General features: G+C 38.9%; 17 protein-coding genes and 5 pseudogenes across 27 annotated transcripts in view; 20 read left to right on the top strand and 2 right to left on the bottom strand.

Annotated features, from left to right (window-relative positions):
* The first annotated feature begins 5,937 nt into the window (after positions 1 to 5,937).
* LOC146518082 (transcription factor HES-5-like) lies at positions 5,938 to 6,570 on the top strand (annotated as a pseudogene).
* A 6,768-nt stretch (positions 6,571 to 13,338) lies between these two features.
* Positions 13,339 to 15,212, top strand: LOC146518081 (transcription factor HES-5-like; annotated as a pseudogene). The gene is made up of 2 exons (XR_014874127.1): positions 13,339 to 13,929; positions 14,043 to 15,212. The product of XR_014874127.1 is annotated as a transcription factor HES-5-like (transcript).
* Positions 15,213 to 17,951: 2,739 nt separating this feature from the next.
* Positions 17,952 to 19,154, top strand: LOC146518080 (transcription factor HES-5-like). Its single transcript, XM_085160284.1, has 2 exons — positions 17,952 to 18,419; positions 18,533 to 19,154. Exons 1-2 carry the CDS (start codon positions 18,357 to 18,359, stop codon positions 18,950 to 18,952), a joined length of 483 nt encoding a protein of 160 aa, XP_085016410.1. The 5' UTR covers positions 17,952 to 18,356; the 3' UTR covers positions 18,953 to 19,154.
* A 7,627-nt stretch (positions 19,155 to 26,781) lies between these two features.
* On the top strand, positions 26,782 to 28,893 carry LOC146518079 (transcription factor HES-5-like). Its single transcript, XM_085160282.1, has 2 exons — positions 26,782 to 27,414; positions 27,528 to 28,893. Exons 1-2 carry the CDS (start codon positions 27,352 to 27,354, stop codon positions 27,945 to 27,947), a joined length of 483 nt encoding a protein of 160 aa, XP_085016408.1. The 5' UTR covers positions 26,782 to 27,351; the 3' UTR covers positions 27,948 to 28,893.
* Positions 28,894 to 30,989: 2,096 nt separating this feature from the next.
* Positions 30,990 to 31,718, top strand: LOC146518078 (transcription factor HES-5-like). The gene is made up of 2 exons (XM_085160283.1): positions 30,990 to 31,117; positions 31,231 to 31,718. Exons 1-2 carry the CDS (start codon positions 31,055 to 31,057, stop codon positions 31,648 to 31,650), a joined length of 483 nt encoding a protein of 160 aa, XP_085016409.1. The 5' UTR covers positions 30,990 to 31,054; the 3' UTR covers positions 31,651 to 31,718.
* Positions 31,719 to 35,568: 3,850 nt separating this feature from the next.
* LOC146518077 (transcription factor HES-5-like) lies at positions 35,569 to 36,539 on the top strand (annotated as a pseudogene). The gene is made up of 2 exons (XR_014873972.1): positions 35,569 to 35,911; positions 36,025 to 36,539. The product of XR_014873972.1 is annotated as a transcription factor HES-5-like (transcript).
* Positions 36,540 to 42,277: 5,738 nt separating this feature from the next.
* LOC146518076 (transcription factor HES-4-like) lies at positions 42,278 to 44,182 on the top strand. The gene is made up of 2 exons (XM_085159882.1): positions 42,278 to 42,799; positions 42,911 to 44,182. The coding sequence occupies exons 1-2, from the start codon at positions 42,668 to 42,670 to the stop codon at positions 43,229 to 43,231; spliced, it is 453 nt and encodes a 150-aa protein (XP_085016008.1). The 5' UTR covers positions 42,278 to 42,667; the 3' UTR covers positions 43,232 to 44,182.
* A 2,914-nt stretch (positions 44,183 to 47,096) lies between these two features.
* On the top strand, positions 47,097 to 48,829 carry LOC146518075 (transcription factor HES-5-like). The gene is made up of 2 exons (XM_085159886.1): positions 47,097 to 47,274; positions 47,388 to 48,829. Exons 1-2 carry the CDS (start codon positions 47,212 to 47,214, stop codon positions 47,712 to 47,714), a joined length of 390 nt encoding a protein of 129 aa, XP_085016012.1. The 5' UTR covers positions 47,097 to 47,211; the 3' UTR covers positions 47,715 to 48,829.
* A 2,527-nt stretch (positions 48,830 to 51,356) lies between these two features.
* Positions 51,357 to 53,478, top strand: LOC146518074 (transcription factor HES-5-like). Its single transcript, XM_085159884.1, has 2 exons — positions 51,357 to 51,708; positions 51,824 to 53,478. Exons 1-2 carry the CDS (start codon positions 51,613 to 51,615, stop codon positions 52,148 to 52,150), a joined length of 423 nt encoding a protein of 140 aa, XP_085016010.1. The 5' UTR covers positions 51,357 to 51,612; the 3' UTR covers positions 52,151 to 53,478.
* Positions 53,479 to 56,543: 3,065 nt separating this feature from the next.
* Positions 56,544 to 58,525, top strand: LOC146518073 (uncharacterized; annotated as a pseudogene). The gene is made up of 2 exons (XR_014874130.1): positions 56,544 to 57,319; positions 57,424 to 58,525. The product of XR_014874130.1 is annotated as an uncharacterized LOC146518073 (transcript).
* Positions 58,526 to 60,306: 1,781 nt separating this feature from the next.
* Positions 60,307 to 61,614, top strand: LOC146518072 (transcription factor HES-5-like). Its single transcript, XM_085159883.1, has 2 exons — positions 60,307 to 60,423; positions 60,554 to 61,614. Exons 1-2 carry the CDS (start codon positions 60,361 to 60,363, stop codon positions 60,872 to 60,874), a joined length of 384 nt encoding a protein of 127 aa, XP_085016009.1. The 5' UTR covers positions 60,307 to 60,360; the 3' UTR covers positions 60,875 to 61,614.
* A 2,991-nt stretch (positions 61,615 to 64,605) lies between these two features.
* Positions 64,606 to 65,788, top strand: LOC146518071 (uncharacterized). Its single transcript, XM_085159887.1, has 2 exons — positions 64,606 to 64,721; positions 64,828 to 65,788. The coding sequence occupies exons 1-2, from the start codon at positions 64,666 to 64,668 to the stop codon at positions 65,060 to 65,062; spliced, it is 291 nt and encodes a 96-aa protein (XP_085016013.1). The 5' UTR covers positions 64,606 to 64,665; the 3' UTR covers positions 65,063 to 65,788.
* A 1,243-nt stretch (positions 65,789 to 67,031) lies between these two features.
* Positions 67,032 to 70,590, bottom strand: LOC146518070 (transcription factor HES-5-like). The gene is made up of 2 exons (XM_085159881.1): positions 68,126 to 70,590; positions 67,032 to 68,012 (listed from the first exon to the last, which is right to left on the bottom strand). The coding sequence occupies exons 1-2, from the start codon at positions 68,231 to 68,233 to the stop codon at positions 67,596 to 67,598; spliced, it is 525 nt and encodes a 174-aa protein (XP_085016007.1). The 5' UTR covers positions 68,234 to 70,590; the 3' UTR covers positions 67,032 to 67,595.
* A 635-nt stretch (positions 70,591 to 71,225) lies between these two features.
* LOC146518069 (transcription factor HES-5-like) lies at positions 71,226 to 71,847 on the top strand (annotated as a pseudogene).
* A 3,559-nt stretch (positions 71,848 to 75,406) lies between these two features.
* On the top strand, positions 75,407 to 91,285 carry pank4 (pantothenate kinase 4 (inactive)). 2 transcript variants are annotated; one of them, XM_085159879.1, is made up of 19 exons: positions 75,407 to 75,561; positions 76,008 to 76,090; positions 76,793 to 77,001; positions 77,622 to 77,805; positions 78,217 to 78,309; positions 78,415 to 78,568; positions 81,421 to 81,602; positions 81,737 to 81,818; positions 82,559 to 82,659; positions 83,718 to 83,873; positions 84,769 to 84,881; positions 85,282 to 85,369; positions 85,679 to 85,830; positions 86,014 to 86,069; positions 86,789 to 86,838; positions 88,423 to 88,527; positions 88,609 to 88,709; positions 89,195 to 89,263; positions 90,025 to 91,285. In XM_085159879.1, exons 1-19 carry the CDS (start codon positions 75,441 to 75,443, stop codon positions 90,272 to 90,274), a joined length of 2,349 nt encoding a protein of 782 aa, XP_085016005.1. In that variant the 5' UTR covers positions 75,407 to 75,440; the 3' UTR covers positions 90,275 to 91,285. The 2 variants fall into 2 exon arrangements, with proteins under 2 accessions (XP_085016005.1, XP_085016006.1); XM_085159880.1 differs by having other exon boundaries at positions 75,506 to 75,561; positions 76,793 to 76,837.
* An 8,848-nt stretch (positions 91,286 to 100,133) lies between these two features.
* draxina (dorsal inhibitory axon guidance protein a) lies at positions 100,134 to 121,526 on the top strand. The gene is made up of 7 exons (XM_085160901.1): positions 100,134 to 100,921; positions 109,267 to 109,772; positions 111,623 to 111,840; positions 117,249 to 117,369; positions 119,829 to 119,921; positions 120,166 to 120,255; positions 120,763 to 121,526. Exons 2-7 carry the CDS (start codon positions 109,292 to 109,294, stop codon positions 120,873 to 120,875), a joined length of 1,116 nt encoding a protein of 371 aa, XP_085017027.1. The 5' UTR covers positions 100,134 to 100,921; positions 109,267 to 109,291; the 3' UTR covers positions 120,876 to 121,526.
* Positions 121,527 to 127,789: 6,263 nt separating this feature from the next.
* Positions 127,790 to 136,885, top strand: agtrap (angiotensin II receptor-associated protein). 2 transcript variants are annotated; one of them, XM_085160903.1, is made up of 5 exons: positions 127,790 to 128,039; positions 128,928 to 128,962; positions 129,149 to 129,257; positions 131,160 to 131,355; positions 134,554 to 135,938. In XM_085160903.1, the coding sequence occupies exons 1-5, from the start codon at positions 128,013 to 128,015 to the stop codon at positions 134,625 to 134,627; spliced, it is 441 nt and encodes a 146-aa protein (XP_085017029.1). In that variant the 5' UTR covers positions 127,790 to 128,012; the 3' UTR covers positions 134,628 to 135,938. The 2 variants fall into 2 exon arrangements, with proteins under 2 accessions (XP_085017029.1, XP_085017028.1); XM_085160902.1 differs by lacking the exon at positions 134,554 to 135,938 and adding an exon at positions 135,945 to 136,885 and having other exon boundaries at positions 127,813 to 128,039.
* Positions 136,886 to 137,654: 769 nt separating this feature from the next.
* On the bottom strand, positions 137,655 to 165,506 carry rnf207a (ring finger protein 207a). The gene is given in 19 exon segments (XM_085160899.1): positions 137,655 to 146,519; positions 146,521 to 146,577; positions 147,073 to 147,165; positions 147,697 to 147,814; positions 147,899 to 147,950; positions 148,230 to 148,415; positions 148,958 to 149,135; positions 151,823 to 151,929; positions 152,863 to 152,931; positions 153,273 to 153,341; positions 154,570 to 154,642; positions 155,837 to 155,883; positions 157,294 to 157,419; positions 158,328 to 158,403; positions 158,619 to 158,700; positions 159,045 to 159,189; positions 159,762 to 159,894; positions 164,615 to 164,805; positions 165,009 to 165,506. Coding segments are annotated over 19 exon segments (1,944 nt in total). The 5' UTR covers positions 165,069 to 165,506; the 3' UTR covers positions 137,655 to 146,437.
* Positions 160,653 to 162,869, top strand: zpr1 (ZPR1 zinc finger). Its single transcript, XM_085160900.1, has one exon. It carries the CDS (start codon positions 160,811 to 160,813, stop codon positions 162,170 to 162,172), a length of 1,362 nt encoding a protein of 453 aa, XP_085017026.1. The 5' UTR covers positions 160,653 to 160,810; the 3' UTR covers positions 162,173 to 162,869.
* A 1,611-nt stretch (positions 165,507 to 167,117) lies between the features above and the next one.
* rpl22 (ribosomal protein L22) lies at positions 167,118 to 170,452 on the top strand. Its single transcript, XM_085160904.1, has 4 exons — positions 167,118 to 167,249; positions 167,659 to 167,769; positions 168,046 to 168,170; positions 170,273 to 170,452. Exons 1-4 carry the CDS (start codon positions 167,160 to 167,162, stop codon positions 170,412 to 170,414), a joined length of 468 nt encoding a protein of 155 aa, XP_085017030.1. The 5' UTR covers positions 167,118 to 167,159; the 3' UTR covers positions 170,415 to 170,452.
* Positions 170,453 to 170,576: 124 nt separating this feature from the next.
* Positions 170,577 to 208,455, top strand: chd5 (chromodomain helicase DNA binding protein 5). Of its 3 annotated transcripts, none has more exons than XM_085160893.1 (40): positions 170,577 to 171,746; positions 178,225 to 178,373; positions 183,159 to 183,377; positions 184,078 to 184,196; positions 184,769 to 185,010; positions 185,105 to 185,217; positions 185,358 to 185,484; positions 185,791 to 185,957; positions 186,932 to 187,150; positions 188,723 to 188,929; positions 189,336 to 189,547; positions 189,941 to 190,072; positions 190,295 to 190,403; positions 191,505 to 191,696; positions 191,921 to 192,121; positions 192,338 to 192,475; positions 192,646 to 192,767; positions 193,254 to 193,427; positions 193,533 to 193,674; positions 193,880 to 194,011; positions 194,109 to 194,226; positions 194,342 to 194,466; positions 194,646 to 194,892; positions 195,098 to 195,270; positions 195,454 to 195,628; positions 196,157 to 196,222; positions 196,357 to 196,445; positions 196,816 to 196,949; positions 198,191 to 198,335; positions 200,406 to 200,565; positions 200,671 to 200,750; positions 200,964 to 201,159; positions 201,248 to 201,337; positions 201,443 to 201,586; positions 202,083 to 202,191; positions 202,393 to 202,525; positions 202,691 to 202,886; positions 204,053 to 204,216; positions 204,885 to 205,038; positions 205,621 to 208,455. In XM_085160893.1, the coding sequence occupies exons 1-40, from the start codon at positions 171,680 to 171,682 to the stop codon at positions 205,746 to 205,748; spliced, it is 6,009 nt and encodes a 2,002-aa protein (XP_085017019.1). In that variant the 5' UTR covers positions 170,577 to 171,679; the 3' UTR covers positions 205,749 to 208,455. The 3 variants fall into 3 exon arrangements, with proteins under 3 accessions (XP_085017019.1, XP_085017020.1, XP_085017018.1); XM_085160894.1 differs by having other exon boundaries at positions 196,136 to 196,222; positions 204,885 to 205,011; XM_085160892.1 differs by having other exon boundaries at positions 196,136 to 196,222.
* Positions 208,456 to 210,075: 1,620 nt separating this feature from the next.
* Positions 210,076 to 251,337, top strand: part of arhgef10la (Rho guanine nucleotide exchange factor (GEF) 10-like a) — a 130,542-nt gene continuing 89,280 nt past the window's right edge. The window contains exons 1-14 of one of the 4 annotated variants that reach the window (XM_085160896.1): positions 210,076 to 210,497; positions 223,173 to 223,469; positions 229,357 to 229,384; positions 236,127 to 236,287; positions 238,267 to 238,344; positions 238,442 to 238,569; positions 239,785 to 239,880; positions 240,620 to 240,728; positions 241,811 to 241,911; positions 242,308 to 242,385; positions 244,506 to 244,685; positions 245,818 to 245,934; positions 250,080 to 250,172; positions 250,984 to 251,154. In XM_085160896.1, the coding sequence (XP_085017022.1) occupies positions 223,178 to 223,469; positions 229,357 to 229,384; positions 236,127 to 236,287; positions 238,267 to 238,344; positions 238,442 to 238,569; positions 239,785 to 239,880; positions 240,620 to 240,728; positions 241,811 to 241,911; positions 242,308 to 242,385; positions 244,506 to 244,685; positions 245,818 to 245,934; positions 250,080 to 250,172; positions 250,984 to 251,154 (1,632 nt within the window). In that variant the 5' untranslated portion in view covers positions 210,076 to 210,497; positions 223,173 to 223,177. Of the gene's footprint in view, positions 210,498 to 223,172; positions 223,470 to 226,741; positions 226,903 to 229,356; positions 229,385 to 236,126; positions 236,288 to 238,266; positions 238,345 to 238,438; positions 238,570 to 239,784; positions 239,881 to 240,619; positions 240,729 to 241,810; positions 241,912 to 242,307; positions 242,386 to 244,505; positions 244,686 to 245,817; positions 245,935 to 250,079; positions 250,173 to 250,983; positions 251,155 to 251,337 lie in introns of those variants that run through there. The other 3 variants (XM_085160895.1, XM_085160897.1, XM_085160898.1) reach the window with 3 other exon arrangements.

The raw sequence follows: 251,337 nt of genomic DNA, 5'->3' as shown, positions 1-251,337 counted from the left end.
TGAGTGGGACCTAAGAAAACAACTTTTTGCACATCGTTTTTATACAAAAAGTTTTCCCTACTTTTCTGTACCAGGGACCGAGGCCAGTGGAACGACTGTAGATAGAATGACAGTGTGTGTTAATGTTTTCTTTATAAACTAACATAGTGATTTATGGAGGAAAAAATCGTTTATTGTGATTGTGTTGGACATATTTCAATATTTTCTTGTGATGGTTTCAAAACCAATGTGAACAGTTTTTATGATCTTTAAACTCTTTCCGAGCTACTTTAGTTAAAAAGCTGGTTAAACCTTGATTTACTGTTTTCAAGAAGTGAACACAAAATGTGAATATTATTGTCTCTTTAAATGGATCAATTGAATTTTATTGTTGTTTTGTGTCATTAAGACATGTAGATATTGATTTTGTCAGATGGTGCGTTTGAGGACTCGGTAACAGGACATGAAAATGCCATCAGACGCCTCCAGTGGTTTATGATGTGATTCTGTAGGTTTATAGCTGTGTTACGGAGGCTGTATATACAGCACAGAGATGAACACTGTAGTATTAGTATGCTTAAAACTCACATCCACATTATCAGCATTCATGGATAGTGGCTCATTTTGGTCTGAATGTTAAATGTGACTTCCATGAATTACGAGTAAGATAACAAACACTGTAATGCTTAAAAGTGACACAGACAATACAGACAAATGTTTTCTGTCTTCTTCAGAGTGAGATGTTTCAGATATATATCAGTTTTATCTGATAGTCAGCTCCAGACCCTTTTACTGTGAAGCGCCATGAAGCTTGAAACAAAGGTTGTATGACTTTAATCTCAATGTTATCAATCTGTGAATATGAAATGAAAAAAGGAGAAATCACAGTTTTGCGGTGTTTTAAAAGCGAATGACTTAAAGGCAGGAAACTCATAGACTACTTGTTTTAGAATTTGTTATTAAATTCCTCATGAAGCAAAACTAGATAGATGGTAACACAGAAAAAATAGCCCTGTGAAAAAGTAAAATGGAGACATAACAGCTGATTAATCTCCTTTATCTTGTAAATTTTGAAACAAGCTTCTCCTCTTTTGTGATGCGATGTACTGTGCTGCATTTGCACACAGTTCAGTCATGGCTGGATTAGCAATTGGGCAAGTTTAGCAAATGCCCAGGGAATTCAGACAGCCAGGGTCCACAACAACCAGGTTTACTCTGTATTATTTGGGTCTGCTTCATTTCATTTATCCCAAATTGAATCGAAATCTGCATAATGTGAGTGCAGTGTAAACTTCTGCTAAATCAGAGTTTCAGTGTATAGGTTTAAATCATTGTACTTTGTTTCTTTTGCTGTAAAATCTGCTTCATTACATTATTATTATTATTATTATTATTATTATTATTATTATCACATTTCCAGAAACTAACGCAAAGAACACCCACAACAAGATTATCTTAATTCATTATCAAAGTGCTGTAAAAAAAAGAATTTTAAAATTAAACGATTTTTTGGTGTTTAAAATATTAAAAATAGTATTCAACCTTATGCTAAGACACTAATAGCTATAAGTTGTATTAAAAGATGTCAGCTGAAGGTTCCAGTTTTTGTGCTAAACTAAGAGGATCCTACACTACCACACAGAAATAGCTGCTTTCTAATTAATTAATCTCACTCGGAAGAAGACAGACAAAATCTTTTTTTTTTTTTACAGAAAATTCAAACAGTTTGAAACCTGTTAAGCATTCAGTGAGGAAAGACATGAAATCAACCTTGCACCCTGTTTATTTCCCCGTTTTACCTCTTTCAGCTGTGACTCAAACACTCTGAATAATGGATGACGAAGAGAGAAATTTTCCTTCTCCCCCACCCCCCTCATTCTCTTTGCTTACGTTACACAAGGACACAGAGGGCTGAAAATAGCGCTGCTGTCCTCATGTGATGTGAAATTAAAAGCACACTGGAGCGGAGATACTTGCTGCTGGGGGATCTCAATACTTGTTTTACTCCATCTGACAAAACTTCCATCCAGCTTGCAACACCGCATCCATCTGTCTGTGCAAGGGTACTTTTCACTACGGCAAGCTTTTTGGAATATAATGATGTACATGTGATTGTAATAAAGAGATTTTAATTAGCTATGAAATTGTTGTTTTGTGCTTTTATTCAAGACTTAACTTGTTGGCGGTCAGACACAAGCAGTAAACTTCTGTCTGTTTCACAGCTGCTTTGAACAGGTGAGGTTTTTTTGAGCCTAGCCATTTTCAACAGATTGCTGCAATTCAGTCTTATATCACCTTTATCGCTACTACTCTAGAAAACTCGGCTTTCAATGTGTCTTTGACAATATTTGAATTAAAATAAATAAAGCCATTTTATCACAATTTTCAGCTTCAGGTGTTCAGGTGTTTTAAAGGATAACTCAAGAGGTCCCACACTGCAACCAATCAGATCACCATTAGTTAATGCTGCATTAATCCTTAGGTAAAAACAATGAAAAGTAAGGACTCTTAAACTAAGTAAGAGTTCAGCTGAGACAAAAGATTAAGACATCTAAAATTTCTGAACCAAGGTTAAGATAGAATTGGGTGTAAAAAGGAAATCCTGCCCATCTGTTTTAGAATAGTCTTACATTGGTGCATGTTTATATTATAACGACACTGACTTAAACTTGATGTAAAAAACTGATGATGCTCACTATTGTTGATAACTGTCAACTTTAAAAAGACTATAGGCATGTAGTAATTTATTACTGTATTGCTACACTTACTATAACATCATGTAAATAAGTTTATTTTTTGTGATGTACATTAATTCAGTTTTTACCATCATGTACTTTGCTAAATGAAACGTGTAAAATATCATAACCAGATAAAATGAAATAGTGTCTTTGGGACCAGTGCTTTGGCTGTATCAATCTAGGCTTTCTCTCTCCTGTAAGCTCCACAGCTCAGGCCAGCTTCTCCAAAGACAAGAATCCAATCAACAGCTCCCTCTGGAGGACGTGGGCAACTGCTACAGGCTGGTTTTAATATCAGACAAAATGAGAAGTTGTTTTTGGATATCATTAAAATCAAATCCTTTGACTTTTTTCTTCTGTATGTATACATAAGCATCGTTTTTAGATTTTTTTTTTCAAATTAGTGTTCAAAGTAGTTTCTTAAGAAACAACATCACCCACAATTGGCACATAGTGTAGAGCAGTGTTTCCCAACCTTTTGGAGCCACAGCTCATATTTTACATTAGAAAATCACCACCAAACAAAAATGTTACAAAATGAATGTTGATAGTTTTTCCGTTTACCGTTTTTGCTTTCTTTTGACCACTACACAGGCTTCATCTGGGTCGGAACTTTCTCCAGGACCCAGGTCATATTGACTACTTTTTCTTTTCAAATATATTTATCTATTGCTATTACTCGCTGTGTTGTCTCACTTGCAGCATGACTATTATGTAATTTCTACTTTGTCTTCTTCTGTTTTACTGGCAGCTGGCAACCCATTTAATTAGAGCAGGTAGTTGTACACGGTCACTTAGTACTAATCAGGTGGAACCAGATAATCTTCCACGGCACACCTGATCATTTCTCACGGCACACCTATGTGGTGCGGCACAGTGGGTGGGGGACACTGGTGTAGAGCAGGGGTCTCAAACTCAAAGGAGCTGAGGGCCACTGCCGGCAATGTCATCTCATACGAGAGCCACTTTAGTCTTCAAGTACTACAAACAAACAAGAAAACACCCGCAAATATTTCTGAAACTGCAAACGTGAACACATTTTTTCCCCCTCACTTTTAACTAACTGAAGCTTTTAACTGAACTACCAAATAGATAAACTGGTACTCTCTTTCTGGCCAGACACGTGACATTGCAATTTTGTTTGTATTTAACAAAAAGAAATGCAGACATAAGTGTACACATTAGTGAAAACTGTTTTCTTTACAAATAACTCTCTCACTGAGCCAAACAGCCAATCCCTTACGTTTGTACTCTCTGCTCATATTGCCTTCATATGAAATAATTTTTTGCTTTTTAAAGAACTTATTTTAACATTGCACTCAACAACAAACAAATCTTCCCTAGCAAAAAAAGTAACTTCAAGGGCCAAATTGCATTACATTTCTTCACGTCAATCTACGTGAAGAAGTAGGGGTGACGTGGGCCACAAGTGACCCCCGGGCCACTTGTTTGAGACCCCTGGTGTAGAGGTTTGAGGTTGTGTTAGGCAATAAGTTTCTCACGGGCAGTCATTCAATCAGGAATGAAGAACAAATGCTAGCTAATAGAACCCCCCCCCCCCCCCCAATAATCAGACCCAACCAATATAACCCCCCCAATAAAATTACTAATTATCTTGCATAAATAGGCTGTTGATTTTCTTTACTCATTCCAGGTATTACCAGCAAACTAGTTGCATGTTTAATCATCTGGGAGTTTACTCAGGTTTATTTATTTATGTAGACCCCCCCCCATGTTCAGCACAAAGTTACGCCGATGATTAGGCAGCTTTGGTAGAAAGTGCAGATAATGTCATTTTTAACGGTTTAAGGAACACTGATGATGAATCTCATAATCTTTATGTAGAGATGACAGTTCCTCTGATATTTTTGAGTGAAGTGAGAAAACGTACTGATGTGATGTACCAACACATCCTACCTTCCCTGTTTGTGCAATTCCTTTGAATACACACAAACACATCTGATCCTTTGCATTTAGGCTCACATGTCCTCTTTTAATTTGTTTTTGTTTTTAAGAAAAGACTTATTAGAGGATGAAGATTGACTGTTGTGTGCACATAAAGAGATCTGATGAACTGACACAGTTCTTCTTGCTCTATTGTTAAAGTATTGAGTAGAAAGTTATGGAAATTTTAAGGAAACAAAAGGTGTTCCCAGATTAATGTGACACATAATGAGACACAAGGTAGTGATCCACGAGTAAAAGTGGTAAAGGGACAGACTGTGAGAGAGCACAGAAGAGTCCCGGCCAGATCCCCAGAGGGACAATACATGAGACCTTTGACCTTAATAGAAAGATTAAAATGAATATGATCACACTTAAGGAAAGCTATATTTGTCAAATCAGTGAGCTCAGTAGAAAATCTGGTGTAAATCAACACTGCTAAACAAGAAAAATATTTATTTGCAAATTTAAGATGAGTTGAGTCATAATATGTCAGTTATGTAACAATGTAACATGCTAAACTCAATGTAGTGAGCATAGAAAGCTCTAAGGACAAAATCCAAGTTGATTTGCATTCTTAACCACTCCAGTGCCTGACTATTGTCCTAGGGGATTTGGCACACTTTCGAAAACAGCTGCCTCAACCTCCCCCTTCATGAAAACATATGACGTTCATCAGCATCCGACAGCATAAAGGTTTCATGATAATTAGATGTTCTAACTTCACCCAGTTGCAAAATGTAAACTGAAACGATGGATCCCAGAATGGTGGTGATGTCAATTTCTGCCTCTGTTAGAGCTCAGTAACCATCGCAAAGGCTCATTTTAAAGACCTTTGTAGTGCACTGATATCATCATTCAATACTGTGGGAATCTGACAGCAACTTCCTGCTCACAAATTCGTACAGAAAGTGTATCAAGATGATGAGTGTGTGCCCAGTCAAAGTCATTGATCCCAGCATCAAGGCAGCGCATTAGTATTCTCTACAAGGTCACAGTTTTCTATTATCTGCACACAGCTCTCTGAGTCTTTTACTCCATCTCCACTTCAGTCCACCACCGGTCACCTGAAATCAAACTATTGTCCCCTACTAATATGACCAGTGCACATGTGGGAGACCAGATTTCTTTCCTCTTATGTCCGGCACTCTACTTGGTCAAGACTGTGGGAAACTCCAGTCAGACCAAGACCCACACATTCATATGGTGATGTGGGAGTATAAATAGGAGGGATGAAGGCAGCAGTGATCAGAGTCTCTCTACAGAGACTACAGCCATGGCAGCTACAGTCTCTCCAGTAATGACTAATTCTCAGGACCATGTGACTCTGAATCATAAGGTAAATTGGATATTATCAGAATGTCATTCATTATTCATTAAAAATTGCATTTAATAAAGCTAAACCTATGCACCTGAACTGATTTATTAATGACTTTGTTCTTCTTCTTGCAGCTCAGAAAGCCTCTGGTGGAGAAGATCCACAGAGAGAATCAACAGCAGTATTGAACAACTCAAGTCTCTCCTGGGTCCTGAGCTCTCAAACAGCAGCCAGTCTCAAAACTGGAGAAGGCAGACATCCTGGCTTCCTGCAAAGACTGCAGCAGAAGTGTCAACCTGTGGACTCAGCAGCTGTTAAAGGCTACTCAAGATGTATTCAAGAGCTGGTGCATGTCCTGTTAAAACAGGAGGTGAAGACTCAGTCTGAACCACATCAACCAGCTGCACATTTCCTCAGAAGGAAACCTGAGTGAGGCGGACTTCTCTCCTCTGATTGTCACAGCCAAAGACAAGAGTCCAGTCTACAGCTCCCTCTGCTGGCTGTGGTAGAAGCTCACAGACTGGAGTCACTACTAGATCAGCTATACTGATGATATTGACTGAATTCTATGAAATTTCAAAGACTCCTTCTTCTGTATGTACAGAAGGCTTTACTTTCTTTGTTTTGTACTTAACATTTCCCGAAGAAACAGTGATATTGCTATCTTTCAAGTAAAGAGAGAAAACGCAGATAAGCTGAAGGACCAAGGCTTGGTCAACTGGTTGGTTAAATATTTGAAAAATGAATTCTTTTTTGGGAAGTTTGACATTTAAATTTTAAACTAATTGTACTTCACACTTCCTTGTCAAAAATATTTCCCAGGGAAGTAATTAAATCAAGCATACCTTTTGTTTTAAGAAAGAACGTTTGACATTCTTGGTGTTCCAATCAAATCATAACCTGACCAAACAAGCATATCCAGCTACTGCTCACTAGTATTTAAAGTAACATTATAAATTACATTGTGGTGATGTGTGTTGAAACTATTGCTTATTGTTCTGACACTGATATGAGCATTTATGTCATAATGTTTTTGTCTTTTGTAAAGACAGTTGATCTTTCACTCTTCATGTCCTGCTGATGCTACCAAGTTACAGCTGCGATGCATCATCACCATTATCTGTTTTCAACCGCAGCCTGCGTTTATGCTAAAAAATGTATAATTGAAATCAAATGATTTTGTGTGACATGTTATTTTTATTTTACAAATCATCCCGTGTTTTTTGTGTTCTTCTTTTGTATGGACAACATGTCATGAGTTGTCCATACAAACCTAAAGAACATCTATGCTGAAATAACGAGTTTTGCTCCAAGTTTTCTCAAAAATGCAATAACAAATTAGGCAATCACCTGCACCTTTATTTAAGATCAAATCAAGGAAAAGGGCATTTTCAAATTAATCTGAAAAAATCTTTAATCTGACAAAATCTTTTATCTGTGTTGCAGTTTATAAATGAAGGTAAGGGATTTATGCCAAATGTAAGTGATCACAAAATGACAAGTATTTTCATAATGTCTCTACTTAAGTGAAAAAACTAATGAGTGATTCATCACTTTGGTGCCGTTCTCCTTCCCAGGTGGAAAAACTGTAAAACTTTAAAGATAACTAGTGTCTCCTGATGTGTTGGTTATGAGACACACTTCTAGTTTTCTTCTTGTGAAAGCACCAAAAGGACAGAGTGTGGGAAAAAAGAGGAGCCTTGCTCACAGACCCCCAACAGATGCTGACCTAACCCTAAGGTTAAGAGGGTATACTTGATTATACTATACTCTTTCAAGTTAGAACTCTTTTAATTATATATATATTATTGGCTAATATCAACCAAGTTATAAAGCTATGAAAAAAATTAACCATGTATAACAGAGAGGTGTACCGGGTACTTAATAAAGATAAAGATTTCAGTGTTATGTATCCTTATCAACAGGACAAAAAGATGCAGGTTTTACAGACAACTACAGTATGATGCTGAAACTCCATAAAATACCAGTACCAAATACCAAAGGAGATTAGTTTACTGTAAATAGCAGAAGATGATTCTAAAGAGTAAATATACAGTTCTTAATAAATTTATTAGACCACCACCAAGGTTTATGGTACAGCTGCCCTTAATGAACAGCATTGTCAATTACCAAAATCTTTTTTCTTGCTTTGTTAATGGTTAACCCATTATTATGCAGAAGTGTTTTATTTGAAAATTTTTAATACTAAAATGTAATTTTTTTGTTATCCTTTAAATTATAAATTTACTGTTGAAATCAAAGCTGAAAAAATAGTAAAACACAACATTATTTTTCATGTACTTGCATTATTAAACAAAAAAAAGTTTTAGTGGTTGAATGTTGTGCTTGATTAATTTCTGACTTCTTAGACGGTGTATTCTCATTGCCAACGTGTAACATACTGAAGATTTGTCGCGTCCTGAGGTGTCTCATAGCTACGCGAAAGGTACCCTTCCGCATCCTTATGAGACGCAACATACCAACACGGTATGTTGCGTGTTGGAGTGAGAATGAACGTGCTGTCTCGGAGAAGTGTGATGACTGAAATTTGGGTGTAAAAAGGCAATTGGTGGATTTGTTACTGTTAGAACAATAAATAATGGAATTTTTAGTTTTGATGGATTTCTAAAATACTTGTGTTTTCTTGTTTTTTATGAGAGGTGGTCTAATAAATTTGTTAAGCAATGTATTTATTGTTAATCTCAGTGTATGTTGATGTTGATATTTCATTGATGTTGCACGAATCCCTTATTAAACACTGTACTTCAAGAACTGGTAACGCACCTGAGTGTACAGTGGTATTGTGGATTTCTTTTGGAAGAAACCGGATTTCTTAACGGACACTATATTTGCTACTGATAAATTTCCCAAAGATAATCTTTTTTCAGTTTTATTCTTTCAGTAGGCAGAATGTGTGAAAACTTTGTTTAAATTGAGTTCGAAACCAACATAGACTATTGTCCAGTGGGATTTGGCACACTTCAGAAGTAGTTGTCTCAATCCCTCACCCTCATTTGCAAAATGTTAAGGTTTGAACAGATGATGATGTTAACCTTTTCTACATTTTAAGAAATGACAAAAAATAATGATCCAGCTCATAGACAGAACCAATCAGATCATTTCCCTCCAGATGGTAGGTGACGTCAGGCTCTGTCTCTGTTGGAGCACACGACCACAAAGGATCACAAAAGCTCCTTTGAAAGTCTTTTGTAGTGCACTGACCACATCCCTCAATACTAAGTGTGGGAAACTGGGAGAAACTTTCTGCTTACACCATCTACAAACCACAAGACAGAGGTCACACCTGCCCCATCTTGACATGCATTTTTTCTAAATAACTTCAAAAAGGTTTTAAACAAGCTATGAATTTTTTAAGTTCTATTTTTGCACCCACATTGAATTAGTGCTTTATCCATATTAATTTCCTGAACAATACCCATAACAAACAGAATCACTGACAGATATATACTATGGGTTTGTAGGCTGTATTTGCATGTAGTGGTCATTTGATCTCAGCATCAGGCAGCAGATCTACTTTCTTTAACAACCACTTTCCCAGATTCACACAGAGCTTTCTGACTCTCTTATGCCATCTCCTCGTCAGCCCACCACCTGTTCTCTTGAGATGTAACTATTGTTCCCAACCACTGAGCATCTGGCATTTCCTTTCTCTTATGTCAGGCACTCTGACTGGTCAAGACTGTGAGAAATTTGAGTAAGACCGAGACCCACACATTCATATGGAAATGCAGGACTATAAATATGTGGGATGAAGCCACCAGAGATCAGTCTCTCTACAGAGACCCTTGCAATATGCCATGCTGCAGAGGCCCATGGCACCTACAGTCACTCCAGCAATGATTTGATATCCTCAGGATCAGATCTCAAGAATCACAAGGTAAATTGGAGACTCTCAGAATGCAATTTATGAATTACTGCTTCATAATGATAGACCTATGCACATGAACTTATTTCTTAATGATTTTGTTCTTCTTCTTGCAGATCAGAAAGCCTCTGGTGGAGAAATAATGCAGACTGCAGATCGATTGGTGACCTGAGCAACTCGTGTCTCTCCTGGATCCAGAGATCATTAAACAGCAGCCAGACTCCAAACTGGAGAAAGCAGACATCCTAGAGACGACATTATGGCTGGAACTTGAGAAGACTTCAGCAGTAGCACCAAGTTGTGGACTCAGCAGCTATTGATTAGAGCTACTTCGGATGTGTCCATCTGTACCTCCTGTTGCAGGAGGACTTGAAGATTCAGTCCCAGAAAAAATGGCTGAACTATACAAACACCTTGCAGACAGACGTTCTTTAAATGAGAGAGGCTGACTTCTCTCCTCTGAGCTGCACAATCCTCACTACCTCCACTAAGGAGGACTAAGGACATGAGCTGGGTCAACACTGCCCTCTGGAGGTCATGGTAGACTCCTACAGACTGGAGTTGCAACTTCATGAGTTGACCATACTGGTCAAAGATTACTGGACTGAATTCTTGAAATTTGAATACCTTGTTATTCTGGATTAACAGAAGTGTTTATATCTCCATACACTGTGTGTATTTTGTATTTTTAAAAAGACATTTCCTGAAGAAATGCAAGCAATAATATCTTTCTGGTTAAGAAGAAAAAGAAATGTCATGCATGTTGCATGAATGAAGTGTGATTGCATTGGCAATTATTGCTTTTATATTGTACTATATTGTACTTAAAAATCTGATAATGTTATAGTAACATAATTTTTTGATCACTTTGGTCAAAACCTCCAGTGTCCTTTTTTAAGGACAAATTCTGATACTGAAACTGCGTTTATTCAAACAGATTTGTTGTAAGATCCAACAAATCACCTCTATATTAATGCTTTTTTAAAAATATTATTTTGTGTGATTATAGAAAAATGATCCGTTTTAGGATCAGTACATTTATCCTTTAACTGTAAAAGCTTTTTTTGTGTAACAATATCACTGTTTTTAGTGACAATGTGATTGCTAACCATTAATAAGGTTTAATATCATTTGATCTGTTTAAAGGTCAGACTTACTCTATTTGTTTTGTTCATTAAAACCTTTTGTCCATTTGCTAAATAATGTTACAGAACCCTGTACTGTGCACTGTTTTTGGTTCATAAAGACAGCTGTTCCTTCACACTCTCTGAGTACAGTGTAACTTGCAGACACAAGCTCCAGACGTGATGTCTCATCACCTCCTCTTGTAGCTGTTATACTTCATGTGGCGCCGTGTGCCTTCTTAAATAAACAAACACTGCCAGCTGACAATTTTGCGTTCTCACATGAGTCTGTGTATTTTTACTATATACAAATGACTTCCTTACAAATGACATCATTATCTATAACTACCATAAAGCTTTGAAGCCATTTAGCAAGGTTGTTTGATGAACTGTTTCAGTTCATACCTGAATACATAAAGCCACCAAACCCATTGGAAAAAACATTTAAAATGATGCAGCTGTCAGTTGTGGGTGTTATCAATCAAGAAGCGTTAACAGTTTACCCATTAGTGATGTCACACAATGCATTTAATGCGATGTATAATGAGGGACACTGCTATTGTTGTTACAGTCAAAGCAGTGAAAGGACAGAGTGGGAAACCAGGAAAACTCACTGACGAGCTCCAGTGGGACACTAGGCCCTTGCCCTGAAGAGATAGAATATGTATTTATAATCTCTCTTATTACTCAACATTTATCTGTTAGAGGATAACCAAAGAGTTTTGGTTGTTAATCTGTTACTGTGGAAAAGCAATGGATAGCTCAACTGTTTTAACTTCTTAGTTTAGCTGATTATTAATCTAATCTTGACTCTGTGATTATCAAAACTTCCATATATGAGTAAAGTGTTGTAGATATAACCAAGTCAGCATTGAGATGTGTCTTCACATGTACCTACAAATATAGACACGTTGTAATAAAAGAAAAAATTAATCAGCTACGTGCATTTATTGTTTAAACGGGAAGTTTAATGTACTGCTGACTCCTTAAGTGTGAATTCATGTCTTGTACTGATTTGATATAATGTTTTATCATCACTCTGCGATTCAAATCAGTGGAATAATTTTATATCATCCATGAACATTTTCAGCGTAACTTCTATATGGCTTAATGAAGAGCTAGCAGGTATTGTCACAACTAGGGACATTATCTTTTAGTGTCTGACTGACAAGGTTAACATGGTAATTAAAACTGAAGCGAAACAAGCAACTCAGCTCTGTAAAGTAACTGAAACTCAACCAAGCTGAAATAAAGGAGATTTAAAGAAACAAACTTAAAACTAATTAAAAATAAGGCTGGCCAGTGTGCTCAGGGTGACATGCTAGAATTCAAAAACTACCTGTGTCATATCTTTTAAATTTAATGGTTACCTGGAAGAATTTACAGTGAGTGATCAGTACTGGAATAATATAGTAAATGGTGATGATGAGGAATTATTAGATGTGTTAAACGTAATCCTAACCTATAGATATATGAACTAAAAGGTTTAAAATGAAGGTTATGAAAACTAAAATGTTAAAATGAGTGATCATTTGTAATAATTTTCTGTACAGCTATAAAAATAAAAAGGATTTTGCGTGAAAAGCATTCCAAAAATGTGTTATTGCTCTTTGGGAGTGCAACATTACATATCTATATCTTTTATCTATATCTAAAAAAGAATGGAAAAGAAATTCATTAAAGTAAGATGACTATGTGTGCCAGCTTCTTAGATGAAATGGCAAACTTTGATGAATGGAGAGAGTGTGGGAAACCTCTGAGGCAAAGAGTCACACTTCGAGATAATTTGCATAAACTCCTAAACTGCACCAGCATGCGCCTATTGTCCAGAGGGAGTTGGCACACTTCGGGAAACAGCTGCCGGAAAAACCCTTTTCATGCAAAGTCTGACCGTTGAGTTCACTAGATGTTAAAAATAAATGTCACTCAAAAGTTAAAAAGTGGAACTAAGATTCTGTGATTTTGTTGAAAATAACTTCAGTTACTGTAGAGTATATTTTCAAATGTAATTAAACATTTAAGGCAACCAATCATGTTGTTTCCCTCCAGATGGTTGGTGACGTCAGCCTCTGTCTCTGTTAGAAACACGGCGAGCAACCATCACAAAAGCTCCTTTCAAAGACCTTTGTAGTGCACCGACCACATCATTCAATACTGAGTGTGGGAAAGTGAGAAATCTTCCTGCTCACACTAACTACAGACCACAAGACAGGGGACACACTTACTAGATATGGATATCTGACACCTGAGTCAGAGAAAAACTGCATACTTATCCAGACCTTTCCTGGTAGAGTTGTAGGTGATAATGGAAAAGTCTTCATCAGTTGGATCAGCTTCTTAGCACAAAGAACATGCGATTTCTGACTGAGCCATTACACAGTGTCCTGAGCACAGTTGAGCTCACAGCAAATGTGAGAAGAGTGAAGACATCAGAAGCAGAGAAACAGTAGGAGTGAAATTTAATTTTTCACTGATACATGGTCTGTATATGAACTTGTACAGCTGTAACTGGTTGATAAGCGTGTGCCCAGTCAAAGTCACTGGCACCAGGCATCAGATCAATATTCTCTACAGGGTCACCACTTTCCCAGATCCACACAGAGCTTTCTCAGTCTTTTACTCCATCTCCACTTCAGTCCACCACCTGTTCCCCTGGGATGTAACAATTGTGCCCTACTAATATGACCACAGAGCATCTGGCAGGCCAGATTTCTTTTCTCTTATGTCAGGCACTCTGATTGGTCAACACCGTGAGAAGCTCCAGTCAGACCAAGACCCACATATTCATATGGAAATGTGGGAGTATAAATAGGAGGGATGAAGGCAGCAGAGATCAGAGTCTCTCTACAGAGACCTCTACAGCACAGAGATCCAGCCATGGCAGCTACAGTCTCTCCAGTAATGACTAATTCTCAGGACAATGTGACTCTGAATCACAAGGTAAATTAAAGATGATCAGAATGTCATTCATTTTTCATGAAATATTGCATTTGATAAGGCTAAACCAATGCACCAGAACTGTTTTAGTAATGACTTTGTTCTTCTTCTTGCAGCCCAGAACGCCTCTGGTGGAGAAGATCCACAGAGAGAATCAACAGCAGTACTGAACAGCTCAAGTCTCTCCTGGGTCCAGAGTTCCTCAAACAGCAGCCAGACTCCAAACTGAAGAAGCCAGACATCCTGGAGATGACAGTTTGCTACCTGACAAGACCACAGCAATAGTGCCATCCAGTGGACTCGGCAGCTGTTGATAAGAGCTATTTCAGGTGTGCCCAAGAGATGATCAACTTCCTGTCAAAGGTGGAGGTGAAGACTCAGTCCCAAAGAAACCTGCTGAACCACATCAAGCAGCTGCACACTTCCTCTGTTAAACCCTGAGTGAGGCTGACTTCTCTCCTCTGAGCTACACAGTCCAGACCAGCATCACCAAAGACAAGACAGTCACCAGCTTCCTCTGGAGGCCGTGGTAGAAACCTACAGACTGGAGTCAAACTCACTAAGCGCAATGATCATATTGGTCAGAAATTACAGGATTTTTCTTTCTTTTTTGACTTGTTCTTCTGTGTGTACAGAAGGTTTTTCTTTGTGTGTATTTGTTCTTGGTCACAGATGACATTTCCTGAGGAAATGACACCAACCATCTTTCTAATAGAGAGAGAAAACATTTTGTCATGCAATAGACAAGCTTAAAGACCATGTTGGTCAATGATTGCAAGATTGCATTCAGTCTTTTTCTTCTGTGTTTACAGAAGGTTTTATTTTAAACTAAATGCATGTATGTATGTAAGTATATATGTTTAAATTACTCAGGATGGACTTGAGAAATTATTTTTATCCTTTTGTATAAGAGGGTAGATAGAAGCATGTCTAGACTGTAAAGCATCTGAACTTTATATATATGTATGTATATCGACTTTACTTTGTATTACGTACTAATGTCAAACTGTGATCATTGTGATATGATGCACTTTAGCGTCATTTTTTTCTTCACCCTTGTTATAAAGTGTGGTTTATGCTCATTTTGGAGCACATTATATGAAGATTTGTGTCATAATGTTTAAGTCTTTTGTAAAGACGACTGATCCTAAACTCATTTTGGGTTCATTGTCCTGCTGATAAAGCTGTTCTTGTGATGTATTATCACCTCTATCGTCCTCCAATAGGAGCTTTTATATATAAAACAGATAATAATGAGTTTATCTTAATAAACATTGAAATCAAAATATTTTTTCTGTTCCCGTGTCATTATGTTCTTATTAATGTATTACAATTGTAAATTTTTTAGAGCTTTCAAAATATCAAAGTTATATAATACATGTCTCGCAGGAGCTCTGTGTATGTGATCAAGGTAAATTATCAAGTGACCAATTTGGAGCAATCCTCAGTTCCAGAAGATAAAACTTGCAGTGAAAAGACAGAGTGTGCTAACCTTTTTTCTGAGGAGACAAAGCAGGAAAGGTGATATGGTTGAATGAAAAGTGGAACCTGATCATACATAACAGACAGGTTTAAAATACTGAATAGCTAGTCATAGTACATGACAACACCAATAGAACAAACACTGCAAAGGTCTTAGAACTATAGTGTTATAAAACTGCATGTTTTTTAAATGCCGGTGAGTGAGGGTGGATGCAAATTAAAATATTTAAAGGGCATAAACACATACACACAAAAAATGAAATGAAAATACTGATCTCTGTGTTCCCAAAGTAATTTTTTTTTTAAATAGTAATCTAAACCATTTCAGCATTTGTGAACTGTTGTCTATTTGGCACACATCAGAAACAGATTCTCAGTCTCTCAGCCCTGTTTCTGAAACTGTAATGTTTAACAGCTTGATGACTTTGCACATCATTTTCTACCAATATTTTGCAGCCCCCAAAGTGCTCCGATTACCACGGGGACCACCGTTACCTTCACCCTCCAGAAGAGAACTGGAGAACAGAAGAAGACGGCCGTAGTGATTGATGTAGCGGTTCCGAATGACAGCAATATCAGGAAGAAGGAACACGAGAAGCTGGAGAAATACCAAGGGCTCAGAGAAGAGCTCGAGAGGATGTGGAGGGTGAAGGTAACGGTGGTCCCCGTGGTAATCGGAGCACTAGGTGCGGTGACTCCCAAGCTAGGCGAGTGGCTCCAGCAGATCCCGGGAACAACATCGGAGATCTCTGTACAGGAGAGCGCAGTCCTGGGAACAGCTAAGATACTGCGCAGGACCCTCAAGCTCCCAGGCCTCTGGTAGAGGACCCGAGCTTGAAGGATAAACCGCCCGCAGGGGCGTGCTGGGTGTTTTTTTATACACACTTTAAATAACATTTATTCAGTTTCTGTACCATTAATACCAAGATGAATTTGTGTAAAAACGTATCATTTTCAACAGATATAACTTAAATAGGCAAGTGCATATTATTATGAGAAACAGCTGATGTGGTTTTGACTTTAGTGGTTGAGTGGTTTAGTGGTTGAAAACACCAATCATGTTGTTTCCCTCCAGAAAGGTTGGTGACATCAGACTCTGTCTCTGTCTGAGCACACAACTACAAACCATGACAAAAGCTGTTTTCAAAGACCTTTGTGGTGCACTTACCACCTCATTCAACACTGAGTGTGGGAATGTGGAGCAACTGTCTGCTCACACCAACTACAATCCACAAGACAGATGGTACACCTGTTACAGCTGGATAGGATGACTTCATTAAATTTTTTTTTAGCATTTTCCTTTTAACCAATTTGATTGTTAAATGCAATGTTGAAAGTTTTTGAAATGATACAAACTTTGTATATGATCTCAGTTTCCATATAGTTTTCACCATATACATCTTGAATGAGTGTTTTGATTTACTGTGTAGCTTAACAGGTCTGGTGGAACAATGAGAATATTCCTGGTTAAAAACATTTATGACAGACTGAGTTGTAACTTTTTTTTTGTTTAAAAGCAATGGGTCATAAGTTAAGTTAAACTCCACAAGGAAGTTTCCTTTGTGTAGTTATTTAGGTGGGAAAATGTGGCCAGTTTGATCTGTTGGAATTTGAAAACCTTTAAACGACATGCCTTCTAAATGAAGCATTCAGACAAAACTGTATTGATCCACCAGAAAAAGCAGTAAAAAGATAGAAAACAGAGGGAAAATAGAAAAGACTCGCTCTCAGAGATCCAGTGGGAAAAACTTTAATGAAGAAAGGGTGGGAAACCTCAGACAGAGATGGTCACAGTTCAAGTTGATTTGCATCCTAACCATGCACGAGTGCCGGACTATTGTCCAGAGGAATTTGGCACACTTCAGGAAACAGCTGTGTCGACCGCCTTGTTTATAGTCTGCAGCAGCTGTTTGTGATAAAATTGGAGTTAAGTGAATTTAACCAAACTGCAAACTGAAAAACAGAAAACCAAGTTTTGTATTATCAGAGAATCTAAATGTATTTGCATCATATATTCAAATTTTAGCATATCTGGAGGAAACCAATCATGTTGTGTCCCTCCAGATGGTTGGTGATGTCGGGCTCTGTATCTGGTTGAGCACACGACCACCGACCACCACAAAAGCTCCTTTCAAAGACCTTTGTAGTGCACTGACCACATCATTGAGTGCTGAGTGTGGGAAAGTGAGAGCAGCTATCTGCTCACACCAACCACAAACTGAAAAGCAAAAAACACACCTGCTACATCTGGACATCAGAAAAAATGAGAAAAATCCATTCTATATGTTATAATGAAACAGTACTGTTCATTATTATAAATTATATTGTTTTCTAGTGTCCTTCAGCACTTGGGGAATGAATTTGGTCACTTTGCCACATGAGTTGAACTTTATGTCAGAAGGAAGAGATCAGATCTGACATTAAATGATTTTGTCCGTAGAAATACCCACAGACCATCTGATGTCTGATTGAGTTTGTGTGAGAACCAAAAATGTTACTTTCAGGATAATCAATGACACTCAGTGGGTGTCAGATGAGAAATAAAAAGTATCTTAATCAGAGAAACAGTTTGATTTGAAAAGCGTGTGCAGAGTCAAAGTCACTGATCTCAGCATCAGGCAGCAAATATATCCTCTACAGGGTCACCACTTTCCCAGATTCACACAGAGCTTTCAGAGTCTTTTACGCTGACACACCCACCCAAAAGTGCTCCATCTGTTCCCCTGGGATGTATCAATTGTCCCCTACTAATATGACCACTGAGCATGTGGCGGGCAAGATTTCTTTTCTCTAATGGACAGCTCTCTGATTGGTCAAAACTGTGAGAAACTCCAGTCAGACCAAGACCCACACATTCATATGGAGATGTGGGAGTATAAATAGGAGGGTTGAAGGCGGCAGTGATCAGAGTCTCTCTACAGAGACCTCTACAGCACAGAGATCAGGCCATGGCAGCTACAGTCTCTCCAGTAATGACTAATTCTCAGGATCATCTCACTTTGACTCATAAGGTAAATTGGAGATCATCTGAATGTCATTGATTCTTCATGAAAGATTGCATTTGATAAAGCTAAACCTGTTCACCTGAACAGTTTTATTAATGACTTTGTTCTTCTTCTTGCAGCTCAGAAAGCCTCTGGTGGAGAAGATCCGCAGAGAGAGAATCAACAGCAGTATTGAACAGCTCAAGTCTCTTCTGGTTCCTGAGCCCCTCAAACAGCAGCCAGACTCCAAACTGGAGAAGGCAGACGTCCTGGAGATGACCGTTTGCTACCTGAGAAGACTGCAGCAGCAGCGTCAAACTGCAGAATCAGGAGTTCTTGAACAGGGTTATTCCAGGTGTGCCCAAGAGATGGTCAACTTCCTGTCAAAGGTGGAGGTGAAGACTCAGACCCAGAGAAACCTGCTGAACCACATCAACCAGCTGCACAATTCCTCTGTTAAAAACCTGAGTGAGGCTGACTTCTCTCCTCTGAGCTGCACAGTCCAGACCAGCATCACCAAAGACAACACACTCACCAGCTCCCTCTGGAGGCCGTGGTAGAAACCTACAGACTGGAATCACTACTAAATCATCTACACTGATCATATTGGTCAACGATTGCAGGGAAAGAAAATTCAAAGACTTGTTCTTCTGTATGTACAGAAGGTTTTTCTTTGTTTTGTTCTTCATGCAAGATGATATTTCCTGAGGAAATGACACCAATAACATCTTTCAAGTCAAGAGAGAAAGCCTCTTGTCATACCACAGAGATGTTTTGGAGACCACGTTGGTCAAAGATTAAAGGAACTTTTTCTTCTGTATGGACAGAAGGTGTTTGTAAAACCAGGCATAATTCACATGTCCATGTAACAAATATTTCCTATGGAAAGAATGAAACAAGCTCCTCTTTCATGTTAAGAAAGAACATTTGACATTCTTGTTCCAATTTCCATTTACTGCTGATATTTACTAGCAGTGTATGTAAAAATGTGCATCACATTGTGGTGACTTATGTTGAAATGAAGTTTATTACTTCTTGAATTTTATCATGTTGATAACACATGATTGCTCAAATTTTGCTGAGATGTTTCTTCTAAACAAATTTTAATCTTTGTGATTATTCTGCATTGTTCTGTTATCAGAGCCAGATTTTTTTTTGTCCTTTGTTTAAGAGGATTATATACCTGACACTGTAAAGTCAGTGGATTTGGTTCAGCTATTCATATCACTTTGTGATTGTTTTAATGTGATTCGTTGTGGAATCCCTTTGTTCTTTGCCTTTGTTATAAAATGCAGTTTGTGCTTATTCCAAAGTGTATTTTATGAAAATGTGACATGAAGATTCATGTCAAAATGTTTGTGTCTTTTTCAAAGATGATTGGTCCCCCACTCATTTTGAGTGCAGTGTCTTGGTGATGTTACCAAGTTATTGTTGTGATGCATCATCATTTATCTTACTCTCATATATAAACTTGACACTCTGTTTATCTTAATAAACAACCACTGAAATGACATCAAAGTGTTTCTGTTATCGTTTCATTCTATGTTACGCATATATGTCTTGTAGTTATAGTGGATCACTCATCTAGGCATCCTATTCGGTTGTTAAGTGACGACGTGACGAATCCTACTTCTGGGCATAAAGTAATCTGCGTTTAATATGGCTTTTGTGTTGTTAACATGTTTAATGTTATGTATTTTCTTCTATTTAATCTCAAAACGCTCCTAAAACAGTCAGTGATCACTGTTGACCTCCCTTGGCTTTTATTACCACTAATCATTTATTTAAGCTCAGTTTTTAAAACCTTAGGATGTAACTACAGCCCAGCCCATACAGCAGTATATGAATGACTAACCTCGTATTGTGGATGGATTATCTCAGTTGTTCTCCTGGCTGAAGTTTAGTCCTTTTACAGCATCCTACCATGCGATTACATTTGTTCCTGACCACCGAGAACACTCACGTTAACTTCTATCGAGTGGAAAAAAAGGTAGCTTGTTTATATTATGCTAACATAGCTGTGTCACTAGAGGTCACGTAACACATCATTATATACCAGCTAGCCAAACTTCAGTAACCCTACAAACGTCACTGCTGTTTAGTTTTCTGTCTTCATTTATGTTGGAAGTGATAACAGAGCTGTACGTTTTAATTTGTTTCCAAAACCCCGCAGTAAGGACATGCTATATTGTATTTAGATAGAAGCTAGCGAGCTAACTTCCTGTTAACTTCTAACTCCGTTAAATGTCATAAATTCAGTTTTCATGGATGCCTGGATGTTAAACTCAATTGTTACACCTGGTAGAGCAGAACGCTGATCATTTTATTAAAGATGAAAGACTTTAGACAGTTTTTCAACTCTCAGTGATCCCATAGTGATTGTTTGATATATGGACCTGCTGCGGAGTTTAGGCCTAGACACGGCTAGTGACGTCAGACTTAACAACCGGATACATTTTTGGGGGCAATATCACTGTATATTTTAAAAAGAGCAAAGCTCACACCAGGACTGTGGTGTAGTAGGGTGACAGGTGAGGGCTTCATGATCATATCTGGAGCCTTATTCTGATCCAAATGTCACAGAAATTAAAATGACAATAATATTCAAATCAAATTAAAATATCTGATGAGTTATAATTCTTATGGGACTTTTTGTATATGCAATAGATTGATTGAAATAGTCCGATAAATAATGATATGTTTGTCATATTTTCCTTAAGCAGTCACCATTTTTGGAGCAGTCGTTACTTGGAGGCTAACACTTTCACGATAACTATTGTCTGTTCACGTGATGGGTAAGGGGACACACTCCTATTGTTGTTCCAGTGAAACAGTGAAAGGACAGAATGTGGGAAACCAGAAGAAACTCACTCACAGAGCCCCAGCGGGACTGTCATGATATGAGTGAACAGTTGTTGTTTAAGGTGCAGTTCATGTGGAAGCCACCGGAGGGTGGTGTGGGGAATAATAAAAGTGATGGCTAAAACCTAAGACGGTGTCATGTCTGCTCCCTGAAGTAATATCGTAACATGGTGTCAGAAGTGAACTGATAAGGCTATACAAGAGTGTCGCACACATGGAAGGGCTTAAGCCGCCAGCTGGACTTGATTTGCTGCAAGGGAACCTCTCGGAAAATTGGAGACGGTTTCGGCAACGGTTCGAGCTGTATCTCGCGGCTACAGGAGGTGCTAGCAAGCCACCCAAGGTACAGTCTTCACTATTTCTTCACGTTGCTGGAGAGGAAGCGGTTGAAGTGTACAATACCTTCACGTTTACGGAAAATGGTGATGAGCATAAGCTGACGAAAATAATGGAGAAATTTGAGGAATACTGTAACCCAAAGAAGAACATAACCTATGAAAGGTACAAGTTTTTCACGTGTGTGCAAGGGGATATGCTAATTAGCCAGTATATCACGGAGCTAAAGCTAAGGGCCAAGTCATGTGAATTTGGACAACTGCAAGAATCCCTCATCAGAGATCGCGTAGTGTGTGGAATTACATCTGACGCAATGAGAGAAAGGCTGTTAAGAGAAGATGATATTACTCTCGAAAAAGTAGTTCAGCTTTGCATTGCGGCTGAGACCACAAAAGCTCAAATCAAGCAAATGCATGAGGAGGATCACAATGCTCAAGTCTCTGCACATGAAAGTAAAGACGTAGATGCAGTGAGACATAAGCAGACATGCAAAAAAGACAGACAAAGTAAGATGAAACCGAACGACAAAGACCAAGCAAGCACATTTAATTGCAAACGATGTGGAACTAAGCATGCATCACGCCAATGCCCTGCTTATGGCAAACAGTGCAAGAACTGTGGGAAAATGAATCACTTTGCCAGAATGTGTAGATCGAGAAAAGTGCACACTGTCGCCGATGAAGCCACGGATCAGCAGGCAAGTCTGTTCATTGGGGCTGTAAATGCAAAAACACAGACACGAACAGATGAATGGACTGTAGAAATAAAAGTTGGCCACAAACCTGTGAAATTCAAACTAGATACTGGTGCACAAGCCAATGTGGTTCCCTACAGTCTACTACGAAGAATAGGAAATAAGCAAATGCTTAGACCCACAAATGTCAGGTTGTCAACATACACCGGAGACAAAATAGCAGTTAAAGGAAAGTGCACTTGGGCAGTGAAATACAAAAAGAAAAGTTTTGTTTTGGAGTTCATTGTCGTAAAATCAGAAACCAAGCCAATTCTGGGAATTCAAACATGTGAAGAAATGGGACTCATCAAGAGAGTGATGGCACTGAATAAAAGTGATGAAATGGACATCTTCAAAGAATTTGCTGATGTGTTTGAGGGCATAGGTTGCCTTGAGGGAGAACACACCATTCAAATTAATGATAGTGTGGCACCAAAAGTTCATCCACCAAGAAAAATCCCTGTCACTTTGAGAGAAAAACTCAAAGTAGAACTGGACAGAATGGAAAAACTGGAAGTGATTACAAAAATTGAAGAGCCTACCCAGTGGGTGAATCCAATCGTCATTGTGGAAAAGGCTACTGGACGACTGAGAGTCTGCCTAGATCCACGTGATCTCAATACAGCAGTCATGAGAGAGCACTACCAGTTGCCAACAGTTGAAGAGATAACGAGCCGACTGGCAAAGGCCAAATATTTCACTGTGCTGGACGCAAGCTCAGGATTTTGGCAACTTAAATTGGATGAAGCCAGCTCTCGTCTCTGTACATTCAACACACCTTTTGGTCGTTACAGATTTCTTCGCCTGCCTTTTGGAATTAATTCAGCTCCAGAAGTATTCCACAGGACAGTGAGGCAGCTGTTTGAGGGGATTGATGGCGTCGAGACATACATAGACGACCTCTTGATCTGGGGAGAGACTAAAGTACAGCATGACGACAGACTGAGGCAAGTGCTTGAGAGAGCAAGAGCAAAAAATTTTAAGCTGAACAAGGACAAATGCAAGGTAGGCCTGGAGGAAATTAAATACCTTGGCCACATCTTCTCGGCAGATGGTTTGAAACCAGATCAGAGCAAGATAGAGGCCGTAAAGAAAATGCCTACACCAGAGTGCAAAAAAGATGTGGAGCGATTTCTGGGTATGGTGACATACCTAGCAAAGTTCATTCCAAACATGTCACAACACACAGAGCCATTACGCGGCCTTACCAGAGATGATGTTGCATGGCAGTGGGAAGGTGAGCATCAGCACGCGTTCAACAAATTGAAAACAATTCTTACTGAAGCTCCTGTGCTCAGATACTATGATGTACAGCTTCCAGTAACACTATCTGTCGATGCTTCTAAAAGTGGACTCGGTGCTGTCTTACTACAAGATGGCAAGCCAGTTGCTTATGCATCACGCTCATTAACAGAGACTGAACAGCGTTATGCACAAATAGAAAAGGAGATGTTGGCAATTGTGTTTGGTGCAGAGCGTTTCCATCAGTATGTGTATGGAAGAAAAGTGAACGTGGAGTCAGATCACAAACCACTAGAAGTGATAATGAAAAAGCCGTTGAGCAGTGCTCCAGCAAGAATACAGAGACTCCTAATGAGACTGCAAAAATATCAGGTACAAGTACAGTACAAGCCAGGAAAGGAAATGTACATCGCAGACACATTATCCCGAGCATATTTGCCAGTGACCAGCTCATCTGATAATGAGATAGAAGACCAGGTGCACATGGTAATTTCCAACTTACCTGTGACAAGTGCAAAACTAGAGGAATTCAGAAAGGAAACAAGGAATGATATGACACTGACTAAACTTACAGAGACAGTTCTGGATGGATGGCCAGAAACAAGAAACCAAGCTGCAACAGAAATCCAAGCGTATTGGAATTACAGGGAACAAATTTCAGTAGTGGATGGAGTTCTGTTCAAAGGAGAGCAGCTTATTGTTCCTGCAGCACTGAGAGCAGAAATGCTAAAGCGCATTCATGAAGGTCACTTGGGTATTGAAAGCTGCAGACGCAGAGCGAGAGAAGTACTCTTTTGGCCTGGAATGTCACAGAGTATCACAGAGATGGTGAACTGCTGTGATGTGTGCAGTACTCACCAGAAACGACAGAACAAAGAGCCACTACATCCACATAGTGTTCCAGAAAGACCCTGGCAAAAGATAGGTGTGGACCTATTTACCTTTGACCAGCAGGAATATCTCCTCTTAGTGGATTACTATTCCAAGTTCATTGAGGTTGAGTGGCTGAAGTCGGACACAAGAAGTGCAACAGTTATCACTCATCTTAAGTCACAATTTGCCAGACACGGGATTCCTGAAACGGTGATTTCAGACAACGGACCACAGTTCAGCTCCCGTGAATTCCAAGACTTTGCAAAAGAGTGGGAGTTTTGTCACAACACTACGAGCCCCCACCATGCACAGTCAAACGGAATGGCAGAGAGAGGAGTACAAACAGTGAAACTCTTGTTAAAAAAGGCAAAAGCCGAGGGGAATGACCCGTATCTGTCATTAATGAATCTGAGGAGTACACCGTTGGAGGACATTGGAGCGTCACCAGCCCAGCTGCTAATGGGTCGACGCATAAGAACAAGACTTCCAACAACATCGCAAAGATTGAAACCCCACATGGTCACTAAGACAGTGCAGCAGTTGTTAGAAACAAGACAACAGAAACAGAGAGAATACTTTAACCAAGGAACCAAAGCACTTCAGCAACTGCAGGTTGGTGACACTGTCAGAATGTGGCAACAGGGTGTATGGAATCCAGCTCAGGTGACAGGTTTATCTGAACATCCAAGATCTTATGTTGTTCAGATGCCTGATGGACAGACATATAGAAGGAACAGAAAATTTCTAAGGCAGTCAAGGGACAATCAAAACGTGACACGGCAAAATGTGTGTGATAAAACACAGGGACAAAGTGAGATGGACATGCAAAGTAGAAATGTCACTCCCACAGAGTTTTCAAGTTCCCCACCCAAAACTGCGAGTGGACGCATTGTTTCCAAGCCCAGAAGGCTTATTGAGGAATAAAATGAACATTATGTTTCGAGTATATGCTTTGAAAAAAAAAAAAAAAAAAAAAAAAAAAAAAAAAAAGTTCACTAGAGAGAAATGTGAGTATGCCAAGAAGAATTTTTTTCTCTTTCTTTTTTTCCCCCACTGGTCATGGGCCTTGAGTGGTGTTGTGAGTTACTTTGTTGTTTGCCCCTGTTGTTGAAAAAAAAAAAGAAAAAAAAGGGGGATGTCATGATATGAGTGAACAGTTGTTGTTTAAGGTGCAGTTCATGTGGAAGCCACCGGAGGGTGGTGTGGGGAATAATAAAAGTGATGGCTAAAACCTAAGACGGTGTCATGTCTGCTCCCTGAAGTAATATCGTAACAGGGACAACAGATGCTGACCTCTGTCCTGAGGAGAAACATGTCGAAAGGTAATATGATGGAATGAAAACTGATGATGGAAAACAACAACACATTTGCATGAGATGACTTACTTTTGAGCACACCAAGAATTAAAATAACATGAAAATATTTGCTGATCTCCAAAGTTTTGTAGCACTTGAGAAATAATGTAATTGTAATTTAATGGAGGAATTTATGAAATTACAATATCTATAAGCATTTTCATGATAGTAACTTTAAAGTGTTTGTGATTTTTTTTCACCCCCAAACTGTGACCTGCTGTTTTAATCTATAATACATATATTTAACAGAATTCACACAGATCCATACATATTGTACATGTAGAATAAAATTACATCTTGAGAAGCCTTTTTCTTCTCCAGGACCAAAGAGAAGGAGGGTCACAGTTCACGTTGATTTGCATTCTTCACCACACGGGTTTCTGACTATTGTCCAGAGGGATTTGGCACACTTCAGGAAACAGCTGCCTTGACCTTCTCCTGCATTTCAGAACATGAGATTTGGAGCTTGTGAAAACATGAAAGTTTCATGATGGGCAATTTTCAAACTTTCTCCAACTGTAAACTGAAATGGTGGATCATGGATTGTATATTATTACAGAAAGCGAAAATATTCAGCTTTTGAAATTTGAGTAAATTTTGAGTCAACCAATCATGTTGTTTCCCTCCAGATGGTTGTTGACGTCAGGCTCTGTCTCTGGTGGAGCACACGACCACCGACCACCACAAAAGCTCCTTTCAAAGACCTTTGTAGTGCACTGACCACATCATTCAGCGCTGAGTGTGGGAAAGTGAGGACAACTATCTGTTCACACCAACCACAAACTGAAAAGCAAAAAACACACCTGCTACATCTAGACATCAGGAAAAAAAAGATAAATCCATTCTATATGTTATAATGAAACAATATTTTTTGTTATTATCACTGCTATTATTTTGTAGTTTCCTCGCAGAACTATCTCAGTGATTTTTTTACTTAATCTTTAAACATTCTCTACAACACTAGAAATTTTTTCACTTTGCCACATGAGTTGAACTTCGTGTCAGAAGGAAGAGATCAGATCTGACATTAAATGATTTTTCCATAGAAAAACACACAGACCATCTGATGTCTGATTGAGTTTGTGTGAGAACCAAAAATGTTACTTTCAGGATAATCAATGACACTAAGTGGGTGTCAGGTGAGAAATGTGAAGTATCTTAATCAGAGAAACAGTTTGATTTAAAAAGCGTGTGCCGAGTCAAAGTCACTGATCTCAGCACCAGGCAGCAGATGTATCCTCTACAGGGTCACCACTTTCTCAGATTCACACAGAGCTTTTGGAGTCTTTTACGCTGACACACCCACCCACCCAAAAGTGCTCCATCTGTTCCCCTGGGATGTATCAATTGTCCCCTACTAATATGACCACTGAGCATGTGGCGGGCAAGATTTCTTTTCTCTAATGGACAGCTCTCTGATTGGTCAAAACTGTGAGAAACTCCAGTCAGACCAAGACCCACACATTCATATGGAGATGTGGGAGTATAAATAGGAGGGTTGAAGGCGGCAGTGATCAGAGTCTCTCTACAGAGACCTCTACAGCACAGAGATCCAGCCATGGCAGCTACAGTCTCTCCAGTAATGACTAATTCTCAGGATCATCTCGCTTTGACTCATAAGGTAAATTGGAGATCATCTGAATGTCATCCATTATTCTTTACAGATTCTGTTTGATAACACTAAAACTATGCACCAGAACTGTTTTATTAATGACTTTGTTCTTCTTCTTGCAGCTCAGAAAGCCTCTGGTGGAGAAGATCCGCAGAGAGAGAATCAACAGCAGTACTGAACAGCTCAAGTCTCTTCTGGTTCCTGAGCCCCTCAAACAGCAGCCAGACTCCAAACTGGAGAAGGCAGACGTCCTGGAGATGACCGTTTGCTACCTGAGAAGACTGCAGCAGCAGCGTCAAACTGCAGAATCAGGAGTTCTTGAACAGGGCTATTCCAGGTGTGCCCAAGAGATGGTCAACTTCCTGTCAAAGGTGGAGGTGAAGACTCAGACCCAGAGAAACCTGCTGAACCACATCAACCAGCTGCACAATTCCTCTGTTAAAAACCTGAGTGAGGCTGACTTCTCTCCTCTGAGCTGCACAGTCCAGACCAGCATCACCAAAGACAACACACTCACCAGCTCCCTCTGGAGGCCGTGGTAGAAACCTACAGACTGGAATCACTACTAAATCATCTACACTGATCATATTGGTCAACGATTGCAGGGAAAGAAAATTCAAAGACTTGTTCTTCTGTATGTACAGAAGGTTTTTCTTTGTTTTGTTCTTCATGCAAGATGATATTTCCTGAGGAAATGACACCAACAACATCTTTCAAGTCAAGAGAGAAAGCCTCTTGTCATACCACAGAGATGTTTGGAGACCACGTTGGTCAAAGATTAAAGGAACTTTTTCTTCTGTATGGACAGAAGGTGTTTGTAAAACCAGGCATAATTCACATGTTCATGTAACAAATATTTCCTATGGAAAGAATGAAACAAGCTCCTCTTTCATGTTAAGAAAGAACATTTGACATTCTTGTTCCAATTTCCATTTAGTGCTGATATTTACTAGCAGTGTATGTAAAAATGTGCATCACATTGTGGTGACTTATGTTGAAATGAAGTTTATTACTTCTTGAATTTTATCATGTTGATAACACACGATTGCTCAAATTTTGCTGAGATGTTTCTTCTAAACTAATTTTAATCTTTGTGATTATTCTGCATTGTTCTGTTATTAGAGCCAGATTTTTTTTTGTCCTTTGTTTAAGAGGATTATATACCTGACACTGTAAAGTCAGTGGATTTGGTTCAGCTATTCATATCACTTTGTGATTGTTTTAATGTAATTCGTTGTAGAATCCCTTTGTTCTTTGCCTTTGTTATAAAGTGCAGTTTGTGCTTATTCCAAAGTGTATTTTATGAAAATGTGACATGAAGAGTCATGTCATAATGTTTGTGTCTTTTGTAAAGATGATTGGTCCCCCACTCATTTTGAGTGTAGTGTCTTGGTGATGTTACCAAGTTATTGTTGTGATGCATCATCATTTATCTTACTCTCATATATAAACTTGACACTCTGTTTATCTTAATAAACAACCACTGAAATGACATCAAAGTGTTTCTGTTATCGTTTCATTCTATGTTACGCACATATGACTTGTAGTTATTGTGGATCACTCATCTAAGCATCCTATACATTTTTGGGCGCAATATCACTGTATATTTTAAAAAGAGCAAAGCTCACACCAAGGGCTGTGGTGTAGTAGGGTGACAGGTGAGGGCTTCATGATCATATCTGGAGCCTTATTCTAATCCAAATGTCACAGAAATTAAAATGACAATAATATTCAAATCAAATTAAAATATCTGATGAGTTATAATTCTTATGGGACTTTTTGTTTATTCAATAGCTTGATTGAAATAGTCCGATAAGTAATGATATGTGTGTCATGTTTTACTTAAGCAGTCACGTTTTTGGAGCAGTCGTTACTTGGAGGTTAACACTTTCACGATAACTATTGTCTGTTCACGTGATGGGTAAGGGGACACACTCCTATTGTTGTTCCAGTGAAACAGTGAAAGGACAGAGTGTGGGAAACCAGAAGAAACTCACTCACAGAGCCCCAGCGGGACAACAGATGCTGACCTCTGTCCTGAGGAGAAACATGTCAAAAGGTAATATGATGGAATGAAAACTGATGATGGAAAACAACAACACATTTGCATGAGATGACTTACTTTTGAGCACACCAAGAATTAAAATAACATGAAAATATTTGCTGATTTCCAATCGTCTGCTTCACTTATGAAACAACTTATTCATAATTTAGTGGAAGAACATATGAAATTACAATATCTATAAGCATTTTCATGATAGTAACTGATAAATATTTGTGGATTTTTTTCACGTCCAAACTGTGACCTGCTGTTTTAATCTATAATACATATATTTACCAGAATTCACACAGATCCATACATATTGTACATGTAGAATAAAATTACATCTTGAGAAGCCTTTTTCTTCTCCAGGACCAAAGAGAAGGAGGGTCACAGTTCAAGTTGATTTGCATTCTTCGCCACACGGGTTTCTGACTATTGTCCAGAGGGATTTGGCACACTTCAGGAAACAGCTGCCTTGACCTTCTCCTGCATTTCAGAACATGAGATTTGGAGCTTGTGAAAACATGAAAGTTTCATGATGGGCAATTTTCAAACTTTCTCCAACTGTAAACTGAAATGGTGGATCATGGATTGTATATTATTACAGAAAGCAAAAATATTCAGCTTTTGAAATTTGAGTAAATTTTGAGTCAACCAATCATGTTGTTTCCCTCCAGATGGTTGTTGACGTCAGGCTCTGTCTCTGTTGGAGCACACGACCACCGACCACCACAAAAGCTCCTTTCAAAGACCTTTGTAGTGCACTGACCACATCATTCAGCACTGAGTGTGGGAAAGTGAGGACATCTATCTGCTCACACCAACCACAAACTGAAAAGCAAAAAACACACCTGCTACATCTGGACATCAGAAAAATAAAGATAAATCCATTCTATATGTTATAATGAAACAATATCTTTTGTTATTATCACTGCTATTATTTTGTAATTTCCTCGCAGAACTATCTCAGTGATTTTTTTATTTAATCTTTAAACATTCTCTACAACACTTTAGAAATGTGGTCACTTTGCCACATGAGTTGAACTTCATGTCAGAAGGAAGAGATCAGATCTGACAATAAATGATTTTTCCATAGAAAAACACACAGACCATCTGATGTCTGATTGAGTTTGTGTGAGAACCAAAAATGTTACTTTCAGGATAATCAATGACACTAAGTGGGTGTCAGGTGAGAAATGAAAAGTTATCTTAATCAGAGAAACAGTTTGATTTAAAAAGCGTGTGCCGAGTCAAAGTCACTGATCTCAGCATCAGGCAGCAGATGTATCCTCTACAGGGTCACCACTTTCTCAGATTCACACAGAGCTTTTGGAGTCTTTTACGCTGACACACCCACCCAAAAGTGCTCCATCTGTTCCCCTGGGATGTATCAATTGTCCCCTACTAATATGACCACTGAGCATGTGGCGGGCAAGATTTCTTTTCTCTAATGGACAGCTCTCTGATTGGTCAAAACTGTGAGAAACTCCAGTCAGACCAAGACCCACACATTCATATGGAGAAGTGGGAGTATAAATAGGAGGGTTGAAGGCGGCAGTGATCAGAGTCTCTCTACAGAGACCTCTACAGCACAGAGATCAGGCCATGGCAGCTACAGTCTCTCCAGTAATGACTAATTCTCAGGATCATCTCACTTTGACTCATAAGGTAAATTGGAGATCATCTGAATGTCATTGATTCTTCATGAAAGACTGCATTTGATAAAGCTAAACCTGTTCACCTGAACAGTTTTATTAATGACTTTGTTCTTCTTCTTGCAGCTCAGAAAGCCTCTGGTGGAGAAGATCCGCAGAGAGAGAATCAACAGCAGTACTGAACAGCTCAAGTCTCTTCTGGGTCCTGAGCCCCTCAAACAGCAGCCAGACTCCAAACTGGAGAAGGCAGACGTCCTGGAGATGACCGTTTGCTACCTGAGAAGACTGCAGCAGCAGCATCAAACCGCAGAATCAGGAGTTCTTGAACAGGGCTATTCCAGGTGTGCCCAAGAGATGGTCAACTTCCTCTCAAAGGTGGAGGTGAAGACTCAGACCCAGAGAAACCTGCTGAACCACATCAACCAGCTGCACAATTCCTCTGTTAAAAACCTGAGTGAGGCTGACTTCTCTCCTCTGAGCTACACAGTCCAGACCAGCATCACCAAAGACAACACACTCACCAGCTCCCTCTGGAGGCCGTGGTAGAAACCTACAGACTGGAATCACTACTAAATCATCTACACTGATCATATTGGTCAACGATTGCAGGGAAAGAAAATACTTGTTCTTCTGTATGTACAGAAGGTTTTTCTTTGTTTTGTTCTTCATGCAAGATGATATTTCCTGAGGAAATGACACCAATAACATCTTTCAAGTCAAGAGAGAAAGCCTCTTGTCATACCACAGAGATGTTTGGAGACCACGTTGGTCAAAGATTAAAGGAACTTTTTCTTCTGTATGGACAGAAGGTGTTTGTAAAACCAGGCATAATTCACATGTCCATGTAACAAATATTTCCTATGGAAAGAATGAAACAAGCTCCTCTTTCATGTTAAGAAAGAACATTTGACATTCTTGTTCCAATTTCCATTTACTGCTGATATTTACTAGCAGTGTATGTAAAAATGTGCATCACATTGTGGTGACTTATGGTGAAATGAAGTTAATTACTTCTTGAATTTTATCATGTTGATAACACATGATTGCTCAAATTTTGCTGAGATGTTTCTTCTAAACTAATTTTAATCTTTGTGATTATTCTGCATTGTTCTGTTATCAGAGCCAGATTTTTTTTGTCCTTTGTCTATAAGGATTATATACCTGACACTGTAAAGTCAGTGGATTTGGTTCAGCTATTCATATCACTTTGTGATTGTTTTAATGTGATTCGTTGTGGAATCCCTTTGTTCTTTGCCTTTGTTATAAAGTGTAGTTTGTGCTTATTCCAAAGTGTATTTTATGAAAATGTGACATGAAGATTCATGTCAAAAATGTTTGTGTCTTTTGTAAAGATGATTGGTCCCCCACTCATTTTGAGTGCAGTGTCTTGGTGATGTTACCAAGTTATTGTTGTGATGCATCATCATTTATCTTACTCTCATATATAAACTTGACACTCTGTTTATCTTAATAAACAACCACTGAAATGACATCAAAGTGTTTCTGTTATCGTTTCATTCTATGTTACGCATATATGTCTTGTAGTTATAGTGGATCACTCATCTAGGCCTCCTATTCGGTTGTTAAGTGATGACGTGACGAATCCTACTTCTGGGCATAAAGTAGTCTGCGTTTAATATGGCTTTTGTGTTGTTAACATGTTTAATGTTATGTATTTTCTTCTATTTAATCTCAAAACGCTCCTAAAACAGTCAGTGATCACTGTTGACCTCCCTTGGCTTTTATTACCACTAATCATTTATTTAAGCTCAGTTTTTAAAACCTTAGGATGTAACTACAGCCCAGCCCATGCAGCAGTATATGAATGACTAACCTCGTATTGTGGATGGATTATCTCAATTGTTCTCCTGGCTGAAGTTTGGTCCCTTTACAGCATCCTGCCATGCGATTACATTTGTTCCTGACCACCGAGAACACTCACGTTAACTTCTATCGAGTGGAAAAAAAGTTCGCTTGTTTATATTATGCTAAAATAGCTGTGTCGCTAGCGGTCACGTAGCACATCATTATATACCAGCTAGCCAAACTTCAGTAACCCTACAAACGTCACTGCTGTTTAGTTTTCTGTCTTCATTTATGTTGGAAGTGATAACAGAGCTGTACGTTTTAATTTGTTTCCAAAACCCCGCAGTAAGGACATGCTATATTGTATTTAGATAGAAGCTAGCGAGCTAACTTCCTGTTAACTTCTAACTCCGTTAAATGTCATAAATTCAGTTTTCATGGATGCCTGGATGTTAAACTCAATTGTTACACCTGGTAGAGCAGAACGCTGATCATTTTATTAAAGATGAAAGACTTTAGACAGTTTTTCAACTCTCAGTGATCCCATAGTGATTGTTTGATATATGGACCTGCTGCGGAGTTTAGGCCTAGACACGGCTAGTGACGTCAGACTTAACAACCGGATACATTTTTGGGGGCAATATCACTGTATATTTTAAAAAGAGCAAAGCTCACACCAGGACTGTGGTGTAGTAGGGTGACAGGTGAGGGCTTCATGATCATATCTGGAGCCTTATTCTAATCCAAATGTCACAGAAATTAAAATGACAATAATATTCAAATCAAATTAAAATATCTGATGAGTTATAATTCTTATGGGACTTTTTGTATATGCAATAGATTGATTGAAATAGTCCAATAAGTAATGATATGTTTGTCATATTTTCCTTAAGCAGTCACCATTTTTGGAGCAGTCGTTACTTGGAGGCTAACACTTTCACGATAACTATTGTCTGTTCACGTGATGGGTAAGGGGACACACTCCTATTGTTGTTCCAGTGAAACAGTGAAAGGACAGAGTGTGGGAAACCAGAAGAAACTCACTCGCAGAGCCCCAGCGGGACAACAGATGCTGACCTCTGTCCTGAGGAGAAACATGTCAAAAGGTAATATGATGGAATGAAAACTGATGATGGAAAACAACAACACATTTGCATGAGATGACTTACTTTTGAGCACACCAAGAATTAAAATAACATGAAAATATTTTCTGATCTCCAAAGTTTTGTAGCACTTGAGAAATAATGTAGTTGTAATTTAATGGAGGAATTTATGAAATTACAATATCTATAAGCATTTTCATGATAGTAACTTTAAAGTGTTTGTGATTTTTTTTCACCCCCAAACTGTGACCTGCTGTTTTAATCTATAATACATATATTTGCCAGAATTCACACAGATCCATACATATTGTACATGTAGAATAAAATTACATCTTGAGAAGCCTTTTTCTTCTCCAGGACCAAAGAGAAGGAGGGTCACAGTTCACGTTGATTTGCATTCTTCACCACACGGGTTTCTGACTATTGTCCAGAGGGATTTGGCACACTTCAGGAAACAGCTGCCTTGACCTTCTCCTGCATTTCAGAACATGAGATTTGGAGCTTGTGAAAACATGAAAGTTTCATGATGGGCAATTTTCAAACTTTCTCCAACTGTAAACTGAAATGGTGGATCATGGATTGTATATTATTACAGAAAGCAAAAATATTCAGCTTTTGAAATTTGAGTAAATTTTGAGTCAACCAATTATGTTGTTTCCCTCCAGATGGTTGTTGACGTCAGGCTCTGTCTTTGTTGGAGCACATGACCACCGACCACCACAAAAGCTCCTTTCAAAGACCTTTGTAGTGCACTGACCACATCATTCAGCACTGAGTGTGGGAAAGTGAGGACATCTATCTGCTCACACCAACCACAAACTGAAAAGCAAAAAACACACCTGCTACATCTGGACATCAGAAAAAAAAAAGATAAATCAATTTTATATGTTTTAATGAAACAATATTTTTTGTTATTATCACTGCTATTATTTTGTAGTTTCCTCGCAGAACTATCTCAGTGATTTTTTTATTTAATCTTTAAACATTCTCTACAACACTTTAGAAATTTGGTCACTTTGCCACATGAGTTGAACTTCATGTCAGAAGGAAGAGATCAGATCTGACATTAAATGATTTTTTCATAGACTACGATGACCTGGATGACTGAGAACCTTCACAGACATTTTTTCATAGAAAAACACACAGATCAGCTGATGTCTGATTGAGTTCGTGTGAGAACCAAAAATGTTACTTTCAGGATAATCAATGACACTAAGTGGGTGTCAGGTGAGAAATGTGAAGTATCTTAATCAGAGAAACAGTTTGATTTAAAAAGCGTGTGCCGAGTCAAAGTCACTGATCTCAGCACCAGGCAGCAGATGTATCCTCTACAGCAGGGGTGTCGAACTCCAGGCCTCGAGGGCCGGTGTCATGCAGGTTTCAGATCTCACCCTGGGTCAACACACCTGAATCACATGATGAGCTCATTACCAGGTCTCTGGAGAACTTCAAGACATGTTGAGGAGGTCATTTAGCTATTTAAATCCGCAAGGACACACATAAAACCTGCAGGACACCGGCCCTCGGGGCCTGGAGTTCGACACCTGTGCTCTACAGGGTCCCCACTTTCTCAGATTCACACACAGCTTTTCTTTTACGCTGACACACCCACCCACCCAAAAGTGCTCCACTCGTTCCCCTGGGATGTATCAATGTGGCGGGCAAGATTTCTTTTCTCTAATGGACAGCTGTGTGATTGGTCAAAACTGTGAGAAACTCCAGTCAGACCAAGACCCACACATTCATATGGAGATGTGGGAGTATAAATAGGAGGGTTGAAGGCGGCAGTGATCAGAGTCTCTCTACAGAGACCTCTACAGCACAGAGATCCAGCCATGGCAGCTACAGTCTCTCCAGTAATGACTAATTCTCAGGATCATCTCGCTTTGACTCATAAGGTAAATTGGAGATCATCTGAATGTCATCCATTATTCTTTACAGATTCTGTTTGATAACACTAAAACTATGCACCAGAACTGTTTTATTAATGACTTTGTTCTTCTTCTTGCAGCTCAGAAAGCCTCTGGTGGAGAAGATCCGCAGAGAGAGAATCAACAGCAGTATTGAACAGCTCAAGTCTCTTCTGGGTCCTGAGCCCCTCAAACAGCAGCCAGACTCCAAACTGGAGAAGGCAGACGTCCTGGAGATGACCGTTTGCTACCTGAGAAGACTGCAGCAGCAGCGTCAAACCGCAGAATCAGGAGTTCTTGAACAGGGCTATTCCAGGTGTGCCCAAGAGATGGTCAACTTCCTCTCAAAAGTGGAAGTGAAGACTCAGACCCAGAGAAACCTGCTGAACCACATCAAGCAGCTGCACACTTCCTCTGTTAAACCCTGAGTGAGGCTGACTTCTCTCCTCTGAGCTACACAGTCCAGACCAGCATCACCAAAGACAACACACTCACCAGCTCCCTCTGGAGGCCGTGGTAGAAACCTACAGACTTCAATCAGTCTTACTAACTTCAATGATCACATTGGTCAAAGAATTCAGAGCTGCATTCTTCTGTAATTCAGAGATTTTTAAGATTTTTCCTCTTGTTCATACAGAACAGTTTACTTTGTTTTGTTTTTAGTGGAAGATTTTTTTTCCTGAGGAAATCAAAGAAACAATATATTTTGTTTTTTGAAACAACATATCTTGTCATGCACATTGCATGAATGAAATCTGATTGCATCTGCAATTATTAATATTACCTACTCTTCAGGTACTCATGATGTTATATTAACATTTGTTATCATTAGTTTGTTATTGACCGAAACAACAACTTTTGACTAAAGACAGAAAGCATCATGTCAACATGAAAGACCGCGTTGGTTAAAGATTACAGAATTCTGCTTCAGAAAACTTTCTTCTGTATGTACAGATGTTTTCTTAACCCATTATTCTGCTTTTTCATGAAAAAAAATAGAAAAAATAATTCCTATGGGAATGACACAGTGGCAGATTATTTTTCATTATTAGAATCATTGGTGTATCAATTAAATGCAGTTAAGTTGATAAATACACCGTATAGACAGTGGATTGACTTATTTGGATCACTTTGTGATTGTTTTAAGAGAATGCCTTTTGGAGCATGTTTTATGAAAGTCTGATATGAAGATTCATATCATACTGATGGTGTCTTTTGTAAAGATGACTGATCCTCCACTCATTTTGAGTACGGTGTCTGTTGTTACCAGGCTGTTGTGATGTATCATCACCTCTATCTACCTTTAGACTTTATAGACTTTATAAAATGTTAATACTGAGTTTGTCTTAATAAAGAAATATTGTGATCATACAAGGTTTTGTTCATTTGTCAATTCATAATTCAATCAAAAAGTGGAAATTCACAACTAGAAGAGGACTTCTTTTAAATATAAAAATTAAAATATAAATAGTTTATGTTTTTTTTTTCTTGAGCTTCAAATATCAACAAATTATTGGCCACCACTTTGGAGCAGTCCCCAGGCCATGGGAGGGCCAAAACTTCAACGATAACTATTGTCTTTTAATGTTATGGGTAAGGAGACACGCTTCCATTGTCTTCCTGTGAAAGCAGTGAAAGGATGCAGTGTGGGAAACCAGAAGAGACTCACTCACAGAGCCCCAGTGGGGACAATGAATGTTGATCTTTGTCCTCGGTAGACAGAGAGTGAAATGGAATATGGTGGCATAATGCTGAAAACCGATCATGTTAAACATACAGGTGTTAAGATACTTAACATGCAAATATTTATTCTTATTAATAAGTGTCCAAAATGAATGTACATAAAATATGTCACTAACATTGTTTCAGCGGTGGATTGTTGGCACACTTTAGAACCAAATTAGGCTGTGAGTCCTTAACTATCAATCACTAGTTGGTTATGTGCAATCCAAATTTTCTCCATTAAGTGTAATAGTTAGGTGCAGATTATTTTAGTTATAAACAACTGATTTGGTTTTGACAGTAGTTTGGGATTTTTATCAGGCCTGGTCATGCCAACCAATCATGTACTTTCCCTCCAGATGGTTAGTGACGTCACACAGTTTCAGTCAAAGCACAGCCAAACCTTTATATAATTTCTTTTCAGGGTCCTTTTGTCGTGCACTGACCACATTATTCAATACTGAGTGAGGGAAACTGAGAGCAGCTACAAACCAGAGTACAAACCAGAGACAGAGGACACACATGTGACATGGACGAGATGACTTTGTCCAGCACAAAAACTGTGTATTTTTCCTACTAGCAATTTTCAGCACTTACAGTCAATTCAAAGAGAGAGAAAAAGTTAAAAAATAACATACAGAGAAGTCCAATTCCAAAAAACACTTCATGATCACATAGTATTATCATAGTTTGGCAGAATATTTACGGTGTGAACTTGTCGCTACAAAGTTGTGAATTGGTGCTCATAACTTTGTAAACATCTATCTTGCTTTATGTGAAACACAATCTGTTTGTGTCTTTTATAAGCTGTTCAGTACAGTGAGTAGACATGATTTTTTGTTGACATTTAACATAAATATTTTTTTAAAAACATGCCAATTTATATAAATGTGTAAATTTATATAAATTCATCTTTAAACCAAGCTATCAATTTTCAAGAAATTTAACAGACAATCGAACTACACATGTTTCATTTAACTAAATTATCAAAGTCTGGAGCAATATAATCAAAACTCATTTAAGGAAGCTGAATTATTCGTTTTGTGTCACTGTATTGAATTGAACAACATTAAACCATCAAACCAATTCATGTTTTTGTGCATTCGTGCATGCTTTAATTTTTTTTTTAATAATGTAACTTTAAACATGTCCCTTTTTAAGGACGTCAGACAATGTATCTAATGTGTTGTATAATGAGGCACACTTCTATTGTTCTTCCAGTGAAAGCAGTGAAAGGGAATTGTGTGGGAAACCAGGCAAAACTCACTCACATAGCTGCTGCGGGACAATAGATCCAGACCTTTGCCCTGACAGATTAACAAGGAATCAGGAGTCTAAACCCCCCTCAAATTACAAAATCACATGGGCCATCATACCTTTTCTTTTTCTAACTAAGAGAATAACAGCTGAAGTCCAAGTTACAGTATATTGCTTATGATATCTGTTGGCTCTCCAAAAGGAAACAATTCCTTTATCATTACAAACAATAGTTTAAATAAACAATGCTTGATCAAACTCAAAATGTGTTATAGATGTATATCCTGGGGTTCAAGAAATGCATTCAAGGCTTAATGGGCAATTATTTGCTGAGAAGCCCATCCACTGTGTAGCACCTGCACGTGTGCAGTCCATTAATGAAAGTCTATTTGTAGGCAGGCACCTGCTAATTTTGGAGGACTGTGGCAAAAGCACCAACAGCTTTTTATTACTGCAAAGGGATTTGGCACACTTCAGAAATCCCCATGAACACCCCATCACAGTGATTGCAACCTGAAAATATGATGTGAAACTGTTCTGATTACAGCAAATTTTCACCACAATTTCAAATTTTACTACCACTCAGAGCCAGCCAATGGGATCCTTTCCCTTCAGATGGTTGGTGATGCAATGCTTTCTTTCTACAGCAACACACGGCCAGCATCTGCCACTAAAGTCTCTTTGTGGCTCACTGACAACAGCACAGGGAGTCAGTGTGGGAAACCCAGATCAACGTCTTGCTCCCATTGACTAAAAGTCACTGACACAAGAGCAACAGCACAATTATTGCCTTGAGTACTTGAGTAAAGCAATAAACTACAGCAAACCAATCAGCTAACTAAAACATCCCACAATACCAATCTGATAAACTGTCAACATGTTAGTAAACATAACTTGTTATCCTGCATAAAAATTAAGCATTTCATTAAAACTGAATGATGTTCAGTTGACTATCTATTTAAAAAAAAAAAAAGATGCATTAAAGGTTTGGGTTTAGAAATTATCAAACAAATTGAGACCAAAAAATCTAAGTAAGTTTTAATTTATATGTGGTTCATTAATTAGATCGTTAATAGATCATTAAGATGGGATGATGCGTGTCTACTCATATTAGTTTTCTTTACAGGGTTTCTATTTTCTAAGATTCAATTAGAGCTCTGAGAGTACCTCTCTCCTAGAGTGCATCACCTGTTCCCCTGATCTCTATCCACTGTTTCCTGGGCTATAACAGGAGCATGATGCCACTGATTGGCTCAGACTGGGAAAACTCAAGCAGGGAAAGACCCAAACATTCATATAGAGATGGTGAAGTATAAATGGGAGGGATATCAGGTTCTGTCCACTGAGACCTTTACAGCACAGAGATCCACCTACAGTCCCTACTGCAATGATCACTTATCAGAAAAAAAAAAAAAAAAGATCAGTTATCAGGAGAAAGTGACTCCAACTCATTAGGTAAATCAAAAATTGACGCAATTGTCAAAAACTTGTAATAAATTAGATACTTTTTTACTAAAACAAAAGTCTTGAATTTTTTTTAAAATTTATTTTCTACTTTCTGCAGCTGGGAAAGCCTCTTGTGGAGAAGTTGTGCAAAGACAGAATTAAGTCCTGCGTTGAGCAGCTGAAGTTTATCCTGGGTCCAGCGTTCCACAAACATCAGTCGGACTCAAAACTGGAGAAAGCAGAGAAGCCTGCTGACCCACTTCAACAAGCTGCTCTGGTGCTCTGACAAGAGCCTGAGAGAGGCTGACTCTCTCCTCTGAGCTCCACCGTCCAGACCAGCATCACCAAAAACTAATGTTCAAACAACAGCGCCCTCTGGCGGTCAACAATAAAAGCAGCGAATAGTCAACAACCAGAATAAACTTGTCTGCAGAGCCCTTCCGGACCATCAGATACAGACCTTTGCCCTGAAAGAACAGAGCATAAAACGTCTGTTCTTTTACGACAATCAGTTTAACATCAAGCCTTTGATTAAAACTGTTACTCTAGGTTTTTTTTTATATATATCACCACTATTTTGTTCAGTAAACTGTTTCATTTGCAGAGTTTGAGATAGATCTTTATTTTTGGGGTAAAATTAACTAAAATAATTTAGCAATACATTACAGTAATTTAAAAATTCAGTTACAACATTTTTTTTTTAATGGCACAGCTGTAGTGGACCCGTTGTTGTTAAATTTGTATTAACTACAAAGGTTCCAGAGCTCATAGTAAGCACAGCGGGTTAGAGCAAAGTTGAAGTGAGGTTAAGCATTACAAGATGAAGCTGTATCCTGTTACATTTAAGACTATGTGAGGTTTAAGTTAAGGGGAAACAACTTCAATTTCTAAATAATCTAATTCCACCCACAGGCTGTAGCTGTACATATTTTTTCAGCTGCATCAAAATCTGACCTTCTTGTTGCTCATGTAAACTCTGAGTGACTAAAAGTTGAAGGCCATCTAATACTGTTAATATTTTTGCTTAAGTTATTTATCTCAATTTTGACAGGGCATGACATTCAGTTTTATTTTTACATATTGATTAATAGGTAAATATTTTTAAAGATGATTCTATGGGAGAATTTTCAACCTGCAACAGGGCACAAGAGTTATTTTTATTATTATTTATTTATTTATGGTTAAGTGAATACTCTGGAGAAAAGAGTAGAACACATTCACCCCACCAGTTGTGAATTAATCCACCAGAAGCACTGGACACACTTCATGAAACTGCCACCACCATCCCTCACCCCCAGGACCCTAAGAGGAGAAATTTTGATGTAGTTGATGGTCAGTAATCAGTAATCATGATTAGCATTAGAGTTGTAAAATGTGTAGCTGATTGCAAACTGAAAATAATACTTTCCAAATAGTTGTACCCTAATTTGATTACTTTTAGAATGTTTTTTTTATTATAAATTTGAATTGTAACAACTGTCCAAGGCAGCCAATTGGATTCTTTCCCTCCAGGTGGTTGGTGATGTAACCTCACGTTTCTATAACAACCCACAGCATCTGCAACAGAAGTTCTTTTGTGGTTCATTGACAATAACACGGGTGTGGGAAACTGAAATTAAATTGCTACTCATGCTGACTATACGGCACGTGTCAAAAGACATGACTGCATCTGATTGGCTAAATGATTATTTTCTAGAGACATTATGATTTAATTAATTGGTACAACACCAAAATATATTCTAGCATTTGTAAAAAAAAATAAAATATATATATATATATATATATATATATATATATATATATATATATATATATATATATATATATAAACAAAATTTGTAACTCTTTATACAATAGTATAAATGAAATTATCAGTTAAAATCAAATTGATGTTTACAGTTTCCCTTAAAATTAATCTCATTATAAACAACACATGCGAAATAAACCATTAATCCCATTATTTTATTTTTACCCATAATTTTTACATTAAAACATGAATGTTTTTCCCTGACATGTGATGGGATAATCATCGTGTGCTCGGTCAAAACCATTGATCCCAGTATCAGGCAGCAGATCTCCTTTCCCTACAGGGTCACCCCTTTCCCATAATCACACAGAGATCTGTTACACTCGCTTCGTTTACCCACAGTCTTCCACCTGTTCCCCTGAGACCTCACTATTATCCCCCAGGCATTAACGGCAGCATGCTGCTGGCTCCACATGCCTTATTGTCTCGCAGAGCACTCTGATTGGCTCAGACTGTGGGAAACCTCAACCAGACTAAGACCCACACATTCATATGGAGATGCTGGAGTATAAATGGGAGGGATGAAACTAGTAGAGATCAGATTCTCTCTACAGAGATCTCCAGAGCACAGAGATCCAGGCATGGCACCTAAAATCCCCGCAGCAATTAACAGTTCTGAGGAGCATCTGACTCTGACTCACAAGGTAAATCAAAAATTAGTGGAATTTGTTTTCTATAAAATTTTATAAATTATATTTTCTTGCTAACACAAAACTCCCGAACAAATTTATTAATTGCATTATTCTTCTTTGCAGCTCAGAAAGCCTCTGGTGGAGAAGTTACGCAGAGAGCGAATCAACACCTGCATTGAGCAGCTCAAGTCTCTCCTGAGTCCAGAGTTCCTCAAACAGCAGCCAGACTCCAAACTGGAGAAAGCAGACATCCTGGAGATGACCGTTTGCTTCCTGACACAGCTACAGCAGCAGAGGAACCTGCTGACGCACTGCAACAAGCTGCAGACTGCCTCTGATAAGAAGCTGAAAGAGGCTGACTTCTCTCCTCTGAGCTCCACAGTCCAGAACATGATCACCAAAAACAAATGTCCGATCAACAGCGCTCTCTGGAGGCCATGGTAGACACGACAAACTGGAGTTAATACCAAGAAAAAAAGAGACCATATTGGTCAAACGTGACAGGACTGAATTATTTGAACTTTCTGTGTTCTTCTGTGTGTGCAAGACGACATTTCCTGAGGAAATGACAGCAATAGAGCCTTTCGTGTTAAGGAAGAAAATATCTTGTCATGCATGTAGCATGAATGCAATCTGATTGCATCAGCAATTATTATCAATGCCTAATGTACGTGTTATGGTAACATAGTTGTATATATAGTACTATAGTTTTTGTCTGGTTTTTTTTCTGTGCAAGATGTCATTTCCTGAGGAAATGACATCTTGCACATTAAGAAAGAAAACCTCGTGTCATGCATGTTGCATGAACCAAATGTAGTATTTTGTTTGTTGGTTTTTGACCCTTGTGATCTAAGATTTAAATGTCCTTTTTCTGGACTGATTGTAAAATTTGACTAGACCCCCATTTAATATCAAAACAGATCTGTTCTAAGATCCAGTTATTTATCCTTTTAATTATAAAAGGCTTGATATGACAATTTTAACCCTTTCTTCACTGAGGATTAAACAGTATATTATTTGTACCTTTTGATAAACACTGATCACTTCGTGATTACTGAAAAACAATCTGTTTTAAGATTAACATTTTAGCATTTTATTGAAAAATGTTTCACACTGTCAGCTTTTTTGTGATAGGTGTTTTTTTTCTCTTTTGGGAACGTAAATGTGATCTGTTTGAAGGTCAATATTAATAGTTTTCATATTGATTAATGTGTTCTTAAATGCTGTAAATGTTTTGTCTTTCACAAAGACGGTGTCCCTTCACTCTCTCTGAGTACATGTGCCTTGTAGAAATCTACAAGTTGTCGTTGTGATGTGTCATCACTTCCTGTTTAAAGCATTTATGTTTTATGTGGCTCTTGCTAAATAAACAAACACTGCCAAGTGAAAACTTTATTTCCATGTTGTTGTTTGTTGTGGTTTTCATAAGTAATGGCAAATATGTACTCCATTCACTTCCAATTTAGGTCAATTTAAGGGCTGTTTATCACAGATCTTTGTTTAATTTACATATCCAATTAAAAATGCTGCAGTCTAAAAACTATTTAGGTTAGAGCACACAAAAGAAAAACAAGGTTCTTTTTTTAATGAGGGGAACTTTCTGGATATTTGGGTTTTTTAAACAAAAATAAAAGACACTTTTTAGACACTGCTACTTTGATAAAATTAAGTGTTTCTGGTGTGTTTAAAGTAAAAGCTCTCACTTCCATGAAACTGTCACAAATGAAATCTAATGACATGCAGACTAAGACACACTTCTATTGTTCTTGTAGTGAAAGCACTGAAAGGACGGACTGTGGGAAACCAGAAGAAACTCACTCACAGAGCCTCAGAGGAACAATAGATCCAGACCTTTGCCCTGAAGTGACAGGGGATAAAAGGGAGCCTGACTCCCTATTTCTAATCTTTTTGTTGTTGTCTTTTTGGCCATGATTTTGTCCATTCCTTTTTTACATAAAACAGTAACACCATTTTTTTTTTAAAATTGTCATTTCTTATTGTTAATCTCTATTGTAACAAGAGATCTTCGAAAGTGTCTTGTGTGGATTTAAATTAAAGACACGAATGAAAGAATAATTTTGTTATTGACAGTGCAAACTGCTCAACGTGTCACACATTCAATCGTTGTTAATTTTTTGGGGTCTAAAATCTATTTGTCATAACGCCTATTGTAAGTTCAAGCCTAAATGAAGAAGCTTCCTGTCACAGAGATGATTTCATAAGTATTTGTGGATCCAAGTTAAACTGAACAAACTAGAGGTCTTTAATTAAACGTGCACATGCAAACTCTTTAAGTAGGCATATAAAGGTTATTCAAAATGAACTGCAAGAAGCCTGAAGTTTACTTCAGCATTTCTTCTCATTCATTCACTTGACCCTTTGCCAAGTCTGTAGAAAGTCTTTCTCTCTCTTGTCATGTTTATGTCTCGTTGGTGCTCAAATCAAAGCCGTTTCTTTCTCAGGAATATATTTTCCAAGATAATATGAAACAGAGAAACCAGGCGAACATGTAACAGCTTGCCTCCATGCCCCTGACAGAAGGGAATCTTGCTCAACAGGAGATACTGTTTCTAGAAACATGCTATAGATACAGCATTACATTGGATGGATATCACTCATTCTTAGGTTCTGCAAGTTATCCGGTTAATATAGTCGATTTTATTAATACAACACTTTTCTGAGAGAAAACATAAGCTAATATTTAAAACTCACAAATTGCCACTTTAAAAAACAATGAAAGTCACTGGGGATTTCTAGAAAACAGCTATCTAATTAGATAGCTAGCTGGAAATTTATTGCAAAACACTGATGTTGTCTCAGTCTGCACAGGAGAAAATAAAGCTAGAGGATACAGAAAAGTTAAATTAATAGGGGTAGTGATGGCATCCATTCATAACATCCTAATAGAGGGGACTACATGCAATGGTCTCATGTTGGATTCAAACCACTGACCTTGTTAATATCAAGTATCAGTGCTGACCACAACACCAGTGAGCTTCCCTGCAGTCTTAACATATACAGCATAAGGTTTACAAAAGATTTAGCATCTCAGCAAAAGGCCAGAGGATGGAGAAATACTCAAACATTACCCATTATTAGCTGAGGTTAACCTACTGTAGTTGAATTCACTTATTACAGATCTTGAACCTCTTTATGCTTCTTCGTATGCTGCAGTATCTGGCCTCCCCATTCCTGATGTAAAGCATTCTAAGTCCCTTTCCAATTTGTTGGAGTGATAATAATTTAAACTTTCACAAATTGGGTGATGGCTATGGGTAAATAATCTTCAAGATGAAAATTAACTTGTAAATTGGGGCATGCTTATTTAGGCAAATGATAGAAGTGTGGGAAACCCCATGAGACAAGAGTTCAGTGGCAATCACTCCACCAGCAGCGTGTGAATTCTCCAAAGGGATTTGACACACTTCATGAAAATTGTGTCACCCAGGAAGGCTCCCACCATCACAATCCCAAAATTTCAATCCAGCTCTCAGTCAGTTATCAGTCACAAATATGAACCGAGGATTAAATTTGTCAAAGATTAAAAAAGTAGAAATTATTTTGATATAATCTTTTCAAATGTTATTATCCTAGCCAACCAATGGGATCCATTCCCACCAGATGGTTTGTGATGTAATTCACTGTCTCTATAACAACACACAACCAGCATCTGTGACAAAAATCCCTTTGTGGCTCAATGGCCACAGCACGGGGGTAAGTGTGGGAAACTGAGATCGACCTGCTACTCACAGTGGTTACAAGGCACGTGTCACAAGACGCAGTGGCATCTGGATGGATTGAGTTTGTTTTGAGTATTTTAATGTATTATATTGAGTGATTCAAATTAAATGTGTAGATACAGCATTCAAAGATCTTATGGAGTTTTCAAAACGTGTGTTTTTGGATAAATTTAAAAAAAAAGACATTTAAGCTCTATGATAGAAAATAGAAATTACTAAATTGTCCATTAAAATCAACAGAAGCAGAAAATGCAGAGAAATTCACCTAGTCTATCACTTTTTTTGCTTATATGAAATTCATACATTATAGCTTTGTTATTCCCGCACACGTGCACTGGGTGCTCAGTCAGAATCATTGATCTCAGCATCTGGCAGCAGATCTTCTACAGGGTCACCACTTTCCCAGCTTCATACAGAGATCTGTGGGCATGTCTCAGTCTCCCCCCAGTCCTCCAACTGTTCCCCTGAGACCTAACCATTATCCCCCAGGCATACAGGAGCATGTTGCTGCTCCACATGCCTTATTGTCTCACAGAGCTCTCTGATTGGTTCAGACTGTGGGAAACCTCAACCAAAGTAAGACCCACACATTGATATGGAAATGTGGGACTATAAGTAGGAGCCAGGAAGCCAGCAGAGATCAGATTCTTGCTACAGAGACTTCTGCAACACAGAGATCCAACCATGGCACCTACAATTGCTGCACCAATGACCACTTCAACGGATCATTTGACTCTGACCCACAAGGTAAATTGAACACTGCCTGGATTTCAATTATTATTAAGTTGACAGTTTCTTTTCTTTTTCTAACAAAAAACAAACAAACAAGTTTATTTATGACTCTGCTCTTCTTTCTGCAGCTCAGAAAGCCTCTGGTGGAGAAGTTACGCAGAGAGCGAATCAACACCTGCATTGAGAAGCTCAAGTCTCTCCTGGGTCCAGAGTTCCTCAAACAGCAGCCAGACTCCAAACTGGAGAAGGCAGACATCCTGGAGATGACCGTTTGCTTACTGACGCAGCTACAGCAGCAGAAAAACCTGGTGACCCACTCCAACAAGCTGCAGACTGCCTCTGATGAGAAGCTGAGGGAAGTTGACCTTTGTCTTCTGAGCTCCACAGTTCAGACCAGCATCACCCAATGCTCTCTGGAGAGAAAAGACAACAGCGACCTCTGGAGACCGTGGTAGAACCCTCACACTGGAGTCCATACCAGACAAGCTAAACAGACCATATCGGTCAGACATGACAGGACTGAATTGTTTAAAATTCTGTGGACTTTTTCTTCTGTATGTACAGAAGGCTTTACTTTGTGTGCATGTGTGTGTGTGTGTGTGTGTCAGATGATATTTCCTAAGGAAAGTGTAGTAACAATATCTTTCATGTTGAGAAAGAAAATTTCATGTCATGCATATTGCATGAATTGAATCTGATTGCATCAGCAATTTACTGTACTTCATGTACTGATGATGTTATAGTAATGCTTTTTACTATTATTGATTTTTTTCAATTGACATTGACGTTACCTTTTATTGGTTTTCGATTTTTTGGATCTAAATTTTAAATGTCCATTTTAAGGATTTATTGTGATTGTAGATATTAATCACACAAAATTGATCTGTTATAAGATCCAAATGTTTAGTATTTCTTTCATGAAGATTTTCTAACTATACGACTCAATGTGGGCAAGTCGTGTAATTGTGATGTTTGTACCTCTTGACTGTTACTGATCAGTTTAACATTAATCTAAATTCAAGGTTGAATTTGTTATAAGATCTAAGTGTTTACAGCTTCTTTCTAAAGGGTTTTCACAGTTTTCTTAGTCGGTAAAAACTTGACAGTGATATTGGTACTTCATGATCATTACTGAGTTTAATATCTTAATTGTTCTATGCGGACATTTAGATGACGTGTATCTTAATGTATGTCATTACTAAAACTGATCTGTTTTAAGATCAATATGTTTATTGTTTTACTGAAAACATTACTGTTTTTGTTAATGTCAGGTTTGAGAAGACAAAGTAATATTTACTTTGTGAGAAAAAAATTGAATTCAGCAGTTAATAGCTATGTATTTTAAGGTCATTTGCTGTTTAGTGAAAGTGGAAAAAGAAATCAAATGTCACTGAGTACTGGGTTTTTGAACATTGTAAATTGATTGTCTTTCATAAAGACAGCTTTTCCTCTACTCTTTCTGAGTACAGTGTGTCTTGTAGAAATCTACAAGTTGTTGTTGTGATGTGTCATCACCACCTGTTTGAGCTTTCGTCCTTGTTGAATAAATAAACACTGCCAGTGTAAAACATTGTGCTTGCATATCATTTTTATGCAGTTGATCTGTTATCTTTTTACATTGATGCTAGTCAGACAGTGAGTAACAAATTTATAAGAACACCACCCAGTGTAAGTGCATTGACGCATGCTCAATCATCAAGCTAATGAAATCCCAAAAAGCCGATTCTGTTTATCTGGACGTAGCGTTTTCAGAATGAAGAAGTCCATGTAACGTCTTTTTGGGGCACCCAAGGTTTACATTTGGTGGAACAGCTGCTATAAATTAACAGAATTGGTAATTGTGTAATTGTTAATCCACCAGTATACGCTCAAGCTCATTATTTAAAATTATATTTTTAATGCTAAAATATAATTGTTATCAATACATTTTTTGTTTTTTTACAAAAAAAAGTTTTAAAAAAAGTAAAGCACATTATTATTTTTGCTTATGATACTAAATTACAATTACTTACTTGGATTCCAGAACAGAAAAAAATGTTTTAGCGATTGATTGTAATGCTCAATTAACTTCTGACTTCTCAGAGGCATCCAGTGCACCGGCTCAAATTTGTAATGTAATTTCTAGTTTTTGACAGATTTCAAAGATGTCTGTTTTATTGTTTTATAACAGGCTGTTCAATAAATTTGTTGAGCACTGTATGTTCTTTATTTTCTGTCATATGTCTCTATCTTTGTCTCCATTTGTTGTAGACAAATACTTCAAACCTTTAGAACCCTATTATAATTGTTTATCCAAAAAATGCACATTCAGTGAAAAGCCAACATTTGTAATGAGAAGGGTCATCAATGTTATTTCAATTTGTTCAGTTGGAAGTCAAATCTTTAAACTTAAAGGTCAAATATGCAGTGTCTTAACTTTTCTGGTAAAATCATCAGATTCATACGTTTTAATAATTGTTTCAAAGTTAATAATTTAAATCTTAAAAGATGATATATATTTTAGCTTATGTGATGCTCCATAAGGCACACTTCTATTGTTTCTCAAGTGACAGCACTGAAAGGACCAAGTGTTTGAGAGCAGAAGAAACGCATTCACAGAGCCCCAGTGGAACAATAGATCCAGACCTTTGCCCTGAAGGGACAGAGGATAAAAGGGAGCGAGACTCCACAAGTGGAAAGATGTTTTAAATCATCATGATGGCTGTGCTTCCTTTGAATAAAGCAGCGGTACCATTTCCATCAGAAAACTCTTCTTAAACTAGAAGAACTGTTTAAACACAAGGTGTTTGAGAACGAGTCAGCTGTGGACTAGAATCAAAGAGGTGATGTGGAAAATCATTGTACAAACCTTGAAAAAGAATCATTCAGAAAAAGCTAAAGTTTTTTGAATAACAGGAAGTCTACAGGAACTACAGGTCACAGTAATTTTTTAATCTCTCTTCTTATTTTATATTTTTTAAGCATCCACCACCTGAAACCTGTCTTTTGCAGGTTGGGGATTCAGTGAAAAAGTTTTGCTATAACAATAAAATAAAGCAAACATCAGAGGATGCTATATGCCATGTGTTCCAGTTTAGCTCAAGTAGCAGACATGCAACTCTTATTTAAAACTAATTATCAGAAATCTGTTTTGTTTTTTTGTTTTTTGTTGTAAGATTACTGAATTTTAATTTTTCTTAAAAGGTTTGAACAACCAGGTTTTTTAAAAAAAATAAATAAATAAATAAACTGGCAAGATTTTTCAGAAGATTTCACACACCTTTGCAATAAAAAAAATATGTTGACTTACATACTGGCACATGTCAATTTTTTTTACTAAAGTGTGGGAAAACTCTGGAGAACAGAGCTGAGAGTGAATAACAATCAGCCGACCAGCAGCCGGCTAATTCTCCTGAGGGATTTGGCACACTTCAGGAAACCTCCCACTCTCACAGTTAAAATGTTGATTACTTTGATACTCAGTAGTGAGTGAGTGATTATCACCAAAGTTCAAAATGTATTATAATGTTAGAAAACTTAAAATGTGACAGGTTTAAACATTCTGAGTTTAGTTTTGATAAACTTTTTAACAGCAGTTTTAAATTTAAACTGTCTGTCAGAGCCAACCAATGGGAACATTTCCCTCCAGATGGTTGGTGATGTAATTCTTTCTTTGTATAACAACACACGGGCAGCATCTGTCACAGTAGTCCCTTTGTGGTTAATTGAACACAGCGCGGGGAGTCAGTGTGGGAAACTGAGATCAACTTGCTACTCACACTGGATATACGGCACGTGTCAAAGGATGACTGCATGTGGTCAGCAGCATGATAATCGTGTTGAGTAATTTCAGTGAGAAAATCACAGGCTATTGCACTCAACCATGTTATTACAGGAAAAATTGGATTTTTTTATTGAAAAAAGGTTTGATAAAAGTTTAAATAAAGTATCAAATGAAAGATCTTGATAAATTACAAATTAAATATAACACTACATTCAATACACAATTCACTCTTCAGTTTTTTGGGCAGAAACAAACAAAGAGCTAATGTCATCTACCTATCAGTTAGTGCTATAATTCATTAATTCGATCAAGTAAACTTGCACGTATTTGATAGGTTGTTAAGGGTGTGCTGAGATATCAGATCTGCTCCCTTTCACAGATTCACAAAGCGCCCTCTTGCACTCTCTTTATCTCCTCCACCTGCTCCCCTGGGAGCTAACTATTATACTCCCGGTGGTAATGACAGAATGTCGCTGCCTCACATGCCTTATTGTCTCAAGGAGCTCTCTGTTTGGCTCAGACTGTGGGAAACCTCAACAAGACCAGGACTCACACATTCATATGGAGATGATGGAGTATAAATAGGAGGGATGAAATCAGAAGGGATCAGATTCTCTCTACAGAGACCTCTACAGCATAGCGATCCAGCCATGACCAGTTCTCGGGATCGGACTCTGAACCACAAGGTAAACTAATGGTTTTGTTCATGTAAACTGTCAAATTGTAGAAAATATATTTTGTTGCTAACAAAAACAAAACTCCTGAACAAGTTTATTAATGACTTTGTTCTTTTTTCTGCAGCTCAGAAAGCCTCTGGTGGAGAAGTTACGCAGAGAGCGAATCAACACCTGCATTGAGCAGCTCAAGTCTCTCCTGGTTCCAGAGTTCCTCAAACAGCAGCCAGACTCCAACCTGGAGAAGGCAGACATCCTGGAGATGACCGTTTGCTTTCTGACACAGCTACAGCTGCAGAGAAACCTGCTAACGCACTCCAAAAAGCTGCAGACTGCCTCTGATGAGAAGCTGAAAGAGGCTGACTTCTCTATTCTGAGCTCGAAAGACCACACAAGCATTACCCAATGCTCTCTGGAGAGAAAAGACAACAGCGACCTCTGGAGGCCGTGGTAGACCACTCACACTGGAGTCCATACCAGACAAGCTAAACAGACCATATCGGTCAAACATGACTGGACTGAATTGTTTGAAATTCTATGGATTTTTTCTTCTGTATGTACAGAAGGCTTTACTTTGTGTGTTCTTGTGTATGTGCAAGATGACGTTTCCTAAGGAAATGACATTGACAGTATCCTACATGTTAGGAAAGAAAAACAAGATGCATATTGCATGAATGAAATTTGATTGAATCTGCAATCATTATTATATCTGAGAGGTACTTCTTGTACTGATTATGTTATAGTAATACTTTTTACCATTATTGATTTTTTTTTTTTATCTAAAATTAAAATGTCCTCTTTCTGACCAGAAAGTAATAATGAACTTTACCTGAACTGGACTCACTAGAACCCATTATGGGTTGAGTTGTGTAATTGGGTTATTTATAGCTTTTTATCATCAGTGAGAGTTTTTATTTTTATCCTTTGTGGATGAAACTTTTTTTTTCATCAAGTTTACTTTAATGTAAGTGATTAATGAAAAGGGATCTGTTTTAAGATCAAATTAAATGTTTTGCAGAAAACATTACATTTAAGTCATTCTCAGATTTTAAGAGACAATGCAGTTTATTTTAATGATTTTACCTGACCTGTTTTAAGGTCAATTTTTGTAAATTTTTGCTTTGTTTGAGGAAAACATTGCCGTGGCTTCCTAAATACTGCAAATCCATTGTCTTTCATAAAGACAGCTTTCCCTCTACTCTTTCTGAGTACAGTGTCTCTTGTAGACTTGTAAACTACAAGTTGTTGTTGTGATGGATCATCACCTCCTGTTTGAGCTTTCGTTCATGCTAAATAAACAAATACCGTAAGATGAAAACACTGTGCTCTAATATTATTTTATGGCATAACTGACCTATCTGCTGAAAGATATGCATTCTTCATTTTCCTTCATTTTAAGTCTCCACTTTTTATAAATACCTAGACGGTCCAGCACTCATTATAATTGTTTCTTAAAAATTACATGTTCACAGGAAAATAAAGCACTAAAATCTGTGATGAAGAGTGTTATTTAATTTAGTTTAGGTGTTGGTCATATTGAACCGAATAACAACTGGGGAACTGTGGGAAACCAAAATAAAATCACTTACAGAGCCCCAGTGAAACAATAGATCCAGAACGATCAGATTATAAATGGGAGCGTGGCTCAAAGTGAAACTTGTTTCTTATAAATTGTGTTTTTTGGCTCTTCCTCTATTTTTTTAAAAAAAAAAAAGCAGTGTCAACAGTACTTTTAAAACATTATCATTTAATATTGTTAAACAAAACAACCATTTCAAGCATTAGCTTCTGGAGAACTTTTTTTTAGGAGGACCAGAGTTGAAAACTTGTATTAAACCCGGTTCTTTGATCCCCATGATAGAACAGAGAAAACCTGACTCAGGAGTGGTCAAAACTTCCGGTAGAGAGAGCCCTGCACAGCCCAAAGCCAGTTGCAGAATCTCTAACATTAGAAGCTAAAAATGTGTCTCATATAGGCAGTGTTGGGGAGTAACGGAATACATGTACCGCCGTTACGTATTTAAAATACAAAATATGAGTAACTGTATTCCGTTAAAGTTACCGTTTAAAAAGGTGGTATTTAGAATACACTTACTTTGTTGAAATAAATGGATTACACAGCGGTACTTCCCTGTTTCATATTGTGGCGGGTCAGGACTGTTTGGGTTTTGTTTGACAGCTACGTTCTGTTGTTCCAGGTGGCAGCATTACGGTTGCCATGGTTACAGGGTGACGCTCTCTCTGTGCGTGTTTCCTGAGTGAGAGAGGCCTTTTTGTTGTTGTTGTGCTAAGCTAATAGGCAGAATGCTACCGGTATAGCTCTAAAGAATGTAGCATCATAGGCAGTGTAGTCCGTGCTGCAGGGAGAATGGACTGCCATACACGTTATGTGTCTGTGAGCGAGGGAGGGAGAAAAAGGAAAAGTACGAGCTGTCATTGAGCAAAAACGGGAGCTGGAAGCATGTAAATATAATAATAACCACTGCAGACAAGAAGAGCCTCTCTCTGTCTCTTGCTAGCAAAGTTGACCTAGACAACAAAGTAAAGCTAGTTTTCGGCTACGAGCTGACACAGAACCCACTGTATTAGCCAGAGGTCCCTTTACTACGGTTCGGAGCCACGGACCTTCAGTAACAGTAATAAATCACAACAATAGTACATTCATGTAGTTGTAAACAGCATGATAATATATTAAGTAATCCAAAGTATTCAGAATACGTTACTCTCATTGAGTAACATAACGGAATACGTTACAGAATACATTTTGGGGCATGTATTCTGTATTCTGTAATGGAATACATTTTAAAAGTAACCTTCCCAACACCACATATAGGTGTTATTTTGGTACTTTACACGTCACACATCGTTTCGATACAAACAACTCCTTATATGTTACTAGTTCCTCTTTTTCTGTCTGGTTTCCTGTATTTATTTATATGGTTGTACAGCTCTACACTAACTTCCTGTTTTTCAGTCTGGCTGAGCACTTGGTTTAGGAGTCAAAAGTGGCCTTGCTTTACAAGCCTTTATTATTAAAATACATAAAACAATATAATCAGAAAATAAGCACTAAGAACACATATTGATCTTGTAACACATGGTCTGAAAGTATTTTTAAAGACGGTGATCAATGCTGTTTTATATGATTCACTACAAAGTCAAGTGCCACTATAAACCTCACTACCCCAAATGTGTTTCACAGCGACACACTGAAAATTAAGGATTTAGCTGTAGCTGTGTATAGTCTAATTCACAGAATGAAAAGCTCATTTCAACTCAAGCCTTCAGGAGTAGACAGAAACCTACCACACAGGACTCAGGCGCAAAGAAGTTATTTAAAACAGAAATACCGCAGTATAAAAACCACCAGGCCAAAGATTAGTGAAAGAATTCTTGTAGTATTGGTGACTTACTTAAGAAACCCTGTACAAGCATACTTTGGAAAAAAAAAATACAAACTCCATGGTGTTAGAAACACAGTCCTAGCTTGTTAGCCAGCTAGCTACACAACTGAATTCATTAGTGACATTCTTACAACTGCATACAGTCAAATGTTGCAAAGCTTACTTCTGCTTGTGGTAAAACAAAAAGCTTTAGTCAACATAGACGTAAAAACGTGCTGTGTAACTTCATGCTGTGTAATAAAGTGTTCACTTAAATGTTGTGACCCAGATTTAGAGAGCAAACACAGAGACTTGTCATACTATATTTTCCTGTATAAAGAGCACATATACAGCTGTTTAACAGAAGGGATACTGTCCTGGGTCAGATACATATATCCTACTGTATCATGCTGCTGAGTGACTGCTGCTCGTCAAACACATTTCATTGCAATGTTGACCCTGTGCTAACTTGCATATGACAAATAAAACTGAAAACTGAAAACTGAAACTGAAACTGATATTTTAAGAGGTTTGTCACACTTTGGCTCAAAGAAAAAAAAATCCTCAAACTGATTTGGAAATGGGCACATGCCAATTTTCTGTTAAAGGAGGAAGTGTGGGAAAAATCCAGAATATCTAGTTATCTTTCCACCAGCAGTTTGCTGTTTCTCCAGAGGGAAATGGCACATTTGAGGAAACTGCTTGCTCACAGGAAACCTCCTACCCTCCCATCCATTTGGTGGCTGGTAATTATCAGTCATATTTATGCCTTAAAGTAGAAAATGTAGTGGCGGAAAACTGAAAGTAGGAGCTGCAAAACATTTTTACTTTGCTTCTTATAGAGTTTTCAAACTAATTTTAAAAATTTCAAGCTGTCAGAGCGATCCAATGGGATCTTTTCCCTCCAGATGGCTGGTGATGTAATGCTGTCTTTCTTCAACAACACACAGGCAGCATCTGTCACTGAAATCCCTTTGTGGTTCATTGAACACAACACAGAGAGTACGTGTGGGAAACTTAGATCAACTTGCTACTCACACTGGATATATGGCATGTGTGAAAAGACACAAAGGACAGCAGTAACTTTATTGCACTGAGTAATTTAAACTGAGTAAATTAAAACAATGGGAACAACACTCAGCTTACTAATGGGGCAGTTGCAAAAAATATGTTTAGTAATACTATAAACCAGCCCAGGTCTAAGCACCTTTGCCTTCTTTACAGCTTCCTTTAATATTCATTACATAAATGTGCACGATAGATGTTCTACACTTGGAAGCTTAGGAGTTTATGGGAAAGGAGTGTGCCATTTTTCTGTACTTGCAGGGTAAGAAGAGGAAATATTGTTTGTTTTCCAAAAAGATTAGAGAAAGAAATTTTGTACTTAAAATTACTAATTCTGTAATAAACATTTTACAGCATAATCTGAGTTACCTTGCCTGCAAAACACACAGAATTTAGGCACTATTTAAATTGGCTTGAAATATAATTACTTCTTCTTTCCTCTAAAACAAAATTACTTATGCACTACCTAAAATTACTTCTACACATTTCAAATTACATACAGACTACTTAAATTTACTTAAAGCATAATTAATTCCTTATTTCCTGTAAAAACGTGGCTCGTTACCCCCTTATTCTAGTGTACGTCCCCTACCTATTTGCAGGTAAATATAATTACTTTGTAATTTGACATGTAATTTGGCTAAAATTTCACTTAATTACAGGGGAAGTACACCCTTAGTTGTGGGACATGTTAAAAAGTGCCACCAACTCATACATTAAAAGTTTGTCATTCCCCACTCATGCAATGGGATCATGAGTGTTAGCTTAGTCAAAGTTATTGATCCGAGCATCAGGCAGCAGATCTGCTCACTATAAGGTCACCACTTTCCCTGATTCACATAGAACTCTGTAAGTACCTCTCCATCTCCCTCCAGGTCTCCAGCTGTTCCTCTGGGACTTAATATCACCCAGGCACACAGGAGTAAGATGCTGGCTCCACATGCCTTATTGTGTCAGAGAGCCCGCTGATTGGTTTAGACTGTGGGAAATCTCAGCCAGACTTAAACCCACACATTCATATGGAGATGGTGAAGTATAAATAAGAGGGATGAAGCCAGCAGAGATCAGAACACAGATCTCCACAGAGATCTCTGCAGGACATAAAACCAGGAATGGTGCCTAGAATCTCTGCAGCAATGACCAAGCCCCAGGAACATCTGACTCTGGCTCACAAGGTAAACTGAAGATTTTATTTGAACCAGTTTTGATATTGATTATAGGCACTTGCATTTTTTAAAGTTTAACAAGTTTATTAACGACTTTGTTCTTCATTCTGCAGCTCAGAAAACCTCAGATGATTACGCATAGAGCAAATCAATAGCTGCACTGAGTCCAAGTCTTTCTTTGGTCCAGAGTTCCTCAAACAGCAATATGAGAAGACAAACATCCTGGAAATGAGAGTTTGTTTCCTGATGCAGCTATAGCAGCAGAGAAACCTACTGACTGACTTCAAGAAGATGCAGTTTTCCTCTGAGAAGAACTCTCAAGAGGTTGAGTTCCCTCATCTGAACACCACCGTCCAGACAAGTGTCCAGTCAACAGCGCCCTCTGGGGGTGTGGTAGACACCTACAGACTGGAGTTAATAGATGAGCTAAAAAGGCCACATTGATCAAACATAATAGGACTGAATTCTTTGAAATTCAATGAACTTCTTCTTCTGTATGCTCAGAAGGCTTTACTTTGTGTGTTCTTCTGTGTGTGTGTGGAAGACGACATTTCCTGGGGAAATGACAGCAACAGTACCTTTCGTGTTAAGGAAGAAAACATCTTGTCATGTTTGTAACATGAATGAAATCTGAAATATTCTTTATCCTTACTGTACATGTTATAGTAGCTTTCATTACCTTTTGGTTATGATATTTGTGACTTAAGTGTCCTCTTTAAGGACAGATTGTAATATGTGACTTAACAAAAATGTAATAATGATTCAAAGCTGATCTGTTATAGGATCCAAATGTTTACGAGGTTTTTTTCTAAAAGGTTTTCTTACTGTCACAGTTTTCTTGATCCTTATTGTGGGTTAAAAATGTGATTGTGATATTTGCACCTCTTGATCAATATTGACCTGTAAGGTCAGTTTTTGTTTAGTGAGTTTTTAATTAATATTTTTGTGTTATTTCAAATTAATTTGTCAAAGACACTGAGTACTGTAAACTTTGTCTTTCATAAAGACAGCTCTTTCTGATTACAGTTTTTCTTGTCGAAATCCACAAGTTGCTGTTGTGATGTATCATCACTTCCTGTTGGAGCTTTTATCATTGTTGAATAAACGGACTGCCTGCTGAAAACAATGTCTACTCATTATTTATGTCATCACTAACATCTTTATAAAGATCAAAGACAAATATTCTTCTATTTCTTAACTGTTAAGTTGACTGTAAATGCCTGTAAACATACATGTTTAGTGCAAAACAAAGCACTTTTATGTGATTATTAGGAGTGTTATTAATATAATTTTACTCTGTTGGATTATAGTAAGTCATGTCATCAAACCAAATAAAATCCAAACACATGTTGTGCATATCTATTTATATCACCTTTAGGTGAATAAGAAGTTTAACGTTTTTGGAGTCTGGATTCACGTGACACTCTGATGTGACACTCAATAAGGCACACTTCTATTGTTCTTCCATGGAAAGCAGTCAAAGGACAGAGTGTGGGAAACCAGAAGAAGCTGACTCACAGACCCCCAGGGCAACAATAGATCAAGACCATTGCCCTGAAGGGACAGAGGATAAATGGGAGCATGACTTCAAAAACTGATGTTTTTAACTGTTATATTGGCTGTTCCTCTTTTACCCAAAGTAGGATCACCATATCACTGTCTTGCACTACAACTACAATTTTTATAATAAGGTGTAAAACATATTTCATATTTAAAGTAGGAACAATGATATGATGTAAAACAAAATTTGAAGACAAAACATCTTTAAAGTGTATGCAATTTTTGACAGAATGGACAATTCAAGAATATTTGTATATTTTAAGAGATTTACCACTGATTGTACAAAAAAAGAATCCACCTGCAGATGTGTACATGTCCATTTTCTGCTAAAGGAGGAAGCGTGGGAAAATTTTGGAGAATAGTGTTGACTGTAAATCACTCCACTAGCAGCTTGATAATTCTCTAGAGGGATTTGGCACACTTCGGGAAATTGCTCCCTCCCGGAAAACTTCCCACCCTCACAGCTGAAACTACAGTCAATTATCAGTCGTGATTGTAAATTTAAGTAGGACAGGCCAAAATATTTTGATCTTACTCTTGATGGATTTTACAGTGTAATTGTAAGTTTAACTATCTGTCACAGCCATCCAATGGGATCTTTTCCCTCCAGATGGTTGGTGATGTAATGCTGTCTTTCTTTGACAACACACAGGCAGCATCTGTCACAGACGTCCCTTTGTAGCTCATTTAACACAGCACAGAGAGTCAGTGTGGGATACTGAAATCAACTTGCTACTCACACTGACTTTACAGCATGTGTCAAAAGGACAGCAGAATGGTTCAGCAGTAATTTTAATAAAATTAATAGGCACAACACTTATAATGATTTATTAAAAGATTAGTTTGTAATAAATTAAATATTTGATTAAATTTTCCATTAAAATTACACCAATTCAATTTCATTCATTTCATTTCATTCTATATCTATCTATCTATCTATCTATCTATCTATCTATCTATCTATCTATCTATCTATCTATCTATCTAACTATATATATATATATATATATATATATATATATATATATATATATATATATATATATATATATATATATATATATATATATATATATATATACAAGGACAAAGTGAAAAAAAGGTTGTATATATATATATAAATATATAATTCCCCCATAGGTGCAACAAGATGATAAGCGTGCGCCTAGTCAAAGTTATCGATCCCAGCATCAGGCCTCCCTGGGAGGTCACCACTTTCCCTGATTCACATAGAACTCTGAACGTATCTCTCCCTCTCCCTCCAGTCCTCCAGCTGTTTCCCTGAAATCCCCTGGGCATACTGGAGCATGTTGCTGGCTCGACATGCCTTATTGTTTGACAGAGCCCGCTGATTGGTTTAGACTGTGGGAAACCTGAATCAGAGTAAGACCCACACATTCATATGGAGATGCTGTAGTATAAATAGGAGGGATGAAGCCAGCAGAGATCGGAACTATCTACAGAGACTTCTACAGCACAGAAATCCAAGCATGGTGCCTAAAGTCACTGCAGCAATGACCAGTACCCCAGAGCATCTGACACTGACTCACAAGGTAAGTGGAACATTGATAGAATTTACATAATGTTCACAGCATGTCAGTAATCATGAGAGCTTGTGTTTTGTTAAGGCTAACTTCATCCTCCCAAATGATGTTATTAATGACTTTGTTCTTCTTTCTGCAGCTCAGAAAGCCTCTGGTGGAGAAGTTACGCAGAGAGCGAATCAACACCTGCATTGAGCAGCTCAAGTCTCTGCTGGGTCCAGAGTTCCTCAAACAGCAGCCAGACTCCAAACTGGAGAAAGCAGACATCCTGGAGATGACTGTTTGCTTCCTGACACAGCTACAGCAGCAGAACCAACAGCAGAGAAACCTGCTGAACAGCTTCAGCAAGCTGCAGACTGCTTCTGATGAAAATCTGAGAGAGGATGACCTCTTTCCTCTGAGTTCCACAGTCCAGACAAGCACCACGAAAGACAACAGCACCCTGTGGAGGCCGTGGTAGAGACTCACATAAAGTAGTCGCTAATACAATAGTTTAAAAGACCATATTGGTCAAAGATTACTGGACTGAATTCCTTGAAATTCTTTGTACTTTTTCTTCTGTAGTTACAGAAGTCTTTACTTTGCTGTGCTTAATGTGTAATTTCCTGGTAAATGACACCAATACTGTTTTTCATGTTAAGAAAGAAAACATCTAGCCATGCATGTTGCATGAATCAAATTGATTGCATCAGCAGTGATTATTATTTCTCAACATGCTACAAGCATAGGTTCTCTATAATGTTATAGTAACATTATCTTTTAAAAAATATTGATCATTTGATAAGAAGCTTTAGCTGTTCTTCATCCAAAGTGTGGTCATATGTGAATGTTTAAATAAATTTTGGGGGGTTAATATCACTCTGTCACAGTTTTCCAGTGACTATTATCTGTTTGTAAATGAACTTTTTTTTATGTAGATGTTATTATTACATTGTGATTAGAACCTTTGATCTGTTTTAAGGTCACTTTTTATTTTGTTTAGTAATTTGGCTTTTTGTCTTTCATAAAGACAGCTGTTCCTTAACTCGCTTTGAGTACAGTGTTCCTTGTAGTCATTTACAAGTTGTTGCTGTGATGTATCATCACCTGCTGTTAGAAGATTTTATACTTTATGCGCCTCACTTTGTATCATTGAATAAACAAACACTGCCAGATGGAAACGATGTCTCCTGATATCTTTGGGTATTTTTTAAGGGCATTTGATCATTTTTTGGTAGAAGCTGAAGTTTCACTCTGTACATGTAATCTAACTCTCTGCTTTCAAGACGCTTTATGGTCAACCTTTCAAAGAGAAGAAGCAGTTTCTGATAGGTTACAGCTTTTGGAACCTTTTGAATTCATTTTGAGATCTCTTTTGCTTATTTGTAGTTTATATTTTTTTTATTTAAACGAGATACAGTTAACATGACAACTCAAAAGTCTACATCAAGAAACACCATCATTCCTATGGAGTATTATCTATGCAAGGTTTTATGCTTGTAGCAAAGAAAAAAAAAGCTGGTTTACAGTGTTTTGTTTTTTCAAAAAAGCTAAACTTTTGTTGTCCATGTGTCCATGTGAACTGTAGACTCAGGGTCTTGTTCTTAACTGACAGGTGTGGCCCTCAGTGTGGTCTTCTGCTGCTGTAGCTAATTTTTTTTTCAAGGTTTAACAAAGATGCTCTTCTGCATAACTTGGTAGTTATCATAATTGGTTTCCCCTCCTCTCAGCTCCTCTGAGAAACACAGATTAACACACAAGGGATCTGAGAGGTGCACAGAAGTGATCTACACAATTTGCAGAAGGGGCAATTTGAGATAGGAGACTTAAAGGTACAGTAGTGGCAGAGGAGATTGTAGCATCTGATGGTATCCTGTAGGATGGCTTTGGAAGTGATGCTACATAAAACAGCGCTCACATCAAGAAAAATAAGTGATGATAGAGGCAAAAATTAAACAGTGTAAGTTGAAGAACATTGTCCATAGTTTTTGTGGAATGAGTAAGTACAGGAAAGTATTCAAAGGTTAGGGCGATTAGGGACGTAAATAGAAATGGGAAGAACAAGTGAAGAGCGTGTGTTGACAAAATGGAAGGAGCACTTTGAGGAGCGGATGAACGAAGTAAATGAGAGAAAGAGAGAGGCAGAGAGATGGAGAATAGTTAGTGAAGAGGAAAGTTCAGAGAATTAATATGGAGGAAATGAAGGCAGCTATGAAAAGTATGAAGATTGAAAAGCCGGTTGGTCCAGATGACTGGATGCCTGGAGAATGGAGAAGAAGTGTACTGGTACAAATTTTCAAGGACAAAGTGAAAAAAAGGTTAAAACAAAGATTAAACCAAGGTTAAAAGCAAAGGAGAGCAGCAGAGATGATTCATGTGGATTCATTCATGTGGAGAGAGAGCACCACAGATACCGTATAATGCTTGCTTTGTGAGTGCTAGTGTTGTACTGTCTTTGTGGATCTAGAGAAAGCATATGATAGGGAGCCAATAGAGGAACTATGGTACAAATGAGGAAGTAGTTGTAGCATATATTTGAGGCTGGTGAAGGACATTTATGAGGACAGGAAGACAGAGATGTAGTATGCAACAGGTGAGAGAAAAAGGTTCAAGATGGGGATGGGATTACATCAGGGATCAGCTCTGAACCCCTTCTTGTTTGCAGTGGTGATGGACAGGTTGACAGACGAGGTCAGTAGAATTAATTTTCCCAAGTGGCCACATGTGAAACTGGCACTGTTTTGGAGGCTCCCACCAATAAATTTATAAAGAGATTAAATTAATATTGAGCAGAGTGGAGTTCATCTTATTGGGGTGGCTCTCCAGAGTCCTATTAGACTTTACCTTCACACAACCAATATACAGTATAAATGCCATGAAATGTGGAGGGACCCATTCAATAGTTCTGTCAACTGGGCTCCTTCTGTCTTTCAGGTACTGGGGTACTGCATGTCTACTTTTTGGTACTTTTTCTTTTTTCTTTTTTCTTTTTTTGATAAATAGCAAGCATATTATTCTGTCAGTATTGAGCAAAATCACTTCCAGCACTTTGTTGAAATAACATGTAAATAGATAGATAGTTACCCTGAGAAGGTATACCTAGTAAAGTATCTGGCGAGAGTATCCACGTGGGCACACCAACTAGTTAAAAATCAGTGGCCACTTTCAGTCTTACAATACTACTATTGTAGTCTGTCAAAAGAACATTTCGCTATAAAACCTTTGAGAAATTTCTGTTTTCTGTTTCTGTAATGACTGATGTAATGTCTTTTTATCTTTATGTTGTGCTTTTAAATACCGTGAGCACCCTAAAAAAATGCAAAACTGACATATAACCAGGCTCAAGTGGGTATACATTCTCTGCTTATCTCCTCTCCATCTGTTTGTGCTGTCTGTGTAGGGGCTCAGGTTTCTCATTTCCCTGCCTCTGAGCCCCCCACAGCTCCATGCACAAGGCCGAACGTGCCCCAGTCACACGCCCTCCTCTTTCTCTGCTGCTGGGAGCCACAGCGACACACGGCTTCCCACACTTCTGTATGCAGCCTGCTCAGCAGCACACACAATAGAAGTGTGTCTGCTCTAACAAAGCCTCGGGACCGTTCTCAGGCAGGGAAAGCACAGAGGCCCACTTCACAACCATCTGGTTTTGCTATAACTGGCTGCTGAGAAAAAGAGACTGAGAAAATATTAAACATTAAAAATATTAATAATGCTTTTAGCTCATTTTGAAGGTTATTTAATATTATTCATTTGAGTTGGCTTTTTTATCATTAGAAATAATTAAAGACAGAAACAGTGGTGCTATTTGAGAATAAAAACCCACATATTTAAAAATGTCGTAGTGAGTATTTGCTGTTGCAGTTTAGATGTTAATAATATGTTAGTAATAAGTTTTATCATCCACGCAGCACATTTTACAGTTTTAGATTAGTGTCATTGAAGTGTCTGTCCTATGTCCCATCATGGTCCATGTGCATAGTCTAAGCTTCACAGAAGGAAACAAAATTTTCCCGTGTCCACTTCAGGAAGAGCATTTTCCCACTGATCTCACTTATGTATGGCATACAGATAAAGCATCCCACCTGTTCTCTATGACAGCCATTAAATGCGCTCTATTGTCCTGAGCTCTGAGGCCCCTGATTGGCCAGAAAGCAGTGAAAGCGCAAGATGAGCAGCATAAATAAGGAGCAGGCACACAGAATTAAACAGAGACGTCGTCTGAACCTTTGCAAGCAAAACCAGAACTTCCCACAAGAAGAAACAGACCTCGTCATGGCTCTCTACGCAGATCTCACTCTTCAGGACACCATGAAGGAGCAACTGTTTAGGTGAGCTGAAGTTCTGTTTCTCTTTTCCTAGTACGAGCTGTTCACTAGAAATGTACTTTTCACAAAAAGGACAAATATGTTAAGATAGTTGTGACTTTTCTTTCAGATGTAAACTTCACATGCTGGAGAAGAAATGCAGCACCGGAGTGGAGAAGCTGAAGGCTCTGATTGCAGAACATCTGCAGAATGGTCTCCCTCTCTCAGACTTACTGGAGAAAACAAAGTCATTGCTCACGTTAAGAAAAGCCCTGCTGACACACAACGGCTACTCCAAATATTCAAGGGACATTTTACGCCTGTTTCCCGATGCAGAGGATGACGTGGCTCCGCTGTGCTTTTAAGAACAAAACACGAACTACAAAAAGTCATCAAAACTGGATTCAAACCACTGCATTTTTAATGGCAGTGATGCAAGCTGGATCTCTGTGTTAAAAATCTACTGACTGTTAAAAGATGCATTATTTGCATTACGACAAGGAGACACCTTGTCGAGGGCACCTGCGGCACATTTCAACCGTTTTACTGAGTATTTCTTTTTTTAAAAGGAAACATTTATTTTAGCTCATACGATATGATTTCAGTCTAGCTTTAACAGGAGCCTGTGAAAGATAACTGAATTCAGGGTCAAAAGTGGTTGTTGACTGTGCAGAAGATGTGTTTTGCTGCTATTTGTGGGATTTATGTTTCTTGTGGTTGTCAGATTTTTATGTGAAGGCCACAGAAGAAAAATCCAGCCTCGAAACTATGCAACAATTAGTTGTTGTTTGTGTAATTACTAATTTTTTTTCACCAGAATTTTAGCGGTATAATTTTTGCATTTTATACCAACAGTAACACTGTGTGATTATATTTTTGCATATGTATTTCGCTGCCTTGTTTCAAGGTATATTTGATAAAATCCCTTAATACAAACCTTTCTTTTGAAAGGAGATTCATCTCTGTTTATGCTGTGTATGCATATCTTGTTTATTCATCAGTTTCGTTTTTATTCATCCAAAGTGGATTTTAATTTGTTTTTATGGGTTTTTTTTTGCATATTTCAAGAAAATAAATATCTGAAGATCAAATTCTTGTCATGTGACTTTATTTGAATTAATTTGGAAGAATCAAACTATTTAAATATTTTGTGTTGATTCAAGAAACTTTATTATAAATTTATTAAATATTTTCACACTCCCTTGAGGGAAACTTGAGTTTCATGAGAAAGGCTTGATCAGTGTGAAAAGATGCTAATCGTAGACTATGATAATGTCTGAATTTGATGACATAGAGCAAGGGTGCCAATGGCAGCCCTTGACAACCATTCGTGTGTGACTGACAGGCACATCCAGAAAGGAATGTAGTGATATGCATTGCCTTTATCCACTTTATTTCATGCTATGATATAGCACAGGGGTAGGCAACTCCAGGCCTCGAGTGCCGATGTCCTGCAGGTTTTAGATGTGTCCTTGAACCAACACAGCTGATTCAAATTGCTAAATGACCTCTTCAACATGTCTTGAAGTTCTCCAGAGGCCTGGGAATGAACTAATCATTTGATTCAGGTGTGTTGACCCAGGGTGAGATCCAAAACCTGCAGGGCACCGGCACTTGAGGCCTGGAGTTGCCTACCCCTGGAATGAGACAAAAAGAGATTTTCATTCATTTCTTCGATTTCAGCTCCTCTGTCCTGGTCATTATAGCAGACCTCACCTTCTTAGCACTGACAAATATTGTGGTTATAAAAAAAAACAAAAAAAAACATAAGCCAGCACAACAACTTGTGTGCAGTTTTCTTGTGCAATTCTCAGTAACATGCTGACTCCCTAAATAGACACTCAGTCATCAGAGCACTGGGAGCATCTGATCTACAGTATCATACTTTAACAGGAGGACAGGACTTTAACACTGCTGCTAAGCCATCATTCAAATACTAAATTTGCTTGTGAAAAAGTGCTGCTAATCCCATCAGCATATGCAGTAGCTATATGTCATGCTGTTTTATATAACACCACATTTTAGAATGAAATATGGTGTAAGCTATTAGCTCAAAAGAGAAGAGTTTTACCAGCATCTGTCTGTCTGTTCTAAGGTCCGTCACATTTTTATGTGAACCTAACAAAAACAGTCATAGTCAAGTGAGAAATAAGCAGTTTTGCCCAAATATATATTTATATTAAAACATTTTTCTCAGTAAACAGCAGGTAAAGTTACCCTGTTGTTTCAGATAACGTTGCCTATTAAAAAACACGTTGTTGAACCTGCAGAGCAGATTTTCAGTTTTATATAATTTCCATGATTAAATAATCAAAATAAGTCAAGCAAAATGTGTTGTTTTTTCTGATTGTTTTATTGCGCATCACTTGGCTTGAAGAGATACATTCATTTTGAGATGTTTTACAAATAACAGCGCCTTCATTGAAGGTATGTGTGCTGTCACTCACAGAGTCAATAAGCAACACGTTTGTCTTGAAGGTTATCTGCTAAAAATGCAGACAGTTAACACATTTAAAGACCAGAAAGGACATTTCAATCAGTAAAGTAATGTGGATATCACATAAAATTTTACACATGTTCAACATGCATACATACATCACTGTCAGTGTAACCAACATTATATACGAATTCAAACTGGGAATAATAACGTCTACTTCACAATGAATCGGAATGCGACTACTTTTGAAACACAAAATAACAGCCAACCCGTTGTCTGCAAATATTGCAGAAACACAGAATCTGACCTTTACAAAAGGCAATAATATAGATTAAAGGAAAATGCTGCACAGGCACCCTTCAAAATAAGACAATCCCAGAAACAAGTACAATTACAGGTACTTCTACGAAGATAGAGTTTTTACTTCCAAGCACACTTTTACACAAGTCCTTCCAAGGCTTCTACCAAGGTCTCCATAGAGCAGTGCTGACTGGACTTTTGTCTTTGATGATGCTCGTCTGGACTGTGGAGCTAGATAAGTTGGCCTCTCTCAGGTTCTTATTAGAAGAAGCATGCAGGTTGTTGACATGGTTCAGCAGTCTTCTCTGGGACTGAGTCTTCACCTCCTCTTTGGACAGGAAATGGACCATTTCTTGGACACACCTGGAGTAGCCCTGATCGACTGTTGCAGAGTTCACAGCTTGACGCTGCTGCTGCAGTCGTCTCAGGAAGCAAACTGTCATCTCCAGGATATCTGCCTTCTCCAGTTTGGAGTCTGGCTGCTGTTTCAGGAACTCTGGACCCAGCAGAGACTTGAGCTGCTCAATGCTGGTGTTAATTCGCTCTCTGCGTAACTTCTCCACCAGAGGCTTTCTGAGCTGCAGAAAGAAGACCAATAATATTACTAAACTTGTTCAGTGGCACAGTTTTTAGCACAAAAAAATCAGTTGGCTTTATGTGATATTAAAACTACTATGAGTCTCCAGTTTACCTTGTGGGTCAGAGTTGGATGCTCCTGAGAACCGGTCATTGCCGCAGTGACAGGTGCCATGGCTGGATCTCTGTGCTGTAGCGAGAATCTGATCTCTGCTGGCTTCATCCCTCCTATTTATACTCCCACATCTCCATATGAATGTGTGGGTCTTGGTCTGACTGGAGTTTCTCACAGTCTGAGCCAATCAGAGAGCTCAGCAAGACAATAAAGGATGCAAGACACTGAATGGTGTTATTGCCTTAAGGATAATGGTTAGATCTCAGGGGAACAGCTGGCGGGCTGGGGGGAGGTTGATGGAGAGAGACTCACACAGCTCTGTGTGGATCTGGGAAAGTGGTGACCCTGTAGAGAAAGCTGATCTGCTGCCTGATGCTGAGATCAATGACTTTGACTGAGCACACGCTCATCATAACAACAGAAAACACATCTGAAACAGTCATGAAAATATGTTAGGCTTAGACAACCACATATTTCTGCCTTATTTACAACAAACGTGTCACAATTAGGTGTCATTTTAACTTGACTAGAATGCATCAAAGTAATACTCTTGCTCTACAAGAGATATTTTTGTTGATACTGTTATCGCACAAAATACTATCGCAGATACAACAGAAACTTTCCTCAACACATCTCCCTATCAACACCTGGATTAATGAGATTTTTAATAAAGTTTGATTATTGATACAACCTAAACTCATCAGACCACAACCAGCACACGATCAATTCAGGAGTGAACTCCCTTTATCCTATCAAAATCATTATCATTATCATCATCATCATCATCATCATCATCAAAAAAAAAACTTAAGGAAAAAGAAATTAAGAAAACAAGCCTGGAATGCAGAGAGACAATCTGAGTTCGAAGAAAGAGAAAAAGAGCCTTTGAATTTTCATCAATCCAAAACATGTCTGCATTCCTTATAGCAGTTTTGCAAAAGCCTGGTAATGACTAGTCTTGATGGCTGGAATTTCCATTCACAGGCAATGAGACAAAACTCGTAAACTGACTCCATAATTAATGTGATGTGCAACCAGACACACTTCTTTTGTTCTTGAAAGCAGTAAATGGGGAGAGTGTGGGAAACCAGAGAAAACCCACTCACAGAGCCCCTGAGGGACAATAGAGGCAGGCCAGACAAAGATGTCTGTGAAGGGGGAGGAATTCTTTACCACTGAATTTAAAATTTGTACATAATTTACTCACTCAAGATGAGAAAATGTTAATTTAGAGTTTGTACTAATTATATTTTTTGTACATATATTAAATAAATTCTTTGAAAACCTTTGTTATGATTTGTGGTTTTGTTTAAATAAAATCGAAATTATTTTTTTAAATAAATTTTATTTTTTAAATACAATTTAAATTAAAGAAAAGTGCCACATTATCACACTGTTTTTAAATTACATTTTTATTTGTAGTTCTACATTGTTACCAATGACCAATTTTAAACTCCCGACAGCTACATCATTATAACAATGTGTATTACCTGGATACATTTTCATGACAAAAGAAAAAGTAAGTAATATAGTAACAGCTATAATAATGTACAATTAAAAAAAAAAATAAGACAAGGCATACTTTATCTAGTCCAAAAATAGCAGCCAATACATTAAATAGCTCAATAAAATACAATATGACAAATCAAAAAAAGTTTAATGAAGTTAAAAAAAGAGCCTAATTAACCTGAAAATAAAATAGAATAAAATAAATAAGATTTTTTAAAGTAAAAATATAAAATTAAAAAAGGAGAATGTCATATTTATTACATATTTTTCTTAATAAATACTTATAATGTCCTTATATGTCTGTGCAGGTATAGAAAGTATGCACATAAATAAAATTTAAATATAAAATACACATCCAAATATACTTTGATGACTAACAGTTAGGTTACATCCCTAATCAAAATATTTGTGTTTATACTCACTCTCCTAGCTTAATTACTGACAGTGTCTACACAACAAACTCTGCCCTCGTGGGAGAGCCGGGAGCTGCTGGTGTGTAGATGAATTAGCATTTAACAAGGCACATGCCCATTGTTGAGTGAGAGCTCAGTCAATGAACAGAGTGTGGGAAAACTGTGAGAGAGCGAGTCACAGTTCAGTGTGATTAGCATCTTCAACCTCACCAGCACCTGACTATTCTCCAAAGGGGAATTGGCACACTTCAGAGGAAGATTTTCTTCACTGTTTATTCTCTTTTTCCTTGTATTTCTTTCTCTGCTGGTCTCTCTTTGGTGCCAATTCTGTAACTTTTGCCAGCTTCATTTCCACTCTGTGTCGTGGGTCATTATTTCAATCTAAACCTCTTTACTTTTTCCACTGATGGATGCCAAAACACCATGGCAATGTGATCCTTTTTAAACAGGTTATAAAGGCTTTTTTCCACAAAGTACATTTTGACAAAGACTTTTTTTTTAAATCAATGCCACAATATATAATTTGACTAACGATGGTGGGTAATAAATACAGAAAGGAACTCTAATAGCTAATATCTCAGGTGATATCTTATTTCCTGACTGAGAAAGTTAAACTAAACTTACATTATGTAAGTTTGGTTTAACTAATGCACTCTATTAAAACAAAAAAGGTAATAATCAAACTTCAGCATATGGCCTTGTGCTATGTCTCAGATTATTGCTTAATCTTAAAACACAAATCTACCTTTCAATCCTGCTATTTTATTTTAACATCATGGGATTTTTAATGTGAAAGGTGCATATGGAGTGCTCTCACATGTGTGATGGGATGATCAGCGTGTGCTCAGTCAAAGTTATTGATCAAAGCATCAGGGGGAAGATCTCCTCTCTACAGGGTCACAACTTTCCCAGATTCATACAAGCCCCACCCATTACCCCCACCCCCAGTCCTCCACCTGTTCCCCTGAGACCTAGCTATTGTTCCTCCAGCAGTAAAACAGCATTCAGCATGTTGCTTCATCCTTATTGTCTTGCTGAGCTCCCTGATTGGTCAAAATGGTGAGAAACTTCAGCCAAGCCAGAACCCACATATTCATATGGAGATGTGAGATTATAAATAGTGAGATGAAGATGAGAGAGAGAGAGAGAGAGAGAGAGAGAGAGAGAGAGAGAGAGAGATGAGATTTCTACAGCACAGATATCCAGGGATGGCACTTACAATCACTGCAGCAATGAGCAATTCTCAGAAGCATTCAACTCGAATCACAAGGTAAATTTCCCACCAATACTTAAACATATCTTTACAAATTGTCTCATATATTGCTTAAGTTACACTCTGGATAAAGTTTATTTACTATTTTTTTCCTCTTTTTGCAGCTCAGAAAGCCTCTGGTGTAGAAGTTACGCAGAGAGTGAATTAACAGCAGCACTGAGCAGCTCAAGTCTTAACTTGGTCAAGAGTTCCTCAAACAGCAGCCAGACTCCAAACTGGAGAAGGCAGACATCCTGGAGATGACCGTTTGCTTCCTGAGACGACTGCAGCAGCAGCGTCAAGCTGTGAACTCAGCAGCTGTTGATAAGGGCTACTCCAGATGTGTCCAAGAGGTGGCACATGCTCTGTCCAAAGAGGAGGTGAACACTCTCTCTCAGAGAAGACTGCTGAACCACATCAACAAACTGCAAAACTCCTCTGACAACCTGAGAGAGGCTGATATCTCTCGTCTGAGCTACACAGTCCAGACTACCATGACCAAAGATAAGACTCGAGTCAACAGCTCCCTCTGGAGGCCGTGGTAGACACCAACTGAAAGAAGTTGTTAACAATGTGACCATGTTGGTTAAATATAAATAAGATTTTCAATGTTAAATGAGAAATCTGTGTCAGATTTTTAGCACAAAGTTCTGTTGCACTGATAGTTTCTTTCTTTTTTAGAAACACAATATTGTTTTCTATGATAACATACTTTCTCTCATTGATGCATGATATGATAACTACCATAAAAACTGACCAAGCTTGGTTAGGAATGATCATACTTAACTTATATTCCTGTTGACAGGAGTTGTGAATTTTCTACCTACTTTTTTGTTTTAATATCACCCTTTCTGATGCACTTTTATGCATTGCTTTCTTATCTGGAAGATTTGTTGACCCATATTGGGTACTGGAATCATGTGTTCTATTATTAACATATTTTGCAGTGCAAAAAGCATAAATGTGTGCATAACTCAAAATGTATTTTCTCTGATTGAGAGTTGGGTCACTTTCTTTAGTTTATATTAAATTACCCTGCTGTGCCTTTTATATACATACTGGAGCTGTTCATTCTACTCTGATTAAGGACATTGACTAGAAATACAAGTTTTTGCTGCCATGCATCATCACCACTCATGCCTCAGTGAAAGTACGTAAACATGATGTGACCTCTTTATTCTTCACGATCAAAAATAAATAAATTAATAACTGAATATTGAGTTGTGTCACTTCAGCCCTTCTACTGACAAAAGATCAGTGTTGGTCAAGCTTTTAGCGGAGCAGAGTTGTCATTGTTTACTGGAGCATTACATTGTTGAGATACATGAACCACATCTTTCAGTGAGGACACTTTCTGTTATGGCTGCCAAATATCTTGTAGCTGCTGCTGAAACACACAGAAATCGATTCATTTGTTAAAACATATGACGACTTGTAAAATAAAACTGACAATTTGATCATTCCCATCTGTTGTTGTGCCTTTATTAGTCTTAAGGTTGGCAAGCTACTCTTATTTCACAGTCTAGGTTCACACTTCAAACATGTGGCCCTTGAGCCAGAACAGGCCATTTAAATGGTTGAGTAAAGCCCTGAGAATGGCTTTTCAAAGCTGATAAATGCAGAGCAGAAGGTTTTCATGTTTAGACTACATGCTGCATTTGTAACAGGACTCTATTACCGAAAAACTGCAACATGACGGTTCTGACTAAACTCCCAATTCTGTCCAAGCTAGAAGTCAAGCTAATCATCAGTTTTACAGATTTCTGACTTCTTAAGAAGTTAACTCAACATGTTTTTTTCATTTAATAAAGTAGTGTTTATTTTTAATGACAGTGGACTGGATGTGAAAAAAAGAAAGATCATCAGTTCTTGTACTTTGTAACATATACATAAGTACAAGTTATGCAAATATTTCACCACTCTACCGTGGTATAAGACTCAAACCATGATGCTCAGATGGGAGGAAACCAATCTGGATGTTCAGCAACAATGCAGGGACCACTGATGTTCAAGCCTGCCATGAACTGGAACCTGCAGGAAAACCAGAATCACTGTTTACAGTGAAGCAAGTTTTAAATCACCAAGAAAGAAGCTGCCCACATGGACATACCAAAAGTGTCTGGTCCAGGTTCGGGTTGCTAAAGGACATCATATACGGGTGGGAGTGCATGTATTTGAGCCTGTATGTCTACTTTCGATTGTGCATGGACAGGGACGATTACATTCAAACTTTTAGGAAGCCTCAGCTCCCAATCATCTCATATATGCAGCGCAATGTAATTAATATTAATGGAATATGCTGTTTACAAATCTAATCAGCGTAAATAATCAGAGATTCCAATCTAATCCACCCATTTTAGGGTGGAGCCTTCAGGTATCAAACCCGAAGCAAAGACTCAGTAATTAGAAGTGAAAGAAATGTGGCAAAGCAGATAAGATGAGAAACAAGCACAACATTATTTCAGTCTCTTAACCACATAGCGGCAGTCCACCGAATCATCAAGCACTTATCCAGTACAGACACTGGAACATCACCTTGTCACTCCATAGACCTGTACACAAACCAAACTGGTAATACAGTTGTTTTATATTAAAGTTTTTGAATTCATACAATACAAACCCTCTATTTAATATGCAGTCACAACAAAGAGCATCATGTACTCCAATTTTATGAGTGGAGAATAGATTTGTAGTCCCTCACATCAATGTAGTGGCAGCCGTCCTGTTCAAGACAAGTTTAGAACGGTATGAATCCTGTAAAATGCGACCATTCATATCAATATGGGATCAATATGATGTGAATCAACAGAAGTACAAAACACTGCTTATTTATGAGAAATCATCAATGTATGTGAGAAAACAGAAGCTACAGCTTCATAATTTCTGGTGAATTTGACTACATGTCCACTCTTTATTGTTTCTTTTTGCTCTCTCTCTCTCTCTTTGCTGTCTCCATCCAGCCCTCTTTATCTTCTTCTCTCAGTCTTGGTGCCGGCACAAAGTTAAATATTACTGGTAACAAAAAGCACTAACAGATTCATATCTATTTACAGCAACATTCAAACTGAATGCAGGTTGCAGAAGGTTATTAACAGTCAACATCCTTTTGACTTGCTGTCACCTGGATCTGGAGCTGTACACTAAACAAACACTGAAGCCCAATTCAATAAGAACAGGAACAGACAATTTTTAAGAACTAAAATAAAAAAAATCATCTCCTTGGCTCGCAACTTGTGACATACCGGCAGACTACTGGCTCAGACGGTTATAATTAACTAATAATCTCTAGTGATTTAAGATAGATTAGATAAAGTTTTTAACGCTATTTATAGGACAAATAAAAAAGCAGACATTTTATAAGTCACAGCAATGTCCCCTCAGTTTGAACTTTTGCTATATTCAGTTAAAGTGTGTTTTAAATCTGCGTAACTGATTTGTGTCATGAAATTACCTCTTCATCTTCTTGCTGGTGCAGCAACCAACGTCGTATTCAGTCTATTAAAATCAAACCAGCAACGCCTCTGTGTGAGTTATGATATCAACAACACTAGACATAAAACCTGTTTTCATTCTATCCTGTACTGGCGTCAGTTGACAAGTTGGGAAAATAAAACATTTGAAGATAATTCCAGAAAATAATACTAAAATGCGCTGTTATTACTACTATTAATATCGTTATTTTTAGGGGTGCTCTGATGAAATTTTGGGGTGCCAAAGGGTTTAAACTCGCCTATGTGCCTGGATTACAAAAAATCCTAAATAAATTCAAACTTGTGCGCTCAGTTCTTAGTTTAATTCTTTCACCCTGGAAAAAGAATACTTCAAATAAGTCACCAAAAGCCTCCCAAATATCATGCCATTCACGTCTGTGACGAGTATAAGTAAACTTCTGACGTTAATTGTAGGTCCACGAATTCTTAAATTATCCGTTTATTTAATTAGTTAATAAGTTTTTTACATAATAAAATAATTATTAGTGTGGAATTGGGGAAAAAACCCGCGTTACTACCTGTTAACGTTCACGTCGCTCCAGAACTTGTTTACCAGATGACGCGCACGCTCTGCACTGGGCGTGGATGCTGATTGGACGTCGCAGGGCACGCACGTACAGCACGCACACAGCGTCACGTAATGACCGACCATGGCGGAATGTGGTCGAGTTGACAGCAACACAAGTCACACCATGGACAAAAGCATTACTCTTCCTCCCGATGAAATCTTCCGCAATTTGGAAAACGCAAAGCGCTTCGCCATAGATATCGGTACTTGGAAATATGAGCGCTTTCTTTCATTTTGCGGCAACTTTTGCACACACTGAGCTAATCTTCGTGTTTGTAGACCAGCTCTGCCGCATCCTTAATATTCTGACAAACACTAGACTTTAGGTGAAAGAAGACAAAGCTAATGGTAGCGGCTTAAATTTACACGCGATGTTAATTTGTTTGACAGCCAGTCAGTTTATTCTAAAGATGGAAGTCTGATGAGCTTTCGGGATTATCGTTTTACCTTTAAGCGGATGTGTGCCTAACACAACCTGGCCAACTTTGACAAGTGCACGAGCCTCCACGTTAGCTGTTAGCTACTCCGTTATAAGAACTTATCTCTTTCAAGACAATATCAGAGTTTGTCACTTCATTGTTCGTTTTAAATATCGATTCGCCCTGCTGTTTTCTTATCGGACATTATCGATGTTGTTTTGCTTTAACAGGTGGCTCTTTGACAAAGCTGGCTTACTACTCAACCGTCCAGCACAAGGTGGCCAAAGTGCGATCATTCGACCACACTGCAAAGGTACGAATGAAAAACACACTGTTTATGCTTGAAAATGCAACCACCCAAAAATATGGAATCAGCACACTTGTAGGATGTTCATTCAGCCTCGTTTTGTTTTTGTTTGTTACTTAGAATAACAAAAACAAACAAACAAAAACATAGCAAAATCAGATCAAGTATTGGGAGAAATGTGCTGACCCATCCTTACATCATCAGCTAGTACTTTTCACGAAGTACATGTCAGTACTTTCTTGCACCTCCTCTGGGTGTTATGATGTGCAAGATTTTTTGAGGTATATGCTCCACTATAAAAACCAAAGCTCTCCATCAAGCTCCTTCTAATAATTTTAACTATAATTTTCAATTAGATTAGTATCTGGGTTGTTTGCTGACCATGTCACGGGGATGAGGAAAAGCTTTAACTGTAGCTTTGGGACGCCTGTAAAAATCACTTAATCATAATGATTGTCATCTCCCTTGGTCCTTTACATTAGATGCATTCCTACACCTTGAAGTCAAACTATTCAGCTACTAAATATATTTCTAATTTATTTATTTTTTTTTCAAATCTGATTTGCTATAGAGTTAAAAAAAAAAGTGCTGGCTGTGCATCCTTCAAGTGTAGCGATTCCACAGTTTTTGTCAGGGCTTGTGGCAGAAGCCAACATCTGGACTGCTTGAAGTACTCAGACATTTCTCTTCCGTATGTCTGTTTTCTAGGAGGCTGCTGGTGGCAAGCTGTATGAAATATCAATGCAGGAGGAGGTGACGGCACGCCTGCACTTTATCAAGTTTGAAAATGCTTACATCGAAACATGCTTGGACTTCATTAAAGACCATCTAGTTAACACTGAAACCAAAGTTATCAAAGCCACAGGTGGAGGGGCACACAAGTTCAAAGAGCTAATCGAGAGGAAACTGGGACTCAAGTCAGTATATACAAATCAATGTTAGATATCACCAAAAAAAAAACCCTTTACCTGTGCTGTATCATTCAGCATTTGTGGCAGTTTGCTAAAGTGTAGAAACTGTAGGTATAAATGGAAACAAAGGGAGCTACATTTCTAGCATATTCTGGGTGACCAGCCTTGAATTAACAATAGTCCTCCATTCTTGTTGTAACCAGTGCACAAAGCAATATCCTGTCCTCTTCCTGTAAAACAGGAAATTGCAAGACAAATTGTATGTTTTTTTTTTCTTTTACAGAGACCTTTGGAAGACCTTATAAAGACTCCTCTGGAAAATATCTAATATTTGATGGCTTGCCAAGTTTGGCAGCCTTCTTTTTTTTTGTATCGGCTAATTAAACAGACGACAAAAAAATCATTAATGTGATCGAGAGCAAGATACAGTTTCAGTTTTCCCAGTTTGTTACTCTAGTCGTTTAATACAAAAAAAGTAACGTATTTGCATCAGCTGGTGCTTGTTTGTAATTATTACCTGTGTAGCCAGTGTAGCTTGAAGAGTGTAAATTTGTAATCACGTTGAAATAGATCGTTTGTTATTGTTGGTGATGATGCTCACCTGTTTTTGTGCTGTACTGTGGCAGAGTGGACAAAGAGGATGAGATGACATGCCTCATCAAGGGCTGTAATTTTGTACTGAAGAACATACCACACGAGGCTTTCGTGTACGCCAAGCATGCCGACTCAGAATTCCGCTTTCAGACGACTAATCCAGACATCTTTCCTTACCTGCTGGTAAACATCGGCTCCGGGGTGTCCATAGTTAAGGTAATACAATAAATAAGTAAGAGAATAAAGAATGCTCCTTCTTGTGCTGCATCTTGTTCTTGTGCTTCTGCTCCCATTCATTACATTGGATCATGTTTCCATTTCTTCCCATCCTTTGCATTTGCACAGATTTTAAGAGTATACTTTGTTATACTTTCCAAATACCCTGTTTTTCCCACATGTCTTTGTGTCCTCTTAAAAAGCTCAATTATAGAAACAACAGACAAATACTGGCTTTTTAAAAGGACTTAAGATGCAGTGTTTTTTGTTAAATAGAACATACTATCACTTCTCTCAATGATGCAGTAAAAATATAATATTAAGAGGTTATATGATCACTTTCATTTGATTTACTAGGTTCTTTTGTGATTAACGCACTACGCTGTATCACTTTTTTCTCACTTTCTCCAGGTTGAATCAGAGGACAAATTTGAGAGAATAGGAGGAAGCTCAATAGGTGGAGGGACATTCTGGGGACTTGGAGCCCTTCTCACCAAAACAAAGGTATCCTGAGTAATGTGGACTGGTTTTATTACAAGTCATTTATCAGCAACTACTTAAATCGTGTATTTAAGGTTGTCTTGACTTTTTTTTAAATTTAAACCATAGAGATTTGACGAGCTGTTACAGTTGGCCTCGAAAGGTCAGCATGCAAGTGTTGATATGCTTGTTAAAGATATCTATGGAGGATCATACGGGTATTTGGGCCTGACTGGAGATCTTATAGCGAGCAGTTTTGGGAAGTCTGCTACTGCCGACAAAGGTGAGTCATGGACGAATGGGTTTCATTTAGCTAAACTGTAGTGTTATGCAAGTGTTGAGTCACTCCTCATTTCATTACATTTTGCTAAAAAATAATGGGAAAACGTGCAATAATTTATGTATTATTATTTATTTATTTATTGTAATTTCTGTAAGTAGTATTAAAGAGGACTTTTCCAGGCTTCTAGAAGGACATTCAAAGCTCTTCTTTGGATGTTGGCTGTGTTTTTGTTCTCACACTGCTTCAATGGGAAGGCCAATTAATGGCTGATAATGAATCATTATATGTCGGTTTGTTTTCACTGCATTGTCAGTGTGTTTGGGTTCACACCCATGCTGGACAATTAAGTTGTTGCCAGGCAGATACTTTACATATTGCACTGGATGGTGGATCAAAATCTTTCTGTGATCTCCAACACCACTGGCTGAAACACAGCTGCAAACCATTACAGAGTCTCCTCTGTGTTTCAGAGATGGCTGTAGACACTGACTGCTGTATTTCTACTCTGAACTCATCTGTACATATTGAAAATGAATTTAAACAAAAATATATAAAATCATATCCGTCACTCCATGTGACCTGTTGCCACTTATTTTCAGTTCAGTTCTAGTGTAATTTGGCATACCTCAGCCTTTTTGCCCCGTTTCCCCCCCTGAAGAATGTCTTCTTGACAGCCACCCTTCCATTGAGACTGTTTCTAATGAGGCTTCAGTGAACTGTAGATGGATCAACTGAAGGGACATATTTATCTCTGGATTTTTTCCTTTTCTTAAGGCAGTGAGTTTCATATACTGTTCATCTGCTGTAGATATTTGGCATGCCACTTCTTCTTTTATCCTCCAGCTTCCTCAAATATTTCTAATGGGTACACTGCACAGCATGCTGCAGTATGCCAAGTCAGCTAATAGCTCTTTGGGAATCACCTGTATCTTATGCCTGTTAACTGTTATCTTTAGCATTTTTTCGTGGATTCAACTAAAGAAATGGGAGCAAATTATATGTTAAGTGGCAGGCTGCTAATAAGAAAGTGCCTAAAGGGTCAATTTAAAATTGTTTCATTTTTTAAGTTGTCTGTTATGTGTGGACACAACACTGGTTCATCCCTTTAGTTATATTGCGTTTTTGTTTAATTGCGAAAATAGTACAAAAACTGGGCTGAAAATGAGCATAAAGCAGTTAATGTCCAAAGAAAACTCTCAAAGACCTTCAAAAAGCTCAAAGAATGTTTTCTCAAGAAAAAATTAGAAACTTGCAAGAATGTGCATCTCATGGAAGTATTATATAAAGAAATTGTGGGTGGTTAAAGACAGTACTGTGCATCCTTGTAATTTCAGACTCTAACAACATGGTTATATATTGTGTTTTGTATTTGCAGTTTATTCATTTATCATGACAAAAAAACCACCTCACATCCTTTTAGTATGTTTTTAGTCCTAAAATGAAAGAGGCTTGCTCTGAAGATCAACAGCTGCAGGGCAGCAGCTGCAGTAAGCTCAGATTATTCATGGTAAAGTGTATTTCAGTGATGGCCTAGTTTCAAAGCGTAATATATCTGAATTTGCATTTAAACTCAAACCACACTAGTCCACCTCAGATTATTACATTTGAGTAGTTTCTTCCTCAGTATGTGGAAAAATGGCTTCTTCCTCTTTAACCGTCATATAATGGGTTTTTTTTAAGTGTAGCTACTGCAGTTTAAAGACTTAATTGATTTAAATAAATTGATTATAACCAGATACTTTTATTTCTCTAACAAAGCAGGATCCCTGTTCTTTTTTACCTTGTTAACTACTTCATGTGATGTTTTTGCTCAAAGACATATGAGCATGGCTGTCATGGCTGAGCATTTCTATTGGAATTGCAGCCCAGTTTAATGCCTAACAATCCTCTCACACACCATATCTTTTAGGGAGGGTTTAACTTGTCAGAACTTACAATTACAAATTAGTTTTAGCTAACATTAGTGACACCCTACATATTAGGTAATGTCAGGAAAAAAATATCCTATATAGAGCTTTTCTACTTAGTTTTCTACACATGCTTTCTATCTAACATCAACAGCAACATGGGGTTTAGGATCTTGCCCAAAGATACTTTGGCAGACTGAAGACTGGAGACACCAACCTTCCAGTTAGTGAATGACCTGCTCTACCTCATGAACCAGGGCTGGTTTATTCATATATTACATATTGACTATACATATTAAAGGAGGAAATCGTGTTGAGTTGCTTCTAAGCCATACTTGGCACTGTTGCCTCACAGCAAAAAGTTCTCAACCTGTCAGGTTTTCTTTGTGTATCCCTGCTTCCTTCCATAGTCCAAAGACATGCACTTCCTGGGGTTAGGGGTTAAGTGATGATTCACATTGCCCATAGGTGTACGTTACCATAAATTGGAAAAGTAGAAGAGGATGGATGGATGAAAGCCAAACTCTATCATGATAAATTGAATTTTGTTATTGTCTCCAGGAAAAAAAAGCATCTAATATTTTTCAGTTTTATTACAGCTGCAGAATCAAATTGATGCCTCTTCATCCGGTGTTGTATTGGTGAATATTATGGAATAAAGGGATGGTGTTATCCCAGAAAATTCAACATCTTTTATAATTTATTGTAGTGAAGTCTGTAACTGTTCAGCTGCTACTGTTGAGCAATTATTGTAGGTAAGTAGTTATTCTAGGTTATAGTTCCAGTTTGAAAATTAAGGAAGTGTTTTAATATGTTTTTTTTTGTTGTTGTTGTTGTTTGTTTTATGGAGGCTATCACAGTGCCATCCCGGTGCTATTTATATACTAATATAAAGTCTTACCTCTTTTATGCCTTTATGTTCATATAACCTGCTCTGAATTTTAGACTTTTCTAAAGAAGACATGGCCAAGAGTTTACTCCATATGATCAGCAATGACATCGGGCAGCTGGCCTGTCTTTATGCCAAGCTTCACAACCTGTCCAGAGTGTATTTTGGAGGCTTCTTTATTAGAGGACACCCTGTTACCATGCACACAATCACCTATAGCATCAACTTCTTTACCAAGGCAAGCAAAACTTTGTGCTCTGAGACAGAAACAACTTTACAAAAGGCAGTCGTCTATTTGTTTCATGTCAGTGTAGTTGTGAACTGTACAATATTTAAACCACAGCCTTTTGACCTCCTCTTGCTTTGTTGTAGGGTGAAGTTCAGGCCTTGTTTTTGAGGCATGAAGGTTATTTGGGAACCATTGGAGCCTTTCTTAAAGGAGCAGAGGAAGACAGTAAGAAGGAAACAGCTAATACCTGTTGTGGTTTTCAAACAACGATGATTGCACTTGACTGTTCTGCTTTGGTATAGACAACAACCTGTTCTAGTTGGTCTTTGACAGGGCCCTTGTTCTTATCTTATAATTTCTGCTGCTAACTAGTAGCTGCTAAATCCTTTATATCAAGTAGCTTTCTAGATTCAACCTGTGGCTGGACAGACTCTCTACTCCCCCGTCGTGGACTGCAGCTGGACAAAAGTAGTCTCTTTTTTTTTCCTGCTCTTGAGATCCACTGCAAGTTGAAGGGCCACAAACCAGAACCTGCAGCACTAGTGCTCCTTCACTAAGCTCTTCAAGACTGCACAACAGGGACTGCCTTTGCTAGTTGGAGTCCAAGATGTGAAGTTAAAGTCCATCCACAGTGACCACTGGAACAGTTATGGGTATTCTGTGGGAAACATTAAAAGGATCACTGAAAACTTAACAGTATTACGAGAATTTTTTTTGGAAGCAGTTTTCAGTGAGATTAAGTATAAATAAAATCTGTGGAGGTGGTCCTTGACAAAAACACATTTCATAAACTGCCATAATAGTATATTAAAGGAATGGTGTATCATCAAAGACCAATAACAGTAACGTTTAAATACGTTAACTTTGCAAAAGACATGTTTAAATATTAACTGTAATGATATTAAAATTCTCTGTAATCCAAAGTGTTTGGTAAATGTATTAACGTTTACATTTTTCTCCTCTAGATCCAAACCAGTATAGCTGGGGTGAGAATTACGCAGGTAGCTCAGGTCTGATGAGCGTTTCTCCTGACATGAATCCTATGCAACGTGCTCGTAGTGGAACGGTGAGTCCACAGTGAGTTAGAGATTTGTTGTATCTGAAGACCTGAAGCTGGGCCGCGTAGCACAACATGGCACATCAGCCCTCATTTGCTGATGTTTTTTTCTTTACATCCTTTTCCATCGAATTATTGATACGTTTTTCTATAAGCTTCAATTAATGTTTTCGTTTTTGATGGAGATGCCATCATTATTGCTGTCGCTGAATACAAAGTCATAAGAAATTCATTCCATTCATCTTTGTATTCTAATTTTTTCCCCCATTTTCTGTCCACACACTCTTCTAACTCTCTCCTTCAGTTTCCTGTAAGTACCTTTGCCTGCTTTGCTTGTTTGGTGGTTTGATGGCACATTGGTTCTGTTCAACACGTCGTGTAACTGCAAACACTTAAACAATTGTTGACAGGCATTCATTTGTGTGTTCACATTAGATGAACAATAGAAAATAATAGGTTGTTTGATGGTTTTAAAGGATGTGAAGTTTTTCAAGTGTGCTTTTTGCTTGTTTTGTAATACCTTGAGCTTCTAGGTCACTGTAGTAGCAAGAGCAGCTATGTGCCCTCCCCACTCCCAGTCTCCCTCTCTCAGCCCACAATCACTGAAATACCCTTGTGCCCAACTTGCATTCACTAGTTTCCATTACTGCAGACTTCTTTGCTTTTCTTTCCTCTCAAGAAACCATCAGCAGATGTACTAAGTTCTTTAAAAGGAAAGGACTTCCTCTAATGGACTATTGATTGTGTCCATTTAATGAATCTGTTGGCTTTCATTGGCTTTTAGAGTTAAATTCTGCTTTAACCTCTCCTCTTTACTACATCTCACACTCATCTTTTTTGTTGACACACTGAAGAAAAAATACTGACATGAGTGCCACAAAAAAGGGGAAATGTTTTAAAATACATCCTGGAATGATGGTGTTTAAGAAGGGTAGTGGGAATAGGCTTGTACAATTTAACAGCTGGAATAAACGTCAAGTTATCTGAGTGGTTAGGCTTTTATCCATCAAAGCCTTTTATGGGCAAGGCTTGATAGCGTGAATCTTTTCTGTCTCTTTGTTGTACAGTTTGACATGTTGGAGATGGACCGTCTGGAGAGGCAACTGGTGAACCTGCCTCTGCTGCAAGACCCTTCCTCTTATATCCCTGACACTGTGGACCTCACAGAGGATGCTCTGGCCCGTGAATACTGGCTATACTGCTTCGAAGAGGCCCTAGACGGGGTAGGATGGCGTCATAGCTTTAATAGCAGGACTTAAATGTGGTAAATATCTGCAAAATTATTCATAAAAGAAGGGGGAAAAACACAATGACAAAAATCAAGTCGGAGCCCAGCATTTGGCTTTGAAATCGAAGGTATGAATTCTAAGGTGTCTGTTTCTATTAATATTTTAACTCTGTCAGATTAGACAGCTACAAAGTAATGTTGTCTTCTCATTACTATAGACATGACTGACTGCACGTTCTTCCCACGTTACTCATGCATGCAGCATCAGGAAGAGCTGCTAGCTAGTAATTTCCAGTAAAGAATGTAAACACAATGGGAACCAAAGCAGTGTTTGTAATGCTATCTGCCAGTCTAGTCACAGTTCCACTTGACTGCACTGGCAGCATCGTTGGCTGTCAGACTGCTCTGTGTTTATTTTGGTCAACCTCAATTAAATTGCTCAAAATAATTCTAACATGCCAGTCTTTCTGTTAGGACGTACAGAGGGATCTCAGATAAGGCCTAGGTTCTCATAGATTGTGACACATCATGCAAGACAAAAAGAAAATGTTGTGCATGACATCCATTTTTTTTCTTCTGAACCCAAAGAAATGATCCCAGTTTTGCTCATAATCGGGTTGATATAGTGTAGTTTGAACCCAGCATACGATTTTTGGGTCACTGTTGGAGATCTGTCTCTTATGTGGTGGGATCTTTTTTTTTTTTAAACAAAGGAATGAATTTTGACCTGATCCTGGTCTGACAGTAAAGCTTCACGTTTCCCTTTTGGATCTGGGAAAAGTTCTAGTCAAAATATTTGCCATTTACATGGTGATATATACACATTTCTTTTATTTCTTTGCTCAAAAGTTGAAGTGTTTTCTGATTACTTTTTTTTGGTCCTTGAGCAGGTGGTTAAGAGAGCTGTAGCGAGTCAGCCTGACATGCCGGAGGCAGCCCTGCGTGCTGAGAAGTTCCGTCAGAAATACAGACACAAGCTTCAGACCCTTCGTCAACAGCCGTTGTAAGGACTGCTAGTGGCTCTGCTACTGCATCTAGTTTACTCAGAGGTTACTTTAAGTCTAACTCTTTCTTCACCGTCTGCATTAGTTTCATCTCTTTATACCTGCAAAATCTTGATGTTGATCCTGTTTACTCTTTCAGTTTTTAGGACTGGGCTGCACTCCATAAGTGTGGATTAGTAATAGAATCACAGCACTAGGTCTGTAACAGTCTATAAAATTAAAGAAGAAATACTTCCAAATTCCAGATATTTATATATTTTAACTTTCTAATAGTTTATTTCAGAACATTAAAAAAAGGGGGGGGGAACTGTGGAAAAGTGCTTTGCATTTATTATCCCAGCCCGGTTGTTTCTCTATGTTTCTCTCTTGCTAACGTAGAGTGCTTCTCTTCTCACCTAGTGCTTATGGATCCCTCACTGTCAGAAGTTTGTTAGACACGAGGGAACACTGTTTAAACGAGTTCAACTTTCCTGATCCCTACTCTAAGGTGAAATCTATCAAATGTGTTGTTTTGCTTTTATGCTCTTTTCTTGAATTTTACAGCTGAATTGGCCTTTAGTGACCGATCTCATGGCTCTGTAGTTTTCTTTTTGTTGACTTTGTTGCATTTTTGGTCATGCTCATACAGATGTGGTTTCCACCTGCTGAATTTACCCTGTACATGGGTCTTAAACACACTCTGCTGTTATTTTCTTTACTTTTTTCTTTGTGTTTTTTTCCTTTGGTGTGACTAGATAATCTGTCCTTTGTTTAATATGAACTTTTATTTTGTTTTGTTTGTTTTTTTGTATTACAGATTAAACAGAGGGAGAATGACATTGCTCTCAAGTACTATCAAAAGGCAGTGAAGTCCTTGGATGAGCTGAGCTGGGAGGAGAAACAGTTTGCCCTAGTCCGGGGTGTCCTGGCTGGGAATGTCTTTGACTGGGGAGCCAAGGCCGTGTCAGAGTGAGTGGTCTTTTTTTCATCTCTTGCATCTGGGTTCATAGATTACATCAACCCAGCTGCACAAGCTTTTAGAGACACAAAACATTTTAGCCTCAGTCTTGAAGTTTTGAAAGTTTTGTTATTTTTTGGTAAACTGTTGTTGGTTTGAGCTCACTTTAGTCTGTTTCGTTTTGACACTTACAGCGTCCTGGAATCTGACCCCGAGTTTGGGTTTGAGGAGGCTAAACGACAGCTGGAAGGTATCCAAGTACTTTAACACAATTGCAGTTGCAACTGCACTGCAGATGTATTGTTAACTACATGTTAGCAGGGCATAAGCACTGTCAGAGGTCTATCTGTGTCTCAGTCCATGCAAGCACATTGTGTGCAATGTGAGGGTCAACTGTGTTTCATAAGCAGTCAGACAGACACAACGTTTAGGCTTATTTTTATTATACTAACATGTCTCCTTGCTTCTCTCACTTGCTCTTGCGTCCTTACATTTTATCTCCTTCCAGTCAGGATGTGAGAGATGAGAAGACCGAGGAACCAAATTCAAACTTTTGTTCCTCTTAAGTAACTTGGTTAGTTTTAATGTCATCGCATGGGTACACCTTGGGTTGATTTGATTGGATTTCCAATCACATATTAGTTTAAGGAGAGAGAAAAAACGTTGAGCCTTAAGATGGAATATTGAAAATCTCCCAACATCACATGACAACTGAAGCATGAAAATGAACTTTTAAGTGCAAGTAAACATTGTTGTACAGCTGGTGTGGAGACAGATTGATATTTTCAAGAGGAAGGTATCTGTTTAGTTTGACATCACTTCAAACATTTCCTATAAGCTGTGTGGCTTTTTGCTTGCTGTTACACCTTCTGATGTCTGCTGATGATACACTGTCAGGTTTAAGACCTGCTTTTATGCCTCTTGGTGGTCAGACTGACTTTTGTATTTTCTCTTTTATTCCCCTCTCAGAGCGGCCATGGCTCATTGATTCCTATGACCAGTGGCTTGAAAGACTAAAGGTCAGATTCATTCTGTTGGTCTTCACACTCACAAGCTGTTTTCACAAGTGATCTTAGGGCAGTATCTATAAAACCAGGCCTGGATCTTGGCTGAAGTTGTGCATTTTTACATGCATCACACAGCAGCAGACAGTTTGATTCAGACATGTTTTCACCTCTGTGTTGGATATAAGTGTATTCTTTCATTGGATGCCTCGTTAGAAATTAAGCAAACTTTGTTTCCCTTTGGATCTGACTATGTGATTGAACCTTTTTCACATATGTACTGCAGTCATGTATAGGGATGGGTATCGTTTAGGTTTTATCTGATACCGGTGCCAAACCGGTACTTTTGAAACGGTGCCGGTGCTTAAACGGTGCTCGAACCGGTGCTTAAAGAATGGAGAACACAAAATTGGTCCAAAAACCTCTCATGTTCAGCTGTTTTTTTTGTAAAAAGATAACAATGTTAGCCTTTTCTGCAGCTATAGGGCATATATGGTATCACTCTTGGCTGGAAGCAGTGCTTAAACAATGGAAAAAACAAAAACTTTATCCAAAAACCTCTCATGTTTAACTGTTTCCCACTTTTTATTTGGTCATTTTTGCCTTTTTGGCCAGGGTGAAGGGAGTATCTGCCATCAAACAAGAAGACAGCCGCATGTAGCTATGATGGTGTTTGCTAGTTCACCTTACATACATTAATGTAATAACGTGGTTAGCCTACTCAACGTAAATTATACACGAACAACATTAAGCTACTCACGCAGAGAAGAACAGCTGCTGCTGCCATCATCATCCTCATCATTTCTGCTACACTGGCAGGGCTAGGGGCCAGGACTCTCCTCTTCGGGTTTTTGGGGGATGTTGCTAACTCTTCGTCCGATAACAGGCACCACACCTGCAGTAGATGCGCTCGGTGTGAGGTCTCGCAGCAAGCTATCAAATACGGCGCATTTTTCGGCTTTTAAAAAAACCGCTATGCGTCGCCAGGTGTTTCATCGGATTTCAGGTGTTACCTCCTTTCCACAGTATCACCTTAAAGCACTTGTTGCAGGCTGCTGAGTTTGCATCTTTTGCTGTGAAGTACAGCAAGACTTTTGACCGCTTCGCCTTGGGCATTTTTAATCTGTAGCTCTGCTCTAAAAGAACGTACGTACCTGGGCCCGCCTACTATCCCCGGAAACGTAAAATGATTGGCTAGAATTCAAAGTGTATCACATCTCAGGAAAAAAAAGCACCGAAATAAAGCACCGAAATGTGCGCTGCTTTTCGGTCTGGTTACTACCGTTTATGTCAGAACCGGTGCCATCATGGCACCGGATACCGGTACCCATCCCTAGTCATGTACCTTTCTAGACGTTTCCCTGGAGGAGCATCGTGTGAAAACACAAACTGAGACAATAAATGGTCTTAAACCTACCATAAACACCTTATGTTCAACACTTTTTGAACTAGGGATAAGCATGTTTTGATGAACCACAAAGAGATAACATCTTCTGGGTGGTCATTAGTAGTGTTTTGCATACTTGGAGGAATGTTTCTGTGTTTTATTTTCTTGATAATTAATGGCTGAATGTCACCCATCCTGGTTTTCTCTTGCAGGGTCCTCCTCATAAGTGTGCCTTATTTTTCGTAGATAATAGTGGAGTAGACATCATTCTAGGGGTGATGCCTTTTGTAAGAGAGCTTCTCTCTCGAGGAACAGAGGTAGGAAATTGACAGAATAATTACAAAAAGAGAGTATTTGGTCAGATGTTCATTAAACTCTGCAATGATTCTACTGTTTAGGTGGTATTGGCCAGCAACTCTGGTCCAGCTCTGAATGACGTGACGAATGGTGAACTGCAGATACTGACAGAAAGAATTGCTGCTATGGATCCCGTCATTGAGTGAGTGTATATAAGTGATTTTAAATGTGGTTTGATATTGATGAGACAAACTCTTTAGATATAGATTTTTATTATTGACCTAAAGGACTAGATAAATTCCAATTTGCTTTAGTTGTTTGCTATAAATTAGTTTTACTTGTCATTTTAGTTTTACACATATTCATCACATCTGAACAGTGATAAACATGAACATGTTTTGTTTTTTTTAAATCTTGGACCGTAGTGATCGTATTGAGAGCAAAACAACAAATAGTTGTGGAGACGTGAATGACTGATTAAAAACAACCTTCACCCCCAAAGATACAATAAATGACAAATAGCTTGTACTAACAGCTCATTCTTAAGGGTGAGCTGCCTTGTATTGACAACAAAAACATTACTCATTAGGAGCTAGCATGAGCAACAAAATCCTTGTTGTAAATAATACTGTACATATGGCTGATGTCTACAAAGCACTGGGCTGTGGTGTTTGTGTTGTTGTGTAGGGCTGGCCTGAGAGAAGACAGGTTGCTGCTGGTGCAGAGCGGTTCCAGTTCTCCGTGTTTGGATCTGAGGTTAGTTGTTTTAGTTTGCATTGAACTTTTTAAATATATTTTTTTAATACTTTAAGTAAGCTTTCCACAAACTGCAGCCTGAAGCTGACAGAAACAATGAGCTCCTCTTGCTCTGAATGCATGCATACAAGCTTCAGTCCATGTCTGTCGAATGAATGAATTTATAAACATTACATTACTAATATTCTCTCATACAGTCCATTCTGGATTCACTTTAAAATGTTCTCACTAATTTTAAAAACCTATTTGTTTTTGGTTGTTTGCAGGTATAATTGACGAGAGTACCTTGACTTTTTGTTATGCAAACACAGTCTTATTAGCTTTGTCTATTTGATTTTTTCTTTGTATTTATTGTTGATTTAGTCACTAATATGGATAGTGTATATTTTGTATAACCTGTACAGCACTTTGATCAGCTGAAGGTGTTTAATATGTGATGTAGACTCTGACCTGATTTGACTTGACTTCTCTTGGCTCTGTATGATGAGATGAGAAAGTCAATCCCTAATATAATACTGATATTAGAGTAATCAGCGTGATGGTGGGAGAGCCGAATACTGATAAGACAGTTCTGACTTTTAAGTTCCTTTTTTGGACTGTGTGATAGTCGTGGCTGTGCTTCTATAATGAAAAAAATAATAGTGCAAAGTGTGGCTAACATAAGCTGTTAATTGACTCCTTGGGGAGGAGTAAGATAAATCTGATTAAAGCCCCTGTCCTGACAAGAAATCAGGTGATTCTACGTCTTTGTTGTTTCCCAGCCGCCTGGACAAAGTTTTGGCGATGGTTGTGCGAGAGCGGCAGACCGACCTGGTGATCATCGAGGGAATGGGTCGAGCCATTCACACCAACTACTACGCCATGCTCAGCTGCGAGAGCCTCAAGATGGCCGTTATCAAAAACTCGTGGCTGGCCGACCGACTGGGGGGAAAACTGTTCAGCGTGGTCTTCAAGTATGAAGTACCAGCCGGGAAACCAAACAAGGACTGCGGTGCTTTTTCTCCTTCCTGAACGTGACAGAAGCGGTTTGAGTTGAAGCTCTGAATGTAAGGAGGATGATCGTATACTGCCACTGAGTGAACAACCGATTTTAATGCTGACTGTTAAAAATTTATGTGGGTTTTTAAGGGTGATCATTAATTGGGAGATTTGTATGTTTCATTTTAAAGTCGACTTTTGGCTTCATGAACATATTGCTTTCTTGCACATCCATCAATTTTTCTGTTGAATCATATCATAGCTATCAGTACTACCAGTTTATATACATAGCTTTTATTTTGAAAATGTGCGCCTGTCATTCCCAACATGGCTGTGTACATCTAAGGGATTTGACTTTTTGGCTAGATAGAGACAGCAGCAGGAATAATTACAGCTTTCAGTGGTGAGACGTTTTTAATGTGCCTTAAGGTTGATGTGATTTCACTCACTCAGTTTTGCATTTAATTCCTGTTGTAGGTGTCATGTTACACAAATGTCAGTTTTTTCCAGCACTCTCAGGCCATAGACAAAGAAAAACTCACATTTCTTTTTATGACATTCACTCCACTAATCGAATTGAAATTAAGAATCACTGTCATTGTCATTTATGTAGCTGTTGATGTGGAATCAGGGAAGATCAGCTTGATCAGTGGGAGAAGCAGCACTTTATCACAGCAATTCAAGAAACCTACAGTGTTCCTCCACAAGGTGGCAGTATTCTACTGTGATATAGATTTTTAGTCTTTAAGTCTTTCCAAAGGTGCTTGGTGTCAAAATTAACACAGCATATTTCAGGTTCAGTAAACTGTAAGCATCACATGTGGCATGAGTCCATGCATTCACTGTAATTACCTGGCATGTACAAATACACACAGCAATCCATCCCAGAGTCAAAAGATATTTGTTTTAAGGCAATAATATGGCAGCTTCTAGTTGTAACAAACATCAAACCTGATGTGAAGTGGTTTATTGTATTGTTAACTTCATCACAAAGGTCTAAATTCAAGGCAGGCTCTGATTAAAAACATTCTTGGTATGAAAATATCTCCCAAAGTCACAGTTGCTTCACTTCTGTACTCATATTGCAATATTGTATTTTTCATTTGTACATATATGTGATATACAATTTTGTGTGTGTGTGTGTGTGTGTATATAGATATATAGTCATATATCTATATATAGATATAAATATATATAGATATATGAATACTATATATTACTATAATATATGATATTTTGTGTACATATATATATATATATATATATATATATATATATATATATATATATATATATATATATATATATATATATATATATATATATATATATATATGAAATTACATCACTTCAGTTAAGCACACCAAGCACAAATTTGAGTATTATTATTCTCTTGACAATCAATTTTAATTAAATGGTGAAAACCTATATTTTACCTTTGTGTGTGTGTGTGCGCGCCTGTGTGCGTGTGTGTGTTGCATTCTCTTTGTAGATGTGTCAGAAGAGTTTTGAACTGAGTAGAGAAATCAGGAAAGTTGAAAGTTGCCCCATATTAAAAAAACCAAACATGCCCCTGGCAGTATGAAAGCTCAGCACCCTAGTATGTGGCGGTTGATGCCTGCTGGGGAGCTTCAAGCTGATAATGCATGAGGAGGCCTGGCAGGGGGTCCTCTTGCTTTCTCTCTTGCTCATCACTCCCACTGCCAAAACCCACACACAACCAGTTCTGCAGCCTGCCCTTATGGATGTGGTGACATCTGCTTATAGCCTATGAAAGGTCTGCTCTGGTGGGGGTTTGTTTTCATTTTTTTGCTAGTTTTGGGGTTTTTTTACACTTTCCAGTGCAGACAGGGTTGTGTCTATCCATCAGTGCAGTCATGCACACATCATGAGATAATGGGCACCCCTTGCCTCCTACAAGCTGTCTAGGTCCTACAAAGGACCTAGATAGCTTGACAAAGTTTGGCTAGCTTGATCGACAGAACTGACACACCTGATGCTGTATGACTACCATCAGTGTCTGATCATAATCTGTGTGCATATACACCACTCTGCTGTTTCGTCCAGAGTGATCAACTCACATAATGAACATTTATTTCCACCGTCTTTAAAAATGCATGTGATTAACAGAGAAAGATTTTTAAAAAAGAAAAAATGTCTCATTTATGCCAATTATTTAGTATTAATTGAAATATTCAGATGTAGCCTGTTAATAATTAATTCCTTCCATAAACCATTACATTTCTTTTAATCTTGCATGATGCCAGTAGCTGTCCACAGCTGTTTTTAACAATAACAACTATGAATGAAATTTATAAATGTCAGTATTGATGCTGATGGTCCCGACAACTCCTGGTGTTTCAAATCATACCAGACTCGTTGTTTGTAGCCATTTGGTATTTTTATAAAAAGCAGGGGTTGTTGGTTCGAGATCTGCCACTGAAAAAAGTAGTTTGTGTAGAAAAGAAACAGCCTCATCTTGCTCGATGGCTATACAAAATCTTATTCTTTACAATTTTTATAATGACTACTGTTTTTGTTTTAAAGAAATGTCAGTGTTGTGACAGCGTAGCGTGCAGCTGTAACATATTGGACTGTATTTGGTTAGCGGTCTAATGGGGGCAAACTGGCAATCGGGACATCCTTAAGCTGTTTGAATTTAGGGTGAACTGCTCAAAGCCACTTCAAACATAGGCTCTGGCTCCAGGGAACAGGAACTCCCATTTGGTAACAGGAAAGCCTGTTAGATAATCCACTCTGGATACACACAGTATCTGGGTGAAATGTTGCTACATACAAAAAAATAAACGTTTTTCCCAAACAAGCAGATGACTAACATTTAACTAACAAAATGCTAAACTAAAAGATCTACAAGTACAAGATGGACTGGCACCAAACATTCACGGTTACCAGAATGTGAAACATCTGGAGGTTAATTTCCTCCTGCAGGTTAATTGGCATTCATGGAAAATCAAGAAAACAAAGCAAACATAAAGAGATGTGAAAAAACATACAGAAACAAACTTAGTGAAATCAGAGACTTACAATGACACTACTTAAAATTATGCCAACATGTTTGATCACCTAGAAACCTTTTTTTTTATAGATTTGGAGAAGGAAATAAAACCTGTTGTGTTTATTAATTCTGCGGGTATAGTATTCTAAGCATGTGCCACTATATAAGAAGAAACTCACTGCCGTCTTTACAAAGTTCTCTAGTAGATATGCACGGATTGATTTCTTTTTCTTAATGAACTCATTAAGTGACGGAGAGCATACTATGAACAATTGTAGACACAAATAAAATGTCTATAAAGTTAATCAAATTTGGAAAAAAACATGTTTATTTAAAAATGTACAGTTATGATTTGACTTTTTGCATGATGTTTTTAAGGCCTGCTTATAAAGTCTTTCTACTGACTGTAATGTGGCCCAACATACACTGTAAAAACTGTGACTAGAGGTTACTTAAAAAACCTATGGCAACAAAGTGACACTTAATTTACTTAAGTAGATTTTAATTTCAAGTGATTTATGTAAAATTTAGATAAAATGTTAATTAAATTTCAACAAAAAACAATAATAGATATTATTAACATTCTCTTGTAAATATGTGTTGAATTTAGGGACAAAATCTCAAAAAGAAGGTTAAAATGCCTAATCGTAACAAAAAAATAGTTCATTTGAAATGAATCTCTGAGAAAAATTACTTTGAATTTACTAACGATCTGGCAAAGGTTTAGTAAAAAATGACTAAAATATCCATTACAAAGAAATGAAAACTTTTTGTTTTTAATTAAAACTCACATTGGATTCACTAATATTCCAATTAAACGTTATAATTAATGACTGAATAGTAAGAGAAAATCAAATTAATTTAACTTATTTTCTGAGTAAAATTAATCAATTTCACAAAGACAACATTCAAACAGTAATTGTTTTTATTGTGGAATATAAAACATATACAAAATTTATAATATCTTTTTTTCTGATTAATTTAGATTGTATGCACTGAAATTCTTCACTAGTGCTCGCCCCAAAATAATAGGAAGAATAGGCCATAATTTAAAATACAGTTTGAGCCAACTTCTTGAGAATGTCAGTCTTTACTTTGGAGGTGGGCAGGAGATTTCCATTCTTTTTATACTCCTCCGTGGCTCTTTCCAGTTACATTTCAGTTTCATATGCAGACTGTGGGGAACAGCTTTGGCTAGGGCTCACGATGTTCTGTGAACTTCTGCCTTTTGAGAATAATGGTGTCCTGAGAAGATGTGGTTGCAGCAGAGTCTGCATTGGATACAACTGGATTGGACGATGAGTCATAGTCAGTTGACAGTTGATCAGAGGGGCTGCCGAAAACTGGCAGGATGACCAGGGTGATGCCAACAACCTTCACAGCGTCTTTGTCTCTTATCTGGTCACTTCTGCAAATAGTGAAGTAGTCCAGAAATTTTGGTTTAAAATACTGAAGACTGAAGTCATTTGAAATCCCAAAGGTATCCTTCACAACACTTTGCAGCTCCTCTACTGTTGGTGGGATCCCTGATGGAAGAACCAACTTTCCCATTTGGTCATCAGTGATTACATGGAGCTCTATCTCGTTCAACCTAGAATAAAATGTAAATGGGCAGAGTTAAGTTAGATTAAGTAGGGCCAACTTGGTAATTTTCTGCTGCTTCAATTTCAAAACTAGTAGTTTAATTTAATACAATCTTGCATCAAAACCTATTCAAAATGCATAGTCTACATACTGATCAGCTGAATTTAAGTTGAGGGATCTTCCAACAACTGAAAAGAACACAACATTAATAACAATCGCACTCTCCAAAGTAAAAATTTTACACACACAAATTGTTAAAGACAAATTTGAATTAATACTAAAATTTTTAAAGGTGAGGTTCACATATAAAACAATGAAACTCTTTATTAGATTAAAAAGGGAATAGACTCTATTTTCTGTACCGATCTGGTGACAGATCATGACATGAAATAACACTATTTGTGTATTTATATACTGTATATATCTTCCCATATTTGAAAAGATGTCCTTTTAATCTACACAAGGTCATCTCTGTATCCAAACACCATCGGGTCTTAAACATAGAAATTATGAAAGACTTATGTCAGATTAAACACGCATTACTATATTATTTCCTGAATGTACCTTTGTCTTGAAGATCGTTCTACAGAAACATAAACATCGTGACTGAGCATGGGTCTCACTGATACACCGACCAAGTTTAACTGGAAACTTGCATCATCCCTCTATGTGAGCTGTGCCTGCACTAAATTCACAGGGCTCCGACAGCATGAAAATGAAAACCAGTTGTTTTGCTGGACTGAGCCACTTTAGCTTAATTACCACAACTGAAAAACACTGCGTGGAGACAAAAGCTTTGAAAAACTGTGACTGACAAAATCCCGCACAAATGATTTTAACTACATCACTCACCACTGAGTGCAAAACTTTTTCATAAAATTTTAAAAGTAAATGAGGGAGGTTACAGCCCATCGAAATACATCATTGATATATTTTTTAATATGGTAAAACGTGGTTAGTCAAAGCTCTGAAGTAACACAGCCGCGAAGGCTTGGAAAGTGACCTTATGCTAGCAGTCCACTTCGTGCCATTTTGCGTAAAAATACAATACTGTCATTACAGTGGTAATTATCAATCTAATTTTGACGTATCATACTGTTTAGAACTTTTACTCAAAACTGCTATACGTTATTGTTTAAAACGTGTCATATATTCGTACAAATTAAGATAATCTTACCTAGGACAAAATGGAGATCATCCACTGCTGAAGTGTCCTGCACATGGCACAACAGACTACAGGCGGAAGTGTAGAATGATTGAAAAGAAAATGCTTTCATTAGTTAAATCTATTAGATTTCTTCATTTTTCATGGTACTCATGCATTTTTGTTAAATCTGCTCAACAAACTATTGCTTAATTTACCCCAAACAAAATTGTGTAAATTTAAATAACTGAACATCTCAAAAATGTTTAATTTTGCTTAGATTTAATTAAAACAACACATACATGTTTTACTGAGTAATAGTTACTATTACTTTCCTATTAGATACTAATTAACCCAAATCACAGTTTTTACAGTGTAGTAGTAGTTCATTTAAGTGAGAATCATGGCCTTGATGCACATTTTGATATGCTAATGATTCCTGCTTAAATGACACTTAAAACAGTTTGTAACTTTTCAAAGCATGCAATACAAACGCAATAGCTAAAAAGAATGCCAAATAATTAAATATGATGAATATTATAATTTAAAATATTAGAACTATTAGAGACATCAACATTTTAGCATTTTCCTCATACTGCAGACTGACAGAGATGGTGGGTGGCTGTAGGTTCTAGGTTTCGAGATTCAGTACATTATACTGGGGGAACAAATCACACATGCATGAATACCTAAATTAGCATTGTATTATCTCAGCCGGTCATCAATAATCTGACCTAAATGAGTAGTTGGTTTGATGTTGTGAAAATCAAACCAACTACTTCACCAAACACTTGACAAGGCACAAAAACGACTTCATAAAACCTCAGCAGCTGCAGTGGAACAGACCCTTTGTCACATTTTGTTTTTGTACAACTTTCCAATTATAGATAAGGCTCATAACACACTGATACCACAGCCCCAGTGAGACAGTGACACATTGACTGTTACTGTTTGCATAACACAAATCACTGTAGTTACAGTAAACACAGTCGTTTGAAAAGAAGTTTTCTTCTCAAGTTTGAATTTCAACACGCTGTGGCTGAACCTTTTGTGACTCTGAGCAACAATAACATCAATTAAATCAATCACGTGACCTTAAACATACAACATGACAATGTGGGTACCGCCACTGTTTTAGATAAATGGCTTTTCTGGTTTTACCCGTGGAAGTGGTAAACAGAATTTTTTCTCACACATCTGAGTTTTTTCACTCAAATGTTATCCACTACTGACTTATTCTTTCTTTTAGAAATGGTGGAATTTAGTCTTCGAGGAGGACAGTGAGTTTGCAGAGGGGTGAAGTGCTAAAATGGCCTTCAAAAAGGTCGCATGTCTCAATTTTCAGCAACTTCACTGGTAAAAAAAACAACAAAAAACAAGATAGTTCAGTTTTTGTTTATTTTTATTGAGCTTGGCTAACTGCTCATTTGTTTTACTGACACTTTGGTATTAATTATACAACACAGACTTGTATCTTGTATTACTTTTAGGTGCCTTTTCAACTCACTGTAATTTTTATGCATACTCAATCACAACACATTGTTATTCAAATTGATGGGAGGTACATCATCATTGGCAGCTTCTAATTTAGTTGCTGCTGTGACAAAAAACAGTGAAAATATCATCAGCTGTTTAATTTGTTACTGCAGTTGTGTTTCATCTGGTATATACATTAGTCTGACACAATATTGAAAACCTATGACAGATTATTCTGTTACACTGCAATGTGTTCTGGGAAATCTGGGTTCCTGTAACATCCTCCTATGTTCACATACCACCCACTGCACACCCTACAGTGGTTGGTACTGAACGGGATGATGTGCGCACATACAAAACTGTTTGGGAATGGCTCAAGCATTACAACAAAGGGCTCAAGTCCTGCTTCCAAACATGTCAGATCCAATTCAGCTGAACATCAGCACGTGTTGTAATAAGCTTGATACCAACAGGCCTCACTCTCAAACCACACGGCCAAAAAGAGCTAAATAGGAGAGGCCTTCCCAGCAACTAGTGTCCTTGCTTTATTGGGTGAGAACTGTTTGGTGGCAAGTTAATGGCCTACACAATATTAGGCATATGATTTTAATTGTATGGCTGATCACTGGATGTATATGTTATTAGTTGAGAAAGTTTATTTCAAGCAGAACTGCTGTAGAAGTATTTTTAAAAGGGAATTACAAAGCTCTCCCAAAAAACATCACCCTCCTATATTTCCATTGTAAATCTGCAGCTGCTCTTCAGAATCCACACTGCTGTAAAATCCAAGCCTGTGAGAATACGTTTTGATTCCAGCATGTGCGCCACCAACTGCCATCATGAGCTCTCAAAAAGAATTTTTAGTCTCACAGAAGCCACACAGGAGCTACAGGGGTCCCATTAAAATACTATCTCTGACTGCTCATATCATTCTGCACCTGACATACGCTGTAAGTATGAAGCAATATGTGGAAATCTAAATCTAAAGAAAATACAGTCAGTGTTCAAATGTTTTTAGGTAGTTTCAGCAGTAAAGCACCTAGAAGTGTGTCAGTTGTTGTCTGAACTGATGCTGGAATCTGTTTGTGGAGAGGTGCTGGCCAGAACCCTTGTGTCATTTGGTGGAAAAGTAAATGTGCTTCAAATTTCAGAACTCCGCTCCAACTTGTGATTTCTGTTTTCTGCCTCTCGGGCCGCTCGATCAAGCAGAACAGAAATAGTCACCGTGGTATGTACAGGCAAACTAACCTCCTTAGAAATGTTACACCAAGTAAAGAGATTATGAAATGATATGCTAAATAAAGATGTTTGCTTCATATGCCTGTACTAAGCATAACTAAACCCAAGGATTGGGGATTTTATACACAGCGTGTCCTTTTTTTGGTTAGTCAGAATTGGACCCTTCACAAAGTAAGATGTTTAGGCACTCAATATTAATTTCTAAAGGCATGTTGGAATTTCCGTCTGTTATCTGCCTTCTGCAGACTCAGTCCCTCTGCGCTGCACTCACAGTTTGCTAAGTGGCTTGTCACCATTGTTTGCATTCACACCAAATGACTATAAAGCTTGTTCATTGGTTTCAATAAAGCTAACAAGTGCATTTTTCAGTGTGGATCCACAAAACAAAATAGCTGACTGTTTCTAAATGTCAACCTATTCCCCCAAGTGATTTATACACAATCATACTGCAAATACATAGAATTGAATTTGCCAACACATAACAGGCTCACAGTGTAGATTTAGAATGAGACTGGGCTGGATGCTCTGCAGACTTTGTAAGATCGATTTGCGTGAGAACAGCCCATGAAAGATGCAGTCCCAGAATTCACTGCAGAGGATATATAAAAACCGAACTCGCTGCTGAATGTTATTAAAAGTATTGCTGGAATCTTCTTGAGCCGTGTACTTTGAAAAGATAGATTTATAGATGATGCAACCAGTAACTTTTGGCATAAAAAAAATAGGGTCAGAATTATTTTCTCTCGAATGAAACGTTTCACCTCAAATTCTAAAACTACATGCATTAATGTGCCTCAATAGCCATCTCCTCCACCCTGTGAATGCTTTTTACCTGACTTCTGAACCTGGCTGCATTAATCTGCTCTCATTCAGCTACAACAACTTTGGTGAGATTGGGGACCAATTTAGTTGATAAGGCTGAATTTAAAGTAGTTAATCTTTCTAATGTCCTGGCTATAGTTGTATAAAGTCAGACAGGTTATGTTATTTTGACTCTGGCAAAAAGTACATTGAAAGTCTATTTCTCTCTTTGCAGGTGAGATTTAGCATACTATATCTCCAAAGTAAACCCCATAAGTGGCACATATTTGCACTATTTCTTCTGCACGCAGATTTTGCACGCAGACTTAAAATCTGCGTGCAGGCAAATGCAAATAGAAAATAGGCAAAATATTAATTTCTCTTTTTTTTATGGATTTGGCTATTTATTTAAGTTAAATAAAAGCTATTTAATACACGCCAAGTTTAAATCTGCACCTGTCTTGTATACTGGTTAGCACTGCACAGTAAGAAGGTTCTTGCTTTTCTGGGACCTTTGTGCTCCCTGTGCCAGGTGGATTACCTCCTGCTCCTGTTTGCTCCAGCAGCCCAAAGACATGTTTAATTTTTTTTTCTGTATTAATTGGTGCAGTTTAGTTTGCTGCAGGTGCTGATTTGATATAACCTATAAAGCTTTGTGGTGTCAGTAAAACTGGAAAACTTATTGGAAACACAATTTTGCTCCCTCTGAATGTGTAAAAAATTAGAGGATTGTCAAGAGTACATCAGGCAGTAGCCTACCTACTACAAGTACTGCTGCAGTGTCAAGCTGTTGTACCCCTAAAGGTAAAATGGGTTATTTTCTGAGTAGTTACATCAGATTGGGAAGCTCTTTTCTTTATGCTCGGGCTTTGTCCACAGTTGAATTTTGGAGAAAAGAAACAAGCGCATGTGCTGACTGGAAAGCGAAAATAATCAAAAACTACGTAGCTTTGTTCATATTGGATAAGCGAGGAGGCTTACTGGGGCAACAAATCACAAGGAACATTTTTGACACGCTGAGAATTTCTCATAAAAGTCAAGTTTCTGATCTTTTTGTTTGATCTTCTTTCCCAACTTGGAAAACTGATAGAAAATGCTGATCGTGTCAGTATTACGTCAATACTCTAGCGACCCCCTTTTTTATCCATGTTTTACCTGCCGGGACAAGCCCCATTTGGAGATAAAGCTAGCCCTGACGCTGACGCGCACTCGGGAGCGCGCACTCCGGAGTGGTTGACTCTCCTCATTATAAAGAAGCAAGAGACACTCCGGATACTCGGCACATCCCGGAGAGCGGACTACAGAGCTGCTGCTGCGCTGCGTTTCGGTCCTGTCCTGCTGTCAACCTGCAGCCATATGAGCGAACTGCTGTTTGAGGCTTAAATAACATCAGAGGAAAACAAGGAGAAACAAACAGAAAGTAAGGAATCATCTCTGTTATAATCCTGGAAAAACGAATTACATCATTGCCAGAGCAAGTGCTTAGATTGCTTACTATTGCGGCTAATATCGTTTCTTTGGTTTCCAAACATTGTTTCAGGTGTTTCTGTGACGTTTGTAAATTCCTGCTATTTTATTCGCTCTGCCCTTTTTAAATAGATATTCATACTCAAACAGCAGACTGGGTCCAAATTCCAGTTCTGATGCCATCATGGACTTGAATCTTTATTTTTGAATCCTTTTATTGCAAATGTTTTAAAGAGGATTGCTTCTGTCCGTCTAGTCCTTAATATTGTCACACAGACCATTTGAATAACTTAATTAATACCGAGGTTTTCCTTTCAGATTCACTGATAATAATTAAAAAAAACGCGGTTTGACTGGCAGGCAGAGCCTCGTTCTTAACGGTTGTGAGCAACGAGTGAGTGTTTGCAAACATCGGATTAGATATGGCTTGATGGCGGAAAAACAGATTTGACTCGACAATTAATTTAACTTTTGTGTGTCCTGCTGTCATGCTTTTAAATCAGATCAGCATTACAAAGGAACTTAATGGATGAATGGTGTGGATAGTTATAAATGATCGGAGCGATTATCTCTTCCTGACAGCTCATTGTTGCTCACTGCACACCAAAGACGCTGTGTGTAGTGGTGCGTGCGCGTGTGTGCTCGCGTGTTTGTTAGAGTGAGTGAGTGAGTGAGAGAGAGGGGGTGGGGGGGGGGGGGGGACTCTGTGTGTCACCTTGCAATTAAAAGTGAAAAGAGCAATTTTTGCAGACTCACTTGAAGGAGTTAATGCTAATTAATAGCAAGTCAATCAAGCAGGGGCGCATTAGACATGATCAGAGGGAGTGTGGAGGAACCCCACAGTGAGTGGACCTCGGGCCCAAATAAAACTGATTCGATCTTAAGTGAGTTGGAAATGAAAAGATAACTCAAGGACACATTTACAACATTTGATGTTCAAGTGGAAATTAATTTTGTGTCCTTTTCCAGATTCGGTTCAAAGACTTGGAAGATGTGGTTTGTCGTTAATGTTGTGCCTGGCAGAAGCCGCACACACTGTGATAAACCGAACTAGCATCTAGTCTACTGGTATCAAAGACCGATTGAAATTACCTCAAAAGAATCACTGTTTGTTTTCATTTTGCTCTTTCACTCACTGCACAATCAAATCTCCTCATTTCTTTAATCTTTTATTGATTTTCAGCCAAAAAAAAGCTACATTGCTAAACTCCCATCCAGTCTCCTCCACCGTGGTGTGAATCTCGCCTTGATCGCCACTGCCAAGCGTGGCTGCATCTGTTTGATCAAGATGCTTTCAACATTGGCAGGCAGTCAGCGCTGCTCGCTTCCACGGAGTGAGGGGGGAGAAGGGAAACTTTGCGTTCATATAATACGTTTGCATGCTTCACTTGATCATCTCTAAACAGGAGTGCCTTCCCCCCCCCCCCCCCCCCCCCCCCCCCCCCCACCTCGCTGACCGGTCAAACTGTTCCCATGCAGAATGTCCGCAGACAGACCCAGGTGTCCACATTTCATGGGTTAGAAAGGGGCAGGTATTGTTGTCAGCTGCTGAAGCCAGCTCTTTGTTGTTTGTTGTGTGTAAGAGGGGATTCAGCTGGTGCCCTTATCTGCCACAAAATAAGAGATGCCACGACACTTTGTTCTAATTAAGACAGGATAAATCCTCCCTCTCTTTCCATCTCTCTCTCACACTCCCGCTTTGATTTCAGTCTCTCTCCTCTCCCTCCCTCTCTCTTCCTGCCTCACTCCTTTCTTTCCCGCTCTCCTCTCTTTTAGAATTACATCTTATTTTCTCCTTTTCACTCAGTTCCCCCGCCTCCTTTGTCTCTCTCATTCTCTTTCCTCTCTGTGGGATGCCTCTTGCTGTGCTTCTGGTGCTGTTTGCGTCTCACAGCATTTTTGGAACATGCCTCTATGTGGGTGTCTGGAGGAGGTTTCCCCGCTGTGAGTGTGTATTTGTGTGCACACGATGATTGTAATAGAGAGAAAGCATGTGTGTGTGTGTGCGTCAGTGCATTCAGACGGGCGATAAGGGCCCCATCCCAGGATGTTGCTGATGTTACTTTGCATCAGTGACAATGTTCTGGCCTCGTTCCACATCTGTTGTACCTGCGACCAAATTACCACCGAATCATTTTGTCTCTCCCTGCTCCCTGCTCCGGCTCACTTGGTGACAGATGGACCTTCCTTATGGCTCTTGTTTTCTTTTTTTATCACCCTATGTTGCTTCCAGGGGCCTCCGCCATCCAATAAACACCTAAAAGCTGCAAAATCCTCCCAGTCTATGTGTGAATCCCATTGATATTGTTTGTGGAGGATTGGGGAGACAAAGCACTCTTATATTGCTGAAGTCAGTGGTATTGGCCCTTGAGGAAATGAAGTTTTATGGCGTTAACTGCAGTTGGCAGACATGTTTATTATGCACAGGCATTTACTGGAGCTGTAATTTAGGTGCTTGTTATTGAGATGATATTTATGATAATTTGGTAGCATAAACTAGAGCTATTTTACAGACGATGCGGAGACAAGTGCAATACATCAAATATTCAGCATTATTAAAATGGAATGGAGCAAAACTGAGTTATATTTGTGACACAGCAGATTACGCATCTACATTTCTTTGTTTAAATGTGCATTTTTTTCTTCTTCTCCTGGTTTTCTTTCTGGTTCAAGCATAAACTCGAGCTGCTGCTCAGTGAACCAAGCAGCTGAAAAGAGATAGGTGGCTTTCCTTTTTTCCTGTGCAGCCACACACTCCCGAAGCGACCCCTGGTCTCTTTTTGACAGCCTGTAATAAATTTGCAAATTGAGCATATGCTCACAAGCCTGATTATTAGCTGGTTGATAACTTTCTGCTCCAGTGGATAAGATCTACTGAGTAATTCTGACATTAATCAACAGGAGTGTATTCCTGAGTTAAACTTCAGATCGCTGTATGCGGCCTGGAAACAAAGAAAAAAAGTATCGAAGGTGGCCTCTGTCTGACAACAGTCTGTTCCTGGATCCTTTGTTTCCTTTATCCTTATGGCCCTGCTGGTTGCTATGAGGGATAAAACAAGAGGAGCAGATGGCTCCTGGAGGTTTGGTGTCACAGCAGGTGAAGCTAAAAGATGCACACGTACAGCAGTTTAATACCAGGGTAGCCTCCTGTTCCGCCTCACTGCTTTTCCTCTCTCACTTTCCCAATATGAGCCGCAGATCTGGGTTCAATCTCTGTTAAGTCTATTCTTATATGAGTGTGTCCTGCTTAAGGGACTGACCAATTGATCAAAGCCCAGATAGACGCCCCTGATCTCATCAGAGCTTAATCATCCAGCCCTCTAATAGTGCCCCCTTTGCAATTTCTTGTGAGATTACCTATCATTTCATACTTACTCCGCTCTACTCTGATTCATGTGTCCCAGGTGGCACCACACTGTACGCCAGGCTTATAAAAACTGCTAAAATATATATTGTGTTTTCTACACACTGTTAGAGATCACCTGCTTTTCTCCCACCTGCTTCCAAAAAATGTGGATTTTGTAAAACATTTTATTAGATTTTATATTACTATACACAGTTTCCCTCTGTACACTGATGAGCTCAGACACCAATAAATCTTTACACCTTTGAGAGTTGAGGTTCAAAGTATTATCCAAGATGCGTTCCTATTAAAAATCTGTTTTTGTGTACTTGGTTGTTATTACTTCTGGACTTTAAATTTCCCATGGCATGATGTGAATCCTCGCCACTTCACATTATAAATATAGTTACACATAAACAGCCAAATATGAGCACCAGATTGCTGATGATAGATTTTTGTTGTTGTTGTTATTTGACATTAGGAGCAAATAATAAAAATTCTAATTGGTTTTTCAGTTCCTTAAGGTTTTTTCTTCTCTTTCTAAGTCTGGAAAAAAAAAGACACACCTTCATGTTATTTGACAGTGTGTGAGACAGTCACTCACACACTTTGCATTTGTTAGTTATTAAAGCCCTTTCCTAAAATCAAACATTTCTGTCTATGAGAAGACCTAAATTTAGTTGTGGTAAAAACAACTTTTTAACATCTGCAATTATAATGGGTTCCAATTCCTAATATACTGTTAAAAACACTGTTGACTTTCCACCAAAAATGCAGCAATGCACAAAGTCAGAGCCAAACCCTGCAGGGTTGCTGACATGAATGTAAAAAATAAAGGATTTAAAGCATTCAAAAGAAAATAGAAAGCACAATGAGTTTTTTTTTTGTGAGAAAAAGAAGATAAGACCAGTTAAAGTTGATGTTTTAAAAAAAGAAGAAGCAGAAAATGTGAAAGAAATGAGCAAAACTGTCCCAAAATCAGCAGAAATCCTTGAACCCCCTCGGTGCTATTAAAAGTGTCATTAAATGGGTTTTCGGAGCCTTTTATTCTTTCAACCAATAGCTATCTCACAGAAGCCATGAAAGCTACCCCCCAGCTATAATTTGCTTGTTTAAATGTTGCCATTCAAGTTGCAGATTACCTCAGTGTGGAATGAAAGTTGTCGGGCCACTCGTTTGGCCCGTCATCACCTCAGTAGCAGAGGCCCTGCTGTGCCCTACCTTCAACACACAGGCTTGTATAATACAAGCTCTGGCAAGAGGCTGTGTTGTTCATGGAGGTTGTTTATCACACACAAGAGACTGTGCTTAAAATGTGGAATGCCACCCGGAGTGCTCCATTATCATCCCCATCCTGTGTCTCCTCAAAGGGCCACCTGTTAGCAGCACTTGAAAGTATGAGAGAGGAAAACAGGGAGCTGCTATGTCGAGATACGTGGCCTTCCTCCTTCACCACCTGCTTTCTCTTTCACATAGCACATCTATGAAGACCTTACTTTGGAATGGGTGCCTTCTTTTTCTGTGGAGATGTAACAATATTACTTTTTTATACTGGGATAATAATTTTTTGAAGAGCACCATCACAGCAGCATCACCAATTCAGGTGATGCTGCTGTTTCTAACTCCACATGCGTGTTAATCCTAAAATATGTAGGTATATGAAAAAATTCCTGACACAATAAACCATCAATAGAATAGATCAATTTCTTTAAAGAAATACTTCAAAATCTCTGTAGAAATGATTTATTTATTCCTCTTTAAAGCCACCAAACCAAAACTACAAGTTTATTCAAACAAGAAGCCGTGAATTAGGTACTAGAATGCATTAAAAAGATGATCGCGCATACATGATTTTTATTTCTTTAGTTCTTTAGGGCACTCTGATGGGCTGGTGCCCTGGTCCAGGTGAAGGGTGTACGCTGCATCTCACCCTATGGTAGCTGGGACAGGCTCCAGCCCTCCTCGCGACCTTAATAAGGATAAGCAAAGAGAATGTATGGACTTTATTTCTTTAGTTTATTTAGAGCCCTCTGATAGACTGGTGACCTGGTACAGGGTGTACCCTGCTTCTTTCCTCATCACAGATAGGCTTCAGTCCCTCCAGATAATGAATTGTACAACTAGGTAAGAAATGGATGGATGGATGCTTTATTTAGCAATATATGTTGTGTATGAATTTTTATAACTAGAAGTCATTTTTGGCCATAGTCACCAGACAAAACTCTTACATAGATATCAGGTGTGGTCTAAAGCTACATGACTAAACCTGGAATGTAAAAGCATATACACAATAAAAGCCTCTAAAAGAAAAAGAAAGCAGAAAAATATCCAGATTACAACAAACAGAAAACAGATCATCAGCACAACATTATTGCTATAGTCACTTGACTGTATAAGCAAACAGTGACAGAAATAATTGTGTAAGAAACTAAAGTAAGAGTTAGAGATAACAGTAACAGTCAGCTTTCTCAATCCTCTAATTGCCCACACAACTGAGCAATTAGAGCATTAGTAGGTGTGATGAGGTCAAATGGGGAGTTCTGAAAAGGGCCTGAGTTGCCAAAGCTGTTTAGCTAACAGACAGGCATGTATCACAGGAGTAACATAAGCTGGGGCATCGCTTAGGCAGCAAGAAGGCACATTTCCCCAGATGTCAAGCCATTACTGTGATAAATGTGTACAGAAGACTTTGGGGATGTAATCCCTTAATCAATCCCCTTGTTTCACTGCCCTGCACCACAGTTAACTTTAAATGTTTTGTTTGTTTCCCTTCTAAATCACCCCTTTGACCAGATAAGATCCGAGCCACTCGATACCCGCATCAATTCATGTGTCAAACAGACAGAGTGTAATCCCAGCTAAACACTATATATATGTGAGCGACACAGCTGATTACCCTCCCCTTCGACACTCTGCGGACCTGTTTGACGATAAAGGTCTCGCCTCAGTGGCCAGCCCCACACTCTTGTTTGTTTGCTGCACAACTGGTCGAACTCCCGGAGGCAAACGGACAACGTTTGCCTTTAAATCCCTCGGAGCAATGCCGGCACTCGTAGTGCAAACTTCCCCTGACATCACCAGAATCCTCTGCAGCCCGCTCACCCACACACCCTGGCACCTGTGTACTGTTTTTAGAAACACCTAAATAACTGACTTTAAAACCAAGGGTGTGCTTTTTCAGCTTGGTGTGTGTGCGTCACTGTGATAAAAGAACTGAGAGCTTATCAACCCCCCCAACTCCACCTTGGAGACACACACAGCACATGCGCCCACCATCACTGATGGCTCAATACTTTCCCTCATTGATTTTCTGTATGCCCTGCACTGCCATTTGTCTTTTAACACAAAGGAGTTACCTGCCACAGCGCCATAATAGCACTGTGTATGTCTGTCACAATGGATTGTGCTAGCCTATTTACGTGGAGGAGAAAACAAAACATCCCATGTATATGATTTGCCATTAAGTTTTGGGGTTTTTTTTTTAAATACAGGGCAAATTGTGTTATGATTAAAGAAATAAACAAACATTTTCTAACATAAGATGCAGATCAATGTAAGCATCTTTAAAGTTTAATGGCGGCTAGAACACATAAAGTTTTATAGTGAATAATTTCTGTAGTATTGAGAGGTCAACATGTTTTAATAGATTAATTTTGTCATTATGACAGTTATTTATTTTATGAAATTACTTTATTTTTCTATTGTTTATTTTTTTTTATAATCGAATTAATTGCTAGTAAAATAGAAACAATTTCTCACATCTAGCACAGGGCAGGATAGCTAGCAGGACGACTAGTTGGAGCATGTAGGAGGCAGGATACATGATGTCAGTACATCACCAGTGCTATTATCACACTAGCACAAACTGCAACAATCAAATACCACACAGGCCTTTTGAGCTGGGAGTGTAAAGGCTGCTTAGTGTCCAGTCTCACTGTGCTGGACATTTGTGTTCTTACCAATGACTGTAGAAATTGGTTCTAATATAAGCACATAGTACTCTGTTGGATTACAATTGAATCTGAGCTTCATTGCAGTGCATCCTGGGATATCAAGATAGGAAAAGAGAAAGTATTTTTTACCTTTTTATTAAGCACCATTTCATTCACATTTGGATGAAGTGCCATTGTAGATATACAGAACCTCATATTTTAGTTCAGTCACACCTCACACATATGTTGACTTTTGCAATAAAAGGGACGGTTGGAGAGCTCTTGAGACCGTTGAATAAGCAGTGATGAAGCATGTGCACACTGCAGTATCTCATAACGAGTAAGGCATAGAGGTCCTTGAATGAAGGGTGGAAAATCTTTTTTTTTTTTAAATGAACAAGCATCTCACCATTGTCTCTTCAAATCCACCAAAATAAAGGTGTGTGCTCGAGAGGCTGGCCGTGAAATAGTCGTAATTTGTGGGATGATGAATACAGCAGAGTAGAGTACTCATCACAACACTCAAGGACCTGTGGTCTCCCAACTTCTGCACAAAAAGGCTGATAGTCAGGGCTGAATGAGGGATGCCCCCTTTGGAAGGAAATTGCACTAATTGTGTGTCTGATATTTTTCCAGAAGGATATGTCACTGAAGGAAATAATAATTGTTCAGAAACTGTCGTAGGAGAATGAAAGGGAACTTGCAATATCAACTTTATAATGATGCTATGGAAAACCCGTGGATCATTAAAATAACTGGGAATAATCTTTAATGTGTGTACATTAATGTTTGTATATTTCTTTCGTAACTTTTTATTCTGGATAAATGCAGAATATGCAGATTATACAAATGATATAATAAAATTGAGTGCTGAAAGATAAGCAACTAGTATTTGATACTCAAAACTAATTATTTTTTAAGATGTACAAATCCTCAACATAGCTTCTGTGGAAAATCTGATCAAATCTGAAGACACCGCAGAATAAATTATGTGCAGCACTGAGAAATATTTTCTCCTCCCAGTAGGTGGTGTTGTGCTGGACAGACAATGGCTCTCTCCTGGAGTATGTTGCTGCTGTTTGCCACCCTGGCACTGTCATACAGCGCTGAGCATGGGGCTCCTCATGGCAAGAGGAGGCAGGCGCAGACCTCAGCAGGTGGCAGCAATGCCCTACAGTACCGCTCGCAAGTTCTACAGGGCCGCGGATATAGCAGGAACCGCAGAGGGCACGGTGGCCGGGGTGCCAAGGCTGGAGCTGGGCTGCTCTCTCACAGGCCCCTGCAACCCTTGGCCAGACCTGAGGATGATGGGACAGGCCTGGAAGGTCTCAGCCCAGTGAGACTGGAGATGGGTCCAGGCAGGGACAAAGACAGAGCTCGAATGAGTGTGAAGAGTCCATCCCAGGTCCAGGAGAACCACCTTGTAGGAACACGCAAGGAGAGAGGGCATGGGCATGGAAATGGACATGGGCACCATTCTGAGCACAGGAGACAAGGGAGCCGGCGTGAAAAGGGGCGTCACAGAAAAGGTGAGCGCATCACAAACCCAGACATACATTTGTGCTCAAAAGTTTGCATGGGCATAAATCATGAGTCATGGTAATTTGGGGTTTTTCATGATTTACTTGAGCTGTTTTTGACCTGTCTTTTTCCATGTTTGAATGAATGTACAGCAAACATCTTTAATTATTTTAAAAGAAAAAACAAGGATTGGTGTACAAATTTTAGTCTATTTTGTATTTTCTTTGATCTGTACCGGGTCAAAAGTATGCATACAGTCTGAAATATATCCATTTACTCACTCAAATCTTTTGGTGCTGAAGGTTCTGCAATGTCTTTTAATTTGAAAAGACCAATATTTATTAACTTCTTGTTATTATGATTGACTACATCAGGTAGTTTCTATTTGCAAGGATAAAAAGGATTTGTTTAAAAGCACTCAGACCAATATGCAGAACAATGGGAAAATTGAAAGGAAGGAGAATTTACACAAGCATCAGAGGTCTATGGAGCCATTTCTAAACAACTGCAGATCATCAAATAATCATCAAATTGTTGTACATAAGTACAAGTTATTCACATGTGACACCACTTTGCCTAGAAGGTCAGACAAGAGAAAAGTACCAGTGGCACTGTACAAAGTAGATGAAATAATGAAGTAGGACTACCTCCAAATTCCTCAACTTCACCTCAGATCATTGTCCTGCTGGGATATAGCAGCGTTCCAGCATGACAATGATCCCAAATACAAAGCAAAACTCTATTGGATGGAATAAACCAGGCTAACATTGCTGGAATGGCCTTCCTAAGTCCCCAACCTTAAACCTATTGAAAATTTGTGGCCTACATTTAAAAGCCAGTTTCATGCCAGGAAACCAATTTAAATGAATTCTTAAATGTCTTCTGTCAAGACGAGAGATCAAATATCTACATGACAACTTTCTACACTCCATCTCGATCTTAAATGATCAGATGTCAGAATTTAAAACGTGAATTAAGAGCAACATCCTTGCCTAAATCTATGGTCATTATATTGACCCTGATATTGCCAAAAAGATTTCAGGAGTAGAGGAAAGCAAAGCAAAACCAGTTAAGCATCCCACTCTATTTATAGGCAAGTAGCCACGCCTCAGGGGCACAGCTACAAAAAAAAAGGTCTTTCTGCACATTGTCATTCTTCCCATGGTGCTCAATAGAACAATTGCTGTTACCTTAGAAACCACTGTTATATGTCATAACACTGTCAATTTGATCGAGTGGACAGTTTCAGCAGTTCTGACACAGACAAACCTGTTTGGCTTTGAACCTAAATTAATAACAGTTACATTTGAAAGGTTCTGCAAATATGACATAATGTGACAAAATACAGTACTTTCAGGTTTTAAAAGGAAATTTAAGAAGTTCAGGGACTGCATGACAGCTTGAAATTCTGATTTACCACTACTGATTTTGATTTTATATTATGAATGATTGTGGAGGTGAACACAAGTTTTTGGTCTGGTGTTTGCAGAGTTCCAAACTGCAACAACAGGAACATTATCGTGGTGCACATATGACACTGAGAAGCTTTTTATTGGACTCGTGCTGCAGAATAAACCATAGTTTATGGAAAATTTGAAGAATTAGTCATAGTATACAGGAAAAACAGCAACAATAGCAACAAAAATTAAAGGTTAAAAACATCTAAACCCCTTCAGTTTGAAATGCCATAGTGACAAAACTATCTCATCTTAACTGCAGTTCAATATTAGTTTATTAGTATATTTTTGTTGTTGTTATTATTATTTTATATATTAGTATTTTAGATTAAACTTTCTCTAATAATCTACTGATATGATTTGCTGACATAAAAAAAATAAATGTATCTCTCTCTGTTCAGGGTTTTCTCCAGAGCTGAGCTCTGCATTGAAGGACGGAGATCTATTTGAGGATCCCCTCGCCTCCTCTGCTTCTGCCACCTCCCCCTCCCTCAGCATGACCCCACCCAATGAACCCCCTTCCCCCATCATTGGCGTCTTTGGCTCCGGCTCTTCTACGGTTACCACGGTGATGAACGAGCATCCCCCAACGCTGTCCCCGGCCTCAACCAAACCCCAGGTAACCAACGAAACTGGAGTGGTTATTAAAGGCTGGGTGTGTTGTGCCTCAGTGTGATTTCAATGTGTGGTGGAAATAGAGTGAAAATGGGCCCCATTACAGCCGTTATGCTGCCACAAGCCTCATAGCTCATCATAGAAATGGCAGTCTCTACAGTGTGAACCCAAAGGTGCTGCTTGTGAAAAACGTCCTCCAGCAAGCCAAACTGGCTGGTTGTTGGTCACAGTTTGTATGATAGATATGGCCTGTTCTGTATAACAAAACGGCACCTCTGGAACCCAAAATCATGAAGTTCAGAGTCCAGCAGCACATTTTTCTGTAACTACCTTCCTATTCCTTTATTAAAGACCACCTCAGGACAAAATCTATGGGCGCAGAGAGTCTTTTTTTTTGTGTGTGTCTGGCTGTGTACGTGTCATGAAAAAATCTGCAGGGGTTATGAGGTATCACTCACCCCCCGTCACAGCCACCCGGAATGATGTTTAAACAACATTTATAATGGGAAATAATAATATATGGTTTCCTGAGACTCCTCGGGTCTGTTACAAATGAAATGTGGGGACAGAGAGTCTCTACATCAGGAAAGTTTTTGGATTTGCCAAAACTGCCGTTAAATTCCAACAGCCTGTAATATGTTTTGGGGAAATTTCTGCCATAGGACGATTTCTGCCTCTGTTTCACTGATGTTGTTGAAGAGATTTATTCAACACAACAAGTAAAACAGATTTCAATTGCCGCTGAAAAACCGGTTGATTTTCTGGATGAAAATATGACAGTTAGGAACTGTTGAACTGCAGTTTGTGGACATTTTGTGTTTCTTTTTAAATGGTTCTTTAGCTCTCACCGTCCCCCATTAACTTGCGTGTTGTGTGTGCATGCTTGACACCTTTTTCAAACCATTAGTAAATGTTATTTCTTTCAACCATGACCCTTCTGTAACCTTAACTGCATGTTTACTGCTAAAGTCCTTTAAACCTTCATCTTTCCCAAACCTAACAAGTTCCTTTTGTACCACAGTCTAACCAAGCCTTACTAATGTGCTGTCACTAAAAATGGTTATTACTAGAGGTCTGCTTTTAGTGCCGCTTCTCTGCAGGCAAAATAATCCAAAATTATCCGAGTTATTTCCATTAAATTTGGTGGCGCACAGGCAAAGTGAGACCCATCCAATTTTGAGTATCCCTTTCTTTAAAACTGCACGACGGACACTGACCTCAGCAGAGTTCTTTATTTTTACACAGTAATTTTTAACAGCACATCTTAACACCTGTAAGTTTAAAACAAACAATGGTTTTTAGTGAGGACCCTGGCGATGAATTATCATGTGTCTCAGATCTCCTAATCACTTCTGATGGCATGCTCATGTTTGATTCATGAAACCTTGCCTTAGGATTGCTCCTTTAAAAATGCCAGCACATTGCTTAGTCACAAATGGAGTCAAAGACAGAGGAAAACTTTTTGGATGAGATTATGGTGATAATAGCGGAGAATGTAGTCAAGCATTCTGTAGTAGTTAATGGACTAAGCACTGTGACTGCTAACCAAACGACTGTAGTGCTGAAGTGTGTGGTCACTGCATTGAATAAGGTAGAAGCAGACAGACAGAGCTGGAAAATTCATCCCAGCTTTGGCCTCAGATGTATCCTGGACCTTATAACCAACAGAAAACTTATTTTTACATCAAATCTAGAGCCTGATTAGAAATAATTTCCTCATGGTTTTCAACTTAAAGTCATTCTTATGAATGACATCCCTGAGTTTTGCTGCCCTATAATAATAATCACCTATAATAATCTCACGCTAACCCATTGATTCTCTGATTCTTATTTGCAAAAGGTCACTCGTCCTTTTTAGCTCATCAAATAAACAACTGGCAGTTGGCTCATTAAAACAAGTGACATTAAGAATGAGGACACAGGTGGGATGAAGTAGCGAAATGTGATAAAACTTTTGAGTGGCAAAAACACAAACAAAATATTTCCAGGAATGGTCAGGCTATTTTCCAGGGGACTGACTAGTCTGTGGTTTTGATCTCTCATCTCAAATGTAATTTGCTCTGGAGAGGCTAAGCTTTAAGAAAGGAATCACCCTTGTAATACTAAAAACCCAGGATGAAACTTTTAGTGTCTTCGCTTTGCTTCTAAATCTGCTTCGAATTAAAGGAGGGAAAAAACAAAAGTGGGTAAAATAAAGACATTTTCAATACACAGAAGACACAAAGAGACACAAAGAGACTATAAAGGTACAGACAACTATGTTTAAAACACGACAGGTGAAATCAATTAAGACAGGATAGGCAATCAAAAGAGGTAGAAAAACAACAAAGACAGGGAGTAAAAAACACATGACACAGACAAAGATCTTTCAAAATAAAATAGGATGTCAGTGAGGAGACAATGCACACACAAGGCAAGAATGGGGAAGCAAAGCAAACAAGGAAAAGGACAACGCTCAGGAAATGCAAAGGAAAAAGACACTATGACTCTTCTCAGACCCCAGAGAGCGCGGGAGCATACTGTATTCTGACAGCAGTCAAATATTATTGGGCCAAAGCAGAAAAAGCTGTTAGCCTCTCCTGAACCCAGATCCAGTTGTACAAAGATGCTGAGAGGCTTCTTAATTAATGTTCGATTTTATGCTGATGGTTTAATGAGCAGTAGAGGACAAGCAGGTAGCCCCCTGCAATTAAACTGATTGTTATTTTCACAGGCACATTTCCTGAGGGTAAAAGGACACAATTTGGATCTGTTTCCAAGAGGAGCTTTTTTTTTTAATTGATCATGTATTCCCTGTGAGATATCACAAAGTCCTACTGTGTTACATTTCTATTTTGTTTCAGCTCTCTGAGGAAAGTGGCAGTAACCGTGTTCTTATGGCTTTTATTCAAGTTAGGGATGTCTTAGCAATTCATCAAGATATTTTGCTTTATGACTAGACCATCAAACACCGATCTCCACAACAATATTTGATTAAAGTATGACACCTAAATTTATGGCACTTTTATATAAATTTGGATCCGTCACAAGGTATTCAGCTACTGACATGAATTTTGAATATCCTATTAGGAGCCTCAGAGTGCTATGTTTATGTGCCATGCACATAAACAGTACCACATGTCCTTTACTAGATTTTTTTAGCCATTCTTTGAGCTGTATAAATACGCAGAACAGGAAAAAACTATTAAAGATAAGTAAAGATTCACAAATAAAGAAAAGGCAAGAGCAGCTAGAGTGGCAAAAATGTATCCATCCTAAAACAGCTGTTTTCTCCCACCTAATATAACAACACAACGGCTTTTTGATGATAGGTGATCATGATCTTGTTTTTAGAAAAAGTCCTTAAAAAGACCTGTAGTCTAAGGCAGCAGTCCCCAACCCCCGGGCCTCGGACCGGTACCGGTCCGTGAGTCGTTTGGTACCGGGCCGCAAGAGTTGAGGCTCAGGTGTGAAATGTGCGGTTTTCAGGGTTTTTATCAGTTTTCAGCGTTATTTTGTTATCGTTTTTATCGTTAACTCGGTTTTCCTGGGTCTTTTCATGTGTGTTATGAATAACTCTTCTTTTTTTCAGTAGCGGTACTAGTTTTATTTTGTTGTATTTTTCCGCGACACCTTAAAGGCCGGTCCGTGAAAATATTGTCGGGCATAAACTGGTCCATGGCGCAAAAAAGGTTGGGGATCGCTGGTCTAAGGAGCTTGGAAAGAAAAGCGTCTGGACTTCTTTGAGTTGCTTGAAGATGTTTTACCTCTCATCCGAGAAGCTTCTTCAGTTCTAAGGGTCAAATGGTGGAGAGTCCCAAATTTAAACCCAGTGGGAGTTTCCCCCCAAAGAGGGACAAAGGACCCCCCTTTCAAAGAAGGTCGCTCACAGTGGACGTAAGTGAGGCGGTGGTTTACGACACCAACTGTCTGCCATCTATAATCCAGTTTTGAGATCCCTTCCCAGACGCCTTAACGCCCACACACATCCTGGGCCATCTGACCTCAGGAAATCACATGATAGGGTGGGGCCAGGTTTCACAATGAGCTCACCCAAAACCCTGGCTGATTGTGACCCACACCCGCTTTCGCACCTTGGCTCACGTGATTAGGTAGAGGATCATCAGGGGGTCCTTTGTCCCTCTTTGGGAGGAAACTCCCACTGGATTTAAATCTGGGACTCTCCACCATTTGACCCTTAGAACTGAAGAAGCTTCTCGGATAAGACGTGAAACGTCTTCAAACAACTCAAAGAAGTCCAGACGCTTTTCTTTCCAAGCTCCTTAGACTACGATGACCTGGATGACTGAGAACCTTCACAAACATTTTGTCAAGTACATTTTCCTTCAAATACAGCAGATATCCTTAAAAGAATCTTGTGTGTTAAGGATATCTTCTCTGTGTTCTCTGGCTTTGAGCACATATGTCCCGCTTACCAGCTGTTCAAATCTTCTGTTTGGGAGGATCAGCCAATTAGAAGAAAGTTGGCCTAAAATAGCTTGTTTCAAACAGAGAACGAACAGATGCAAGGGCCTGTCTCCATCTAAGATAGAGCGAAGATAAATAAGGATCATTTTAAACTCATAATTGTGCAGAGGTACTCAAGGAGAGTCTAAGAATTTGGTTCAGCAAACCTTGTTTTATTTTCTTTGACATATAGGAAAAAACAGTTTTACGTGGTTCGGGTCTTTTGGGTGGGCTTTTTTCTCACTTAGCCTAGAAACCATCATCATCAATCAGTGCATCGCATGTTGCACTCTGCCATCCTGACATAAACGCATAAGGCAAAGATTTTCTTGCATGCTAATCACTTCCATTTGCTTTTATAGATAAGACAACAACAAAACATAATGAAGTAAGAAATTACATTCTGTGTGTTTCCATAACTGCAATGCAATTTCTTAAAAAAATAAAATAAAAATACAGCTGGATTTCATTTAAACATGTCACTTCACCATCCACTCTGTGCTGTATTTGATCTGCAGGCAGTGGCTGTCCCCGCTGACTAGAAAAGAAAAGGCATTTGTTCAATGAACTGCAAGTCTGTAAACTGTTTATGTATTAACCACACAAGTACTGCATGATGTATATTTGTATGCTGGTGTGTGGCCAGCCATGTTCTCTGTTACCAATCGATTGGTTTTTAAAGCTCTGCTGCTATCCCTGTTGTCTCCGAGGGGGTATTTTATAAATCAATGAAACATCACAACACAAGTCCAATGAGTTTCATTAAGAACACACCGAATACATTTGCTAGCAAAACACAGTGAGCAAACCAAAACACACTCATTTATTGCTGCTGTGGTTTAATTGAAACAACTAAGCATTCATCACAGATGACAGAAATGTATTTACTGTCTATGCTTGATAATGTCAGTATATGAGTATGGATAAAAGGTAAGGTGTAGTTTCAAGGTACACTTTCATTTTCAGAGGTCTGGCCGAGGAAAAGGACAAGGAGAGGTGATGCCAACGTTGGACATGGCTCTCTTTGACTGGACAGATTATGAGGACATGAAACCAGCAGACAACTGGTCATCTTCCAAGAAGAAAGGTTAGTAATAAGACTTAAATTTAGGCAAGCATGTTAGATGAAAATAACTCAAGTTATCCTCATTATGTGTGATTAGTCTCATATATTTCAACTAACAAGACCTCTGTGGCCACACTAGCAGCTCCCTAAGATATTTCTAAGGTATAGAAATACTCAATATCTGAACATCTGTGCCCATTATGACACTATGTCTAACAGCTGTAATGTTAGGAACAAATACAAGTTAAATTAGTTTCTTAGATGAAACATGACAGTTCAGTCATTGCAGATTAAACAAATCTGCAGAATATTAAAAAAGGATTCAAAATTAAATATTTTGTCTTTATTGACACTAATGAAAAAGAAAACCCTGCTGTACAGAGTCTGGATGCAACAAAATTTCCTTCAGTCAAACAAAAACACCACTCAGATTGTGCTGTTTAAAAACAAAGACAGATGGATGAGTTCCCACCTAGAACCCAGGACACCAAAGACCTCATTCTGTGAAAGCTCTTAGAGAAATTATGGATGAGGACCTTAGTTTTACTGACCATATTAAGACTAACTAAAACAGCTTCTGTATTCGACAAATATAGCTCAAGTGAGATGTGTCAAAGCAAGATGTTGAGAAGCTTATCAATAGTTTATCTGTTGTAGATTTGGGTACTGCTATGCTGTCTTTATCATCCTTCCTAAAAAGACTATTAGACAGCTACAGTTAGGTCAGAATGCTGCTCCTGCAACTTTAACAATAACTAAGAAAAGCAGTCAAATCAAACCAGTTATTAGCTCTCATTATTTTTAAATAGAAGTTAAAAACAGCATTAATCAACACTGCTGGACATTTTAAAACTATTTAACTCCACTTATTTTTCTTATGTTAATTTGTCATAAACAATAAACATTTATTTTAAAATGTTTCTTTTAATTTTATCTTGTAAAACACTTTGAATAACTGTGTTTGAAAGGCCCTTTATGAATAAACTTCCCTTGACTTGCTTGTGGCTCCACAGAAACATCAGGATATCTATGTTTTTAATTTCTCCACAATAGACCTTGAATACAGTCAGAAAATCTCACGGCAAACTATTTAACACGTGTTCACTGTTTAAGTAAAGGCATTTGCTGATGGTGCCACAGACAAGTTAGGTGACGTGAATATCTGCATCAAATTTTATGGTAATCTGTCACCACTGTGATGAAGAGATTGACTGACTCAATATTACCATTACTAGAGACATGTTAGAATGGCTACAAACTGCATTATTAACACTTTATTTAAATTATATTTTAAATTTAAACAACTTGAAGCTACGGTGGCCCTGAGAGGCCAAACGGACTGTAACTTAAGAAAACACCAGCAATAAGAAAAACGCTGCAAAAGCACACAAAACACAGAGGAAATGGGAAAAAAGAAAACAGAAATAGGAAAAAACAGAATTCCAAAAGCACAAGGGAAGTATTTCTGGGGAGACAATAACCCGACGGACCAGTTGCAGGAACCAAAATATGCTAAAAATTGCACTGGAAGACACTTAAAAGAAGTGGAGGATCTATCGGTTTTGTGAGGAAAGAAAAGACGAGAGATAAGTGTGTTAGCCTAACTATTAGCCCAAAAATCTGTCATCAGTATTATATGAATCATGATAAAACACGCCTACCATGCTTTGGGTTCCTGCAACTGGCCCGTTGGGTTATTGTCTCCCCAGAAACACTTCCCTTGTGTTTTTTCCCTATTTCTATTTTCGTTTTTCCTATTTCTGTTTTGTTTTTTCGTTGTGTTTTGTGTGCTTTTGCAGCGTTTTTCTTATTGATGGTGTTTTCTTAAGTTGCAGTCTGTTTGGCCTCCCAGGGCCACCGTATGAAGCTCAAGTAAATGAAATATAAACTCAACACACATCATAATCATTTTGTAAGAAGTAACAAAGCACTTACTGCTGGGGGGCAGCTGGAGGCCTTAAATCTGCCATCAGTGTTTACGGGTGTCATGTTAAATATGTGAAGTAGAATTTCTTTTTTTATACATGAGGATAGCAACAAGATTGAAGAGGAATGTTTAAAAGACAGGTTTGAAAATGCTGACACTGACAAAAAGGAGGCTGAGCTGGAGGTAGCAGGGTTGAAGATATTGAGACTTTCATTGGGAGTGACCAGAATGGACAGGATTCAATATGCGTACATCAGAGTAACAGCTCAGGTTGAGCGCTTTGGAAACAGAGTTGGAAGACAACAGAAAAGATTTTTGGATGTAGTGAAGGAGGACATGCAGAGGGGTTGGTGTGACCTAAAAGGATGCTAGGGATGGGGGTCACATGGAGACAGATGATGATGGTGACCCCTAAAGGAAGCAGCTGAAAGAAGATCACACACCAAGTAGAATTTTGTTACTGCGTGAAAAACCCAACAGTTTGCTTGGATGACGCTGCACACTGATCAGTGGTTTGATGCTCAAATAGCTGTTTTAATTTCTTGTTCTGCAGACAAAAGGCGGAGTAAGAACCTCAGCAGCAGAAATATGACTGTGGATGCTGATGCAATTGAACCATGTGACCACCACCTGGACTGTCTTCCAGGTCAGTATAAACAAGAGTCATATTTATCTTCCAGGACCTTACTAATTTCTTATCGCTCTTGGCAGTCATCTTAAAATCCATTTATTGACTGTTTATAAAGTGATAAAACACCACACAGACCATGTATTCACCAGCATTGAAAACAGTGTTTTACACTGTTAGGACTGTGGTGTTGTATATTAAATGTCTATGCACACATATAAAACATGCTTGATTGATAAAAGACGTGTTTTTCTTGAACAAGGTTCCTGTTGTGACCTGAGGCAACATGAGTGTAAACCTCACAACAGAGGTCTCAACAACAAATGCTACGACGACTGCATGTGTGAGGAAGGTGAGAGATTATTACTTTAGTTTTTTACTCACTACTAGCATCATTAGGCGCTTTAGCATCAGCATCAGCTCATCTCTTCATGTGCAGTTGTGCATTTGGGTCACTTCCCCCAAGTCTTACTGTTTACAATTAAGATTTTAAAAGTCTTTGACTTGTAATGGGTCCCCAGAGGGACTAAAAGATTAGAGGCTGACTAACATAGCAGTAAACAGTAAATTTCAAAGTGTCAGTAAATTGAGATTTTTAGTGTTTCATAACATTGTTTTGAGCTTAAAGTTGTTCATTTCATAGATTATGTGATGATGATGCAGAATTCTAACAAATATTTAATGTAAGTAATTTAATTTATACCTTCTCAGCTACATTAGCGTTGCTGATTCAGCTCTTTATTCTATCCTAAAATAGAGCATTTCTACTAATGTTAAAGTACTGCCTCTGGTCATTTATACTCATATTTTATCCAATTCAATCACCTTTTCAGATAATGGGTCACTTGTTATCTTTCAGGGTTTCGTTGTTACGCTAAATTTCACCGGAAGCGACGCGTGACCAGGAGAAGGGGTCGCTGCGTGGTGCCGGAGTCAGTCAGCAGTGACCAAGGGGGTTTCATTACCATATAAAGAGGAGGTGATGAAGGCCAAGGTGGAGGAAGAACATAAATAATGACCCCGCCCTGACCAAGGAGCCACATGACCCTGCTAAACTGACCAAGTACTTAGAGGTGATGACTTGCTGGTTTTTCAAATCAAACCCACAATATATAAATCACCCTGCTGCCAACACCTAGTCAGCTAAAGCAAAGTAACAAGTGGCCAAAGTGGAAATAACATTTCAATGTTGCATTGTGGGATACGTTATGCAGCCCAATCCAGCAAATCACCAACTTTAAGCACACTTGTTTTAATTTAGTGTTGTTCATTCCCTGCAGGAAGACGGCCTCTCCAAATTCTTGTCATTAAGAAAGCCTGCAGGTTTATTTTGTCTTTTTATTTGCCTGGTTGAAAAGATTCACTCATTGGGTGACACATCAGTGACTAAAGTTTGTAGCGATCACACAGATTAGGTTTGAATATTTACTGCCTTCATGGTTCCTGTTGATGTGGTTTCATTTTTAGGCAAGAACAGATTTTGTAAGTTTTCATCACACTGACCTGTTCAAAATAATTTTTAGTATTGCTTTAAGATCTTTGGAGTCCCAGAACAGTGGCTTTTTCCGCTTCAAGACTTTTAGACCAAGTTAAATAAAAATGGAAACAAAAATAATGTTAAAATTTTTTTTTTTATCTTGGACTATTTGCCGTGACTATGTGAAGAAGCGTGTCAGACTTCGTTCCCTGTCCTCTTCTCTGAGCTGGTATTCCAAACAACTGCTAAAAGTTATTTTTTAAATATTATCTGAACTGGTCTGCTGTCCTGTCCTGTATATATGATTGTGTTTGAATTACCAACACCTTTTTAAATTGACACCACTGTTAAAAATGTGCTTAATGATAGTAAGATAAACAAAATGCTTGTCTGACCTTCCATTTCACATGTCTGTTTTATTTATTCAGTACTCAAACACGTGTTTATATATTCAGTTCTTCTGCCTGTTTTTATTTTTACAATTAAAACACTTACTAGGATGTACACTGTGTGATGCTAACCTGTTTCTACACTTCTACACACTGTTTGGCAAAACCATTTTTACTAATCCTAAAAAGTAAATTCTTTATCCTTTAGACAGTCATTTTATCGACACTATTGTGTGATGAGACACAAGGAGAACATTTCTAAATGCAATTCTTATATCACATAAAACAATTATTTAAAAAAAAGTGCTTTACTTTTTTTAAATATATTTTTGGACAAGAAAAGATTTGATCTTCTTTTAAACTAGTGCTCAAACAAATATGATTTAAAACTGACATTTTTTGTTCATTTTCATAATTTCAGTAAATAAATGACAGATAAGTAAGTAAAAACACGTCTACATTTCCTAAACCTTCAAATAGATAAAATGATAAGAGCCTTCTTAAGGGTTCAAGTTTTTCTCTTTGCTAATCAGGTGTACGGTGTCACACATCTAAAGCGCTCTCCGAGGCCTTCACAAGTAAAAGGTTTCGATTCTTGTGAGTCTGCCATGAGATTTAAAAAGATTTCCAGATAGAAACAAATCATTATTCTATAAATGGTGCAGATTTTAAATAACTGTTAATTTTTCCTGCCTGCCACAGGAAATGTATCTCATTTTGAAGAAGTGAGAAAGAAATCAAAGCTTCCAAGTACCTGAAAATGTAATCATAGGATCTGCAGATAACTCTCGCAACCATCTGTATCAAAGATATCAGTCTTGAGAGACACGCATTTGCAGTCTAAAAATAGATTTGGAACAAAACTGTAATTGGCCAGTGTCCATTTATACAGAAAGACAAGACTTATTGGAATAATGTGTTCAAAGATAACTGATCAGGAGCAGAAGCTTCTTCTAACTTAGGCATGATGGGGGTTGCTTTGCCGCCTCAGACATGAGGCAACTTGCAGTCACTGATTCAACAAATAATTCTTTATCTTACCAAAGATTATTTAATTGAACATAAGAGGTTATCCTTAGGAAAGCTGGACCTCACCTGGACAGGATTAATAATTTAAACACACTAGCAGAAAACAAAAAGAAAGTCCATGAAGTCCATAAAGAAGGATTATTAAAAATTAAGAATAATGACTGCAAAAACATATGTCTGCTAAAGAGAGCTATACTGACTCTTGAGATTAACACATACTAACTTTGACAAAAAATGTCCCATTTTAAATAATTTCTAAAAGAAATTATTTAAAAACATGTTCACAGGTAAAGATAATGAAAACTACTGCATGGGATTACTCTACCGCCGGGAATCTATGAATTTTTGGCACTTAAAATATGGTATTTATGTGATAATAACATCATATTTTCCTTTTTTTTAAAATTAAATTAGAACAAAACAAAATCATTTACTTAGCTTATGCTTTAGGAAAATCTATGCTTTAGGTTTATCTTGACACCTACTGGGTTTATGCAAATCAGTGAAAATAACACCTGCTTTTATAATAAGTAGAACATGCAGCAGCCAAAGCCATTTACAATTGTAAAAATAATTATAAAACATGCCAGTTTCACTGCCACTGCTAAGCTAGCAGGGTTGATGGTGAAGGTTTATCCTTGCATTGTTAAATTCTGTGTTTTTTCTAGAGATTTATAGCACGAGCCATTGTTATCTTTGCATGTATGCAAAATGAACACGATAATGGTCAACGTAACACACACAGGCTGTGATGCAAATATTCAAAGTTGGTTGGGTTGTTTGTTTTTGGCTCAGGGTCACAGGGAATCACTGGAAATGGGTAAAAGAGCCAAACGAGGCTGCGATGCTGCAGTTTCAAGAGGAATAAGCCAAACACTGTACCAACCATGAAATAATAATTTGAGTCAGTTTTGAATTTAGAAACTGAAAAGATGTGTCTTTATATTCTATTATAAATAGGCTTTTGGAACAAAAGATGGTGGGGAGTACTGGAGGGTGGTTCATCATTCTGTGGAAGAGGCAAGTCATTTATAGTTTAAGGATAACATTTCTCAGTGTAAAAACACAAAAAGAATGTGAAATCTTCATCATCTTCAGTGCTCAGTATCATTAAACTGTAATAAATCTTTGTATGCAAGGGACAAGGCTGAAAACCAACGGCTGTGATGTTGAGTTTTGCCCTGAAGCAGCTGAAATCCAGTATCCAGAAAGCTTTAGAAACCACAGCAAGTGATGCCCACAGTTCTGAAACACTTAGAGCGTGCTGTTAAATGGAGAGGTGATGCAACGCGCAGTGGGAATCATGCTTAAGTGTTTCTGGCATCAAAGTCAAATTAAGCATATGTTTGGCTTTGGTTTTGTTTGTTTTTTGTTTTTTAAATCCCCCCTTCTTCTATTTATATTTTAAACTTTCTTGGAAACAGGGTTGCATAGAATATGTAATTAACCCTTCCACCACTGGGCCAGAAGTTAGTTAGCTAGTCCCTTTCTTTCATTATTTTATATCACAGTTTTAAGGAAAAAAGATAAAAATCTTTATGAAGATGAAGCCTAAATGGCTCACTTTGATCGATACACTTTGTAATGTAAGCATGTTTCAAAGAGAGCATTTTCCTTAATATGGAGATTTTTGAGGCACCAAAGAAGCACCGTCTATCTTAATGTAATACGATAATCTGCCATCTACACTTAAGTCTCAGAATGCTTTAACACAAAGCTTACGACACATTAGAGCAAGTGCAAGAAATTACATTCAGCGTAGTTCAGATCACACAAAGCCTCTGCAAATCTAGCCACATCAATATTTCATTAGATGAAGAAAGTAACACAGATTTTTCTTTCCTAGGCACCATCTCAGTTGAACTACAATTGTGCTATCCTGATTTACAGACAAAATGAAAGCAACAGTCATGTATTTTTTATATTTACCTATGTCAGAGTGCTCTGGTAGAGTGCCCTGTTGAAACCTGGCCAACAGCCAGAGAAAAGATAGATTACACACAGCCACATCCCCGTAGAGCTGCAGCTACAACAAATGCATGTTTACCTTTCTTGAATTAATTAACCCCCCATGGTGTCTATTTCAAGGGAACTTTTCCAAATCAGGTTACTTCTTAGAGCACATAGATGAGCAAGAAATGAAAAGAAGTCACATGGGAGCTAGTCCGAAATCTGCCACCACGTGTCAAAACATCAAAGAAATTATTTGTGCTCAGTTCAAATATTAGTTTTTTGTGTGAGTGCTTTATCTGTGCTGGATAACGTTGTGACGTTACACTACAAAATTTAACATTTGTGTGTTTGTCCCACTGCAGTCTCATTTTCACACACATGTATACACGAGCACATTCAGGACAGCAAGGCTGCTAAATTTAATTATGGTGGATTTTAAAGAATTCATCTTTCAGTCAAAGAGAAAAATCAGTTTGTGTGCTGCCACAGGGGTCAGAGGTCACATGTGGGGTCAGGGTTAATGCTGGATAGTGCAGAGGCCATATGCCAACACTGGGCCATGAATCTGTCTTCAGTGAAAAGGGCAGAGAAGTGCCAAAGTCTGAGTCAGACTGCAGAACAGAAATCACAGAGAGTGAATCTCATATTAACATTTTAAAAGTTCGGCAGCTGCTCTCATCCACAGTGACTTACAGCGAGCTGAAAGGTTAAATGTGCTAAAGTCCAGGGACATAATGTCACACGGGCATCGGTGTTGAAGGCAAATGGCAGTCACATAAGGAACGAGTGATACATACTTCATGATTCTGGTCATTTAGAATATTAAGAACCAAAGGGCAAGGAGCGCTCACCCTTTGAAATAATATAATAATCAGACAAGCACAGTTTTGAATGATTTCTACAGCTTTCAGCTGCACCTCCCTCCGCTCATTCTCTTCCGTCATGGCGGTTGGAGCCTATCACAGCTGGCAGAGGCCAAGACGCAGGGTAAACCCAGGTTGCCAGCCTGTCACAGCATCTGCACCTCCTGGCTTTCATCCACTGGAGCAGTGTGATGACAGACGAGACTGCTTATATATATTTTATATGCAGTAAGTGTTTCTGTGGTGATATATGATTATGGCTATTACATATGTTTTTGTTAAAAACTATACTTATGGACTGAAAGACAAGAAAAGATTTTTCCATACCAGCTGTGTAAGGTTTATAGGAAAAGATTTTTCCATACCAGCTGTGTAAGGTTTATAGGAATGCATCTGCAAGATCTTTTGACCTGACTGTGACTTAATTGGACTTCACTAAACGAAATAAAGTTATAGCCTACTTTGAAATCTGAATTAGCAATAAGAAAATGCTTGTGAATTGAGTCCACATGTTGTTTTCATTAAGACTCAATCATCATCAGGAAAATGTTTACTGAGAACTCAGTGAAGGTGGCTATAGGTTGTTGTTGTTTTTTGTTTTGTTTTTTTGTTGGGGTTTTTTTTTTTTTTTTTTGGGGGGGGGGGGGGGGGGGCATGTATTGTACCAGTATCTATTTAAACAACAGACATCACCATCTGCTGCAAGTGTTTCAAATGCTCAAAGTACTCCTTCAGTCCCAACTTCCTTTTAAAGTCATTTTCACACTACTGTCTGTTAGTGCTCCTTTGATGTTATCAAACACAAAAAATCTATGACAGTCTAATGGTCTTGTGGATACAGGATGATTAAATAATGCATGACAAGGTTTGCAAGAGTGTATGCTGATATGTTGGTGTGCTGCCTGACAGTGTCTCATTAGAAGTAGCAAACAATAATAAACATCTATCAACATATACATGACTACCAAACTCATTTTTTTAATAAGCAGTGTCATTGTGGTATTCTAGTTCATGAGCTGTTAACACACAGGCTTCCTCAAAATGTGCATTGATTACGACACAGCTGGTCCAACCTACAATAAAGCTTAATGCTGCTTGACGTTAGCATTGTTGATGTTCTGTTGAAACTGCTTTAAATACAAGTGACTGAAATAAACTTACTGAGTTCCTCTTTGGAGAGGCTGCTGCTTCACTCTCTCTGGCTGTTTCTGAAATTTCATGCTGTTTAGTCGTGCTGAGTAAACTTAATAGTATGTCACATCTGACAATGGCTCTCTGTCTTTAGCAACCACTGATAGCTAAACCATTTTAACTTGTTAGCTGTCCTCCATTGACCTTTGTTCTCCAAGCATTTCTTTTACATTTTTCCTTTTTCTATCCTTACTTGGGTAGAGACATGATTCGGGATGTGGATTAGCAGTTACTAAAATACAATAAATTAGCTGTGCTGTGAATGCATCTGCAAGAGTGGGTGGACTAAGCCACTTTGCCTCATTTGTAAGGGATGAAAGAGGCATCAGAGAGCTTCACTAGTTTTTGGAGTCCAGGGTGCTTGGGTAGTCAACCTCTATCACCACACTTTATATTTATTTGACAGAATAATATTAACTCTTAAATAAAATGTTACTATTTTTTATATAATATAATATTTTTTTATATATAATTCTTGTATTTTTTTCTGTCAGCACTGAAAACCTCACATAATTTTTTTATGTTAATATACTTTTAGAAAGGCCACTTAGGAAAATTGAACCGGGGTGTGCTGAGAAGTTATATCTTCCTGGGAATAGTTTTTGGTTGATATCGTTTGACTTATTTGAGCTACTCTACTAAGATGTACTAAATGCATTCTGGACCTTTAATTGAAATCTCATGTGTTTGCGTGGCCTCTTTTATCCCCAAAGAGGCAGGAACTCACAAAGAAAAGTTCAATAATATTAATTTACCATGCGGGGAATATAAACTAAAAACACGAGTGAAATATCATTTCAATTATATATATATAAAAAATAATTCCTTGCGTCCAGTTATTATTAAATCATTAAATTAAAGTTCTGCTTAAGGAAGTAATACAAGAAGCACGGACGCGGCTGATTGCCGCACACATATTTCCGGGTCTCTTCAGTTAGTTAGTAACCTTCCTAAGCAAATTTGCCAATTGAACCGCACCCCAGGGGTTGGGGGAAGGGGTGAGAGGGTGAGAGGGGCAGGAGTCACATGGGAACGAGTCAGGTTGCTGTCACATGGCTTGTGTTTGCAAGGCTGAGCCGACGGGAGGAGGGGTTTGGACAGAAGTTTGTGTAAGAAGAGAAACTGCGGTACTTTTTCATGTAGCTCTTTAACAAGTTGAAACGCCGAATCGGATCAAGGAGGAGCTGCTTTGTCCAAACAGACAATTATGGAAATCCCTGCCATAAATCTAAAGGTGAGGTTTACTTTCTGCGTTTCTGATTGCCTCGGCTTGTACGCTCAAACAAACGCTGGTTTTCAATGAAATGTCAGCTCTGTTCCTGAGTGGTAATTCCTCTGTGTGGCAACGACCTTCCTCTGCTTGTGACTCAGATCACAGTAAACTGCTGCTCTACTTTTTGCTATTAAGTAAGAAGTGTTTAAGGTAATGTTCAGGGGATACGGTCCCTGAAGGACAATTTTGAGTGAGTGGCAGCAGGTCCTTTGACAGAGGTCATTATTTAAACATATAAACATATTTATTTTCACAAACACTTTAAACACTCATATGCAGTGAATTTGGGGGGAACTAAGGCATCAAAAATAGTAGAGACAAACTATATTCTGTGATGAACATTAACTGATAAACTGATGCTTTTGATTAACCGTGAAACTGAACAGGGACAAAAGTGTCCTCGTGCTCTGTCCAGAGAATAAAATGGGTCAAATGTAATTTTGGACAGCTCTTTCAAGGATTATAAAACCTGTGATGTTAAAAGTAGGCTTGGAGGACACTAACACTTTCTGCAAGATGGTGCATTTTTATATTCATTTAGTGTGTTCAGTCATTCATTCATTTATCTCTTAAAGTTTTTTGAAATTAGTTAATTTTACTCTGTTTCACAGAATTGAAGGAAATCATATGTATAAAAAATGCAATTTGGCGAGGTTAAAAAAGATGTCTTCGGTCCTCTTAGAGACCTAAATAAAAAGATAAATCATTACTGTAGATTAGCTGCACGCAGTGATGATTTGAAGTTTTTAACTTGTGTTTGAGTGATAGAGTTTCATCATTCTTAGCTATACACTGGCTGTTCTTGGTCTCAGTTCAGTGTAAACACATTTTTGTCCTTCTCTATTCCAGGCCATCGTACTGGTGCACTGGCTGCTTACAGTCTGGTGAGTATGAGCACAGGCTTTTTTTCCACAAACCTGAGGAATTTCTCTCCTCTTTTGGCACACAGACACATGCTTATACTCCTGATTCAGGTCAACTCTTTCACCTACATGTCTCATCCTCTGTGAAATCGCACGTAACTCTCCTGGGGTGTGTAAGAATCTGTCTTGTTTGTGTGTTTCCTTCAGGGGGAGTATGGTGTGGCCGTCAGTGGCCTTCACATGGGCGAACTTTAGCATTTTAGCAGTTGGAGTGTGGGCGATTGCACAGAGGGACTCAATAGATGCAGTGATCATGGTGAGTCTCTGCCTTCATTTCTTCATACGCTCTTATAGCATCATGTGACACATAAAGTAGTCCAACTTTAGGTGCAGTGCTGCATATCTGTGCTAACCCATTTGTCTCTGGAATCTAGGGCATCCCTTTGAAAAAAGAGCCCTTAATTTACCACAGTACAGTAGCTGAGGCCCTCAGACAGTTTACATTTGCTTAAGGAGCCAATTTAATTTAAATGTTTGAAGTTTCAGAATTGTCAACCCTTATCATACCGTAACTCTGAACCTGTGACTGGTGTTTCCATTGTACATTAGCGACATCAGCTGACTAAGGGGAAAAAACTAAACAAAAGTGTGACTTGAGAATTGTTTTTTGATTGTGTGAAGCAAGAACAGCTTTTAATGAGAGCCGTTATCAGATAGAAGGAAAACTTGTGCAGTTGGCTCTTCTGTCTGTCAGAGGAAACTATTCAGCGCCTCATCCTGACTGTGGGTCAGCAAAAGTACTGAGCCCTTCTCATAGACTGTATATAGAAGATGGCCACAATGGTTTGTGGTTTTTCATGGCTTTAGTTTTGGATTGAGTTTCACATTCTGGCTGTGTTCATTTTTTTCCAAGTAAAATCTGACCATATTAACATGAGCAGGCAGTGATTAGGAGTTGCCATCTATTGCTAGCTAGTTTGGTTAGCAGGGTACCTTCATAAAGTGTTGTAGTATTAAATGGGATGCTTATTCTGACTTGCATCAAAACAGGCTTAAAATTACTCAAGTGTGTTTTTGTATGATTGAACACTAAACAACACCAAATGTCAAAATGCTTTATGCATTTCTGCTGTAACGTTGGACATTTTAGCATGGGACCTGATTGGCCTGTGAAGCCAACCTCAGGGACTGCAGCTTTTGGTGCTTCAGCTCTTATTTCATTTTTTAGCCCCAGAGGTTGCTGCATTTTAGTTGTGTGTTCACTGCATAAATACTTTTATGCTGATGCAAAATATTTGTTACACTCTAAATCTTCGTGTCCTTGTAATGGACGGATTTTTTCAGTTTCTGTTTGAATGATGTAGTTACTTGGTTTGTTTTAGTTAAATAAAATCTTTACTGCAATTGATGGGAAATTATATTAATCTCAGGGGGCTATGTAGCTTTGTGGGTGACTCTAACCCACTATGACTAACTTTAACTGGTAGATTTAACAAAACTATACTTAAAGTCCACCTTTGTCCAGGCTTTGAGTGTTTGAAATGAAGGGATGACTCTTGAGCAAAATAGCTGTCTACTTTGTTATTCTTTGACAGTAACCAAAACGTCAGTTTTGATTTGACAGTTTGACAGTACTGGACTCTGTCACTGTACTGAACTTAATTTAGAATTATAGACGCTGGGATGTAACCACAGGGGAGCCTTTTACCTTGTGTACATTAAAGTCCAATGTCATATTCACTCATGTCCAAGATCTATCAAGAAAAAAGACTGGTGCACAACTAATTGATAAGCAGGATTCCTTAGCACTGAGTGGTATTTTAAATTGGATCAATCACCTGCCCAATCAGCTGCAGGTAATATAGCTCACTGTATATCTTTTCCAGTATGGTTAAATCCTGGCAGCATTTTTCTCGGGTGCCTTAAGTGAATTCACTTATTTTCAAGTGTTTAACTAATAGCATGTTTAACTCATATTTAATTATTTTTTTATTGGAGAGTTATGTCTCATTTAACAATATGGATATTGACTGTCCCAAATTATAAGACAAGATCTTGTTGTTTTGTTTTTTTTTACTCTTTTTGTAATGGCTTGCCTCAAAAATCTTTTTCCAGAACATGTATACTATACTTTTGTTTTTTTATAACACACCCATGACTTCATATTCCAGGTTACAATTATGTCGCTTTACATGTCTCTTTTGTGTGCTCCCTGTAGTTTCTGATAGGGATGATTTTGACAATATTGACCGACATCGTCCATCTCGGGATATTCTACTCACTCGGTGACTCAACCGACTTGTTTCGCTTCGGCGCAGGGATGACCATCCTCAACCTGCTGCTCAAACCCATTTCCTGCTTCTTTGTCTACCAAATGTACCGCGAGCGAGGAGGAGATTACAACATCAACTTTGGTAAGTACGACTAGAAGGGTCACGTATAGTAGCATAAAACATTTCGAGATTTGAAAAGATTTTGGCTCAGGTTCCTCAGTTTTTCATTTTGTTGTCATGAAAGATGTGAAAAGGTAATGAAAGCAGAAATACATACACAACACAGAGGGTACATCTCCCAGTATAATTTCAGAACTAGTGAGAAAGTATCTAAAATACCTGAGCCTACCCACCGCTTTATGACCAAAGCTAAGGTATGGAGTAATGCATGTGTCCAAGGGCACTTTGATGTCTTCCTTGTGTTGTTTTATGCCGTTTAACATGAAAATCCTGCCGAGAGCAGCAAGACCTGGCAGGACTGGCAGATGATTCCACCGTCAAACTGATTAGTTACAGTCACAAGACTTAAAATGCAGAGAAATATTTGAGCTGCAGCTCGGCCAGTCAAAGAAGCCCTTTCTCAATGAAATTTTTATTACATTTGTGTGTCATCCTGGCAACCACTTTATACTGCATGGAGAAACACATTAAGCCCATGCAGGCCTACGAGTGTATGATCTGCCATGATAGCACATGGACAGAAATAGCACAGGAGTGATGTGGAAAGAAACACAGATGGACTCAAATTGGATGAACACAGAAAGAGACACTTTGTGTTGGTACTGACTTTTGGGTGTATAGCATTCTGTTTGCAGGCAAACATCTAATAAGCACGCTAACAAGTGAAGGGATGTTTGATCAAGTGTGTGTGGTCATTGATTTGTAGACTTTACCTCTCTCTGCTGAGAGCTTTTCCATTAGAAATCCCACTGAGCTGTGACGTCCGCTGGACTCTTAAATCCCGGAAAATGTTACTCATTCATTAGCGATTGATCCATAATAAGAGCAACAACAACACAAATGGGAAAAATAAAACCACATATTGTTGGTGTAATGCAATTTTATTACTATTATTATTAGTATTATAGGCCAAAATACTATGTTATTTCATGTCACGCTGGGTAAAGTAATGAAATTTCTCTTGCATTGAGACCCAAAACTGCAGTTGACAAAATATATTTCCTGCATGCTTGGCAGATAATTGAATATTGATGAATGTGCTCTCTCTGTGGTTTTATTTTACCGCCACATTCACACAGCAGGTACATCCATTAGAGTGTGTAATGACTGATGAAAGCGACTAATGTCAGTTTCAAACTATGTGAGTTTTAATTGCTGCCTGATTGCATTGTTGGCATTTATATGGTTCCCCGCTGCACTGAGCACTCTGGGAACCAGACAATCAAGTGCGTGTGAGTGAACTGTTGATTCAGGTATTTGGGGCTCCCAGAATTTTGATTGATGGACCTCTTATGGTGGTTGAATTACTCTGAGTTTGTGTATTAGACTTAAGTTTTATATCCAATGAAGCAAAAACTGCACATCACACTTTTGCAGTCAGTCAAAGTGACTGTGGTCATTAAACCAACCACTGCTTAGCACCTATAAACAGGCAAATCCAGACTGTCAAAGCACATAGAGGTGAGGCACGTACTTTACATGGGTAGATGAAAGCCTCAGAAACATTGAAAAAGAACAGCAAGTAATAAGCTGTGATTTTGTTTACACTGTGAATGATTGGCAGGTAATTCAAAGCCATAAGCAAAATTGAAAGGAAAAGGTACCTTCTCATTTGTGAGCCATAGATGGTAGCATTTTTTATGTGCATCTTGTTTTTAATGGGTTGGGCCCTATTTTGTCTTCAGACCTGCTTTAATTCTTCATGGCATACATTCAACACGGTTCTGGAAACATTATTCAAAGATATTGATCCATATTGACACGACTGCATCACACGATGTTGCAGATTTGTCAGCTGAATTTCCTTTTCCATCACATCCCAAAGGTTCGTTCTTAGATTCGTTCTCGTGGCATTACAGTGAGATCATTGTAATCTTCAAGAAACTATTTTGTGATGATTTGAGGTTTGTGAGATTCCAACTTATCCTGCTGGGTAACTTGGCAGCTCTCGTGCAGTAGGAATTGAGGCTTATTAGACAGGGCACCCTTTTTTTCCAGTCTTCTGTAGTCCAGTTTAAAATTGTAGCCTCATTTTACTGTTCTTAGCTGAGGGGAGTGGTGCCTGCTGCTACTGTAGCCCATGTTACAAGTTTGAAGAGTTGTTCTGCACACCTTGGTTGTAATGAGTTGCTTTTGCCTTCCTATCAGCTTGAAGCACTCTGGCCATTCTCTTCTGACCTCTGGCATCAACAAGCTACAAAAAAAATTGTGGGCAATTGTTTTTTAGAGTGAAAAGGCTCCATCTTTGAGTTTAGTATCCTATTTATGTTTACGGCTAACTGCAATCATTTTGAGGTTTTAAATTAGCATTAGAAAAAGCCATTTATTAATGGTTTGAATAACTTCATACTTCAAACTGTGCCAGTGTTATCCAGGGTTTGTCGTATTTGCTAAAGAGACTTAGCAAGTGCTTAAACACACACACACACACACAGATAAGATTAATTTTTATCTCTGTGTGTAGTGTGATTTTTTTTTTTTTTTTTTTTTTTTTTTTTTTTTAAATCGTGTGCATGCAAAGAGTATTGTAGACAGACCAAATAGCAGTCTGAACAGTTTCCACATCATCCAGTAAATACTAGGCCTAACACCTACCAGGGACCTTTAAGCTTTAGCCAACAAATGCATATTTAAGACTGTTTTTTGGAGTCTCATTTTCATACAGTGCACCTCAAGACATTGAAAAGTCAGTAAAAACTCTGCAGCCAGGGAAACTAAATACAACAAACGACTGGAAAATTGACGGTTGGTTGCTAGATAAACATAACACGTCTGAAATGACAGACTCATCAACACTTATCATTAATTTTGAGCAATGAGTCTGCTGCCATTATGTGTGAACTGTACCAGAACTGTGCCGTGATGTAAAGTGCAACAGCCTTGCTAGCAATAACTAAGTAAATTGCAGCTTAGCAGACTGCCTGCCATGCATTACCCTTAAATTAATGTGCTCCTAAATTAAATTAATGTGCACTTCTTAAATATTTGTTCCCAACTTAAAATGTCATTATTTTTCTTGCATGTCATCCTTTGCTCTTTGGCATACCTTACTGTCACACCTTAGTATTTATTTTTTGTAAAGGCTGATTTTTGTTGTTGTAGTTGGAATTTGATCATTTCTTCTTCTCTTCTCTTCTCTTCAACCTTTTGACCTCTCAGACTTTGAGACCTCTGTGGACAGTCGATGCACTACGGACAGTGCTGACAGTGCCTTTATTGGGCGCCGCTATTGATTCCTGGCCTCTTCCCTTTTTACAGTTTCTCTCCTCCAATCATCCTCTTCCAACTCCTTCTATGCAGGAAGTAAGATTCCATATCAGGCTGCAGGATGATAAAGAGAAATAGATTTTTTTCCCCTTTTGTATTTCTAAACAATCATCTTGTCAGTGTTCTGTTATCCATCTCTTTGTGTTTTTTTAATCTGTCTTTTAATTTGACTGTTCCCATCTTCAGTAAGCCCATACCTGCCTGCATTGCTATGTTTGTTTGTAGAGATTGCTCTTATGCAAACACTATTTATTGTGTTTTAGGAGTTTATATGTTTCTGAAAGTTTGCATCAGCTATATGTTTTATTCAGGTTTTTAGTCTCCAGATGCCTCATTTGTGCTCTTGCATTGTATTTGCATGTATTTAAAGCAGAGCTGCATGATGCTGCACATTCTAAAATGAGCCTAATTAAAATCAACAAGATGCGATGTGATACTAGACAGTGAGTATGGCCTGGTTTTATGCACACGCTTTGTTGAGCTTTATGTGATGCCATCCTTTGGTCAATCTTTGGGCTCTTGCTAATATTCCCACACAGCTGCAGTAAAACCAGATTTCTTGTTTTACTGGCATTAAAGGTGCATGTTTGTCACCGCAGTTGGACTCTGGACTGTGCAGAGGTGCTGTCTTTGACACGCCAAAAGGGGATAGTTGATATTCTGGCCATGTCAGAGTCAGGACTGTTTTTTGTAGATGCTTCATGTGAAGTCTCTTTATAAAAATCTTTCATAAACGTTCCCACCTATAATACAGCAAGGAAGCTATATCCTCTGGTAAATTTATTTATTTCTTTTTTCAAATAATCTTGATTATTTGACTACTGACAGAAGGACAAGAGATTTTTCATGTTCAGTCTCACATCAGTGAAGTTCCCGTGCCCAGACTCTTCTCAAAATGTCTAATCAAACAGTCGTGGTGAAATGGGAGGAATTTCTTCTTCCATCAAAGAAGGATTTTGAATGAAAGTGGCTGTTTTCTAAGTCTACCATTCATCAGAGGGAGTGTGTATTTTTAATGTATGCTGGTAATAACAGATTCAAGCACTGTCATTTATATTTCTACAGACATGGCTGGGCATTTGACTCAAGATAGCAAATCTGCACAACCGTTTCATGAATCTGTGTGTAAGGAGAAAGAGAAAACAATAAAGAAAAATATTTGAGCTTTCTGTGTGCCAGTACTTTAAATATGTATATCAACAACAGTCCAGTCTCCAAGGTCCATGATTAGATGTGGTTAAAAATGATAACTGGTGTTGAAGACTTGTGGCTTGTCTCTACAGGTTTCCCTTCTGTATCACGAAACCGAGATGCCTATCAGTCTATTGACCAGCAGGATGGCTCCTCTACCTCAGGAAATCCCTTCAACCAGACCCCGGACAGCAAACCAGGAGTTCGCACTTACTGAACCAAGCAGCCGTTGAGCAATGCAGTGTTTTCCTTTCAGCAACACCTGCCCAGCACTTTGGGACAAGTATTATAATCGATTCTGTGTCGTCCCTGTTTTGTACGATTGGCGTGTAACTCTGAAAGTTTTATTATGCTAAGTAGTCATCTGTTCGAACTTCAGAGAGAAATGTGGCATAATTACACCCATTTTCATTTCAAACTTTGGCACATACCTGCTGAACGCACGCAGAGGAAAAACTGTTCTCCCATTCCCATGCTGTGATGCCGTACTTTTCACCTTCTATTTTTAGTAGACAGGTGTTGAATCGAGCTGCTGTGTCTACAGCGGTTTTGTTTTCTGTTACCTTTTTTTATTTCCCACAAATGTGGCACTTTCGAATGCTAAGAGTCCGTTTCTCATTTTGTAAGCAGTAGATTAATATTTTTCAATTGATTTTTTTTATTTTAAATATTACAGTTCTGCTGACTAGAATGGAGGTTTTTGACTAAAGAGAAATGAAATTAATGTCCATTGCTGTGCCTTGGAAGTTAACCTTTGCTTTTGTATTTTTTCACCCAATGTGAAATTTGAACTGCTTCAACCAAACTGAACGCATAGCAAGAACTGTAGTTAATGTTTCATCTCCTAACTTGGCATGAAAATACACTCACTGCAAAGCAGATGGGCCCTATTCATTTATGCTGATATTTAGTTTCTTCATACTAAGACTTTTTTCATATCAAGCTGCCAATCTACCAAAATGTAAAATATAGAGACTGCTGATTTTGTAGCATCACATAATTGTCAGTTAATGATTATTAAAAAAAAGTAAACAATTGTTTTCTTTGTTATTCTAATAGTTGCAAGTAAGTATGTAAAACCTGTTTACAGTATATACAGTAAATTACAGATCACACCATACTGATATGTTAGAATTATGTCTGCTGTGTAGGCACAAGAGATATGAGAAAGTATTATTACAGTAAAAGTGTTCAAAACTTGAAATGTTCACATCAGCACTGTGGTTACTGAAAATGTGCAACACGTCGTTCACTGAGCTTTTCAAGAAGTGTGTACTCTCAGTTTTTGTTGGCAGATTGTCCGACTATGGTAGCGATATGAGTGTAAAGAAAAGCGGCTACAGGGATTGCATCATTTGGACAAGTGTTACAAATGTTGTTTTTTGAAATCCTGATAAACTGTGTGACTAAATGGAGATGTGGTAACTATACTGGTCACAGTATAGAGATGTGAAATTATGCATGCCATAGTAGCGTGACATATAGATCACAAGACACACCTTACTTGCAGTTACTAAAGAGCCTGTAAGACGCATACTAAATAATGCAGAGTTGCGGTTCGCTGTATTGCTTATGTAAAGTTATAATTTCTAAAGTTTACTGTAAGTTGTATTTTGAGAAACTGTTTTTGCACCACAAGAAATGCAGGTTACCATAAGTTAACAAGAATAATTTAATTAAGCTAAATGTTTAATCTAATAGCCTATTTGTGTTATTTATCGAGCCTTTACGTTAGGTTTCAACAGACATTACTGCTGTTGCTACTAAGAATTTCTATAATTAAGATAAAAAATTAAACTAACACTTAACTCACAAATCACAGGCTGAGGCTACTTTCACTATAGGCCCCGACTTACCTGTATTCAGCCCTGGCAACATCTGGATCGTGTCCTTGGGCTTTCCTTGCAGACTTTGATCAAGGCATCAGTGAGCTTCTGGACAGACTGTAGCATCGCAGCTCATAAAGTCTGGATTCAGGCCTGTGGAACATGAGGGCCAGTCAATATCATCAGTGCCTTCATCATTCAGGGAGCTGCCTGTGCACGTTTGCCATATGAGTCATTGTCCTGCACCAGGTGGTACTTAGTGCACCAAGATAAGGTCTGACAGTGCGACTGAGGATTTTATCCAGGCACCTAATAACAGTCAGGGTTGGTTAGCACATTCAGGTCTGTGCAACCCTCAAAGGATATACCTTCCCATATGTTTGCTGTCATGCTTGCACATGTTGCATAGTTTTTGCTGTCGCATCTCCAGACTTTTTTGTGAACCACCTCTAATTTGTAAGGAGAACTGGATGTAGCTGAGGGTTCTGATGTTCTCTGCCACCGGGCTGTGAGCAGAGGTCCCATTAAATCACATCATGCTTTCATTCCACCCTCGTGGATTCTGATTCTGAGAGTTTGGTGTGAAACATACACAAGTAGCCTGCCAGAGGCCTTTTGTTGTGCTCTGGCAGTGCTCCTCTTGTTCCTGCCCACATAAAGGAGCAGGTACCAGACCAGCAGCTGGATTGTTGCCCTTTTAGAGCTATGTCTTTCTTTTGTGTTTAATGGTCAATCTCCTCCACACCTCTGAGTGTGCAGGAGACACACAGTTAACGTGGATGAAAATACCTGAAGGAGTGGGCCTGAGTGGGCTGCAGGTTTCATCTCCTAGCAAAAAAGAAAATGAAAACATCGGTCAGAGGGATCTGTGGCCTCCACGTGTCATTCGCACAAAAACAGGTGAAATTGATTAAGAATTATGTGGAAGTTTAACTGATTCTGTGATGATCACCTTATTATATGACCTTATTTTTTTATTTTTTGTTTTGCGCAGTCCATTTTCTTGCAATTTCATTTTTTTCTTTTACCTTCTCTCACATACCTAGTTCCTCTCATCCTGCTCCACTAACATAGATCTTTAACATTCATTTGTACCCCCGTCACAGAAGACGAGAAAAGACATTCATCTTCCTGTCCGCCATGCACTAAACCATTTTTGCACTCCACTGTGCATGATCTGAGAGTCGCACTACTTTCAATTTTGGCACATTTTGAAAATTCACGCTACAATGAGTGAGTTAAAATGACACAAATGTTTAATACACACAAAAGAATCATGAAAGTGAAGGATTCGCTCTCCACTGCCTCCCTCAGCACAATTATAAAAATTCAAGTGACACAGTTGTACAGACGTGGAATGTAAACCACCTCATTAGCATTTTTTACCCACAACTCTGGTGAAAACAGGTGTGGCTCAGTAAATTATATGTTGTAAATGAAAACATTTCATATACTCTAAAAGTAGTAAGTTCACAGATTATGAGCCTGCAGTCAAGGTTTTTGTCACTAAGGGCTTTTATTATGATGAGGTAGTTAGCTTAAATGGTTTATTGTCCTCAAATGTGCAGGCTGTTGAGCTGAAAGCCCTTGAGCTGAGAGCTTTGTCATCTGTTTGTAGATTGTAGTACCTTGTGGGCTTCTTTATAAAGCAGGGAAATTCAGTTTCTGCCACAATAGTATTATTGAGTTTAAAAAAATGTTACAAAACAGTGTAAAATTTACATAAAAATAGAATTAAATGATTTAAAAATGATATAAACTTCATGTAAAAGAAAGAACATTTCAAAAGAGAGTCTTTCAGAAATAAAAATGGGGACAGTTCACCAATTTGTCAAAGACTGCAAATCAGTATATTCAAAGTATTTGCTCATCATCTATGATGCACAATATTAAAAGACTCATAGGATCGGCCAGATTCCACACACAAGGACAAAATCAAAACACAACGATTGTGATCCACAGGGAGCAGTCGTGTAAAGTAGACACCATTCTGTAAGGGGGGAATGCAATGGAAATCACTGCATGAGCTCAGGATGCTTCAAACAATATTAGTTATGTATTCAGTAAACAGTTTCTTCTTGCACTGGTAAGTGCAACTGCTACCATTTAAAGACAAAAAAAATATGATCCTAAAGCACTGTTACCTTTTTAGGGAGCTCAATTAGGATGCACTGAGATGAAGAAGCTGCTGTGTGCGCATACCAAGAGGTTAACAGGTCAAAAAAAGTAAACTCTTAAACCTCTTGGAATAAACACCACATATTTTAACATCAACACATCCATTCTCTTCCGCTTATCCTCGTCAGGGTTGCAGGGGGGCTGGAGCCCCTAACATAGGGCGTGAGGCAGGGTACACCCTGGACAGGTGGCGCCAGTCTAATAGAGACAGACAATCAGTCACACTCGCACCTAATTTAGGTTTACCAATTAAGCTAACACAAACAAGGGAAGAAAGGCCCCTACCAGGTGGTGGAATCCAACTCAGGACCTTCTTGCTGTGAGGCAACAGTGCTGATCACCGCACCACTGTGCTGCCCTATAGTGAAACACTATGCTTTTGATTAAATGTTTGCTTTTTTTCTATGGGAATGAGTTTTTTCCCTCTATAAATTTTACTCTCTGTTTGGTTGGCTAGATGGTTGGTTTAGGATACTAAATGATTGATCGCATTAATGAGATTGTGACTTACAATCTCATTAATGCCTTATTCAGCCTTGTTGTAAAAAGACACCTTTGAGGTGATGGCTGAAAAGTTTTGAATATACAAAAACACAAGTGAAGTTTGCAACACTTTCAACTTGGCACCCCACAGTTTTAAAAGAGACAAACATATATGAGCAACCCCCCAACTATAAACATGGAGGCAGCAGACATATTTTTTTTCTCATATTATTTATCTGCCATATTGTAGGTCATCCAGGAGGGATGTCAGCCAACAGCGAGCCATGAAACTGAAAGAACCAAACAGCACAGTTAATATGTTCTCAGCATACAAAGCAGGCTCACGATTGCAGTCTAAGTTGAGTTGATTATTCACACCTGGGGAAGATGTTTAATTCATTTGGTCAAATGATTTAAGGATACGGTCAAAAACAAGGTACCGTGATGATCTTTGAAAAGTAATTTCCTTTCTTTTTTCTTGTGATAACAGCTAGTTGAGGACAAAATGTATAGATAACCTGTGAAATATAGAATGAGAGGCTGTGGCTTTAAAAGAGAAAGGGGAAAAAAATAACGTATGAAGACGACAGAGAGTGTGAAGGTGCACCAGAGGAGGTGGGGGAGGAGGTATGGCCACAAGCTCAACAAGCTGTTGATTAATAACGAGCTGCAGGACTGCCTCTCCTGAGCCTTGCATGCATGCAGGTTTAACACATCCTCGGGCTCACACCTGATTCCTCTGAGTCAAGGACACGCTCACTCACTGCCATTGTGGTTCTATGCAATAAAACCAACTCAATTTGTCAGTTCTGTTATTGCATTAACCATGATCCCCAGAGAGGTCTGAAAAAAATGAATGCGTGGGCATCTGGACTGCAGACCTCCAACACCAATTTTCAGCATCTTTAGGTGTCCAATATTTCTGAAATGAAACTGGTCTGTAGGGTTTTTAAGGGAATTTATGTTGTTAAGTGAGCTACATTTTTATTCCTCCATATTTTTTATTTAGAAAATCTGTTAATTTCTCTGTGGTGACTGAGATAAATGATAGTATTACTACAGTTTCATTTTTTTTGTCTCTAATGAGATACATTTGAATATAAGAATTAGTAACACAATCTAGTCTGTTAGCTTAAATATACAGTTTATGTTATGGCGATTTTACATATTCCATACTCATTTTTCATTTATTTTTGCCCTTCTTTCTCTTGTTAGTCTTTACTGTTTTCTCTCTAATCCTCAAACAAAAACTCAGGTTAAAATAAATTTCTATTTATAAATGTGATCTCTGTGTAAATACAAAGGAAAAAATATTTTTAATGACATGCTTTCAGCTGAGGGTGAGGGTAAAAATGTGACCCCGAAAGCAACTGGGGTCAACCTGACTCCCTTGGCTGTGTTCCTGGGTAAATTATACAACATGAGGGCAGTCAGTGATAAAATATATATATATATTGACAAGCTCAAGCTGACGAGTCTCTAATTGAGTCTAGATGCACAGGAGAAAGAATCTTTGGCTTTCGTAGACGATAAGTTATGGAAAGCGTTACTTTGATATCCCAATCTTCAACATCTTAACCCTCCACCTGCTGTCTGGAGCTCTTCGGCAACCAGCAATAAGAAAACTACAAAAACAAAACAACAACAACAAAGACGCTCAAAAGTCCTCTGAGATTAAAAAGTGTTTACATGTGAAATTGATCCAGCAGTGACATTTTTATGCCTCAGGCATCTTGAGTCCCCTAGGAGAGCGCTCTCAACCCTTGACCTTTTCACACTGCAGCCTCGTGCATCTGCCACCAGCGATAACGGCATCAAAATTGATTCCAATTACCCTCCAGTCCACACAAGCCTGAAGAGAAGGGGGTCAGCAAATCCCTGCCCATTAAGCAAGGACTGATTTATTTGCTGGATATAAAATAAAACAAAGTAAACACGGTGAAAACAGAGTCAGTGTTTCTCGGGGTTATTTCACAAAAAGAAATCTGGAAAAAGGTGCTACTTCAGCCCCAATTTCAGTTCAGTTAAACAGTTCTGAAACTATTCACATCAGGTATCATTAAGAAGACAGAAATTTAAAGACAAATATTCACTTACAAATAGTGTAAGTGAATAAAAAGGCCTAGAACTGACAAAAAAAGAAGGAAAAGGTTGTAAATAAAAAATGTAATGCTCATGCTCTGCAAAACTCATAAAGGCCCAATAGGAATAATCACAGGAATAATGACTGATATCCTCCCTGGTTCTTGGACCTTTGGTTTGCTCAGTAGGTAGAGTGGTGATCGAAAGGTTGGAGGTTCGAATTCACTGAACCGCTACTCTGAGGTACCCCTGAGCAAGGTACTGTCCCTACACACCGCTCCCCGGGCGCTGGATTGGTGGCTGCTGACTGCTTCACTGGGTGAATGGGTTAAATGCAGCGGGCTTATTTCCCTATTCTTTATTTTTGAGAATGATTTTCTCCTTTGAGAGTTCGTAATTCTTCTATTTTTGAATTTGTTTCGTTTGTAAATTAGCTTAGCTTTGGTTTGGAGTTGTGTATATAGTTTGTCCTTTCATCAGCGTATCCTCAGTTTTCCATTTCTGCATTCTTAGTTTAGTTACAGTTTCTTCCTGTTTTATTTTGGTAGTCTTTCATTTCTGGCGCTGTTTAGTTTTATTGTCTTGTTGGCTCATTGTTCCTGATTAGTTACAGCTGTGTTCCCCACCTGTTCTCCACCTGCTCTCCCCTCGTTATCTTTTGTATAAATTGTCTGTCTCTGCTTATCGTTTGTTGTGTTGTCCATTTTACTGTGTCTCCTTGTTCTGTGGTCCCAGTGAAATCTGATATTTGGATTTCCTGTTCTGCAAATGTTTTGGGATTTTTGGGCACTTTGTTTATTTTGTTATACTTCTGGCATTAAAGGTTTATTTTTTAATTTTGGGTATGCAAGACTATAAGACACTCAATGTTTCATAACAAAGACATATATTCACTTTAAAAAATCATCAAGACTGGTTGGTATCCTGGTAACAAAGTCCAATATCTGTGAACTTCACTAAAACTTTTGATCTAATTTATGAGGGAGAAGAAAGTTGTGGCCATCAGGTGTAACCATGTGACCCTTATATCAAACTTCAAAGGAAAACTCTTACAAGCTTAAATGGAAAAACCAAATGGTCTTTGATTTTTCTCAACGTTTGATTTTATTATCTCTAAGATCTTTTTATATATACAAATGTAACTCACTAATTTAGCAATCTGTGCTTAGAAATGCTTATTCTCAAGTGGTCATGTGACTTCTTCTGGACACTGTTTTAAACTGCCCAACTTGCAAAACTAGCTTGCTGGTGAGTAGATAACTAGTAGATAACTGGTGAGTCCGACCTCCAAAAAACATGAAAGTGGCCAAAAATAATTCTTCTTCCTCTACTTCTTCCCCCTTCTACCTCCTCTTCGTTGTCCTCCCTTTAGGGCTCACCACAGTGGATCATCTCTACATGTCCTAAAATCCTAATACTGAGGCTCTGAAATGTGGAGAAACCATCTTTTATATATAGTCTATGCTTTAATCTTACAGAATATTCTAATATTCTCACTACACAGGCTGCCATACCCTTTTCCAACTCAACTAGGTTACACTACAAGCCTCAGACATGGAGATATTACTCATCTTATCTAGGTCTCCACTAGAAAGTCTGTTAATAATTTTCCTAAAATGTTTATTCCTCTAACATTTCATTGGGACCAAGTATTACAGTCAGATTAATGTGTAATTAATTAGGCCAGTTCAAGGGCATCAGTGCCTGAACCGACTTCCCATGACTGTGATTCAGAAGCAGGTATTCTTATTTATTTATATATTTTTTTCTCTTAACTTGTTAATCCTTTGTGGAAAATTTCCATTGCTCTCATATGATCTTTGTAACTGTAATCCATTCAAATATAATAGCACATTTTAACAAATTAACCTGTCAAACCATTTCCAGCCAGCTAATTTTTAGAGCTAATTAGAGTTATGTTTTCATATTAAGTGCACGTCTGTATGCAGCATAATTAAGACTTTTAACTGTATTTTCACCCTCATTATAAAACCATGTGGTTTTATTCTTAATCTGCTCTATTTGCACTAACTGCATTCATCTTATTGTCATACATTTAAATTTCTTCCCTGACCCAATTTCTCCTGAATCATTAAACTTTCATTTTATCTTTTCCTTCTCTTCCATCTTTAATGCTTTTTTTTCTCAATTACATGTTGATTAGGGTTTGAACATTTAAAAAATGGAGTTGTGAAGGCAGCATATCCTGTAAGTGTCTATACGAGCACTTCCAGTAAAATAAATGGCACAGAGGAGTGCTCTGTCTTTGCAGTCAAAAAAGAACCATCTCTTTCCATCCAAATGTGGTATTAATGCCCCTCAAAAATATTGATTTTTTTTTTTCATGATGTAAAATGGCCTTTGGTTTTACCCCCGCCCAACCTACAGTAGGTGAGGAAGCACAACTCTTAGGGAGGGAGAGAGAGAATAATGAATAGTGAACATGAGCCTTGTATTTGGATGAGTGCAGATGATGAATGACCAGAGGGAGGAAGTACAGGACCAGAGCAGAAGCACAGCCATTTGTTACTCTGCTGTCACAAATGTATTTTTAATGAATTTGCACCTCTGACTCTTCTGCAAAGCAAGACTGTTCCTTAAGGCCAATGTGACCCCGATATTTCCTCTGAAGTGGTGGCTCTGAATAAACCCACTTTAGCTTCTCCGGTGTAATGTAAATAACCTTGTCCTTCTGTTTGCTCAAACCATCAGTCTGGCTCCTCATTATTATCCGTACCTGTGCCCAGAATAGTTTCTGTGCTGGTAGCAGGTGTGGCGGTTTCACCTTGAATTACTACTTAGTGTGAAGCTCTGTATTACTCCACTATGTTGTTTTTCTTTGGCAGATTAAAAGTCCTTTGAAACAACATCATTTACACTCCTTGACTTATTTATTTGATTTAAAATTCAAATTGTTCTGGTAATATACCGCGTGGAAGCCCCTCTAGATCACCCAGCCTTTTCAGTGAAATGTAAATACTTTCATAAGCCAAGTCTTGTCAGTTTTATCATGGGATTTGCTTAAAATGCCAGCGTGATTAATTAAGAAAAGATACAAGGGAGAAAGAAGGGCAGGAGAACAAGTAACAGTGTAAAAGTTTTCTACCACTTTCCCGCAGGGCAAACACCTTAAAGCATGCCGCTGACACTTATCTGTGATGAAGTCCAGAGGCAAACCAAGAGGAATATATTTCATGCAGCAGTACAGAAAGCCTTAGTTGGCTGGCATATTGGGGATGAGTATGATGTTGGAGAAAGCTAGCAGGAGATGGAGGTTAAGGCAAGGCCAGTAACATTCACACTCCTCTGCCATTACAGCTCTCCTGCTTTTTGCATGTGGATGTTGAAACTGCAGGCAAAAAAAGAAAAAAGCTCCACACACAATCCTGGAATAGACTGCCCCGTTTTACGTTACGCCGATGCACGAGATGATACACATGACACACATCAACATGTGACCTCAGCTGACACCAAGAATGACAAACACATCATTGCATTTGCTGTGTTTCATCTGTGCTGTCACGCCGGTTCAACGGTCTTCTGGGTAATCGGACCCAGGCAGTCATCCATCATCAGCCTCCACAGGAAATGTTTTATGCAAAGAATAGATACCAGAAAATGCAATTCCACACACTGTAAAAAACAAACAGACAGAGCGATAATTCACAGTCTCAGTGTACTCATCATTCTAACAGCAACAACACAAACAGAGCAACAAAAGGCAATCCAGAAACGTCACCTCATTCACTTTTGTTAATGAATCCCATGACAGCTCTTTATGATATTGTTGTATTTGTCCACATTGAATAAGGAGGTCCTGTAAGTCAGGCTCTGACAGGTGTGAGTCCTTGGCCTCTGTGTACATCCACTTAGTGTCAATCCCAGCGCTCACCTTGGAGCTGTTGACAGCTTCCTGCTGCTGAGAAAATGTCATGGTGTGGACAACCATGAGAGTCACGTCCCATCCTGTGCTTGTCATGGCTGAATTAAAGCACGCCGGTGCAATGAGTTGGTGTTTATGAAGGCATCTCATTGCCGCTGGACGCCTCTGTGGGGCCCCTCTGCCTGCCTGTACGGCGGGTCTTGACAGGATTCTCCCTCGAGCATCAGTGGGCGGCTGTTCTTGTCTCTGTCTTTGACACAAGTCTGGTTGTCACTGTGAATGAAAATAAATGACAATGCTCACCGTAAAACCAAACACATAAATCTTTTTGATGCCAGTGACTACATTTAACAGCATATATCACAACATTTTGGGTGAACATAAACAGAAATACAGATAATTGTTTGATTTTACTTTTATATGTCATTCTAATAAGAATGATGAAACAAGACATAGACATTTAAATGTTTCTTGTGTGTGTGTGTGTGTGGGGGGGGGGGGATTAGTTCTACAAATGAACAAAAAAAACACAAAAAGTTCCCTCAATCACTCAAACCTTTGCATCAAAGGCAGAAAAAATCCTCAGAGACTGAAGAATTTTTCCTGAGGTTTGAAGTCCTTAAATTAAAGTACATATAATCTCTTATTCACAAAACAAACAAAATCTTTCATGCTGTGTGGCAGCTCTTTTAATCTAGCTGACAGTTTCTACTTAACATGAGTCTTCAGCTAGAGAAACCCTCTGTTAATCACAGCAAATATCAATACCTCTCTTGACAGTCTTTTGTCATTGTGCTGTCTTCATAGATTTTTTGCATCGTCTCGGTGCGGTCATCAAGGTGCTCTTTGGGCCCTTGAAACCTGCGAGACACGTTTTAAGAGATGTTTACCAAAAAAATCACACACAAACACAACATAACTCTATCCACAGCCTTTCCTAATAAGCCTGTTTGTTTCTTTAAAAAAATAGGTCACAAATGTTTTGCATGTAGTGGGGATAAAGATACACGTCTACATTCACTGTGAATAAATGTCAAGGTTTTGCATTCGTATGTGTGTCCAAAACTTTATATTTTAGGAGCTCGTGCTCTCTGTCTTTATGTAATCACTGAATCATTGCACCCTTTCTTACATAAATTTGTGGATGAAAAACTTTTATGGACATTGTGTTACTTTCACTCTTTATAATTTACTTACTTTCTGAAAGCTGATTATTTTTGCTGGAGCTTTCGTGTTTGAGTAATGAGGCTGTATCGTGTTGTATTTCAAAATAAAAACTTTATACTTGGGGGCTGTTTTTTGCTGCAGATTGATCCAAACTTTGTTAACTATCAGTGAGAGCTGCCTCTGTGTTGCCAGACATTGTAGTCATCCACTTTCTTAATACAACACCTGGGCTCAAGTCTCTCTTTCACTTTAGCAATGGACAGGATGTAGGGGCTGATCTGTCTAGCGATGGTGGTGAGGTAAGAGTTCTCCTGCTTCAGCTGCATCAGGTCCTGAAGCTGGGCTGCAGTCAGTAAACAAAGTTAATTAGACCTATTAAAAAAGATTCTTTAAATTAGAATTTTTGTTGTCATTATTGGGGACAAACCTTCATAGATCTCCTGCTCATTCGTGACCCTCTGAAAAGTCTCATCCCACATCTGCAAAGAAAAGGTGCAAAGTAAGCTGATTCTCACAGAGCAAAATGTTGCAGGAACTGCAGTTGGTTCACTCAAGGGATACATTGGCATTTGCAGTTTTCTTTTTTCTTCTGTTTGCATTCCCTGTAGTCTACATTTATGACAAATGGGTGAAAACTAGCTTGTTAATATGTAATATTTAGCTAGAGGTACCAATCAAGCACAAATGTTAATAGGTTTTAATCAGAAGTGCCTGGCAGAGGCAAGAACATACTAAATGTCAGGTATCACCTGGCGCACCTCTTCAAACATGACTCTCATAGTTTCTACTGTGGAGTACTGGGCAGCTATCTGACTGTCAATGTGTAGCGATCTGTCCAGGATCTCCCCCATTTTATCTGTGTTGATGATGGAGTGGTGCTTGGTCAAATCTCTGTGCAGCTCCTGGACCTGGTCCTTCAGATTCTGCATCTCTGTCTGCAGAGACTATAAACACACAGGCATGCACATATATAGGGCAACCTGTAAGAACTTTCCTTCAAAATGATGGGTGTACAGGTGCCTGTGAAGTGCAGCTGAGCATGAAAAACTTGCTGCTCACTACACAAGTTGAAAATGATCTCCTGGTGGAATTTATGCTGCTGTGTTTCACTGCTTTACTTTGTGGGCTCCTTGTGTACTGTTGTGTATCTCAGTATCTCAGTGCATCCAAATTCAGGTGATTTATAAAGTAAGTATAAAACGGTAAAATATTTCATTTATCTTTATAAATGATATACCCTATTTTCTACTGATTACAAAAGCCTACTAAAAACAACAAAACATCTTTTTTATATTTAAGTAGCTGTAAGATGACGGTTCTCTTGTAACCATCATCTTAAGAAAAGAAGCACCATTAAACCTCTTACTTCTTGGTGTAAGTATAATTAATTGTGCAAACTAAAATATTTTTGGAACTAAGAATTGGGTAATTACCACAAATCCTAAAGGTGAATCCACAATATTACAGGTCACACATATCAGCTCACCCTGTAGGCGTTCTCATAATTGCGGCAGTGCTCGGTGAAGGGTGTTTCCCTGCCCTCGGCCAAAAGAACCTTGGTGCAGATGTTGCGGTGAGAGGTGGGCCTTCGCCCAAACGCCGAGCCCAGGGGCATCTCACTAAGCGACGGGGAGCGACAAGACACAGTGAGAGGGGACTGGAGCCTGAAGAGACAGGACAAAATATATTACCACAATATCTTATATTAAAAACAAAATTCAATTCTTAACAGTCAAATTAGTTAATAAGTCAAAACCTATAATATGTTTACATAATTTATTATAGATTTTGTGTGTTTTGGTGAAATAATTAAATCAAAAACTGTGCCAGAAAGTCAAGAGAGTCTGTAACCTTTACAAAATTTACTACATGCAAATATAATCCATTTTTGGTTCTATTTCTCTTTCAATCTTATTTTGTGTTATAACTTTATCATGCTACACATTTTTAAAGCATATTCAAAATGTATAAGTTAGACTAATTTATAAAGTCTCCTCTTTGCTTCTTCTTTCTTGGTACTTTGTAAGCCGTGCCAATTGTAACTCAAAGTTTTAAACATGTAACCTCATCGGTCACTTAGATTTATTATTGTAAGGTCTACCTTCCAATATAAAGCACCTTGAGGTGACTGTTGTTGTGATTTTGCGCTGTATAAATAAAACTGAATTGAATTTAGAAAGTATGAAAGTACAGATATGTAAGCTACCAAAATCAAGTATCCACTATATCTTACTAATGTCTTTGGTGACAAACATACATTTTTACATTTTCTTTCCATAAAATACTGCAAAATTTGGACAAAGCAGACCATCTGCTGCTGTTCATATTAAAAACTAACCACAAAAAAAAAGACAGACAGCGACAGTAAATCTGCAGAGGAACTGTTTAGAAGTTGTCACTATCATGAGTGCAGCCATGAGTAAATCAACATAAATGCTGTCACTCAAAAGAGTAGCATCTTATTGTCATCACTTCTCTGAAAGTGTAAAGGTATGCAAGCACAGTATGCGGTAGCGCAACTAAACCTGCTTTTATCTGGGTCCTGGTAGGACCATAATTTTGGCTTCATGCCTAAAACAGCATAAACCACCAGAAAAGCGTTTTGTGGTGGGTGAGGTGTGAATGGATTACTCTCACGTTTCCATCTCCAAAAATCCAGGCTGTGTCTCAACACAGCTGATTAACGACTTTGACAGTACTAAAGCAGCAGCATTCTTTGCATGAAAGAACTTACATGTACGACTTCACTGAGCTTCTGTTCTGTGAAATTATGATAAAAATAGGGCCAGCCAGCTGGCTGTCCACCAATCCCTGCTTGCTTTGCATCCTGCATTAGAAGCATTCAGACACAACAGCACATTCAGCTGAGTAACAGGCTACACCATGTGGGTGTTATTTTGAACTACCATATGGTAAAGAAAAGCTAATTTATTCCTCTGTCTCTGAATTGAGGTACAAAGAGAAGTTCGAAGACCGATCAGTCAAGCACCTTATGTAACCGCTGCCATCCTACAGTGCCACAGGCTTCAATGGAAATGTACCCACGAGTGCTAAAGCCAGGCTCTGATTCATAAACAAATTTAGCCAAATCTACACAGCAGTGGTGACTTAAAGATAACTCCAAAAGTTAAATAAATATTCTGGGCTTACAATGCAAGTTAAGGTATATGTTATATACTCAAAAAGAAATTACCTGCAACCTGGTGGCCTCTTACTCCTGCCTCTTTGTCCAGAGCTGATGCAACAGCAAACTTGTCTGAAACATGTATTTCTCAGTCTGCTCTACACGTTATCCTCTGAACATCCAGCCCCTGTCCTCCCAGTAGTGACGCCAGTTAAAGACGTCGCCCGTGCTAAAACAGTGACATCAACGGTCTGGAACAAAACGATCGGGCGGCCCCTGCGTGCCAACTTACAGATGAATCCGAGAGAGTTCTGTGAAACTGGGATAAAAATAGTGCCAGGCGGCCGACTGACCACCAATCCCTACCTACTTTGCATCTTGCATTGGCAGGGCGTTAACTAAATTGCAAAGGAGAGTTGTCAGTATGTTGGCATTAGTGGGTGGGCTTAAGGACCTGTGAACAGTTGCGAGACACTGATGTGGAAAGAAAATGATCAGGGGAGTTTGTGTATGTGGATAATGACATAAAGCAAAACAAGAGAGGACTGAACTCTTCGTATTTTATGGGTTAGCGGCATGTGTCATTGTAATGTAATTACAATGTATAATTAATTTTATTTCATATTTTACTATTGAGAAGCACTTTGGTGTACCTCTGGTCTATAAATGTGCTATATAAATCGATTGATTGATGACTCATATTTACTGTTGACTTAATATGATTTCAAAATGAAACAAATCTGTTTGGTAAAAAAAAACAAACCCTCTTCTGATAATGTAAAGCTTGAGGAAAAAAACAAAACACTGTGAGCATGTGCAACCACTCATGCATCTTTCTCTTGAATGTTATCTGGCCACGGCACGACCAGACCTTTTTAATACAGGACGAAGGGCCTCCTGTCCAGCCTCCACACGACAAGGTGAGTTACATAAATATATCAGCGTACAGAGCTTACAGACAGATGAAATAACTGCCATAGTGGCAGTCAGCACGGCGCCTCCTTTTGTCTCACTGCAGTCCATGTGCACTTGCAAAACATTTGGGGATTTTGAGTTTGGATGCTTCACAAGTGTGAAATTTTCTGCCCAGACTTTTGTTTACTTGGAAGAATACGAAAGATGCCGTGGAAATATTCAGTTGGTGAAAGAACAATGTAAAAATAAAACTCACAGGAAGGGATCAGTTAGTGATTACATTTCAAGTGGTTCTAAGCCAAATGATCTTACCGTATTGCAGCACTTGTGGAACCAGTGACAGAAGGAGGGCAGCGTGGTCCTATCTGCAGCAGAGGCTCTAGACAGCGAGCAAACTCACTTCTGTACTCTGTGTTGATCTAAGGGAGAGCAGAGATAATGTCACTCAGCCTTATTCGGGTTAAAAAAAAGAAATAAGTACTTTAAGATTATACAACTTATTTGAAAATGCATCTGTGGATAATACAATCATAACACCCATGTCTCCATCACAGATCTTTTTATATGAGATATATTTGTTAGCATGTATCTGTTGCTTTAAATATTAAGATTACAGATATAGAGACACAAATGGCAGAAACACTGCAGATATATTTTCTCGTAGACACACCTCCTGCTGTCTGCTTTGCTGATTGGATTTATGAGATTAAAAATTATGTGAATCTTCACCAAACCAGGAAATGTCTTTTGAGTTCACGAATCTACATACTGAAGCTCTCCAGTTGCCTTGAGATGATTAAATGCCTCAGCCAAGAAGTGTTACATATTTCTTTTTGCTTTCCTAGATTATAATCTATCTGTTTAACCAAGTGGCTTTTAATAATAAGTTTTAACAGCTCTTCCTGTATGAGTGATGTTTATTGCTGTCTGCAGCATTTATGTTGTGTATTTCCACATATAACACAAAAACATCTTAGCCTTGCTTGCTGGAGTGTACTTACTTAGTCCTTTGCTATGTTTAGTCTTGCCGATGTAAAATTCTGGGTAATTTGTTAGCCCATGTTTTGTTCTGATTCATTTATCGTGTGTCCTCTGTGCTTCTGTCATTTTGCCAGCTATTTCTCTTCCTTATTTAATCTGTTGCATTAAGCTATCAGAGATCCGCAGACAAACTGTGTTGTGTCACTTATTAATAAACAAATATAGTGCACGTTAAAAGGCCAAAAACTTTATATAAAAGAAAAAGTAGTTCTGACTAAAAAAGAATTACAGATTAAACAACTAAAGGCTCCAGTGGATTGCTTTCTCAATGTAACCTTTTCTATGTCTGAATGAATTCTGTTCCTACTCACTTTGCTGCTCTGCACTGGTTTCAGTCGATGAGGGAGCTTCACAATCCTCTTCAGCCTCTCCATGAGTTGCTGTGTATGCAAGAACATCCAGGTGTGATTCAGTGACCTGTTTAACCTCCCCAAGACACTGTGGACCTCATCTATCAGCCTATTCAGTGCAGCTAATACTGCAACTTTTCTCTTGCCAAGAAAACTTCCCCAGAAAGAGCAGAGCCCTTTGTGTACGCAGCAGACAGGGCAATCTCCTGTTATTAATCCATGCTTCTTCTTCCATACTCACTCATTCACTGTTACTTTCGTACATCTTATACTGAAGGGCTGTTTTCCTTTATTGCAAAAAATACTAAAATACTGTCAAAATTATGGACATGGATCACAGTTTCTGTTCACCCAGTCTTTGCTATACTTACATAGCCCATATCCAAAAACTCAAACTTGTTAGCCGAGCTGAGGAAGGCTGAACAGGTGACAAGGTGGACCTTTAAGGATGAAAAGTTAAAGATTAGAGTAAAAAAAACAGATGCAAGAAGAAGAAATTTGCAAATGTATACAAATCTATATGTTACACAACAAATCTACTGAAATAACCTATTAGCTGTTTTGTTTTTTACTGTTGCTTTCATTGGCTGCTTGATTTGTTTTTGAAACATAAACTGTTTTGTTAAGTTAAAAAAAGAAGGTGTAATGGGATGAAATTCTAACCCGGAATGTTTAAAAAGAGAAAACCAGAGCCTTAAAAGTCAAAGAATTTTCCCAGTTCAAATACAGTTAAACACAAGTAGTTCCTTGTTGTAAAAAATAGTGATGTATTGTTTACTTTATAATCTTTATCGTATGCTATCAGCTGTTTTGTTACCACCGTACTGTTTTTTATTTCTTTATTACTGTTTTCCTTTAGTTTTGTGATGTAATTTTCCATAAACAGATTCTGTTTGGTTGGCTTTCACAATATGTGACACGATGTCAGCTTTTACAGCTTTTACCCGAATTTTTGCACCACAAATTGGAGTGCTGCTAACATTTTAACCACTAAATGTATTATGAAGATGAAATAATAAATAATAATCATCACAACCTTTCTGAATTAATGATTTAAAACATAATGTATTACACTATAAAAGTTTACATTACATTAATGTCAATATTTTGTGCAGATACAGCCGTGATAGTATTAAACTGTATTTATAAAGAAAGGTTTTTGTTTTTTTTTTACAAGGTTTCTTGTATTTAATTTGTTAGATTGTGCCTTTAAAATGTGACAAGTGTTAATATGTGACCAGGTGGGAGTGATACTCGTCACACAATTGCCACAGCCCAGTGCATGATGGGATTGACACTGAAGGGGCATCTTGTGTATTCTCTCAGAAACCTGCAACTTTGAATCTCAGCATTTGATTAATTTGTAACCATAGCTCAACACTGGCTAATTGAATATGTCATAGTTAAATCAAAACATATCATAATAAGTTGAATTATTATTAGAATTATATGCAGACAGATTTTTATACTTTATTCACTGCATTATTGCAGTACAATCAGGTAATTCAAGTACTTTTTGCTCATATTTCGCATTTTTACTCATTCTTTTACTAGTTCTGGTATTTGAGTATTTTATGTTGTTCTGTGTGTACTCTTAATTTATTAAACCTTTCAAGGTCTGATAGTTGTGGAGAAACAGAAACATTTGTCTACTTTACAGCACTTAACCTGGAGGGTAGGTAAGAGTGCAGTAAGGTGTGACAGTTGCTCCTTCAGTGCTTTCTCCTTCTCCTCATGTTGGCTGCAAACACACAAATGCACAAATATGTAAGACTACACCTTCACATTCACGCTTGCCACAATACACAGAGGAATCAGCTCAGGAGGTGCAACCGCAAACAACATACTCCATATTTCCAGGAGCTAATCTATCTGTCTTTTCTTGTAACAAACACACAAGCACAGATGCTGGCTCAGATACACAAAGCCTGACATAAATAGCCTTTAACGCCCTTCCGGGAAGGCAGCCGCTGGCTGGCTTCCAGGCAAGAAGGAGACAGAAAGAGATGGAGGACATCGGCCACAAAAAATCTCATTAAAGATACACTCACCCACTCAAATACATAAAATTGTTCCCATTCAATCATGCACACGTATACATGGAGTGCTTGGAGAGGCGGGCATAAGTGCTTGCAACGTTTTCCAGACAAAATAAAAACCTGGATAAACACAAATTTAAGTTTGCGAGTTTATCATCAGTTGGTGATAAGCCATTAGTCTTTCATAAATTTTACCTGACGTGCAGTTAATTGAACCAACGTACTAATTAGCTGCAACAGTGGCATTTAATCAAAGTTTACTGATTCTAATATAAATCTATTTGTAATTATTTTCGTGGCATAGAGTCAATGTTAAATAGTTTGAGAAACAAAAGTTCTGCACAAGCAGGCGGCTAAAAAGTAAATAGCAAAGTGGGAAAGAAAAGATAATATTCTCAAGACAGTGTATTATATATTTTCACTTGACCCATCAGTCGTCGTAAATATGTTCTGTTTTAATGCAAAATGTAGAAAATCTACAGACAGCTTCTAGGCTTTCCCGAAGCAGTTGCTTTTGTTGATATCATAGACTTCAGTAAGTCTGTGATTTACATATCATATATTTGTTTCCCAACACTTTTCAGTTGGCCTTATTTTCATTGAATGGATGCAGTCACAAGCTGCAAACATATAATCCTACTGAAGTGGTTTAAATTCAGCTCCATGCTTTGATGAAAATCATCCAAGAAAAGGTGTTCGGTGCGGACAGAGATTATTCCAGAGCAAACAGGGCACTGCTATTTATCACCCTGAGCACAATGCAGCATAATACAATGGAAAAAGGTATCAAGTCATACAGTGACAGTGGAATAATGGCATTTGGCTTCGTAAATATTATGACACAAACTGTGTGGAACAATGTAAGAAAGCTAACTCTTTATAAATGTGGTTTTTACCTTTGAGCTGCTTTTAACAGGATCTTCTTCCGCTCTTCTAGTTTTTCCTGTCACATCAGAAAAGAGAAAACAGACTCTTTTATCCACCGTAAAATAGCCTTGAGGTCTCTAACATTAATTTTCAACATGTAAAATCCACAGTGTGCTTTCTGTTCTGTTTGATTGTGCATTTTGCAAATAAAATTCACTCTTCTCTCACAATTAGGTTAACAGAGACATCCAGTGGCCAAGCAGTGCTAATGGTGCCAGAATGTGCCATGTGTTATTTCTGTGAAGAAGATGATTAATAGAGGTGGGAATCACCATACATCCCACGATACGATATTATCACAATACTTAACGCACGATACGATATTATTGCAATTTTTAAAAAATATTTTGCGATATTCAGATTCTGTACATAAAGGTAAACTTTATCAATATTCATTTTATCTAATATCAAAGTCTCACACTCAGTCTTTCTCTCATTTCAGTCAGTTTTATTGTTGACAAACTGAACGGTTTGTATTACAGTCTAGTCCAACTTAACTGAATGCAACCATCTGATACAATTATAGCTATTCTGAACTATGCAATTTATGAAAACTATGCAGCCCATTCAGCAACTGAAGAATTTGAAAGTAAATTAAAACAAAATATAATTTTACATTAAATAAAAAAGTTTTAAACTTAATTAAAATAAAACATGTCTTAAATTAAAATAAGTAAACTGTCATGTTTATTGCTGCCATAAAAAAAGTTAAACACATTTGGACAGTGAAGGAATGTCAGGATTCTTGCTCAGAAAAAGGATCAACATGCTCTGAAGTCAGAGCATGTTCCAGTCCGCAAAAACTTTTTTTATAGCAAAATATCGATTTCTGCTGTCCCTGCATCGATACATTATTAGCAAACAAAATATCACGATACTACACAGTATCAATTTTTTCCCCCACCCCTAATGATTAAGGCAGATGGTTAAATCTAAGCAAACTATCTGACAGCCATTCAGTTAGTCCAGATTAGTCCACTTCTCTGCAACTAATTTAATCTAAGCAGACCTGACACATTAAATCCTGGTAACCCAATGGATCATGTGAACATAATAAAAACACATTTGGTGTTAGAGATGATCTCTGCATTTACTTTAAACCCAAAAATATTTCTATAGACAGATGTTTAGAGACAGTTGGATCTTTTTCCAGTAAACAATTTTAAGATTCAAAGAAGAGAACAGGGCAATAACCCTTTTTCTAAAGCTATGGGATCATTTTAACATCTTTACACCTCACCACACCTGTCATCACAGCGCCTGTTGTGGTTACAGTGTTTAAACATTCTGATGCGTCATCATCAGAGCTAGACTGAAACACTGTCAACACATTCAAATAAATATTTGTGTAAGCAGTTTTCTTTTCCTACAGTTGGCTGGGGAGGATAAACAACAGCAGCTGAATAAAATCGGATCAATATGTGACCTGCAAACTGTTGAACAGACTGCAGATTGCGTTCTCTTCTTCCTCCACGTTCAGACACACTTCTCCTAGCATAGCTCTCAGCAGAAGGATCGCCTCTCCAGTTGAAGTTTGCAGTTCCTTTACCACCTACAGAGGGAAAAGAGCGCTTGGTGACAATCGTGAACTTTTTAACAACTTAATTAATGGGAATCATCTTTTATTTCAGGGAATGTAAGATCGTTCAATTGATTGTAGCACTTGATTGTACAGATATACTTAATAAAGTCCTTGAGATTTGGACTGGTTTAGTGTAGCTGTTTTTTTTTTATTGCCCAGTTCCAGGTAAAGCACACAAAACACAACAACCGCCCTTATTTCTGAAATATTTCCCCAAGCACCTTCAAGCCTGAGGACATGGTTTCTCAGCCAGGCTGGGGATCAGACCTGAGGCAAGAGGAGTTGGGAGTTTAAGTATCTTCGGGTTTTGTTAATATGTGAAGGAAGAATAGAGCAGCAGACTGATAAGACCTCTACTCAGAGTAGAGCCTGTGCACCTCCTGATCCAATGGTGGTTTTGATATCTGACTAGGATGGATCTGATCTTATGAACCAGAACATAAAAGATGATATCTCTCAGATGCCTTGATGAAAACATCTCTTTACAGTCTTAGTTATGATGGTGGAGGCGTGTTACAGGGAAGATAGAGGTCTGAGGAACTGTGCTTGAAGTGCTTGTCCTGTAATCTGGATCTAAGTGGCAAAAAATGGATGGACATACTGGAAATACTTTATTACTTGAAAATGTCACATACATGACTCTACAGTTCTATAGACTTTGGGCATGCAAGCTTTTCTTGGTAAGCCCAAAGAATGGGCAGTCAAATAGAAGCACAAATTAAAATGTTATTTTAACAAGCTAAACAAATTTTGGGAACACCTGCACCGCATCTCACATTATTATCAACACTTCAGAGTACCTGAATTATTCATAATGCTTTTTTTTTTTTTGCCTTGAGTGTCATGAATATGTAGATGAACAAACAGGACTCTCTCACCAGCACAGCCTGGTCCAACATCTCACACCCCTGCACGTAAGCAGTTTCAATATCAATGCAGTGACTCCGACTCTCCCTGGGGAAAACACAAAAACACACCTGAATTAGCATGGAGAAGAGAAGAGAAGAGAAGAGAAGAGAAGAGAAGAGAAGAGAAGAGAAGAGAAGAGAAGAGAAGAGAAGAGAGGAGAGGAGAGGAGAGAAGAGAAGAGAAGAGAAGAGAAGAGAAGAGAAGAGAGGAGAGGAGAGAAGTTCTGACAATCATAAATTTTATGCAGCGGGTTCACTCACACTTGCATGTCCCTGAAGCATTTGATGCAAAGCATAGACTTATTCTCTGTAGAGAATAGGATGTAAGGTTCCTCGTGGAGAGCTGCGAAGAGACAAAGACGCCTTTTAACTTCAGCTCACAGGAGTGCCAGAGTTAAAGTACTGCTATTCTGTTATTCTAGTGGGCCGTATGTAACACGTAAGGTTCATAATACAGACACAGGTTGCTGATTAAATTTAAAGACCACACTCATACTGACTGGGGTGTTAACACCACTCCTTTTTATGCTGCTTTTAAAAATTACCCACCACTGCGTGTGAGAGTATGATTAACATGTAGCCAGGAAAATTCAGCCATAGCGCTGGAATAACTACAGTTCTTATGAACATGTTTCTACACAGGTGTAATTGAGCCTCGTAGGTGAGTAAATTACAGGTGGCACTCACAGCATTTCCTGTGTTTGGCTTTGGTGCGTTTGGCCAAGGACACAATCTCATGGTGGGAAAACATTCTGGCCTTGTGTGTCAGCTCCCTGCAGGTGGCGCACAATGGCTGGCTGCAAGTGTTACAGTAGTACATCACCCCTGTGTCCTGTATAAATAAGAATATTTAAGAATGTTTTAAAAGATTTATGAATATGTTTTATATTAACATTTTCACTGTTGTACTCGGTGGTCATTTAGACTTTCATTTAGAGAACATATATTATAGGAAGAATGTGAGCAGCATTAAAATTGCATATGAAACATCAAAAAATTAAAACTGAAAAGCTGAAGAGAAAAATTTTGAAGTTCTACAAACACTCCTGCAGAAATTCAGCCCCTTTAAAAGCTGCATCCCTGTTAGCCTTTGGTTTCTCCTATGCACTTATAAAGCCCAAGTTATAGGTCGCCTGTTTCCTAATATGTGGCTATGAAATAAGCATGCCATTAAAAGGGACTGTTTTGGATCCTGGTAAAGCTGGCTTGGTTAAGCATGTGAACCGTATGTTTTAAGGCTATTTACTCCTGGGTTCAAGTGAGCTTTGAGGCCATTTACTGCATGCCCTTCTCCTGGCTTTCCTGTCATAATAAAAACTAAAGAATTGGAAGCCTTTAAGAGAATGCAGGTAATATCCATGGGCTCATTTAACATGAATTAATGTTGGTCTGTTAGATCAGTACCTTTTTGTTGCTTTCCTGGTCACAATTGGCACACTGCACCGCCTCCTCAGCATCTGCATTGTTGTCAACAAGAAACCTCAGAAGACGGTCCTCTGGTGGGAGGCTATTATTCCCTTTTACTATAGATGGGTATCTGTGGCAAAGACAAACAGCTTAAAAAATATGTTAAGAGGAATCATGAAAGTTATCTACAAACAGTATTTTGTGAATTTTCAAGTTCACTCCTGCTGGGAATCACTAAAACTATAACGACACAGTAATATGCAGCTCTTTTTAAACTATACTCTTTGCAGTCCAGAGTTGTGATCCACTCATAACATATAGGGCATTCTAAAAAAAATGCAATAAAAAAGGGCCTGACTGTCAGTCTATATCAGATAATAATTTGCTTTTCTAAACTACACCAGACAGATTCATCAGTTTGCAAATCGTGACAGTGTTTTTACAGGAGGCTGTGATTCAATACATAGTAATTTAAAATCTGTATAACATGAAAAAAATCCATTCCATTTTGCACAAAAACTGCTAAATCAAACATGTGGAGCTACCAACTGTGGTAACCCCTTGTGAATAATGGAGCATCTAAAAGTAGCTTTTAATGTGATGCAGCACAGAGTAAACACACCCCTGTTCCAGTGATATATATATATATATATATATATATATATAGCTAGATAGATAGATAGATAGATAGATAGATATTTCCAGTGATCTGCAAAATATAACAAAATCACATATAAGACAGAAATCTTTTTTGAAAAAAAGAAAGAAAGAAAATTGCAAAACGAGCTTGTCTCCATGAAGAAGAATAAAAACCTTTCAAATATGGTGCAGTATTGCAGCAAGCCTGAGGGGGCAGCACTGGAGACCTAAACACTGCCGCCGTCACCGTCGAAGAAGAGAAAGCGGAAGACTGTCAAATAAACGTGCGCTGTAGCGAAAGGTTGGTGGTGTGTTATCTGGAAATTTCTAGCAAGAGCTATCTCTGTAGGGAAAACGACAGCGTGTCTAACCTTGTCTACAAAGCGACGTTATAGTCAGCGTTAAACATGTCTGTTATTTCGGAGGAACATGTTCGAGGTGGCAGCGTTTTCAAGGATATTGGCGCAGACGACGACGACTGGCAGCCCACTGAGATTGAGAGCCTGTGTATGAACTGCTACAAGAACGGTACAACACGTTTGCTTCTGACCAAAATCCCTTTCTTTAAAGAAATAATTCTGAGCTCCTTCAGCTGCGCCAACTGTGGCTGGACAAACACTGAAATCCAGTCTGCGGGTCGGATTCAAGAGCAAGGCGTGTGTTACACGCTTAAAGTCAAAACAAAAGAGGACCTAAACCGGGAGGTTGTAAAAGCAGACAGCGCGACCACAAGGATCCCCGAGCTGGATTTTGAAATCCCTGCCTTCACTCAGAAGGGCTCTCTGTCTACCATTGAGGGTCTTTTAGACAGAGCAGTCGCAGGATTGGAGCAAGACCAGGCTGTGAGGCGAGCCACACATCCTGAGGTGGCTGAGAAGATCGAAGAATTCATCCGGAAGCTCAGGAAACTAAAAGAGGTTGAAAATGAGTTCACCCTGGTGATTGAGGATCCATCTGGGAACAGTTTTGTGGAAAATCCTGTAGCACCGCAAAAAGATGAGGCTCTCACAGTAACCACCTTCAAGCGGACAGTCCAGCAGGATATACAGCTGGGAATAAAGGCAGATGACGACCTGGATGAGGAACCAGCGGGCAACGACCTGGAGACGATGAGAAATGAAGTTCTGACATTCAACACTAACTGTCCCGAGTGCAACGCACCAGCCTCAACCAACATGAAACTGGTCCAGATCCCCCACTTCAAGGAGGTAATCATCATGGCCACTAACTGTGACAGCTGTGGCCATCGGACCAATGAGGTGAAATCAGGTGGAGCGACAGAGGCGCTTGGCACCAAGATCACCCTGCACATCACCGATCCTTCAGACATGACCCGAGATTTGCTGAAGTCAGAGACGTGCGCCGTCATCATTCCAGAGCTGGAATTCGAGCTGGGGATGGCAGCCCTGGGTGGGAAGTTCACAACTCTTGAGGGCCTGCTAAAAGACATCAAAGACCTGACCGTCTCCAAAAACCCCTTCATCTGTGGGGACAGCAGCACTGCAGATCGGATACAGAAGCTGCGTGAGTTTGGAGAGAAAATAGACAAGATCATTGTAGGAGAACTCGATGTCCATGTCATCCTTGATGACCCTGCAGGGAACAGCTATTTACAGAATGTCTACGCTCCGGAGCCAGATCCCGAGATGACTGTTGAGAAGTACGCCCGCTCGTTTCAACAGAATGAAGAGCTGGGACTGAATGACATGAAGACTGAGAATTATGAAGAGAAAAATAATGTGCCAGCAGTACCTGGAGGGACTGAATGAGTTTATCTGTGCTAATTAATGTCCAAAAAGAAATCCCAGTATAATTAAGTTGCTCCATATTTTCGGCCACTTTGACTCATTTTAAGTTAAACACTGGGTGAATACTCCCTTTCATTGGTATGTTGATCAATGAGAAGAATTCCAAGTCTTCTAAATGTACTTTAAAAATAAAAGGCATATAATAAGTTGTAGAATAACACATTAAAATGCTGTTGTTAATTGTACATCCTTGATGACTTAGTGCATTCTTGTGAAATCCCTGAAGATGGCACTGCATTTACTCAGATTAAAGTGATGTTTTCCTTTTAGTGGGCCACTTTCTGTGTGACAAATGTATTTATTTTGACACCTGTAAGTGTGCCATCGTCCAAATACTGGTATTTAATTGGCAGTTTGGCTCTGCTCTTTGATTTGGCAGATTTGACTCTGAAAGATGAATTTTACTTTTTGTCATTGCCTTGAGTCTGAAATACAAATTCTCACTTGACTCATTTTTGGTAGTGTTCTCAATTTATTGTACCTTGAACACAACATTTTAAACTTGTTTGTTTAGAGATTATCAATATTTATTTTTTTACAGCGTAAAATATCCTATTCGCCCAGTATTAACTGACATGGAATAAACTGCAGCAAATTTCTAATTTCAAAGGTTGAATTGGAGTGTTTATGTTTGATTAAGAAATCAATTTGAACTGAAGAGCGATTCGTTGTCTATAAACCAATTAAATTACCTTGCATCTAATTAATACTGAAATAAATTACTACCTTGGTAAGAAAGTGTCTTATTTTCACACACCTTTTTAAGCCTAGTTGTAGACCCCAAAACTTGTTTCAGTGTTTGTTTGTTTTTTAATTGTTTAAATAAAGTGTTTTTAGAACCCTCTAAACCAGTTTCCTACACGTGATTCAACCCAGTCTCGTTTTAAAGAAACAAATGCAGGACTGGGTTGAATCACGTGTAGGAAACTGGGTTAGAGGGTTATAAAAACACTGTACATGCAGATTGAAACCCAAGTGCTGTACAACCACATGTAACCAGTTTTTGTTACATTACCACATCTGCACAGGCCCGTTTGAATTATTGTTCTTCTCGCCTCCACTATGAACATTTTATCTAGTTTTCATTGCAACAGGGATCCATTGTGTTCTACTAATAGAGTTGTGAGTTCCTAGATTATGTGGTTCTTGAGTGAGCAGCTGTTAGCTGATGGAAATAGCTGCCAGACAGTGGGCCCCTGTATCCTGAGCTCAGACAGCAGAGCAAAGTGGCTTTTTGCCCACTGTGTTATTACTGTGAAAAAACAGATCCAATATGTAAAAACATATGTGTTGGTATTACTTTGACTTTTACTGTTGACTATATAATCTGATGCACCTCATGACAGTTAAACTAGCTCTGAGGAAGTTAGATGTGGGGTTCCACAGTCATTAATTTTTCAAGGGAATTGTATTTTAATAAATTCACATACCTCATTGGCAGTGTAATATGGGTTTGTGTAAAGAATCAATATAAATTCAGATATAAACCCAGAGGAATTTGATATACAATGTTTTGGTTTTTTAAAGCAGTTCCGGGTTTGAAACTACAGGAAAGTAGAAAGTATCTCAGAATAATTAAAATACTCTCAAATTCATCACCACTATATCTGATAAGACAAAGTCTTATGCGTTCTGACACAGTAGAACAAGACTGATATAATCACTGTGTATCAGAGGACCTTTTCTATGAACCCATGCTTTGATGAGGGAAAGTTAATACTGCAGATCTGAAGGTGACTGTGAACCACGGGTCATTCCTTAATAAGATATTAAATGGACTGCTATCATGTGACTTCTTTTGATTGTCCTAAGCTGTTAGCACTGCTGCCAAATACCGGTATGCTTTGTTTGCTTTGTGACATGGCTTCATGGAAGTTGCAGCCCCTTTGCGTATTGGGGCCAAGGGCTAAATAAGAGACTGGGTTGACCCTGCAGCTGCTCCAGCCACTCAGTTCTGCCCTACCCACACCAGGCCAGCAGTGGGTCATAGCAGCACCCTAAAAAACAAAACAGTGAGACTTGATGTTCTTCTTCAGTCTCCTGCACAAACCCAAACAATCTATTTTTTAATTTACATGGAACCAATCCTGTTGAGCAGCGCTGCCCAAAATCCTTAAAGTGTTTTCAAGAAGTAAAGTTATATTTTATTATAAGAATCCAGCTTTTATCATATTTTGACAGTTTTACTCAACTTTCTAATACAAATTATAAGTAATGTTGCTGTAAATTGTGTAAGGTTGTAATTCAAAATGAGAGTGTCTTTAAGCCACCAAAATCACAAGTCATTCGCTTTGGTGTGATGTGGAGGCTCAGGTCTCCTAAGCACATACTAAAACAGCATGTTTGACTTATACTTTCATAGTCTAATTTGACCATGACGAACTTCAAAGTGCCCTCTCTTACCCACAGAGGGGGCAGCTGAGGCGATTGTCAATAGTCCGACCTCTCAAGCAGCGGGCGCAAAAGATGTGGTAGCAGTCCAATAAACATGGGGACTGGTACTGCTCATGGCACAGGTGACACACCAAGGGGTGAACATTAGCACAATCCACTTTACACAGACTGCCCAAGTTGTTGAAGATTCCTCCTGCCATCTGGGAACAGAGTACATGAATAACAACAATCCTTTAGTTTGTTCTTGGAACGGCCTTTTTTTAAGACTACAAAATCACATTACTTTAAAAAGCTTTCGATAGTGCTGTCATACTGAATTACACCCCAGAGACCAGGTTAAGTGTGATAATGAAACACTTTGATCATGATCATGAATAATTAAACAAGGACATTTATCGCTTACCTTGTCAGACAAGTAATACCAGCCTGTAAATTCGGTGACTATGCACAATCCACAGATCATAAATATATAACATAAAAATAGGATGTCATCACTAACATTATATCCACTATCGAACTAAACTTACTGTAAATGTAGTAGGCCGGTCTGTGGAAAGCACAGAGTGGCTCTGTCTTACCTTTTAGTGGTGCTATCAGCTACCCACAGCAGGAATGACAGCAATGCAGAAACTCTTCAATAGTAGGGCGATGGGCTCTGTCTGCCAGGCAGCTGACAGCACACACACACCTCATGCCAGCCCCCACGTGTTGCCAAAGTGCAAAAGGGAAATTTAATATTGCCATCCCACACAGACTGTAACAACAGTTGTCCTATTTCTAATGTCCTCCTGCTCAATCCCACATGTTCATCTGGAATATGTACATATATTTATACAACCTACTCATTCACATGTAATCTGTAGACTCAAGTAAAGTGCATTATTCCAATGCCACATGTTTATATGTATGTATGTATGTCATTTCTCATTATTATTACACATGACTTAATTTATAGACATCTATGTTTTAATTTTTTATTTTTTTTTTGCATGTGTGGATTGGATGGATTGTTACTGACATCTGGCAAGAATTTCATCCCAATAGCACCTTTAGAAACATGTTCAATACTTACTTTACCCACTGTATATAGTCTAAAAATAACTGTTTAGACATGAGAATAGTGCACATTGGGGCTAATCTTATTTTTTACATCCTCCAAAACTGTTATATATGTTTTATATATATATATATATATATATATATATATATATATATATATATATGTTATATATATATATGTTTTATATATATATATATATATATATATATATATATGTTTGCATGTGTAGGTATGTGTATGTATATGTATACACATATACATCAGTCTGTTTATCTGTGCTTTTAATTTTACACAGCATCTGAGGGAGTATAGCTATAATTTCATTATCCTTCCATAATGACAGTGAAATACAGGAAAAACTGTAATATATTGTAATGCCATCTAACAAAATTACTTTTTTCATCAAGTGGACCACATTCTGTGTGACAAATTTATCTATTTTGACACCTAGAAGCATGTCATCATCCAAATACTGTTATCTTAACTGAGTTTGGCTCTGCTCTTTGATTTGGCAGCCAAATCAAATGAATCTTGAAGTTTGTGGTTGCCTTCAAACTTAAATACAAATTCTCAGTTCTATTGAGAGTTTTTTTTGTTGTTTTTTTTTTAGTAATACTGTTAGTTTATTGCACTGTACCTTGAATACAGTCTTTTAAACTTTTTTGTTGCCAAAATATTATTATTGTTATTTATTTTTTTTTTTGCAGTGAAATATATCCTATAAATAACTTATTTTATTGGTTCAAAATGTAATGTATGTACACACACACACACGCACACGCATGTCAGTCTGTCTTTTATATAAATTTTATGAACCATATGACAGAGTATAATGACAAAAACACATAGAAATTGTAATATGTAATGACAATAATTGTAATGTCTTCTAGCACCTTTGAAGGTATATTGATAACCTGCATAACACTATTACAATATTATTACTATTTATAATGTAATAATAATAATGGTAGAATATATTTTATTATTTTTGTTTTATAATTCATAATGCTAGTTAGGTTATTACATATGTGTTTGATGTTATTCAACTTTTCTAAAAAAAAAAAAAATTGTGTTTCCCTTTTAAGACCCACTACATAATACAAAAACTACATACATAGGAAGCTGTGTAGCTAAGTGCTAGGAGGGTAACGTTGCAAGCCATCTTGAAATGCACTTTTCTGGGCAGTTATTTAAAAAAAAAAAAGAAATACAGTATTATTATTTTTTACTTGGCCCACATCAAGGTTTTGAAACGCCCATTAAATCTACAAGTTATACTTTACTTTAAACATTTTAGCCACGTTTCTGCTGATCCGGGAATTTTATAGTTGTAAGTGCAATAATCTCTCTTTATGTCTGGTTCCACTCCAGCTGACAAACTACTGATTCGCGTCTGAACAAAGTTAACATTTGGTGCAACTTTAAGTGGCATTAACAATTTCTCGAACCTTCTTTTTTCTATGTAGTGCGACATAATCGAGTCTAGAAAAGTCGATGCGATCGATTTTGCGGCCAGCTCTTATATTTCCCGTGCAGCCTTTGCTCCTTCCCTTTTCGCTGAATTCTTCAGCCATGGCTCCGATTGTGAGTAATAGCCCGACCAAATAAAAGTGCACACAGGCCACTTATTTTAGCTTGTCTTTCCATTTATAGACGTGTATATACGTGTGCACAATAATATAGAAGAAACGAGTGTTCACGCGCGATTTTGCTTGCCTTTTTTAACGTTTCGTCTCAAACCACGTTTTGCTAACTGTTAGCGCAAGCTAGCAGCGATCGACGTGAGGGTTAACAGGGTGCACGTAAACAGTTGTTCGTGGTTTTTGCAACATTCTTTTACGATATTTACTTGAAATGCTAGTATAAAATGTCTAGAACATATTGAACACGCTGTGACTAGCCGCTAATAAAAATATCTGAACACTATTGTTGCTTCCTTACGCTTCGCTTTGGGGGTTTTCCGAGTTTAAGCAACTTTCTCCATTTGTGTTAGAAGAGGCAGGTGGTTAAGAAGCCGGGTGGGAAGAAGAAGAAGCAGATCCTGAAGTTCACCCTGGACTGCACCCACCCTGTTGAGGATGGCATCATGGATGCTGCCAACTTCGTGAGTAGATCACCCCTGACAGAAATGACATCCTGTCTGGTAATCAGTGCAGCAGCTGTCAGACACAAATGCTCTGTCAGACACTACTGTCAAATAAGGGGCATCAATCAAAGCCCTGTATTAAGGTTCCAGTCAGTTGATATTAAAAGAAAAGAGAGAGGGGAAAAAAGAGATGTCAATAATATGTTCATAAGAAACTCTGATCTGTAGTTCATAAAGAGGCCTTCATTTCTGGTGCTTGCTGTGTGTGACTTGCTGTGTCCTCTGCACATGCAGGAGCAGTTCCTGCAGGAGCGTATCAAGGTGAACGGCAAAGCTGGAAATCTTGGTGGTGGTGTGGTGTCCATTGAGAGGAGCAAGAGTAAAATTGCTGTGAACTCTGAAGTTCCCTTCTCAAAGAGGTAAATAAAAGAAAAACAGTGCAACTATGCCATATTGTATTATTTAACTGGTCATAGTCATTTGCCATCATACCAGCAATCCTCAGTAAATACTGTGCACAGTGCTTGCTACAAGGCCTAAAAACACAAATGTTAAGTTTAAAGAAAATCTCTGTTGTTTGTGTGGAATAGAGAAGTATGCAGAATCCTGTTGAATGCAATATTGAGGGAAATGAAACACATTTGACATTTCAGCCACAGTAATATTGTGATAGACTTAATGAACAAACATGAGACGACTCCAAACAAATATGGCTGTGTTTGGCCACTTTCACAGTGGTTGCAAAATTTTATTGATACTCAGCCTGAATGTGTCTTCTGACTGATCATGCTGTCTTTGTGGTTTCCCACTTATTTGAGAGCTTGTGATCTGATGTTTTTTTCCAGTTCCAGCACAAGTACATTTATCCAGTATTACATGAGCTGGTTTCACACAAGTATGGCAATAAATACTCTGGACAGATACACCACTAGAGAGTATCTACCTTATGTGAGAAGCCAAGAAATCTCATAAAAATGCTTAAAAAAACCAAAAGATTTTTAGGGATCAGATAAGTTCATCATTGCTTGCCACATTGTGCAACAAGGTCCTGCTGCACCCTAATGTGGGCATAACATCAAGTTTGATGAGTGTAGACATAACAATAAAAAATGACTGAATTGTAGGCTATGACACACAACTATGGTCTCTTCCTATGTTGTGTCATCTTTAATGTGTACTCGTGCTGCCCCAACTGCACAGTATTGTCTTCTATGCTTGAATTCATTACCTTTTTCACAAGTTTTACTGCCACATTTTTCTTTTGTGTGTGAAATTGTCATTGATCAGTGCCTAATTTCATGCTGCATTCCTGTTGGTTGATTTAACAAAAAAAAAGGTAGGTTGTAGCATAAATTTTGTAAGGTCAGTACTCAGTAGGGTGTCGTGTGTCAGGTGCGGGAGGCAAAGTATAGTATTTATTATTTGACCATACTGTCTACATACTGTGTCTACGGTACTAAGAAAATACAAATACCATTGTGTATTTAGAATGTTGGCATCGAAAGGTTCCAATGAGTATCGGTTCTGGTGACATGTGCCTAGTGTGGAAGTCTCGTCCTCTGGCAGTCAGTTCTGAAGAAACATCCCTGCTGCTTAAAGGTTCTTCTGTGAACACATGAAGCAGTCTAATCATATAATGAGAGTTTCAGAATTATTGTATTAATTGTGGATTTGTCTGAAGTTTTGTGAATATTTAAAAAAAACCAAAACTAATATCTAAAAGTGAGATCTGTTTCAATTTCGATTCAGATTTATTTATATAGCGCCAAATTACAACAACAGTTGCCTCAAGCACCTTCGAAACACAGATGTTACTGTGAAGTGTAGTACTTAATGTAACTGATTAGAGTGGCACAGCCAAAATGGTTATCTTGTTATCTCGTTATATATATTTATTAGGCTGTAGCCACCATTTAATAATGATGCTAATGTTCTATTTGGACAGTAAACAGCATTAACTATATAATAACCTAGATATAATAATGGCATATGTATTATACAGCTGATCATTAAAGTACTTGAACTCATTTTTAAAATCGGCTGTACCAAAGTTGCAAAACATACACATGTCCACCTAATCCACATCTTTTAAATGTTGGGTTACGTGGACCTGTGTGTATTTCTGGAACTTTCCCTAACCACCTTCATGTCCACTTCATACTGTAATTGCTCAGTAAATCTTAAACACCACCACCAGAGGGGGACTGTGGCACTCTGTCTTAAATGAAGCATTTGGTATAACCAGTGGAGATCTCCTAGGTTAGAGCTGATGCTAAAGCAAATTAATTTTGTGATCCCACTTTTCTGCTGGTCACTGTTATGGCAAAAACTGCACAGAGCTGGGTTTTTTTGTGCATCTGGGCTACTGAGAGTTTTAACTGTTGTATGCCATTTTTAACAATTTCTACACCTTAATATAAATGTAGAAAAACAGCAGGATTTTGCTGCTTTAGGGTACATAAATTGTGAAATTTAAGGGCAGATCGACTCACACTCTTCTGCTCTCTGCTTCCATTTCCAGGTACTTGAAGTATCTTACCAAGAAGTATCTGAAAAAGAACAACCTCAGGGACTGGCTGCGGGTGGTAGCTAACACCAAGGAGAGCTACGAGCTGCGCTACTTCCAGATCAACCAGGATGAGGAGGAAGAGGACGAAGATTAAACCTTACGCCGTTCTTAATAAAATACTTTGAGAGAAAACCTGTGATGGTCTTGTGTTTTATTTGGAAACATTTGGTTTGAGTATGTTATCTGGATCCCACACAGACGATAAAAACAGAGATATGAACATGTGACTGTACACACTGATTTCATTTAGCGTTTTTCAAAAATAATCCTTGCTATTTAGATGCACGATGACAATTTTGCATGTGTAAATTGCATATAAACCTGTCATTTTTAGATTTAGGAATATTTTCCGGTTCTTTATTCTGATATGGGATGGTGCTTTTTTGTCACCTGGTTACAAAAATGTTTATTTGCATTGTGTGATTTGCCCCCACCCCCCTAAAATCCTGCAGCATGTGGGATGAGCTGGAACTCTCAGCCTTTCATTTGTATATTTTGATAAAAGATAAAGTGACGCTGAAGCTGATACTTCCTCTGCTCAGCTCTCTGTGGGGCATCCTGTGATACAGCTGTGGTAACCTTGACAACAGTTAGACCACTGGCAGTCAGGACTCCTCACAGCTTGCAGTCATCAGCCTGCACTTGTGTGTGCTTTGTCAGGACAGTGTGGTCGCTTGCAGGATGAAATCGAGTCGGGTGATTGTTAGTTGGGGGTTTTATGCCTTAACTGACGTCCAAATCAACCAAAACGTCCGTTTACACAAACGGTTTGGCTTCAAAATAGAAAGCAATGCTGTGTTTCCACCTGCAGACACACTTTGGAGTGGAGCTTATGAGTGAATAGAGCAGCAGCTGTGCGAGAAAGTGGGAGAAGTTTCTGTCTCAATTCTCCGGACTTCCAAAAGGAAATGGACAGGCGCGGGGAGTGCATCCGTCTATTAGCAGCACACGGCGCTCGATGTGCATTTTTTTGCACGCTACTAGTTGAAGTGGTAACTAGGAGAGTATGACTAACTAGTTGTGGGTGAAATTATGGGATGCATCGTCATGGCAACAGACCAGACGTCACAATCTGGGCATGTGTGTTCCATTTTTGTCTTTCTTATTTTTCAGACTGGAAGACCTGGATAGAGATCAGTGGAAAATATATATTTTTTAAAAAAAAAATTTTTTTTTTATTTTACTCGTGGAGAGAAAGCCCCATGTTCGTTGCACAGAAATAATAAAAAAAAATCTTACATTTTTCACAGCGACGAATACTATTCTTTTTGGGTGAAGAAAGAGACTGTGCTGCGGCGTCTGGAGGGTTAACTTTCAGTATTCCCAGCCTAAAAGGGGTTTGGGGGCTATGAGATAAAGATGCCGGGGTCGCTGAGCAATGAAGACGAGGGACAAGACGACATGGATTTTGAAGACGATATACCAGGTGAGGGAAAGGGGAGAGGCGGGGTGTCCTTCAGATAATTTTGCGCCGCTACGCCTTGAATGCGGGGAAAAGGGCTTGTCCTGCGTTCCTGAGACCGGAGAGGAGGGGTGGGGTGCAATAAGCAGAGTCATGCTATTATTTTTTTTGTACGACCTACAGTCTTAAAGGTGGCAAAGGGTTGTAGTTTTTTTTAAATCTCTCCCCCCCACAGCTGTCCTCGCATTCATCCTGATTTGGGGGCACGATGGAAACGCTGCTGCATGGTTTCTGTGGGCTGCCTTTTCTTTCACAGAATGCATGCGTGTACAAGTGAATGGCTTTGAGTCCAAACACAAGTTTTGTTCAGAGAGCTGTTAAAAAAAACCCGTACTTTGCTCGTTTCCGTGTCAGTGTGTGCATTGGCGATTTTATGTCCCTTTTTAGCTCGTGGATGTGCTCTTTTGTGGAAAAAAAGAAGGGGGGCTCCGGTGACAATGTGCGTGTTCATTTTGTGGATGATGCGCTGCCGTTAGCGCTAGTGATTAGGAAGCTGTTTCAACTTTAATTCTTTTTTCTCCCACTGCATGGCCGCAGAGGTGTGAAACCCACGTGTGGGCTACAGTAAACAGAGCTTATCAAGTGTGCTCCTTTGCCTTGGACGCTGATGACACCGGTTAGGTCACTGGCAGCCCTTCAGCTCTGGGTCGTGCGCGAACTGAAATTAACTCTAACCCACATTCTCTGCGTGCTGCTAATTCATTTCACATAGCAAGTTCATACAGGAGAACCTATGCAATAAAATTCTCCAGGCTGAAAAATGAACATGTCATCGACTCTGGCAGTGAACCAGCTTTCAGTGCTTCTACAGTTTCCTCCTTTAAAAAAAATGGTCAAGCTCAAATCAAGTCACATGGGGTTTTAAGATTCCCTAATTAATGACCATGCACAATAAGATACTTGCCAAATTTTGGCCATTTTGTTTTCTTTTGGCTGGTAAGTTTGTTAGACTTTCTGGCAGGTGTCAATCCTAGGGCACAGGGGAATCCCAGTCTTAGTTTTTTTGGCAGGCATGGCTGTGGTTACTTGTGACATTTACTCAAATTGCTAACTGTGTGATCCATAATGTACACCAAAGAGCAGGCATCATCAGAATCTTCATCTGCGTAACACAAACCCAGTTCTGAACTGCTAATGATTGGTTTCTTGATCTAGTGATGCAGCAGCTCAGGTGATGAAGTGCCCTCTTGTTGCAGCCTGCTGAGCTGAATATCCAGACATAAGATTGTCCCGTGCAGCCAATGAAGTTCCTTTTATTTTAAAGTTCTTATAGCTTGCTCCAAACATCAGATGGTTGATGTCAAGGACATGATTTAAAATGTCCTTCTTTGCCCTCTGCTTCACTTTCACATTACCATGTGGGAAATGTTTGTGGTTGTAAAATACACTCCAAAGCCAAAAACAAAAGTCAGAAAGGTCGGAAAGTAAGAGCCCTGTTTTGGATCAGAGAGCTAGTTTCAGTGAAGTCAAATCACCCCCAAAAAAATGAGATCAGCTGACTCGCTCAATATACTGAATGACCAGGTTTTTCCATCAGTGGTTTTTGTTCTTCCCTGTTAACAAAGACATTTTCCTGGATGACAGTACCAGGATTCATTTCAAAACTGTGAAAGAGCGATTCAATGAGCACGAGACATCATTTTCCAACAGGGACTGGCCACCGCAGAGTACAGACTTTAACCCCTCTAAGAATCTTTGGGATTTGCTAGAGAAGATTTTAGCAGACTGTCAAGCCCATCGCCAATACAAGGAATGAAAGTAACACAGCTCTAGGTGGAAATAGGTGTGTGACATTGCATAAGCTTATTGAAATGATGCCTTGATGAATGCTGGCCATGATCAAATGAAATATGTGAGTGTGTGACTGCTTTTTATTGGCCGATCAGTGTAGATTCAGCATGAAACGAAGCTTCTAAAATCCAATGCAATGTTTTCTCTAGCAGCAGGCCCTCCTCGTCTTAAGTGTTGCTCAAATAATGCAGTGATGCGGAATATAGAATACATGTGAAAGAAGGCACAAGAAGTTTTATTTATTAAACATCTTGCTGGTGTGTCTGTTGCATTGGTATTAGGTATTGCTCGTTACAGAGTGACGAAAAGCCATTTACTGGGACACTACTTCGGTGGTTTAATTGTGAGCAGTTATCACAGTACCGAGTTGCCAAATTGCAATCCTTGCTCATTTCGCATGTGTGTTATAAAGCTCTTGAACATCTGAGGCTTTGAAGTGCTGTCGCAAAAAATGAGGTAGAATGCATACAATTACGAAATTCAAGGGTACCACTGGTTACCATTTCTTAGACAGAAAAAGGTAATATACGCCGCAATATTTAAAAATTACCTCTGCGTTTAACACAAGGTCTGAGTATTGTGATATCTGCATTATTTGAGAAAATCTTTTGCATTAAACACACATTTCTTTTGTTTATATACGTATTTTTTGACAAGGGTAATTTGTACTTGCTAGTTTTTCTGTGCATTTATGTGCATCTTAGCAGTAAGCAAGTGAAAAAGGAGGCAGACAAAGAGAACGGAGAGTCAGAGGGGGAGTTAGAGCAACATCTGTGACTGCCATCCATATTTAGAGGGAGAATACAGGCACTGATGTGTGTCTTCAGTAACGCATTAGTTTGTTAAACATGTATAAGAAAGGAAGGCTGCAGCTGAATATGGCAGGTGAGTGAATATACGTCAGTATTAATTAAGTCTAAAAAATGAAGAATGTGTTTAAATTGCTTAAATATGCTTTGATGGGATTTTTGTAGTCATGTGTTTCAGGCTTCAAAAAAAATTTCTTGTAATATAATAAATACCAGCGTGATCCTCTATGATGACGCACAATGTACCTACTCGAGGGTAAATCTAGTGAAACTCCGACACAGTGGTCCATATTGGTTTTGTCATCATGAAATTGTTCACAAAATATGACTGTTTTATAGGAATAACTTTCTTTTAATTTGTCATATCACTCACTCATCACAACAAAATGCTGCGGATCAATTGTTATGCTGCTGATACACGAAGCACTTTCCAGACAGTTTATGACCTCATCAGCAGGCTTCAAAGTGATAGACAAGGTCAGAAATCCAGGTCAGAGTTTTCTACCATGAAGACACTTCAGTGCAATTAAAACACAAGAGTGTGGGGACATCAGACCCCAAAATGCTATCCTATCACAGTCTTTATTTGTTGTGCCACATAGTGTCCTAAGTCCCTTTGTTTCACTCTGGGCACTTACTCTGTCACAGATTGTTCCATTGTGTTTTCTGTTTTAATTGCTTTGTTCTTCCATAAAATTGAAAGATTATCATGGGCTTTTGTGTGCCTACAAATGTTATCCCCAGTTGGAAAAGGGGCTATTTTTGGATCCCTCACTGTGAAAGTTGACACAGTTTTTTTTTCTTAATGTGTGTGTATGTAGCCTAAGCATAAAAAAAACATGCTTTTAAATATATTTTTGCAAATGAGTGGTACATCATTTCTTATCTGTTTCCTACCTGTTTATATGGGATGTGCTATGACCTTAGAATAGATATACTACAATTTAATGATGCTATTTAGGCTTTATCCTTCCATCACTTAGATGATAACGTTTTCTAATAATAGCCTACGGATGCTTTTGTCTGAAGGCATTTAAAGCCTGAGCCATAAGTACCTAATCGATGAAGATAGGAAACCCTTTGGCCTCGTCTTCCCTGCATTGTGGGAAGCAATGCTGGGCAGCATTAAGTGGGTATTTCCACACAGGGGCCAACAGAGAAATGACTAATGTGCTTTCCAGTAAACTCTATCTTCCTCACTTGGGACTCATTCATGAATCTCCCTTCTAATGGGTCAGTCTGGTGGCCAAGCCCTTGCAGGAAGGTCAGAACTGTGTCTGTGCCACATTTTACAGAAGGCTTGTTTGCCAACTGGAGCTTTGGTCGTCTTCCTAACACAATCTGTTGCCAGACCTCGGTGTGTCACATGACTGAGCAACCTCCCCTACTTCCAACACCTGGCACTGCCTGGTCCAGTCACCAAGCAGAAAGAATATCTCTCCCCTGATGGCTTTCCCCACAGGGACTTCACAGGCCATTTACTTTAGTCAGGGTTCAGATTTGAAGGCAATTCAGGTGATAAACACAGAGCTGTTTCAGGGAGCTGCATTGCTGTGACACATTCCTGTGTAACAAAAAATGACTACTGAGAACCCATGTGTTCAATATTTTATTTGACTCTCTGAGGATCTGTTATCAGCACGTGGTTCTGTTAAAGAAACGTCAGCAAGCTTACATGGCCCCAGTTACAGCGCTTACAGGCTGATGTTTGGCAGATTTTATATTTAGAACATATATATATATATATATATATATATATATATATATATATATATATATATAGTTTAGTGCCATCATTAATTACAGTAATGAGCGCACAAAGCACAATGGTACAGCAGTAAAATAATGTATGACTGCCATTTTTTCTGCAAATTAAAAAAAAAATCGACTAGATTATAGTGCAGAAGAACAGATCATTATTATGGCGCCACGGTTGTGTGTATGAAATCTCACAAGAAACCAGTTGAACCTGTTGAAATAGTTCATTTAAAACTGCATATACTGAACTCATGGTGAAAATATCATCAAAGTAGGGCTCATCCGCTGGGTACCTTGAACTTCTGAATCAAATTTCATGTCAGTCCATTCTCTAGTTATTGAGAAATTTTAGTCTGAACCATAGAGGTTAAACAACCAAGAGGCTGACATTGTCAGACCTTGAGCTTCAGCACCAGCATGGCTAAAAAGAACTCAGCTCAGTCTGCTCAAAGTGAATTAGGTGCTTATCACCGAACCATTTAAACCCCACATCAGTAACACCGCATCACCACTGTCAAGTTGGATTGATTTATTTTACAATAAGCAGAGCCAAGGGCACAGAGATATGAACTGTACGCTTTGTGTAATCCAAAGCCATCTCGATCTGCACCTGAGCCATGTCATCATCTGTGCATCTGAGAGAGATGTAAGGCTTGCCGTGCTGCCGTTATAAGTTGCCTGGCAGGTGGTTAACCATGCATCTGAGACATAAAAGAGTTGCCCGTTTGAGCTACTGAATACATAAACTCAAGGCTTTATTTAGAAAAAAAGAAAGTGGAGAAAAACACCAAGGTCTGTGGGACAAGAAGAAGGAATGAGTAGCAAGGCAGTAAATGTCTGTCAGCACCTTTCCTATAATAATATCGGCCAAGAAAAGCACAAGTTACCCCCAGTTAGGGTTGAGGAAGGGATGACACAGTTCATCTGGAAGCCAGGGCAGCACAATGAGTTTGACATTGCCTCTGATTAAGGCTTTGAAATCAGTGTACTGTATGTGTATGCGTGGAATACCTCCTGCTAGCTTTGCTAAATAGAGGATAAGTGGCTGGTGAGGTTTGTGTGTCTACTACACAGGAATCCCTCCTCCCCAATCTCTCACTCCAGCTACCCAGGGGAGTGGTAGACTGCAGGGCTAGTGTTGGCTGATTGACTCTGATACATGTGCTGCATATTTCATGCCCTCCAGTCTGTCTGCGTGAGACACAGAGAGACGGGAGACATGCAGATAGACAGACTGGAAGAGACAGCGAGACAGTTGGGAAAATGAGATTAAATAAACCTTTTTGGGGCACTAGAGTTGCGTCACGCGTGTACAATATTTTCTCTGTGTGACTTTTTACAGAGATGTATTGTTTGGGACTGTCTCTCTCCCTTACTTACTCCTCTGTGACCCACTGTGGCATCAGCGAAGTCTGCTGTGCTCAGCAGTCAGCACGTTTACACAGCAGCTTTGAGGCGGTACAGCTGACAACCAGCAGCAGGTCCCTTTAGTCCCAGCAAGCATTAAAGGCAGAAGATATGCTCAGTATACCTCAGTGGTCCTCCAGGGAGTTCCCATTTAGCGGCAGGGCACGCACTCCATTTATTTGTGTTTTGATGGGTAAAGTTGATGCACACTCAATGATGTGTGATTATGAGGTTGATTTTGCCAAGTGCTCCTGTTGGTCTGACATTGATTCATCATTGTTATTTTCACAGGAGGCTAACTGACTTTTCATCGTGGTGAGCTTTCGCAGTAGACTGAGCCTGCAGCAAATGAATATTTGTAACATCTATTGCTCATTTTTAATCTTTTTGATTAACCATTTTGTCTGAAATGTCAGAAATTTCGATTTCCCAGAACCCGGGGTCACGTCTTCATCTCTTGTTTTGCTGCCCAATTTCAAAACTCAAAGGTGTTTAATTCAGAGTAGATTCATATCCTCACTTTGATCAAACAAAATCAAGAAATTGAATAACCACTCACTGAGGCAGAAAAATGTACGAGTCAGGCTGAATTTGTCAGTTTCGTCTTATTACAAAGCTGAATTATCGGTGTCGTTTAAGTGTACTAAGCAAATAATTCTCCTTTCCCCCGTGTTCAGATGAGGATGACGAAGGTGAGCGCAACACAGTTCCCCTCACACCTCTCGACCGCTTCTTTTCTGACGACGAGTCCCTCAAACAACAAAAGAAGAAGCCCAAAAAGATGAAGGAGGGAAAACTGCCGAAAGTTAAGAAGAGGAAAAAAGAGGTAAGGCATAATTCACATTCAGCACCATCTGTCCAGACCTCGGACACAACAGCTTGGCAGGCATTTTGGCTCTAGCCATATCCCGCATTCTCTATTTCTCAAACCATCGCTCTTTTGATGTCTCTGCAATTGGATCAAAGGTGTGTTTTGGCTGCTGGACTGCCTCTGTAATCTAAATGAGAGGCAGTGGACTGTCTCAGGCTTAGGGGAGGTTGGCAGCAGTGCCACTGTTACTGCCAGTGTAAGCTGTGGGCTCCAAGCGACAGTTTAGAGTGTAGATTTGTGCCTGTGGTGCTGGTGCTGATGGCAGGGACTGTAGGTCAGAGGCAATGTGTTCATGCCAATCCAGTAGCGGGAGTGAGAGTTATGACAGAGCGGTTTTGACAGTCCTTCGCCTCTAGCCTCTAATTTCCAATATTTAGATAGCAGGATTGAGCCTTGATTGGCTCAGAGCATTAACACCAGCGTGATGTTGATAATATTACAGCTTATGAGGTGAACGCCTGCTGCTTTTGCTGAATAGGTCACATGTGGCTAAAGGAGACAGTTAGAGAATAATATAAAATTGCAGCATTAAGCGGTTGCACAGTAGTGTCGTGGTTAGCGCTTGCTTCTTCACAGCAAGGAGGTTACAACCACTCTGCTCAGGGTTTGTCTGTGTGGAGGTTGGACACTTTCTTTGTGTCTCCACGGGTTTCGTTCAGGTGTGCCGGGTTCCTCATATCAAAGTGATTGTTAGGTCAATAGATGATTCTAAATGGGTCATGGGCATGCAAGAGTGTGTGATTATCTGTTTTGCTGCCTTAGCACTGTGATTGACTGGTTACCTGTGCAGAGTGTACCCTCATTAGTCAGTTTTTAAGAAAATGGATGGATGCTACCGTCAGTATTGTACTTTATATTATTTCAGTTCCATTTTCTGAGGAGACATTATTTATAAATTATCAATTATTTAATTTTCAATTTATTATTAAAGAGTTGGTTCACCACAAACTCAAATTTGCATATTTTTCATCAGGCCTCTTGTGCTATTTATTCATTTGTATGACCTGCCCAATTTTGTAGATATTGGCTCTAGACATGTTTCCTTTCTCTTGAATATAATGGTGAAAAATACATTTTATTTTGTAGTATTTAGAGCACCAAAAATATAGTAGAAAAACCGAGATGCAGTGCATCATTCCAGAGTTGCTAAAATACATCTTTTTACCCAGTTTTACGGCATTTTATGTAGAAACTTTTCTTTGTACAAATTTGCATCCATCAAAAGAAGCGTAAATAAGCTTTCTAAGGGTATAGTGGGGAAAAAACAAGCAGAGTGTATTGAAACCAGCAGTTTTAGGTTAGAGATCCAGTTTTATTCATACAGTGACCTTGTGGTTAAAAGTGCTGAAATTCGGATGATGATTATCTTTGGGCTAATAAGTCTACGAATGACCCTGTTTGCACTACCAAACAATGCATTTTATCCACCATTACTTCATGATCTGCAGCTCAAAGGGCCATCCTACAAATAAAGTCAACTCTTTAACTTCTGGAAAAGTTTTGTTTCCTCAAAAGCCCAGAGGCTAAAAGAAATATTTATTATTCAGTAATTGCAGGAATTTGCTGCATTCCCAGTGATCTCCCCGCTCATGTTGGCGAGCTGTAACCGTGTCAGTGACATAGCCAGGATGTTCCCCTCCGCTGACTGGAGATGCCAGCAGTACCGTGAGGAGTTTGGCTGACCATGCTGCCACTCGGCCCTTTGGCTGCTCGTGGTAAACACTAAGCTCTGGGTCTCACTGAGCTAATGAAGCGGGGGGCTCCCCGTGGCACTCTCCTTTCCCTAACTCACAGACACTGCTCTGTATTCTCCTTTTCTTCCCTCTCCTCTTGTCTCCCACATGCATCACCTCACTTTGCTTTGATTATGATGCTGCTGCTTTCTTTCGGTATTGCTTTCTTGCTCCCCACCTTGCTGTATATGTGTCTTTTTTTTTACCTCCCATTGAGAAACCATTGCTCCTGTAATTCACTTCCAGTTACTCCCCAAAGGCTGGTGTCAGACAGGGGCCAAAAGTCAATTGGGGTCAGAGACTGTCAGTAGCACATCCCAGTCTGAGTTCACAGCTACTGGCAGGAGGAATGATAGCCACAGAGAGGTGCGCTGTGTTTGCTCGTCTTCTCCAGTCTGCAGTGAAACAAAGAGCTGTGTAGATATGACAGGATATTTAATGGGCTTTTTAATAAAATATCTGTTAAATCAGTGAATTCTGGGTTTATGGAAAACAATTCATTTTAGCAGCAGAGGAAACTGCTGCATTTTGGCCACAATAAAACCCCCCATCTAGCTGGTTCTTGTAGCATTCACATTTTGCTGAAATACAGTCGGTTTGAGATGAGCTTCTGTCTTGTTTTTATAACTTCAATATCCTCGCTGGGATTGTGAGTCAACAAAGAGCTGTTTCTGATTTCTGGAGAAAAGGAGAGGCCTTTGTTTAGAAACCATAAAATAAATTCTTAGTGCAGTTTTCTTTTTTTTTCCTGTTGCACTACATTTTATTGAACATCCACTTCTTCGCTCATTTGATATTTTCTGTGGCATCCGCTCCAATCTCCCTAAGGCAGAGCCATTATGGGAAAGCATCTAATTTGATTAGGTTATCAGCACTTATCTGATTTTCTTTCCTCTGAAAGAACAGACACCATCTTTGCTGCTGTGCTGTTGTGTCCTTTGCTTTTATGATATGTGTTTAACATTGAACTCAGGGCCACCAAGAGACTGTTGCACAGTTTCACCTTGTCTTTGCAGTTGCTCTCAATAGTGGTTCTGCTTCTTTGCTTTTTGCTCCTCCATCTCCACCCCATCCCCCATCCACAATCTTCAATTTACTCTCTCTCTCTCCTTCTTTCTTTCTCTCTCTCTCTCTCTCTCTCCCTCCTTCTTCTTCTTATGCATAAATGAGATTTGTCTAGACGGGTGCTGGAGCACTGGCTCTGCAACCACAGGCCTCTGCATAACAAGCTCGTTATGCAAACGTGTCTGATTGGATGGCGCTGTTCCATTGGCTGCTGCTGTGATAGAGTGTGTGTGGGGGGTGGGGGGAGTGAGTGGCAGGATAGAAAGAAAGAAAGAGCGAGAGAGGAAAGAGAAAGGGGGAGAAGTTAAGAGATAGAGTGAGAGAGAAAATAATGGGGTGGGGGGGTGAGAGAGGAGAGCTATGAGATGTAAAGGAGAGAAAGTAAGAGGAGGAGAGAGAGAGAGAGAGAGAGCGAGAGAGAGTTAGAGAGAGCCAGACACTGCTCAAATTTGGTCACCATGGCAACACAGCCAGGCTGCTGGTAGGGTTGGCGGGCGCTGCGGCAACGTGAGCCTTTCCACTGCGCTACAGAGCGAAACGCCTGCAAGTCTCTCCATGGAGCCACACAGGCCTGCTGAGCAACAGGCAGCGAGCAGAGCACAAAGCTGCTGTGCTCTAATTTTGCTCCACTGCATGTGCACACACAAGTTCACTCTCACATACAGTCGTGTTTTACATATGCATAAACACACACGAAGAGGAACTCTCACAAAAATAGAGATTTTTTTTAAAAAAAGGAAAGCACTCACAAAGAATGAGCGCACCCACACACACACGCTCAAAAAAACCCCAACATGTCCACAAACACACAAAAATGCTCTCTCACAGGAACGTGCCCAGTCAGAGACAGGGGCACAAATGGAAACTTCCACAGGCCAACCACATTCAAACACAAATAATTAGGTGGCATGTGCATGATGAGAGAAACAGCACACACTTTCCCCCTCTCGCTTACTCATGCGCACATACTATCGTGAGCAACCACTAGCAAATTTGTTCATATGCAGCACTCTTGGTCACACAAACAACACCTGTTAACTGTTAAATCCATACAGCCTTCCAGATGTCTCATATTAAACCAGTAGGATGCAATTCAGGCTACAGATTAACTCTGAGCTCTGATTGGCTCGGGTTCCTGAAGTGCTCTTTTTCTGGGTTTTCATTTCGTGTAAAAGCACATTTAAAAGGTGACCATGCAGCCGCCTTGACTCTTCATCAAGTCACTGCTTACTTGTACTAATTTAAATATTTCATCACAGGCAGAAGAGTTATCATATTAGCAAGGCAGCGACACTTTCGAGTGATGTAATTTAATTTATGCAAATGCCATCAAGTAGAAGCTTTTATCTAAACTGCTTTAAAGTGCATTCACAGAATATGTTTTTAGAGTGGGTGGCCTCTGTGGGAGCTCTAATCCCTCACCCTGGCAAAATTAATGTCATGCTTATTTGCTTTATCAAGTTTAGTATTTTAATTATCCCCACCTTTTTAGCGCTAAATATAAAATTGGGTCTCAGAAGATTGCGCCTAGATTTCTTTTGTCCTGCTGTTTGTAAAATCCAAACCTGGAATCTAGTTGTGTCTCAGGAATCTGGCTTTGATGGCAGCTTTAGTCAGTCACGCTCGCGCCCTTAGGTACAGAGCTGAAGCGAGATTCAAAGCCAGATTCTACGTGTTTACATTTATAAAAATAGCTGCTTGGCAGAAGCTCTACACTACATCAAAGAAATAGCTTAGACAACATTTTCATTTAGTAAAAATATAAATCCAAATATACTAAAATATACTTTCAGCCTGTAAAGATGCCAGACTGAGACTGAGAAAGATTTCAATGAGCGACATATTAACCTTTGCACAATTAAACAACATGCTGGGCTTGGTTATTTGGTTGTTGGTGTATACGTAATGTTTTTGTTTTTTTTACCTTCTCATAATCCTCCAGGGAACAATTCAGGCACGACTTGACAGTGACCTGGAAGAGACTTCAGAGGTGGAGGAGGAACGGGAACGTCCAGAAATCGGCTCTGAAAGTGAGAGCAGCATGTATGGTCCCACCAAGAAGAAGAAGAAGAAACCCAAGGAGAAGAAAGAGAAAAAGCCCAGAAAGAAGAAGAGAGATGAAGAGGATGACGATGATGACGATGATGATGGTAACATGAAAGTAAGTGTATGTTCATGATGCTGACATGACTGGGTTTCAAATGAACATTAAAGTCTGTAGGGGGCTCTAGGTAATGTGTGCAGAAATTGTCCAAAGTTGTTATCACACAGCACAAGACCAGCCCTGTTCTCCATGCTTTAACTCCACTTGGTTAAGGTCAGTGAGCTGCCCGGGTGAAATATGCAGGGAGCTGGACTGTGAATTCGCTGGACAATTACCTGCTGTTCTCACATGTGCAAATGGAGGAAACCGGCAGGTTAAAGAGCGTTTAGAGTCTTTGTAATGGACATTTGCATTTCTCTCACCTTTGTCAGCTAATCTCTAGAGAAGTTCAGGGGGGTACTGCATGTGTAAAAATCACATTTATCAAAATAAGTGACCGTTTCTTTATACAATAATCTGACGATAATGAAAAATCGTAATGATGCCAAGACTAAGTTTAATATTAAGTCTCAATTGACTAATGGTAGATGAAGTCGGGTAAGGGGTTTAACTTTTTGCATAGTTATCATAATTATAGGCTTGCTTTGAAAGAAAAAAAAAAGTGTCTGAAAATATACCGAAACCGTGAAAACATGGCGTGTGATGCTTTGTTTGTGGATGTGGAAGGGTAAAAGATTCAAATAACTTTAATGTTCACTTCTCGTGTATTAAACATCATTAACATATGTGCGTTGATCTGTTATCTGTACACCCCTAGGAGCCCAAATCATCGAGCCAGCTGATGCACGAATGGGGTCTTGAAGATGTTCAGTATGGCTTCACTGAGGATGACTATAAAACCATAACCAACTACAAGGCTTTCAGCCAGTTCCTCAGGCAAGCATCTAATTTTGTCTGGATGATCTTTCATTGTGTTAAAGTGCTTTGTTTTGCCTCAGTTTCTCTGGACTGTCAAAGTCATTCTCTGAGAGTCTTCCAGCAAAACTCCACTGTGAGACTAGACTGTGTTGTGACGAGCAAACACTGCTCTTTTTGTTTGAGCTAGAAAGCTCGGCTGTTGGTATAAAGAGTCTGTCTCACCTGGGGCTGTCTGGCTCGGCTAAGCTTCTGCTCTGACAAAGTGGAGCATGAGCTCCTGCAGTGCCCCCTGTGTGTAGTCAGCTGCTTACTGGATGCCTGTGACAGCCAGGAGGCTCTGGGACTCGGTGCTCTGACCCACTATCTTTCACAGGCCAGCGTGCCAAACCTCAAGCTGTTGCCTGACAAATCGCAAACATGACATGCACACAGCAAAGCAGGGAGAATAAAACTTAAGGGGCAGCGGAGTGTCAGCAAATCAAGACCCAGTTCCCTCCAGTGCTGTGGGAAGTAGAGCTTCTATTAACAGGAATGAAGTGTGACATAATAAAGCTGCCATTGTTGTTTCATCTCCCCCTGGTTTTATTCAGGCCTCTCATTGCCAAGAAGAACCCGAAGATTCCCATGTCAAAGATGATGACAGTGTTAGGGGCCAAGTGGCGGGAGTTCAGTGCCAACAACCCGTTCAAAGGTGCATCTGCCACCGCTGTGGCCGCCGCTGTGGCTGCTGCAGTGGAAACGGTTACTGTGGCACAGCCAACGTCTGTCAGCAGCAGCCAGCTGAGCTCTCAGCTGGGGCCGATCAAAAAAGCCAAAACCAAAGAGGGAAAGGGTAAGACCTAATAAAAAGCGAGATCATTTTTAAGAAACGATAGCAAGAATGCCATCTGATTAACAGATCTCGTGACTGACTCTGTGTGTGTCAGGACCAGGAGTTAGAAAGAAAAGTAAGACTGTGAAAGAAGTGAAGAAGAAGCCCAAGCCGAAGAAGACCAAATCAAAGTCGGGCCAAAGTGGGAAGAAGAAGAAAGCATCCTCGGTATGTCTTGCAGAACCCTTTTCCCCCAGCTTTCCCTCGAATGACATCAAAGCCTGTTTGCAGCACTTATTGTGAAAGTTGGTTTATCTTAATTCTTTCTGTAGCTCTGCGCTCCTTAGTTTCTCTGTTTGCTTTTCTAGAGTGAGGAGGACTTCCTAGAGGAGTCAGACTTTGATGACATCAGCATCCACAGTGCCTCTGTGCTTTCTGATACCTCGGGGGCCGCCACCAAGAAAAAGGCCCGACGTGGGCGGAAAAAAAGGAAAAGTATGTTTACTGTCTACTCTTGCCATGCTCTGCGGTGTGTTTTTCCCTCTAAAATCCCATTGAAATCCCTCAGAACCAGACTGTTTGATTTTGGGTAATGAGTAAATTAAAATGTATTTTTTTAAGCTTTATTTATTCTGGGAATGCTTTCTAAAGGCAGATGGTCTTCCACAGCAGCTAGTGTGCTTATACTCATTAAGAGGTTTTTTTTTATATTGAGGATTCTATATAAAGCATGCATCCATGTCTATGTGATAAATATATGAGGGAACTGCCCAGGTTTAATTGTTCTGTAACCTTCTCCAGAGGAGGACGGTGATGGCTATGAGACAGACCACCAAGACTACTGTGAGGTTTGCCAGCAGGGTGGAGAGATCATCCTGTGCGACACCTGTCCCAGAGCTTACCACCTGGTCTGTCTGGACCCTGAGCTGGAGAAGGCCCCAGAGGGAAAATGGAGCTGTCCACACTGTGTAAGTACATTAGTTTGAGCAGACTGACACATTTTGTAAGGTGGTGACTGCCCAAGTTGGATTCATGAGAGTTATTTTTGGCGATATCTTGGATGCAACTAGTCCAGGGCTATGCAACGTAACAGCCTGAACTGTTGGCACCGTCTTTAACCATCAGCTCAAGTTTGATGTGAATACGGAGTCAATAAAACAGGGTTAACAGAGAATACGTTTGTTAACGAGGCTGAACTCTTTTCATGTTAATAAAAAACTGTATGCAATTTTTAGTATTCATTTTTAGGAAGTCTTTTAACTTTTTCTTGCTGGTCAGGTTTTTCATCTATTAAGGATTGAAACTCCCTCAGAAGTATTGTTAACACCTGCTCTGAAATCACAGGGATCAGGCAGAGAGATTTGTGCTCACTGTGAGGAAATCAGGTGATAAATAAGGCAAAAAAACATCATTATCCATCCTGAATATGTTTTGCCATCTGAGTTCAGGAAGTTGCTCTCAGGTCACCGTTACTTTGTACCCAGTGTAGAACAAACAGATTAAAATCCTTCATTACCTCAGATATTAGACAATTAGTGCTGACAGGCATCATTCAGGTTATTTTTATTATTTTATTTTTAATGGCTTTTTATTCTAACGATGTTAGTTGACTTCTGCCTTGACGTGCAGCCGTGTTTGTGATTAGCATTTAAAGACTGTAGGTTGTGTGACTATTAAGAGGAATGTTTGACTTTGTGTATAAGCTGCAAACAAGCTGTGCTTTTTCAGGATTAGATATCGCAACCTGAATCCCGACTGTGCACAAAAACAGCCAAGAAATCACGCAATTAAGAACAACTGGACTGTCAGTGTTTACGATGTTTGTTATCTTAACTTTACTTTCTGCGAATATCTCTATGAAAAATTGACATAGTTAGAGTTAAACTGAATACGTATGCTTAGTTTTACTCCCTAACATGCCCACATCAACTGTGTCCTCTAGGAGAAGGAGGGAATCCAGTGGGAGGCCAAAGATGAAGATGAAGACGAGGAGGAGGCTCCAGGTGAGGAAGAGGATGACCACATGGAGTTTTGCAGAGTTTGTAAAGATGGAGGAGAGCTGCTGTGTTGCGATACCTGCCCATCATCCTACCATATCCACTGCCTCAACCCGCCGCTTCCCGAGATACCAAATGGGGAGTGGTTATGTCCGCGCTGTATGGTAAGTTCATCTCAGTCGCAGTAGTATTTGATATTATTTTGTTTAAAATGGCTAATAATTAGGCATAGGTTCATGAAAATGTTGTAGTCAGAACAACTGGACATTTTACGTACACTCATGATGGACATGGATGCCATGAATGGTACTTTGGGATTTCTGAACTGGTTTTTTTTTTTCAGCATAAATGGTTGTACAGCAGACACTCTTAATGATTTTAAACAAGAACTGAGTGCACAAGTTTGATTTATTTTAGATTTACTATAATCCACACAGTGCCAAAGTGTTCTTGTAGTTTCTAATATATCCATATACTCTCAATGATATGTGGATAAACTTTACTTAGTAAGTTGCATCTTGAGAGGACACTTTTGGTAGTCATAAACAAACCTATGGCATAATTCTGGCTGGATATTTGACAACTCTTCTTGGCAGAATTGCTAAAGTTAATTGGTTGGTTTCCTTGAACGTACCCAGTTTTTAAGCCTACTTCACAAATTTTCAATAGTGTCGAGGTCTGTGCTTTAGGAAGCCCATTCCAGAAGTTCAATCTTAACCCACTATATCCATTTCAAAGAACTGTTGTCATACTTTTATTTGTGTGCATTAGAGAAAATTGAAAATAAATACAAACTTGTGCACCAAAATCTTATTGTTTTAAAGTCAATAAAGATGTATGCTATCAATTCATTCATCATTCATCCTGGAAAAAGAGCAGTTAAAAAAAATAATTAAAAGCCCAAAATTAGCATGACATTTATCTCCATGATGAGTGTAAGTAAACCTCAAGTGTATATGTTTAGTTTAACATTTTCTTTGGTGGCAGCACGGTGACACGGTGGTTAGCACTGTTGCCGCACAGCAAGACGGTCCTGAGTTCAATTCCACCATCTTTCTGTGTGGAGTTTGCATGTTCTCCCCGTGTTTGTGTGGGTTCCCTCCGGGTACTCCAGCTTCCTCCCACCGTCCAAAGACATGCAGCTTGTGGGGTTAATTGGATAATCCAAATTGCCACTAGGTGTGAATGTGAGTGCGAATGGTTGTCTGTCCCTGTGTGTTGGCCCTGCGACAGACTGGCGACCTGTCCAGGGTGTACCCCGCCTCTCGCCCTATGACAGCTGGCATAGGCTCCAGCGCCCCCCGCGACCCTGAAAAGGATAAGCGGAAGCGAATGGATGGATGGATTTTCTTTGGTGATTCTGTTCAAATTATTTTGTTTTTCAGTCTTGTCTTTTCTCTTTGTTGTTTACAAACGTGACACATTTACATCATGTTGATTTTAATTATAGAGCGCTGTCACTGATACATAATTGAATGATGCATAAATATACATTGTTAGAGAGCCAAAGCAAATAAAGGGTGACCTCTTTCACTTTGATAAGTGTGCACACCTACAGTAGTTTCAGCCACATTAGCTTGTTGATGTTAATGTGAAATATGTCTCTTTTAGGAGGGTGATTGCTTGTCAAAGACTTTCATATTCATCTTCATATTTTTACAGAAACTCATTATTGTTACTTAGTCAGAAGCTAAGAAGAGGTGTGTGTGTGACAGAACCTTACTTTTTCCTTGCAGTGCCCTCCCCTCAAAGGAAAAGTACAAAAGATTATGCACTGGACGTGGGGAGAAGCTCCGCTGCCAGCCGAACCACCTACAGGACCGGATGGCAAGCCAACAGATCCGCTCACCAATCCCCCGCTCAAGGGCCGCCCAGAGAGGGAGTTCTTTGTTAAGTGGGCTGGCCTTTCGTACTGGCACTGCTCCTGGGTCAGCGAACTGCAGGTGAGATGCCAGAAGTCAGTCCAGTCTCAAATTAACATTTCTGCTCTTCTTGGCCAAAGTGTTCTCTTTGTTAAATATAGAACAAACCGAAGGAGCCAAGGGAGGATTTTACTGGATGATCTATTACTTTTTAATATAATATTAGAAAAACACAATGTTACATGAAATCTATTTTTCAGTTTTTCATGGAGAAGTTTTCCTTCAAATGCTCAACAAAGCACCTAATTTATTTTACACAAACTTTTTCTTTATTAATATCAGTCTGGGTTTTTTGTAACTAATTAAGTAAGTTTCATTGTTACAGATGGAAAATAATATATTGCACCTTTTGTACCTGTTTTGCTCAAGGAGGTGCTTGAAGGAAACTTACAAAACCAATAGTTTTGCTTTGTTGCTGGTTGTGCAGTTGGAGCTGTACCACACGGTCATGTACCGGAACTATCAGCGTAAGAACGACATGGACGAGCCCCCGCCATATGACTACGGCTCCGGAGAGGAGGAGCTCAACAGTGAGAAGAGAAAGAGCAAAGATCCCCAGTATGCTGCGATGGAGGAGCGCTTCTACCGTTATGGCATTAAACCAGAGTGGATGGTTATCCACCGGATAATCAATCACAGGTAGCTGCTCACACAGAATCTCAGATCAGGATTTTCAGTATGTATTTAAAATACCATAAATTTTATAGACCAGATATTCTAATAACAAAGCTAATGCTTTGAGTTAATTTTTACTTGTTGCCATCTTGCTTTTACTCTCTCACCCATATTTCTCTTTGGATAGATGTTATTCATCACCACATAGACAAATGAGGTTGTTGGTCTTTCGATTTTCTTGCTTTTCAAAGTAATTAGAATAATCTATTTTATTGCTTTTAACATTTCACAATATATCTGTATAACAGTTAAATGATCAGAAAGAAACATCTTCCATATGGTGGTCTCATATCAACTTGTTTTTCAGTGTCAGTATGATAAATTTATAAAAACCTGCAGCTGTTTTCTGCTTTGTAGTTTTGATAAAGATGGTGATGTGCACTACTTGATCAAGTGGAGAGACCTGCCCTACGACCAGTGCACCTGGGAGGTGGATGATTTCGACGTCCCAGATTATGAAAGTCATAAAGCTTCTTACTGGGATCACAGGTTAGTTAACTGTATTTTGTACCTTTTTTAAGTAGGTTTCTCACGGTGTGAAGATGACAGTGAGAACACAGAAATCCCCTGCACACAAAAGTAAACAAAAGCATATGCCTACATCTGCTGCTGTTTCCCTTCATCCTCGCCCTCTGTCTGTGACAACCGTTAGAGTCATTTGTTGTGACATGAAATTGTTACTTCATTATCATTTTTTTTCCTTTTCCTCAGAGAGCAAATTTTAGGAGAGGATCAGCGCCCTCTTGTGGTGAGGAAAGGCAAGAAACTAAAAGAGGACCATCCAAAAAGAGAAGTCCCTCCTGATGCCCCAATCATAGATGTAAGTTTGGATATTTGGGTCCACTTCTGCCAACTGAACTGTGTTTGCCTGCAGAAGGTTTTTGCAGCAAACATTTCAAAAGTAATGCTGTCGATCTAAAGCCACAATTTATCGTGGCTGATTATTCTAGAGTCTATATTTAAACTGCACATATACAGTACTGGGAAAACGTTATGAGTCACCCCTCATTTCTTTGCATTTTGCTTGGAAAATGGTATATAGGTGCTATGAAATATGGGCTAAATGGAAATACAGAGTAAAAGTCAAAGCCAGAGTTTTTACAAATTTAATTAGCTGGATATGAACACCTTCATTCTTCCGGACAGCCTGAACTCTCTTAGGTTATCCTTCATATAATTTCTTTAAGGATAATTCAGGGATAGTTCTCCAGGCCTCTTGAAGGACATTCAAAGCTCTTCTTTGGATGTTGACTGTGTTCTGTTCAGTTCTTTGTCAAGAGGATCCCACACGGTTTCAGTAATGTTGAAATCCAGGCTCTAGGGAGGCCAATCCAAAACTGATAGTTTTCCATTGTGTATTTTTCTATTCAGGTATGCTTTTACTGCACTGAGAGTGTGTTTGTGGTGCTTTAAAATGGCATTGCATGTTGGATCAAAATCTTATGGAACTTTTCTGCATTCATAATTTCAGCAGTTTTGACAAGATCAAACCACGATAGAGTTTTACATGGTGAAGAACCAGATGCATCTCTCAGATCTTATCTCATGTTTTCCTGGATCTTTTCATATTTCATAAGGACTTGACTTTTAGATACTGTTCATCTGCTGTTGGTAGTTTTTTCGGTCTCCCGCTTCTTGTTTTGTCCAACTGTTCATTTTTTAAAAGGCAAATTATGGGTTTTTGTGACAGATTGCTTGTAATGACGCCCATAAAGATAAAATTTCAGATTTGTCCTTTGCTAAGTTTTCTTATGTTTATGCTAATGTTTTTTATGCTTAAATGATTCATAGGTTGATATTAAGTTGTTCAAAAACTACAAGATCTGGACTGAAAATGAGAGCCAAAGTAACAAAGTAAAAAAGCATTGAAAGACCTTCCGAAAGACTCTTACAAGATACTGCCTCCAATTTCTATTATCAGCCCACCATCAAGTTTGAGCACCAACCATGGTACATTAATGCCACTGGGGGAACGCTACACCCGTACCAGCTGGAAGGCCTGAACTGGTTGAGGTTCTCCTGGGCTCAGGGCACAGATACAATCCTGGCTGATGAAATGGGCCTGGGAAAGACGGTGCAGACGATAGTGTTTCTCTACTCGCTGTATAAGGAGGTAAGACTGAAAGACTGTCCTCTTTTATCTTTTCCATATTGCATTGCATAGATCACATTTTGGTTCTGTGGGTGTAATTCATAAAGCACCTGTTAGTAATATAAATGGGAATATAAACTTAGAGCTAATAAATATTGTGCGTAAAAAGTAAAATGATAAACTGAGTTCTTCTTCGGGTGATGTATTTTATGGTGAAGTAACCTAATGTCTGCTGTCTCTGTCAGGGTCATTCCAAAGGACCTTTCTTGGTGAGCGCACCCCTTTCCACTATCATTAACTGGGAGAGAGAATTTGAGATGTGGGCTCCAGATTTCTATGTGGTGACATACACTGGAGACAAAGACAGCAGGGCAATCATCAGGGAGAACGAGTTCACCTTTGAAGACAGTGCAGTAAAATCAGGGCGAAAGGTGTTCCGTATGAAGGTAGTGTACCCCATTTTCATCCATGTTTTTCTCACCAAATCCAGGTCAAAATACTGTTTTTCAAGTGCATGCTTTTTGAAGCCGCAGGTAAGGCGGTTGGAATTGTACCAGCATGAAATAAATGATCATTTTACTTTGTTTTTAATTCATTTTATGCCTATTACATGCAGCACATACTAAATCATCGTATCTACCATCCGATCTGCTCCCTTGCAGAAAGACACTCCTATCAAGTTCCATGTGCTGCTGACATCTTATGAGCTGATTACTATAGATCAAGCCATTCTGAGCTCTGTCACCTGGGCCTGTCTGGTGGTAGATGAGGCCCACAGATTGAAAAACAACCAATCAAAGGTAAAGCTGCACCGCCTGCACTGAGATATATCCTATCATATGCTTTGGAAGCAGAAACAGCATCCTTTTAACAGAAAAAGAAAAATGCATGAGAAGGATGAGTAGAGTAGAGTGTACATCTCTTCATATGGCATTGACTTTCATCGTCTTGCACAATCTCTCGTGTTCAGTTCTTCAGAATTCTCAATGGGTATAAGATCTACTACAAGCTGCTGCTCACTGGAACTCCTCTTCAAAACAACCTAGAAGAGCTTTTCCACCTCCTTAACTTCCTCACCCCAGAGCGCTTCAAGTATGTACTGTCTCTTTTCTATCGTATATAATTTCCTACCTTTTTTTCTCATGGATTTCAGGCATTAAATTATGATATATGATGTTTTGAACAATAAAAAATACAAACAGGAAGAAAGTAAATGTAAATAACTTCATTATAAATAATTCTGTATAAACTGATTTTAAGTCTTTTTTAATAGTTTTCTAAAGCCAGTGAAAATTCACCATCATCTAATATTTTTTTGCCCGTATAGACTCAGTTTCTGTGCAGCTCAGGTAAATTGGTATAGATTTTATGACTGATCCTCCTTATTATCGCATAAGTTCAGCCCAGTAATGAGTCTTGTCCATTTTAAACTCCAGAATGACAAATTTTATACATTTTCCAACATCACAGGCACAGCTAACTGACCAAAACACTTTTACATTTTGTGATGAGTAAGACTATCAGCATTTTAAATATAATTTCATTTCATTGTGTCATTCATCTCCATGTGACCTGCAGTAACCTGGAAGGCTTCCTGGAGGAGTTTGCTGATATCTCTAAAGAAGATCAGATCAAAAAGCTCCACGACCTGCTGGGACCTCACATGCTCAGGAGGCTGAAAGCTGATGTCTTCAAGAATATGCCTGCAAAGACAGAGCTGATTGTCAGAGTGGAGCTTAGCCCCATGCAGAAGTAAGCCTGAAAAAAAGAAGTTAACCGTTTTGAAGGAAGCATGGGCAAATAATTGATTGTGATTTTCATTTCTTCTCCTGACTCTATCTGACCTCTGACCTGCAGGAAATATTACAAGTTTATCTTGACACGAAACTTCGAGGCTTTGAACTCCAAAGGTGGAGGGAACCAGGTGTCCCTGCTCAACATTATGATGGACCTGAAAAAGTGCTGCAACCACCCTTACCTGTTCCCTGTGGCCGCTGTGGTAAGGCAGATTTACTTTTTTTGTTTTATTTCAGAGTACAGAGTATCTCTTTAAGATGCTAAGGATTACTTATATCAACCAACACAGAAAACTAGAAAACTGCCCCTTTTTTTGAGTTCGGTTTAGCATGTTATTCAGAGATACTGTAGAAAGCAATGATTCTCGAGCTAATCTCCATCCTGGCATTGATTGTTTTATCTTGAAGGAGGCTCCTGTTTTACCCAATGGCTCTTATGATGGCAACCTACTGGTGAAGTCCTCAGGAAAACTGACGCTGCTTCAGAAAATGCTAAAAAAGCTCAAAGATGAAGGACACAGAGTTCTCATTTTCTCTCAGGTAACACTCTTTCTGTGCGATGACGGTTTTATGTGATGAATGACATCAAAGACAATTTCAGGTTTTTTAGCTGTAAGGTCCAACGTTGTGTTTACAGATGACAAAGATGCTGGATCTGCTCGAGGACTTTCTTGAGTTTGAGGGTTATAAATATGAACGTATTGATGGGGGGATTACTGGAGGTCTAAGGCAGGAAGCCATTGACCGCTTCAATGGTGAGGGTTGTTTTTTTTTTTTTTGTGCACTTGCACATTTGTCTCAGTCTGGCTTTCACTTACTGACACACTCTTAAACACACAAAGCAACTCGCTGCTCTGTTTTATGTCACAGCACCAGGCGCGCAGCAGTTCTGCTTCTTGCTTTCAACACGAGCTGGAGGCCTTGGCATCAACCTGGCGAGCGCAGATACTGTCATCATCTACGACTCTGACTGGAATCCTCACAATGACATCCAAGTACTGACTCCACATAGAATATGAGATGGATTCTTATTTTAATATTTAATCATTATTATTATTAGTTATTTATTTGTAATTTGTAACAAGTTGAGCTTTAATTCTCAAGTAAAAAAACATCTCTTTAATTTCACCTCTTCACTCCAGTGTCATGCCTTGTATCTTCCTCTTTGTTACAGGCATTTAGCAGAGCGCACCGTATAGGCCAAAACAAGAAAGTGATGATCTACCGGTTTGTGACTCGAGGCTCAGTGGAGGAGCGAATCACCCAAGTGGCCAAAAGGAAAATGATGCTGACTCACCTGGTGGTGCGCCCTGGCCTGGGCTCCAAAATGGGCTCCATGTCCAAACAAGAACTGGATGACATCCTAAAGTTTGGAACTGAGGAGCTTTTTAAAGATGAAATGGAAGCAGCACGAACAATGGGTCTGTCTATGTGTATACTGACGTGTGTTTCTGTTATGGGTTGAACAAAAGCATACCCATTTTTATTGGGGTTTGTCTATTCACAGATATTCCTGTGCTAGAAACCTTTTTGTATAGATTTCTATCAGCATTTCTAAGCTTACACACTTTTTCTCTGCTCAAAAGCGCCTCCGCTCGTTATTAAGTAAAAGCCTCTCATTAACAGGTGATAACAAAGATGGTGAGGAGGGCAGTGTGATTCACTACGACGATGATGCTATCTCAAAGCTGCTGGACCGCAGCCAGGATGCCACTGAAGACACAGAGATACAGAATATGAATGAGTACCTGAGCTCCTTCAAGGTGGCTCAGTATGTGGTGAAAGAAGAAGATGGAGAGGTGAGATTTTAACCGTCTTCACATCATGTGACATCGTGATAACTGGGGTCGCACACACAAAACCTGTAGATCTCATTTATATCGCAGTTCAATTATTTTGCTCAATACGCTACCTTCGACATGTTTAAAATAGGCCTTGTTTTAGAGGTACTTACGCATGTGACCTAATGTGCTATTATTCAGGAGGAGGTAGAGCGAGAGATCATTAAGCAAGAGGAGAACGTGGATCCGGACTACTGGGAAAAACTCCTTCGCCACCACTATGAGCAGCAGCAGGAAGATCTGGCGCGAAATCTGGGCAAAGGCAAACGCATCCGAAAGCAGGTCAACTACAACGATACAACCCAGGAAGACCAAGGTAGGCTCAAGAGACACATAGAACCTCCCTATCAACAGCAGCATGTCTGCCGAGTTTTATTAGAGAGACAAGAGTGTGGCATTATCTCAAAATGGGATCATTTGGGTGTATCCTCTTCATTGTAACTCTTAGAATTCATTATACTGCCCTAAAGCTCACTTGTACCTCATGCATTTATGTAGTTTTATCAATGGGTGTTAAAGCACCCCTTTTTGCTGTAATTTTGCATGCTCAGCGTCCCGTCGATTGTAGTTGTCCTGCAGTTGAACTTTTATTTAAGAGTGAATAAAGACTTTAAAGCTCATTGTAGCTTAGAGTACACTCAAAGTTAAAGTGATTGTCTGCCATAGTTGCCAACCCTCACTTCACTTCCAGAGGCCTGAAGTGGTACAGTATGTGCATGCCCGACTGTAGTGGTCTGTAGTAATCTGCAGTGCCATGGCGCCCTCAGGTGGCCACCAACAGAAGCGAACGCAATGTACTGTTTCTCTTTGATGTGTGGCTCAGAATGGCAGGATGATCTTTCAGACAATCAGTCGGAGTACTCCGTGGGGTCCGAGGACGAGGACGAAGATTTCGAGGAGAGGCCTGAAGGTAGGCGGCAAAAAACACGATAAGCCACATTTGAATATAAACAAAACAGATTCTTACTGTATTGTTTCTGTCATTATACACGTCCCTACATGCGCCAATCTTTCTGACAATGGACTTTGTTTTGTTCTACGTAGGAGGACGCAGACAATCACGTCGGCAGCTCAAGAGTGAGAAAGACAAACCTCTTCCTCCCTTACTGGCTCGGGTTGGAGGCAGTATCGAGGTATGAATTCCAGGAAGTCCTCGCATATCTTCAAGTGTATTGGCTTACTTTAATTGTTTGTCTTACCAGATCATTTTGTAATCAGTCACTTTAGAATATTTCTTCATTTGAAGAAAATTTGACATTTTTGAGCAGCATGTCAGGAAGCATCACTGCTCTGCAGCTGAGAAATGAGAAATCAGGATCAATAAATTCTCACCCTCTTATTACATTATAAAACATATATCCACAAGTATACTTTAGAACTGTTTTAATGTACAAGGGAATACTTCTTATGTCTTTCTACTGCTTCTTTCTAACTTTTTGAATTCATAACCTCTTTATCTAAAACATCTCTATTACTCTGTTTTCTCATTATCATCATTTCAAGGTCCTTGGGTTCAACGCTCGTCAGAGGAAAGCCTTCCTTAATGCCATCATGCGCTGGGGCATGCCCCCTCAGGATGCTTTCAACTCTCACTGGCTAGTTAGGGACCTGAGAGGGAAGAGTGAGCGCGAGTTCAGGTGAAGCCCTAATATTATTCATTTTTCAACTATGACACAAGTAGCGTTATTTGAATCAGTTATTATTTTGTTTTCACACAGTGCAATTTTTTCTCAAGAGGGGCCTGTCATTATATTAAGTGGCAGCTCTTGGCTCTTTCATCAACTGTTTACACTGTTTGCTAGCCCATGGCAATGCTCCAGATTGCTCATGTCACGTTGGTAAAGGTCGGCCTTGCCAATTTCACTTTAATTTGGAGCAGTGGGAAAGAAAATGCCCACAGGTTGTTAAAACTAAAATTTTATGCCTGCAAATTATAACACGTCACTCCTGTTGCTGCTATTGCAGCCAATAACACCATTGGCAAACCTATTACTTTGACCTTGTTCTCAATCAGTTAGTTGAAGTGATGGCATTATGTTTTACCTATTCAAATACCCCCACAACACTGACATAATGAGCCAGAGGTATGGGCTACGTGTGACATTCGGCAGCACACAAAGCGACTCACTACGCTGCATTAGCATTTACTTCAGCCATCTGCTATGTGTTGATAGTTTCTTTAATAATTAGAGATGACACATCCTATATGTAGTTATGGATACCCATTTTACTAAGCTTCATTAAACAGATCAGAAAATGTTAACCTGTAGCTTACATGCTGATGTAGTGTAACAGTGCACCTGTCTAGTTCACGGTGGCATCTGTGTAGTTTCAGTTTCTAATAGATGTTAACATGTACAACATGGTGAATAAGGCAAATCTAGCATGAAAGGTAGGGTATGTATGTGCTTTAAGCAACAAACATCTTCAGCACTCGCTGTGGTGTTCGGACCGTGTCGAGCGTGTAATAAAAAGCCTGTGAAACGTATATAATCGTCTTTTCCTAAAGAAGAAGCTTTGATGCTGTCAGGAGAGTAGTTCGGGCAGAGTGAGAGTGTGATACACTGACTGAAAATGGGTGTCTCACACTAGGTTTTTTTCTCATGATGCTGTTATTTGGGGAATTCTTAAAAATGTCATGTCGTTTAGTGAGCTGCACAGCAGAAACATGTTTGAGTTCAGAGTGATACATGGCAGTGTGTCACCTCGAAACAGTGAGATTTCTGCCACCAGGGTGTGCATTCTCGAATGACATTAAGATGACAGGAAAGGAGTGCATGTCTGAAAACAAGCTTATTGCTACCTCCCTAGTCGTTAGTAGAGGTTTGAAAATGTGAGGTTGTGCTGGTAACCTTATAGAAATATTTGTGTTCCCTAGGGCCTACGTGTCTCTGTTCATGAGACATTTATGTGAGCCGGGGGCAGATGGAGCAGAGACCTTTGCCGATGGAGTCCCTCGCGAGGGCCTGTCTCGTCAGCATGTTCTTACCAGGATCGGAGTCATGTCCCTTGTCAGGAAAAAGGTACCGATTATTCAGCCAAAGAAATTTTCTTCCCTTGCTGGAACATTGAGATTACAAAAAGTAGGTCAGCCCATCTTGGAAGCAGCCTAAGCGGTGGCGGGGGGGTAATCTTTGGGTACAAACTTTTTCCTGCTTTGAACATCATGCATATTCCAAAATAAGATGTTTTTTGGAGATTTGTAGGCAGTGAATACATCTGAGACTGAAGTGAATGAAGATTTGTATGTAAAGTGTTTAGAAAGGTTAGAAAGTTATTAAATACAGTTTCCACAATTATATTCGCCAATGTAGGATCACAGGCTAATACTACTTTTTCTTTATATTATACAGTACTGTGCAAATCTCTTGAGCCACCCTTGATTTCTTACCTTCTTACAATTCTTACAAATTGTCACGGAAAAGAGGGACCCAGGTGCGGTTCTTCTTCACAGAAACACAGTGCGTTTATTTACAGTGAAACAGACAGGTAAGTCCAACAATTCACTCAAAAGTGCAATTTTCCAATCGTGCTCGTCCCTTGCTCCCAGTGCGTTCCGTGTTGTAACTCCCTTAGTGTGTGTGCTCCCCAACTCGCTTCTCCGCTCGCCCCTCCTGGAGGAAGAAGGAAAATCCACCGTTAGCCACACGCTCGCCGAATAACAAGCTCACATTGCTCGCACGGACTATACCAGTTCGGAGTAATAATCCCACGTCGACTGTCACCGCGAGTCCAGGTTAAATACCTCTTTCTAGCCGGGAGGAATGATTACCAACGGCTGGTCAGGTAATCAGCTGCAGGTGGCCGGCAACAGCAAAGAGGGACTCCCAATGACGACAGTCGCCAGGACACGCCTCTCCCACGGCGCACACTTCCGTAAACAGCCTCGAGGACCGGGGAGGGAGAAGCAAACACACACAGAAAACATACACACAAGCAGGGTCGTCCGGAAGGACCGTCCGACCGTGACACAAATGGTCCTTTACAATAGTTTAACCTTTTAACACTGACCTATGAATAATTTAATCATAAAAACACACCAAACTCAAGGGATGGAGGGACCAAAGAAGTCATATGGATGGCATCCAGATGAAGAGACTCTCAATGACTTCTTCAGTCACTTGGAAATCACTAAAAGTTTGATTATGTTCATCTGGACTCTGTTTCCAGATAAACAGAATGAACTTTCTGGGATTTCCTTACCTGAATTATTGATCCCGCATCGAGATCTTGACTCACTTGGGCAAGAACTGCCTAAAACTGGCATGTGAGTACAAGCAAACAGCACGTACATCACTCTTGGATCAGTGATGAAATGTTGTTTCAAATTTCTGAGGTCCTTCAAGAAGCCTGGAAAACTATTCCTGAACACTACTTAAGTAAATTAGAAGAAAGTTGCCTAAGAGAATTTAGGCTTTGTTGAAGAATAAAGGTGATCATACCAAATATTGACTTTCAGGCTCATTTGAACCGTTAACCTTTCTAACTGTCTGTCTTTATATGTTTCATTTCCAAGTAGGTTAACAGGTGTTTTAATAAATTGTTGCACCAGTTTTAACAACAAAATATAAAGAAGTTATGACGAGCTTGGCACTTTTGCACACTACTGTATAAAGCAAATAAAAATAGCTATATTAATTAATTTATTTAAATCTATACATAGTAAACTTGTAGCCTTTATTTGTAGTATTAAAGTAATTAAAAGTATAACATTAGTGTATTACATGCTCAAGTACTACAGATAGAGACTAGCAAGTAGCTACAACTGGCAGAATACAGCTCTTCCCTTATGAGAGCTACAGTTTAAAATTAGATTTTCTATTAATGTTTTTGTGCATGGCCTGTGGCAAATAAAGTTTTGAAAAACGTGTTGAAAAACCGAGTTGCCATGATAACTAGGCTAAGTTTGAAGTTAAAATGAGCTGGTCCATCTGGCTTGAGCCAGAATTAATATTTTACTAGTGCTTAATTATGCTACATGTACTTTATAATTTTATAATAGAGTTCTTCCTAATGCCTTATATAAAGAAAGTAGGACAGTGAAAGTATAGAATGTTCTTTTTATTACAGTTGAATCTCTTTTTTTACTGTAGGTACAAGAGTTTGAGCATGTAAATGGGAAGTTAAGCTCTCCTGATCTGATTCCCATTGGAATGGAGCTGAAGAAACTGAATGAGAGTGTATCCTCTGATCCCAACACGCCTGTGCCAGCCAGCCCTGTGGCTACTCAGCCCAGCACTCCTATCCCACAAGGTCTGCTTTGATCATGTTCTGTTTTCCTCTAAATGTTAAAGTAAAGTTCGTGCTGTATCACTTTGTGACTGCAAATGAGCTGAGTTGTTGTTTTCTGGAATGCAGAAAAAACTGAGTCTTTCTTGGGTACTGCGGAGGACAAGGAAGCCACAGAGCCAGAGAGCAAGAAACTGTCAGAGCAGGAAGTGAGTCCTTTTTTCTCTCCCTTTAACCACCACTTTCTTTCTTTTCTCCTTTATTGTCTTGTCCATCATCTCATGGGTCATCACACTGTAACCATAACTCATCATTCTCAGAAGACGCTTGTCAAACTCCGACACCTTTTAACTTGTCTTTTTTTGCCCTTTACCGACTCTATCCTTTCTCCCTCTGTTGTCCTGTCTGTTTTCCCTCGGCAGGCTTCCACTGTTGAGCCAGCATCTGCACCCGAGAAGGCAACTGACAGTGACGAGAACAAGGGCAACTCAGAGGAGAAAACAGGAGATGAGAGGAACAGAACCGAGTCGCCCTCCACAAAGACGGAGCCATCTGCTAACCCAAAAGAGCCAGCTTTCAAACAGTCCGAAGCGCAATCCACTATCACCTCACCTAAGAGTGAGCGGTTTATGATCTGTGTACTTCAGATTTTACTCATCTGCAAGGCTGTGCTTTGTTTATTCATTCTTTTTTCTTCGATCCTCAGTGGAGCCATGCAAAGAAACCGAAAAGTCCTCGGAAAAAGGAGACACTGATTCTCCTCTGGCAAAAACTGAAGACAAGGAAAATAAACCAGGTAAACGTGCTATGACTCCTTAAATTTAAGATGGAGGATTATTCTGCTATATACACCACTATATACACCGCAGATATTTATTTTAATTAATTGTAACCTTTGCAGATGATGTAAAGAGTGAAGACGCATTAGAGGGTCGAATAAATGGAGACAAGGACACTTTGGATGAGATGGACGAGGGCAGGAAGGAAGACAAAAATGGATTCAAAGCAAAGTTCATGTTTAATATTGCTGACGGAGGTTTTACAGGTAAGAATCAATCCGATTTATGTTATTTGTCCTTAATATACCTGATGCTGACTGACCAGGTGTCACCTGGAGTACTCTGGTCACATTCCTCCTTCATATCGACATATTAGATATGAGATAAAGCTGATCAATTAGACTCTGAGTTCACAAAGTCACTGACAAATGTTGTGTCACTGGGAGAAATTGTCACTTAAAACCTCATCATAGAAGTCTTCTGAGTCTGATTTTCTGAGACTATCCATATCGTCAGACTGTAGAGGGAAGTCTGCACCTTGTAAATAGATATTCTTTCTCTTCCCACTTTTCCTCCCGTGTTTTCTTTGGTTTACTCAGAATCTCTACTGCAGGTTATTTCAGGTGTCACGCTGATTTATCTTTGTTTTGATATAAGTTTTGTTTGTGTTTATATGCTCTTATTTCTCTTTACGTGTTACAGACATATGGGATATTACTTTGTATTTTTGTAAGAACCCTGTTTTTATTTTTACGCCGTCAGAGCTGCACACCCTCTGGCAGACTGAAGAGCGAGCAGCGCTGTCTTCTGGAAAGATGCATGACATCTGGCACCGTCGCCATGACTACTGGCTGTTGGCTGGCATCGTGACGTATCCTTTCTTCCAGAGTGAGGAGCGAGAAGCATATGGCAGAGCAATGTAATTACTTATGACAGAAGTAGCTGCGGAGCTGATATTTACAAAATGTGAGGATGATGTAAAACTACGCTTTCCTGCTTCCTCTTTATTTGAAGAATTTTATGAGGTTTTTCTCGCTCCCATTTGCTTTCTTTGACCGTGAATTTATCTCAGACATGGCTACGCTCGCTGGCAAGACATTCAGAATGATCCACGTTATGCGATTCTTAATGAGCCTTTCAAGACCGAGATGCATAAGGGCAACTACTTAGAAATGAAGAACAAATTCCTGGCTCGCCGCTTTAAGGCAAGTGTGGAGTTTTTTGTTTTTGTTTTTAAAAAAAACTCCAGAAAAATAACAATAACAAATTTTTCACATATTACAATCTGAATACAAATGGAACCAGTTTGCATCTCCCTGCTATGTCTGCATTTCATACACACTTCTCTTTGTTACTTTGCCTCACTGTAGTTGTTAGAGCAGGCTCTGGTGATCGAGGAGCAGCTGAGGCGGGCGGCTTACCTGAATATGACCCAGGACCCGAGTCACCCTGCCATGGCACTCAACACTCGCTTTGCCGAGGTGGAATGTCTGGCCGAGTCCCACCAGCACCTGTCCAAAGAGTCTCTGGCTGGGAACAAACCTGCCAACGCCGTGCTGCACAAAGGTCCGCAGCCCAGTGTCAAAAACAGCAACAGTTTAACCTGGCAAGATTCAGCTACCCAGTGCTGATAAATAGCTTTTTGTGATGCAAAGTAACTGGTTTGTTTGTGCTTTGTTCTGTTTCAAATCAGATGCAGGAGGAGATATTAACTTGAAACTCCCTAAAATCTTCCTAGAATTACCAGCACTTCACTGTTTTTTAACTGAGACAGTATATTTTATGAAATAAATAGTATTTGTGTTTCTTTCACAGTGTGCTGTGTTGTTAGAATCAGAATACTAATACCAGAGTAAATGATGTGGTCACAGTTGCTCCAAGACAGTAAGAACACTAAGGAACAAGTTAAAACGCCAATATAAAAAATTACAAATGTTGCAAACAATTGCAAAATAGCTCCAATAATACAAACAGCTCTACGTATGTCATTCAGTGGTGCATTTAGGTCACCTCAGTCTCTCACTGAGCGTGCTCCTGTGGCTGGCCAGCGTGTCATGGAGTGGGTGGGTGGGTTAGAAGAGATTTATAACACGTGAAAAAAACGTCTGCAGTTACACTTTAAAAAGTCTTTTTTTATGTTATTTGAAACAGTGTCAATGTCATTTCACTAATTACTAGTACACAAAAGCTATTTTAACCTGTTAATAATATATGCTTTGTTTCCAAATGGAGACAGCAGTCAATTCCATCCATCCAGACAGTAAACAGGATGCCAAAGGAAGCATTTTCAGATATTTCCACTCCACTGTTTTGTGAAGAGCTTCTAAAAGGCAGCCAGTAAATATCCTGTTTGACACAGTGGCTTCATTTTATGTTAATTTGACTCACCATTAAAACATGCTTACAGTGATTAGTAGGATGAAAGTTTGGGAAGAGGCCAAAGACTGATTGAAACTGAGGCGTTAAAATGTTATCGTTTCAAAATGATGCTGACTGTGACCCTCACCAATTTGTCTGCCAGTGAAAAATGTTTTGGCATTTAGTTCTTGGCACTTGTTAATTTCAGGTCCTGGAACAAACAAATTAGCTTTTTTTAATTATTTGAGGTTCACACTAATTATGTCAAGGGTGTTGGAAAAGTTTTACATGCATTTTCCCGACATTTTATCTAAATCATTCTTTTAATACTAACATAAGTGAAACTGCTCTTGTGTGTGTTCGTGCTCTTGCAGTGCTGAACCAGCTGGAGGAACTTCTGAGTGACATGAAAGCAGATGTGACACGACTGCCCAACATGCTGTCCAGGATCCCACCGGTGTCGGCGAGGCTGCAGATGTCTGAGCGGAGCATCCTGAGCCGCCTCACCAGCCGAGGCAATGAACCTCCACCGCAGCAGGTGAGACGGAGCGTGGTTGTCAAGGAGATCAGGTGGTTTTAGAAAGCTTAAAAAAATGGAATTAAAGTTATTTGAGCTCATTTCTTGTAAAACAGGTTAAGGCTCAAAAGTGGGCAACTTGGCTAAATAAATTTAAGAAAAAGGAAAAGCTGTGTCCCAAAACCTTTGAAGTTCTCCGTTGTCGCAACTACACAGCCACACTATTCCTTTGAAATCTCAAACTTAGGCTCACTATTCCCCACGGAAGATTTCCCTCAGGTGCGATATGGGGAAAGAAAAATCTCCCTTAAGTTGTTTACTTTCACCACTGTGCTCCACATTTTGCTCCCAGAGGAGAAAAAATTGTGTCTTTACTTTCCTCTCTGCTGTAGAGTGTGTATTTTGTTCTGTTATACAAGGGATCATTTCAGCCAAGTAGTCTCTGTGGCCATATGCTCTGACAGTCTTTTTTTGGTTGTTATGACAACGCTTTCCTGACCATGACACAGTCGACACACTTCCCTCCGCTTTTATCTGTCTTTACTTTGCTGGTGTAGAAAGAAAACTTCTCTGACAGAGCAACTCAAGGCTTTTAAGTGCTGTATAGTAGAAAAAAACTCATACTGAATACCTGCTGTAATCACAAAGATGTTTACAGCAGGATGACTAATCCTTTGTGTGTGTTTCAGCCATTTAGTCCAGGTGGGTTTGGCTGCTCCCAGATGTACAGCGGCAGTTTTGGAGGCGGATTCAGAGGACCAGGCGGACAGCCTATGGTTAACTATAGTCAGATGCCCTTAGGACCTTACGTCAGCGGTAACAATCAACATTTTGCACTATATTGTATGTGACACACAACACAGGTGGCATTTCAATTTCATGTGCAATAGGCTGAGAGATTACATGTACAGTAAATGATGTCACCTTGGCAAATATGCAATAAAAAGCTACAAGCAAAAGTCTACATATGTTTGCAGAAGCACTAGTTTTCTTAGATAAGGCAAGTGATTGTTAAGGATCATTTTAATTAATCAAGAATCCATGTTAATCAACTTATTGTCATTGTTCTTGCCATCCTTACTTAATGCTAATAGGCAGTCATTTAAGAGTAGAAACATTAGTAGAAACCCACAGGTTTTAAACAGTCACATTAGCTAAAATCTTCCCACATCACTGCAGATGTCCATTGTGCACTTTGGCCTATGACCTAGCTTTATAAATAGCTAGTCATAGAGCTTTAATTTGTCATTGAGCTAATTTTTGTTTTGTTTTTTAAGAAAGATTTAGAATTTACTGACTTTGTTTTGCCTTTAAACAACTGTCTCATACCATCTGGCAAAATTCTCATTGTGCTTTAAAAATGTAAACATTCACATTCATATTGTTTCAATGAACCACAAAAAAAAAGATCTCTTCTCTTTTCAGTCTCCTCTAATGGCCCCCCACCCCCCACAAGCCATCTGGACAAGAAGTCACTTGACTCCTTGAGGGACGTGGCTACGCCTGACCTCAAATCAGGCAAACCTAGTGATGTCATCTGTATTGAGGACTAGACCAGCTCTGTAACACTGACCTCAGGTCAGAAACTCCCAGGGATGGAATCTCAATGGATGACTACTGACCAACTCCTACGCCACTCTCTCCTTGTTCTCTCGCTCCTTCCTAACTCCAGATCTAAAAGTCAAGCTCTCTTCTCTCTACAGATAAGGCAATTAACTTTTTAATGCAGACATATGTATCTTAACAATTGCACTTTTATCTTTAAAGAATCCTATAGAAGTATTTCAGTAGATGTTTGCTTTTGTTTACCTGTGATGGAAAGCTGCAGATTAGGAAGGAAAATGCAGCTTCTTTGAAAAGAGGAATTTTTTTTTCTTTCGCTCTGCACTACAGTGGAAGACTCAAGCAAGTCGGTGGCACTGAGTTCCTGACGCGCTTGATTGGGGCTCATTCTGATTCTGGAATGTGTGTTTTATTTGCGCCAGCCTCAATTCTTTTCATCTGCATACACTCAGTTGCTTTTACTCATCTGCCTATTTACTGTACACTGTGACTGTGCTCCCCCGGAGCTTGTCCCCTGTGAAGAGTGGAGTCGTCGAGGATGTCTACAGTCATAGCTTGATAAGAGATTGCTTTTTGAAGGCCAGTATTGTTATTTTAAATAAACTTGTGTTTTGTCATTCATGTTGTAACCTGTGAAGAAAATATTGATTTGAAAGCATCAAGAACTATTAACATGTATGCAGTAGCTGGACACAGGCTTTTGGAGAATCCTCTAAAGACTGCCACCTGCTGGTAATTTTAAGAAAGTAATTTCTGCTAAACCTGCAGGGAGACTTGACTGCAGTACCTGGGAACATTGGCCTCTTGTACTGTATATACTGAGAGACTGCTGTTTATTTTACCTCACATATGTCTAATGATAGTGAACACATGTAAACATACATGGATGAAATCAGAAGCCTGGCTTAGTGTTGTACATGAAAATCAAGTGAGAGAAACTTTGGGAGTGGCAAGAATGATTTTTAATGCATTTTAGAGAAGACTGAGTATTTCTGTGTATGGTACAATATTTGTGATTCTTTCTATATTTGAATGTTAGTAGTGGCTGTAGAGCTTAACCCTGGGGCCATGACCGGTGGGACTTCATTGTAAACAGGGACCCATCTGGTACATCCACATACAGGGCTTCAGTGTTACCGAGACCAGAGTCCTGAATGGAGGGTGGAGTTTTATCCCTCTTATATCCCAGGGACTTTCCCAGTTCCCTTTTAATTGTTAGGACTAAATAAGAACACATGTGCTTATGGTGCAATGTCACCTCAAGTTTAACATTTGATGCAGACTGCGCTTTTGTTTGCTTCTCTTTTTGTTGAGGTTAAATCTAATGTTTTTGGTCACTTGGTGCCATTAAAGGATATGATCCAGAATGATTTGTTCTTGTTGCAGTGCATTTCCTCCGCAGAGGTTAAGACTGTAAATTGTGGTGTTACAGTCAAAGCTTTTCATTTGAAGTAATATTCTCTGTGTATCAGCATTCGAGGACCATCATTGCTCTTAGATGATGTCGTCACTTTCAGCCTCCTTAGTAACAGTGTACGTGGTCATTTATTGCTTTACCCGGTGATAAGGCTACTACATGTTTACTCATTCCATCTACTATGTTGTGCTAAAGTGACTGTGCACCTGGTAAAACAGTCTTTTTATAAATTCACACGTATTTAATTTTCTATTAACACACTGCAAGAATATTAGGTCTAAATGTACAAATCTTTTTTTTTTCTTTTTCCAATGATATGTTTGTATTATGATTATTATTATGCCATTGCCAAGGCACTTATTTGAAAATGCTGAAAGAATAATTGCTATTGACTAATCTAAAGTGAAGAAATAGTGATTTATGGTGAGTGTATATCCTTACTCTGTTTTTTGCCAGTTCAAATGGTTGTCCTTAGGTGCTCTCTTCTGATTCCCTCTTCATTTTTCCAGCTTGTATCGCACTCATCGTTTCTCGAAATGCTTTGACTTAAAAGTCAAATTCAAAACATTACAATTTGGAAAGCATCATGAGACTAATCTTGAGTGCACTACGCTTTTTTAGTGTGAATCGATGCTGTTTCCGTTACCGTTTTTGTTCATGCCAGCAACTACTTGACCATGACATGGATGGTTGACAGACAGAACCTCAGAAACATGTAAATACTTGTTGAAATTGAAAGATTTTTCAGAGATAAGTCCATGTCATATAGATTTTTGTATTAAACTGAAAAAGATGAATGTTTACTGGATGGTGTTGCCATAGAACTGCTATGTGCACCGTATGTGCTCATCAATCAAAAACTTGTCCTTTTCCTCTGGAACTGTGACCATGAGATGACGTCGAAAAACACAATACTTCACTGAAATGCAATCAAACTGAAGTCAGTATGAATGTAATGTCTGTTAAAAAGGCTTCAGTCTAATATTACCAATATGTTAACAATGTATGCACATGCTTATTAATGTGGCTTCAAAAGCTACCAAAAGACCCTGTTAAAAGGCACCTTTGTTGCAGTGAATGCACAGCATGTGAAGCGTTTGATGGTTCACTTTTGGGAGGTGGTGGTATATCAGGCATTTACAGACAATGAGCGCCAAGCAGTGTTATGGTACTGATATTTGTGCTGTATAGCAGTTGAATGAAAAAGTGAATTGTCATCTTTTTATTTGTATTCTGTGTATTTGTTCAATGTGTTTTAATAAATCTTCTGAACAACAGAATATTTTCTGGTCAGTTCTTGCCCTGTACTCAGTCTGGAGACAGCTGAAGAAGCATGTAGATAAATAACTGAGCTGAGGATTTCATAATCAAAGCGAATGACATTTGTCTACACTTCACCTCACACATTACAGTGTGTTCATATGCAGCGACCTCTAGCACATGTCACAATGTGCATGAGCTTGCAGAACTGCAAATGTGATTATTGTCAGAAATAGAAATACTGAAGTACTCAGACTGAAAAAAGAAAGCCAAAATATTAAGTGAATGAATGAATGAATGTAACAATAAAAAGTAAAAGTCTGATACAGGACTATCAAACACAGAGTCCAAGAGGCAACTGGCCCACCGAAGGGTTGAACCTGGCCCCTGAAATGGCGAATGTTAAAACTGTCATCAAGTCAATGAAAATGTACTTTCAAAAAAATGTAGTCATATTGTAAAATCATTTTGTCCAAAAACACTCTGGATGTGTGTTTGTAGATCTGCTGTGATTGGTGATGCATATAACAATATAATAATCTGGCTTATTAAACTAAATGGGTGTTTACCTGTATTTCTTGTCATTATAGAAAGCTCACTTAAAGTCAAACTGGGTCATTGAACTTAAGGGAGTTTGATCACCCTGGTGCAATTCAAATTGAGTACCTTTATTTATGATACTTGAAGCCTATTTAATATTAATGATGGTGTTTATTTTGTTAAGTAATTATGAATGCTGATAGTTTGTGTTTAACATGGTCCTAAGATGCTTCCATTGTGATACTAACACACCAGTTCCCTATGTTGTTTCAGATATTCACTGTAGTGCATCCTGGACACATTGCCAAAACATGACAGGGCTAGCGCAGACAGATGACACACTCTCTGTGGCTGATTTAGAATAACCAGTTACCCTAAATTGCATGTAATTTGGTCTGTGGTCACCAAGACATAAAATGTGCACGTATAGAATCATCAGTCAAATTTGATTTAAAAAGAAAAAAGAAAAGAAAATATATTTTTTGGTGTGATTTCCCATTACCCACAGATTTCAGTTCAGGATTCTTTGAGTGCCATCTCTGTCTCATATTGTCAAAAGTTGTGTATCAAAATGTCTAGCGTTAAAACAAACCCATATAAAAATTGCTATTAAAATAAGTCCATATTTTTTGTTTTTTAGAATGCAACGGATTATTTCCCATCTTCTCAATGTGTCTAACCTAAACAAAAATAATAATAAAGAAAGTATATACATTTATGTTCAATTCAGGTAATAGACTGCTTCTTTAAAGTCCGTATTAAAGCCTTATATAAACGCACCTTAAACACACAGGCTGTGTGTGGTGTGGGGGGAACACAAGGATTATAGTATTAAGCATTACTTTGCTGGAGAACCAAATGTATTTTTTTATCTATTGTTTCAATTCAACCGGCTGCCTAGCACAGACACCTTCATCCCACACGGAAGTGCTGTGAGATAGCGTTGCCCCTAATTCCTCTAGTCCAACCCCTTTCTGTCTGAATCTCGCCCCTGATTGGTGAAAATATCATCCCCTAGGATTTCATTGGCTGCATGCTTGCCTTTGTCAATCTGCTATTGGTCAGTTGTGACTGAGAACCCTCACCCCGCTTTGTGCCGCTGTCTGGACAGCAGCAGGGGTCTGGAGAGTGGGAGGAGGGAGAAAAACCAAAGAAAGGACAAAATGAAACTGGATGAGCTGAGGGGTGGCCGGTGGGGGCAATAAAAAAAGAGAGGGGAGACAGAGGGAGGAACCGAACCAGGCAGCCAAGAGAGGCAGCGAAAAAGGGGAGGGAGCAAAGAAGGTTACCTCATCTAGAACTGTACACACGGTGCAGGGGAGAAGTTGTGGGAAAGTAAACAGGACAGGAGATTTCCAATCTGTGTTCAGCCACTTGCAGCCCTCACAGGAGACTATAAAGATGAGTGTGCTGGGACTGGAGCTGTGGTAAAAGCTGAGAGTTTATGGGAGGCTACCAGGATTAAAGGGTCATCAGGGAGTGCCTGAAGCTTCTCGGAGGACACACTACTGAGAACAAGGAGGTGAGAGGCATATTTGTTGTGTTCCAAATAGGTTCCCCCTTTCCTTGTCTTATTTTTTATCCTTTTATTCTGTCTCTTCTCCTTCTCACTCCCCACTCTCAGCATGGTTAGCATGTTGCAAAGACTGCAGCTTTGTCCAAGAGGGTTATTGATGGAGTGGAGTTGGGGGTGGGTGTGCTGGTTTGTGCCTCTCTGTCTCTCAGTCCGGCACTTAGAGGGGCAGCTGAATGGACAAGAAAATGTGGAGGAGAAGAGCAAAGGATGGGAATGGTAGATACCTGTGTGGCCCTTTGGCAGAGTACACACCATCATGGACGATTAAACCTGAGCCTGCCTCAAATAGCCAGCAGGGATACAGAGGATGAGGCCTTGTTATGATAGCAATTTCAGAGACAGACACCAGGAAGGATGAGAGAGGGATTGGTGGCTCAACCTAGACCCAAAACACCTACTGGCTGGTTTTTTTTTTTTTTGCACACTTCTCCAGTGCCTTCAGCTATAAAAAAGAGGCCTGATCCCGGCCTAAACCATTCCAGTTTGACGGTTGCTTCCCGGCGTACAATGGCCCCTTCTAGGATGGATTTCACACTGCCTCTATACACTCAGCAGAATAGAAAGGGGACACAGGAGGGTGGAGGGTTGGAGTTGGGGGGCCTAAGGGACCTCTGACCAACTAATTTGCATTTTGTGCTAGGGCTCTGTTTGTGCTTCACTGGCCGGATGTCCAAGGCATTTTTTTTAAAGAAACTCTATGGGCTCACTGTATCCGATTTTTTTTCTCCTTAGTCACAGTCCAGCACTTCCAACAGACATTAGAAATCCATTCATGCATGTCTTTAAACTACCACAAAGACTTTACTATCAGTGGACACCCTCTTCATTTTGCCAAACATTCACCCATGAAACTTGCACACATGCACTCACACAGTGTACACATGTAAGGCCTTCAGACTGAACTTAACAATAAGCCATTTGATAGTGGTTACACGCCTCCCAAATGTTTACCGGTGTACTGTATCACACACTGACTACATTCCCCTGGGATGTAGTCAAGAATTAGATAATTAACTAGTAGAACACATTCAGAACTGTTTGGATGTAGAAGCTTATCTGAAGTATTTTGTAGTCACACTAATGTCATGTTACCCAAACATGTCTTATCGTATTTCCTGTTAGCTCTTTTTGATAACAAATTCTAAAGCCAAGTCAACTTAAAAAAATTCATTAGCCTAATTGCCAACAACATGTTTAGTAGGTTAGTTAGTGATTCTGAACTGACCATTTTTCTGAATGTGAGTGTGAATGGTTAGTTGTCCCTCTGTGTTAGCCCTTATAATGTACTGGCAAGCTGTCCAGGTCCATCATGGCATATTCTGAATTACAAGTGAATGGGTTTACAAGACACCATCTCTACTTTTTTATTAAAGTACAGTTAGACCCATATATATTTGGACACTGACGAAAGTTTCATTTTTACCTGTTTACTGAAACATCTTCCAATTATAGTTATATAATGGACATAATGTGTAGACGCAGCTTTTATTTGAGGGTATCCACATTCAAATTGAGGGGTTCAGGAGTTTCAGCTCCTTAACATGTGCCACTCTTTTTAAAGGCACCAAAAGTAATTGGCTGCAAAAGGCAATTTCATGGGCAGGTGTGGGCAATTCCTTCGTTATGTCATTGTCAATTGAACAAATAAAGGGCCTGGAGTTAATTTGAGGTGTGGCACTTGCATCTGGAAGGTTTTGCTGTAAACAGACAACATATGGTCAAAGTAGCTCTCTGTGCAGGTGAAACAAGCTTTTCTTAAGCTGCTAACGGACAGAAAAACAGAAACAGAAAAAAACCCATCTGAGAAACTGCTACAATATTAGGAGAGGCAAAATCTACAGTTTTGTACATCCTAAGAAAGAAAGCAAGCACTGGTGTACTTAGCAATGCAAAAAGACCCAAACGTCCACGGAAGACAGCAGTGGTGGAAGATCGCAGAATCATTTCCATGATGAAGAGAAATCCCTTTACAACAGCCAACCAAGTGAACAACACTAAACTCCAGAAATATGCAGTCAAAATGATTGGGTGGTGTTTCATTATACAGATGGACAATTACCCAAAACATACAGCCAAAGGAACCCAGGAGTTTATTAGAGCAAACAAGTGGAATATTCTTGAATGGCCAAGTCAGTCATCTAATCTTAATGAGCATCCATTTCTCTTGTTGGAGACTAAACTTTGGACAGAAAGGCTTACAAATAGGCAGCAAATTTGTCTAACTACTTTTGAGCCCCTGAAATGAAGGGGTTGTGTTTAAAATGCTTTAGTTGCTTATATTTTTATGCAATCTTTTTGTTCAACCCTCTAAATTAAAGCTGAAAGTCTGCATTTCAACTATATCTGAATTGTTTAATTTAAAATTCATTGTGATAACATACAGAACCAAAATTATAAAAAAAAGTTGTCTCTGCCCAAATATTTATAGACCTAACCGTAGTTGGATCAGGTGACCCTGAATCCTTCCTTAGTTATGCCGCAATTGGCTCAGGCTGTTGGCAGTTTCCCATGATGCCCTGAGTGTTTGTTCTTCGTTCACCTCTTTTCACTTTCTGTGTATACACTCTGACAATGAAAGTTTCCCCTGTTACTTTGAGCTGCATAACTCTGTGTTTATGCATTTAATCATTAGTTGTTAAACTCAGGCTCACTTCCACAGTCTGGCTTTTGTCCAGTCTTCCTCCCCTCAGCCCCAACCGGTCGTGGCAGATAGCTGTCCCTCCCTGTGGCTGGTTCTGCCAAAGGTTACTTCATGTTAAAAGGGAGTTTTTCCTTATCACTGTCACCAAGTGTTTGTTAATAGGGGGTCCTTTAATTGTTGTGGCTTTTTCTGCGTTATTGAAGTGTTTTTACCTTGCAATATTAAGTGCCTCGAGACAACTATTATTATGATTTGGCATCATATAAATAGGATAGAATAGAAGTGCAATTAAACTTTTGAGCCATAAGGAAACATTTGTTTGAAATTCAGTGAAACTGAATATGTTTATTAATTGTCATCTTTTGATATACTAACCTTCATCGGTCACAGTAAGTGTCAAAACAAAGATAATGCTGGCACTCACTCAATAGTTCTCTTAGTGTGGGAATATATTTTTATCTTGTTTTTGCTTCAGGAACTATGAAAGGAAATGTGAAGTTTAAAAAGCTTTGACATAAAGCATTGACAAACAACCGGTGTTGGTTAAATTAAGGTAGGGTTTTCAAGGTCACTGACAATTTTGGAATTTTTGATTAGTAGTTTCAGTCAGAAATATAATTTTATATAACCTTTACACTACAGAGAATGTCTTTTGGAATATGATTATTCTCATACAGGATCCCCTTTGGTTTCAAAGTGGATTTTTTTAAGGGGGGATTTTGCATTTATTTGGACAGGAAAGGAGGCGAGAGCAGGGGAAGATGAGCAACAAAGGGCCGTGGGTAAGACTTGAACCCATGCTGCATTTCAACCATATGGCATATGGTTGCCTGCTCAATCGGTGAGCTGAACTGGAAAATTAAAAAAAAAAAATTTAAACTTGATTTGACTGATGTAATTGTGCGAAAACAACTGTGTTCTTTAATTTAGCTATTCAGCAGCAATGTGGTGGTACTTTGAAGTCTCTTTATGTACTCTGTGAACTATGTTATATGTACTCATGTATTTGGAACTGCTGACGGTACTGACAAAAAAGCCAAAACATAAAATCTGAGTAAAATAATTAACTTGGTGTCCTGTTCCAAACAGAGGTATGCACCTATTCTTTTCACCCCATAAACTATTTTCATCTTCAGCATTTCACTATTTACACTTTTTAAAAAAATCTTCTATGTTGTTTCTGCACAGATGTGCCAACCTGTCTGATACTGCTAAGTTATGCAAGTATAGAGATCTAATTTTGGAACGTAAGAAACACTAGGAACTAAACATTAGGGCACCCTGACCTCTGTAGTATTGACTAGTCTCTTTCTGGCAGATCTAATGAAACTAAGATTTCAATTAAATTACATGTTTAATGGAATTGCAGGAAGGTTTAATTGCACTATTATTAAAATAACTTCTTGAGATTTCGTAAGAAAACCAAAGACATTCTTTCATTTGGGAGCACATTTTCATATGTGATCTCTGATTTGATTGGCACATCAAAAGAGCAGCCACCCCTGTTTGTCACTGACAATGACAGTTTGCCTTGTTACTTTAAAGTGCACAATAGCAAACATCAAACAAACACAATGTCAAATCTAATGCTAAAGGCAACAGCAGACTGCAGAAATCTAAGAAAGTCACTGCACATATCAAAAACTGACTTGTCTGAGATTGTTTACATAAGACATTTTAGATTTACCTAAGTGTAGTTACTATTGTTGTTCTGTGGTCCCAGTTGCTGTTTTTATTTTTACGCTCTAGCCTGGAGCAAGATCAGATAGAAGAGACTGACATCTACTTGGAACTCAGAGGAAAGCCACTGAAGAGTTCTTATTGGCAACAGGGAATTATTCCCGCTACATTTGGATGCTCCAGCATTAGTCTGTATTATCTTTAATGTGGACAAAGAACAAATCAACAAAACACTTGCAGCATACATCATACAAGCTCATAATAGCACTTCACACAGGAATTTTTTTTTGAGTATTTGATGTTACTGGAGAATTCCCCTTTATGTATCAGACAACTTTGATATTTAGAAACACTTGTGATAAATGTTAAGATTTTTCAGGCGTGTCTCTGAAAAATCTAAGGGGGTGTCTTTTTTGATGATTATATGCAGTAGACATTGGAGACATTGAATCTAAAATGCAAAAAACCTTCTTCCTGGTTTCTTATTAGTTTTTGCATATTTGTCATACTTACATGCTTCAGATCATCAAAGCATAAACAAAGATAATACAAAACCCAGTTTATAAACACACATTTACTATGGGAGAAAAGCTATTAGTAGTGCAACCGATCAGAAATCTCATGGTTCGGATCGGTTCAGGATTTTAAGTCACCGATCGGATCAATTTTCGGATCAACAAAAAAAGAACAAAAAATTAAATATTTACTTATTTACTTAGTGAAGTATTTTTTGCCTGTTAAAAACATTAAACTCAATACTTATTTCACGAAATTATATAAAAACAAATTATGGTACAATATAGGGCAATACAGGGCTTTGCATCTATTTTATTTATACAGTGTCAAATCACAACAACAGTCGCCTCAAGGCGCTTTATATTGTAAGGTAGACCCTACAATAATACATACCGCTCATTATATCGCACTCCGCTGTGACATCTACGTGACAGCTGTCACGGTCACGTAGCTTTCCGTTGCCCTGGAGATCCACCTATTTGTAGTTGGGCAACAGAAGATGCCTGGGACAGTTCAGCCATAACTTTAAACATTTCCTGCTCATACACGCTTGGAACGATCTTGCCGGTGTTGTGCCAAAAAGTGATTGCCTGCCAAAAACTGATTTCCAATGTTTCCGTGTATTTTTTATGTGTAATATCTTTATGTATGTTGGTAAATAGACTTCGGTGAACAGCGTTTACAAAGGGATTATATATAGAATTAAAAAATGATCTGTTTTTTTCAAGTATCTTTACAGCTCTGTGTTATTGTACTTACATTATAACCAATCCGGTCCTTTATCCTCGCTGAAAATATTTTTTACAGAACTATTGTAATATTTGCTGCAATTTCTGCTGTCCAACTACTTCTTACAAAAGAAATTTTTAATGTTAATGATATTTTTAACTGCATAAATAAAGGTTATATAAAAGTCACTGCCAAAAACTGATTGCGGCTTCTACCTTGTTACACGAATGTTGTTTGTGGCTATTTATGACTTTATGTCATCCATGAGGGATGCATTTAATATATGTTTCTCATATTATATCCCAACAAGTTACTTATAGCAGTTTAAATACGAGTAATCAGTTTTTGGCAAATACCGGAAATCACTTTTTGGCAGACAATCACTTTTTGGCACAACACCACTAAAGTGGACGCGTAGCGTGGCTCAAGCGCGTTCATCACAGTTCAAACCCCGTGTTTTGCACAACGGAATACGGCCTCCCGTCTACAGCTAAACACCCCAATAGCTTTTGTAATAACTTTAGCCCGGTCGGATTGGGCAGGAAAGGGCTGCTTAAATACCGCAAACTCCTCTGCTCCTCCACTTGGACCGCTAGCGCTGGCCATAACTATCGCTTGACAGACCCACCACGCGCACCATACACACACTTTTTTTCCTTCTTTTCTGAACCTTCGGATCACGTGCGTGCCGCACCCTTGTAATCAAGTGTTAGCAATAACTGCCCATGAGTCTTTCACATCACTGCAGAGGAATTTTGGCCCACTCTTCTTTACAGAATTGATTTAATTCAGCCATACTGGAGGGTTTTTGAGTGTGAATGACCTGTTTAAGGTCGTGCTTACACAAATCTTGGATGAAACTCTTTTTATACGGAGGAAATATATCAACATTTGATACAGGCAATGTCTTTGGGCCTTTGTTTTCTAACATTTGAGTTGTAAGGTGAATAACACCATATTGATTAAAATGTTCCTCTAGACCTTTGAGTAATTGCTTTAATTCACTTCTAATGGCTGACTGCAGGACTTATTGAACTTAACCTTTCCTACTTATGTTTCTGTCAAATCCTTCAACTAGTGACTTATTATTAACCTCACAGGTAAATCAAGGCATATAGAGACACCCAGATTACACATAAAATCATCAGTAATGGTTTTGCAAAAGAACAGGTGAAAATAAAAGAGAAGGGAATTAACATAGATACTACAGTAATTTGGGCTAGTTTGCATTAATCAACAATCCATTTCAAGCCTATGCAGGTACAGCAGTCAGTTTTACACATTTTTGCAGATATTTTATACTTAACATACTTTATGTTTTGGTTTAAAAAAAAAAAAAACTACTTCATGGATCAGGATATTCTTCAGCATTTGAACAGTAAGGGACACACTTGTCTTGCCCACTATTGTGCTGTGTAAACAAATGGGATATGGGGAAGTCACAGTTAGTCCTACTGTTTCCTTGATTAATGTGACATCACCAGCAAATGTGCTGTTGTGAGCTGACATTACCACCAAATCTCTGTACAGCAGAGGGCATATGAAGGCCAAAATGGTTCTTGAATGATTAATATCTCCCCTTATGTCTGAACAGTGAAAACATGACAGCAGATCTGGGAGAAAGTAGGAATAAACGATCAAAAATTTGTAAAGATAGCCCTCTTATCATATTGTGCTTACAGTGTGTTATTGTATTGCACATGGCCTTTGGCACAGGCGCCTTGTGAATCTCTCGTGATCAATCATAAAGTATAAACCAATAAGACTTATCTTCTGGGTTCAAAGTCTTTGGTAGGGCAAGTCTATGTGTAAGCAAATCCATGAAATCCACAAATGTCTGTGAACAGCTTCCCACTCAAATTGTTACGCCTTTTGACAGCCAAAGAAAGACATATTCCGTTTGTTCTCAAAGAACTGTTTGCAGTTACTAAATTGGCCAAGTTACATTTATATCTCCTGATAGGAAGTCCACCGGGATGCTGAAGAAAAGATGAAGAAGGAAGGAATGCCAGCGGCAGAATCATCTCTGCCTGGCACTGTTTGTTCCTGTCAATGGTCTGCTAGTCTCTCATTGTCTGCTGAGTGTTTGTGTGCCACTTTCTGTAAAGGAAAACCCTAAAGTAGTGGTGCTCTCAGTGACTCTCTGTTGGATCTTTCCAATGCTGTTTATTCAGTCATCACCAGCTGCTGTTCTTTGCTTTTGTCTGTAGATATGTACAATATAGTCAGCCACTGACTGTTGGCTGTGAGGTTTATCTGTATTTGGTCTAGTACTAAATAGGAAGCCCAGCAGTTGTTTTTTGTCTTCTAACTTTAAACTCTGTGATTTAATTTCATTTTTAAAGAAAATTACGCACCCTTACTGCTTTGTCAAGTTGTTAAGTAAACTGCAATAGAGAGATGAGATGGAATCGTGGAGCACAAATTGGATGCCAGGGACCCACAAGATTTCACTCAGTAATCAAAGACGGCACACTTTGAATGGAAATAAAATGCAGAAGAGAACAATACTAAATATGCAAATCCAACAACTGCCACATTTAAAGTACGACAAGGTTTCAGCTACAAGGTACTCTGTAAATGTGTGTCCTGGCACAGCCTAAAAAAGACACGCATTTTGCACTTTCCCTGTACACATACATCCCTCCTCTCATTACCACATTTGGTGCACAGTGAGGGAGTTTTCAGAGCCCTATGTAGGTCAGGGACAGGGTGTGTAGGAGTTGGTTTCATCTCTATTCTGTGATGTATCTCATTTTCCCCACAAGAATAGCTTTCACACAGAACCACTCCTGGGGCTCTTTATTTTTCTAAGCTTGAATCTTTTTGATGGCTTGTCCAAATGCTTTCTTTCAAAGAAAGTTTGCTCAGAATACCTGTCATTTTAATTCTGAGGGGGCTATTTCAAGTTAAAGATTCTGGGTTGCAGTTTTCTATTAGCATTCACAAGCAGAACCTTTGTTTAAACCACCAGCTATCCTGTTGTCTTGAAATAATTCATAAACATCAATATTTCCATTGTCATTCATGTGTTGGCTCAGACCAAGTCTATAGTGAAGAAATGAGAATGATTCTCCATCCAGTAAGGCTTTTATCTGTGGAAGCACAACAGCAGAAACTTTCCAGTAAACTTAGTGTTAAGCTTGGCTGATGTTTATTTTTTCACTACTTTATAGTTTTACCCTACTGACATTTCAGTCTGGCATGTGTATGATAAAGATGGTGAAATTTACATTCACCTACATAAATAAATAAATACATAAATAAAAGGAACCAGTATGAAGGAAAGGTATGAACAGTGGGCAGACTAAATGATTGAACTTTGCTACTTGGCTAGCTGACACCAGATAGGCTACTATGTTAAACTATAGGGCTGTTATAATGATATATATCGGGTGACGATATAAAAACGTCTATCGTTTCATTTTACGCTATCGTTTGTTCCGTGGTGTCGCAAAATAAACTGCTTACGGCAATATTGTTTCATTGTTTTGATGGTCACTGTAGTGGCTATATTAATTTCTTAAAGTTCTCTCTTTCTCTTATATTTCATATAACCACACTACGGACGGACAAGCGCCTGTTTTTATGCGTTGTTGTTAGCAACAACGACGGTAACACCATCGCGTGTCCGCTTGTTTATGTTCCACATAAACCTTTCACAATAAAGCTCAAGATCCTGTTGAGACTTTTCAAAATAAACTGAATCACGTGAAAGAGCAGATTTACGGATGAGAATTTAAAAAAGAGCCGCCAGGTGCTAAAAAATAAACCTTAGACTCAAACGTTAGGACAGACTTTTCCCCGCAGCACGCCGTGTAATAAATACTCACAAAGAAAACGGCGGCCGTTACAACTTATGTCTAAAAATGTATAGTTTCATGCATCGGTTAAAACACTCGACTCCAGCTACATGACGCGCAGCTGGAAACACTTCCCGCAAGACGAGCTGCCCGAGATTCACAGAATTTACAGAAAATGTTACATTTTTGTGATTTATATCGTTATCGTAATTCTTATATCGGGATATGAGATTTTGGTCATATCGCACAGCCCTATTAAACTAATTATGTTATCAAGTGCTACAGTCAATGACTGGCACTGTACCCCAACAGTTCCCCTCCCCCATTATAGCTATAAACAAGAATACTGAAAAGTATAATGGGGGGGGGTCTGTCCAAGCCTTTCCAAAAGGGTCACTGTTGACCACTCAGCTGAATTCTGCTGACATACTTTTTCAACTGTAAATAATACTAAGACATTCAGTTTCATAAAGAAAAAGATAAACACCATTGCTGATAAGTTATTGCACTAACAACCCAGCTCATGTTCATTATTTGGGGTAATAGTAGCTCAGCGCTATCACTTAGCTTAACTTAGGAAGACACTGATTTCGGAGAACATGAGTGTATGCAATTCAAACTTTGGGAAGTACCTCTCATAAGAGGTCATTCATCAGCTCATGAAGCCGTAGCTTTAAAACATGATCTCACTTAAAAATTGTCAAACAAACGGAAAAATGTTGAAGAGATTCTTTGCTGACAGTCAGTGACCCCAACTGTTCCAGTGTGTGGTGCGTTTATTAGCTGACTTCTGCACCTTGAGAAAATGTGTGTGGTTGCATAATGGTTCCTGATGTGGTTTTATAATGTTTTTTTTTTCTGCTTGCTTTTTTTGTATTTGTGTGTAACGCCCAGAAGTGGTCGAGTGTGCATGTGTGAATGTAAGTGACACTATCAGTGTAAGTCTCCTTTCTCTCTCCCTGTGAGGTTTTACTCTCTTTAGTCGCAGCTTTCCAAAATAGTCCACAAAGCAGTATCTGTGTTGGCTAGCTCACCTTTACCCCCCCAAATTTTATTAGGTACACTTTAATTCTCACAGTCTCACATTTCAACAGGTAGCTAGGCTCGGTTAAATGTTCCACCACCATCCCTTGGATGGCATTTTTATGTAGGAATGTACATTACGTGACCTTAATACAGGTCATGGAATCCAGTATCAATTTAGTAGAAAGAGGACGGTCTTTTAAAAAAATGTTTTTAAAAGGGATTTCTAAATACACCAGCATAATGCAATACTGTGATATTGCACAAACCCTATTGAAACATTCATGCATTCCTGCTAGTTCTTTCCTTTAAAAAAATCCTCCTTTCTTTTACAAAGAGATACAGCCATAATCCAAATGTCTAGTGAATTAATCAGTACCTCACCGCAGTGACGAATGTAGAAACAATGCTTTTGGAGGACAGAACAGAAGTTTTTTCATCCACAAAAGAGTCATTGTTGAGTTGACCAGGGAGTGGGCCGAATGGAGAAACTGTGTATGTGGTACAGAGGTTGTGAAAGAGGTCAAAGGCTGTGTTGGCATGCAGTTGTTAACAAGCAGAGAACCAGTTTCTGAGGAAAGGCTTGTGCTCTCTATTAAATTGTTCTGTTTTATGTTAATTTAAATACCCACAAATGTTCGCAATATTCCAACATTTTCCTAAAACTATTGTTAAGTTTTGGGGACTTGAATCAGTCCTTGTGTTCCTTAAAAAACACTTCCAAAATCACCATTTCCAGTCTCTACAAAAATGCATGCTTAACTTTATCTAACACTAACATGAGGTAAGTCAGATGAATCAACACGATAGCTTCTTAAGTTAGTCTACGGCCTTCCTCTGCAGAATATCCTGTGTTCCCAGAAGCAATGTTTTTCCTTTTTTTAGCAGCAATGCAAAGAGTGAACTATAATAAAACACCAACTTAAAAACACATTCAGTTATTTTGTGTTACTTTAATTACCCGAAAAGGAAAATGGACAGAAGAAAGAACAAAATAACACTCTAGTGTTCATGTTGGTATGTTATTGGTGTTTTAAGATTAAAATGAAAACTAATGAACCTACTCTTCAAACACATTTGCTTTAGGATTGAAAGCCATCACTAAACCAGAAGCACAGCACAAATAAACATCATCCAAATTGAGCTGTCAGCATGCAGTAAAAGCTAATGAGAGCCATAACAGACATTATCCTTGTATCCAGGTCAAACAAAATTGCTCACAATGATTTTTACAATCCTCAAGCAACATGTTTCATGGCTGTGTTCCCGTGCATCCCGTGTTTAGCTGTCATTTTCCCAAAGCAGTCTGACAAACTGCCCCCCTAATCCCAGTTCCAGCACTGGAAGCAGTTTGGTGCTAATCAAAATGCAAAGCAGATGCTGGGTTCAGGATTGGTGCACTAAAATGGGCCGAAATGGAGTAAGTACAACATATTTAATAATTGTGCGCAGCAATTTAGTACCTTATGGGAATGTGTGTCATAGAAATGATAAAACAACAAAATAAAACACAATTTTGAAAGTGTGATTGCAAAATCACAATGAAATGGCCTTTATTATGTGTACCAGTATGAAAGATTCTAAAATCATAATGTATTTATTGAGAAGACAAGATGAATTTGGCTTCTTCTTACAGTGTTCTCTAAGCATTCATAAAACAGTTATCTGTTGTGTGAATGCCTTCATTTCCTTAGTATTTAAAAAAGTGTACATGAATCTTATTTCTACAAAAAAAGTCCACTGTTCATCCTTTTGTTCTGAACACACTGCAAGGTTAAAAGTTCATTTTTTCCAGATTGGTGTTGTTTAGTACAACAGAGATCTTTATCTCCTACTTCTTTGTGTCTCTTAAGCAGCTTTGGTATGTTTGCAAAGTTAAGATGACATTCCAGTCTTCGAGCTTATTTACCTTTTTGCCTTGATCCTGGTATTAAAATTGCAGTGATGAGAGTTAAAACAACATATTTAATGTCTGCACAATGTTTTGTGATGGAGCAGCTTATTATTAGACTTGGGGTGATATAACCACCACCTTTTCTCTGCTTTCTACTTGGAGTGTGTTATCACCCTGTCATTCAGTGCGTCAAGTAACCTTATCTTTTTCAATGCTGAGATCTTTTTTGATTACGTGGACACGATACTTTTTCTTGTTTTGTTCTCTAAGTTATCATCTGTTATGAAAATGCTATAAACAAAACCATTTACACTAGACGTTTCACTCTTTTTCAGCGATTATGTCTACTGTGGTGTCTCAGCAACTGCTAAAAGAGGATGGAGAGGATGATGACGAGGAGCAAGGAGAAGAGTTTGAGTTTGATGACAGTACGGATGAGGATAAACTTCAGGAAGACAGTAAGACGGTCATAGACTGTGTCAAACCTGTCCAAGCATCAAAGCATGAAGACAACGTGACATCAGGCAGCGTCTCTCAAACATTTACTGACAGCACACTGCTTCCTACAACTTCACCTTCTGCTGGACCAGACAGCGTTGCCACCAAGGATCCAGTTTCAGTTTCTACCACAGGTAACTAGTGTCCAGAAGTAAAAGGGGTATCAGGCAAATGCTCGTGTGGCTTCTTAGTTATGTATTTTGTAAAATAATAAATAAATTCTACAAAACAGCGTAAATAATTGGCCAGTCTAATGTGTACACTGGGGGCTGTGCGATTATCGTTATTATATTTTTAAGGAGAAGAGTCAGCAATCTTCTTTAAAAAGTTATTTATAGTAAACAGATGTGCTATTTATTTATTTATTTATTTTTCAGATATTTTTAAATGTCAAGGGATTTGCCAATTTTACATTTGAACTGAAACAGGTAGTCCCTTTGAAATCCTTTTAAGACCACCCATTTACTCACGTTTTTATCTTCCACTACAAAACTTAACTCTATCAAACATATCAAAGCCACACATCAAACAGATAAAACCATGGGATTTCATACTCACTTTGGTTGATGGACTACATACAGTCCAAGTCAGTCTTGATTGAAATGATTGTGCAATACCATATATTAAGAAAAATAACCTTCAGAAATGCCTTTTTTCCTTCCATTTTTTTTAATTTAAGAAGAGGATTTTATTAAAAAACCAAGTGAAAGGCCGCTCTTGCTCAGCTTGCTTAAAAATTCCCTAGGCATCAGAAAGTATTAGGCTATTTCCTGTAAAATTATCTTCTGATTTAAGGCAGTTTCCATTTACAAAACAGATGATGAACAGCCTGAGAGCCTACTGCCATGTGGTACAATGTAAGCTTCACAGTGGAGAGGCACAAAAACTGACAATTACAGTCTTTGTGCTTCAAACAACTTGTCTAGATCTAGAATTACTTATAATTTTCCAGACATTTTCACACCTGCACAGCAATGCTGGCAGCAGCACAAAAAATGATGATATTAATTTTATTAAAACGTAATGCTAGCCATCCAAAGTGGACCCTAGTTGTGGCCTCCAGCCGCATGTTTGACACTCCTCAAATGTTAACAAACCGCCAGCCAACATGCCGACGCTTGTCACAGAGCAACAGCAGCCTGCAGACACAATCCACCTTTGCATAATAACAGTATGTGATTGCATTCACGGCAACGAGCTACCGCAAGGTAACTTCGGGCGGCGATCGTGTGGGTAGCTGTTAACTTGCTCTTTACGGAAGTTATATTCCTTGTTTTTTGCTTTTTGCGAACTGTCTTTTCATCAATGTACAACCCTGCATCAACAGCTTTATTGGGCACGCGGTAAGGCTAGCCATTCTCGTACAGCCTCTAAAATGGACACAGGTAAACAAACGGATATGAACAGAAATATCTAAAATAAGTAATTTACTCGTGTAGGCATCGACAAAAAATAGTAATCCAATCCATGTCCTGAAATTATTGACGAAACTAGCTGGCATAGTTAGATATGACGTTACTCAAACTCAGCACTGGGCAGCCGCATAAACTAGTTCATGGACAGCAGTTAGCGGTCATCGGCTTTTAAGGTAGTAAAAGACCGTCGCGGTAAGAGATGCGCAAAGCTACTTTTTTTTTTTTTATACATTGTGTCCCGAAAACAGGTAACGTGACACCCAGAGCACTCTCTAAACACCTCTAGCCTGAGCAGCAATGCAATATACGTGGCTCGTTGGTCTAGGGGTATGATTCTTGCTTAGGGTGCGAGAGGTCTCGGGTTCAAATCCTGAAGTATGTTTCATTTTTATTAGTAAAATTCACCATTATAGGTGAAGAGAGCTTCTCTGTCAGCATGCAGTGGTTATTTGTGCATATTTATCTTACAGTTCTATTTCTGTACATATGTGCTTCATTTTCTTTAATAATTTGCCTCATATTTGCTGTTTTGCTATTATTGACGTTAAGGACTTCAGTGAATTACACAGAGTCAGTAGGTACTTTCAGCTGCCCCTTTGTTTCCCAAGGTGTTATGACAGGACATGCATCACATGTGTGATTTGGCACAGACTTTTTTTCCCTTCCTCGGGATGGGCATCTGGTGTAATATCTGCTCCTTGAGGCTGGGTGTTTCTCCTCCTGGCTTCTCCCAAGAATCTTTTGCAAACACGATGACTGTGTAATCTACATCATAGATTTACCACCTTCATAATAGTACTTAGTCTGTTTTCATTGTTATGTTTTCTTAGTACTAGATTACAATACAGCTGGGGTAGGCACACAACCCTCCATGACCCTGAATTAGATAAGTAGAAGAGAATGAATGGATGGGTGGATGGATTATAATTACTCATGTAAAAAATTCCAGATGTGGAAATACTGTATAATTTATAAAAAGTGTTTTTAATAAGCATCCAAAGCTTTGCACTCAAAGTTTTACATCCTCCTGTCTTTTGGTCTAAAAAGCAAATAAATGTCTGTCAAATGTAGTGAGGTAGAAGTATGAAATAGAATAAAGTCAGCAGTATAAGTGAAAATGACTGTGTGGTTGGCTGTACAGGGGTTTCAAGTCATCAAAATGATACCTATTCTGGTTACAAAACTCTATTAAAAGTACAACTGAAAGTACAAATGGAAAATAATGGAGCTTTCTTATCGACAAAAGTGAAGGTTACTGTTTTGATATTTTTCACCTGTGAAACCCACAAGCTCCAGCCCTGTGTTATATTACGCAACTTCCATTAAACTGCCCCTGGGCATAACGGTGAACTGCACCTACTGCCACTGCCTAATAGCTCATCTCAGGTAAGCTGAGATGTAAATGTGATTTTTCATCACTTAATGTGATCTGATCTGTTTTCTGTAGCAAGACAGAGTCTCAGTGACTTCAACCAGTTGCTTGTGGATTTAATCTCTCCTTAAAATGATTTAATTGTTGCCCGAAGCAGACAGGCGTTAGAGAGCAGAGTTAACTTTCCTCTTAATTGGATCAACTTATGTAGATATAAGTATGATATATTTCAGGGTTCGTACGGGTGCTTGAAATCCTTGAACATGCTTGAATTTTAATGTTGTCTTTTCAAGGTTTGAAAAGTGCTTAAATTACAGATGTGGTGCTTAAAAGTGCTTGAAAGTGTAACTGTATTTCATTCACCACAAATAACTATCTGATTGAATAGTTTTCTTATCAGATAGAGAAATAAAATGACTCGCAAAATGTAAAAGTAACATTAGCCAGATACTAGGGGTGCAACAATACTCGTATCGATATTGAACCGTTAGATACAGTGCTTTCGGTTCGGTATGCATATGTATCGAACAATACAAAATTTTTAATTTATTTTCTCAACTTTAATTCTGACGATGCTGTCTGTGTTGAGCGCTCAGTGTGTCTGTGCTCGACAGTGCAGCCTAGGCGGAGTAGTCGAATGCAGATTCACTGAGCGCAGGGCAAGCTAGCGAGACAGAAGTTAAGCTCTCCTTGCAACGTGGCAAATTGAACCTCCCCCACCCTCATTCAGATCTGGCGTTTGGAACTATTTTGGTTTTCATATGACGTATGACCCTGAAGGTAAGCGCGTCATGGACAAAAGTAAAACAGTATGTCAGATGTGCCACGCAATGCTTAATTACATTGGTGGGAACTAGTGGTTAGCGCAGTTAGCTCGTTAACGTGTTGGCCGTCCAGCCCTACCCACGGGGCCATCCGCGGTAGCTCGTTAACGGAGATTTGCCGTGTTGTGGCGTTAACGTCATTTCAGATTAATGCTGACAGCACATTTACTCCGACATCATCCTAGTGCAAAGACAAGTGGAAGCAGACAAAAACAACAAGCACGCATGCTGCAAACTTTACTCGAGTCATTTAGACAGCCGTTAGCACATGATTCTCATTATGGGGACCTGATATGTTTAATATGGTGCTGAGAATATAGCCCAGAAGAAGCGTATAGTATAGCTTTTATTTTGGAAAGAGACGTTTCTCTGTAATAAACTTTCTTTTCCAAAGATGAGTGATTTCTTGATCAGATAGATTTAATTTATTTTATTATTTTGTTGTTTCAGCAACATTAAATTTAAAAACTGTACTTTTGAGTTAAATATATATATTTATAATTTTAATAAATGACAAATTAAAAAGGCATGAACATTTTTTTTTGTATCGAAAAAATATGGAACAGTGACACCAAAGTATCAAACCTAACCGTGAATTTTGTGTATTGTTGCACCCCTACCAGATACATAACTAGCCAACTTAAGGCTTTCTGGTTAACCCTCTGGGGTTGACAGACCCAGGGTCTCCATTTCAACTTGGGTCAAACATGCGGACTTCAAACTATATACCTGTTTTTAAATTGTGTTGATAGGCCACGTAAAACCGATGTTTTTTTTCTGAATACAACAGTGGCGTTTACTCCGGGAAGAAACGGTTAAAATTGCATTTTCTAAGGAGAGTGCTAGCAAACACGCTTTGCTTGTGAGTGAAAAAAGAAACGACCAATCAAAAAATGATATGGCATCGTCGCATTTGGTTGTTTGGGAAGAGGCGGAAGTTTTAGGAGTGATCAAAAGAGAGTGAGAGTTTTGATACGTGAGAGATTTGTGACGTTTCCCGTGTTTGTAGTCTCAAGTTAGTGTGTTGTCTTGTGTAGTTAGTGTGTAGTGTAGTCGTTGTTTTGTTTTGTGTGTCAGTTCTACTAGTGAATGTCACAGTTGCTGCAACAAAGCCACCAAAGGCAGATTGCAGTGTAAACGCTGAGTGACACACCTGCTGTCAGACCTGCAGGTTTATCCCTGTGCTGTTCTCATCTGTCTTATAGTGGACACAAACAATTTTTTGGAGTTGCATAGATAATTTGTGTGCCTTCTTATTTGATGCAGAACACCTGATTGTTCTGTACATAGTTTTAAATGGTTATATAAAAAACGTCTGAGCCTTGGCTGCATTTTTAGGTAAATAGTACCATATAACTTTGTTGTTTGCAAAACTTCTGCATATTTTTTAAAAGTGTACAATTTGCATTTCAAGTTATGAAAATGATTCGTTAAACATGCTTGTGGTTTTTACAGTAAAAAATATCACTTTCTACTCGTATTTTAAATTTTGTCTGAATTTAGATAAATTGTGCTGATACAGTTTGTCAAAATGAGAAAATAACAAAGAACAAAGAATAACAAAGAATACAAAGAATAGCCACTTGTTTCTGTGCTACCAAAGTTCCCGGCTTTCATTCAAAATGTGTTTATCATCAGCACCTACACATTAAACTACTTAAACATTATAAATGTCTTCAAGCTCACACTGAGGCCTGCGCTGGAAAAGTTTGAAAAGGGACCTTGAAAGTGCTTAAAAAGCTTGAATTTGACCCTGAAAAAGGCGTATGAACTCTGATATTTACTACCTGGCTAATGTTGCCACATAGGCCCTGGTAATTACATGCTCAGATAAAGAGGGAGATTTAGGTCTTGGAGAAGTCCTGTTGGACAAAGTGGAGTGATTAGTCCTTAATTAAAAAGCTTTTTTAGCAAGTATGTGTGGTAATCCGTTAAGTGGGCTGTGAGATGCGTAGGGGAATTCTGAGTGTCGATAACAGTGTGTAGTGGAGGTCTTATGTAATCTAGGGCTGAGAGCAGCTAAAATGTAGATTCTTCCCTCACTTCGATGACTCAAGCTTTTGTGAAAGGTGCCAAAGTAGATTGATTGTAGCCTTTGATTAAGGGCACTTTTTTTTTTGTACAGAACGTATGCCATCACAATACATTACAATCATGCAAATCACTTTTAGCTGTGGGTTATACACACATTGCTTCACTTCTAGTAACACTCATGAGTTTATTTAAATTCTAAACACAAATTTAGTTTATGAAAATTTCTGCATACGAGTAGTAAATAAATAATAAATACACCAGAGTCACAAAATGTCTTTTTATCATGTGGTAAAGTTTCATTTTAAAGTTTTTACGCAGTGCTTCATTTTCTTCGGAATAATTTGCCTCATACTTGCTGTTTTGCTCTCTTTGACAGATGTTCCAGTTACTGAGTCACCCAACTGGTAAGTTGCCTTTGATTATGATCAGACCATGGGGAAAACCACTCAAGGGTGGTGGAGAAAGTAAACTCATTACTATTATGTCATTACGCCTGCGATAATGTCATGCTTGCACTTCATCCAAACACGACATTGAGTGGGAGATACTGTGACGTTATAACATTTAGATGCCAGATGACATGTCACAGATAATGACGAGGTAATGTCAAGTATGAAGTGCTTCTGCTGATACAGTTCTAGAGGGAAATCACTGGATTGCCTGACTCACAATGATGCATACAGTATATTAGGATTAGCCTCATCTATAATTCCTAATGTAGTAATGTAAATTTTGCAAGTTTTTTTTGCAATGCAATTTAGTTTTCTTCATATAGCACCAAATCATAACATATGTCAACTTAGCTCATTTTACATAGTAAAGACTAGACCTGGTTTCTCTCCATTATCCTTTGCAAATGTCTCCCTAGTGGAAATGAAGCAAGTCTAAATGTATGCATGTACTGACAGTGAGGTGCATGTCGATTACAAAAACGGGGACAGCGTTTCTGTGAAGACCCGTGTGTTTGTTTTTGTTATTGCTTTGAGTAGAACAAATTGAATTCCATTAATCTTCATTGTATAAGTGTTGTGGTACCTGTTAAAGCTCTGCACATATGGAACGCCCACAAGTTCATTCCATTTATTTATTTTTTGTTGGTGTTGTTGCTGATTAGACTTCTTAGAACTGTGTGGGCGTGTATGACTATAAATGACAGCTCCCTCCCTCGCCTGTTAGCTTTGCTCTGAGATGTGGGGGAGGACTTCATGTACTCATATCTGTACACAGAGTCCTCACATAATTCCAAGCAGAAGTCTGACTGCCTCCAACCTGAGGAGTGGTCTAATCAGCCAGAATAGCTGAATATGCTTGTGTGGGTGTACAGGGACATTAGGAGGCAGATCACGCCATAACTTGGCGCATAATACTAACTGCGTGGTTCTCTTCCACTGGGAGTACATTTTACTTATTTTTGTTGAGTTTTTGGAAATATTACATATAATATTTGACATTCACGAATGAAACTTTCTACATGCATGAATACATGATAATCCAGTATCTGACTCTGAATCATTGGAAATGTAAAATGAACAGCAGACAAAATATCAATTCCTGAGAAGGTGCATGAAATGACCTCGATATTGATGCAGTCAGAAATCATCTTTCATGCAGTTAAGATGATTTGCTGTGAGGCGTCTGCATAGTAAATGATGATTTGATAGTTTATTGATTCCACTAAGGAAACTGTCTTTTTGCCTCCTGCTCTCCACAGGGAGGTCAGCAGTCAAAGTCACTTACAGAACAGAAACCCAGACACTGACGTGCAGACTTAGAGTTTCTCCAAAGCATATTTCAGCTCACGGTGAGTTTGAACTCACCGTGAGCTTGAAAGGCAGTCATCCTATTAAATCCCCAAAGGCAAAATCCATTGCGACAGTCAATAATAAGGAAAATAAAATGAACACTGAAATTAGCCGCAATATACAAACACTTGACTTACACTAGTTATATAGTTACAGCTGAACTTACCAAGAGGTAGATTATCCTAGATTCTAAGTGGTATGTTTGCTTTAAAAAAAGGACAGTTCTAGCTACCCATAATCACTCAGGATGACTCAGGGTTCACGACTCAAGTGTAGAGCAAAAACTGACCCGTGTGTTTCAGTCCCACAGGAGACACATTTAAGAAAAAGCTGTACAATGTCAGTGATAGAAAGGTGTCAGAACGCAGGAAAGATTGCTGTGTGTGGATATATGTAGCGACAGACTGGTCAAAGAGCTCACACTGACCCCATCTCCTATGTTGAAAGTGCTTTAATAGGCATGTGAGTGCATGGAAGTAGACGTGGTCTGATGAGTCACATTTGCTGTTACACCGTGTGGTTGACTGTCTATGTGGCAGCAGGACACACTATTTTAAAAAGGCTGCAGAGGCACGCTATGGGCAGTATACTGGGTCTTAGCATTGATTTAGATTTTATTTATCAGTGTCGTGCTTCGGCAGATTAATAGCTCTTACTCTACTACAAAAATAGTTTCGGAATAGATTTAGGTATTGACTTGGCCTCTGAATTCCCTGGTGCTCCGATCAAATATCTGGGGGTTGTGCTGGAAGATTTAGCTGTTTTTTGTTCTTCTTAGCTTTGTAGCTTATACTGCTTTTTGTACTATATTTTACACACTGACCTTGTGTGCAGTTCTATTGTTTTTAGTTCTGTCTATGAAAAAAAAAACCCCCATTAAAACTACAAAAAAAGACAAAAAAAACCCCTTTGGTTTGAGATCTCATCAGAATAATTTCTCTCTACCCTCTGTGCTTGCTTGATGGAAACCATGAGGTCTTCCACCTGTGCTTCTAGGAAGTGTGTTCAGAAACCTCTGCTGATAGTTTGGATTCCTGTCGACTTTCCTGCGCTGAAAGAAGTTGCCTGTGTCTGTACACAGGTGTGAGCGTGTCTGTATGTGTACATTTCTGCTGTGTGCATATGTGAGCGCATAAATGATTATATACGTGTGTGGCTGCGTGCCTGTGTGTGTGCGATAAAGTCACAGCGAGGTCTTGGCAATTTCTCATTCAGGAAGATTTCTGCTGAGTGCACATTTCCAGTTTGGTTTAGTCAATAGTCTGCCTTTTAAAGAAAAGCTATCAATAGCACTTTCCACAATCAAGGTGTTAAGACTGTCAGCACATCCACTAAATCTGTCAGCAGTTTTAGAATAATATTGCCAAAATTACTTTGCGAATGTTATTGTAGAAATATGTGTTTTTTTTTAGCACTGCTATGACAGCATATCAGCTCGTTACAGCTATTAGGCTCAAAGCAGCACTTCTCTCCTGAGTTTTATGTGCATGCCAGTGTTTGATACCAGCATTTACCATTAACACTTGACAGATAGTTTTCATTAAACGGATGACACGGAACCTCAGCATTGAAAAGATTAGCACAAAAGATACCATGACAACGTGTCTGCATGCATCTGTTTTATGCACACAGAGCTTTAACCTTACCGAATAATTTTCCTTTTTCACTTTTTGTTGTTTTTCCCCACAGAAGTTTTTTGCCTTCACCTTTTTTTTCCCCTTTTGCAACTTCGCGGGGAACTTTACACATTTGCCCTTGGAAAGCAACGTGTCTAATCTACCATGAAGAACACATTTATTTTTCACAGCCACTTTGTTTGAAGAACTCTCACCTTGTGCTTCCCTCTGTTGGTTGTGCTGTGAACGAAAAAGAAACAAAGATGATTCTTTAAAAACATTCAAAGCAAACTAGTATATAAATATAACGAGAAGCCATGAACTCAAGACTTGCAGTGCAGTCTAATTGGAGTCTGTCATTGCTGTACAGAAAAGCTTGGCATTAACACAGTGTGCAATTTGGAAAAGGTTCAGGATAAGTAGTGGGCAGATACAGGGTTACTCAGTGTGCTTAATAAAAACACTAAAAGTGCTACTGTTTATTATTTGTTCTTTAAATTATGTTTGGACACATTGACTTAGATGATGATCATTCAGATCACTGTGGCGGGGTGTGGTTTGTGGTTCAGCTGGGGATGTGTTCACAACGTTTAGTGGCGTGTAGTGTCTGCGCTGCACCCAGCGGTGACGTGGGGGTCGTCGGACGCTTACTCTGGTGAGAAGGAGATGACGGGGCCCCGCCGGCTCCAGTAATTCACTCCATGGGAGATTTTCCACTCGAACAGCATCGTGATGACACCCTACGCTCAGCCTTTCACCAAGTGATAAGAATTGATGGTCACACGGTGTGCCCTGATGCAGCGCTGACCTACCTGCATTTTGTATTGATTAAAGATGGGCTTTAGCGAGTGAGTCGTGACACTCGCACAGAAGAGGAACACGCCCAGCTGTTGGCGCCTAAGAGCTGCTGCGAAATGAATCTCCAGGCGGCTCATTATAACCCAGTGGCAGGGATTATGGGATATGACAATACTCTGGAATGAATTATGGCCCAAATTATTGGCCGTGCATTTGGGGGGATGTGCATCGATGGTGCGTGTCCAGCCTGGGATGTGAGCTGGTCAACTGACCGGCCATACCAAAAGAACCTTTGCGCCCTTTGCCATTAGTGGAGGACCCTTTTGAGCACATTGGTATGGAGAGTAGGCTAGGCCGGATAGCTCCCCGGCCTAAGTTGGGCAATGGAGGGTTGTGGCGGGATGTGTGGTGTCAGGGGAGGTTTTCCACGCCTTCCCTACTTCAGTAGGATGCCGAGACCAGGGGAAGGTGTGCTTCACAGAAAGAGGTGGCTGAAAAGCCTTATGAGCAGGAAGCAAATTGTAAATAAAGTCATTCACGTGTCTATAACACCGTGTGCTTTGGGTCCTTTCTACCACACATATTATGAGCAATCACCAGAGAAATTCTGATAATTCCAAAGGGTCACTTTTCCTTTTAGCTCTATCTGAGATGATCAGGAGAGATCGAGGGGCTAAAACGGGTAGAGACTTGGCATATTGCACTGCTCTGGTGTTGTTGGTAAAGAGAATGGAAACAGATGGAAATGCAGTATTTGCATTCAAGCAGCTTCCACTTTAGGCTGTGCTCTGCCCCAGGCTATGTCATTTGCATTGAAAAATCATTCCTCTTTCTCTCCTTAAGCTATATGACTCACTAGGGCTTATAGGCGGAGATAAGTTGTGACGGGGGTGCACAAAAATATTCCTGGATCGATTGCTACCCTGCTCAAATTACTCATACTTGACAATAATGCACACAGTCAGGGAGGCAATCTGTGTATCACTATTGTTCTGACTCTGCTCTTTTCCCACACAAGTAATTTTAATGACAAGAGATCAGTTCATTGCAAGAAATGTGAAGAGAAATAGCTCTTTTTTTGTTTTCATGTGGGTGGAGATCCTTTTTGTCCTTCAGATTGAGATGAATGATGCCACATCATAGACAATGCATCAGAGTAATACTTTGCAGAACTTGACACCACTGTAAAACCAAACGGTATTATCAGTAGCTGTAATACAACATGTTGGCAAGGCGTATCTGCTTCCACCTATGGGGCAGGCGTTTATTGTGCAACAGGGAAACATGGCACAAACGAGAACTGAAGAAATGAAGATATATATATGAAAATATTTACAATACCTTTTGTGTGTATATGTAGAGACATAACCAATGTGAAAGAGGAGAGCATTTAAAACAGTGTTTGTGATGTTTCCATCATGCAATGCTTCCATTACAAAAACTCAGTTAATCTTACCTTTCCATAGTCCAAAGATCGCAGATGGTACAAACGCCTTCCTGCTAGCTTTGATCATTGTACACATGCTCCCACAGTGAAAGACAACAGTTTGCAAGATTGTTGAATACCAACAGTGTATTTCAAGCTTGCAAGGCTACCTCCCCAGCAGTTCCCATGGACTACATTCTTCTGGCACGTCTCATTTGTCTACCAGTTGCCCATCACCTTGAGTAGCTGCTGCTGCTGGTACTGGCATTGCAAGTGTTGCTGAGGTGTTTAGCTGAGAGACAATTTAATTAGTGTAGATGAGATTCTCCTACATGCTGGATCCTGTCATATTATCAGTCATGTGGGGGAGAAAAATGCCTCACTGGCAGCATCAACACAAGCATTGTGATAGCTGTATCAACACGATTCCCCCCTGTGGTGCTAGAGTCTGATTTTAATAGCTGGTTCAGGGCATGTTTTCATTCATAAAGCCAGTAGTAATTATAGTCCGCCTCAGGCATGACAGACAATGATATGACAGTGCTCAGGGACAAGTTAAGTGACTCAAGTAGCACACTTTGGGCTTTGCAAAAGTTCTTGTGAATAATTGAATCAGCAAAGTATAGCCCAGTTACAACTGAGGGTATCACTGTTTTTTGGGATTTTTTTTTAATGGCATAACATTGCTGTCACAAGATTTAAACAATAATTCTACAATATGTAGCTATTTTCAGCATTGGTAGGAAGATGTTCATGACCAAAGGGCCTCTAAATACCATTAAAAAACTCAACACCAACAACTCAAAAATACACAAAAAAGAAAGCAATGAGACAGGTTATAGAGGCTGAGCAGTCCTCTTAATTTAATCTTGGTTTCACAACTGTATCTCAAAACACATAGTGGCACAATGTCCACGTACGGTTTAGTGTTCATTTATATGATAGAAATCTGTGAAATTTTCCTGTTTCTGGTGGCTTGGTAAAAATGATGTTGACTTTTACTTTTGATGTTTGAAAACGCTTGATTAAACGAAACACAAATGAGAAAACAAGCTGAAATTATGTTAGAGACTTTTCTTTGGTCGTTGGACGGTGCCAGAATTCCCCAATGCAGGAAAAAAAACAGTCATCACTTCCAACCAAATTTCTTTGAAATCAGTTTTTGTCTTGGAGAAACCTCTTTTAAATATCAAATAAGCACAAAGACAAAAGGGAAAACAAAACATCCTCTAGCCAAATTGGGAAAAGAATTATGTTCCTGTTTCCGAAAGAAGTTACTTCAGAAACATCACATGAATTTGACAGTAGCAAGATGTGTTCTGTCACACTTTAGGGAGTGTGCATTTGCACGCTTGAACAGCAAAGAACTATTTTCGACCACCCCCCACCCACCCATCCACCTCCAACCACTCTGCCTCCCCTTCCTCCCATTGAAATTAACTTATTATGAGGCACACAGAACTCGGTGTTAGTTTAACTGTGCTAATGTTTGGGTACCTTCCAGTGCCTCAGCAGCAGAAGCAGATGAGCCCAGTGCTTCAGTTCCTTGTGTAGGAGAGGCGCTCCGGGGGCTTCCTGTGGCACCATCAGCTGTGGAGTCCCCGGTCGATTCAGGAGACCACAGCAAAGAAACCGTCAAGCAAGGCTCGAGGGGCATCCCTGAAGGTACGAAGCTAAATTATATTGACAGTGAACCGTGCACCTTATATTGTAGATCAAGGGTTCAATTTCAGACCAAAAAAGATTAAACCTAAGCTTGCCTTGGGACTCCAACTCATTCCACCTATGTATTACAGTGTTCACATTGCGGATAGATCTGATAGAAAAACCAATACAGCCTCCAGAATTGGGTAAACAGTACTGTGGACCACACCATAATGAAACTGGCAATATGAATTGTAAACAGTATTTTGTTAGTATCACACATTCCATCTCTTGACCTTGATCAAAGGTGGCAAGAACACCATATTACAAATCTGTGGTCATCTCATGGCTCATTGATTTCTTCATTGAAAGGCCAGACACACATAAAGATGCCTTCATGTGTATAAACACATATGTACCCCTTTCAAACATATACTGATACAACACAGACTGACACACACACACACACACTCTCTCTCTCTCACACACACACACACACACACACACATTCTGTGCCATGATTTGATTTCTACACAGACATGACATGAATCCAATTAATTTAGGACGAGGATCAATAGAGTACCATTTCCATGAGGGAAAATTGCTTTCGGATTTCGACTCAGTCAGCAGTGCTGCTGTTTGAAGGTGGCTCAGAAACGGGAGATGTAAAGGAGCCCTGCAGTACTGCATGACGTTTTTTATGTCCCACCCCTCTGATGCATTTTCACACAGGGGCCTCTGCTTTAGTCTGAATGTGTACAATGCAGTTAAATTGATCAAATAATGGAAGTATATTAAACCTTTCTTCCTGATATCTAAAATTAAAATACAGAAAATGGTAGCTGCAAGCTGACTTAAAGCAAGAAAAATGACTACAGTTGTGCTGATGCTAATGAGAAATTTATTACTATTTCACGCTTGCCACATTTTCAGATAAAGTCTTCAATTGTCGGACTTTGTATTTTGCATGTGGATTAACCTGCGCTGGAACCAAAGTTGTGTAGAGTCATCGTGAATAATTAAGTTTTTTCTCTTTCTTAAAGCAACAATATATTTTTGTGATCATAGATATTATATGGATTAGAGTGTGCCTTTAGATGCAGTAAGAACTAAGAATGAGTTTATTCAAACGTCATTTTCTTGCTGTGGAGAAAAGTTAAATATAAAGTAAGAAAACACAGTGAAGAACTTCTGGTATACCACATTTAAAGTAAAAAGCCATGTTCCCAAGAGGCCCAGTCACTTTGCCGATATGCTGGGAGTCAGGCTGATAGCCCAACTCCAGTTGTTTTCTTCTCTGTTGTGAATCCTCTTTGAATGCACAGGCATCGGAAACCAAGCGAGGTATAACGAACATTTGTGGAGCTAATCCTTTTTTGTTGGGGGATAAAAGAGAGAAAGAAAAGAATAGTTTATCTTCTGGCTTGTATTGCAAGGTTATTTTAAATTTTAGACTCAATAATCCATGATAGAATTCACATCTTCAGTCAGATTAATTGAAAACAGTGATTGTTGCTGTTCAGGGTTTAGGGGAAAGTGTTGCAGACAAATCACAGTTTAAGACCAAATCAATAAAGCTCACTGAGCTAAATTAGGCTGAAACACTCTCAAAGCAGTTAATGACAAATCCTGCCAAGCGTGGAGAGAGAATGGGTCAATAGCTCAAACAAGCCTGATACAATCATCTTATGTCATGTAGGCAAAGCCGTTGTGGCAACAGTACACAAGATACACATGATATTTGGCAGATCTCCCTATGAATCATGATGTTTAAATGCTGTTAATGGCATAAATATGGAAATATTCTAAAACTAAGTGACACCCAGAGTCTAAAAGATCGAGCATAAACATTCAGTCGGTGTAAAGCTCTGTTAGATTGTGTTTGCTGTTTTTTTTGAGAGATATAAAAGAATGATGTAACAAAAGCAGGTGCAAGTCAGAACAACGGTGTTTATTTCAACTCTCCTGTTTTACTCTGCCAACTCTATGCGTGACTGAAGCCGAACCACCGACAGCAGAGGCTTCGGAGGTGATCTATGATGATGTTCCAAGCGAAGAACCCCTCTCTCCTGATGAAGGTTAGGAGCTGTAGACGCCTATTCACTTTTTTTTGCTTGCTTTCTCACAAACCTCATTATGCAGCTTCTGATGTGTAATAGTTCTTGTGTTTAGCAGATATGATCTATGAAGACGTTCAGAGAGACACTGGTGCGTTGGAGGCAGGCAACGGATGGAGCTCCAGTGAGTTTGAAAGCTACGATGAGCATTCTGATAACGAGGCCAAACTACCAACAAAGAGCAAGGTAGAGCCTGTGTGAATGCATCCGTTTCCTTCTCTACACAAGTTGTCATTTCTCTAGATTGTAAATGGCAGCATGACTGACCAGGTTGTTTTGGTTGGTTTCCAGCAGATAGGAAAAAAAAATGTGTGACTATTTCATCTGGTGCTTCTGCTGTGCAGTTGTCTTTATTAATGTATAGAACTGTAAGGAAACTATAAATAACATAAATAATGTATACCAGGCTGTCTAGCTTTATACTTTCATTGTGGGATGAAAGTAAACAGAAGGCATTTCTTTTTGAAAAGCCTCAGATCTCTTTGCCTCTTTTCTGCCAAGGATGCTGTTAATCAGTGTTCGGCTTCAGAGTGTCCTTCCACATGATGGCACTGTGTTCACATTCACAATGTGCTGCATTTCTTTTCATGCTTCACCAGCCTTCAACACGCATACACCGTTGCAGGCATGAGAAAAAATTTCAATCACTCTAATAAAAAAAAGTATTTTGCTCAGTTGAATCTTTATCAATGTATAGATGTATACCTACCTTTACATATTTTTACATATTGAAGGTGTTGATATAACTCCATGGTAATCCAAGAGAAGCTCAAGTTAAATTAATGCTTTGAGAAGCGAGGGAGACCATAGGTAGCAAAATGCTGCTTGTGAAGGGAGAGAAAAATGAGTTCAGGTAATTACACGAGGGTGTGCTGTGAAAATCCCTCCACAGGTCTCTTTGCAAACTTGTCCCAGGCCACTGAACAAAAGGAACGATTCAGCGTCACTGGTTTGACAATTAATGGTCCATTAGAGCCCAGTAACCCTTTTTGGCAAGTACAGCCTTGATCAAAAATATCCTTTTTTTAATTAGCTTCGTCCAATTAATTTTATACCAAGTATACCTAAAGTTCTCATCTTACCGAAGAAACCTGGGAGACCTGCAATAGAGTTTTCTTATTTAATATGTTCACTAAACCGCCTGAAACCCCTGCCATCCTTCTCTAAATCAAAGGCCATCAGTCTGATACAGCATAACCCCTCTGACCAATGCAGTGCTTCGAGCTTTCACTCTGCGCTTGTGATTAATTCCCAGTGTTTCGTTGCTTGTTTTGCCTTGATCTCTTTGCCTCCATTTCCCTTTTCTATTTCCTTTTTCCTGCTCTTTCATCCCCCTGTTGCCTTTTGTGGCTAAACACAACCCGCACCTATGCCCTGCCCTTCCTTGTCCGAAACCTGTAGCTCACTCCTGAAGTGCATCGGCTGAGGGAACGGTGTGCCAGGACCAAACGAGAACTGGCCATGAGGCTGTCTGGAAAACACAACTATGACATCAAGGTATATCTCCAGCAGCAAGTGAACACAGCAATATCTCACCGTGTCTTTAGAGAGCTAAAAATCACTGCTAGATGTTTGCCAATAGGATTGACCCTGAGCTGAAATATGCTGTCTTGTATGCTCAGCTGATGTAAAGGCTTAACTGGCTTGCTATACCATCCTTCCCAACTTTCCTGTGGACTCTGACTTTAATTTAAGATTCCTGGTCAGTCTATTGGTCTCTCTCTCTGACTCTCTCTTTTCCTGCCTGGTTTAATATTAAGATATATTTGTGGAACTCATTAATTATTAACTAATTTTCAGCATATTTGCTTCCATAAACACTAGCGCAACTTGCCCCCAATTAATGACCTACTTTCCTGAAGTAGCATTGTTTAAAAATACTAGCACTCTGGGTATATTCTGGGTCTGTGGAGTCTTGTTGCAGGGCTATTCTGATACTAAAGGTGGAGTTTGTGGTCAGCTGAATTCTCCCACCATGAGCTACGCAGCTCCGTTGCTCTCATGTGGAACTCTCTTACCATAATCTTCCCATGATACGCTCATAGACTCACTGATTAGAGCCTGTTCAGCGACCCACAGGCAGTTGCAGATGGTGAGATTCATGATGAGTCTACTGAGCGCCACTTCTCTCCATCTCTCTCCAGAGGTGCACAGTAGGTTACCAAGTTGCCACAGCATGGCACTTTCCTCATGCGCTAACACTCCTTTGTTGTCTCTGTCTGCTCTTTCTAACTAGGTTCAGCAGCTCATGAAGGCAGCAAGAAGCGGAACGAAGGATGGGCTTGAAAGGACCAAAATAGCCGTCATGCGAAAAGTTTCCTTCCTGCAGAGAAAAGATCAATTGGGTAATGCAGGAAAGTCTAAAACTTTGTAAATCTTGGTCAAGTGGCTTTTGGGGATAGAAGTTATACTATGTTTAGGAAGTTATGAAGTTTGGGTTTTGTAACTCTTTACAGTTGACACTTTGAATTATAGGCAGTTGCTTGTATATAAAGCTGGCCAAGCCAAAGAAGTGTTTCAGGGAGAGAGAGTAGAAAGTCTTACTTTTTCTTTATACAAATCCCTTCAGGGAGAAATGAAAGCACACTGAAAAACAGATCTCACTGATTATAACTATAATAAATAAAACAGACACGCTTCCTGAGTTTTCCGACAGACAGTGTGGTCGAGCTATTCTTTTTTTTTTTTTTTTTTTTTTTTTTTTTTTGATGCTAGAGAAAGCAGAAGAATGAAGCACCTCATGCGTTCTCATATATGTTGCGTTATAAGGACCTTCGCTTAATGGATTAGCATCCATTAATGGAGAACTGAGCAGCCCCATAAACCACAGGCACTAAACCCACACCTCCAACAAACCTTAAAGCCATCACAAAGAAGTAAAGAGGCCAGTGTTGCTATTTTTAGGTATTGATTGAAGGAAATCAACACAGCATTGTATTTCTTTTCCACCAGTCCTCTGTCATCGTTCCAAAGTCTTTAATTGGAATTTTGGAAGCTTCTGGTATTTATGTCTTTATGGTTAGTGGTGAAGTAGGGATTTTTGAAACTGTCGACTTTGTGCCAATGCACAGATGAGAATGTTTTGGGTTGTGTCTTTGCAGTCACACTCCTTTGTGCCTCCTTTACTCCTACAGAAATACAGTATTGTTTGATTTTTTTTTTTTTTCGTTTTTCTAAAGGCCTCTCTGCCTCGCCCGCTTTCACTCTCACTTCTTTCTCTATTGCGCTCCCTTTTCAGAGAGTACAGAAGTCTCTTCATATTTTAGAGGTAATAAACTTAGTGTGTCGCCATTTTTCTCCAACTGCAGTGAGATGTGAGGGCTGCATTTTTGTTATTCTCGCTCTCCCTGCCTCAATCTCTGTCACATACGCACGCTTTAACCATTCTGTGTCATTCTCTTTTTTCCCCATTTCTCAACATCTACAGAAGAGGAGGATGATGCAGGATATCTGGATGTGGCTGTGTCAGAAGTGAAGCATCCTCCCCCAGAGCTGAGCCCGATGCCAGAGGGGCTGACCAGCCACCAGGTACATCAGAGGGCTTTTTGTCGCAAGCTTGTGCATGTTCTAAACGTCACATCTTTATGGTTATTGTGTTTCCAGTTGAGGCTGTTAATTGTATTTATTGTTTCCACAGTATTTACCACACACTCTATACTTTTCATCCTCTTTCAAAAAGCGTTGCGTTTTGTATCTGGTACAACAGTTGCTTTCATGTCAAACAAATCCAGTGATTCATGCAGTCTGCTGCAAACCTTGTTCAAACAAACCTTCCTGTCTTTCAGTGTTTTCCTCCTGTGACAAACATATTATCATAGTTCAATCCATCAAACTGTGCCATGCTTAACTGAAAGCATACACATACTTCTGCCCAATCATATCTTCTTTGCGCTAGATCTCCTGACTGGTCTGTTGTGTGCGCAGGTTGTCAGGCGCCATATCCTTGGCTCCATCATTCAGAGTGAGCGCAGCTACCTGGAATCTCTCAGGAGAATCTTGCAGGTAAGCTGTTTAGTCCAGTTGTCCTCTTCTGCCACATGCAATATCATCAAAATTTAACTGTTATGAATTACACTGAAAAGAGAAGCGGCGGTATCAATCAAATTATCGAGGTGTCTCAGTGTAAATAATCCTGATAAAACACCCATCCTCATTTTTGTGATGTTGTACCGCTGCCGCGGGAGAGAGGCAGAGTTGTGGTTGCATAGAAGGGGGTGCAGCTTCTCGTCCTTAATCTTCCTTTTTGGAGGGAAAAAGAGTTGTTATCTCCTAATCGGTGAAAAATAAGAGGCGCACCTACTGAAATGGAATAAACAGCGATCAGTGGCTTCACAGCAAAATCCTTCATTGTAAAGATAGAATGGGCTACCTTTGTTCTTGAGTGACATGATTACTTATTATACATAGGTTGGATTATCTTATTTGAAATTTCTCTTTTCTTAGTCAGAGAGTCCTGATAAATACTAAAATAGTATCTTCAAACATATGAAAATAAGAATCTATACCTACCACAATTAGATACAGAATTGTAAATCCATTATTAGAACTACATTCTGTATTATAACATAGAAAAACTACTTTGCAGTTATACTGAGCTGCCTAGCAAATTTCTTATGTTAATTATCAGTTTGGTGGATATGCACAGACAAGACTTGCAAAACAACTAGAAGGGCTCTTGGAGAGCGAATCCTTTTCCAATGCCAATGCCCTATCTCCAGTATTAGCATTGAGTTATAATGCTCATTTCCAGCACCATATTTCCTCTCTTGGACCCTCTTTGACATCATACACATCCAAGAGTAGAAGAAAAATGTTGGTATCCAGCCATTTAGAGCTTGGCACGAGTTTTTGGTTCATAACAATTACTTGCATATACACTAGCTCATTATTTTAAACTTTGTCAGCTGTAATAAGAGTTGCACCCAGCATGTAACAAGTGTATATATGACAGGAAATACAGAAAAGCATAATGGACACACTTTAAAAATTGAATGGACTCTTTCCCAAATTTAATGGGTTCTTCCTTCAGATAGATCTGTCAACTCAATACACTCTGTTTCCATCTTCAGTCTGACAGTGCCTCAACTCTAGCAGACATACAGCTGTGGTCAGAAGTTTACATACGCTTGTCATAGGCAATAATGTCATGGCAATTTCGGTCTTTTAATGATTTCTTTGAACTGTTCTTTTTTCAGAGTGGAATTTTTATATAGCATACATCTTTAATGACTTGGTTGCACAAGTTTGAATTTATTTTGGATTTTCTGTAATCTATACAGGGTCAAAAGTCTGGGTTCAAATATATACGTGTACTCGCTTAAATCCTTCGATTAATAGTGCTGAAGGTTCCATGTCTTTTACTTGACAAGGCCAAGGTCTGTTAACTTCTCAATTTAAGGAACACAGCAAAGACCTTAGAAGGAGAATTATAGATTTACACAAGTTGGGAAGTCTTCTAAACATCCGCAGATTCCAAGATCATCAGTTCAAACAACTATACATAGCTGACATCGCTGTGAATACGGGCATCTTTTACATACCATCTATGGTGTGCGAGAAAAAAATGACCAACATGGTTACTGCATTTGATTTTATTTTCTGTTAAATAACATTTTTATCTTTAACTTACAGCTTACACATTATATCTATACTTCAGCAAGTATAGGTTCAAGGAAGTTAATTATCACCCACAGAGCATCAAGGCATTTCTGTACGCTGTATAGGCCAATATACCCATCAGTGCTGACTGAAGAATTAAGCCTCTTTTCGCCATGTTGTTTTTTTAATCTATAACTGCTGGGAGCTCTTTTTTGTCATTATTATTCTGGCTTTTGTGATTACAGGTCACATTGAGTTCTGAACATGTTTGTTAGTGGCAAATGCTATTTTACAATCCTTGAATTACTGGGCTTCCAGGCAGAATAACTGAATTTTCTTTCTCTCCCTGATTCACAAGAAATGCGTCAGTTACCCTGCAGTTTATGTCTGTTTATGCTTCTGACAAGAGAAGTGCTTAAGAGAGTGGATTGCTGGTCTCTCTTAAGAACCTAACCTCCCACCCACAAACTGTATATTGATATACAGAAAAATGAAAACACAATTTTCTGTCACAATCTCCCCAGGAGTACCACCGACCACTGATGGAAGCTGATCCGCGCATCCTGAGCCCACGGAAAATCCGGCCTATATTTTACCGAATCAGGGAGATCACCCAGTGCCACTCCATGTTTCAGATTGCACTGGCATCACGTGTGGCTGAGTGGGACAGTACTGAGAAAATCGGAGACTTATTTGTTGCATCGGTTAGTGTGCGTGCATGTGCATGTTTATGGTGTGTGCGTGGGGCAAATAGAAATGAAACCGGAGGATAATTTGCTTTCTTATACACGTTTGTGTGTTTACGTGCATTCTTTGTTTGTTTCTAAAATGCAATCGAAGTCTTGCATGCTGTCTAGAGGCACTCATATTGTTTTTACCATTTCTGGCTAACATTAAAACACCGGCTTTGCTACCAGAGTTATAATGAGCTACAGGTTTTAGATTGAGCAAACAGGGATAGTTTACTCCAAACATGGAATCAATTACAGTTGTGATGAATATCTCTGATGCATCCACTGCTCTCTGGGATGTGCGTTTACAACTTCTGGCGCTAGAGTAGTAGTGTTCAGGAAGAGCTTTCCTATGTGAGTCTCAGCCATGTGCTCACCCATAAGGTTGGCTCATTATTTGCCTATCAGAGGGGCTGATTTGACTCCCTGCACTGCTGGCCATTATAGTGCTATTCCATTGATATCATAATGCCTACCACCAAATGAGGACACATTGGAAACAAGAGTACTGGGACTGCGTACTCCTCACTGAGCAGGTCTTTTTCATGTGGTAATGTACCTGTACCTGCAGGGCTTGTTGTAATATCTGAAAGGCAGTATCCTGAGGGGCAGTGTGAGCAAAGAGGGTTAAATCCTTCATGCAATTTGCCAATTCCCCACTACACCTCATACTGCCACTATCAGCTGTCTGGTGTGGGTTTAATTGAGGATAGAGAATAAATGACACAAAACGGACACACCCCCTTCCCCCACAGACACACACACATGCGCGCACACACACTCGCTCGCTCGCTCTGCCGGCTCATTCCTCTTTGCCCAACTTCTCAAATGGCTCGTGAAGGGTGTTTTTCAGTAACTGGAATGGTAAACAAACCATTTTAAAACACTATGCTTAAACATCCATTTCCTGGCCTCTCTTTACATTAAAATTAAAGGTTGCAGGTCGTCCTGCAAAAAGGATGGTTAGTCATTTGAGATATTAGAGGAAATTACACGACAGTGGATTCTGCTATAAAAACAAAAACGCGGTCGAGCCTCTGCTCGTCTAGCTGTTGGCTCCGATTCAGAAAATGATGCTTTCTGTTTGTGCTTTCTGTTTCTACAGTTTTCCAAGTCCATGGTGCTGGATGTGTACAGTGACTATGTGAACAACTTCACTAATGCCATGGCGCTCATTAAAAAGGCGTGCATGTCCAAACCAGCTTTTCTGGACTTCCTAAAGGTGAGCTCCAACCAGAGTTTAGTGTGCATATTTGTCTTATTTACAGATTAATATGAATCATTTGTGTTTTAGCTCCTATTTTTTTCCCTTTTAGTGTTTAGCAAGCGCTGAATCTAGCAAATCCCCAAATCTCATTGAGCCACATAATTAAATCATACATTTTCACTTTTTCAAACATACAAATAGTTAAGTTTATAAAAATGTGCTTATTTACACAAAATTGGGATTCAGCTCATTGATTGTATTAAATTATGGTCTGATTTAGTGTGTATGCGTGTGTGCGATTTAAAGGCGCGCTCTGCTGTTTACTTAATGTTTCAGACATTAATTAGAAATCATGGGCTCATGGATAGGAAATAAAGTACCACAGTGTATGGAGGATGCCATGAAATGATTTAACAATTCCCTCTGCTCCCAGCATTTACGCATGAGTATGACCCAGATCATTGAGCTGTAATGCTGATTTACAGAACCATATCACCCGGCTGACAGGCTTGCATGTTACTCCAGATAAAATGTGTCCTGTTCTTTCTCTTGAAAGGTTCCTCTTTCTCTCCCACTGCATGTTGCACCTCTTACTGCCAATGGGATGACAAACAAAATTACAAATTACATGGACATAAAGAAGAAAAAACACTGAACTCATGAGGGTTTTAATGGGTTCTTTTTCAAATATTGCAGCAGCAGTGACATTATCATGTTATTTCACTCTGACAGCAAAGTGATAGATGTGCAACTTAGTGAGTTCAGTACACATCAGTTGATACAGTGATTTACATATAAGGTTAAATACTGAAACCATGAATAAGAAAATCAGACAATACATAAAATCTCAGAAACACTATGACTGTAAGTAGTCCTCATTGATTCAGCTTTGGACTAATGGTACTGTTAGACATTTTGTACTTACCCGCATTAAAGTGTAGCTTAATCCAGATCACAAGTTCCGTTAGTAGAGCAAATGTGAAGTGAGCTTGTTCTTGGATGGCAAGACTTGTTATTAACCCTGCTGGAGATGTCACTGGCCTAATGTAGTTCATGTCAGCTGTGGAGGGAAGTGTGCACTTGATAGGTCCAATTCAGTCTTGCCCTATTCCCCTTTTTTCACATTAGAAATTGATGTCAATTTCTAATGTGAAAAAATAAAATACTTTCCCCCAAAATAAAATTAACATGGGGGAAAGTTCAATCATTTACGTCATGTCGGTAAATGCTGAGACATCTTGCTGTTTGATGTTTAGGTTGCAAACACAGTTTTAGGCAGCAAGGTAAAAGTGTTTATATATTTCTGGTGACATTGGCAGGTGCTTGCTTTAAAATAAAATAATTTGATTGATTGATCGTACATGTGCTGATCTGCTTTTTGCCTCTTCCTCGCCTGCTTCGTAGCTCTGACACAGCAACAGATACTTTGCAGACAGTGGTTTGAATGACAAAATGGGGCTTTGTTGCATCATCCTACATTGTGGCTGTCACAAAGTACAATTTATTTTTTAGATGTCATCACAGAAACAGATTTTTTCTCCTTGGATACCACTTTGAACTTTTTTTTTTTTTTTGCTTTGGATCTCATTTCTCAGTCTATTTACTGTCCAGGAACAAAAATCAAAATTAAAGGAATCCAGTTTGTTGTAAATGACATTTCATAATAAATGAAATAATAGGATAATGCCATTGACAGAGAATTAGGGATATTGTGATTAAACTTTAAGCATAAACTTGATCTTTTTCCATCTGTGAGAATAGCCTTCTCACACATTAACATTTTTTCTCTTATCTGGAAAATACAGCAACTGTGCCTTTAGCTAGCAGACGGATTCTGAGTCAAGCTGCACAGAAACAGTTTATGTGTTTGGTGATATTTGATGAGCATTTTTAAAAGCTGCATGGGGAACTGTTGTAACTTTAATGCCATCTGCATGCGAGCGCACGTGACAGACATGGGAAGAAAAATGAGGATGTGTTGAGATTGCAGGCAGCACCATGGGGTAACATTACTTTCTGATTTGTTGATTGAGTATCTGTTTTACATCAGCTGGAAGCATCACCAAGCTGCAGCTCATAAAAAATTAACCCGATTAATATTATGTATTAAACTGCCTATCAGATTTAATTACTCATTAATTGCAGGTGCTTTAACACCTAGTTCCCGATCATTTTGGCCCACTTTTATCTCTGGTGGGAGCTGATGTTGATGTTACATGGTTAAAACAGTTAACACCCCCCGCCCCCCCCGCCCCAACCCACCCCACCCCCACCCCCGTCTTTCTAACTCTCTTAATGGAGATACCCTTTAGTTCATCATATATTGAGAAACAACTCCAGGGTTGTTCTGGACACTTCTTATTAGTGTGGAACGAGGAGTCCTACTCTGCCTCACTTGGTGTTTCCCACGACCTCTCTATTAAGTGAGAGTATTCAGATCATGCCCTGAATGAGGAGTCAGGTGAACGTCTACGGCATTCAGATTATCTGAGACAGTATTATGGTTTTATAGGCCATCTGTGTTAGACAGATTTGACTGTACATGACTGCCCTCCAAAAGGGAAATAGAGACGTTCTTTTGAAAACTGCTCTCACCTTCAACTGCCTGACACCACTCAAACATTTTAGTGCACCAAGCAGGAAAAAGCCCATCTCCAATGACGTCTTGCCTTGGCCAGATGTGGTGAAAAAGATTTTAATCTAATCATTTGAAATTCTTTACGGATTCCACTCAGGGGTCACCTTTGGTTTACAAAGTTGCCTTTAAAAAAGTTGCGTTTGTCAGTGTGTGAACATTAGATCAGGTAGATACGATCTTAGAGATCACTGCCTTGTACTTGCAATTGTGTTTGAATAGGAGGGTGGTTGCAGACTACTGCCAACTTGTCTTTGTCAAATGATTGTGTGTAACTTGTCTTCTGTGTTAGTATTTTCTTTATACAAGATGTCTCCTCTTAAAGCCCATTTACAAGGAACACTATTGAGCCACAACTGATGGACAAGAAACAAGTTCAAATCTTTTGCCATCATTAAGAAACACTGGTCTTTGATAATACTGCATGATCAAAAACTAATGGAATTATGACATATAATGAATAAAAAACCAGTAGCACAGAGGTGTTGTTTTCTATGAAAGACTGTGTTTTCTTAATTCTTGCTGATGCATTTTCATGATAGCCAGTATGGGATCATAAAGGAGATATGTGAGAAAATATGATGAGCTAATAGTGGAGGTAGTCGTCAGCTTGTTTCATGAATTTCTTCTTTCATTTGAGGATGGAAGCTCCCGTGTCACTTCCAGCGAGTGGAACTGGAGTAGCATTCCTATATTATTTGTATAATATTCAAATTACATTAAATTATGGACTTTTAAAAGTGAACATGGACAAAATAATCTCGTTTCACTTGTTAACTGGTTTAAATCACTGTTGAAGAAAATCAGTCAGTTTTCTTGTCCCATGATTCTACTAACAGGGACCACTAGCACATAATTACATCTAATCTAGGGTGCATTACACACAACATAAAATGTCATACACCAATGACTCCCACCAGCATTGATGCTCCACCAAAACCATACTCGATGGGCTCAAAGGGATGTTTGGCCAAATCCAATTCCCCCTCAGCACAGATAAGTCTGTTGTCCGTAATTGACAACCTATCCTATTTCAAATAGCAGTCCAAACTAAAGTCAATAATGATCAGCAAAACAGTTTATGTTTTAGTTCCTAAACATAAAAAATGAGATGCAAGATGCCTTCCGGTCTTTTTTCAATATTTCTGTTTTACAGTTTGATTTATCCAAACTGTTCCACCATACAGTCTATTAAATGGGTCCAGTGATTTGTCTTTTTACACTGGCGTTGTCATCATGTCATAGACTTAACACTGCACCAAACAATATCTTTCCCTGACCTGCACCCACAGAAATACTTTAGACATAACACACTCAAAGAAACTCCCCTTTTATACACTCATATGACTAATGCACCCTGTTTTTCATATCTTATTCACCCACTCACACACCCACATGTGGTCTAAAGAGAATTCAGACTAGATCCTTTTAAAGCCGGAATAACATAGTTTCCTCTTAATGGCCTTTTTTAAAAGACACTTTCTCTAACTGCACAATTCTGTTTTCTTTTTTCTTTTGGTTTCAGAAAAAGCAGGCATCAAGTGTTGATCGGATCACTCTATATGGCCTGATGGTTAAGCCCATTCAGCGATTCCCTCAGTTCATACTGCTCCTGCAGGTATAAAGTGTTGTTTTTAGAGCCTAGTAATTTTATTTCTTTTATTTTAATCAATCTCTTTATGTCTTACTTGCTTTCAATATAAGAAACCTTGGTCACATTAAAGACTGAGCATATAGACTAATAAAGATGAAAAGCTGCAATGCAATGCAATTGATTATGGATTTTAACTCCAAAGTACATTTCCTCGCATACTTTCAAAGCACGGAAAGTAGCTAGCCACATCAGTTTTTCATATTACTGTCTTTATGTCCTAGCTTCCATTTTCCATTTTGAGCAAAGATTTGGATTCGAGCTTGACTTGCTGGATCTGCAGTAGCTCATTTCATCCCTCAGTAGGCATTGATTATCCATGAATTCCAAAGATAAGTTATGAATGTGAATCAGGCATTTTCTTCCAGCCTAAACTCAGTACTCTAAAGAAGAAGTGTATGTATTAAATCATACATTACAGGGAAGTAGACCTGAAGGCGCAGAGGTGCAGCTGAGATGCATATCAAGAAAACATTTGACTTTTCACTGCGTCATAGATGCAGTTGGAAGGCACAGAACAAGCATGTTAATAGACATTTGGGGGTTTTAAATCTGTTTTGTTGATTTTGTGCTTTATAGAGCTAACATAACCACTGGAAGATCAGTGTGATAAACATACAGTGAGCATTTGATCCTGATTAGGATATTTCAAGTTGGGGACAGCACTCCTAATCACACATTAATTCATTGTATTTTAGGATAAAGGTAAAAACACTGAATGGCTTATAATTCTAACAAGTTATACCTCTCCTTAAAACTTTTTTGTGACCTTTTTTAGGACATGCTTAAGAATACGCCAAAAGGACATGTGGATCGCCTGCCCCTGCAGCTCGCTCTCACAGAGCTAGAGGTGCTGGCTGAGAAGCTGAATGAACAGAAACGAGTAGCCGACCAGATTGCAGAGACTCAACAGCTTGCCCGCAGCGTTAGTGATCGCTTGCTCAGTAAGGTGACTGGATACGCATGCACTCCCGCATAAACATATCTGCATTTGCACACACGTACATATGCCCCAATCAAATCAGCTGTGAACCAGTCCACTGAGCCCTCTAACTCCACATGTTGTTATCACTGTGAGCCAAACACCTAAAATTAAACTAGTATAAAGCAATCACTTATATCACTTTCCCAA

The sequence above is a fragment of the Neolamprologus multifasciatus genome, chromosome 5 (assembly GCF_963576455.1).
Source record: "Neolamprologus multifasciatus chromosome 5, fNeoMul1.2, whole genome shotgun sequence".
NCBI classification, from domain to species: Eukaryota; Metazoa; Chordata; class Actinopteri; order Cichliformes; family Cichlidae; genus Neolamprologus; species Neolamprologus multifasciatus.
The sequence above is the reverse complement of the archived record's forward strand: the minus strand, read 5'-3'. Positions and strand labels throughout refer to the sequence as shown.

Excerpts from the sequence above, each read along its gene's own strand:
- chd5 (XM_085160892.1), top strand. The coding sequence starts at position 171,680 with ATGCCGGGGTCGCTGAGCAATGAAGACGAGGGACAAGACGACATGGAT. Across the intron at positions 192,768-193,253 it reads CTCACCCCAGAGCGCTTCAA|TAACCTGGAAGGCTTCCTGG; the intron begins GTATGTACTGTC and ends TGTGACCTGCAG. Across the intron at positions 202,526-202,690 it reads TCCTGGCTCGCCGCTTTAAG|TTGTTAGAGCAGGCTCTGGT; the intron begins GCAAGTGTGGAG and ends GCCTCACTGTAG.
- LOC146518071 (XM_085159887.1), top strand. The coding sequence starts at position 64,666 with ATGGCTCTCTACGCAGATCTCACTCTTCAGGACACCATGAAGGAGCAA. Across the intron at positions 64,722-64,827 it reads ATGAAGGAGCAACTGTTTAG|ATGTAAACTTCACATGCTGG; the intron begins GTGAGCTGAAGT and ends CTTTTCTTTCAG.
- LOC146518072 (XM_085159883.1), top strand. The coding sequence starts at position 60,361 with ATGGTGCCTAAAGTCACTGCAGCAATGACCAGTACCCCAGAGCATCTG. Across the intron at positions 60,424-60,553 it reads ATCTGACACTGACTCACAAG|CTCAGAAAGCCTCTGGTGGA; the intron begins GTAAGTGGAACA and ends TTCTTTCTGCAG.
- LOC146518070 (XM_085159881.1), bottom strand. The coding sequence starts at position 68,233 with ATGAAGCCAGCAGAGATCAGATTCTCGCTACAGCACAGAGATCCAGCC. Across the intron at positions 68,013-68,125 it reads ATCCAACTCTGACCCACAAG|CTCAGAAAGCCTCTGGTGGA; the intron begins GTAAACTGGAGA and ends TTCTTTCTGCAG.
- draxina (XM_085160901.1), top strand. The coding sequence starts at position 109,292 with ATGGCTCTCTCCTGGAGTATGTTGCTGCTGTTTGCCACCCTGGCACTG. Across the intron at positions 109,773-111,622 it reads AAAGGGGCGTCACAGAAAAG|GGTTTTCTCCAGAGCTGAGC; the intron begins GTGAGCGCATCA and ends CTCTCTGTTCAG. Across the intron at positions 120,256-120,762 it reads CGACTGCATGTGTGAGGAAG|GGTTTCGTTGTTACGCTAAA; the intron begins GTGAGAGATTAT and ends GTTATCTTTCAG.
- LOC146518078 (XM_085160283.1), top strand. The coding sequence starts at position 31,055 with ATGGCAGCTACAGTCTCTCCAGTAATGACTAATTCTCAGGATCATCTC. Across the intron at positions 31,118-31,230 it reads ATCTCACTTTGACTCATAAG|CTCAGAAAGCCTCTGGTGGA; the intron begins GTAAATTGGAGA and ends TTCTTCTTGCAG.
- LOC146518080 (XM_085160284.1), top strand. The coding sequence starts at position 18,357 with ATGGCAGCTACAGTCTCTCCAGTAATGACTAATTCTCAGGATCATCTC. Across the intron at positions 18,420-18,532 it reads ATCTCACTTTGACTCATAAG|CTCAGAAAGCCTCTGGTGGA; the intron begins GTAAATTGGAGA and ends TTCTTCTTGCAG.
- LOC146518076 (XM_085159882.1), top strand. The coding sequence starts at position 42,668 with ATGGGAGGGATGAAACTAGTAGAGATCAGATTCTCTCTACAGAGATCT. Across the intron at positions 42,800-42,910 it reads ATCTGACTCTGACTCACAAG|CTCAGAAAGCCTCTGGTGGA; the intron begins GTAAATCAAAAA and ends TCTTCTTTGCAG.
- LOC146518079 (XM_085160282.1), top strand. The coding sequence starts at position 27,352 with ATGGCAGCTACAGTCTCTCCAGTAATGACTAATTCTCAGGATCATCTC. Across the intron at positions 27,415-27,527 it reads ATCTCGCTTTGACTCATAAG|CTCAGAAAGCCTCTGGTGGA; the intron begins GTAAATTGGAGA and ends TTCTTCTTGCAG.
- agtrap (XM_085160902.1), top strand. The coding sequence starts at position 128,013 with ATGGAAATCCCTGCCATAAATCTAAAG. Across the intron at positions 128,040-128,927 it reads TCCCTGCCATAAATCTAAAG|GCCATCGTACTGGTGCACTG; the intron begins GTGAGGTTTACT and ends TCTCTATTCCAG. Across the intron at positions 131,356-135,944 it reads AGATTACAACATCAACTTTG|GTTTCCCTTCTGTATCACGA; the intron begins GTAAGTACGACT and ends TTGTCTCTACAG.
- zpr1 (XM_085160900.1), top strand. The coding sequence starts at position 160,811 with ATGTCTGTTATTTCGGAGGAACATGTTCGAGGTGGCAGCGTTTTCAAG.
- LOC146518075 (XM_085159886.1), top strand. The coding sequence starts at position 47,212 with ATGGCACCTACAATTGCTGCACCAATGACCACTTCAACGGATCATTTG. Across the intron at positions 47,275-47,387 it reads ATTTGACTCTGACCCACAAG|CTCAGAAAGCCTCTGGTGGA; the intron begins GTAAATTGAACA and ends TTCTTTCTGCAG.
- pank4 (XM_085159879.1), top strand. The coding sequence starts at position 75,441 with ATGGCGGAATGTGGTCGAGTTGACAGCAACACAAGTCACACCATGGAC. Across the intron at positions 81,603-81,736 it reads GCATCAACTTCTTTACCAAG|GGTGAAGTTCAGGCCTTGTT; the intron begins GCAAGCAAAACT and ends GCTTTGTTGTAG. Across the intron at positions 89,264-90,024 it reads TCTCCGTGTTTGGATCTGAG|CCGCCTGGACAAAGTTTTGG; the intron begins GTTAGTTGTTTT and ends GTTGTTTCCCAG.
- LOC146518074 (XM_085159884.1), top strand. The coding sequence starts at position 51,613 with ATGAAATCAGAAGGGATCAGATTCTCTCTACAGAGACCTCTACAGCAT. Across the intron at positions 51,709-51,823 it reads ATCGGACTCTGAACCACAAG|CTCAGAAAGCCTCTGGTGGA; the intron begins GTAAACTAATGG and ends TTTTTTCTGCAG.
- rpl22 (XM_085160904.1), top strand. The coding sequence starts at position 167,160 with ATGCGATCGATTTTGCGGCCAGCTCTTATATTTCCCGTGCAGCCTTTG. Across the intron at positions 167,250-167,658 it reads CTTCAGCCATGGCTCCGATT|AAGAGGCAGGTGGTTAAGAA; the intron begins GTGAGTAATAGC and ends CATTTGTGTTAG. Across the intron at positions 168,171-170,272 it reads GAAGTTCCCTTCTCAAAGAG|GTACTTGAAGTATCTTACCA; the intron begins GTAAATAAAAGA and ends TTCCATTTCCAG.